We start from the raw sequence: 288358 nt of genomic DNA on the forward strand, positions 1-288358 counted from the left end.
TCAGGGTTGAGGGAGTTGGTTACCTTAGCAGGACCAATTAGTGCCCTGTTTCAAAATTTGATATGGATTGGGAGGGGCATGGAGGGGAGGAAGAGAGAATGAGAAACAAAGACAGAGCAAGGCAGATAGATAGACTCTTACCTTGTGAAATTATCATGGAAGCCCTTGAGTGGACCCATGAGAGGAGACAGAGTTGGGAGTGTGTGTGTTGAGGGGTGAAGATGTAAAACAATTTAACCTTGGTGGAGAACCTGAAAAAAAAAATGTCCTTCAGGCCGCACCAGCTCTCAGAATCACTGTCAGGGGCCTTCTACATGGTTACAGCCAGTTTGGGGACAAGTCCATTACAGAGAAAGCACAGCTGAGAAATGCAGAGAAAAAGACATACTCCTGATGACATCATCCCTACCCCTGCATCCAGCCTTACCTGAACTCTCCAATAACATGTGGCAATAGATTATCTTTTGGCCTAAGCTAGCTGGAGTTTGGTTTCTGTCACTTGCAGCTGAAAGAGTATCTGACCAATAGACTTTTCTAATGCATAAATCTGCTTCCTATTTCCAGGTTATGGGAAGAGTACTTCAAGGGCAATGATGCAAGGCCGTTGACTTAAGTTTGATGCTATACTTGGCTGTTATTTTTGGGAAGATGTTACCTAAGGGTGATTTTAAAGGAGTGAGCAGACTGAGAGAGTTCAGATTCAGACTCTATTAGAGCACTTGTCCTACCTATACATCAGAAGTTAGTTCCTGAAAAAATTTCTTGCCTACATAAATACATTCTGGGTCCTTCAAGAGTGATTGCTTTGGCCTGCTAGGGTTTCCATTAAAAGATGTCACTGCCTATGGCTTCTGCCCAACTGTGCACTTACTGCAACATAAAGTGAGTTTATAGTCTAACTGAATATCCTGGAACTTTTCAAACTCTCATAAAGGTGCCTGGTAAGAAAGGTTTGACGTTAATGAGATTCCTCTTAGTTTGCATTGTTTTTTCTAAAACCTAGAAACAAAACAAAACCCCACACCTTAATAATTTAAAATGACCATACCAGTCAAATAGTCCTCACGTTTTCAACTTTCCTGTAATATATCATGTTTCCATTGAAGTGGACTATTGTAACTGCCTGAAAAAGTATTGTCTGATATCTGTAAGCACAGTCAGCAATCAATAATTTGAAATTTGTACAATTTGTACCTTTAAGTTCTGGCACGTCATTTTTTTATTTCATTCAATCTGCTTTTACTGTTGAAGAAAAAACATTTTGAACCATTGCCACAGAGCACATTTATGTGTGAAACAGGGTTCATTTATATGGTGGGAAGTATATCATTTTGACGTTTATTTGCAATATTAATTGTATATATTGATTCCATTTTTTTCAGAAATTGTAAATTTATTATAAATACTACCACTGGTGTCCTTATTTTGGTGAGAATGTTCTTCTACAGAACTTGAAAACATTTTGGAGTCAAGTCATGGATTTTTAAATTCAGAAAGACAACATATGCTGTAATATTAAATTAAAATTCCATAATCAGTTGTTAGTTCAAGGACAAACTCGAACAGGAAATTCATTTTTTTTTTAATGTTGTCTCTTAACTGTTGGGTTAAGAACGAATGATCTTCTGCGATCATTAGCTCTTCTTTACTCGTTTCTTGTGTTTGATCTTAAGCCCAAATATAAATGTAGTGTGGAAAGTTATCTTTAGCCATTTTTAAGTGTCCCCAGTGTTTTCAGTTAATAATCATAAGAGCAGTCTATCTCAAAATCTTTCTCTGCCCTCTCTGAATATACCACCCCACACAAACACACAGGGATAGGTCTGGATTTGGAAATAACTGAGTCATGACCCTTACAAGGAACACCTGAATTCAGCACATGTGGAAAGAAAAGTCAGAGAGCTGCCACCCAAGAATCCTGGGAGCATTTCAGACTGAGAAGATTTCAGACTCCTCACTAGGTATGAGATGCTCTCAAGCTGTTAAAAGGGTTACGGGATATAGGCTGCAAGGCAGGCAAGCTTGTCCCTGAAGGAGTATTGCCAGCAAGAGAGGAATACTCTTCAGACAGGATGACTCCCCTCTGGGAGAGAGAGGGATAATCTGGATTCTGTCCTTTTCACTCACTCAGAAGTATAGGTCAGTTACTTTATTTTGCAGGCACGTAATTTAAAAATTACATCAAGTGATTTAGTACTTGCATTTTTATCAAGCACCTCCTGTGGGATGATGTGATAGGCACCCCGGAGGGCATGCAGGTGGGGGAGATGAAAGCCATGACCCTTGAAGCTAAGAGGCCTCTAATAGGGTGGGATAAAAAGTAAATGTATAGAACTATAAGATAATGTAGAAGGACATAAGTGTCTGAAGATATGTACAGATATAGTGCTATAAATATTTACAAGGCAGAAAGACTGTCTCTGCCCTGGGGAATTTAAGACTTCATGAAGGAGGGGGCATTTGAGTTGAATCCTGAAGGGAGAGAAGAACATTAAGCAAAGGGAATCCATGCAAAAAGGCAAAAATTACATATATAGTATATTCAGGACATTATCCAGTATACATGGCATATAAAATATAAAGAGTAGCGAAGTGGAAGATAAGCCTGGGAAAGCAGATTGGAGCCAAACTATGGCAGGGCAGGTCTTAAATGGCAAAAACAGAGTTTGGACTTCCCTCTGCAGACACTGGGAGGCCACTGTGTTCTTGGGTAGGAGAGCCAGGATCCTATTAGAGTCTAGGAAGTACCTGGTACTGTTCTTATTGTCATGAAAATTGGGGAGACTGGAGGGAGACATTCAAGAAGAAGGCAGTGAGGGGCTGATTGGGGTGATGGCAGCTGGAATGCAAAGAATGGGAGCAATAGAGGAGACATGGCAGAGGCAAGACCATCAGGTCCCAGCAGCTGCATGAGTGGAGGATGCAAGAGACAAGGGGAGAGCTGAGCCGGGGTAAGGAGAGGATGGTGGCAGGTGATGAATTTGATCCTGGACATGATGACTTAAAATTTCTAGTGTGAGACTTAGGAGAAGAGTCCAGCCAACAACTGGAAATGTGGTTGGGAGAGAGTATGGAGCTAAGATAAGGATTTGGGAGTCAGCCACAGAGAGGTGAGAGTTGACACTGTGAGAATGGATTAGATGACCAAGGAAAAACCATATGGAGGGAGGACTGGGATGAACACAGAGGAAACTGAAAATGGATGGGAAAAAAATCACTGTGGGGCTTCCCTGGTGGCGCAGTGGTTGAGAGTCCACCTGCCGATGCAGGGGACGCGGGTTCGTGCCCCGGTCCGGGAAGATCCCACATGTTGCGGAGCGGCTGGGCCCGTGAGCCATGGCCGCTGAGCCTGCGCTTCTGGAACCTGTGCTCCGCAATGGGAGAGGCCACAGCAGTGAGAGGCCCGCGTACCGCAAAAAAAAAAAAAGTACTTTGGAAGACTGGAGAGTGCCAGAGAAACGCTCTATAGTAATGAGGATTCATAGAATAAAAGGCTATTATTTGGAGATGAAAGAGACCTTAGCACTCAGTCAGTCCAATCTTTTCATTTGACAGGAAGCAGAGGCTCAGAAAGGTTAAATTACAGCTGGCAAACAGCTGTATTCCAGGCTGTACTGAGTCCAGATTGAGAAGCAGGTAAAATGTTTCCTGGTCCTCCCACGTCCCTTTCCCGGACAGTCCTCTCCATCTCTGTCACTTATAATAACATTCAGAGTAGCGACATCTGTTAAGCTCTTTCTCGGAGCCGTGTATAGAGTCATGGTTATGAACTTTGGAGACAAAATTGCCTGGATTCTAAACTCGACTCCTTTGCTTCCTAGTTGTATGACTTTACACAGACTACTTAACCTTTCCAAGCCTGTGTCCTCAGCTGTAAATGGGGGTAATAACAGTATTTGCCTTATAGTTAATATATGTAGAACACTTAGAATAGTACTTGGCATTGTGGAATCACTGTGTAAGCATTAGCCATTATTTTATGAAGTACTGTGAATTAGGAAACCATATAATTTATTGTTCAAACTCGGATGCTTTTGAGCAGTGCCACGTGGAGCCACATGGGAGCCTGAGGCAAAAGGAAAAATCAGTAATACTGATCCTTCTTTCATTTAAATTTTTGGTATTTGTTAGTCATGGATTTTTTGCATTTTTAAGGTTTTTTTAAAAAATTGCTGTAAAATACGATATATCTTGATTGCCGAGTTTTTGGGCATCCCTTAAATTTCGCACCCTTGGCAAATATCTCACTCGCCTCATTCCCCTACTTCTAGGTCGGCTGTTGAGGGTGATTTGGGAGACTTTCAATAATTACACAGGGAGAGCAGGCAGAAATCAATACTTTCCTGGGCACACTGAGACATACAGTCCCCCAGTAGCTTTCAGTGCACAATCTGTAGAGCTCCTCTCTATTTGTGTGTGTGTGTGTGTGTGTGTGTGCGTGTGCGTGTGTGTGCATGTGTGTCTTTTCTCCCGCTAGTGGACACACTACCTTTCCCAGGGCATAGCTGTGACCTCAAGACCAACTGGGAACCATGTATGAAATTCAAGTTCGTTCCACAAAACACCACCTGGAATTAGAACCTGGCCCCAAGCCCCCACCTCACTGAAGTTATTTCCCTATAAGTTTGTGCCCTCAACTTTCAATCCTTATGTCCCTAAAAACATGCCACTAGGGCCAATGATAAGCTAGTCTCAGGAGGTGAAAGTGACTAACAGCTTAGGGTCTTACTATTTCCTGGAGTATTTGCATAATTTGAGGGATAATATTAGAACCTACCTCATAAGATTAAATGAAATAATGTATATAAACTACTTAGCAAAATGTGTGGACCTGATAAATAGTAGGTAATAGGAGCTGTTATTGCTGTTTAATAACAAATTATTATATACTTATTACTATGGTTGAACTGTTTGAGATTATTGGTAATCAATAGTGTTTGATCTACAAAAATAGCAGTCTCATATGATTCAACTGACTACTAATACTACTACTGTGTTAATTAGAATATACTGAACCCTATTAAATGCCACTTGGGGGATCAAAAAATGGTCAAGTGTTGGCAATTTCATATGGTTCAACCGAGTAAAAACAGTCTATTGTTGGCAACGCTGAGTTAATCCAAAGGGCTGAGCAATTAACAATTGTTGTGTTGGGTAATCACTTCACATGGGCAACTGCTTGCTTTATGAATTAGAAAGCTCTTCCTAATTACATGCCATACAATTATCTGCAGAGTATTATCGCATGCATTCCACTGCCTTCCACAAACATTTATGAAGCTTCCCCAGTGTGTCAGGTATTGGGAGATGACTGAAAGGACTAGATGCCTGCCCTAGTGTAGATTTTCTCCAGAGCTCAGTGTTCTGGAGACTAAGGCTGTACCTCAGATTGTGTCCTTTTAGACACTAGATATTACTGTAAGTAATTGCACCACATGGTCATTTTCCTATGTTGATAATTGCCAAGTTTTCCCAAAAAAATTCACTCTTTTTAACAGAGCCAGTGAAGTTATCAGGAATGATATATGAGATGGTGTCAGATGGTGGTGTTCTGACTTTACTACCAGTTCTGTAAGATACAGCCCAGAACAAGCTGAAAGGAAGCCTACACACTTGACTTTGATTTGCTGACATATACTGAGAACCCCTTCTGCCCAGACTCCCTAAGTCATCCCCATGAGAAGACAGGATATAAAAATGCATAAGCATTATACCCTCCGGAAATAATGTGGTTTAAGTTACAGTATGTCAGCCAGCGTGACCTTTGCGTTTTTGCACCTGGAGAGAACTGGAGGGATTTGCAAACTCTTCCCTCTGTCTTTCCAAGTCTTCTCGATTGACTTAGATTCTTCCCGCAGTGGGCTAATTCAGCCTCCCCTAGTTCACATAGAATCTGGCCTCAAATGAACTTTACCTAAAAGTAAGTATTCTGGTTAAATAGGGGTAAAAAACCCCAAACAAACCCAGGAATCATCAGCAGTCCTATGAAATGCTTAGGAATTCAGTTACCAAGAATCCATAGAAATAAACAGATTCAAGATTTTTCTTGAACTCTTCATTAAAACCAGTGAAGCAGTAACTGGGACACGATTAATGCTCTGAAATAGTGGATGGTAGATAAGCAGGCCTATGTGAACTTCAACATAAACAACTTGGATTGCAGTAATTTTTCCCCTGAAAATGTCCAAATATGAAAATATTTTTTAGGAACAATTCTTTCAGAAGAAGATGTTTCAAAGTCACTTAAAACAATCTGGCGAGGCTCCATCTTTGTTTTGCTGACTTATTTATTAGCTATAATTTTTCTTTGTGTAGTAAAAACACTTAAGATCTACTCTTATCACATTTCATGTATACAATATAGTATTATTAACTATATAGTCATCAACTTGCACATTAGATCTCCAGAACTTACGCATCCTGCATAACTGAAACTATTCCATTTGACCGACATCTCCCCATTTCCCCCACCCTCCAGCCCCTGGTAACCACCATTTAACTCTCTGCTTCTGTGAATTCGACATTTTTAGATTCCACATATAAGCGAGATCATGCAGTTTTTGTCTTTCTGCACTTGGCTTACTTCACTTAGCAGCATGTCTTCCGGGTCCATCCACCTGATTGCAAATTGCAGGATTTTCCCCCTTTTTTAAAGGCTGAATAATATTCTATGGTATATGACTGCTTTATTTAGTTACCTTTCTCTCTCCCTGGAATAGGGGGGAAAGAGCCTTTCAAACTTCAAGTTAAAACTTCCTCTTTCCTTTCCCTCTGCACAGCTTGTCCCCCATCCCTTTCTCTCTGCTTACCCTTTCCCTGGCTAAAGAACTGATCATATGTCAGCCTGAGTCCCTGGATTCCTCGATGCACAGACTACAAAATATGTCTGTCTGTGCTGTCATATTCTGTGACTCGCTCTGACCGGTCCCTTTATGCCAGGCAGAATGGGGTCCTGAACTTCTCCAACTCTAGCATTTGGTCTGATTTGTCCTTCCAGACAGGAGTATTCCCACTTCTGAGAAGGGCACTCTTTGAAGGATAAACCACAAGCTTCTAAAAGTCTTGCTTTTCTTTAACAAAACAAGACAAAACAGAAGTTTTATTTGCAACATTTTTGTTTTCATAATTGTTTTGCTGCCTACCTTCTCTAACACATAAATGTGTTAATTTTAAGCAAATAGTAACCCATTTTTGCTTCTTTCAAAATTTTCAGTACTGTGAGTTACTCAGTGCTATTGTTGAGAGGTACTCAGAGATGATCAAGAAATAGTTCCTACCTTCAAGAAACTTGCAACCCGATGAAGTTAAATAAGAAATACACACAGCAACCTATAATACAAGGTATATTATAATAAATATCATCCAAGTTAAATGATTTAAGTATTCAGAAAAGCATTCTCCTGAATTTCTCTGAGTCTCCCTCAGCCTAAAACCTTTATCTCTGACTCAAGCATCTAAAAAATCATGTCCCACTAGACATTTTTTCATAATATCAGATCTTTTCAAAGTAATTTAGCCATGAAAGTCTTCTTCTATTTTTCCTCTCAAAGAACAAAAGCTTTATAGTCAATGTGTCAAGATAATCTCATATAGCTTTGGTGAACTCTGGTAAATGTGAGAAGAATCATTCTCAAATGAGGAAACCAAGAAATCAATGCCAATATTTCATCAGTAACGAAGGAATGGATTAATGATTGAAATAAAAAATGCCCCCAAAACACAGAAATTATCACCAGTGATAATTCCCTTATGCCTAAGGAAAAAAAATTTAATGTCATCAGCTCAGGTTCCTACAGAGAGGCATTTAAGTATTAAATAATCCTTTGACATTCCCTGGGATCAGCATGGAGGGAAATTATTAGTAATGATAAGCGATATAGGTGGATTTTGTGAAACAATTATCAACATTATATGTAGCCACAGTTTTCTGTAACTTTCTAGCACCTAACATGGTGGCTGGCTCATTCTTAGTAAGTGGATAAAAGAGCACGTGATACTTCTTGTACCTAGCAAGATGCCTGGCATACAGAAGGCACTTAACACATATTGGTTAAAGGAATGATTGACTAATACTCTTGTTTTAGGTACTAAACTAAGTTATGACACCAATTTACAGTCCTCATGGCTGATGAATGTTCTTGTGTCAACTCCAGAATCTCAGTATTTCAAGTGAATGTCAGAGCCCCACTTCCAAGTGTGCAGGGTCATTGTTGTTACCTCCCTTTGACCTGATCAACTCTTACTCATGCTCTGAGACTCCGTTTGAATGTCAGTTTCCCAGGGAGGCTTTCCCTAACTCCTAGAGCAGCATTTATCAAAGTCTGGCTCATGACCCACCTGTATCAGATTCATCTGGGTTAGTAATCAAAGTGCAGATTCTTACAAGTATCAAACAGATACTTGTACAGCCATGTTCATAGCAGCTCTATGTGTGACAGCCAAAGGTGGAAGCAACACAAGTGTCCATTAACAGATGAATTGATAAATAAAATATTATATATTGTATATATGCACACACAATAGAATATATATATATAGTGTGTGTGTATATATATATATATACACACAATAGAATATTATTCAGCCTCAGAAAGGAAGGAAATTCTGATACATGCTACCACATGGACAAAACTTGAAGACATCATGCTGCTGGGGAGAGAGGAGAATGGGGAGTTATTATATGGAGTTTCAGATTGGGAAGATGAAAAAAGTTCTGAAGATAGTGCTAATGGTTGCACAACAATGTGAATGTATTAATGCTATTAAACAGTTAAAAGTAACTTTAAAATGTTAAATATTAAAAAGGTAAATATTTCGTTATCTGTACTTTACCACAATTTAAAAGGAAGGGCAGATACCTGGCTTCCACTCTGGTCTATTAAATCAGAAGATTGAGAGGAAGGGACAGGAATGCAGCAGGAACCTGCAAGCCCTCCAGGTGACACTGTTATAAAAATGTGAGAACACTGATACAGACCACATTAAATCCCCCCTGTTTTATACCAACAAAGCAATCTACACTTTCACTCTGAGATCATGCTTGTAATTTGACCATATACTCCACGAGGGTAGAAACTATGGTTTTCTTGTTCGACACTGCATCCCCAGCATTTAGCACAATGCCTGGCTCAGAGTAGCACTCATTATATATTGATTGAATTACTTTATCTGAATATGAATCTCATATTCCTTATTTATAAATAAATATAATAATTGTCCTAAGATGTTTGATATGAAGATTTGAGATAGTACACATAGGGGACCTCCCACCGTGCCTGACTCATAGTAAAAGTTCAATTACCAGAAGCTTGCTTTACTATTAATAGCATTATTTTGTTGTTATTATTATTACTAGGAGGGGGAGAGTATAACTATTCAAGGTTTAGACCAGGAGTTACAGACTTAGTTACCTACAGCCTCCAAGCAGGTAATGAAATTACATTCAGCATGCTGGGTTTACACTATCCAACAGAAAGTGGTGGGAATTGCGGAGCTCTGAACATGTATAGTCCACATAAAGGAGGTTACCATTACCTAGTTTTTGTCTGTTGGTACTATATGGGTACTATCAGAGCTATCAGATCTTGTGATTTTTGAAGAAAAGCTGGTAATACGAATTTCCATCTGAAATTTCACAATTTATAAAAGACACCTGTTTTTTTTTTAAGTTTTTAAAAGTTCTGTGCAAACCAAACAAAACACATTGATTCACGGGCCATGAGTATGTACCCCCTGATCCATCCCAAGTCCAGAGTATCCTCAGGTCCCTAGGATAGACCCTCCTTTTATGAAAATGGAACTGGAAACATCCATCTGGATAGGGCTCACTGTACCTCTGGGTTTTGGAGACTATCTAGTGCAAACCAATCAAGACGATAGGGGAAAGGGTGGGGGCGGTGTCTTTATAATTGACCTGTTAAGAAGTTCAGGGTTATGACAGGCTAGAATGGATGTCCATGGATGCTTACAGCAGTGTGGACATTACTACCAACCCAAACGGTAAGACAATAATGGAGGACATGCCAGATGCTTTTATTGGTTTTCCAGTAGGTTTCTTGGTGAATTATTTGCTGCCTTTGCAGTTAGGTTATTCACCTACACCCAGAAGGACAGAATTATTTCTAACAGCTAGAGGGCTCTAGCAGTCCACCTTTCAGATGCAAATGGATTTGCTGTAACAGTTTCAGATCTAAAAGTGGATGACTCTCAAATGTCATCTCTAAATATCAATAGATTAATATTACCTACACATTATTTAATCCATATGCAAAATTACCAATACTCTACGTCAAAAATCCTTTCCTTTTTTTTAAACTTTTTTCTCCCTTCCATTAATTTTTTTTCTATATGCAATTGAGCTTCTTGATTTTATGTTGAAAGCGTTCCTCCAGAAATCTAAATTAGAAAGTAAATTTCTGTTGACGTGGTAGATTATTAAAATGTCTGGTAATCATATTAAGCATTTAGGTTGGTATATTTTAATTCAATTCTTGTCTAGCACATCCAGGAGAAAACGAAACAGACGGATAGTGATAGAAATCAAGAAAAATAAACTCTCACTCCACAAAAATATAATTTGACCATTTTAGAACCAAAACAACTTTTCAGCTTTTAGGGTTGCTCAACAAAAGAAGATTTAAGTGGAGCATCTGAAGTTTTATCTGCTCGTCACTCCTGCTATTTCTTCTGACATTTCCACTATCAAGACACTTAAATGTTATAATTTAGCCTTAATTCCCAGTTTCCCTTTCTTGCGCCCTCCATTCTGTTCTAGGACATGTTTTAAAAGCACTTAGAGGCACTTAATGGACAGATTTAGCAAAATCTTCATCCTGTTTCCACAGCTCAGTCGCATACAAAAGCCTGGGTAAACTCTCTCCTCCTTCTGCCTTCACCCCCTAAAAATATTGATGTGGTCAAGGGGGGAGGCAGAGGGAGATTTCTCTTGTGTGAAAGCTACACAGAAAAAGAAATGTTTTTTTGAATTGGTTTTTTTCAGATGCTAAATGCCCACTTCCCCTTTCTTATCAGCCACTTTAGTTACTTCTGGAAATAACAGTACTTAAACAAGTGCCCACACATATTTTCAGTTTCTTGAACATCTCAAACATCACTGTTTCCCAAATATACTGACTTCAGGAAAATAGAAAATGCATTTTATTCCAAACCACTCTTTCTGATTTGCAAACCCAAGAGAGTTTAAGGGAAATGCAATCCACATGTTTCTGGCCATTTCTACTCACATGTATTTATACAAAGGGTTCTATTTTTTTCTTAATAAGAATAATTTGAAGTCTATGAAGCTGTTAAAATAAATCATGATACCTTTTATTTTTCTAAGAAAGAGGAAGTTTCTTTGGATAAGATTAAATTAATAGAAACGCTTTAAGATTTGACTTTGGCTTCAAATTTAAAAGTCATTTGGTAAGGGTGGGTTCCAAACTCACTTCAAAACTATCACACCATCTAGTCCCTCAACTGTTTTTACTATTTCCATTATTACATTGTTTCAAATTCTCTGTGTATAGTAAATCATTCATTCACCCATCTTATATTTAGGGTGCCTACTTGAGCCAGGCCCTTGACGGGTGCTGGGGATACAAGAATATGGCAGACATGCTTCTGCCCTCACAGAGCTCAGAGTCTAGAGGAAAAAGACATATTGAACAAGGGATTGCAAGTCTGATGAGAGAATGCCAGGGGATAACAGAGAAGGCTTCCCAGAGGAAGGGTCTTAGAAGCCACGATGTTCAGCCAGACAAAAGAAGGGCCACATCGAGAGCCAGTCTAAGGGACCAGCAAGTTTTAAAGCTCTGAGGTGGAACAGAAGGAAGGTCAATACAGTTGGAGCTTAGGAAAGTGAGGGAGAGGGGTGCAAGGTGAGGCTGGGGCAGATCACACAGGACCCTGTTACCCCATCTGCCTTTCAGAATTCATGGTACAGGCACACTGATAGGGACAAAACAGGATGCTCCCAGCCTGACACATCTCCCAGACCAGCCCTCTGAGAGATGTTCCACTGAGTGCCACCAGCCAGGCAAAGAAAAGGCTCAAAGGGCAAAGACACCTCCTCTGAAATCTTTTTATAAAGATCCTATATATAAAATAATAGATATTCATATGTATGTAATATATGTATATTGTAATATAATATATGTAATATATATGTTCAAATATATTTTTGAATATGAAAATATATGCATGAATATGAATGTGTGAGTATATCTTTTATATTTTACTACCTTTTCAGTGGAGCCCTTCTCCCTCACCACTGCAGCTGCCTTAGTTTAGGTTTCTAGTTCATCACACCCCTCAGGTTGTATTATTCAGTCTCCCTGCCTCCAGCCTCTTCCCTTTCCAATCTCCACTGCCATGTTTAATACTGTCACTTTCCTGGTTAGAAATCTCTGAGAAACTCTAGATGAACCTCTGATACATCTGCTTTACCCAGAGGGCAGAATCCAGAGAAGTTTCTGGCCCTTATCCCCTTCAACAGCCAGACCTCCTGCCATTCTGCCCTTCTTCACATCCTCCCCTTCACCTCTGGGCGCTCTGTGCCATAGCCAGGCAGCCACACAAGCTTTCCACTCTTCATCTCTCAATCTATGCTGGGAAACACTGGTTCCATGGGATGTTAACAGGAATTAGGCACTCAAGTAGTTCAATATGTTGGGGAAATAATGATAAAGTTTGTTATGAGTTGAATTATGTCCTCTCACCCCAAATTTATGTTGAAATCATAACCCCTGGTACCTCAGAATGTGACCTTATTTAGCAATAGGGTCTTTACAGAGATAATCAAATTAAGATGAGGTCATTAGGGTGAGCTCTAATTCAGCATGATTAGTGTCCTTATACAAAGAGAAAATTTTGGATGCAGAGACAAACACACATGGGAAGAATGTGAACATGAAGGCAGAGATTGGAGTGATGTATCTTCAAGTCAAAGAATGTCAAAGAGCGCCTGCATCAGGACCATCAGACGTTGGAGAGAGGCATGGAATAGCTTCTCCTTCGCAGCTCTCAGAAGGAACCAACGCTGCTGACAACTTGATCTTGGCCATCCAGTCTCCAGAACTGTGAAACAATAAATGTCTGTTGTTTAATCCACCTACAATGTGGCACTTTGTTATGTCATCTCTAGGAAGCTAATGCAAAGGTAAACCGCTCATTTCAACGCAAGACTTTTCAGAGTTTTTACTATGCTAATGTATATCCTAAACTCCAAGAGGGGATAGAGCATCCCAAACTTATTTGACAACAAAGCTTTTCTCCCCCAGTGCATTTCATGGGAATCAGTAGTCTGAAGAACACGCTTTGGGAAATGCTGACCCGGGACTTTGAACTTAGCTAAGGGTTAAGGAGGCAAATATGCAGTGAGTGAATGAGTAAACAAGTTCTCCCTGGGTTGTGAATAACTAACAGCCATTTAACGTTCCTGTACGTTCTACTCCACAAAGTGCATCCCTAACTGGTAGACGTTGAGGCCCTGTGGAAAACTGAGTGAAAAACTGCCAGGGGTGAGAGGGTAAGCATTTGGGGGTGATAAGATATTCCATCCTTTTCTCTCTTAACTACCAGGCTGATCAAGGTCCAGTTGTATAATTTGTGGGGGCCAATGCAAAATGAAAATGCAGGATCCCTTGTTCATAAATTATTAAGAATTGCAAAATAGTGACAGCAGAGCCTTAAGCCAAACTCGGGCCCCTTGTAAACATGGGGCCCGTCTCATGCTCATGAAGCCACTCCTTCCTTGATGGACCCAACCTAATCCTTCATAATCTTATACTGCTGTCTATTCATTTCATGAATTACATGTAGAATATTTCTGTATTGGAGGTCCCCCATACCACCCCCAGGTCCAATGATTCTCTAAAAAGATGCATAAGATTCAGTATCTAGTTGTACTCACGGCCATGATTTATTACAGTGACGGGAGACAAAGCAAGATCAGAATGGGAAGAGGCACATGGGGCAAAGTCCAAGGAAACCAGGCAAAAGCTTCAGAGTCCTCTCACGGAGGAGTCACACAGGACCCGTTTAATTACCCCAGCAAAGGGTTGTGGCAACATGTGAAATGCTGTCTACCAGGGAAGCTCACTAGAGACTTGGTGACCAAGGTTTCTACTGGGGGGCTGGTCATATAGTCACACTCTTCCCAGCATGATCCAAAATTCTAGACTCCTAGAAGGAAAGTGAGTCTTTAGGATAAAGCATATTGTTTTCACAAACCGTTTAGGCATGGTGAGTCATTCCTGTCAGGAGATGCTGGGAACTCTCCTAAAACCCAAGTTCCCCAATTCCAGCCAAGGGCCAACCTCGTAAGCAGACCTTTCTCAGGATAGTGGTTCCAGGCCTGTCACGTTACCTCTTTTCTGCACAGTCCAGAGGTGTGTTTTCTACAACTCATTAGGTTTTGCTAATAAGTGTTTACACTAACAGGGAATAGTGATTTCAGGCACTAATCAGCTTCTCTGAACACTCTTTCCAACTCATAGTGAGTTGATATACTAGTCAATGAATTCAGATTTCTTCTGTTCAACAATTTAAGAAGACTCCTCCAAGAAGCCTGTAGAAGGTGACACACAGTGAGTCTCGGCTATTTGGCAAAGAAATCTTTCCATCTCTACTCCTACAACTTACTTGAGCATGAGGTAAAAGTGGGAATTTATCATACCTTTTTAAGAAGCATTACGCTCAAGCATTTGGGTGCTGTTACAAACCAACTCCAAGCTGACCGCCAGTTTCCAGAAATGAGTCTCTTTTGGGAGCTCGATGCTTATATGCTCCAGAACACGGTGACATTTCGTGCTGCAGCCCTTTCTCCTTCCAACCAAGTGGCCGCAAACTCAGTCACGCTAAAATGAAATTGACTGAAAACACTTCTAAGTTAACTCTCCCAAGGATGTTGGTGTTTGACAGAGGACACTAAGTATGTCAAAGCCTTAAAGATGGCTCCTCGGCCAGCAAAGCAGGGAATCATTTTGGTAGGATAGGAAGCTATCCTGAAGCCTCTGATGAACATCCTGCACACTCAGATGCATCAGAATTGGATGCATTTGACAGAAGTCCCAGTTAGTTCACTGCAAGGTTGCACTGACTTGACCATTTCTTCGCCTTCACAGTAGTTACAGTGGCAATGACTCAGGTTAAGCCAACTGTCTTCTAATATTTTTGGAGAAGCATGTAGGAGAAGGGGTCTGGGGTAACAATCCAAATTTCTATTTGTCCAGATTGTGTTTGGTCTTGATCAATTCTCATGAGGTTACGACCTTAGTATTTCACGAAAGGAGCAATTAGACAATTCACTGATCATTTTCAAAGCTATATTAGTATTTAACACAACCATTGAATGTACTGGGGAATGTAGAATATAAAAATATGGGTTTTGACCTTCAGAACATCATGAAGTGTTATCTTTGATAAACACTGGCATATGGGAAGGGACACTGGACTTAGAGCTTGGCTCCTTGACTAGGAAGTTGAGTGACCTTGGGCAGTTCACTCTTTGGCATGTCACTAGACAGCTCTGAGCTTCAGTTTCCTCATCTGCTCAGTGGAGAAAATAACCTCTCCATCACAGAGTAGATATCAGGATCAAATAATGTAGTTGAATTCATGGGGAAGTGGTAGGTAAACTATAACTTATGTGTGTGTGTGTGTGTGTGTGTGTGTGTGTGTGTGTGCACTTAAAGAATAAGGAAAAGTGACTGCGTTTAAGAAAAACAGCACATCTAATAAATGATGGCAATAACCCAGCCCCATTATGGAGAGCAGTTACTGTCACCGTCTGTATCGCTGATGGTACAATTAACTTAATTAACACATACCTCTGTGGCAAATCTGCTGAAATAACACTTTTCCTTTTCATATGTCCCAGCTTTGCCAGTGAGGCATCTCCAAGTCATGCATCTTCCAAGTTGAGAAGCCAGAGTATTAAATGGCTTTGAGTTGGTATGCAGAAAACAGAATTCCAGAATACGCACATGGCTGGCAGCTCAAATTACCTAAAGCAATATTAGGAACCTCATCGAAATCTTGTAGAATAAGGCAGAACGACACCAATGCCTCCTAAAGTGGAGGTACGTCTGGGTGGGATGGTTGGGACGCCCTAGGGAAGCCATTCTCACCAAATCCAGAATAACTTTCCACAAGAATAACATCCCGTCCCTGCATGAGGTACAAACAAGGGAGCCTTCGGTCTGTCATGATGGTAACAAGGGCTTTTGACAAATGGGAGTGAATCTGTGTCTAGATAAGGAGCAAGTCTGTTGATGGGCCACTTGGCCATAGCACGGACTTCTGCTGATAGCCTTGGTTGAACGCCGTAGAGGGGTGGTCTGGGGAGACCTGGGATAAAGGGACATACCACTTCTATTTGGGGGTCTTTAGTTTCATTCCAGTTCTTTGGAGTAGTTGAAAACCTCTTAGGACTATTACCCTCTCTTTTCCCCTTTTCTCAAGTTCATGCATCCACTCATTTTCTACTTTTCTACCTATGTCTTCTGACTCTGTAGAGCTTTATTTTTTATTTCCATTCATCTTGACAATTCGCCCTACACTCCTTTACCGAATTGATTATTTCAGATATACAGCTCATCAATGAGATTACACTTTCCCTCAGTGCCAACATTCTTCTGTATTTCCCACAGCAACCTAGCAGGGGGCTGGTCCATGATAGAGGCTCAGGCAATAACTGTTGAATTTATTTTTTCTTCTTTCACTTCTTTCATTAAAAATTGGATGTACTAGTTCCAGAAGATTGCCTGCTTGTATTGGAGACCCAATATAACAGTGGCTTAAATAAGACAAGTTTATTTGTCTCCCACGTAATAGTATGGAGGTGGAAGGTCCAGGGTAGGCAGACAGCTTTGCTCCAGGAGGTCATCCTGGGACTCAGGTCCCTTCTGTTTGCAGCTCTGCTATCTCTAGTTGCAATTCTCACCTGCCTGGTCAAACATAGCACATCAAGCAGCAGCACAGAAGACAACAGAAGAATGTAGAGTAAGACTGGCCCTCAGAGATTCTTCACATCCTTTCTGTTACATCTAATTCATCGGTTCCAGGCCACAGGACCACAACTGGCTGCAACTGAGGCTCCAAAGTATAGTCCTTATTCTGGCAGGCCAGATGTCCAAATAAACATCAGAGTATGATTAATATAAAGCAGTGATTTCCAAGGTTTTAAACCATGATTCACAATAAGAAACATATTCTACATGACAATACAATACAGGCATCATACACACACAGAAATGAAAACTGTTTTGGAACTATTTTTACCCCTTCTTTGTGTAATGCATTCTTATATTTCACAAATGTTTTTTGTGATGAATGAATGGAGCGTGGCCTGCAATCTGAAAGGCGCTATTTTAGAAGGACGAGAGAAGAATCCTAGGGGGTAATTAGGGCTCTCTACCATTGGGAAGGAAGCATTTGGGTCTGACCTTAGGTGAGATCATTTACCTGCATCCTTTGGAGTGTACATCACAGTACCATCCACAGTACTGGAGAGATACAAGAAAATAAATAAATCAACCACAGTAATCAGACCACAAATCAATTGAGCAATCAATGAAATCTCAGAGAGTAAAGGTGAATCTCTACTGACACTTGAGATGAAATATTGAAGGCTAGAGGGGCTTTTCCACCAAGAGGTCCTCTAGGGATGGGAAAAGAAGAAATTCTTTTTGTCTCTTAATATGGGTTATGTGTAGATAAAACCCTCACACAAATATCCATCCTATTGATCCTTCTGTATTTTAAGCTTAACAGATAATTCAGATCAAAACCAAATTGATCTCATGTTAATTCTTTGTCATGGCCTCAAATTTATGAACTGTGTCAAGGGCAGCCTCATATATTCATTGTGCTAGTGTATCTCCCAGACCATCTTAATTCACTTTTGTGCTAGAGTAATCTATATACCAGATTTGTCATTCCTTCTATCTACTTCAAATCTGGGGAAAACCTCAGATCATGTGATGTTTTTTCCTGGACAGTTTCAACTGACTTTTGTAGATTTTTGACAGGGGGAAATAAAATCAACAACTCAAAGAACATTACACTACGTTTGTTATCAGAGCAACGGTTTTGGATGAGTTTGAAATGACATTTAAATGATGTCACAATAGATGCTTTAAAGCAGGCCCAAATCTCTTGTGCCACGAGCACTGCTGGCTTAATTAGTTCTGGTGGGGGCTTCGTCATTAACTGCGAGCTAATTGTGTTAGTGGGCTCCTACTGCAGCGCTGCCAGAGGTTTGGGTTTTGGTAAACAGTGCATTTCCATGGCATTTATTGAAAGACGCCTGGTAAGTGGCAGGACAAGGATGTGCTTCACTACAGAGCTTTTCTTTGTTGCAGGCAGGGCCTCTGAACCACTCACTCCCAAGTTTTTGGTCACCTTTGCCGCTTCCCTGCTTCATCACTGCTTGGAGAGGCCCCATCCCACCACTTCAGACCTAATAAGTAGCAATAGAAGTCAGAAGTTTTTACTGTCTTAAAGCCTGCTAAAAGACTTCTGAAGAAATGAGTCCGTGTTTTCAGTCCTGTTTTCATTCCACGTCCCAAAGCTCATCCGGATCGGCGTCTGTGTTTGCTGCCTCCGGAGAGAGAGGCTAATTACTGGACAAAGCTGGGGATTAAGCTTCCCTCTTGCCCTTATGAAGGAACAGTCCCACTGGAACAGGGTTTAGGGCTTATTAGGAGAGTAGTGGAGAGAAAAGGTGTTTCCTCAGTGCAGCCATTCCCCATCCTTTTTGGATGAAGAGGAATGAAATGTACAGGGCTTTTCATCCAGCACCTTTGGCAATCACCAAGAGAGCCTTGCAAGGCCCCTGCAGATGGGGTATCTTTTGCCATCTATGCAAGCAATAAGACATGACAAGCACTTTATTTCATCAGGGCTGCACACCTTGAATGCATTTTGTGGCATAAGGCCAAAGTACAGATGACTTAAACTCTCACGAAATGCAATATTCTTTCACAAATGCATTAAAACCCTTGCACTGGCTTATTACTACTAAGAAGTGAAAATTACTTGAAAACTAAGGAGGAAGAGAGGTTTCCTAAGATAGGGTCCTAGGGGTCAGGCACCTTGACAGCCAATAAGAAGCCTCCATTTGCAAATAATGTTCAAAAGACACATCGTAATATATAGTCAGCCTGGAAAAGGGCTCTGAAATCTGAAAGCAGCTGGCTCTTCCTGTATTGCCAAAGGACAAATGTTGAAGTACAGCCCTAGAAGGTTAGATCATGTCAGCATATAGACCGTTACACCAGCTTTCTGGGTTCGGATGAATACTATTTTCTCATTTTCCTAAAAGATTACACAAGGTCTTACGCGTTTATAAAAGAATTTTTAACACTTTTGGGTGAACTTGGCTTTTAAAAATTTGCCTTCGAGGATGAAGGATCCAGGGTAGCTGCACTCTGGCCCTTCTAAGTCCTTCTCTCCCAGAGAGAGACACATTTGTAGATGATTAGAGAACTTCAGGTGGGAACTTTACTCTGCCTCTGGCTTTATGCCTTAAAATATGACCTAAGGCAAGCTATCATTTCCCAGAAATGAAATATGTCATATGTTACTATTAAAGTGAACCAGAAAAAGAGCATTCTATTACAATAATGGGTGTTGTTTTTTTTAAAATAAGTAAATGTCAAATGCCCAAAGGAATAATACATATTTGATACTATTATTGGAACAGCAATGCCAGTAACTGCATGAGGTACTTATATTTAGTACTATTCCTATAGTAAAGGCATTTTATGTAAACCTTTCAGTAGAATTATTGTGTCAGAGGAAAATGAGATACAGCATCACTCATTATTCATGCAATCAGTATACATTTATTGGAGGTGACTGTGTGTCATTCATCAGTCTAGATGCTGGGGATGCAAAAATAAAATGAATAGAACATCTTCCTGCCTTCAAGGAACTCACATTCCATTTGAAGATACAGATATAGCAACCAACTACAATGCAATGTCACAACTGCTGTAATAAAGATTCCGACTGGTCCGTGAGAATACACACTACAGAGAATGATTCTTCAAACAGGAGTCCTCGCTATCCTTAGTGGCCTGTTCAAGCTGAGCTGGATCTTCACATACTCATCTATCAGGATGAAGTGTATACGAAGCAGATGGAACGGCATGGGCAAAGATGTTGCAGAAAAAAAAAAAAAAAGCACGGCACGTTTAGGTAATGATGAGTGGTTTTGTGTAGCTACGGAGGTAAGCCTGTCAAACTGTCTAATGTCAAATACTTTGATAGACTAGTTTGAGTTAAAAAAAAACCTTGAGTGATTTTTGAGCAGTATAATTTGACAAAATGAATGTATTTTGCATTATACTGTATAGGGCCAAGGCAACGAAAGTAGGAGACAAAATACTGCATGGAATAAAACTGTCATACTCACCATGACTCAACTGTTAACTTACAAAAATACACTTACATCAAGAAATGCAAGAAAATTGCTTACTTCATGTGCTTATGGGTGGATTGAACCTAATTTTGTAGCATTAAAACCAATTTCCCACTGAGAAAACATGTCACAGAGGATGGCATGAACCTTTCTAATTATTAACAATATTTGATATTTCAATGTCACCTTTCATCCCGAGATCAGTCCTGTACACATGGGAACAGATAAGCTCCAAGGAAACAGAGATAATACTAACACAGTAATTCACACTGCATTTCTATCGTCTATATTCCAAGAGCTTCCAGCCATGCATTTCTCTTACTTTTACTTTTAGAAGGTGGTGGATATAGTTGTAAAGAAGAGGTTTCTTTTTTGTTTTTTTTTATTAACTCCTACTACAAGAAGTCTTAGCATGGAGTAAGGGCCACATCTTTCCATACACAGCTGTCCTTGGGAGATCATTCCCCTTTCCTTAGCTTCTTTGCTTGCTGATCTCCTTCTGAGACACAGCAGTGTGCTGTGTTTTCATGGATTCTCCAACTTTCTCCAAAGATTAACGTCACCATCATCATCATCATCACAACAACCTTAACTACTATTGCTGCTCCTTATAAAACACTCACTTTATGCCTGCCCTGTTCTAGTATTCTAGGAACTTTAGAAATACACCACATTAATTTCACACCAACATTATAGACGAGTGCTGTTCAACAGAACTTTCTGTGATGATGGAAATGTTCTATATCTGTGCTGTCCAATATGGTATCCACTAGCCACAGGGGATTATGGAGCACTTGAAATGTAGCTAGTGCTACTGAAGAACTGCATTTTTCTTTTATTTAATTTTCATTGAAATAGCCTCATGGCTAGTGACTACTACTACTGTATTGGACAACACAGTATGTACTTTGTGGTTTATTAAAAAAAAAGTCTGTTTTCATCAACAGTAAGAACTTAATGAAGACTAGTGTGAGCGAATAGTTCAGAAATATCTTGAAGCTACAAATATTTTAAAAGAAGTCCCATGTTTTACATTTGGAGAACTTTTATCCCACCCTTTCTGCTTGCTATTAAAATTTTACTTAAAAGATGCCTGTGGAATGGTAGGAAAACATAGGATCATTTCTAAACAAAGAACACTTTAAAAAGATGCAGATGATGTCCTTAAATGAACATTTATTTTTGTTTTGTATTTTATTTATCATTGTCATCCAACCGTCCCACATGGTCAGCAATGATAAGCTATAGGCCATCCACTGAAAATTGGGATTCCAGTTACTGATTTTTCCAAAGGAAGACATTCACCTCTGCTTATAAAAAGGAATGATGAAAGAGGATTTTATGTTTTGGGTGTCCACGGAGAAACAGACTTCAGATAAACTCTTAAGTCACATTTCCACACTTCTCTCACTAAAACCACCTCCCCAGGATTTCTCTAGTTTGTGTGTGAAAATATGGGAATAAACTTCTTTAACGTGAAGAAGCTGATTGGAAGACAATCACATTTCCGTTAGTCCGCTCTGTAACTTAGACTGTTACCACTGCCAGAGAAAGAGAACTTAAGTAGCCCTTGGTTTGAACCATCTGTCGCGAAAATGTGACATATGTTTGCTTCGTTTACTCAACAACCAAGTGTAAACTGATACACTGAACAAGGAATCCGTGTGTGGTGTGACTACGTGTGTGTGTGTGTGTGTGTGTGTGTTCGCGCGCGTGAGGAAGGGGGTGCTTGATGAGGGCTTCAGTCTCCTCATACCTGCCCCCGAGGAACACGTGCACAGGAGCGCAGATCCGTGGGATGTCCCCGGGGTTTGGGGCGCCAGTCGACGTGCAGACACACTCCAAACAAAGCGCCGCACGCAAGAGAGCGGCCGCCGCAGCAGCAAGGGGCGCGCCCGGCTGATGTCTAGTTGAATGGAGAGCTACCCAGCCCTCCCCTTTCCTCCTCCTTTTCTCCCCGCTCTTACACCCCGCTTTCAAACTTCAACCAAAGCCCTTGTCCTTTTCAATTACCCCCAGCCCCACCCCTCGATCTTCTCTCTCCTCGGCAGCCCATTGTCTAGTACAATGGGTTTGCATATTTGGCAGCTGGGCTCACCCACCCTTGATTCAAACTCTGTTTCCCTAAGAGATGAACTTAGACATCAGCAAAGATCCCCAATACAAGTCCTGAGCAGCTGGACGAGCTTGCGACTGCGGGCTGTTTCCCAGACCCCTCTCTGGACACAGCGTAGACTTCGGTGTCCCGGGCGCCCCCCTCCCTACCCGGCGTGTGAGGAGGGGAGCGTGTGTTCAGGGCGCGGTAGCTGGGTAGGCAGCCCGGCTGAGAACGAGTGGTCCCAAGGATTGGGGTGAAGGGCTGTGCGTGTGTTGAACCTTTAAATTTATTATTATTTTAAAATTTACTTTTGAAACAGCCAAGATGGAGGTCAGTTTATAAATTTCCCAGAGTCAGGTCTGACGCGGTTTAAATGCAGTGGGTCAGGGGTTCCGCTTTTGTCTCCTTGTACAAGCTCGAGGAGAGAGGTAAAGGCTGCGTGTGCATCTGTGAGTGTGAGCGCGTTGGTGGATGATTGGGTGGGCGCATCCCGCGATCGCAGCTCCGAGGGCCTGGGTCTGAGTGTGTTTTTAACACGCCAAGTCTTGGAGTCACAGCCGCGAGTGACGTGGGGAAAAACTTTATGTTCGGAAGAAGGGTCTGGTTTGATTGCGCTAGGACGGAGAAAGAAAGAGCCCTTGTGCATTGTGCCCTCGTGTGTGTGAGAGAGACAGACACAGAGAGAGAGAGACAGAGAGACTAAGCGGCGCTAGCGGCCGGCTGCAGAGCGCTGTGTGTCCTGTGCGCGCTGGCGGGATCTGGCCCCGGGTCCCACCGCCCGCGAGTGTGTGTATCTGCGGCGTCCCTGCCGGCGAGTATCAGAGGGGGCTGGCGGTGTGCTGCGGCGTGGCAGGGGCAGGCGGAGGGGCTTCTGGCAAAGAACTCTGGCCTCGGAACCCGCTGCCCGCCGCGCATCTCCCAATAAACACTAACATCCCTAAAGGGCATCCGAGCCGGGGCTCTGCTGGGAAATCATCCTGGCCCAAATCGATCTTCTGAGCTCTCGGAGATTACTGCATCTTTCTTCGTAGCGCAGAGACGTGAGCCTGGAAAGGGAAGGAGAGGGCGACAACACCTCCCACCCAAATAAATAAATAAATAAATAAACTGGCTTCTCGCCGCAGCTGGAAACGGTCGATTGAGCCCAGGTTGGTGGCATTTGGAGAGAGTTTTCTCATTCTGTCGGCTTGGGAACCCGCCGCCACTCCCCCACTCCCCTCTACCCCCCTTGTAGGCGCCCCTCAACTTTGGGGCCCAGGGGCGTGCGCGGCGCGGGGCTGCACCTGCCCTGGCGCTCCGGGGCTGCGGGCCCGTGCGTTCGGCCTGGGTGGCAGCGTTGATGTGCCGGACGCCAGGGCGCTGGGCTAGTGTGTATGCGCGGCGCGGACGCCAAGGAGCAAGCAGAGGACCGAGCGGCGGGTAGGGGCGCAGGAGCCGGGTTTCGGCCCCAAACGGGACGTAGGTTCCCCCTCTCCAGGCTGCCTCGGAACGGAGGCGAGCCCGGGGAGGAGGGGATACAGCGATGGGGGGCAGCGATTGGTGGTTTGGGTGGGGAGGGCTGGCTGAGCGAGCTAGCTGGCGCAACGAGGGGGGTGGCGAACTTCCCGGGAGAAGGGGTTTTCCCGGGAGAAGGGGCTTTTTCCGCGAGAAAGAGCTGCCGCCGCCGAGTGCTTAGACTCCAGGCAGCGGCCGGCTCCGCTCGCCCCGCTCGGAAAGTAACGTTATTTATTTATTTGCTTGCGTTCAGCCTCTTGGGTTGGACCCAATAAACACCCCCTTGGACTTCGGGAGCCCGCCTCCGACCTCTCCAGCCTCCACCCTGCCCGTGCAGGCGGCTCCCCGGAATACACGCACATGCATCCCCGGCACCCCCTCCCCGCGCCCCGACCCGGGCAGGGGGTGGGCCCTCACCCGGGCGCTAAAAAGTCCCCCTAGGCGGGAGCAGGGGAGGGCAGAGGGGCGGGGAGGCTCCAGCACTCTCCGCTCTCGTTTCAAAGCGCGCTCTCCCTTCCAGGTTGGGTCGGACCTGAACCTCTAAAAGCGGAACCGCCTCCCGCCCTCTAGCCAGCAGCCCGCTCGGAGCTGAGTCGCCGGCGGCGGTAGCGGCGGACGGACCGGGGAGTTTCCTCTCGCATTGGATGGAGCTGAACTTCGGGCGGCCAGAGCAGCGCGGCCGTCCGGGAATCGCTGCGTGCTGAGCTCCCTCGGCGAGACCCAGCGGCAGCTCTGGATTTTCGGGGGGGCGGGGACCAGCTGCGCGCCGGCACCATGTTCTTGGCGACCCTGTACTTCGTACTGCCGCTTCTGGGTAAGTCGAGGCCGCCGCTAGCTTTCTTATCCGCTGAGTCTTCTTGGGGAGTACTAGAGGCAGCCCCCCAGTACCCCCTCCCCCCAAAAAAAATTACGGCGCGGGCGCGGTGGGTGTGGGACCGCGAAGTTTCGTTTTGGGGAAGGGGATCCTGAATCCTCAGCACCCCGGGCTGGGGGGTGGGGCAGGGGTGGCGCGGCACTCGCCCGCAGTTTTTCTTCCTTGGTTTTTGTTTCCTACGTTTTTAATGACCTAGCCTGGCGGGAAATTAAAGCGTCCGAGCCCTCCAGCCCCAAGCCCGACGCCCCTTGCAAGTCCCGGGGAGCTTGCGGAGGCGCGGGGGGGCAGGTGGGGTGTGGGCGAGCACCGGGCCAGGAGAGCAAACTTGGAAGGGAAAACTTTTCCTGGAATAGCATCTCGGTGCTCCCCGCCGGGCGGGCCGGGTATCAGGGCTCACCCTCTCCGCGTGCAACGCCCAGCCCGCCGCCGTTCTCCCCTGGCGAAAGCCCCCGGGCTTCAGTCGGGCCGGGCCGAGAGAGTGGCTGGAGCCGGGAACTGCGGGAGGGCGGCCCTGGAGGCCGAGCAGCCGCTGAGGCTGGTCGGTCCCGGGGCGCAGGGCCTGCACGCGCGGTGGGCAGCGTTGGCTCGCGGGCAAACCGCAAAAAGCCCGCAAAGCCTCGGGGCGCCCCGGGGGTTGGGTAGGGGGAGACTAGCGGCAGGAGGTGCCCGGGCGGGAAGATGGACCCCCCAGGCGTAGGGGGGCGGACGCGCTCCGGGAGCCGGGAGCCGCAGAAGGCTGCTCCTGCGCGCGTCCTCCCCCACGGCTGGCGCACCGCGCCCCAGCCCAGCCGCACTCACGCTCCCTCCCCTCCCCCCCACAAGACGTGCTCCTGTCGGCCGAGGTCAGCGGCGGGGATCGCCTGGACTGCGTGAAAGCCAGCGATCAGTGCTTGAAAGAGCAGAGCTGCAGCACCAAGTACCGCACGCTCAGGCAGTGCGTGGCGGGCAAGGAGACCAACTTCAGCTTGACATCGGGCCTGGAGGCCAAGGACGAGTGCCGCAGCGCCATGGAGGCCCTCAGACAGAAGTCGCTTTATAACTGCCGCTGCAAGCGGGGTATGAAGAAGGAGAAGAACTGTCTGCGCATCTACTGGAGCATGTACCAGAGCCTGCAGGGTACGCGACCGTCTTCTTTTCCCCCTCCCCCAGCCCCTGAAGGCAGGCGGGTCCCTAGGCCCGGGGTCCGGCTGACCTCATCCTCCACTCACTTCTCCCCAGCTGCAGAATGAGGACCTTTCATTGGCCCCCAGGGACGTGGGCAGCTGGTGTTTGCTGCCGGTCTGGTTGTTGGAAAACCCGTGAAGGGGTGAAGGGACATCCCAGGGACCCCGCTGACCTCTTTGAAACTTGGTCGGAACATCGGAGTAGGAATCCGTTAAAGGCCTGGCTTCCCAGGGTAATCCAAAGGCTTCCACTGCATCTTGCCTGGATTTCCCCCCTCTCTTCTTTCCTTCTGTCTATACTGACATAAGATAAAGAATTGAGAATGAAAGGTCCAGTGGAATCTATTCTATCTTTACCCCCCTCAAACCTAATGAAAGGCAGATGTGGGAAAAAAAAAAATTGTCATCTTAGATTACCTGAGTCTTAAACCAGCTGGTGTAGTTCAGCCTTGGTTAGTGCAGAAGTGGCTCAGAGAGGGCAAGGTCTACTTGTCATAGCCATCCATTACAGGGGCAGTTTTTCGGTCCTTGTGTGCCAGAGGTGGGTCACGTTTGTAAATCTGACTCAAACATTCAGTGCATTCATTCTCCACTGAGTCTGAGGCTCAAAATTTGTAATATACAGATTTGACCTCTCAGCTGCCACTTCCTCCAGAACCTACTAATGAAAACCTGTTTCAGAGACGTAGTGTTTAATAGCCAGGGTACCTGCTTTCTGACTGCATGGCATTTTTTGGGAGTAAGAAAAAGGGCCAGCTTTGTTCTTCTATTGGCTCCTGGAGGCAAGCTGGGCTTGTGACGTCACTGGTTCCTTCCTCTCTGATTTCATTCCTTTGCAAAGAGTGGGAGAGTTTTCTGGCAAGATCAGGCTGGGTTGCTCTCCAATGTTTTCATGGCACTATGGGGAGAGCCAGGACAACAGAGGCAGAGGGAGTGAAGAGAAATAACCAGAGCCAAATAGAGGCATTTGAAATCTTTGAAAGTTTCAGTATCTTTTTGTTACACAATCATAACATAATTAGAATTCAGATTCAGTAACGAAAACTGACTGAAATATATCTGTTTTCCAGATCTGAGTCCAATCTTTCTGTTGTTTTTAGGAAATGATCTGCTTGAAGATTCCCCGTATGAACCAGTTAACAGCAGATTGTCTGATATATTCCGGGTAGTCCCATTCATACCAGGTAAGCAGATTTATACTTTCACTCTGATGCCTTCGCCTGCTTGAAATCTATTGGCTTACATTCTCTTTGGCTCTCAAGTAGTGTATAAGTAGATAGTTGAATGGCACAGTGTTTCTGGGAAATTAGAAATAGGATGATGATAATGAAGAGGCAGAATGCCTAGAGATGATTGTATGACTTGAAAGTAATTCTAAATGAAGTAATGTTGTGTGGTGGTTTGAGAGAGGTTGGAAGGAGGTGACTTTGTTGAATTTTTTTTTTCCACGTTAAAATATGATTGGCCAACTCTTGCAAAGGGAGTGCCACTTCTGTCTGTAGGTGGCAATCGTATTCCCTTCTTGCTGCATACTGTACACAGTGCCTCCCTGGAAATGGGACATGTTTAAATGATGCCACTTTTCTTTACGAGACACCTGAAGATAATCTTAGATTGTTGAAGAATTTTGGTTGGACTCACTTGTCTGCCTTTGATTTAAAAGATTAAGCTCAACCATTTGTTAGCAGTTTTTTGTTTTGTTTCTAATTTTTCCTGAGCAAGTGTGTACATATACAGGAGAATGTATTACTGACCTTTCAAAAGTGGTCTCAATTCCCATAGTCTGTTTTGTCTCTCTTTGCAAATCTACATGTGGTTTGGAAGTGACCTTAGTTTTCGAATTAAGTTTTTCATAACATCTACATTCAGACAACCCCATAAATAATGAGTAAGGCAGTGATTTCCCTTAATGACATAGAGATTCCAGACTGATGTTGCCTTTTTGTTTACAGTTAAGACTTTTTCTCAAGTATATATAGCCATCACAAATTGTATGTTTCTTGGTTAACCATGGTGGTTCACGTTGAATTTGTTTCTATGAGATATGGTGGTTTGGTACTGGTGAGAGTGTTCTGGTGTTCTAAATGTTTTATGTTTTCCTGCAGAAAGACATAGAACCAAGGAAGTATGTAAATACTGAAATTATGTGTGGGTGTATTATACACACGTTCATTCATTCACAGACATCCATTCTATATACATTCTCGCCTTTGGGATTTTGGCAATGAGCCAGACAGATGTCATATCTGCCCTCGTGAATCTTAGAGGCAGGCAGCAATTGACATTTATTAAGCTCTTATTATGTTCCAGGTACTGTTTAAGATCTCTTCATCATTAACTTATGTAGTCATCATCAAGTGCATCTTAGATATTGTTATTTCCATTTTAGAGATGAGATGATTGAGGCAGGGTGAACTTAGGAAACCAGCCCAAGATCACAGAGCTCCTAATTGGTGGAACGAGAATTTAAACCTATATTTGTTTGCAAGACTTTGTAACATCTGCCCCTTGCTACTCAGAATGTGGTTCTCAGACCAGCAGCTCGGACATCACCTGGGAGTTTGTTAGAAGTGTGGAATCTCAGGTTCCATCCCAGAGCTACTGAATGAGAATTCGCATTTTAAGAAGATCCCTGGGCTGAGTGCTTTGTATGCACATGAAGCTTGAGAAGCACTCCTCTGTATTATGCTTTTGGTTCAGAGGAAGAGAGTGTGTGTGTGTGTGTGTGTGTGTGTGTGTGTGTGTGTGTGTGGTCTGTTTCAAGATAAAATATAAGGGGGCAAGTTTAGTATCAGAGGTGTTCATATATTATCCTGAATAATGCTGATAACTTCCACCGCAAATCCCTATTAATGCTGTCTGTCCCTTTGGCCCAGCCAGGACAGTGGCTGAAGGCAGTGAAGCGGGGATGCACAGACAAGAGTGTATGACCCTCTGAGCGATCATGGGAGCAGGTCAGTAGGAACTAGAATGGGGTGCCAGAAACCAACCTGGCTTTCCTGGCACCGCGAGGGGCAGTGCCTCTTGCTGGCTGCCTGCTCCACGGAAGCATTACTCCTCAGTCTTTGTACTGATGCCTGGAAGGATACGAACCTCCCCAGGGACAGTGAGAGTGAGGAACTAGGTAAGGAGGAAGGTTCATTTGGGTTTTAATTTCAAAACTGTTATGAGCTATAGGGCTGCAATAGACTCATTTCCCCCTCTCTGGGTCTCTCTTTTCTTGGTATAATGAGGTCATTGGAGTAAGAATCTCCAGTCCTAACAGCCCATGATTCTGAGGGAAGATTGAGGACACCTTCAGAATCCCTCCTCTGTGCTCCTACATTTGCTCTTTTCAATCCTTGCATTCATTCTCCACTGAAAGTGACTTGGTCATTCTCGGATACCACTGACTTGTCTGGATTTCTTTGACGAATGTCAGAAATTCTTCCGCACGGACCAAGCCCCCCTCGTTCATTTGTTTGGATCCCTCTCTCAAACCGGTGTCTTTTCATAGCAAATATGATCCTCGGTTTGTGAGACCCAGCCTGCCGAGGTCTCAGAAGCCATAATGAATTACTCAGAGCCAGGAAGGTCTTGTCTAGAGCTACATTTCATATCTCAAGGGCGTTGGATTTAGGTTCCAGCTGTAATGAGCTTTGACCTCTGACAGTGACTGTGTTCCTTAAGTGGGTATAGGAAAGCCAAATGGAGCCTTGAGAGGTTTTAAGTCACTGAGTAATGCATATTACCCCGTTTGGCATTTGTAGGATGGAGAGGGACAGAGGTTCAGGGTGATGAGTGTTGTGGTTGATGAGAATCTCTCTGTCTTGAGAGTCTCTGAGGTAACCAGGACAACAGGGCCTTTGCCTTTTGCAGATAGGGTAGTAATCCGAGTTTCCATATTTGGATTTCTCTGCCCAAGGGGAAGAGGATGTTTATCCACATACACTAAGTGTGAGCTGAATCCTCTCACCGAACAAGACATGTTTGACGTTCTTGAGTTTCCATTTTTTTGGACTCTTCAAACCCACAGCCACCTTTGCCATTGTTTACTTGATCACCAGTTAAAAGGCCATATGGAGGTATTATCCATGGCAGGAACAAGGAAGGGAACAAGAATAAGGTAGAATCTAAAAACTGTCATCTGAGGCCTGAGCTACAGAAGGGAAATAAAGCAGCCTCGTCTGGTGCGAACTGCAGTGGGAGGTCGGAGGGATTACTCTCCTGGAAACGCAATAGCGGAAGCAGAAGCGTCGGCCTCTAAGGCGCTTTGAAGGGCTCTAGGAAGTGCCTTTTCTGTGCGCGGATGCTGGTGCGGTTTTTAGGGGCCTCACCAGGCAGTGGGCTAGAGGACACAACGGAAGAAGTGAGCCAGTGCACGAGGACGTTGGAGGAGAGGAGAGAACAAGGAATGTGTCTTGGGAGCCAAGAGGGCAGAGCTCTGTGGGCGCTCAGAGGCTCAGAGGATGGACCTATCAGGTGGTGTTTCACATCTGTGTCTCTCAGCCACAACTCTGCTCTTTAACCTCCATTCTGCCTCACCTTTTCTTCTTCACAAACGTTCAAGAAGCAGCAAGAAATAGTGATTTGAAAGGAAGATGAGCCTGTCTGCAATGTTTTTGGACTCTCTGGAGGGTGAGAGCAAAGAAGGAGAAATTTGGAAAGTGCGATGGGTGCAGAGAAAAGCCTGAAGATGGAGGATCAGAGGGAGGATGTAAGGCCCTCTGTGGCAGCGAGAGATTAAAAAAAGGGCTCCAGTGTTTAAAAGTATTGATTGGGAGGTTAGATTTTGTAGAGAAGAATCAAGAAATGCCAGACCTTCCTCAAATGTAATCAAAGTTGATGGTATTGTAAACAAGAGTCAAGTGGAGAGATCATGGGGAAAGAGTGATGCTGGGATTTTTTTTTTTTCTTAACATCTTTATTGGTCCTGATGCTGGGATTTGAACATCCTAAATCTGATTTAGTGAACGACAAAGGTCTAGGTCTCTGGCTTTGCCACCATTTCCCTGCCAAGTCCCAGGAGTGGCTTAGACCTTCCCAGGAAGCCTTAGGATCTTGAGATTGGTCCCCAAGTAATTGGAAATGGCTTTGCCCGGAATCAGATGCCCCTAAACCCTCTTTTGAGTCTGTCCCCTTTTTGAATGATGCTATCAATAATGAGCCATGTTTAGCATTTCTGTTTTAATGTACCATCATATATGTGTAACTGTTAAACAGAAACTTTCTTAAAATGTTTGTATGTTGAAGGAGAGCCTTATAAGGTCATCTGCTGTCTTGTCAAATCATGATAAGAGAGAAGGGCTGGTAAATACCAGCTGCTAGGGGTATATGGTGGCCCTCTCCTTTCCACTCAGCTCTCTAATCATGTTGTCACTATATTTGAGAACTCCTGTAAGTTCTTTTTTATCTATCCTGGCATATGGTAAATTCCTTTGTAGACTAGCTTGGCCCTGCCCTTCCTCTCTAAGCCACATCACCTCTCCGGTCAAGCTCACTGAGCAATCCATTCCCAGATATTTCATGTGCGTTCACTTTCCCATGCCTTGACACTTGGCTTTGCCTTTGTTTGGGAGGTTTCTATTAGTTCTTCAAGACCAAGATCAGGTTTCATCTCTGAGGGCCATGCTGGAATTCCCCCAGACAGGCACTTCCACTCAGGACTCTCTCATGCTACAATTCACTCTTGCCTTTATGATAGCTGTTAATCACAGACTATCGAGAGGACTTATTTATGTGTCTGTCTTTCCCACTGGGAAGTCGGGGATTTGCTTGTAATGGCGGGTGTCCGCTCAGCACCGAGCATCTTTCCTGGTTCTGAGCAGGCGTCTCATTAACCATGAGTGGTTGAATATCAGAGAAAGGACGTAGAGATCGTCTAATCCTCTGCTTTCACAGAACTGAAGTGCAAAGAGGGGAAGCAATTTGGCCAGGGCCACACTGCTTGAGGGTCACCTCCAGAACCTTTACTTGGCACTGCCTTTGGGGAGATCAGTGCCGGCCTCTTTCTCTCCTGCATACTCTCTGGACAAACCTCATCCATCTCTGGGACCTCAGCTACCATGTACAACGATGACTCAGAGCCTCCCCTCCTACGCCATCCTCTCCTGAGCTCTAAACCAGCATTTCCAGCTGAATCCTGGATGATTCCATCTGGATGTATCTCAGTTACTTCCAAGTCAGCACATCCAAAAAGGATCTCATCATCCCTCCCCTTTTCTCCTTACATCCTTCTCTTCCTGAGTCTCCTGTCTTATGTAATGGCATCATCTGCCTAACTCATAAGCTTTGGAATCATCTCCAGCATCTCCTCTACCCTCCTCACTCCTTCCACTGGACCCATCGCTAAGTCCTGCTGAAATTGCCTGCTGTCTTTTGGATTGCTCTTCTCTCTCCATTCCCTTAATCTACCCACCTTATCTTTTACTTGAACTTCGCATTGGCCTTCTTCCTGGCCCCACCCTTGTGTCTAGTCTCTCCCAGTCCAACCGGGCCACCCATTGCCAGATATTACCTTAACACCTTGGTGACTTCCAGGAATGATCTGGTTTCAGTCTCCCTCCCTTCATAGATTCTTCTATTAATCGACCTTCTATCTCACCCCAGCGACCCCATGTCTGAACAACCCAGGTTGACCGGCTGCTGTCCCACCAGTGCTCTGGGCAGCTTCACGCCTCTTCATCTTTGTACGCGATGGTGAAGGAACATGTGCTCTGGAATTCCACTCACCTGGGTGCGTCCCCAGCTCTGCCGCTTACTTTGTCGTGGGCAGGTCATTTGATCTCATTGTACCTCAGACTTCTTGGATGTAAGTTGAGATGATGATAATGCCTCGCTTACAGGTTCTTGGGAATTAAAAAGGCTATATGTAAAATGCTTTGCTTAGTGCCTGAACTATAATTGGTTCTCAATAAATCTCAGTATTTTTTTTTTTTTTCGGTACGCGGGCCTCTCACTGTTGTGGCCTCTCCCATTGCGGAGCACAGGCTCCGGACGTGCAGGCTCAGCGGCCATGGCTCACAGGCTCAGCCGCTCCGCGGCATGTGGGATCTTCCCGGACCAGGGCACGAACCTGTGTCCCCTGCATCGGCAGGCGGACTCTCAACCACTGCGCCACCAGGGAAGCCCAAATCTCAGTCATTTTTAATGCTGTACCAAGGCCGTGTTAGCTGTTGGCTCACTCCTGACTCCAAGAGTGGGACTCTTTTTCCACAGACCGTATTCCCGGGTCAGGGAACAAGGATCCTATGTCTTGAAAAGGATAGCAACCCCAAGCTCTCAGGAAGGCTGCTCATAAACTAGCTTGGACAAGAAATAAGAAATCCATCCAATATATAAAGGGCCCTGGAGGAAGCCCTATCTCTTAATAACCCAGTTTGAGTCTTAAATCCCCTTTGGGTAAGGTCTTCCTTTTTCCTGCTCTGAATCCCCCTGTTCCTCTGGGGCCCTATCCTTCCTTAAGCTCTTTGGTCGGAGGTGAGTCCGCTGCAGCTGGCTATCACCCGGGGTGGGAGCCCTTCCTGTGCTTAAGGATTCTTGTGATCAGCCTACCCTTCTCAGCTTGACTGATTCCCATTCTTCTAACCTCTCCCCATAAATCTTCTTTGCAACGCCCCTCATAGCAGGGAGAATTACTGCTCCCTGAGAAGGGCATGCCTTAAAGCTGGGAGAGGCTTCCGTCTCCACAGGCTCTGCTAAGTACACTTACATTTCACTTTCACACACCACTACTTTTGGCTTTTATCCTCTCGCTCTCCAGCCCCTCAGCGACCCATTTTTATTGTACAACAATAAGAAATTACAAACAGATAGAAAAGGAAAGCAAATTTAAACCACTCATAGTCTCTGCTCTCAAAGATAACCACTGTAAACATCTGATACAAGCCTTTTCAGATTTTTTTCCTATATATGTGTGTGTGTGTGTGTGTGTATATATATATTTATCTTTTTTTTCCCTTTTTTACAAAAATGGAGTTGTAGTCTACACATGCTTTCTTATTACCTGCCTTATGACCTGAGGAATCTGTGTCTTCTTGTGTCACTGGCCACTTCCTAAAGGCAAATTTTATTATTTAGATTAACTGTCAACCTCAAGAAGTTTCTTGAGTAAAGCATCAGGTCATTCCACTGTCTAGATACTTCTGGCAAAGGCCGGAATGTTCCAGTGCAGGCTGTGAACTTAGAGACAGTGGAATGTTTTGCATAGAGTTACTGTAGGTCCCGTTACCAGAAGAGGGGAGATAAAACATCAGTGAGTGACAGGTAATTGCATGAACTGAAGATTGTTACAAGGTGCAAAATTATTTATAGCCAATATGTCTGTCTTCATTCCTTTTCTTTAGTCCTCTGAAGTATTTCTTTCTGCCATCTCTTAATTTTTCTGCTGTCAAAGCTCATTCTTTCCAAAGGATGTCCATTTTTGTTCTTTGGGATACAGTGGCGAATTCTCTAGAGAAGTTACTGGGATTGTTTGGTCCAAAGAGCACTGGTCCAGGAGTCAGGAGATTGTGTTCTGCTTCCAGCTTTACCTCTAACTAGCTGGTGACCTTGGGCAAGTGTCTGCCCTTCCTTAGACACATCTCCTCTTGTAAAATGAGGGCAGTGGATGAGGATGACCTGTAACACATTTTCCTTCTTTCTCTAAGGGCCTGCATAGTGAATCTTGTATTATTCTGCGACTTACAGTTTTTCTTTCTAGCCTTTTCTTCATGCTAGAGAAACTCATCATCTTGCCATATATATTTTTCATATTAATAACATTTATAAAGTATGATTTATTCAATATGTACCTTACTTTGAACCAGAATGTATTTAAAGCATCTCATTTGAATACATGGAAGAAGATAAAATAAGAAATAAGAGGAGAAAATAAGGAAAAGGGGAAAATGATAGTAGGAGAGAGGAAAGGAAGCCAGGAGTGAGTTCAGAAGACAAAATGCATGTCATAAGATTATATTTAAACAAATTAAATTATCAGAAGTACTGTGTGAAAACAAAGGGGTAAATAAAATCCCTGGATTGTAGGTGCCGTAGGACTTTTGGAGGTCATTCCAGTCCAATCCCCTTATTTTACTGATAAGAAAACTGAGAGTTCCATAAATTTCTAGGACAGTAATACATAAATTGTCTAGGACAGTGATGACAAGTAAAATTAGGTATGTGTTTGTTTTTAAATGGATATTTGAAACTCTCCATCTCCTGGCATTTCCCTACCTCCTTTAAAATTGTCCTTCACCTGCCCCTCGGCCCCTTTTAGGATACCAGACTTTGTTCACACAGTTAGGGTGAGAAGCACAGCCTTCGACTTTAGTTAAGCAGGTGGCTGTCCATTGTTTCGGAATTGTTTCAGAACAAGGGTTATTTAATAGGTCTCTGTTTGGTAACAGGAGCCAGTGGCCAGAATGTTGATTTTCATATCTTTGGCCCCCTTCAGAATTGTCTGCAAGGAAAACTGAGAAATTATTTGTCGCTTTACACCCTCTCAGCCTTCAGATTAAAAAAAAAAATTAATCTTTTGTCTGGAATTTTTTGTTAAAGAAGCTAACCGCTTCCCGTAATTTAGAGACTCAACTAGCTGGGTCAGTGATGAGATCGAATGGGTAATTTGCATAAGGGGCTAATTTATTATGTCCCCTGGGCATTTCTTTCATCTCTCTTCCCATTCTAATTAATGTTCTAAGAGGGTCTATCACCATATCAGAAATTAGGGGTGAAAGCAGCCACTGTTAACCTTTATTCTTATGATTTTTTATCTTCTTTGATCTTTTAACCATTTTCTTTTCATAGCCAGGGATTTGCACAGATCGGGCTGAGGAAAGCATGGAGAGGAGATTTTAGGGGTATGCTCTTTTCTGATCTTTCTTCAAATAGTAGGCTGTTGTAAAAATAAAAATGACTCAGGATAGCTCTCTACCCACAGAGGGATTTGTAAAACACACAGAAGGGTACGGTCATGGTACAGAATTGTTTCTAAATTTGAGCCCTCTAGAACATCTATATAAACATGTATATACACATGCACAGATATATATGTATATATCTGCCTGTTCCTGTGTGTGTATATTTATAGTGTGTGTGAGTGTGGATGTCTGTGTTATTAAACATTTTGCCTCAAAAAGATCTTCCTTGACACGTGTTTCAGTTGGTTCTGGCTGTGACAAAGGCAGCTACGGGTGAGAGAGTGTGACACAGCTGAGGAAAGGCAAGAGAACAAGCAATTTCTTCGAAAATCAATTGCAATTTACTCCTACTAAATTGGCCCTCGGTCCGCCCTGTCCAAGCATTAGCATATGACAGACTTTTAATCATTTGGTCAAATGGCCTATTTTTGGTCAAACCACAGTTGCCTCTGGGACTCTGCCCGTAGTCCTAGAGCTGTGTTATCTCCAGACCTGCAGTCTCTTTAAAGAGGAGGTAAGTTTGGGGAGAGGAGTTCCCTGGGGAGCCCCTGAGTGCCCTGCACGGGCTGGGCTGCCTGTTCAAGGCCATTATTTCCTTTTGGTCCCCAATCATGCTAAAAGGTAGGTATAATGATCTCTGATTTTTGAGAGGGAAACCGGAGATCAGAGAGGTTGATTAATTTTCTCAGTGCCACACAGCCAGTAAGTGGAAGAGTTAAGTTTCGAATCTTATCTCTGCATCTCCAAAGCCTGTGCTCTTTCTACTGTTATGTGATGAAATTTTAAGTACCAACCTGATCCTTTATTAAGGAGGAACTGTCTAGATCCTACTCTACCTCCTTAATTCCCAGTTTCCCTTCCTCTGTCTTTCACCTTAAAACACTATTTGACAAAAAACCTTTAAAGTTGAAATATAAGCCAGTATCTATTATTTTAATATTTAGCCTTGCATTCCGATCGGTTCTTAATTGACAAGCAAAATCCAGAACATGCACGCTATTAAAACCATTCCTGCGGAACTGCAGAAATATTAACCAGAGAAGAGATTTCTGGATTGTATCTTTTTTCATTTCAGTGTGAGATGGAAGGTTTCTAAAGTAGAGCAGAATGCCTAGGGCCATTTTTTTTTTGTCATGTTGTCATATAAATAGCATTACACAGTGGTAAAGAAAGGAATACACACTTTAGTCCCACTTTAAGGTGACCTAATATGTTATTCATTTGTCTTCCGTCACGCTGGTACTACTTTCCTTTACGTCCCTCCTAGTGGTCTAAGAAACACCGTGCCAACTGTGATTTCTGTTGCCTTTTGTACATGATTGTTTTGTGTACAGTTAATTATGTATGAAAATAGGTATTGATTGCATTCTTTGGAGGAATAGGCCAGCAGGTTTCTTAAAGCCCATGTTTATGAAATGTTCCATTGATCCCTGTTAGTATGCGTTTCAAATACACTCTTTATAAGAGGATACCAGGAGATTGGAGAATTCTGGAGAGTCCTTGATGGAACCATTGTATTCTTGTTTGCTTAGGAATGGCAAGTGGCATTTGAATGGGAGAAGGAGTGAACAGGCCAAACGTACTCCCAATTGAAAATGGTTACCCTCCCCACGAGACCTTAAAAGAAATAAAAATAGTCATTACAACAGCGGTGAGAGGCAATGAGCTAGGTGTTTTACGTGCAATAACTTGTGTCAACCTTGTTTAGTAGAAGGTGTTCTTAGCCCCACTCGGTAGATAGGAAACTGAGATCCAAGTAAGGAGCTGGCCTGAGGGCACACGCCTAAGAATGGGTAGAGCCACATTCTCACCCAGGAAGTCTGGCTCCAGAACCCATGCTGCAGTGTCCATTTGCATACGTACAGCCAGAGAGATAATCCCTGAAAGTCAAGAGCACAAACTGCATGAAGAAGTCTTAGACGCTTTGTGCTGAGTTATATATGTGTGTATGTGTATGATATACACATATGTAATATATATTATATATTATATATAAAATAAGTATAATATAATGAAGAGAAGAATTGGTCAGTTTCTGTGATATCTCTTATCTCTCAGTATTTTGGTGTGATGGAATGGCATTTCTGCCAAATTCATTCATCACGTATTTATTGAGAACTTACTATGAGCCTAGTGAGAGGCCTTAGGTGATTCAGAGGTAAATAGGACCCTGCCATTGCCTTTTAAGAATTCTCTTGTTTGTTTTAGGTATAAAACAAATAAGTTTTGTTGCAAAGTGGTAGGTGAATGAATAAAACCCCATACAAGGCTCAGATGTAGCCCTAAGACGGGAATAACTGACTAGATGGAGTTATGGGTCAGAGAGGGCTTGCTGAAGGAGACTCTGAACTGGGCTTTGAGGAGTAGATAGGAGTTTGATAAGGAGGGGTGGTTGGGGAGGGCATTCTAGGCAGCGGCAACAGCATGGACAAAGGCACTGAGTGTCCAGGGTCCTGTAATAAGCTGCTTTCTATGGCAGGGGCCCTTGGTATGAGCAGTGGTGGGAGAAGAGCTGAGCAGAGAGGCAGGTTTGCCACGCTCAGGGGCTTGGCCTTTGTCTCAGAAGAACCAGGGAAGGATGATGGCTAATGAAACTCAGCATTGTTGGGAGTTCTACGTCGAATCATTTGAAATTGCCGCTTCTGCAGGCCAGCGTGGTAGAATAGCACACGTTTCATATGGTTCAACTGTATCTAGTTTTGTGTCATAAAAGCACACACAGGGGTCTGCTTCCAGACTAGACAGAGACATAGGTCTGCTGTTAGGATTAGTAACTCCTCACCTCAGAAGGTACCTGTTTGCCTCAGCTCCTGATGGCTTCTCTCTCCCACACCTTCTCCTCGGGGGGAAAAGATGCACAAGGCACCCAGTGCACACAGCTCCCCATTTAGGGGCCCAGGGTCGGCAGAGGAGCAGCAGTCAGTGAGGCCGCCTGGGCCTCACAGGGTGGTCCTGGGAAGGGACTGAGGCACATGGAGAGCAGGTGACAACAGAGCAGAGAGGTGCCGCAGGAGTGAGTGCGGGAAGCAGGGTGGCCTGGAGTCAGCTCATGAAAAGTCTTCATGCTCAGAGGCATTTTGGCTTGTAACAGGAGAAAGGGTGGCATTGAAAATTGTTCAGTGGGGCCCCTTAGACACTGAGTGACCTAGCTGGTGAAAGGAGGCAGCCTGGAGGTCAGTGGGAATGTGGACAGTCTCGGACCCCCCAGAGGAATGGCTCCCCATCTGCCTTCTGCAAAGCCCCAGTCCCAACCCCAGGGCTGCCCTCTAGCCTGGAATCAGGATGGGCTTCTGCTTTCTGATCTGGGGACAGTGGTCAGGCATGGGAGTTTGGATCTCCAGGCCAGAGCTGTCCTCTTGGCTGGGAGAGATGGCCCTGACCTACCTGTCTGTGGTCCGCCTGTTGGGAGGACTCGATGTATGGCTTGTTTCTTTTCTATGTACTATTTTATTCTTCTGGCTCCCTAGTCCTGTGTCTCACTTGGCAGTTTTCTGTTTTTCTTTTTTCTTTATTTTTTGCGGTATGCGGGCCTCTCAGTGTTGTGGCCTCTCCCGTTGAGGAGCGCAGGCTCCGGACGCGCAGGCTCAGCGGCCATGGCTCACGGGCCCAGCCGCTCCGCGGCACGTGGGATCCTCCCGGACCTGGTCACGAACCCGCGTCCCCTGCATCGGCAGGTGGACTCTCAACCACTGCGCCACCGGGGAAGCCCTCACTTGGCAGTTTTCTGCACTGCATTCTCGACTTGCTTCAGAACATTTCACAAGAGACCGTCTGAATAAAAACGCAAAGATTCTAAATGCAGGGAGGTGTCTTAATTGAAAGAGATGCCCACTAACCCCAGGGCAAGCCGGGTGAGAGAAGGATGAGGTAGGAGGGCCTTTGGGCCTGCAGCCAGTAATTACCACAGCTCACAGAGCAGTTCCGAAGAAGTAAGCAAACCCTCTCTGTCCTTCTTGGAGCCCAGGGTGTGTTTATGACATTGTTTTAATGATACTGTTGGGGTGGGAAAGGGGAGAGGTGATGCTACTGCCGGTTTCCTGTAAGAACACACCCAGAGCTCGGCAGCTCTATCCTCAAGAGCCACCAGGCAGACTGTCTGTATTCATTCCAGAGATTGGGGTGGGGCTGGAGAGGGACAGAGGGTGAGGTCCCAATGATGCTAGGAAATTATGAAATGCAGAATAGCAGCGGTAAAGAGTAGGGTTTTGGGGTTAAACACACCCAGATTTGAGTTCCACATTCCAGCACTTACTAGCTGTGGGACCCTGGGTTAATAGAGACTCTGCCTGTAAATGGGGATAATAATAGTATCCAATTCATAAGGTTATTGGTGGTAACACTTAGGAAGAGCACTGGAAAGTGCTTGGGAAATGGTAGGCGAATGCCGGTTGCTTCCTTTTATATGCACCCTAACTCCCTTCTCCCTCCTCTCCCAATTAATTAGCATGAAACAGCAATACTAGATTGAGTGGATGTAGGTTTTTTCTGCTCTGAAAGAAAAAAAAGACAGCAATAGCCATACTGGAAATGATGATCACCAATTCAGTTCAGTCCAAAACATCAATTATCTTCTCTAAAAATAACAGTAGTCACATTCTCTGAGAACCTACTCTGCGCCTGGCACTGTGCTAGTTGTTGGGGGGATGGTGAAACCAGAAAGAGGGTGCAGAGCACAGGGAGTGCCAAGGAGGGAGTGGGAAAAGGAGCAAAAAGGGAACTAGGATGCAGGAAAGAAAAGAAAGCTCTGGAAGGAGGTGGCCGAGACTGGGGTGCAGGGCTTTGGGGAGCGGACTCCAGGTGAGCCAAGGCACTCGTTGGCAGGAAACCCAGCACAGAAAATTAACATTAGATATGCTAGCCCTGTGTTGAGCGGCTGCTAGCATGGTGAAAACCTAGTGTGTCTTTTTCCTGATCATTCTCAAGAATGTTTAAAAAAACGTAATGTTTGCAAACAAAGTAGAAACAGTTGAAGCATTGTTTTCTATTAGCAGTATAAGGTTCACTGGCTATGGGTATTTTTTCATTCTTGTCTTCCAAATTGTAATTTTAAAAGATGAGGCATTTCATATTCAAGAGTTTCCTTTGTCTGAAATAAATTATTCATTTCTACCCACTTTCAGAAACAATGAACATAATACTTAATGCATCACAATTAAGTGGGTGTAGCTTCATATAAAATTATGGTCTGTGCATTTTGGTGGCAAACGGAGCAGTGTATCCTATATCTTGTCGACATTTGTTCCTCATAAGCAAAACATAAAGAAGGAGAGACTCAGAAATGTGTTTTCTTTCCTCTAATGGTGGAGGAGGGGTAACTTTAGACCCAAGCAGCCTTGTTTTTGACATTCCACAGCTGTTGGGGGCTATGTCACTGGGCAGAGAAAGTGAACTTACTGCTACTATATTGTGCATGGGGTCAGGTGAGGGTCAGAATTCTTGAGCACTATCCATTCATCTCAGTCCCCTTTGTCTGGGTTTGAGATCCCTCTAGAATCCTCTTTCAGAAGGGCATTGCCTGGAAATGACTTCCTTTTGGATTTAGTGGCAACTGCTTCTTTTTTTTTTTTTTTTTTTTGCGGTACGCGGGCCTCTCACTGTTGTGGCCTCTCCCGTTGCGGAGCACAGGCTTCAGACGTGCAGGCTCAGCGGCCATGGCTCACGGGCCCAGCCGCTCCACGGCATGTGGGATCTTCCCAGACTGGGGCACGAACCCGCGTCCCCTGCATCGGCAGGCGGACTCTCAACCACTGTGCCACCAGGGAAACCTGGCAACTGCTTCTTGAATGCTGGCTGGTTGGTCATGTGTATCTTTTCCGAAGATCCGGCTTTTTGAAATACCTTTTTCGCGTGTGACAAGATTCCTCCTTAGGAAAGTAGGCATTGCCAGCAAGGATTGAGATGTCCATGCGGAGCCTCTTCAGGCTTGAAGGTTTAGCTGTGATGGTCCCCAGGAACTCAAGTTCCCAGCTCTGAGGTCAGAGTCAAAGCTGGCTATGACTGCCAGAGAGCAATTGTGGAAAACATTACTTGCGAAACGCCTGCTGGCTGCCCAGCAGTAGGAGACCAGATGCCTTCACAGATTCTTTCATTTAATCCTGAGTGTTGGCCCAGAGTGGCATTGGGGCATTATTTACATCTTATATAAGAGGAAACCCAAACTCAGAGAAGTTGAGTGACATGCCTAAGGCCACACAGCTAGTTTTTGGAAGATGTCGAGTTCAAGCCAGGTTTGTCCAGCTCCTAAAGCCTAGGCCCTTGCGTGCTCTTCTGCTTGTAGCCTTTTTGATTGCTAGGTCAAGAACAAAAGCCACCAAATGCAAGAGGGGCTCTCAGGTACCTCTGGTCTAAGCATGGTTTTGTGTTTGAATAGAAACCATGGCACCTTTTAGGGAGGCTTAGGAAGAATACCCTGGACTTGGTCAGAAATTTTCCCAGACGCTTCCGTGCCCTTGACTCTGGTTTAGTTTGTTCCGTACCTGCCTGGGCTGGACTGACTGCGCCTAGCGCACAGGTGCTCACAGGGTCTCTGATTCCACCTGTGTGCCGATGCCGCTCCTCTGGGTTTCCTGCCGAGTCCCTTGCTCTGACCAGTATTTCCCTTGGAGTCTCTGGACTCTGAGTTTGAGGAACCCTCTTTGAGCCTATGTCCATCCAGCTGCCTGCTGGGTAGTGCCCCCCAAGTGTTTTGAGTTATCCTGGCCGTAACTCAAACATGCTTCATGTTGAACCCACCTTCTCTCTTAAGCCTGGGGAACCAGAAAGAGGCCTGTTTAGAACCTTAGGGAGGTGTTTTCATAGGCTGGGGCGAGTCGTGCTGAAGTGTTTGGAGGCAGCCCTGCGTTTGCATCCCGACTTCATCGGTTCATGACTTTGGCAAGTTATTTAACTGCTTTAAGCCTCCGTTTCTTGATTTGTCCAGCACGGATGATATCTACAGCGTCACTGTGAGAACTGGATCTGAGTTATGAGACATAGTGTTTAAGTAAAAATGAAGGAAGTTCTTACTAAAGAAACAAGAACTCACTCATCAGCCTCAAGACATTGCACTGCCCTGAGGGTGGGCTCGGCGGGCCCTGTGCTCATCCTTCTAGACCTCTCTCAGCGTTGGTGGCTCCTTTCTGCAGACCTCTTAGTGCATTTGTAGTTGCCACCTTGACATGCCTGGTTCGGCCCCTAAAACCGAGCTGCCACGCCACGTGGTGTGCGCGAGCCGCAGGCTTCTCCTGCTGTCATCTGCGGTCCTGCCTCACAGCTCCTTGATTTCCCCAAACGTGCCGCAGCCTGGTGGAGCTGATGCAGTAGCACCCTAAGCGTAGGGCCAGTCCTGGACTTGTTCCTCCACGCCCTTGCCCTTAATTAAGAGAAAGGGCAGCACACACAGATAGACCTTCCAGGAAGTGCTCTTACGCAGATCCAGCGGCTGCTGGCGTCCTGGGTGCACCTGGGAGACTGGGGGAAGGAGAGTGCTCGTGGGTCACATGCCGGGTGGGTATGCTGGGTGGAATGCAGATTTTTCCTATCAGGAGCAGAACCAAACAGCTTTTTAGATAAGCACTCTGACGTGGGCCAGAAGTGACTGGCAAATATTTACCCTAGATGTAAGACACTCACTAAGTTAAATGTTGTTTAGAAACCCTGAAATAGAAAAATTTACACTCGGGGTTTTATATTTGGTAATTGTAAAAAAAAAAAATAACTAAGACCTACTGTTGTTTTTCCTTTCCTCTGAGCTGCCTTTTGTAACAGGGAATGACAGCAGAGCAGTGCTCCCTGGCCTGCCCATTCTGGAACCTTCCCTCTCTCAGTCCACCTTCACCCCTGTGCCCCTCTCATACACATACCCCTCCCCCAACCCCAGTGACTCTGCTTTTCTGCTTGATGTGGACCTGGCACCAACCCGCCTGTCCCTCCTCATGAATCTCCATGTGCCAAGTGTGGGATGCTGGCTTCAGCAGACTTCCCTCCCTACCAGCTTCCAGCTTCTATGGACTGAGGTGTTCAGACTCCTAGAGGGCCAGCACTGGGGGCTTGAGAAATTCTTTGCCCGTGTCAGACACCTGAGTCTGAGTCTCTGAATGTCCCATTAAAGTTACATTCCTTTGCTAGACCCTTCTGTTCCTCTCCGGCAAAGCAGAGTGAATGGGCCAGGCCGCTGGTTCTAACCGCGCATCATTCATTAAGCATTTTGAGCTGTCACGGCCCTGTGGGGGAGGTGTATGATATCCTGACGGCTCTCCTCACAGCCACCCCAGACGTGCTGTCTTGGCTGAAAGTTGATGGGCTACAACGAGCTGGTTTCCTTGGGAGCTTTACGGTTCTGACCTGCACTGTGGTCTTTGATGCTTTGTCAAGGCTCTTAGGATGACTTCTTCCTTCTGTTTATCAACAAAGTTCTACCAGGTCAACCTTCTGTGGGCTGGACACTGAGCGAGGTCCTGAGGACACGGCATGGGTAAGACAGATGAGGCTCTGAACTCAGGGAGCTTACAGTCCAGTGGAGGAGACATAATGAGTGCAAACAAGTAAGTGGTTTCGATGGCAGTAAGTAATCTGAAGAAGATAAACCAATACGACGGCAAATAGAGGGGAGAGGGAAACCCCACTGCACAGGGACGTCAGGGGGGCATCTCTGAGGAGGTGACTTTGCCCTAAATGACAAAGAACTGCCCATTCTCAGCACTGGCTGAAGGGCGTTGTTAGCAGAGTGCAGAGGCCCCCAGGTGCCCTCTTCACAAACAGGGAGGCTAGTGTGGTGGGAGACTTGTACTTTTTTGCCAGCGATGATCTACTGCTGCTGCTCTGGGCAGGGGGCCAGCAATGGAGGCAAGGCCACCACTGTGCGTCAGGAGGGAACTATGGCGGTGGTGGGGGAGGTCCTCGTGGGGGCACGAGGAGACTTTGGGGCCGTGGTACCTGCTTTTGGTGGGGGGCAGGGGCGCGCCTCCATGCACCTTATGCAGGAAAGCATCCATGGCTGCATTTTACCACTCTAGAATTCTGCGATGCGAGCAAAGCAGTTGTTGGGGTCAGACACAGAGATTTTGTGTTTGAGCCTTACTGACTTTGTCTTGTTGCCCTTCTGACGTATGTTTTGAAAATGTAATTCTTCAATGAGAGTTCTCTTTTGGGGATGGGTTCGTGTTTTCTATTGATTGGTTTCTTTCTTAAAAGACAATGCAAAGAAAAATAATTAGAGAACATTGGAGCTGAAAGAGTCTTTTCTGATCCCCAAGTCCAGGCCCTTGGCTGGGATGGATGGATGGATGGATGGATGGGTGATGGAACTGGAGACTAGAATGGTTGAGGGGCTTGCTCGGGGGCAAACTGGTCCTGGGGCCAAGTCCCACACTCTTTCCTCTCTCGGCTGACATACGCAGTGTGTCCAAGTAAGTCAGGCCTGAAGGATGGGGAGATTGAAGGCATGATGACTCTGTCCCTGCAGGCACCTGACTATCCCTGGAAGAAGAATTCTTAAATAATCGGGTCCCTGTCCTCTTCATCTTGTCCCTCATCTTGTCCCGTTCTCCCCGCAGGAAGGGTGATGGATAGATTCTTAAGCCACTCTGCCTTTTTTTCTGCTCCTCAAACACATCAAGTTTGTTCTGTCTCAGAGCCTTTGCTCTTGCTTCCCCTGTTGTCTGGAATATTCTTCTGCGTCATCTTCGCTTGGCTGACTCCTTGTCATTTTCAACGCGGAGGTCTTCCATAACCACCTAGATAAATCTTTCCCTTCTCCCTCCTTCTTTATCTCATCTCCCTGTTTCATTGTCTGCGTAGGTCTTACCACTGTCCAAAATTATGTTGTTGATTCGCTTGTTTGTCCACTTCTCTCACTAGAATGTTAAGTTGCATAAAAGCAAGGGACCCCATGGCTTGTCCTCTTTTCTCTCCCCCATCCTAGGAAGCCACATAGTAGGCACTTAGCAAATATGTGTTGAATGAATAAATGAGTGAATGAATGTGCAGCCAGCCTAAGCCAGGGAGGTGAAAACAAATTATTAAGTACTTATCTGATGCCCAGCACTTAGGTGGGACAGGACGGAAGTGTACGGAATGGGGCTGGGAGCTTACAATTTTGTTAGAGAGGTCCATCTGTTGGGATTCTTTCTCTTATAAATGTTGGGAAACTCACCTCTAACAGGCTTGGATGATAAAGATAAATGGTTAGCTCTTAGAGTGTGTAAGATACCCAGAGGTGGGGCAGGTTTATGGCAAACACTGTCACCAAGGACATGGCTTCTTGACCTCTGGCTCTTGGATCTGCCCCTTGCATTGAGAGAGCCCCTCCAGGGACCACAGGGCGACATCTTCCAGCAGCTCCGTGCTCCTCCCTCACGATCTCAGAAGGCCGTCAGCATTTCCAGACCTCACAGCCTCGCACATGCCATCCCTGGCTGGGCACGTGGTGGTATAATGGTGAACAGTCAGATTAGCCCTGTCCTCATGGAATTTATAGTCTAGCAGGGGAGAAAGACATAAACATGTACACAGAAAGCTCCAGGTATAAAGAGTGCTCTTAAGGAGAGGCAGGTGGGGCTTTATAGGAGCCTGTAATGAGGGTCAGGCTTCTCGGGGTGGGAAGAGCATTCCAGGCAGGGCAAGGAAGAGGCCGTGTGGTGTGAAGGAGGCCAGTGCGAGCGGAGACTGGAGAAGCCATCTCGGGCTGGTTAGACTGGGCTGGGGTGGAGCAGGCCTGGACGCTCAGCCTGTGCGCCTAAACGTCGGAATGCACCGTGGCAGGAACTGTGGGCCCTGCATGGTTTTCTCAGCCCATTGTCGTCATTGTCACATTTGAGAAGGACCAACTACAGCCATCTGGGAAAAAGAGGCCCCAGAGCACAAGTGCTGGCTTACTAGGGATTTCACTCACTTGCTTTTCAAAGAGAAAAGCCCCCCCTTCTCTTAGATGCCCCTCTACCCTCCCAAGCTCAGTCTGCTCAGCAGTGAACTGGGGTCGTACTCCTACCCCCTGGGTACTTTATAGACTCACTGGCCGGCTGGCATGAGATGACCCGTGGCATGATGCTTTGTGAATTGCACAGGTCAAAACCAAGTTGTTTTTGGGTGTTTTTTGATTTTCCTTCAACTGTGGGGAGAGATATGGATTCAGGACAGTTTGAAACCATGAGTTCTAGAACTTTGGGACCGGAAGGAGCCTGAGGGAGCTTTTGGTTGAACCGTGGAAGGTGAGATGTGAACTGTAGGGGCGGCCTGCCTGTCGGGGATTTGAGGTCATCTCAAGGTCGGCCACCTCCCCTCCCCGGTCGGCACCCCAGCCCCTCCATGCCCTTTAAGGCTCCGCGCAGGGAGCAGCTGCTCCTTTTGCCACCCAACTGGAGCAAACCTGACATGTTGTAGGCAGAGCTCAGGTCTGGAGATGGTAAGGGACTCGCCCCCAGCCTCGCAGCGAGAGAAACGGGAAGCCCAACGGCCCTCCTGCTCTCCAGCTCTGTGGGGGCTGCTCTGGTTCCCACCCCCCCGCCCTCGACCCCCAGCCCGGCCCCATTCTAGAAGGAGTGCAGGACCACATAACTGTCTCATTCAGCCTATGGGACACATAATTGGCGCCTCAGTTTGCCTCCTGTCTTTTTAAAAAGGAACTATTAGAGGTAAAGCTGAAGTCTACAAAAACATCATTGAATAATTGATTAATTTTACAAGTAATTTCTGAGCACCTTCTCTAGGCCAAGGGGCTGTCCTGTATGTTGAGGATAAAGTGAGGAACAAGCCAGGAAAGGGCCTTGCCTCAAGGAGCCCACATTCCATCCAGGGAGGGACAGTCGATAAAGGGATAAAGGATGAAGACAAAGAGAGGAGGGAGGTGGGGGGGCGGTGAGAGCAGTAGAGGGTGGGCACTCTCTTAGACAGAGGAAGCCTTCTCTGGTGAGATGTTTGACCTACAGCCACAGTAGAGTCTTTGAGTTGAGGAACCAGCCAGTGCCCAGGCCCAATGGTGGGGGGACTGGTGGGTCCTGGGAACATGGTGACAAGTGGGAGTGCAGTGGAGTGAAAGAGGGTAGGAGAGCCAGCAAGGGCCGGTGACATGCTTAGAGGACTCACTGGGCTGTGATAAGGACTCTGGGTTTGTTCCAAGTGTGATGAGAAGCTCTTGGAAGGACTGTAAAGGGTTTGGGGCAGGATGAAGTCGTGATCTTATTTATGTTTGAGAAAGAGCTCTCTTTTTTTTAATTCTTTTTTTGTGGTACTCGGGCCTCTCACTGTTGTGGCCTCTCCCGTTGAGGAGCACAGGCTCCGGATGCGCAGGCTCAGTGGCCATGGCTCACGGGCCCAGCCGCTCCGCGGAGGCACGTGGGATCTTCCCAGACCGGGGCACAAACCTGTGTCCCCTGCATCGGCAGGCGGACTCTCAGCCACTGCGCCACCAGGGAAGCCCGAAAGATCTCTCTTGATTGTAGATCTTGTCTCTGGTAGAGAAGTAGAAAACCCGGTTAGAAGGCTGTGTAGCATCAACTCCAGAGCCTATGGGGCCTCACATTGGGTTAGTGATAGGAAGCAGTTGGATTCAGGGATGCACTGGACTTACTGATGGATTGGGTAGAAGGAATGAGAGATAAAGAGAAGGCAGGGATGACTTCTAGGCAGTTTGGGCGCTGTCATTTACCTAGGTGAATGACGGCACCATTTTCTGAGATGGGGAAGACCAGGGGTGAGTGCTAGTTTTGCTTTGGGAGGTGAGGATTTAGAGTTCCATTTTGGACATGTTAAACTGTGAAGTGTCTTTTAGTCTTCTGAGCAGATGTCTTCCTCTCTGGAATTCCGTGTTCACGGAGCTGTTGTTCATCTTGTCCATGTTTTATGCTTTACTGCATATATATTTGCATGAACAATATTCCACTCTGGATGGGTACTTAGGTTATTGCTTTGTTTTTGAGATTACAGATAATGCCACAGTAATGTTCTTACTCTAGCCTTTCTGTGCATATATGGCGGAATTTATACTTGGAAATAGAGCTGCTGGGCTATCAACCATGTACATTTTTGGGTTTTTTTTTGGTAACAGTTTTATTGAGACATAATTCATATACCATACAAGAGCACGTGTATTTTTGCCTGATTTTAAATCCTCCAAAACCAGTTTCATTGTTTTTAAGTAGTCGGTACATCTTTCAATTTACTAACATATTAAACTGATTTATTTGCTAACCCTTTTGAGTGTTCTTTTTGCTGATGCATATCATTTAATAGTTATTTCATCAAGTGTCTATGCATAGTAATTACTATGCATAGTAATGCATAGTAATATAAGCCTCCCAGGCTTATTTCTTTTTTAAAATCCTAGACAATATATTTTAGAACAATTTTAGATCTAGAGAAAAATTGACTAGATTGTACGAGAGTTCCTATATAGCCTCCTCCTCCACAGTTTCTCCCATTATTAACATCTTGCATATGTGGCACATTTGTTACAATTAATGAGCCACTATTGACATGCTATTATTAACAAATGTACCATTCCCTTTTCCTGTTATTTTGGTGTAGGTTTTAATATTTCAACTATAAGTTTATCTGCAGTGACAATGGCTTTCCCCAGGAGTCCTGTGAAAGACTTGAAGGCAGTGTAACTTGGTATAGACAGAGTCAAGTCTGAAGTTTTGGAAGCCGGTTTTGAAAATTTGACTAAAAACAGAGATCATTTCTTTTAAACTCCACAATCTATAAAATGTCACTTAAGCAGAGAATGACAATTTGTCCCCCCAAATGAATCCACATTAAATAAAACATGTCCTTAACTGCCCTTCTTTGTTTCTTTCCATTATTTGAGAAGCGAAGTTATCCATGACAACAGTTTGCTTTTTTTTTTTAAATTGAGGTATCGTTGATTTACAATGTTGTTTTACAAGACAGAGTTTTTCATAACAAAGAACCCCTTCAAAAATTGCCGCCTCCTTGCTTCAGAAACAGAATTCAAGACCGTAGGTGCTCAAGTAATCGAATATTGCTTGTCTGGGCCTCATGGGTTTCATGGGTTTTGGGCCTTGAAGTGAACTCCTTGGCTTGGAACTTACACATCATGTGAAGGGTATCCTTGGGACTCCACACTCTTATAAGATTCAAGCTTCTTTCTGTGTCTTGTCCCCAGGCCAGTGAGCAGAGATACTCTGGGCCTGTTTTCAAGTTCTGCATCTTCCAGGCCTCTGGTTTCATGCAGGGAGGTCTTCCAGAGTTTCCTGGTCTAAGGCCTGTGACCACGGGTGGCTGCTCTCTCAGGTCCCTGTAACACTGTTCTCAAGATGGGTTGCACATTGGAATCACCTGGGAGCTCTAGTATCCCAAAACCTGTACCCCACCCCCAGAAATTTTTTTAAAGCCTCTACGTGCAGCCCAAGTTGAAAATTACTGCCTTAGAAGCATGTGCCCAGTTCCCCAGTTTTTTTCTAGTTTTCATGGGTCTTTGTTGCTGTTACATTACATTTAGTACGGTATCTTTTTGGGGGAGTTGGGGGGAGTTTGTATATCTGCCTTAGTTCAGGTTATCATACTGACCAGAAATGAGAAACACCAAGTTTTCACCAGTGTGTTTAGATAAAAGGACTTAAATAGCAGGTCTCAAGAGGCCTCCCAGGCTTATTGAATTCTTCCTGTGATTTTTAATTTCTCTGCAAAAGATAAGTCTTTTTCTGGCACCCTCCCCTCTTCATTTCTTTCAGCATGTGTGCTTATCAAATATCTTTAATTAAAATGAATTTATAGTTTGGGGCTGCATTTGAGTTAGTGGCATTCTCTGCTTCTCCTTTGTGATACAAATATTTGAATATATTCTGTATTTGGAGATACATTGCAAAATAAGTTAGATTCGGGAGGGTATACGTGGAAATTATGGACATATGAGGGGGGAAAAGCAGATAGTTCAAAAATCAAGGTGAAAAGAAATGATATTTAGAAAGGAGGTCATTTTTCTAGTTGATTTAAGAAATATATTTCTGAAGTGAAAAGGGGGCAATTTTTGAAAGGGTTCTTTGTTACTAAAACATTTGTTTTCATGAATACTTTCCTCAAATAATCGAAGAATCAGAGTAGGACAGTTTTAAGGATTTGTTTTATTATATATGGATTAGTTTGGGGGAATAAATCGTCATCTGCTAAAGTGACTTTTTATAGGAGGTGGAGTTTAAAAGGAATAATCTCTGTTTTTAGTCAAATTTTCAAAACAGGTTTCCAAAACTTTGGACCTGACTGGTCTGGTCTATGTTGAGTTACATCTGCACATAATTGTGACCATAGACACTTGTGGCCCTAAGTATGTACATCTGCAAATAATTGTATTTTCAATTGCCGATGCACAGGATAGGTTTTAGGCTATGTGTAAATAAGAATAGTGGAGAGATGAAGCAATCATGTGGATAATTCAAGCTAAAAAATAAGAATCCCTCATATTATATCTTCACTTTTCTGGATATTTCAGTTGAGAGGATGTTTTGATTGAAATCATCTGGGTAATTGCCTCAGTTTTTCTACTTCACTTTGTATGTGTAAACACAGCTGTTGTATGATTGACTTTTTTTTTTTTTCAATTTCCATTTTGGAAAGCACCATTTTTCAAGATCAAAACTCTTACTTATGGATTGTGTACTTGAGCCTACTTTTCAGATACTTGCACAGTACTCTCTGCCTTCCAGGGAAAATGGCTGGGTAGCAAGTTGATTTTCCTAATTCTAATGCTGAAGAAACTTCTAATCTGAATCTAGTGATATTTCTAGCTAATCTTTAGAGAAAATAGATGTCTAGCCAGTGCTATCAAATCCTGCCCATTAGAAAAGCTTCAGTCTTCACCTGTATCTAACAATCACAAATAGCATGGCAAATACTCCCACGTTTAGAAGAATATCCAATTTGACCATCCTATCAGTTCCAGATGGTACCTACTTCTGATGAGCCTCTGTTTCCTGCCAAAGTGGAACCTTAGCCAATGCATTTTCATTCCATTCCCAAACTCATCTGCATCGTGTGCCAATTCGGATTAATACCCATTGAGCTGCTGCTTGGATCAGCTGAGGATGGTAACACGGTGAAGGGGGACAATGCTGAGACTCTCAGCTGGGAGGCTTCGGAGACCTTCCGAGACTCTGCATTTTTGCATCGGAATGAAAGTAGGATAAGAACTGAGAAATTGTGTGGCTGAGACTTGTTTTGACAGATTTGGTTCTCCAAGGCGTCTCTGTTTTCTCAGTCTCTTCCAGGCAATTTAAAATGCTCACAACAGGAGAGTTGGACCAAAGCGTGGGGACCATGAACCTCTTGGTGACAGGTTCTTGGAAATGTGTGAATTCGTTTTATCCCACTGTTGTTGATTTAAAAAGCTCTTTAAGTTCTCCTGGCAAAAGACACTCTGTCATTACAATGTCTGAGAGTATTGTTTTTCCAAAACACACATGTTTTGGAAATCCAGTGTATTATGAAATTATAAATTATCCATTATATGTAAATAGGTGCATCTTAAGTAAGGAATTGTTTTTGAGGACTGAGAGCCATTTTAGTAATCTCTTAAGTACTTTAGCACAGTGCTTGAGAGCATAAGGTCTGGAGCAGATGGGTTGGTATTAGATCCCAACTCCTTTAAGTCTTAGCTGGATAATCTTAACCTTTCTAAGCCTCAGTTTCATCATCTGCAAAATAGGTTGATCTTAACTGTGCTACCTTATGGGATTGTCTTGAAGATTAAAAGCTTAGTGTCATCCCTGACATAGAGTGAGCACTCTGTCCGTTAGCTGGTTTCATTCATTTATTCCTTTCAGTCTACACATATTCATGTGGGCTGCCAGGGTGCAGAGATGCATAAGATCTAGTCTCCATCCTTTACCAAGTGGCTCAGGGCTAATGGGTTTGAAAGGCAGGTGAAAGTTACCTGTGATACTCTATGGTGAGTGGAGGGTAGATAGACAAACCCTTTCTAGTTGTTTCCTACCTATTTGAGGACCCTCTTTTTGTCCCACCCAAGTATTCCTAAAGGGCAGATGTTCAAAGTGAGTCATTCACTCTTTGGATTCTTTTGATTTTTGAGAGATGGTAGGACTCAACCCCTTGAAGAGAAATCCATCTCTAGAAAACACCTCTTTGTAAATGTGGTTTTGTCACTGTTTATGGGAAAGAAAATAGTCATGGGTGCTAAGATTTCAGTCTTAATTTTTGCTGCCTGGGGAGATGGGTGGGGCATTGTCTGAGCACAGGAAGGGTGATGCAAGGATGAAATGGAGTAAGTGAGCCTGGGGTTGGGAGGTCTCACCATCCAGCAAGAACAGGGCTGTGGAGCAGTTAGGTCACAAGGATGGGAGTGAAAAGCAAGTGTGTTGGGTCAGCCCATGGCAAAACAGTAGGAGCTTTGCCCTGAAGATTTAGGATTACGGCAGCTGCTTCCTAACTCAAGTCACTTGGATTTTCTTGGTGGCTTGATGAAACTGATACAGAATTTTAAAATGCATTGGCTTTCCATTTTTGATAATATACCATAGAGAAATGAGACAAACACCTGCTGTAAATGCCCTTTTTCCCTCGATGAAGTGCTCTGATTTCCTGGATCCAGCAAAGCTCTAAGGGACACATTGTAACCTTTTAGTCTGATGACCCTCAACTAATATAATGAGGAGCCCTGCTAATGGGGCTCCATTGTGCAACATTTTCAAGATTGCTTTTGCCCAGATTTAACTCTACAAAAGTTTTGATACATCCTGGGAGACTTGACTATCGGCTTAAGGTTTTGCCGTTGTTAGATTTAAAAAAAACCCACAAAAACCCAAGTATAAATTATTTTTTAATGAAGACCAGTAACCTTCTTTTGTTGACCATGATACTTGTCTAGTACAAGATAATCATTTTAATTATTACAGTGGCATGAGAAGCTACTTTTTAAAAAGAATGTCATTCTAAATGTATGACAGACTAAATTAGCATTTAGGAAGTACTAAAAGGAATTCATTGTTAAGTTATGTTTTTATCTTACAGCCTATCTGGCCTTCTTTCTTTAATTGAATGTTATTGTTTTGGACCACATAATATTTGCTGTGGGTAAAACAACAATAACTCATTAGATTCACTGCCTCTGCATGAGATCAATAACAAAATTTCCATTATTTCTTTTCCCAAAAGACCTTTAGACACTGCACTTCCAGCATGGTATAAAGGAAAGGGATTCTATAAGGATTTACTTTAAAAAGATTTTCACCTCTGATATATATCTGGCAAAGACGCGCTAGAATTGCACTGTGATAATAATAAGACAAAAATGTCAAGAAATTGTTCTGTCGTGATCTGCATTTTGACTGTATGTGAAACCTGAGAAACACAAGGCATGCAAAGCATACCAGTGTTTAGACACAGGCTTTGTTCGAACAAAATTTATTAACATGATGTGTTAGGAAGAACCATATATATAAACATTTTTAATGGAAACCCGCAGATGAAGATGAACGTGTTTGTTGATTGATTGGCTAGCTGATGTCTCGTGCTCTCTTTCTCTCTGGACATCTTGATGAAATACATTTTTCTATTTGTTTCTAATGTAGCTGGACATGGCTCATGATATTCCTACTTTGATTTCTATTCTGCATGTTTCAGGGTGAGCCCAGTTGAGGAAAATGAAAAGCTAACACATAAGCTTTAAAAGTTGCTCACTTTAGGGGACTCGCAAATGCTAATCCCGTAGCTAGCAAGCTAGCCTTCAAGATGGGCAAAAATGATAGATTTTTTTTTTTTTTTTGGTATTGCAGCCTTTAAAAGGAATGGCCATTTGTATTGCGTGTCAATCGTTTGAAATTAAATGCGGAGGAAGAGATTGAAATATTGTGTCAGAAAAATCTGTAATGGCGCATAGATTTTAGATTAAATGGATTAGATTAGAATCATTGGAGAGGACATTATTTCTTCAGTGAGCAGATTACAACCAATTGAGTTGTAATTGTGAGCCCTTGTTGAATAAATACCTCTTATTATCAAGCACGACAGCAAAGGATCAGAGGAAAGATGGGTGTGTGTTTCTCGAGGCCGTCGCTCACTTTCCAGAAATTTCACATGTATATGGAATAGGTACAGAGAATGTGAACACGGAATGGTATATGTCACATTCTGAGTCATTTTAAGCCTGGCCCATGTGAAGGCAGGCATTCCATATCTTTTGAGGGGCTGGGAGGCTGAGTGCAGATGGTCATGTTTGTCATGTTCTCCTAACACTTACAAGTCAGAGAAATTAAACCATTCTGATACCTTGTGAGGTCACAGGGAGGTTACCTTTCAGGACAGTGTTCCCCGGGGTCTGTAACGTTGAAAGACACAGCTTTCCTGTTGTCAGATGCTGCACCTTCCCAGCAGCTGCTCACAAAAGAGCCTGTGAAGAAATCAGCTGTGTCTGAACACACTTAATGTTGTATATAATTCTGGTGTTAAATTTATTGGACGGCTGAGCCAAGTGTAAAACTCAGTGTAAAAACAAGGCTACATGTGTCAGCTTTCTGGCACATGTGGAAGGAGTTGAAGGTTTTCGGGACGTCTGCACTGAGGAGGAAAACCAGCTGCGAAGCCCAGGAGTGAAGTCTGGAAGTTGACCGTCTAATCTGCAGTGATGCTCAGATGTGTCAGTGTGACCCCTGGGAATCTAGGCACAGGTGTTGTTTGCCCCCAGGAACTCTCTTTTCCCACCTCCTTGTGACCTTCTTGAGCATGCCTTTGGGGCTTTTGGCCAGCAGAGGTGATGTTGCATCCGTTCTAGGATGTCCTTCATCCAGAGCTTGAATAGGAATAAATAATGTGCAGGGATCAGGCAGGACTCAGGTTTTTGCAGGACCTAGGAATGGCTGAAAATCTTTGTTCTACTACTGTGATGCTGTACACAGGAGTGGAGGCAGATATCTAGAGCGTGAAAAAGAACAATGATAGCAGTGAAGATGAAGGAAAGAGAGAGCAGAGTTGCTCCCCTTGCTATTTTTTCTTTTTACTTTTTCTTTCTTGTTTTTTCCTGTTGGTATGTTGGTTCATTAATCTACTCATGAAGTATTTATTGAATATCTGCTACATACCAGGCATTGTGCTAGGCAAAAAATACAGCAAGTTGCTTGAGAGTTCAGGCTTGAATCTAACCAGCTTGAGTCCTTCCTCTGCCACATAGGAGCTGTGTGACTTTGGACAAGTCACTTAACCTCTCTGAGCCTCAGTTTTCTCATCTGTAGAATATAATAATAGAAGCATCCATGTGTCTATCAGTAGAAGTGTGGTTAAATATTTTCTGGTTCAACCAGAGTGGAATAACATACAGCTGTTAAGAAAAGTATGAGATAGTTTTCTACATAAACATCTTGAAGATAAGTAAAAATTTCAAAGTGCGGAGCAACTTGTATAATGTGCTACCTTTATATAAAACATGAGGCTTATATATAAACTCTGGATGGATACATAAGACATGAATAATAATAAGTTATATGTGAATGGGGTGTGGGAACTTGACATATGGGGGACTGAAGTGGGAGGGAGACTGCACTGTATACCTTTTCTGGTACTTTTATATTTTTAGACCATATAAATATATTGCCTCACAAAATAATAATAGCACAACCTTGTAAGTTAGTTGTGAGGATTAAATGAAATAATGCACGTAAAGTTCTTATCCCAAAGCCTGGCTCAAAATAAGCACTCAAGTTATGTTTTTACTAACATTGTTGTGCTGGTAGTGTTGAAACAGTTACATACAAGAAGTAAACCTTTCCTGTGTGGTGGGGAAGACAGATAATCACAGGATATTACCAACGTGGTGCCGGGGGACGGTATAAAAAATGTTCTGGAAGCACAGATGAGGTTATGCGTCAGTTTTTTGGGGAAAGACAGGGAGCCTCCCAGAGGTGGTGACAAGACTATACCTTCAACTCCTTTCTTTCTTTTTTTTTTTTTTTTGCGGTACGCGGGCCTCTCACTGCTGTGGCTTCTCCCGTTGCGGAGCACAGGCTCCGGACGCGCAGGCTCAGCGGCCATGGCTCACGGGCCCAGCCACTCCGCGGCACGTGGGATCTTCCCAGACCGGGATACGACCCGTGTCCCCGGCATCGGCAGGCACTCTCAACCACTGCGCCACCAGGGAAGCCCCAACTCCTTTCTTGATTAAATAAGTGTGGTATTTAATTTTAACAGCTGGTCCTTCCCTCACATGGGATACCCATAGTCGATGTTTAATTTGTATATATATTAGGGATTTATTCAGTAGTTTTTATTAGTTGCCTGCTTTTAATCATTTTTTTTTTCCACCTCTGGGTCTGTTTTTCTTCAGATCACTGCCTCTTGGAAGGCAGGAACCATATGAATTTTGCTTGTTTTCTTCATAGTGATTTGTTCTTACTTGGTAATTTTTTATAAACATGAAAAAATATGTACTTGTCTACTTTTGTATCTGAGAAGTTCCTGGCAACCTTCTTTTTGGGAAGGGAGGGAAAATTTTCCACCCCGGGGCCCCTTTCTGTGCTAAAGGGTAACTTTGTTCCCAGTTCTGTGGTTCCTGGCAAAGGCATTGCCTTCAGGGTCCTTAGGGAGTTATTTGGGTGAAGCAGTTAAGGGAGTGGCAGCCCCATTGTTATGGTGCCCCTCCCCACTGGGGACATTGGGCGGGGGGTGGTTATCCTCAGCAGACACTAGGGGGCACCCATGTTCATGGCCTGCTGGTTGTGTGCTTGTAACAAACGTCAAAGCAAATGTAGATAGATTCTAGTCAGAACAGAGGTGACCTTCATCGCTCCCTTCAGTGGACTCCTCTTCTGTCACTGTTCTGAAGGGCAGTGACAAAGCTCATAGAGGTGGTGTCTTAGCTTGGGCTGCCATAACAAAAACTGGGTGCCTTACCCAACAGAAATGTGTTTCTCTTCTGGAGGCTGGGAAATCTGAGATCAGGGGGCCAACAAGGTGTAGGTTTCACTCTGAGTCCTTTTCTCCTGGCTTCTAGGTGGCTGCCTTCTCTCTGTGTGCTCACATGACCTCTTTGTGTATGCTGGTAGGGAGGGTCGGGGGAGAGAGAGAGAGAGAGAGGGCAGGGTGGGAGGAGAGCTGTCTCTGGTGTCACTTCTTCTAAGAGCTCTAATCCCAGCATGAGGGACCTCACCTCTACCTAACTGCCTCCCAAAGGCCCCAGTACCGTCACACTGGGAGGTAGGGCATCGACATGATGAATTTTGGGGGGGCTCATAAACATTCAGTCTGTGACAGATGGACATCTGTCAGCTTTGGGGAGGGAAAGTTGTTGGAGCTGGTTCTGGTGGACTCCCCCCACCTCACTCAGTGTCGGGCAGCCACTGGCTGGATTCGTTTCCTTGGTTTGGATTGGGGTTCCCTGTGCTGGAAGTGGGTCATGAGTTTCTCGGTGCTCGGAGGTGCAGTGACCCGAAGGGCTTGGAGACTCATTTCTTATGGAAAGAAACGTGTGGATCAGAAAATGGAACTGTAATTAACAGCTGGGGGCTACTCTGGATACGATAAGCTTTCAGACAAGCTACAGTGGCCATTTCGGTTACATGTCTCTTTCCTTTGGCCTTGGCAAACCAGCTCCAAGGGTTTGGTGTGGTTTTGTTGTCTGCTCTCGGAGAGGAGTACAGATGACCCTGACTCAGTGGGTCTGGAGCTTGAAGGTTGTGATTTTCCTACTGCTAGTCTGGGTTAGTGGTGTAGGTCCTTGCATAACCTCGGGGCTCCATGCAGGGGCCCTGATTAATACAGTTTTTGTATGTCTGTAGTGTAATTTATATTACAGAATGTTTGTATATGTAAGAGGGGCATTAAGAGATTAAATGCATAATCTAATGGAGGGCATGACTAGGTTTACAGGCCCATGTCTATGAGAAGTTAGCTAAACTGGACCCAGATGAATGGACCTCCCTTGAGTGAAGTCTCTTTTGCTGTGTATCCTAAGTTTAAGCTATACTCTGAGGATTCAGAAATACCCATCCCAGGTGGAAAAGGCTGGCTAAATTTTAGGATTCTAGCCTCTATTTCCCCACACCAGTTGGAGCTCGTTTCTTCTTTGTGTTTGTCCCTTCATTTCACTAGATCCCTAGATGCTCTCCAGTTAAAAGTAGGTGGTTTGACGCTAGCCAAATGAGAACTAAATGGGTTCCCGTAGCTGGAAGTTCTTCCCAGCACTTTAAAAGTTTTACTGGACAGGGAACAAGGTAAGCCAATGTGGGCATTTTTCTCGAAAGGTAACCAAAATCAGTGACAGTGGGGTAATCAGAGCTCTGTTCTGGATTAGCACAAAAAGTCTGCATTCATCAGGGTTGTGAATATAAGTACACTTCTACCTTCTTCCAAAGAGTAAGGAGATCTAAAATGCTCATTTAACCCAGGGGCTGAGGAGCGAGACAAAAGGAACCATATCCAAAAATGAATCGATCTGCAGCTGCCCATTCCAGGCATCGATTATAGTACATAACAGACTCTTCCCCAAAGCCATGTTCAGTGAGGTCTAAGGAAGATAATTCTTTTTTTTCCCCTTTTATGTAAGATTTATACATAATTTGTGTTAGGGGAAAAATGAAAAATCAAGTGTGTTTTGTTAAAAGAAACCAGGCAAAGTATTTAGATCGTTCAGTTTTCAAAGAGGAAGCCAACTGGGCCAGACAGATGCCCTTGAAGGAGGAAGATGCTAATAGATTGGGAGCGTCTGATGGGTCATGGCTCTGGGTGAGATGGTGAGAGGGCCGGGTGAGCAAGGCGAGCAGGCAGGCAGTGCATCCGTGGAGCTCCTGGTCTAACAGGGCTGAGCAGGGAGAGAGAGGAGAGTCACCAGAGAGGAGAATGAGCCCTGGGTCCTTAAACCAAGGGGACTCAGCATCGAGGCTGGGCCAGGCCAGGTTGCGGTAGTATCTGCCCAGGGTGTCTGTGCGGGGAAATCTGGATTGCTCTGAGATGCTGGGGATTAATCCTGGGAACTCCCTAAGGCAGGGAATCCTTATAATTTAATATGCTCACACACTGCCAGGTATACTCAGAAATCTGACTAACTCAATTCAAAGTAAGTACACCTTTCAAACGATCACAAGAAAGAGCTGAAGAGGGCTTCTTAGAATTCTGGTTTAGGCCTGAGCTTAAAGTAACTTGTCCTTTGACCTGAAACAAGCAAACTGTATTTAATGAAAGGTCAGAGAGCCCCTTGAGCAGCAAAATACATGAGAAGTGGGCTTTCCAGCAGCTCCCTTTGAACCGGCTTATCAAGATCAAGATGGGGCTTCACACTAGTGACACCCCTTAGGTGGAGGTCCTGGCAACATCTGAGCCTTTGGCGCCCCAGAATTGGAGGTGGTCCCATAACCCTCCGGATAACTATTTTTTCAACACCTTTGAGGAGTTTAATGATTAAAATGTGTTCCACTTCCGACAACTTCAGAACAAGCTGTGAAATGTATTTGCAATTCTTCCTTTCTCCATATCTATGCCGAATGTGGTGTTTAATTACTCCATAATAGCTTTTTGTTCTGGTGATTTGTTACAAAAATAGACAAGTCCTTTATCATCATTAAACACCAGGATTCGTTTTTTTTTTTTTTTTAAATCAGGACTCATTTAACTATCTTAAAACGTTTGAAGAAAAATCGCAGAGAACTTTTCTTGAGATATGAAATTTTAAGCACAATGTCTTGATATTTACAATAAATGGATTCATTCAAATGGTGTATATTTCAAGAGAAGTCAAGGAACTAAAATACTCATCTCTTTCAATCACCCAACAGCTATTTAAGACAAGATCCTGGAGGGTGGCCAAATTACACTCTGTAACGTATATTCCCCGGGAGGGTGAAATCACGGTGTTTTTGCTCATGGTATTTCTGAATAGTATGGACTGTGTTTAATTTTTAACCTGTCTATTTTAACAGTTTCCAGAGTCCAATAGCAGATTTTGATAGTTTGACGTAAAGGGGCAGCCCTGTTACTGAAACTCCTGCCAGTTTGAATCATCAGATATTTGTCGGCAAGAAGAGAACGTCAGCCATTGAACAGGAGAGAGGTTTGCGTTCTCTCTTTTCTCCTTGGCCACCCTCGTCCTCTTCATACCGGGGTCCCGATTCGATCCCAGTAATAACATCTGCTCGTCCACTGTAGACACAGCCACATTTTAAGAAAATCCCTCTGAAATGGTCTTTTTTTGCAGAAGGAAGTGCAGTTGATTCATAACTAGGTTGAATTCATTTTAAATAAGCTTGTGTGCCCAGGTCTTGATTTAGGGTGTTGGGGAAGTGTGCAGTAATGCCTGCCACAGAGCATTAGCTTTTATATTGGAGTTAGAATTTAAATTTATGGGTATATTCCAACAGATTATTTTTCTTCACTAAGCAGGTGAGTTGAGAAAAAGTTAGCAGCTCTTTTTAGTTAAGACAAAGGTCTAGGTTTGGAAAGGGAAAAGGGTAATACTACTTTTTAAGTCTGGGAAAGGAAAACATTATTTAAGCAAGGTAGCATTCAGAATAAGAAGGTTTCACCTGGATTTTACTTAACATATATACACTGAAAAAAATACTTTATATAAATTATGTCTTTTTACGCCACAATGAGATCCAAGTGATCTTAGGACTAGTTATCTCCATGCTTTTTATGATGCAAAGGCACATTTGCTGTGGTGTGTACAAATTTATAACTTTGAATCATAACATTTTAGAGGTAGATGTAGTTTTAGCAGTGACATAGTTCAACCTCATCATTTTAGGTATGAGGGGACTGAGTCTCAGGAAGTTTTGATAACTTGACTCATGTCGCAGAGTCAGCTAGTGAACAAGCTGGGACTGGAAATCTATGCTCTCAGACCTCACAGACTCTTGGAGGAGTCCTGAAGACTGTACAGGGACCCATCTGCCATTGCTAATCCCTATACTTCTTTCAGGAATTCCCTGAAAGCACAGCTGTAAACAGATCATTTCCTTGCTCAGAAGTCTTCATGGCTCCCCATGAAATGAATTAAAAATATATATATATATAAAACAATATCTTAATGATAGAAAATAAAATCCAAATTTTCCTTAACACCATATTCAAAGTCTTTCTTTCCCAAGCTGGAATCTAGCCTTGTCCTACCTTTCCCGCTTCCTCTCCGTTCTCTTCTCCCCTAAGAACACTAAGGTGCTCCATTCATCCAGAGATGCTGTGTATTTCCACATCCCCTTGTTTTCCTTCTGCTTCTGCTTGGAGTGTACCTTCTCTTTGATGCTTTACTGAATTAATTTCTGTGGCTGCCGTGTATTTCTCTAACACCTTTCTAGCTGACAGCTTTGATAAAGTTCTTGTTTTCTGTCTTACAATTGTGTGTATGTGCGCACATGTGTGTGCAGGCCTGATTTCTTTAGTAGAGGGTAGGGGCTCTGGCCTGTTTATATGCATGGCCTCTGTCTAGTAGTTGCTCAATAAATATTTCTAGGGTTGAAACCAGTCTTGTTTATATCACCAAGAACCCTTCCCTGAACTAGCTAGAGAAGCTAGATTTCAACTGAGAATCGGCCTTTCTATGTGTATAGTCATTGTAGCACTTTTAAAGAAATTTCTGGAGAACAAATAGTTTCCATCTTGGAAGGCTGCACAACATAGTGGGAAGAACTTGGACGTTGGCATGAGAGAAACTGATTTTGAATTCAGCTCCTTCATGTAATATCAGTGTGACCTTGAACACGTTATCAATCTCAGTTTCCTCATCTCTAAAATGGGATAATAAACTCATCTTTCAGGGATGCTATTGGGATTAAATCAGAAAATACATATTTAGTGCTTGGAATAGAGTAGGCACTCAGGAAATGGTGGTAAGAATCATCACGATGCATCAGGGACCCCTTTGGTTAGGAACCATACTTTAGACAAGTCTGTATGTTCTCAGTTACCCTATTTGCTATTCAGTGATGCTCTTTGGTTTGATGAGATTAAACACTGAGACCTCCAGAATGTTGTCAAATAGGTGATGACTGCTTCCTTGGATGGATGATTTGGTAAAGTACAAAATGGCTCAAAGAAGCTCCAACACAGATATTTCTATCAGTGAGAACTGCTTAAGATAAACTATCATCTCCTCCTTAAGGAAAAAAGGAAGAGGGAGAAGGGTGCCCACCAGTCCCTCTGACCTCATAGCCCTCCATCATGAACTAAGCCCCAACAGTGTCCAGGAACTAACATATTTCCTTGAAACATGTATGTACTGGGGGGAAAGGCAATCCTACAGCTGATTGTCTGTATAGAAGCCTCATGGGTCTATGGTTTAGGCCAGGAGAGGAGCAACTTCCTCATCTTCATTAGTCACTCCAGCTATCTATCCTGCATTGAACACATCATGCAGTACTTAAGGAGGGTCGGGGAGGGTCAAAGTCTTAGGAACAAGACTCTGAGAATACTACCCTTGTTTTCCCTAATCTTCTTGCACATGAGAAGAGGTCTGTGTGATGCTGTTGTTGGTGTGAACAGGTTCCAGATGAATAAGGATTGAGGGTTCTTTGGGACCGACAGGAGCATACAGAATCAACCCAAGGTGCTGGCTCCTTCTCTGTGGTCCAGTGCTCTGATTCAATTTGTACTTTCTGTTTCATCTTTTTTTTTTTTTTTTTGCGGTACGCGGGCCTCTCACTGCTGTGGCCTCTCCCGTTGCGGAGCACAGGCTCCGGACGCGCAGGCTCAGTGGCCATGGCTCACGGGCCCAGCCACTCCGCGGCACGTGGGATCTTCCCGGACCGGGGCACGAACCTGCGTCCCCTGCATCGGCAGGCGGACTCTCAACCGCTGCGCCACCAGGGAAGCCCGAAAGTTGTCATCTTATAGCTCTGTAGATCAGAAGTCTAGTATGGGTCTTACTGGAACAAAGTCAAGGTGTTAACAGGGCTGTGTTCCTTCTGGAGCCGCTAAGGGAGAATACCTTCCCTCGCCTCTTCCAACTTCTAGAGGCCTTGGCTCGTGGCTGCCTTCCTCCATCTTCAAAATCAGCCTCATAGCATCTCTCTGATCCTTTTTCTGTCTGAACATCTCTCTAGGGAAAGGCTCTCTACTTTTAGGGATTCATGTGATTATATTGGGCCCACCAGATAATCCAAGATCATCTTCGCATCTCAAGACCCTTAGTTTCATCACATCTGCGAAGTCCCCTTTGCCATATAAGGCAAGATAGCACAGGTTCCAGGGATTAGAACATGGACATCTTTGCAGGGGCATTATTCTGCCCAGTGTACCCAGAGATAAAGAAGGGGGTGTTGGCCCTGGCCATCCTTTGGAGCCATCTGGCCTCCTAGGAGTCACCAGCTGGAGATGATTGAGGCACCTTTAAATAGAGGACTCCAGACTTATGGTGGCCTGCAGTGACATTTCCATCATAATTCACTTAACTTTCCAAATCACACCACCCAGGGTTTTCTGAGGCAGCCAATTGCTTACTTACTACCAGGCCTGGGAGATAATGGGAGTGGTGGGAGGAGAGTGGTTAATGAGGGCTTTGATTACCCAGGCCCTGAAACAGGCCATCTAGAAATAGCCATGTTACAGCCAGTTCTTTTGAAACTCGAAGTCAGGTACATTTTGTAACAACTGCTATAATCTGAGACATCTCGAGCCACAAAGCAGCTCCAGAAATGAGCTTTGTTCTTGATGACACACTTTGCCCCAAACACAGATCCTTGAAACTAACTCGATAGGCACTTAAACTGAGCAACATCCTAGAGGGCAGAGAGCGCGTTGTATTCATCTTCGTATGTGCCCGCTGCTGCACACGGTGCATGGTGAGCCCTGGGTGCTAGAACAGGCGTGGTACAGTGTGCTCTGCATTTGGCAGCGTGTGGAAGAAACAGGTCTAATGTGACAGGACATGGAATGAAGCACTATGTCCCCCACTTCTACCCACTGCACGCCCGGAGGAGATTAAGGACCCTGAGATATTTTTTCTCTGCTTCCATTATGCACAGAATGGAAGCAATTAAGCCAATGAAACTGTCTTCCATTTCAGTGTACTAGAGATTCTGAACAAAAGTAGCATCTCACTTGAGGAGGCAGGATTCTAGTGCATATATCTTTTCAAAAGAGTCACCCTAACCTTCTACTCCCACAGCACGCAGCAGGGAGTAGTGTTTGTGGAGTGAAAGGGTGACAGTATTGTTCAGTGCTTAAGAAGGATATTAGCTTTGGAGTTAGGCAGTCCCAACTTGGAATCATGGCTGTGCCACTTACCAGGACTGTAACTCTGGACACCTTACTTCACCTCCAGACCTGCTCTTTTAACTCTAGAGAGCCAGGAAATGAAGGGGTCAGTTGGCACAGTTCCTTGGGCGTTGGCTGAGTAAAGAAGGAGCAACGAGACGCATTGGTAGGGTCTCTGCTACTCTGTGATAACACTTTTACCTCCAGAGCCTCCCACATCTGAGGTCCATTTCTGTGTCCTCTCTCGGGGCACAGACATACCTCTGGATTTCTTATAAAGTGTCAGCAGAGCCAGAAGTTTGGAGCTTTTGCCTCTGCCCCACAGGCCCAGTTCTTATTACCCTGGACATGTGGATCAAAGAGGAATTCGAAGAAGGAGAAGCAGAAATCTCTCTTAACAATTCAGGGTTCACAAGTGAGGGGTGAAGGGGGAAACCCTCACAGATGACATGCAAAGCCCCTTTTAGATGAAACTCCTTTCAGAAGAAGTTTTCTTTCTGTGAATAGGGGGTCTGTCATCTCAGTCTGATCTTTAATCGTTTTCAAAAGGCAACTCTTTTGATCATGAGTCTTAAAGAGTTCAGATGAAGTTTTCTGGGCCTGCCTTATTTGGGAAACATTTGTGCTTTGTAAAGACTCAGGCACGCCAGTATGAAAAGGCCAATCCGAGCATCTTCATCTCTAGATCAAGGGACCAATTGGCAGAGGGCAGCAAACAAGAAACCTTTTGTGCCTCCATAATTGTAGAGCAGTGGGCATTTTATAACTGCTGAGTGGACTTCAAAGTTAGTTACCATTTAGAAGTCTGCATAAGATAATCTTCCAAAACACTGGGGGTCAGGAAAGTTTCAGTGATTTATTTATATTTAAAAACCTAAACTGGCATTACCCAAGAGAAATAGAATGTGAGCTACAGAAGTAACTTGAAATTTCCTAGTACCACATTCCAAAAATCAAAAAGCACAGGTGAAATTAATTGTAACATTTACTCTCACCCAGTTTATCCAAAATACCATTTCAGCATGTGATTCAATGTAAACAATTATTGAGCTGTTTTACTTTTTTCACTGACCAAGTTCTTGAAACTCAGTGTCCCTTTTACACTTTTAATTCAGACTCACCACGTTTAAATGCTCAGTAGCCACGCGTGGCTAGGTGTAGGCTGAAGCACCAGGTGGTGATACCTTGAGAAGAGGAGATGCTGTCTTTCATCTGTGCACAGCTTTCTCCGTGCCCAGCGTGGTACCCAGTACCCGAGCATGGTTCTTTAGATGTGGTCATAGGATGAAGAGCTGGATGCAGTTACAAGATTGGCTTGCCCCACTGTGGCCCAGAGAAGTGGAGGTTGACGTCGCCAGTCGTTAGAAATGTAGTCAACAACCCAGGACTCTTTTTTTCCCCCCAAAAATCAGTTTTATTGAGATATAATTCACATACCATACAATTCAGTCACTTAAAGTGTACAGTTCAGTGGCTTTTAGTATATTCACAGAGTTGTGTATCCATCAGACAATCAATTTTAGAATGTTTTCATTATCCCGAAAAAACCCTGCACCCCTTAGCTGTCATTACCCTCATCCCCTCTTTCCCTGTAGCCGTAGGCAACTATTTATTTTCTGTCTCTAGATTTGCCTATCCTGGACATTTCGTATAAATGAAACCATGTAATATGTGGTCCCTTATGACTGGCGTATTTCACGTAGCATACTGTCTTCAAGATTCATCCTTATTGTAGCATGTATTAGTACCTCATTTCTTTGTGTTGCTGAATAATATCCCATTATATGGATATACCACATTTAAAAAAAATGTTTACCAGTTGACGGCCATTTGGATTGTTTCCACTCTTTTGGCTATCATGACTCATGCTGCTATGAACATTCGTGTGCCAGTTTTTTGTGGATGTATGTATTCCTTTTGGGGGGTTGAATACCTGGGAGTGGGATGGCCAGATCATATGGTAAACTCTCTATTTAGCCATTTGAGGACCTGCCAGACTGTTTTCCAAAATGGCTACACCATTTTACACTCCCACCAGCAGTGTTCCAGGTTCCCCAGATCTTTGCCAACAGGTATTATCTTTTTGCATATAGCCATCCTAGTGGTGCGAAGTGGTACCTCACTGTGGTTTTGATTTGCATCTCCCTGGTGCCTAATGATGTTGAGCATCTTTCCATGTGCTTATTGGCCATTTATGTATCTTCTCTGGAGAAATGTCTATTCAGATTCTTTGCCCATTTTTTAATCGGGTTGTCTTTTTATTTTTCAGTTGTAATACTTCTTTATATAGTCTAGGTACAAGTGTCTTATCAGATACATGACTTGCAATTATTTTCTTTAATTCTGTGGTTTTTTTCACTTTCTTGATGGTGCTCTTTGCGGCACAAAAGTTTTTAATTTTGAAGATTATCTGTTTATCTGTGTTTTTTTGTTGTTGCTTGTGCTTTTGATGTCATATTTAAGAAACTATTGCCTAATCCAAAGTCACAAAGATTTATGCCTGTGTTTCCTTTTAAGGGTTTTATAGTTTTACCTCTTTGATCTGTTTTGAGTTGATTTTTGTATATGGTATGAGATAAGGTTCCAATTTAATTATTTGCATGTAGATATCTAGTTGTTCCAGCACTATTAGTTGAAAAGATTATTTTCCTCCCATTGAATTGTCTTGTCAAACTTCAGTTGATCATAAATGTAAGGGTTCATTTTATGGACTCTCAATTCTATTCCATCGATCTATGTGCCTAAACTTTATAACCATACCACAGTTTCTTGATTACTGTAGCTTTGTAGTAAGTTTTGAAGTTGGGAAATATGAGTCTTCCAACTTTGTCCTTCTTTTTCAAGATTATTTTGGCTATTCAAGATCCCTTATGATTTCATATGAATTTTAGGATCAGCTTGCCAATTTCTGCAAAGAAATCTGGAATTTTGGTAGGATTTGTTGAATCTGTATATCAGTTTGGGGAGTATTGCCTATTTTTTTTTTTAACCATAGATTAATTTGCCTGTTCTAGAATTTCATATTAGTGAAACCACACAGTATGTACTTTTATGTAATGCCTCTTCCACTCAGCATAATATTAATGACATTCATTCATGTTGTGTATTGTTACTATTTCTGTTCCTTTATATTGTTGAGTAGTGTTCTATTTGATGAATATATTGTACTTACGGTTGTTTATCCATTCTTCTGTTGTTGGACATCTGGGCTATTTCTGTTACGAAGAAGATTTACATACAAGTTGTTTTTGAGGAATTTGTTTTCATTTCTCTAGAGTGAATACTTAGGAGCAGAATTTCAGGATCATGGTGTAGGTGTATTTTTAGTTTTATAAGAAATTGCTAGACCTATTCCCAAAGTAGTGCAATTCTACTTCAACTCTAGCAGTGAATGAGAGTTTTCACTGCTATTTATCTTCACCAACATTTGGTGTTGTGAGTCTGTTTAAGTTTAGCCATCCTGTTGAATGTATAGTGATATATTATTGTGGTTTTAATTTGCATTTTCTTTATGACGAATGATGTTGGACACTTTTTTAATGTGCTTATTGGTCGCTTGTATATCTTCCTTTGTGAAGTACCTGTTCAGATATTTTCCCCGTTTAAATATTGGGTTGTTTGTCTTTCTGTTAGTGAGTTGAAGGAGTTCTTTACATATTCTGGATTCCAGGCCTTTGTTAGATGTAGATTTTGTGAATATTTTCTCCCCAAAATATCTTATTGATTCATTTTCCTAATGATGTTCTTTATTGAGCAGAGTTTTTAATTTTAAAGTTAACTTATTTTTTTCTTTTATTGTTATCAGTATATGGTCTAAGAAATTTACCTATTCCAAAGTCACTAGAGTATTTTGTTATTTTTTTCTAGAAACGTTATAGTTTTAGCATTTATCTACAGGTCTATGACCTATCATGAATTTTTTGTGTATGGTGTGAAGTAGGGGTCTAAATTTTTTTTTTCTCTGTATGGATGTTCCAGTACCATTTGTTGAAGAGACTTGCCTTTCCCCATTGGATTGCATTGACTCCTTTGTCAAAAATCAAATGATTGTAAAACTGAAGTTCTGTTTCCAGACTTTCTGTTCTGCTCCATTGATCTACTTGTCTGTCCTAATGCCAGCAACACTCTATCTTGATTATTATAGCTTTATTATAAGTTTTAAAGTCAAGCGGTGTCAGTCCTCTGACTTTGCTCTTCCTTTTAAAGATGTTTTTGGCTATTCTAGATTCTTATGTTTCCTATAAATTTTAGAATTGGCTTATCATTTCCCACAAGAAGTCTGGTAGAATTACTCTTGGGATTATGTTGAATCCATAGATCAATTTGGGGAGAATCAGTATCTTAATAATATTGAGTCTTCCAGTTTGTGAATACTGGCATGTTTTCTGACTCATTTATCCTGCTGCTTCTTTTTCTCTCATTTCCACCTTTTGAGTCCTAAGGGGAGTGGTGGCAAGGAAGTACCCTACAGTCAGGTTGCCTGTAGGATCTTTGGAAAATTAACCTGACTGGGAAAATGGGGATGAGAATGATAGTTACTTCATAGAGTTTTGGGGAGCATGATGTGAAATGTTTAAGAAAAGCCTTTAGGAGTGAGGGCGCTGTAGATATTGGCCTTGTTTAGGACTGCCCTTCAGTATCTAGTGTAGATTGTACCTGGTCCTTGAACACTGCTCAGGGTCCCAACCCTGAAACGTCTCTTTTCCTCAGTGTGTTGTTTTCCTCCCTGTGTAGAATTTAGTGCCTTTTCCTTGAGAGTGTCTGACTCTCCTTATCACTGTAAGCTCTTCGACTGTAGAGTCTGAATTTTAGCTTCTTTTGGGTCCATTAATTGCTCATTATAGTGTGTCAGCTCCAGTGGACACTAAAAAAGTATCAAGAATTTTAAGTTTATTTTTTCTTAGTGTGATCCCATCCACTGTCTTACTTTTTCCTTGAAGAAATAGTTAAGGCAGGCTTTATTCTCAATTACAGATGAGGAAACTGAGGCTCCCCATGAGAGGCTAAGCCACTAGCCATAACCAGTTAGGGACAGAGCTAGAACTAGAACCCGGCTCTCTGGACTTGAAGAATAATAGCTATGATGTTTTACTATATTATATATTATTTATGTATTATATTATATTTATGTATATATTCTATTGTATATGTGTACATTTTATTATGTTACACATGCATATTATATATTATGTGCATATTATGTAATATATAGTATGTATATACAGTATACTATATACATTTTTTATATATATATGAAAATTTCTTAAGCTCTGTGAGATGCTGGAATCCCTTTTTTCAGGGCAAGCCAGCTGCACAAATCCTTCATGAAAATGACATTGACATTTCATGACTGTGTTGAGCCAGTGAATAATATCATACAGGTTTAAAAGTATCTTAAACCGCCAAGTGAACTTCCCCTTCTGTCTTTGAAAAGGCGCTCAGTGGGGTATGATCTCTGGTAACCACATTTACTGCCTGCTGACTCTTCTTCACAAGAATGAACATTTACAACTACAGAGGTTGTTTGTAAGGGGTCCTCAGCATTCTCCCTTCCCTGCCCCTCTGAAATGCCTAGCTTCACTGTAGCAGAGCCCAGTCCCGTGTGAGGTCCTACCATGCACAGCCGTGACTGATGTGGAACGATGGAAGGAGAGGAGCTGCGTTAGCTGCTGAGCCTGTGAGTGGGTGACTTTAAAAAATGTACTGTCTTCCAGAAGAAAGGCTTGTGCTCTGACAAATTCATGACGTATCTATAGTTCCCCTTTAATTACTTGCTCCCAGCTACCTCTGGAAAATACTAGCACTTATGTGTTCTAGAGTATGGGGTAATACTTTTAGGGTTTAATGTTTGTTCACGTGATAAACATTGATCTTGCTTCCCAAGAACACATATGACTAGGAGAGAATGGGTGCTCCTGTGCTAGAGATGTTTTCTCATATCTTCCCCGCAGCTGCATTACTCCACGCCGGAGGCTGGTGGGCATGGGAGTAGACTTTGTGATATTTTACTGGAGTCTGATGTTTTTGGTTTTAGAATCCATGCAGATACATTTTATTCATCACAACAAGCATAGTGGCCAGGGTGCCAAAGAATTTCATTGACCTTAATGATATCCTGGAACTTAATTTCTCCCAAGTCTCTGTCCAAATTACCTGCTTCCGTTAAGTACCTTACATGTGTCAGACACTGTGTCAAGTCTTTAGGCGCTTGATATCCTTTAATCCTCACAACAGCCTCTGTCACTCCCACTGTTTCATATGGAGATGCTGAGACTTAGAGAGGGCATCTAACTTTGTCAGTGGCAGAGCCAGGATCAAAATGCAGGCACTCTGACTCCAGAGCCTGCATGTGTATTGCCTGCACTGAGTTACCAATCACCCTGGTTCTTTCCTTCCCACCACCTCTCACACCCTCCTTTCCATGAATTCCAGTAGGATGACAGCTGGATCAGGGGCAGCTGCACAGATCTTTGTAGCTCATCCATGTGTCCTTGTATTGTTCTCCTTTTCCGGACCCTCTTCTTGGAATTCTCATCTTTTTATCCAGCTCTATATCCTTTCCCCATGCTCTACCTTACCTTAGCGGTTGCCATAAACCTACTGAGATAGTTGCATTTTTTAAAAAAAGAGAATTTGTAAGGTTTTTAAAAAGTAAAGGCACATCTAGGTGTTTTCTGCAATTGGACTCCAAATTCACAGGTAATGAAGGTTGGAGTTCTAGATTTATAGGGATTATGATATTAAAAATGTTATGGGCACGGCTCAAGTTAACTCTCTGGGGGGTTTTGGAAAGAATGTGTATGTTTGCTTATTCATCCTTCCACACACCTACCCACTGGGCATTCATTGAAAGACAGTATGTGTAGTGGTTAAGAGTTTGGATTGAGAGGATTAAGGCAGTGTCTGTAATACACTTAAAATAGTGCCTGATGTATGGTAAGAGTTATCATTAATGTTAAAATGTGCCTGCTGTGCTCTGATATTCTGCCCTGGACTTTGGGACTACAATGGACAGAATATCCCTGGAATCATAGTGCTTTCAGCTTAGTTGGAGAGAGAGAGAGAAAATTACAAGTGTGTATCTGTGCACCAAGGAGACATACAGGTGAGGTGCAGGTGTGTAGCAGAGGTTCCTAATGAAAGATCCTGGTTGTGTTCATTAAAGAACTTTAGAGCTGGAAAGAACTGCAGAGGTTTTCTAGTCACACCTTCTTTGGAACCTAGAGAACTTCAATGACTTGTCCCCATTTATACAGGGGATTTATAGAAGAGCCAGGACAGAACCTGTACCTCCTGAAACTGAGGTCAGGCCGATGAGTATCACATGGCCAAACCTCCTCCTTGAAGACTTGGGCCAATTTGCTGAAACATACTTACTCCCACATCATTCTCATCAGCAATGCTTGATGTTGGGGGCAGCTTCTCCGAACTCAGACTTTAATTATCTCTGGCTCCTGGGAGCTTTCCTGACGGTAATTTGTGCCAAACCATCAGAATAATTATGATGGCCATTGTTTTATGTTTACTTTAAAGTTGTCCATACTGGTAATGATCACCTGGAAAACAGAGATTTATTCTGCTGGACATTTGTAAATATCTAGTTTGAAGTTAGGAGACTGGGTAACCAATCCAACTAAAACTAGGATCTCACAGATCTGCCCAACAAATACATATATGATAAAACTAATCAGTTGACTTGGAAATGGAGACGAAAGAGCATCTTTCGGAAAGCATGTGTTGGGCAGGAGTGGGGGGTTGGATAGAAACTGATTCAAGGAACTATAACCTTAAAGCTTTCAGATGGTTTATAATTTATCTGTAATGGGAAAAATACTTTACCATCGAGATAATATCTTGGGATAAATTTGAAATAACCAGCTGTATTATGGATGTTTGTGGATGTATGTGAATTGTAGGGAATGAATTCTTTTTCTGTGAATGTAATTTAACGTGGATGAGGTGACAAATAAGCTATATGCAGTAAAGCCCGTTTGATATATATAATGTGTGTAATTTAAACTTAAAACCATCATCTTTAAGAACTGTAACGGACCTTGGAGATCATCTGGCGCAAACTACTTTGCAGATGGGGGAACCAAATCCCAGAGCTGATGAGTGGCATTGCCTATAGTGTGGACTAGAATCCAGATATTGAGATGATTGAGTTTGGAGACTTTTTAGAACGTAAGACTTGATACCCACAGGCTCACTTTTAGTATTTTTACCCATAGTGGTTTTATAGCATGGCTAATCATAGTTAACTGATTTCTTCTGGAAGATGAATGAATTCTTCAGCCCTTGGTATACGAGGATGCTTAATAAAAGTATTTTCTATGACTTCTAATGAATGCTCAATTAAAGAAGTTCAGGGAAATTAGAACAATACTGTTTGTCAACCTCTTCTTTAGTTTGACCTGTTAATGCGGCTTCTTATGATTTCTCAGTTAGCTGATTTAAAAGAATTCGGAGAAAGTCATGTATGCTGTTCTTTTCAAAGAAAAGCACTGGTTGCTAGAGGAATTGAGCTTAATATAGTTTCATATCATAGAGGTTTTAATAATGCAGTCTGAAGTATTTGTACATGAATTCATTAAGCCCAGATTAGTCTTATTATAATTACTCAAAAAGTAATTCAATTTAAGAGAAAACATTTTAAATGGATATAAAATACCCTGTTAGCTGGGAAGCCATACTGTTTTACTTTATCAGCTCCATAAAGTACTAGCAGATTTGTACATAACTTTCACAGTACACAGAATGCAGTCATAAAAAGTATTATTCCTAAATCTATTTTTTTATGTTCTTTCAGTAGTTAAGAGCATTGTTCTTCTGTGCTAGGAATGAGATATACTCTGGATAGAATGTCATAAAAATGTTAGGGACTTACTAACTCACGGGCTTTGCGCTGCCTTCCCAAGTCCCTGTCGGCTGCTGGGTCACAAGCACAGGCCCTCAGATTGATGTTGGTCGTACATTCCCTAGAAAATGGAGCAGGAAGAGACTTTGGGGCTTTAAAAAATTTTTTCTTACTCACAAATAAGAGACATTTACAGAGCGCCATGGGCCTTCAGAGGAACAACAATGACCCGCAAAGTATCGGTCTTCATTTCTAACACGGTAAAAGGTGAGGGGAGGCCAGGAGCAAGGAAAACTTTCCCTGGCCTGCATCCAAAACAGGACAGAGAAGAAAAAAGAGAGAGAGATACAGACCCACATTAAAGAACGGTGGTATTTGGCACGGAGGGCTGGAGACCGGGAGTGAGGCCTTCCGGTTGGTGCGGGCTGCGTGCAGTTGGAGCTGCCTGGGTGCGCCTGGGGGAGGCAGGAGGGGCGGGGAGATGAGGCACGCGGCTGCCTGAGCTGCCTGAGCTGTCTGGCTTTGGAGACACAGAAAACTAATCACAGTCCCCGTACGGTGCCATTGAAGCCAAGCACGGGCTCTGGAGGAGCCCTTGACTCTGGCCGTGCTCCAAGAGCGCACAGACCTGCGCTCGGACAGGAAGGGGTTCCACTTAAGTGGTTTGTTGGGTTCAGACTTTCACTAATTTACTTAATGGAGCAGCAGAACCCTTTCCTCAGGCAAATTCTTCGTAGCACCCCACAGTGCTGAGCAGAGTGGTTCTCAGTTCCGCTGCCCCGTGCAGTCCCTACCTCTTGTAAACCCTGGGTCTCCACTCATCACACCCCAGGGCAGAGATGGGTGAGCCCCTTATGTGGTGGCCTTGAGAAATAACGACAGGTCCAGAGGAGACAGGCAATGTCAGAGAGGTGAGTGGTGCCCAAAATGAAGGCTGGGCTCTGGGTTTCTTGAACATCTGGGTACTAATCGCAACCCCTTAGATCTTTGGTGTTTGGAGATAGGATGTCATTGGACCTCTGGTTTTAAAGATTAAAAATAATTCATTCATAAAATAATATTTGATAATTGCTTTAGAGTTTCTTAATGGCATGTAGCTACATGATGACAAGAAGGAATCAGGGCTTCCCTGGTGGCGCAGTGGTTGAGAGTCTGCCTGCCGATGCAGGGGACACGGGTTCATGCCCTGGTCCGGGAGGATCCCACATGCCGCGGAGCGGCTGGGCCCGTGAGCCATGGCTGCTGAGCCTGCGCGTCCGGAGCCTGTGCTCCGCAACGGGAGAGGCCACAACAGTGAGAGGCCCGCGTACCGAAAAAAAAAAAAAAAAAAAAAAAAAAAAGAAGGAATCAAAACAATCATTTAATTTTAATGGATTTTCCTCTTATGATATTTTACAGTCCTATACAAGTCACAATTGGCGATATTTTCAAATAATAGGCAATCGATAAATATTTGTTGACTAATAATGCTACAATTATAGAAGTTTTCTGAATACTAGTTATTGTGCAGTCTTATATGCTTTACCTCATTTAATCTCCATAGCACTTTATGAGACAGCACAAAAATTAATTATTCTTATTATCTGTGTGTTGCTGATGAGAAAAGCAAGGCTTGGGGAGGTTAAGTAATTTGCCTAAGATCACACAGCAAGAAATGGGACCAGCTCTGACGTCAGGACCTGAGCTCTTTGCTACCCTATTCTATTGCTTATTATTATAATAACATTAACTTTCACTTGTTGAGCATGTACCATAAACCAGTTACTTGTGCTAACTGCTTTACAGGTATGATCTAGATTCTCCTTATGAATTTTGAAAGAAGTTTTATTATTCTCATTTTATAAATGTAGAAACTGAGACTCAAAGAGGTTAAATAGTTGCCCAAGATGGCTGTCTAGTGGACTAGCAAGAATTTGAACCTGGTATTATGTGACCCCAAAGTCCATGTGCTTCACACTGATTAAATGATCTAACTTGATCCTCATGATATTCCTGTGGCAGGGTAAGAGCTCATCTGTATCATCCCATTTTTATAGATGAGAACATAGGCTGCAAGAAGTTTAACCTCGAGTTTCCACCTGGTGAGGGGCTGGGACCCAATCTTAGGTCCTGGGATCCGGTGGCCACAATCATGTAGTGACCCAGCACTGGACTGTATTTGGGAGAGAAGGAATGAACCCTGCCCTCCCTGGGAAGCCCACCTGCCATTTTTGGACATAGACTTCCTCAATTTGAAGCAGAACTACTCTGGAGTACTGGGGAGGCTTTGGTGGGCCCCACTTTTCAACCTTGAAAAGAAATAATTCACTTGATTTGCAGAGATGTGCAGAAGTATACAGACTGAATTCTAGAAATCCTCATAGCCATGCACAGAGCTTGCCGGTTTTTGAAATTTGGTAAGGGGCAGCTCAACTGATCTTGAATTGACTTTGGTTAATGGTGAACTTGACCCCATTCAAGGAAGCAGCGTTCATTCCCGCTGCTCCCTACATCCTTTCTCTTGTCCCTGGTTAGTTGGGTCCCAGTGACATTTATAGTGCTTTACTGTAACGGCACTTGTACTTGAAAGAGAATTTTCTTTCTGTAGCTCAAACCACAGGAGGACTCGCAAGACAGCTATCTCCCCAGGTGAGACTTCTTAAATGGGAGTTAAGTGCATGCATTTTCAAGAAACTAAACTCCCCTCATATATAATTTAACCTAGAAAAGGAAGCAAAATTGAGAGAGTAGTATGATTACATTGTTTGAGGACTAGTAACTTTACCTCCCCCAGTCTTATGGAAGTCATGCACGCTTTCACTGTTTCGCATATCTTTAATGCTGTGGGGTGTCGGCTAGATGTGATATTGTAATAATAGTCAGGGTTTCTCTAACCGTAGTTACGAGCTGTGGATTGAAATAGTAAATTATTCCTAGCAGACTGAATGGGCAATAAGACTGCCATCCAGTTCTCCTCATAAAACAAAGCAATAGATAAATAAAGAAGAGCCAACCCACTTAACCCACGTGGCTCTGTGCACTGCTAATTATTAACCCAGGCACAAGAGATGGGTTCACCCAGAGTGTGGTTAAATCATTTTTAATAGTGGTAAACACTAGCCATGTGGATGAGTAGCACTCAAGAAAGTTTTTAATCAGCAACATTTAGGAATCACCCAGCCTAATTGCCATAACTTATTAATAATAATAAATAATCTAGTCCCTTTATGGCTCCTGTCTCTGGAGGACTCAGTGCATTAATGATCTCTGGGGTGTGAAGCTCTCGGTAGCTCTGGAGGAGGTGGGCAAATATCCTTGATGCTCGTCCCTAACAGTAGAAATTGGACATTGAGGCTAAGAAAGGCAAATCTGAGTTCTTTCTTTCTTATTTTCTTCTCCCCACATCTGATGGGGATGAAGATGCCCTTTCATCTATATATAGGACCAGAATGGCTCCAGGGGGTGCGTGTGGGGCTGGAGAACAGGCTTTCTTTGTTTATTTGAATGATTGGGGTTGAGGTTTTTTCCCTTGGGAAGTGAGTGTGAGTGGAGCTTTGTCTGAAGGAGTTCATTTCCTCCGCACAAGTGTCTCTGGTGTCCTTTGGACTCAACCTGACTGAAGCTTGGCTGGGCGCTGGCAACTCCCAACTCCTTACTTCTATGATTTCTGATTTCTGGGAGAGCAGAGAAGACGTTGCTGAGTCTTACTCTCAGAGTGATTCTCCTTAGCCCTGGATGGGGGGACGGGGAAATGTTTGTGTGAATCATCTAACTTAACCTTCCCAACACCGTGGTATTAAGTATCTCCAGGTCAGTTCAAGTTCAGAGATTATAAGTGATTGACTCCCAAATAATTCTTAGTGGTTGGTTAGACCGGAAGGAGATGATTGCGCTCAAATTTGACGCCATTTGATTTTTATAAGTGACTAGTCCCTGTGGGTTGGGAGCTGGGGGTCGTGGCTGTGTACACCAGAATAGAAGATGATGACAGTATTTCTATGGCTAATGTCCTCTGAGGTCTACAGTTCGGGGCAGGGTGAGGGGTAAAACAGCACATAATCTGCCTTCTTCTCGCTTATTTTCCATTCTTCTGTCCATGAATCATTTGAGCGTGAGCCTGGATGGCTGTTTCAGTGTGGAAAAGTGAAATTTTAAAGAAGGTACCCAAGCAGTTATAATTCAGAGCAAAGAGCTAAATAATGCTGAGAATGGAATGATTTATGCCATAGACTACAAAAGACATAAATTTAGAGTGTAAATTACAAGATAACTCGTGCCAAATTGTTGTAATATTTATACTAGTGTTTATTAACATTTACATTTGAATAAAAAGGTGCAAAATGTAAGTGAAGCTGAAAAGGGGTTTTTAAAAAATCTAAAAGAGCTTATATGAAAATCAGGAGAGTTTTCTGGAATAGAAGATATGAATAGTACTCTATGCAGATTTGTCTGCTAAACCATGATATATGCAGTGGAATTGGAAGGAGTAAGGTATCTTATTCCTGAATCCCTGCCTGAGTTTCCTCCCTCCTTGACCACTGATACTTTCCAGTGACTCAAATCAGTACTGAGTTTCAAAGGAAGTGCACCCTGTCAAAAGCCATGGAGAGGAGGTTGAGGTTTCTGGATGGATGTCGAGACTAGATCCGTATTTGAAAGACTAATCTCATTTAAATGATGTTTTCAATGTTGGAAATTTTTGTCTGTATTCATTAGAGGAGAATGATAAATCTCTAATTTGTACTTTGCTAATAATAAGGATGAGTTTTGTGCTTCATTAAGGTTAAATGAATCTCATGTAGTCCCGGCTCAGCCTTTAACAGACGCCATGTGTGACCTGGGGAAAAATCTCTTACTTCTCTGGGACTCAGTTTCCTCGTCCATAAAATGAGGGAGTTGGACCAAATGGGTGTTGAGACAGCCCAGCCCCTCTGTCCTTCCCTCCTGTGTGGGAGCACACCATGCCAGGCAGTTAGGTTCCACAAAGGTGATCAAGACACGTAGCTCTTGTTCTCAGGAGCTTGTGGTCTACATAAATAACTAATTATAATATGACGTATACTTGCAACATGCACAAGTTACTCTGGGAGCACAGAGGCGGAAAGAGTGACTTTCCTCTCGTGGGGATAGGCTCTGAGAAACTTCATGGTGGCGCTGTGACACTTGAAGGCGGCGGAGGAGGGCTCCTCCAGGTGTGCGAGCTGGTTAGAGGGTGGGTGGTTCAGACTGTGCGTTGCAGGCAGCAGATGCGCGTGATCACCATGGTATATTTAGGGAGCTGCACGTGGTCCTTTTCACCGTCTCTGGACAGTCAGGGCATGGGAGCTGAGTGGCATTCTACACACTGCTGCGTCAGAACTTATGCCGGTGATGAATTACTGAGGTTAGAGAATAATGTATAGCATATATAAATTAAAGCAGGGTTAAAGTTTTCCCATAATGACACCAGTATTGCCCATTTACATCCCATCTGGCTTTCTTGAGTGTGAGAGAAGGGGTGGTGATTTAGCCAATTCCCTGGGAGTTGTGAGCCTGCATCTGTCTTATCTGTCCCACAGCCATCGGCCTGGGTATGCCCTGGGGAGCATGTGTATTGCATGTGAATGACACCCCCTCACGGGGGTCACGTGTGCACCAGTGGAATGAAAACTGCTCTCACTGGTGTTCTTTCCTTGCAGTCTGTTTAACCCACCAGGTACATGTTTCATCCACACCATTTGTGACCCCTTGGCTCTTTGTGACCTTGTAGGAACTGATGTTTTAGCTGAAGACTGACAGCAAATTTAGATGTTGATGATATAATTCTCATTTAGTTTTTAAGATGCAGATAAGTTTTAATTCAGATTATGAATGTGAGGCATGTTCATACATGCACATACACGGGTTCAGGATACATGTTCCATGTCTGATTTCTTCACTCAAAAATAATAAAAAACTTTAACCATTTTCAGTGGTTGAACCATAATCCATTGTATGGAATGTATTATTTTCGGTTTGATTCTCTGTAGACAAACAAATAGGCAATCTGTGTTGTTTGCCCATTATACACAATGCTGTAATGAACATCTTTGTAGACTTTAGGTACTTGAAGACCTTTAGGTATTTCATTAAATGAAATTCCTAGCAGTGGTATTGTTAGGGTAAGGACATATATTTAACATTGCCATACATACTGTCAAACTATCTTGTAGAAGTTTTATGCCTATTTACAACCCCATGAGCAGGGCAGGAACCGGCTCACATCTGGGTGGTGCTGTCTGTATTCTTGCTAGTGCTATCTTCCATCTTTAAGTTACTGGATGAGAAAGTAGGAGGAGATAAGAATACTTTTGGGGTGATTGAAAGTCGGTAGAAGCAGGGTGAGCATGATGTCAAAAAGTACCTTGCATATGCACATATGTTCACCAAAAGATATGGACAAAGTATCACAATTCCTAATTGCTCAACACTGCAAACAATCCAAATATCCATCCACGTTAGGATGGAGAAATAAATTATGATAAAATCATGTGGTGGAATACTATCCAGCAGTGAGAATGAATGACCTACTGCATGCTACAGCATGGTTGGCTCCCATAATCACTATGGAGCAAAGAAGGCAGACAGAACAAATTCAGTCCATTTATGTAAAGCTCAGAAACAGGCAGGACAAATGTGAAGCGTTGTAAGTCATGCTAGCGGTTCCCCTCGGCAGGTGTTGGCCACTGCTCATTCGTTTATGCTTTTCGCTAATAGGCATGTTTCCTGGTGCCAGACCTAGTGCTTGGCATATGGTAGCTTCTCAAATATTTATTGAAAAAGATGAATTAATGTTTTTTCACCTTTTAACAGATTTTGACCTAGGATTTAATATGAAGACATAGTGTTAATTAGTTGTGAGTTAAAATTTGGAGAATTCATACAAATGTGCTTATTATGATTTAAATATGGAACTTTACTCATAGGCCCTTCCTCTGTTTATCCTGTTGTGTGCCTTTGTTGCTTTTGTTGTTATTTATAAACCAGCCAGGCAGCATAGTAGGGGGTAAGATGATGGTTTTGGGAATCAGACTGACTTGAGTTCAATCCTGAGCTTATTCCCCTGTGACCTTGGACGAGTTACTTAACCTTCCAGAAGCTCAGTTTACCTATCTATAAAGTGAGGATAATATTACAACTTGCTTGATAGCATTGTTGTGAAAATAATAATATTAACATGAATAATAACTGGCAACTTTTGTATGTTTACTATGTCCCGGGCACCGATCTAAACCTTTAAAACATGGGACATCATTTGTTTAATCTTTGCAGTACAAATCTATTCGTGGTTTAGGGAACTGTAAGCCACAGAGTTAATAAGTGTGCAGCCAGAATTTAAACCCAGGCAGCCGCCTTCCAGAGCTCAAGCTCTTAACCACTGTCTCTGAGTAGAGGGAATATCGTACCAGGAGTGTTTAGCATAGTCAGTGTATGTTAGCTATGATGAGTATCACTGTCATTTTCAACATTATTATTAATTTTATTTTTCTCGCTTCTCTCTCCTTCTCTCCGCCTCTGTTTTTCCTTCCTCCTGGCAGATGTTTTCCAGCAAGGTAAGCCCACTGTCTCCTGCCTGCTTTTCCTTTGGTTGTGCTCTTTTGGGAGAGTATCATCTGCGTGCAGAGGGTTATGGGGCTTTACATTCTTCTGTGGACGTATCATGGGAGCTTTAGGAGGTACCGTGAGGATGATGGCCTGAGGTGGCCTGAAGTGTCATCAGCATTCCTGGGCCTCCACTGTCCAGCCTCTGCTTCTTCCTCTGGACCTTGCTTGGGGGAAGAGTCGGGGCTGGACATTTGGGGCAGAGCCCCTGGGGAGGGACTCATGGCCGGGTGCCTCTCCAAGGGCAGGGCTGCTGTGGGCTTGTGAGAGTGGTGGGAGCTCATGTCTCTGGAGGGGATTGGGTGGAGGCCACTGTCCCTCGGGGCTCCTGCATCAAGGCCAGCTGCAGCTTGGTCAGGGCCCCCATAGGCCACCTCCACCTGGGGCTTTCTTTGTCAAGCAAAAGTGTCGCTGACCTGGAGGTGTGGCCCAGACCATGGCTGGCTGGTCGCTTTCTGCTCTTCAACCCAGGGATGCCTCACAACCCCTCCAGTTGGTGCAGTGACTGAGAAGAGCCTGGCGAGGGTGTGCACTGTCTTACGTGTTTTGCCAGCCACGTTCACATGTGTGGGGGAGCTGGAGAGGGAAAGTGTAACCTAGACTGTGTCTTCCAGTGCGTGTTTTAGTCCCCACTCAGGATACACAGCCACTGTGCTCTGGAAGACTCACAGGCATGGTCTTATTGAACCTGCTAGAAACACATTCAGGGGCAACTGCCTCTTTCCCTTTCTTTATGGCAGCCTGAAACCACCAGGAGAAAGTGGCAGGACCTGCCTGTTTATATTCAAGTTGGGAAATACGTTTGCCGCCCACGTCCGCCACATCTTTCTTGAATCCCAGGCTGGCTTAAAATAAAAGAGACCGGTTTAAAAATACATCCAGGCATCCCATAGATAGCTTCCAAAGAAATCTTAACAGGCTGGATATTTTCACAACGATTGTTTCATCCTAAAGATGCAGCGTGTTATGGAGAAAGTCGGTCTGCTCTCTCTGATAGAAGCGCAGTTGCGGGTAACAATGTGGGGACTTGTGTTGTCTTTTAAGAGTCTGGAGTCATAGACCTACTTTTATAAATAATTCATAAATCCCAACAAGCCATAAGTAATAAGTTCCATTTGGCTAGAGACGAAGCCATGAGCAAAATTGAGAAGGTGCCGTGACTGTGGGTGTAACGCACGTGCTGCTGTCAGGGCACTGGCTGCGGTGCGTTTTCTCCCTTGACAGATTGGGAGTTCAGTGGGATGCTCTGGGAGGACAATTTTTTTCAATGAACTAGAGAGCAAGCGCCCCTACCCCCAACACTGAATTGCATTTCTCCTTTTGATACATAAAATGCTCGAGTTAGGAAAGTCTTGCTGGAGCACGTGTGCCGAGGCCCCTGGAGGATGGGGAGAGAAAAGGTTGGTATCAGATCTGGCTTTTCTACCCACAACCGTGAGCGTTCACGGCTGTTGTAGTCGATATGAAAAACGGCTTATCAGACTGCTTATGTCAAGTTTGCCTCCTTTTTAATCAGTCATGCTATTCGATTGATGGGATTTGCCTGTCAGGAAAAATGATATGCAGAGCAAAAGTTATAATCATCTGCAAATCACAGACTATCGAGACTTAATAGCATCTTCCAGGGATGGAAGCTGCTAGCTACCCGTGGCCCTGTGAGATGGCGGGCGGCAGCTCCCTCATAAGATATTACTAGGATTTCAGACGGGGAGAACTGAACTTGCTTTTGTGAATTATTTACATGGCTCTGGCCTTGCAGGACCATTTTATACGGAGAGAGACGTTCTCTAAAATGATGGCAAAGAACCGCCAGCTGGTACCCCCTCCTTACCTTTGCTTCTGACCATTCTGCCTGTGAAATGAATGCTCAGTAAAATGTGGCAGTAAAAATGTGCCAGTGCAGATGTAGAGAATGGACTTGAGGACACGGGGAGGGGGAAGGGTAAGCTGGGATGAAGTGAGAGAGTAACACTGACATATATACACTACCAAATGTAAAATAGATAGCTAGTGGGAAGCAGCCGCATAGCACAGGGAGATCAGCTCGGTGCTTTGCGACCTAGACGGGTGGGATAAGGAGGGTGGGTGGGAGACGCAAGAGGGAGGGGATATGGGGATATACATACGCGTATAGCTGATGAACTTTGTTATACAGCAGAAACTAACACAACACTGTAAAGCAATTATACTCCAGTAAAGATGTTAAAAAAAAATGTGCCAGTGACAGTAATATCAGACCAAAACAAAGGTGTTGCGTCTTACAGACAGAATCTGAAACATGACTGCACAGCATCTTCTGGGGTTAAACTCTTGTTCCAGAATTGTGCCGTTAACTTGAAACAGAGGGGCCATGAATTGTGCTAGAAATAAACAGTAGAAAGCTGTGTGGCTTCAGATGAACAGAAGCCACAGGGTCGGTTCTGCAGCCCATCCACACAGGACAGCTCTGAGGGGCTCTGGACTGGCCACGCTGTGGGCACCCAGGCCCTGCTGCCCAGGGACTCACGGGCAGCCTGGGGATGCTGCTTTGTAATGTGTACTTCTGGCGGTGAGTGGCTGAGGCCTCTTTGCCCGGAGGAGTCCCTGCGTGTTTGGGCTGCCGTGCACCGGGGCGGGCAGAAGAGGGAAGCAGGCTTGCAAGTTGACAACATCAGACGTTCTCAGAGGAAACCGAAGTTCTTTCCTCTGGATCGCATTATCTTTAACTTCCCTACAAATGAATCTTGTTACAGCAGGTGACAGCGCAGCAGCTACTCCCGGGCCTTTCTCTGCTGTATCTGTGGTGTGTGCACGTGGGAGTGGATTTCTACCCTGTGCCATTTTTGAGCTCATCTAGGTTCTTTCATCTGTAAATTGCCCCTTGCTGTGGCTGTTAGACCACAGGGCATGAGGACGGTCAGGGACCCGTGGGCCCACAGCTGGGCTTTCTGTATGTATGAGATCCAGGGCCACGTTTTCAAGGAGCCTTAATTGACCCACATTCTCTGTTGTCCACAGAGCTCATGAGCCATTGGATGGCTCTCAGGAATTCTGAAGAGCCACAGAATTGCTCTTCACCACGTCAAATGCAATTGGCAATGCTGTACGTGCACACGTGTCTAGAATCTCGAGTTTTAGAGCACTTCTATACCGGTTATTTAATAAGTCAAGACCACAAACACAGACACACACACACACAGCTCATTTGAAGTTACTGAAGCACCTTTGAATGCTCACCCACAGGCTTAGCCTTGATTCTGAAGTCGAACAGAACCAAGAGGGTGGCTTGGAATTGAGAACACGACCTCTCAGCTGGGCATTTGAGAGCATCAGTGAGCACCGTGTAAAGGTTTCACCATTGAGCTGATTCTCTGCTCAGTGAACTGAAATAAAGTCCCTTATAGACTCTGTGCCCAAGAGGCATAGCCTTCCCTCCTCCTCGGTGCTCACCCGGGGCTGGGATCTTGCTATTAGAGAAATGTTTCTTCCAGCTCAAGTACTTTTTGATACCTTTCAAACATAGTGTGCTCGTTTATTTTGTAACCAGTAACCGTGTGCCAGGCACTTTCTGGGCCTTGAGGATAAAGGAGTGACCGAGACGGCAAAGACCCCTGTGCTCTTGGAATTCACAGTCTAGCTTCGGGAACATTCAGTGCCAAGCGTGCAAATTAATAAACAAGGCAAATTCCAAGAGGGGTACAAGCAGTGAAGAAAATATAATGGTTGGTGCGATAGAGGCTGGGAGGACCGTTTTAGATGGGGTGACCAGAGAACGACAAGGAAGACGAGCTATTGGAGAATCTGGGGGACCAGCTGCGGAACTTGCAAGGGAGTGGCCTGGTGGGCAGGAACACCCCAGTGTTCCAGGATCAGAAGGAAGCTGGAGTGAGAGAGGAAGTTGTATGAAATGAATGAGGAGAGGAGGGCAGGCGTGTAGTCTCGGGATCAGAGGAAGGAAGTCAGTGGTGGGTTTTAAGCAGAAGAGTCACCTGATCTTATTTACATTTAAAGTCGCCACACCGGCTGCTGTGAAAATGCACCAGAATGTGTGAGAAGGACCAAGGCTGAGTGCTGAGCAGGCTCAGGCCGGGCTGAGATGGGACCCTGCCCACAGACCCTAGCTGCTCCCTTAGTGGGTCTCTGTGCCCCTGGGCAGTGGGAACGGATGGCCCCCTTCCCAGCCAGCTCCCCTCTACTGAGCGCCACACTTTCTGCATGTGTCGAGTCTTGTGCCATGACTTAAGGCTGGAAAATTATGTTCATCAAAGGCATCATTAAAATATTCCTCTGTGTGTCTTCAGATTTTAAAAAGCCACTTTTCTCCAGTACATACCGAAGTGTATATCATCTGTATTACATATACTGATACATCATCGATGTATATATATTGCTATACCTAGGAGATCCCAGTTTTGCTCCCAGAAGTGTTGCTGCCTTTATTGAGGAACTTAGGCCAGCTGCTTTGCCCTGTAGCCTCAGTTTTCCCATCTGTAAAATGAGAGACTTGGGGATATCCCTGACCCAACGTGGCTTTCTGCTGATGCTCTATCTTGATCAGTTTTAAGTGGATTTGAGTTAATAGAGTACAAAATGTCCCATGCTGCAGGTTTTGAGTATTATCCAGAGAACTTGGGTAAAAGCAGAGATTTCTGAGTGGCTGAGAATTAAGGTGAAAAGAAATGTGGTTTCAGAAGTGTAACCTACTCTCATGGCCATTTGGAAACATCAGTTCTTTCCCATGTGGATTAATACTGGAATTCACACTGGATAGCATTGCTTTTACTAATCTGAAGAGAACAATAAATCATAGTTTGCTTTCTGGCAGCCCAGCCCAGCCCATTAATTGTTGAGGTGGGCTTGTGGTGACAGCAACCACTGCCATTTATAATGTGCTTGACTTAAGCTCTTTTGCATATTTCAAATGTATTGGTCAGACTGCTGGGGCTGGATCTTAGGTTTCCCCAAACACTTCAGAAAACCCATCTGGGAACTTCCCTGGTGGCTCGGTGGTTGAGAATCCTCCTGCCAATGCAGGGGACACGGGTTCGAGCCCTGGTCCGGGAAGATCCCACATGCTGTGGAACAACTAAGCCCGTGTACCACAACTACTGAGCCTGTGCTCTAAACCCACAAGCCACAACTACTGAGCCCGTGTGCCGCAACTACTGAAGCCCGCGCACCTAGAGCCTTGCTCTGCAACAAGAGAAGCCACCTCAACGAGGAGCCCGCGCACTGCAACAAGGAGTAGCCCCTGCTCACAGCAACTAGAGAAAGCCCGCGCGTGGCAACAAAGACCCAATGCAGACAAAAGTAACTAACTAACTAACTAAATAAATAAATAAAAAGAAAAAGAAAAAAAGAAAACCCATCTGTTATAAAGCTCTGATCCTTTAGCCATGAATTACGGTCCCCCTGGTAACGTTACACATTATGAAATATTGTTTGCTTTATGAGTATGGGATTTGGGTGAATAAATTAAAACTGTTGTTACCACTTCCAGGGAAAAACTCCAAGTTGTCATATGATGCTAACTAGTAAATAAGAAAAATGCATGAACATTTTTTATGGTGGAAAGTGGTTGGTTCCCTGGTCACACTTCCTATATGCTAATCTTTACCGTGTATATATATCATCCCCCATTCTGTCCAGAATCAGTAGAATATCAAGTCATGTAGGAAATGCATCCATCTTTCCAGAACAAACTGAACAACATTACCATTTCATTTCACGTTGACTCACTTTGTGTGTTTGTGGTAGGAAGATGATAGGCATATTTAAATAATCACATTCTGCATGGGCTGTGCAGGGTGGCCTGTTCCCTGCCAGGTGGCCTCGGGTGGGCTTTTCCTTGTAGCAGATTCAGTGTCCTCACCCCAATCCCGTGATATGAGTTTCAGGTGAAGTTTCAGAGCCTCTCCTCCCACGTACTTGAGTTTCAAAACTTCCAGATCAATAAAGGGGGAGGGCTTCCCTAGTGGCGCAGTGGTTGAGAGTCTGCCTGCCGATGCAGGGGACACGGGTTCGTGCCCCGGTCCGGGAAGATCCCACATGCCGTGGAGTGGCTGGGCCCGTGAGCCATGGCCGCTGAGCCTGCGCGTCCGGAGCCTGTACTCTGCAATGGGAGAGGCCGCGGTGGTGAGAGGCCCGGATACCGCAAAAATAAAATAAAATAAAATAAAGGGGGAAAGTTTTATTGTTGAGATGGTCACTAATAAGAAGAACAGTTTTTCTTTTTTAAATTTTATTTTATAGGGGTGATGAGGATGATAATGATGTTGCCAACATTTGTGCATCTCCTGTATTCCAGGTGCTTTACACACACTGTCTCATTGAATCTGCCCCCATAGTTTATGAAGTAGGTATTATAACCAATAATCCCACCGTACAGATGAGAAAACTGAGGCACAGAGTAGAATCCATCTAGTGATGTTTATATAACTCGTGAGTGGTAGAGCCTGGGTGTTTTTTTAGTTGAAAGAACAGATTTAGATTTTTCGAAAAATTGTGAAGGTAGTAGTACAGAGAGTTCCCATATACCCCACATCCCGTTTCCCCTGTTACTAACATCTTACATTAGTGTGGTTCATTTGTTACAACTAATGACCCAATATTGATCCATTATTATTAGCTAAAGTCCATAGCTTACTCAGATTCCCTTAGTTTTCACCTAATGTCCTTTCCCTCTTCTGGGATCCCATCCAGGACACCACATTACATTTAGTTGCCATGTCTCCTTAGGCTCCTCTTGGCTGTGACAGTTTCTAAGACTTACCTTGTTTTTGATGACCTTGACAGTTCTGAGGAGTCCTGGTATTTTGAGTCTGTACTGTAGATGCCCCTCTCTTGGAATTTGAATGATGTTTTTCCCATGATTAGACTGAGGTTATGGGTTTTGGGGAAGATCACAGAGGTAGAGCTCCATTTGCATGACATCATATCAAAGGCATTTACTGTCAACATGATCTATGACTATTGATGTTGATCTTTAACACTTGGCTGAAGTCGTGTTTGTCAAGTTTCTCCACTGCAAAGTTACTTTCCCCCCTCCTTTCCATACTGTACTCTTTGGAAGGAAGTCTGTGCATAGCTTACTCTTAAGGAGTGCGGAGTTATGTTCCATCTCATTGAGGGGAGGGTATCTACGTAAGTTACTTTTCTGCAAAGGAGATTTGGCCCTTATCCTTCATTTATTAATTTATTCAATCATTTATTTAGATCAGTGTGGACTCATGATATTTATTCTACACCTTGGGCTATAAAGCAATACAAATTTTATTTTCTTGCCTCGTCCATCAGGAGTTCTTTCAGTGGGCTCCTTGCGTCTCTTTGATATATCCTTGTCAATTATTTTTTGAGCCCTTCCTCAATACTTTCTGATACTATTGTGTAAGATGCTCCAAGTTCGTCTTGTATATTTCCCACCTCTGTCCTAGAGTGTCATTTCCTTAAGGAGCACTGGTTCCTTTTATTGGAGAATGATGTTAGAAACCAACATCTGGGTGCTAGGTGTGCTTGTTGTTATTGGGGTGTCATTTCTTTTAGGCCCTCTCAGCTGGCAGAGCAAGGAAAAATATGTGTGTGTATACTAACCCATGTATATATGCATGTCTATTTCTATATGTAAGCAGTTGTATCTATATTAAGTGTGAGTTCTTACTGGTGTCTGTAACTCTTATCCATTAACTCATAGATCAGTTTAGCCTCCTCCTCTTGCTTATCTGTACTTTCCCACTCCCAAGGTGTGACACCTGAGCCAGGAGTTTGAACGCAGGTAGTCTGACTTCAGGGTTTGCAATACAATGTCTTGATTCCCATTGGAGGACTTTCTTCTACTCCCATTGGAGGACTTTCTTCTACTCCTGGTGAAACACGGTCACAGATCCTTGACCCACACCAGGCCCCACAGAACCACCCTGGTGCAGAGGAGTGAGTTTATTAGGTACCTATCTTAGTCAGTTCTGGCTGCTATAACAAAATACCATAAACGGGGGTGGGGCGGGGTGTCAAACAGCAAACATTTATTTCTTATGGTTCTGGACCCTTCAAGTCTAAGATCAAGGTGCTGGGAGTTTCCATGTCTGCTAAGGGCTGGTTTCCTGGTCCATAGAAAGCTGTCTTTTCTCTGTGTCCTCATGAGGCAGAAGGAGGGAAAGGATCGCTCTGGGGTCCCTTTTATAAGGGTACTCATCCCACATGACGGCTCTACCCTCATGATATAATCATTTCCCGGAGGCCCTCGCCTCCTAATAGTGTCATGTTGGGGGATGTGATTTCAACATGTGCATTCTGGGAGGACACAGACATTCGGTCCATCGCAGTGCTCCTCTGCCTACACATCACACCTAGGCTTGCTCTCGCGACTGCTCAGCCAGTTCTAGCTCCAGAAGCTTCTAAGTGGGTTTGCCTTATCTCAAGCAGATTGCATAGTGCCTTGTTTCTGAGCGAAGGCATTTGTACTTCCTCCATAGCCTGGGCAGGCTAGGGAGAAGGCAACTGGTGTATTTAGAATATCCCAGCTGTTGAGTGCTTAAGCTCCCTGCACCTTCCTTAGATTGAGTGCTGCTCACTGGAGTCCAAGACAGACCATCGTTTAAGTCACCGAGTTTGTCCTGGAGACAGATTATGAGGCTGTGAGTGTTTCCAGCTTAGGCAGGTGGGAGCATGAGAGGCTGAGCGTGTTAGTCTCTTTGGACTGTCGCCCACCTGCCAGTTTTCCCCAGCTTTCTCTCTCTGACGCCCCCTTCCAGATGCCCAGGCTGGTACACTCTCCCCTCCAGGCAGAGGGGATGTTCTGACTTGGAGGCCTGCCTGTGACAGCTGCGTTCATCAGGCCCACTGATGGGAGCACCTGTGGAGACAGGTGGTGCCCATTTGCCCATGTCCTCTGCTACCTGTGGTGCACTTGGTCCCCTCTAGCCCAGCAGTCAGGGATGGGGCTCTTGAACCCCATGATGTTAGGGAACTCCATTTCCATCCTCTCTGGAGCTTGGCTTGCTGGAAGCCAGAGAACATTACAAACAATCCTAGCTGATTCATTCAAATTTTTTTATCTTAGCTGAAGCAATCTTTTGGGAAGCATTTTGCCAGTTGATAGAAATGTGTTCTTTATACTTGACAATAGGTTTGGCAACGCGTTCTCACAGTGATGGCTGGATGTGGACGCTCATTGACATGCTGCTTTCTTCTAGGAGACACTAGGCCAGGCCTCCTCAAGCCATGCTCACCTTAATTTCTGGCATCCCTCCCCCATCTCGTCCTGTTCATCCCCAGAAGGCTCTACCCGATTGATCCTGAGTCTTAAAAATGCTCGTCCACACCTCTGTGCCTTTGGATCAACTGATTGCTTTATTTGGAATGCTTTCTCCTCTTTTCAGCAACCCTTGTTCTGTTCTGCACCCTGGCCTCCGGGGGGTCCCCAGGTTCTGCCACCATGGTGGGTGCTGTAGGTCTTCAGCCTGATGCTAATGCTTCCAGTGTGTGTGTGAGAAGCAGACTCGTTTTCACGCGGTCCTCTGCTGTCTTGTTAGGACAGTGTGTACAGCCACTGTGATGACAGTTTACCTGGAAATGGTGGAGATTTCAGCTCCCCTCGCAGCCCCCCTCCTAGAGATGCCCCTTCTGCTCACTCTGTAAAACTCAGCCGGAGTCTCCTGTGCTGGGTGATCCTGACTCACTCCCACCCCAGCCGGTGGGGGATTCGTCCCTCCACTCTGGAGTTACCCATCGCCTCCCCCCGCCTCTGGCAGAGCTTCCCTCACATTGTCGTAATGATCCGTCTAAGCCTCCCCATCCCACTCCGGGACAGAAGGAATTGTGTCTTCTAATTTGAGCTCCTAGCACCAGATGCAGTGCTTAGCACAGAGTAGGTGCTCAATAGATGTTTGACGAATGACAGTGGAACAAAACGACAATGCTCAGAGGAACCGGTATTTTGTGTGTCGCTGGTGTGCGTGCACGTGTACACACATGTACGCATGTGCACGTGTGAGCATGTACACACACTTCTTTTACGTTTGACGGTTTAGGTTCTTTTTTTTTAATTATCTAATTTATTTATTTTTGGCAGTGTTGGGTCTCCGTTGCTGCGCGCAGGCCTTCTCTAGTTGCGGTGAGCGGGGGCTTCTGTTCGCCGTGGCGCTCGGGCTTCTCATTGCGGCGGCTTCTTTTGTTTCAGAGCACGGGCTCTAGGTACCCGGGCTTCAGGAATTGTGGCTCACAGGCTCCGGAGCGCAGGCTCATCAGTTGTGGCGCACGGGCCTAGCTGCTCCGCGGCACGCGGGATCTTCCCGGACCAGGGCTCGAACCCATGCCCCCTGCATTGGCAGGCGGATTCCCAACGACTGCGCCACAGGGAAGCCCTAGGTTCTTTAATAAAGTTGAGAGGGATGTTGGCAGTGTAGCAGCTGGTCATGTTGACAGCCAAGCCAAATCACTTTCCTGTCCGTGAGTCCAAAAGTCTTTTTCCATTCTTTTCCTTCACCACTATTTATTTATTTGTTTTTTGAGGGGGCAGTATTTGGACTTAGAATGAATCAGCAGACATTTACCAGCTTCTGTCTGTGCGGGTATGAGCAGGAACATGGGATATTTAGCAGACACTGTTCCTACCTCCAAACGCTGACGGCTTCACTAGAAACTCACAGCCAGTCAGTCTGTGGGCTGGTCGGCTCTGTCCTTTCCCAGTGCTGGAGAAAGTCGTAGAGGACGGGGGTCCCTAGGAAAGGGCAGAACTGCTGAAAGAGTGGAGCTGGAGATGGTTTTGAAGGAGGTAGAAGGCCTGAGTGGGCAGGACCAGGGTAGGCCTGTGGGTGGGTGGCTTGGAGAGAGGACAGTCCGAATGGAGGTGGAGACAAAGACAAGCATGGTGTTGCGTTTATGGAATTTCGAGAGGGCAGTGAACCCTCCAGGCTCAAGGTTGGGATCGGATGGGACCAGCTATGGAGCCTTCACAGCCTGTCCATAGCCAAAAACTTCTTTGTCTTCTTGTGCCCCCAACACTCCCAGTGTGACTGAAAAGATTTGGTCTGTCACATGCATAGTATTGTTATTGAGTTATCCCATTTTTTATTATTCATTCTATTACTCCTTTTGCTATTTAAGGATGACCAATCAGTGTTGTTGATCTTTACAGTGAATTAATTATGCCCCTGAGTTGATGGAATTCCAATCCATAAAAAAAACCAGCTTGATATTTTAGATAGCTTGAACAATGGTTTTCTTGGTTATTTTAAAATCTAGGCAGCAAAATTTAGACTTATTCTAGGAAGCACAGGGAAGCCATTGTAGCTTTTTGAGCAGAGAAATAGCATGCACTGTGCACACGATAAAAGTGCTGTGTGTTGGGTGGCAGAGGATAAAGATGGGCTCTGCTTACTTAAGTACAGTGTGCCAGGCACATACTTTAACTCCCTTCTTCCCCAAAATAACCCTATGAGTTTCACATACTGATTTGTCTCCATTTTTATCCCCATTTTTCAGATGCTGAAATAGATTCATAAAGCTTACCTAGTTTTTCTTTGCAGAGGGTCTCCCATCTAGTAAAGGGTAGAGTCTGAATGCAGACAATTGGACTTAGTCTGAATTCTTTTTTTTTTTTTTTTTTTTTCCGGTACGCGGGCCTCTCACTATTGTGGCCTCTCCCGTTGCGGAGCACAGGCTCCGAACACGCAGGCTCAGCAGCCATGGCTCACGGGCCCAGCCGCTCCGTGGCATGTGGGATCCTCCCGGACCGGGGCATGAACCCGTGTCCCCTGCATCGGCAGGCAGACTCTCAACCACTGTGCCACCAGGGAAGCCCCTCTCCTGAATATCTTAAAGAATTAAAATGTAAATCTCGGAAATTAAATCCATGGGCATAGTGTAAACAGAGGAGGCTTTTGCAGAACAGACAAAGCTGTTCTTTTTCCTTGTGAAACAGCCATGGTGGGAAACCACGTCTGTGTGCACAGAATTTATTTGAGATGGATTAAGGCTAGTGATGAGCGAATCTCTGAAGGATTGGAGGTGCAGTTCTTATAAGCCTGCGAAAGTTCAGCTCCTTATCTGAGGCTTATCCAAACCTGACGAAACCTTTTAGGCCAGCATGGAGGTTAGGGACCTCCAGCAGCTGAAAGTTAATATCCTGCATCAGGAAACCACCTGCATCGCAAGGGGAGGTGGGGAGAGAGGCCTATAAATTAATGTGCTCTCGGAAGGGAGGCTGGCTGTGGTTTGGGGCTTCCTGAGCTTGGACCACCCACTCTCTTTGGTGAGGGGATTACAAGTTCAGTCCTTTGAGCTCTCTGGGGGAGGGAGGTAATGCATCGTAGTTCTTGAGATCTTTTACAACCTTCAGTTCTCACTCAGCTCAGTCGCCTCCTCAGGCCTCCATTTGGACACTGGGACCCTGGAACGTTCCTCCTGTAGCGGGCTACTCTTAGAGTTAGGCAATCACCTCCTCAGAGGTGCCTTCCCTGGCCATCTTTGCTGAAGATTTACCTCTAGACACTTTGCCCATTGCCTCATTTATTTCCTTACAGCACTTGTGCAAAATGGGGAATGGGTTGAATAGAATGCTTCTGAAATTCATGACCCCTGGAACCTCAGGATGAGACCTCATTCGGAAATAGTGTTAGTGAAGGATCTTGAGATGAAATGTTCCTTGATTTAGAGTGGGCCCTAAATTCAATGACTGGTCATTCTTTTAAGAAGAGGAGAGGACCCAGAGAGATGCAGAGAAGGCCATGTGAAGATGCAGGCAGCGATGGAGGGATGCTGCCACAAGCCAGGAATAGCTGGAGCCACCAGAGCCTGCAAGAGACAGGGAAGGATTCTTTGCTAGAAACTTAGAGGGAACACAAACCTACTGACACCTTAATTTTAACCGTCTGACCTCCAGAACTGTGAGAAAATACATGTCTGTTACTCTAAGCCACTCAATTTGTGGTCATTGGTTGCAGCAGTCCTAAGAAACTAATACAGCACTCAATACTGTCTGAAATTATTTGTTCATTTTTTTGTTTACTTCTTGTTTGCCTGTCTCTCCAGCTGGAATGTAAACTACCCAGGTACCAGGGCCTTGCTGTGTTATTCATCCCTACATCCCAGTGTCTAGAACAGTGCTGGGCACAGTGTAAGTGCTCAATAAGTATTTGTCAAGTTAATGAACCCTGTGAGATAAACATTGCTGTCTTGCTCTCTGGGTGACAAAACTGTCACCCAGAGAGGTTTATTGACTCACTCAAAGTCACACGTTTGGAAGAGTCAGGATTCACACTCGGACCTTCTGGTCCTCAACTTCAGGATTGTTCTCCTGCATCACCACAGCTTTATTGAAATTAAAAAAAAAAAAATTATCCTTAATAAATTTACAACTTATTTTGAAATACATCCTCCCAAAATAGTATAGTTTTATACCTTACAAGTCAGAGCTGGAACTTTCTGAGAGGTTTGGGATCTTAGCCTGCCCTGGAGGGGAAGGAAGTTCTCGTAGGCATAGAGACATGCAGCTTGCATGCACACACCAGCAGAGCCAAGACCGGATTGTCCTGTGGCCTGACCTTCCATGAGGGCACTGGCTGCTGATTACACGTTGGCCGGATGTGTGTGCGTTCACAGACAGACTGGGAAGGGCACAATGCTCAGGTGGATTGTAACTCTGATGGTCGCTCCTCCTCTCCTCTCCCTGCAAAAGGAAAAAAGAAGCCTTGCATTTGACTTTTCTTTTTCCTGTTCACTCAAGCTCATCTATATCACCCATTAGGTTTTATCTGGGGCCTCCTTTTTGTCTTGGGGTTGATCATCTTGTGGAATTGACTCCTTATGGATCCCTTGATGCCTGCCCTGAACTCTCGCCTCTAGTTCTCAACTTCAACAAGCTCACATCACTCATCCTTTTTAGCTCCTGTGGAACTCCTTGTACCTGCTTCTTTACTAGTCCACCCTAGTGCTGTCCACCTGCTTTTTTTCTCTCCCTCTCAGACACACACAAGATTTTAACTTTTTTTTGGTAAAATATGTACATACTTTCACTTTTTTATTAAAGGAAATATGCTTTGATGCGCCAGCAGAACTGCTCTAGTTTCCGCGGACCGTAGGACTATGTGGCTTCATATTTAGTACAAACGTACATTTTTTACACTTTTTTTTTTTTTTTTTTTGTGGTACGCGGGCCTCTCACTGTTGTGGCCTCTCCCGTTGCGGAGCACAGGCTCTGGACACGCAGGCTCAGCGGCCATGGCTCACGGGCCCAGCCGCTCTGCGGCATGTGGGATCTTCCTGGACCGGGACACGAACCCGCGTCCCCTGCATCGGCAGGCGGACTCTCAACCACTGCGCCACCAGGGAAGCCCACATTTTTTACACTTTTGAAGCAAAGGGAGTTACATTGTAGGACTTTGGTGTAAAGCTTGTCTTCCCCCTTACTCCAACTTTTTCTTTTTGGAAATAAATAAAACTTGGTTCTTAAGAAAAAGAATAGTATATAGAGTATAGGTTTTCTAATATCCTTTCCTAGTGCATGTGCTGGTTATATGAGGATGACTCTGGCTTTTGGAAATAAGTTCAAGGTCATTCAAAGTTCATTTTGCTAAATAAAGTGAGCAAATCATCAGGTGTGGTATTGCCAGTCTGGGTCTGAAATAGGATGTAGTGTTAGGGTTAGCAGAATGGTTTTCCTGTCGGCCCCCACTAGACTACAGGCTTCTTGTTGGTGGGACCTATCTTAGTCATCTTTTTATCTCCAGGCCTCACACACAGTCGGTATTTAATGGATGTTTGAATGAGTGGATGGGTGAATGGATGACTAATAGCCTTACGGTGAGCCTTATTCTGAAAAATAATTTTCTATAGCATTTAGAAAAATGTTTACACATGTGGCCACTCTGAAGGTACATGTCAGCATTCTGTTCTGTTCAAGGAGGCCCCTGGCTGTATGGTCATGGCTTATGTATTTGAGTGGATCAATGGTATATTAAATTCTTGTCTTATGTTTTCTTATGGCCACCAAAGTGTGGTTGCTCTAAAATCTAGAAAAAGTATAGATACAAAGTAGAAAATTCACGTCATAGTAGACTGGCATTGAGGGGACTTGGGGACTTTTTGGGGCGCCATACCTAACTACTGTGTGATATCACGAAAGTTAGTTTTGCTGCTTGAATTTTCTCATCTATAAGATGAGGGGATTAGACATCATCTTGAAGACTCATCCCGTATAGTCTATTTTTCTGAGAAATGATGACGTCAACCGCTTCTGCTTTGATATCTGAACTGTTTACCTTGTCTATCTCCCCCCCTGCCCCGCCCCCCAATTTGGATCTTTCCTTCTTAACTAGCTTTTAGGCCTCTCCGCCATCATGGCATCCCCAGGGGCATGGTGAGCTGAGGCTGGCACGTGTATTTCATCTCACTCTGGACTAAGTGTTAATCACCCTGAGACTGCCGTGGGTTTTGGAGCAGCTTAGGACTGTGTCATTTCTGTGAACTTGCTTCTTGTTTGAAATAGTGGTATGAAGCTTTCTGAAAAGTCAATCCGAATTTTCAGGGAGATTTCGAAGCCTTATTCAAAAGGTTTCTAAGCTAAGCGTGCTGGTCCTTGCCCTTCTTTGTGTCTGGTGAGGATTCCCAGTGGGGAACAGCTCAGCTGGCAGCGCAGCTCTCCTTCAGAAACTAATGCGTGTCTCTTTGTCTCTACTTTCCTCATTCTCTTAGACTTTAAAGATAGGATGGTAGACAGAACAGTGGCCCACCAAAGATCTGTGCATCCAAATCCTTGAAACTTGCGAATATGTTATGATGCACATGGTAAAAAGGACTTTGTAGACATTTGCACCCATCTACGCAGGGGTGAGGGTGCTAAAACATCATCAAATACGGCTTCTTAAAAAGAGCATGGGCTGTATATGGAAAAGGTTGTTTGATAAGTAGTTTGTGATAAGAAGTGGAGCCCTAAAGGAACCCCTTCCTTGGTGAGGCTTAGGTTTCACTGCCTAGTGTTGGCAAGTTTGAGTCTAAGCAGAATTGCTTGGAACTAGGTAGGGGAATATGAGTGCCCCACTGATGGTCCTTGTTACCCTTCCCTGAGACAGCACTTAGTTTGCCTTCTGCAAGAATACTGAGCAACTATTTAAAGGCTATCAGTTTGAAAGACACAGAATCAGCACTCTGCCTGGCGTGCCATGTGTCTCAGTTTGACCATATGGAAGTATGACAAAAAAGATAGAACCAAATCAGTAGGTCAATTTAAAGTAGAGAAAAAGTTCTAGAAGGCACTAAGGAAGACTCAATGGGGGATGTTTTTTCTAAACTTGGCTGTGGAAGTATAACCAAAAAAAGATAGAACTAAATCAGTAAATCGATTTAAAATAGAGAAGGAGTTCTCTCAGAAGGCACTAAAGAAGGCTCAGTGGGAGATGAGCTTCCTAAACTTGGCCAAGAAGGAAACAAAAACATTATTTTAGTGCAGGGGTTAACAAACCGTGGCTGCCTATTTCTGTAAATAAAGTTATATTGGAACCCAGCCGAGGCCCTTCATTTAAATGTTGTTTATGGCTGCTTTTGCGCCATAGTGGCAGTTGAATGGTTTCCACAAAGGCTATATGGTCTGCAGACTGGAAACATTTATTATCTGGCCCTTTACAGAAAGAGTTTGCTGACCCCTGCTCTCCTTTGCCTGCACAGCAGGTATTTGGTCAGCAGACATAATGAGTCAGAAGTTTCAGAGACGGTTCTCAATCTGTTGAGGGAATGAAGATGAAGATATCGATAGAGTGATGAAGTGAGCTTACCAGTGTCTCAGAAGGGCTCCTAAGTGTTGGAGTATCTTCTTAATTCATTCATATAGCAAAAAATTATTGATGCTCTGCTGTGTGTCAATCAGTAGGTTAGAGGTTGGTCATAAAAAAAAGAGTTTCTCAGTGGTTTTGTTTCTGTTCTAATTGTTGAGCATTGGTAATCCATGGATATAGGGTAATTCTCTGTTAACCAGAATACTTAATTATTCAGGAAACTGGTCCTTGATCCAGCTAAATATTGTGTACTTAGTTAGATATGGACAAGAGCTATACTAGAAATTTTAATTAACCTTTTAAACTCCCTTTCGATTTCTTCAAGATAAATTAGAAAGCATAGAGTGTCTACTGGGTTCATCCGAAGTGAGGGGTAGTTTAAAGTTGACCCAGAAAGGTGAGCTGGGTCAGGAATGATTCACTGGAGATGGCTTTGTTTTCTTGACCTTCTGGTGGGAAAGAATTCATGTGGTTAGTTTTAGATTTTCTATTCTCATTTATCAGTCAACTTTGGCAACATCGATTTACCTAACAGACCTAACTTGTAAATAGTAAAATAAATTCATGGGAATATTTAGAAACTAATTTCTGCATATGCAGCAGGTTGAGAGACAGAAAATTATTAGTAACTCGTTCGCCATCCTAAGGCTTCTCATTTAAGAGTTTATAATGAGCTTCCTTTTCAGAGATTGTTGACTCTGGTTGGCTTTGGGACAGGGCCGGCACAGGTAAATGGACGTGGGGGAGGGCTACCTGGAAGCAGGTTCAAATGCAAGAGGACCCCCACAAGGCTTGGCTTAGAGACTGTCTGCATCCCTCTGCCTGTCTTCTCAGGTAGCAGAGCACAGAATTTTCCCAACAAAGACAGGATTTGTGTCTCTTAGGAGACCGGTCCTTCTCTGCTGCCTACATCGGAAAATACAAAACAGATGTAATTGATGGTGAGGGATTGGTGACATTTCCATGAACTTGGAACTTAACGAAGCCCTTTATCTTTTATCCCCAAAATATAGTTTTTTTCCACCTCCTCTCCCCAAAGTGTATTTGGTTTTAATTTCCTTTGAATGGTAAAGAATATGTTAATAGATTTTTAGGAATCAACTCAAAAAACCCCAAAGTCTTAAAAATCCTTTCTGTTTCCTGCCCCTCCCCAAATTTTAATAGCCCCTGGAGTGAGTGTGGAGGTAGCAGGAGTCTTTTGTACTTTCTAAACCTGCTGTTTGCACAAGTGGCTGTTATGACTGCAGCAACATAATTGCTCTTAAAATGCCTTGGTAATAAAAAAAAAAATCTTTTTATTTCGTAATCTCGATGCTCCTTGGCTTCCACTTTTCTAGGCCACTTTAGTAACTTCTGAAAATTAGCCTGGTGAATATGGTTTCCCAGGTTGACGGAAGAACGGCTCTTTGTCATGGGGGTTGGCTGTGTGTGTGGAGGGGAGTTGTGCAGCGATGGAGGGGGCGGAGTTGTAAAAAGGATGTAGGATTTGATTCCTAGGCGGCAGCTGTTTCTGCCTTCACTTGACCACTTAAAAGAAAACGTAAAGATAGAAAGCGTACTTTCTAACACTCCCCTGGGACTGCCTCTGTTTCTCCAGGCTTGGCTGGGAATGAAAGGAATCATCTCTTATTCCTTGACTGTTCTTGGTGCCCACAACTGGTTGCTGGGACAGCCACCTTGGATCTTCAGCACTGTGGAGGACCCGGCCACATTCATATGGAGTTTGCTGTGTTTTTATAAGCCATGCTTCTAAGAGGATGCGCGCAGCCTGAGGCTGGGTGGATAAGAGCTTGTCAGCTTCGAGAGAGGGGTCTTCCCCTGGGGTGAAGGTGCACTAGGCAGCTCCTTCGGATTCTCAGATGCTGCATTTTGACTCTTTGTAGATTCAGCCTCCAAACAAAGCCAGCTCTGTATTTGCTTTGGACAATTCACTTACCCTTCACTAGACCATTGTGTTGGTCGGACTTGGGATGCCCTGGAAGTAGGGACTCCCAGGGAGGACCATCCTAGCGGAGTTTTCAGGAGCTGGTGGTGGTGCCGAGGGCAGGTAATAGAATGGTGGTTCCTGGGCAGACCTACCGCTAACATCTGGGGCCCCTGGGCCGGGGGGCACGCAGAGGCCTACCTCAGCTCCTTTTCTAGATGAGAGGCCTCAAGACACCCAACCTGCAAACCCCAACTCCCAGTCTCTGGTAGGAATGAGAATTTATTTGTTTGCATTAAGATAGATATTCCTGGCCCATGGGGAAGAGGAATTGGTCCGGGGCAGGGCATTCAAAACAAGGTTATTTTATATCAGTGCAGGCAAAAAGCCCCAAACCACTAAGGAATGAAATTACTCCTTAACTCATGGTGAGGAACAAAAGAAAGGATTCATTTGAATTCTGCACTGCTATCCAGACCACTCCTAACCTCCTGGTGACTGCAAACTCACTTGGATTTGTTCACATTGTCCTGATCACTGAAATACCAGGCCTTTATTTTTCTTTTAAATGCTTCAGCTCATTTGAACGTGTTTTCAAGTACAGTCCCCCCTCCGTATTCGTAGAGGATCCGTTCCAGGACCTCCCCTTGGATACCAGAACTCGAGGGTGCTCAGGCCCCTTATATAAAATGACAGTATTTGCATATAACCTACGCACATCCTTCCATATACTTTAAATTATCTATAGGTTATTTATAATACCTAATACAATGTAAATAGTTGTAAATGCTATGTTTTACTTTGCGGAACTTTTCTGGAATTTTATTTCATTTTTTCTGAGTACTTTTGACCCGCAGTTGGTTGAATCCACAGTGTGGAACCTGTGGATACAGGGGCCAACTGTTTTTGGAGGAGACAGTCTAGTAAAAACCTTGTCATGTTTCCCTGGCAGTGTGTGAGTTAGCCCTTCTTACAAGGTGGAAACAATTAAAATTAAGTCAGGCTGTAGGATGCTGGATGGTTTAGAATACATGCGGCTGCTGAAAAGTTTATCGCCTTGTGCCGAAAAAAGTCATTCTGATTTCATTTTTGAAAGTTGAATTTAAAACTCAGAATATACTTTCTTTATAATTATGCTTCTTATTTGGCAACACATGGTGAAAATTTGTACAGCCTATGAATATAAAAGAACAGAGCTGAGGCTCTAGGCTTTTATGGTGATTACATCTACCTGTATGGGGGCTTTATGTGCTTACAATTTGAATCATTTATAGATGCACACTCAACAGAGTTCTAGCATAACTAGTACTGTGGGAGTTTTTTGCTGACTAAATGATAGGCAAAGCAATTTTCAACAAATGTCTCCCAGTAGGCAGTCATCATAGAAGCCTTCAAATATTGTTTTTTAACCTTAGCACTGACAGCTATCCAGAAATTATTGCATTGATACCAAACTGCCTTGCACCAGGCAGTTGCCCTTTTCTCCATGGGAGCCCGGTGAACTCTCAGGTAGGTACCTGCTCCCCTTCTCGAGTTCCCTTGTGTTTTATTTCAGGGAAATCTTTTACCTGTTCTTGTTCAGCTGTAGGTAGCCAGGCACAAGGAAGTTTAAAAATACAGCAGAACAGTTCTCTGGACTGTGTTATTATACCTTTAATGCATTCAATTAACATTCAGAGCTTTGTCACCAAATAAATGACGCACATTGGTGGCCCAAAGGGAAGGAAGGGAAAGGCTTTGTGTGTTTTTTTTTCCTTAGGCAGAGTCAGATCCAGCTTCCTTCCTTCTTTCTTCCTTCCGTCCCAGCTCCTTGCCTTTTTTTCTCTTTCAGAACCTCTTGTAAATGGCTTCTGGGAATTGGTAGATCCTGATTCTGTGTTTGGGGGAAGAATTTTTGAGACTTCTGGAGAAGGATTGAATGAAACACAGATTCTGCCATTTTCCCACATAGGAAGTGGAGCACGGGGTGGGATCCAGGCAGCACTCTGCAGGAAGAGAGCCCGCAGTGGGGAGAAATGGCTTCCTCCCACTTCCTGTCTGGGAGTATTGGCCCCGGGTGGACCTGGCCTCCTGGGAGCCCATTGCTCTTCTTGAACTTGCACAAGAGGGGTGTACTGCTCACCTCTTTTGTCTAGGTTGAGAGAAGAGCAGTCTGGTGACGATTAAGTTCTAGAAGTTTGATTTCAGACACCCATCAAGTTTTGGGTACCCCTGCTGTGTGTCGTGGTGGGCACTGGGTACTTCACAGAGAATGAACAATTCTTCTCTTACTGGATGGGAACCTGCTGTTGTGTTCATTTCTCTGTCAGCTCTGGGCCTGACTCCTGACTGCTTCCCCCAGCTGCATCCCAGTTGACACATGGGAGCCCTCCGGAGCTCTGGTTTCTCTTTTTGCCTTGCCTGGGGCTCTCATTATGTTTGAAATGCCTCCCTGGGGGGGGGCATTTGTCTTCTCCTAGAGAGCTATGCCCATCTTCACCTTCATCAGGAAAAAAGTTCTTAAAAAAAACCCTCTGGACTAATGCTTTTGTCTTGACCTTCTAAAATGATGAGTGCTATAAATGGAGAATTGGATAACTTTTATATATCTCTAGTTCATAGAAAATTCTGTCTTTGACTTAGAAAAAAAGCATTGTACTGGATAAAATTGGAACTGTAAGCTGTAATAGAAAATGAAACTCAAAGCGTTGAATAAAATTGGGGAAGTCAGTGGTTTTCAACCTACTTTCCTTATTTCTCTTGCCTAAGAGATGTTTCACTCAAGAAGTATCAATGAATGGCTGTATGAATGAATTTCAGAACCTGCGTCACAGAACCTGTGAGTCAGTGAAGAGGCAGAACCAAGTCTCTGACTGCAGGTGGATTCATTAACTGGTCCAGGAAGTGTGCTTAGGTGCATTGCAAATGCCCAATGGCTCGCCCACCTATCTTTTTCTTGTAACTGTGGTAATATATGCCTAACATAAAATTTACCATTTTAACCATTTTTGTGTGTACAGTTCAGGGGCATTCAATATATTCACATTGTTGTGCAGCCGTCACCACTGTCCACCTCTACCACTTTTTCATCTTCCTAAACTGAAACTCTGTACCCCTCATACAATAACTCCTCATTCCCCCCTACCCCAGCCCCTGAGAGCCAGCATTCTACTTTCTGTCTCCATGAATTTGACAATTCTATGTACCTCGTACACGTGGAATCACACCGTATTTGTCATTTTTGTGCCTGGCTTATTTCACTGTTGCCTACCTTTTTGGATCCTTGTTTATCATAGGCAGGAGCCTTTGTAGCAGGGATGCTGGTATTTGTTCTTCTGGACCTCAGCTCCCGTGGGCGTCTCTTCATATGTCTGGACCCCTCAGTCTGCAGATTTTGGCTTAAATGATGTTGCCTCAAAAGCCTCCCCCACCCCAACCATCCTGTTGTAAGAGGTTCCCTTTCCCCTTCTTGGTCCCCATGTTCTGCTTGTTGCCCTGATTTTTCCAGTCTGCTTGTAATTATATATAGGTTTATGGTTTCCTTCTCATTGGCTGACTGGTCCACCAGCTTATAAGATCTGAGAGGGCTGGGACGTCTACCATCTAGATATCTATCTGGAGCGTAACCCAGTGCTTACTTATCACATGGTAAGTGCTCAGTAAACACTTGTAATGTGGTCAGAGGGTGAAGGAAGGCATCTCTGTCTCTAGCCTTGGCTGTGAACCCTTATGATGTCGTACGTGTGGCTGTGTTTTGAGTGCCTCAGAGATAAACGCTAACTCAATGCTGCCATTCTCCTTAGAGTCTGCACAGCCTTCACGTAGAGTTTATAGGACAAATGCTGAGATTTCAAATTGCCCCCTCTCCTAGCCCGACAAGGTTGTGGACTGCTTTGCTCTAGCCCCTCCACGGGTGTGTGCTCACAGAAGGTAAACATATTTTAGTACCAACCTAAATAAAACACAAAAGCTAAAACTGCTACAGGAAAGTCAATCCCTGTGTTCTTGTGCCCGATAAAACGCCTCTGGAGGAGCTCTTTCATTGGATTCTTCAAGCCACTGACTCCTAGGTTATTATGTTAATTGACTTTATTAATATTGGAAATAAGATAGCAGTTTTCAGGCCTGGGGAATTAGAATATAACTCCTTGAAGAAGGCTGAAGTCTTGGAGGGGCCTCACTGAACACCTAGTCCGGCTCACTCATTGTATGGATGAGAAAATCGCAGGCAGGTGACATCAGGGGACTCCCTGAGTTCTCCAGAAATGCTGGCCAGGCAAACACTGGACCAGGGTTCTGGCCTCATGACCCCAAATGGGCATTTTTGAATGAAAAAAATAATGTGCAAATACAAAATATTCACAGAATATTTATATTCAGGAAGAGTTAAGTCTTTTTCTAGAATACTTAGTGCTTTTTTTAAACTAATATAAGTATTGCCCTCATTGTTTTTTATACCCTTGCTGCCTTGAAACCTCATCTTCCATTGAAATGCAATGCTTTGATCATTTAAATAGCAGTTATCTGAATGCACCTTCTCACGTTAAAGCTCCCAGGAACATTACTGGTTCTTGAGAAAAGAACAGAGATGTGACCCTGTATGAACAGGTCATCTCTAGTTTTTGGGTTAATAGCTTGAAGGGGCATTAGATTGAGCCTGGCTGGTGAGCAGAAGAAGCACTTGAAGTTTGCTTATAGCTCACAGGGGCTTGAGACATGAACTGCTGTTAAAATTGTTCTGTTTCGGGCTTCCCTGGTGGCGCAGTGGTTGGGAGTACGCCTGCCGATGCAGTGGACGCGGGTTCGTGCCCCGGTCCAGGAGGATCCCACATGCCGCGGAGCGGCTGGGCCCGTGAGCCATGGCCGCTGAGCCTGCACGTCCGGAGCCTGTGCTCCGCAGCGGGAGAGGACATAACAGTGAGAGGCTCGTATACCACAAAAAAAAAAAAAAAAAATTGTTCTGTTTCTTTGAGGGGGAAGACATACTCCTTATAAATACCATACTTTCATTTACTGGGAAAATCTGATTTCTTTTATGTTCTGTTCACCCGAAATGCAAATTGGAGTTTACTTGCGATTAATTAAGCAGATGATACATGGCGCTTAAAATGAACATTCAGCATTTTCTCCTGTCTGTATACAGAGTACAGAGTTAATTGGATGGGAAACGATATGGCATTTAAGTGTGGATTTTTTTTTTAAAGAGCCTTTCCCCTTTGACTTATATAGATAAAGAATCTGGCCTTTCAGCGTGATGTAGTGTCACCGACTCATGTGTAAACCAATCAGCTGTGCCACGTGCCCTCATTTTGTAAGTGCCCCGCTCATTTGGCTGTTGGCAAGACCTTGCTTAGTGGTGCATCAGTAATTAGGAACCGCCACCACCTCTGTGTGAAGTAACGTGGCTTTCTTCTCTTGTCACTTAGCTCCTCGGGGGGTTGTGGAGAGTCACATTTCATCACTGGTAAAATGCAAGCCGATTTGGAAAATGACAAGGTGGTCCCGGACTGTTTTAACTGCATTTGAACCCTCAGCAGTGTCTCTCTTTCCTGGGGACTGTCACCGGGACAGGAGTGCCTGCTGCCACTCCAGTTAGCGCCAGCGGTTTTCATGCCTGTGGTGTCATTTTGGGGTCCTGTGTCGAGGGCGTGGTCAAACCCCAGAATAGCTGCTGCTGGCTGACCCAGTGTTCTAAGGCCCTGAGAAATTCCCCCATGGTACTTCCTCCACCACCACCCCCTCCACTGCCAAAAAAAAAAAAAAAAAGAATAAAGTAAAATAAATTTCAAAGGCTCAAAACTGCAGCTTTCCTGGAGGTACACAGAGACCATGCCTGGATATCAGCTAAGGCAATGCAGTCCTGTAAGACACTGTGAAAGGCACAATAATAGTTACAATAATAATGGTGCCCAGCCTTTACTGTCCTGCTAGCGTTCAGCAGACTCTGAGATGAGAATGCGTGTGCAAATGATTCCTTCAGGAAGAGCTCCCTGAGGAAATTAGGAAGGGAGCAGGGGAGGCAGGACAGAGAAGTAGAAGAAGCCAATGAAGATTCAGATGAAGGCCTCTTGGGGGCATGTGGGCTTCCGGTGAAATGGGTGTCCCACCAAGGGTGCTCTCCACATTGGTCCTGGCTCCAGGGCCAAGAAGCTCCCAGTTCAACGGCCAGGGCTCTGGTTAAACAGCCGAGACCCTGGGGTAACTGATGTGGCCAGTTTTCCCTGAGCCTCCTGTTTTGAGAACTCAAGCCAGCCTCACACCAGGGCAGGGAGGATGCACTGATAGGGCCTCATGTCTCTGCTGTGACCTCTGAGGCGACATTTCAATTAGTCCTGGGGCAGCCAGCCAGGGAGCCCAGCTGCAGTGCCACCTCCCCTTGGAGATCAGGGCCTGTGAGAGAGGCAGCCTTCTCTGGTGGCCAAAAGCAACCCCTGGCCTGTTGGGAGATTGATTTGGCGTTGTATCCAGGAGCTGCGGGTCCCTGCCAAGCCCAGTAAGGGAACACATTGCTCCTCTGGGGAATGCTGTCTTTCATTGTCAGCTTGGTGAGTGAGGGCATTTCTGAAAACTGGTGAAGCTGATGGATGCTGGCAAATGGGCCTAGAGAGAAGGCTGCCATCCAGACAGAAGGCTGCCATCCAAGCTGTGTGGACCTCTCTGCTAACAGCCTGCAAGGAGGTCCCACGATTTTCTGGGGCTCCCCAAGCCATCTGGGGGCTTTGGTGGGCAGCTCTTCGTATGCCTGGAAATTCCACAAACTGGGTAATAGAAGGTCAGGAAATCTGCCCCCCCCCCCCCCGCCGGGCCTATCTTTACAGCATAAGGAGAATCAAAGGGTCTGTTAACAGTGTGCATTTCATGAGTAGTTGGGCTTAGGCAAAAGCAAGTGACTTTCTTAGAAGGCTTCCAGGTGTGGTGGGCACCACACCTTGTGGAAATGATCCATGCAACCTCAGGAAACACTTTTAGCAGCCGGTGCCCTGGAATGCTCCCAAGCACTGGCCCAGGCAGTAACCTTTACTCCAATAAATTTCCCAAGGGAGGCAGTGGTATGATGTGAAGAACATTCATCTGGTGATCTGGAGATCTGTCCCAGGTCCTGATAGTGAAACTGGAGCATGTCCCTGGGGGTGCTGAGATGGAGGAAACACTCTCCCAGCCTTCAGGGATCTCGAGCAGAAATTGGACTGATAGGTGGGCAGTGATGCTCAGATCAGTGGCCCTGGTGGGTCACCAAACACAGAGGAGCTTGGCACCAAAATGCCCAGTCAAGCAATATCAGCTGTTGTTGCCCTGTCTGAGTAAGAGACCCCAGTGAACATAGAGAAAGAATAGATGAATGAGCAAAGGAAGAGAGGGGGACAAGGTGAAAGAAGATGGAGGACCAAAAACTAGATATCTCCTCCCAGCCTGCAGGAGCCCTGGGCCTTTCCCAAAGAGGAGAGGGGTGGGAGGAGGAAAAGCCCGGTCATGCTTTTCTCTACCTGCTCCTCATGCCTTTATCAGTTGATGGCATATGAGCACCTTGTCCTACATCCACTGGGCTCAGCCCACTTGGTGTGAAAGTGGGGTGAAGTAGCCTGACTTCAGACCCAACAGTGTTCACATCCAGCCTCTTGATCTTGAGCAACTTAACGTCTCTGAGCCTGAGCTCCTCCATTGAATGGGTATAATAAAGGGCAGCTCATGGGCTATTGAGACACTTCCATAACATAATACATTTAAAGTCCTTAGTGGACATTGACACATGACACGCACTGCAAGCAGTGAGTATGAGCTATTAGAATTAGGTTGGATCAATTGATGTGCTCCTTGAATGGGGGGTAACCTCCCAGTGTGAGCTGCTGTTCTCGCCCACCAGGCTTTATCTCACCTAAGGGGATCAATCAGCATTGAACCCCAGTCCCAGTGAGCAAAGCCTCTTCCTCATCTTTCTGGAATGTACTGATGAGATGATATTGAAATGGTGAAAGAAAAGGAAATTGATCAACAAATGCCATGCTTGTTCTTTCAGAGGAAAAGAATACATTTTTCCCTTCACTACTAAAGACTTGGAAAGAGTCAAGAAGTAAAGAAAAATGAAGAGGGCGAAATGTTTGGGAAAGCCCTTGGGTGACCTGGATTCCAACAGATAAATTGCCCGGTGTTGGGTCATCACAAACTACTGGGCTACTTTAGGCTGGAAGCATGGGGAAGCAGGATCTCAAGATTCCTGTGAAGTGTCTTCCTGGCGGGTTCACCCCTTGGTGAGACTTGAAGGTGGAGGTCATTACTCGAGTGACTGCAGCCTTCAGACCTAGACTTGGCTTGCTTGCTGCGGCCCTCCAAGCCTGGGCCTGGGGAAGCTCTCACAGCTGGCAAAGTGAGAGCAATGAGTCCTTTGCATTTCTTTACTTCTGTGGTGCTTGGGAACAGGATGAGTAGGATTCCTAGTGCTCCCAGAAGTTGGACATGAGGTAATTGGTAGTTTGTTGGCTCCCGAGTCACTGAGCTCCTTCTGGGTCATCTCCAATTCAGGAGGTGGGGAACAGCTTGATCTGTTTTGGAACCGGCCTTAGCATCTAGGGTGTTCGTGAATGTAGTATAGTAACTGCTACTGGCCACAGAATCAAGAGCTTTCCAGATCTGCTTCCTCGGCAACTTTCTGAGGTTCTTGTTTAGTGAAGCTTTGACTTTTGGGGGTTTGAGGCAGGGGAGTGAGTACAGACAGAGCAATGTTCAGTCCAGACTCTGCCACTTAAAACACGTTTACCTTTTAACTAAATATTTAAGACATGTTTTCTTTCTATGGTTCTTAAATAAAATACAGAGCCAGCAAGAGAGTTATTGTGTTATTATTAATATCATCATTCGGTCAGTCATCCTCCATGATTTATGGAAGACACTTGTCATTGCATTGTCAAAGGGGCAGCCCCTCTCTTTGGTTTATCTAGGTTTCTCCCCTTTACTTCCCATCTCTGCCCTGCTGTCTGCTCCTGACCCCCACTCACGTGTGTTTAGTCTGTGTTCTTGAGTATGTGTGTGTTCTTGAGTATGTGTGTGTTCTTGAATATATGTGTATCCTTGAAAAAGATATTTTTATGTGCCCTTTTTTTTTTTAATACAAATGATATTGCACTTCAGAGCTTGCTCAGTTTCTTATATCTCCACACAAAACTTTTAAAGATCAACCCATGTTTTTGGAGGTAGAGCTAGTTCATAACTTCTGCTGCAGAAGTTAGAATAAATAAATTCTTAGGAGTTTATGAAAAAGTGTGCTATTATGGCCATTTTACAGATAACGAAACTAAGACTTCTAGCACAAGGACATATATGAAGGCATACGGCAGAGCTAGGCCTTACTCCTACTCCCGGCCGGTGCCCTTTCCACCACTGGGCCAGTGACCTCAGTTTTTTCAAGCCCCTTGGTGAGTTGAGCCTGTAAAAGCTTTTGGCCTTGGTCATCTCGATGGTTACATCCTTATCAAGCCCTGGCGCAGAGGCTGGGCACCCAGGCCTTTGGCCTCTCTCCCAGCCCTATTCTCTTATTCTCAAAATGGCTGTGCTCACAGACCATTCCTACCCATGTTTTCTGCTCTTAGCTACTCAACAAGAGAGCAGTGCCTCCCCCATACTAGTACAAAGGTAGTATCCCGAGCATGTGATGATTCTTGTGGGCATAAGAATAATAGTGTCTTTGTTCCTAGATTCTCACAAATGGAGTCCAATGGGCTTATTTCAGTTCATTATTATCATCCACCTCAAGAGCTTCATCAAAATCGACTCTCTACCAGGAAACACATTATTTATGGATGACAGTAGTTGCATGTGATGATTTAGAAGCAGGGAAAAGATTGGGCTTCTGAACCCAAGGCCTTTCCCTGTTAAAATTGTGGATCCATAAAAGGCTTATAAACACTGTTCAGAAATGGAATAAAGATCTTGGAAAAGGGATGCTTTCTCAAAAGAGACTGCAGATACAAATTATAGAAGGGTCTAGAAAGAATATTATTTGGAGGGGGTGGTGGTGGGGCTATGGAAGCCCAGAAGGGATGGAGCTTTTCAATTGGAACAAAAAGAGAAGCTTCAACTCCAGAATTCAAAACCAAAACAGAGCACTTAGAACCCTTAAAAGAAGACAGAAGGAGCAGTAAAACAGGTAAAAAGAGGCCAGTGGTTGTCCATTGTTGGGTATAGAAGCTAGAAAGTAAGGATGAGGGACAGGCAGACCTCAGAGATACTGCAGGTTGGGTTCCAGACCCCTGCAATAAAGTGAGTCACACAAATTTTTTGGTTTCCCAGTGCATGTAAAGGTTATGTTTACTCTGTACTGCAGTCTGTTAGGTGTGCAATAGCATTATGTCTAAAAATATGTACATACCTTAATTAAAATACTTTATTGCTAAAAACCATCATCTGACTATCATGTGAACCTTCACTGAGTCTTAGTGGTAACATCAAAGATCACTGATCACAGATCCACCATAACAAATATAGTAATAATGAAAAGGTGTGAAATATGGCGAGAATTACCAAAATGTGACACAGAGACAAAGTGAGCATTGGAAAAATGACACCAATAGACACAGGTTGCCACAAACCTTGAAATTTGTAAAAAATGCAGTATCTGTGAAGCACAATAAAGTGAAGTGCAATCAAACGAGGTCTGCCTGTAATTAGTTCTGTTGGGAGAAAAAGTTAAGAAGGTGACAAAATTTGTAGTGACTGAATATTGAATGAAAGTTGATACATAACTTTAATTATATCTTTCTGTCATTTGTTACTCTATTATTACCACCCTTATTATTTAGTAACTGAATAATGAGAGAGTTGATATTGATGAAGACCTTTACGCCAAAATATTTATCACGGCACCCTACTTTCTTGGAATATGTGTCAGGGAGCATAGATTCACAAAAGAAAATTTCCTATTTGTGAGGACAGTATAAGTGTTTGGCTTTATTTATGTTCTCACATGCTACACAAATAGGTTTTCTGTCCAGTGCTGGAATTTATGCTACAGATTCTTATTACAATATTGTAAATTGAGCTATGTATGAATTTTCCTTTGGAAATACCATTATTTTTCCTGAATGTTCACCTCAGCCAGGCACTTTAAAACCTATGAGTCAGAAAGGTGTTGTCTGATTTAATTATGTATTTGTTTGGGAAGAAATATTTGCTGACTGTCATGGATAGGAATAACGATTATTGGGGAATCTCATTCATTTGGCAAATTGCAGATTACCAGAGTTACAGGAGTCACAGCACAGGAAACAACCTTTGCAAGGTCGGCTTGGTGGGTGACCTAGAGTCTGTGTTTCATTTCTAGGGGACAGTGCACAGGGCCATTCTCTCTGGGCCAGCGACCCCTGGAACTCTAGAATCTGCGCCCTGCTCTTCTGTTGCCACGGAACATGCATCTCTCTAGAGCGTCTGCTCACTTGCAAACCCTAGTGGCTCTCCAGAGCCTTCAGGACTGGGATTAGTTGTCTCCAGCTGCCATGTACAGGCAGCCTTTGCTCCGTGGGGAGCACAGGACACATCCTGCCTTCTTTCCCATGACTCTCTCCATGCTCCCAACTCTCCAGCCTAGTCAGTTTACTCAGGGTCCCTCAGTGCTTTCCCGACTCCTTCCGACCCCTCTACTGCATGGAGTGGCCTGTTCCCAGCCCTCTCTTTCTGTCTAAATCCTGCTTATTATTCCAGACCCACGCCATGCCTCTCCATCTCAGACCATTCTCTCAGACCACTGGCCCCAAAGGGTTGGCTGTGTCTACTGTCTCCAGGGTCCAGCTCTGGTGTCTCCATGAGTAAAGGCAATGTATTGTGATGGTGAAGAGTGTGGGTTCAAATCCCTGCTCTACCATTTACCAGCCATGTGACCACCAGATAGTCACATAGCCTCCATGCCTCAGTTTTCTCATTGGTAAGACGGTGATGACAGTAGTTACCTCATAAGGTTTTGCTGAAGAGTTAATTAGTTACCATTTATAAAGTGCTTATATCAGCGCCTGACATATTACCGTAGGCGTAATGTGTTAAATTAAGTCCCGAGAGTATGGCTGTTTGATACTGAGGGCCTGGCTGATTAGGCTGGGGTTGCATTTGGTCTTCTCATCCTGACTGTAAGCTTCTTGGGGGCCAGCCAACCCCATGCTTCTGAGTAATTCCCTCTGCATCTATCACTGTCCTGTGCACATCGGCATGGTTAAGCGGGGGAGTAGACGGGAGCAGGGCCCTGGCTGGGGAGAGCCCTGACTCCTGCAAACAGGGGTGCTTCACCTACATACAGACTGCTCCGGTGCACACGGAAGCTTCAAAGGATGGACCCAAGATTCCTTTCAGTGACCCCGAGAGGATGACTCCATCAAGGGAAGGGCCCGGCTTCCCTGGTGGCGCAGTGGTTGAGAGTCCGCCTGCCGATGCAGGGGACACGGGTTCGTGCCCCGGTCCGGGAAGATCCCACATGCCACGGAGTGGCTGGGCCCGTGAGCCATGGCCGCTGAGCCTGCGCGTCCGGAGCCTGTGCTCCACAACGGGAGAGGCCACAACAGTGAGAGGCCCGCGTACCGCAAAAAAAAAAAAAAAAAAAAAGGGAAGGGCCCTAGAAGAGCACAGGAGAGAAAGCCCTCAGTCTGCGGAAAGCACAGGGTGATGCTGTTCTATTTGCGCACCTCTCTTCCTTCTGGGACGTTCTTTCTTTGGTCCCACTCAGGGCGCCCTTGGTTTGAGTGTATTTACTGACTTGAGCAAAGACACGTACCATGGGGGACGCCCATCAGATCAGAGGTGGGAATTAATCCCTGCCTTCTTCTGGGCGTCCACTGCCCACCATTTCTACCTCTTCTAGAACTTGGTACAGTTACTCATCGGATATGAATCTGTCTCCTCCACCCAATTTTGAAACCTTGGATTGCTTCCCCAAACAAGTGAATTAGATTCGTGAAGTGTTGAAGTCGTTGAGTACACTCTGGCTTGGTAACCCATAGAATAGTGTAAATCTGCCCGTTCTTAAGAAGCCTGACATATGGGTAAATGACAATTAAATAATAATAAATCAAGAAGTAGTTAATTAACAATATATTCTGTAAGAGTCTTGGGGGAGAGAAAGCCCCCCCCAGCCCACCCCACACACACCTTGTGGGCTGGAGTGTTCCAGGGAAGGGCTCCTGGCACAGCAAACGTCCCTGTGTTTATACTTCAGCTTTATCTGAAAACTTCACGATTTACCAGTTGGGAAGAAGCCAAGGCCAGACAAGATCTGTATGCAGTTCCACCTCAGTTACACTGCAGGCAGAACTGTCCCTGCTTCTGAAAGTGTGCATTTTATAAGTCTAATGTGCCTACTTATAAAGACGTACCAAAGTACAGATTTTGAAAATGCAATCGTGGCAGTAGTTGGACCCTGTTGTTAGCGGATATGGCAGAACGGGCTCAGACTGGGGTCTCTAGGGCCTCCTGCCTCTGGCTGCCATGATCCTGGGCTCCTTGGTGGATGCTGTTTCGTGGTAGCTCAGCAGTTGGGACATTTGGCTTTGTCCTCGATGCTCCCAGATGTACAGGTGTATGTACTTATTTGTCAGGAGGAAGAAATAGCAGGGGCTGGGTAGAGGTGTTTAGTATTTATAGTGACAGCACTCAGATATTCAGCGAGCAATTTTATTGTTTGCTGTCCATGTGATTCATTTTCCAGCCTAAATCCTCCTCTCCTTGATGGTACCTCACGTTCCTATGGAGACCGGGAGTGGATGCTTGGTGCCGTCTGCCACCCTGGTTTCAGTTACCCACCTGGATTCCGACACCTGCCAACACCTGCCAATCCTTATTTCTGATGCTTTTCCCTTGGCCTCCTCGGCCTCATTGTTGCCCCCAAGCCCAGGCCTGCCGTCTTCCTGTTTCCTGTCACAGATGGCAGCACCTCCTCTGCCCTGAGCCTGGACTCAGCCTGTGTACCTCCTCCCCCCGCCCCCCCCCCCCACAACTCCACTCATCTCACGGCTGCTCGTTAGAAGCCGGGATTCCACCTTCTGGGTCAATCTCAAGTCCTTCCCCTCTTTCCCATTCCCGTGTCTCCTCTCCTAGCCCAGGCCCTAGGTGTTTTCCCTGCACCATCGCACAAGCCTCTTGATGGGCCACGGTCTCTCTGTCCTCCACACTGTCACTACGGTCACCGCCATCACACATAGATATGTCCCTGTAATTGTCTAATTCAAGAAACCTGGGTGACTCCTTGTTGCGGGAGGAGGAAACTTACATCTCTTATAAGCCTTTGATGTTCTTCACAGTCAGTCCTCCATTTTCCTTTCCACCTCATTTTCTCTAGCATCCTCTATTTTCTATGACTTTTACCATTTCCCAGACAAGCCAGATTTGGTACAGCCTCCGTTTTTTCGATCATGCTGTCTTTTCGCCTCTGTCTACCTTGTTTCCCTCATGAATGACAGCTCAACCTTCAAGCCCGGGCTCAAAAGTCTCTTCTCTGTGAAGCTCTGCACCCAGACCACACCTCCACATCACCTGCCGCACTGCCTGGCAGTCTCCTGCTTGGCTGTTGGTGCGTTAGTGGCAGGTAACTTCTTGAGGGATGACACTGAATCTTTTTTTTTAACATCTTTATTGGAGTATAATTGCTTTACAATGGTGTGTTAGCTTCTGCTGTATAACAAAATGAATCAGCTATACAAATACATATATCCCCATATCTCCTCCCTGTTACGTCTCCCTCCCACCCTCCCTATCCCACCCCTCTAGGTGGTCACAGAGCACCGAGCTGATCTCCCTGTGCTATGTGGCTGCTTCCCACTAGCTACTTATTTTCCATTTGGTAGTGTATATATGTCCATGCCACTCTCTCACTTCATCCCAGCTTACCCTTCCCCCTCCCCGTGTCCTAAAGTCCATTCTCTATGTCTGCATCTTTATTCCTATCCTGCCGCTAGGTTCTTCAGAACCATTTTCTTTTTTTTTTTTTTTGATTCCATATATATCTGTTAGTGTACGGTATTTGTTTTTCTCTTTCTGACTTACTTCACTCTGTAGGACAGACTCTAGGTCCATCCATCTCACTACAGATAACTCAATTTCATTTCTTTTTACAGTTGAGTAATATTCCATTGCATATATGTGCCACATCTTCTTTACCCATTCATCTGTTGATGGACACTTACATTGCTTCCATGTCCTGGCTATTGTAAATAGTGCTGCAATGAACATTGTGGTACATGATTCTTTTTTAAAAATTTATTTATTTATTTTTGGCTGTGTCGGGTCTTCGTTTCTGTGCGAGGGCTTTCTCCAGTTGCGGCGAGCGGGGGCCACTCTTCATCGCGGTGCGTGGGCCTCTCACTGTCACGGCCTCTCCCGTTGTGGAGCACAGGCTCCAGACGCGCAGGCTCAGTAGTTGTGGCTCACGGGCTTAGTTGCTCTGCGGCATGTGGGATCTTCCCAGACCAGGGCTCGAACCCGTGTCCCCTGCATTGGCAGGCAGATTCTTAACCACTGCACCACCAGGGAAGCCCCATGACTCTTTATGAATTACGGTTTTCTCAGGGTATATGCCCAGTAGTGGGATAGCTGGGTCGTATGGTAGTTCTATTTTTAGTTTTTTAAGGAACCTCCATACTGTTCTCCATAGTGGCTGTATCAATTTACATTCCCACCAACAGTGCAAGAGGGTTCCCTTTTCTCCACACCCTCGCCAGCATTTATTGTTTCTAGATTTTTTGATGATGGCCATTCTGACTGGTATGAGGTGATACCTCATTGTAGTTTTGATTTGCATTTCTCTAATGATTAGTGATGTTGAGCATTCTTTCATGTGTTTGTTGGCAGTCTGTATGTCTTCTTTGGAGAAATGTCTGTTTAGGTCTTCTGCCCATTTTTTAATTGGATTGTTTGTTCTTTTGATATTGAGCTCCATAAGCTGTTTGTATACTTTGGAGATTAATCCTTTGTGTGTTGTTTCATTTGCAAATATTTTCTCCCATTCTGAGGGTTGTCTTTTCGTCTTGTTTATGTTTTCCTTTGCTGTGCAAAAGTTTTGAAGTTTCATTAGGTCCCATTTGTTATTTTTGTTTTTATTTCCATTTCTCTAGGAGGTGGCTGACACTGAATCTTATCTTTGTATCTCCAGTGTCCAGTCCATTGTAGCCTTGATTTTATTGCTGCAGGGATGGTTAGAAAGATGGAAGGAGGGATGGCTGCTAGATGGAAGGAAGGAAGGAAGGAAGGAAGGAGGGAGGGAAGACAGGAAGGAAGGAAGAAAAGAAGGAAAGAGGGGGAAAGATGGAAGAAAGCAATGAATTCCATTTAGAATCCTATTCTCCGTGCAGGCCTTCTGTCCCATCTCCCTGATGCCTAAGGATGTCATGTACTTTTGTTTCCTGCTCCATATAAAACCAGGAGCACTGGCACATAGCAGGCTTTTAGTATGTATTTACCGACTGACATGTCTGTGGAAAATGTGCTTTAAAACTCTTGGGCTGTAAAAAAACAAACAAACAAAAAAAAACAGGCAACTGGTTGGTATTTTTTCTGCTTATAAATTAAATATTTTGTTTGTCATATTTTTTAAAAATAGTACATTTGCCGGGTTATTTGTGGTGGAAACTGTCTGCCTGCATCAGACATTAGTAGCCCCTATATTTTTTAAAGCATCCACTTAGGACAAAGCTAAAGGAAGGGCATTTGGTAACCAGCAGGAAACTCCATCTCCCATGCGGGCCTGCTTTTTTTTTTCTTTCTTGCGGTACACGGGCCTCTCACTGTTGTGGCCTCTCCCGTTGCAGAGCATAGGCTCCGGACGCGCAGGCTCAGCGGCCATGGCTCACGGGCCCAGCCGCTCCGCAGCATGTGGGATCTTCCCAGACCAGGGCACGAACCCGTGTCCCCTGCATCGGCAGGCGGGCTCTCAACCACTGCGCCACCAGGGAAGCCCTGGGCCTGCTTTTTTGACTTGATGCTTAGGCCCTGCAAAGTTGAAACGGCCAGGTCCCTTTGGAAAATAAGGCAATGAACTTAATAAAAAGAGAAAAATCAAGAAAATATCCATTTCCTTCTGAATGTGAACAGCAATGCAACTGAATTCTTTCCTTTTATTACTGTATTGATGTTTACGTTTTGTACCTAGGATAGAATGGAGCAGCCCTATGGTGAGGCATGTGGGGTAAGCGGTTCCCCGTGGTAGGACAATGGCGAAACATAGGGACCCTGAGGATTGGCGAAGTCTGGGCGGTTACCTTTACTGATTTTTCTGAAGTTCCTAATTTAGCTCACAAAGTAAAGCTAAGCAAGGAAATTCTAAGATGAGGTTCCCGGCCAAGAATTGTAATGAGCATAAAATCAACCAGCATTCATCTGGCCCTTTAATGATCTATGCATGGTAATCTAACGCTGCATTTTTTTCCTTCTCCGTCCTTGGCGGAAGGCAGCCTGCTGGGCTCCCGCTTGCTCAGGCTTTTCTGATAAATGTCAAGCCTATCTTTTGGAGCTGGCATGTAGTTAGACAGCTAAGAAGTCACACGTTTCCTCCAAGTCACCCTTTCTCCCAAGGATGAGGCTCCATGTTGAGGATAAAACCCAGTGCACATTCTGCACTCGGCACAGAACAAATGCTATTAACCTGGAGGAAAGCTGACATTTCTGCAGGCTGCCGCAGTGCTGGTATTTTATTTGCTTCCCTTGGGGCCTGGCGGTATCCTGCCTCTTCGCTGTGATGTGCTCAGGTGAAGCTTGAATGCTGTGTGCAGGTTTTCTAACAGGTTGTGGAAGAACGAGATTTCATTTTAGAGTCCTAGGACAGAGGGAGCGAGGTGCACCTGCCACCTGAGATTGATTAGGACGGTACATTTGCAGGCAGGACCCGCAGTTGGGGCTTTCTCATCAGTTATGGGAAGTGGTTGTGCAGATCTTTTGGAAAAGAATACAATAAATCCATACCTCTCTCAGAGCCATTTACATATTATATTTTGCTTTCAACATCGAGAGAGAAAAATCATGTTTTAAAGCTTATTAAAATGTTACCCTTATAGATAGTTTTAAAAGATAATTTATATTAGCACTGGTGCATAGCCTTTTAAATTGATAATTCAGTACTGTGACTAGAGTTTTCAGTAATCTCTAGTAGTATATTATCTGACCGTTCCACTGAGAGATTAGCACTTACGGACTAAGGAATAAAATTGAAAAATCTAATTCATTTGGTAGTCTGTTCTCAGTTAAGAGAGCCTTCTTAAATGAAAGTCTATTAGTGTGAGAATTCTGATTTCTAGAATCAAATCTGTTTTAGGTCATTATGGAGTTTTATAAAGAAAGCCTCCTCTGCTCAAGCCTAACAACATGTTGAAGTCTTAAAAGTAGGCAGACTATTGATTTTTAGCAAGAGTTTTACTGCCCCAGACACTGAAGAATGATTCTCATGACTAAAATTTATAGGTTATTAAGGAGAAGAATGCAGGAAAAGACTAGTTGGAAGATTCACAAAATTAGCTCATTTTGTTTTTTAGAATTCACTTAGCGCTCTTTCCTGAGATATAGATATATCTGAGTCTGGAAAGGGCTTCTTGGTTACGTGGTAAATTTATATGGATCAGAAATACACTGGAATCATATTTTAGCCCACAAGGACACAATCACTCTTTGGAGGTTTGCAAAGAAAAAGCAAAGTGACTTTTTAAAGAAGCTTAATTCGAAAAGATCAGGGTTGGCAGATATGGCCACTGGCGGACTTTTTTCACCTGCAAAAATACCTGTTCGGCCCAAACTAAACAGACGCATTACAGAATGCTTTTTCTAGTTTAGGGTGGTATTTAATGCAATGTTTTGTTTTAAAATTATCAAATCCTATGCCTCAGTTTAGAATGGGGGAATCTTACTGAATCTTCTGGGGGTACTAGTCTATCTTGTGCCCTTCAAAGGGAGTGTGTAGTATTGAAAAGGCAGTTCTGTGAAAGCCATAGGTGTACTCTTCGTCGTACATGGGTTGGAATATAAAATGTGCCTTGTACCAGAGGCAGTGTAGTACAGAAGAAATCGTTGCACAGGGAAGGTTTGAAAGGGGCATCTTGTCTCAGCTCCATCACTGAGCCATGGTGACACTGGACACTCTGAACCTCAGTTTCTTTATCTGTAAGATGGGAGCCATGACACGCATCATGCCTCCATCAGATACATCCTCAGAACTGTAATCCAGCCTCTCCTATAAAGGAATCAAAGACAGCATGGCTCAGCAATCAGCAAAAGCACCAGCCCCTTAGCACCCACCCCAGGAACTGAGGCGTGCTTGGTACCCAGGGCTGTGTGGGTGAGGATGAGACCGAGTCATCTATATGGAAGTGCTTTTCAAAGTGTATTGATGTAAGAAACTGAGCATGTAACAACTTCCAGTTTTAAAAGAGGAATGTATCCAATACCAGACACAGAATATATTCCACAAATAGGTATATATATATATTAGTGTTAGTGAATGAATTTATATATCAAAATTGATATTGGCTCCTTCAAAGTAGACCCCTGAAAGGTGCAGCTCTCAGTCCACTGAGGATGTTTTCATATCAGTATTTTGTCCTTACAGTCCTGGATGTCGGCAGCAGCTAACCAAGGGGCTCTTGGCTTCTGAGTATGCCTTTTCTTAATACTGTCTTCTCACAGCTGCTAGAGATGTCCTCCTCCAGCACTGAGCTGAGCAAGTGGGTCTGTCCTGTGAGCAAGGGAGTGGGGGGTTGAAACCCTCAGGTGGTGGCTGCCCAGCCCTGTTGGAATAGGATCCCCGCACCTTGGCCTGAGACACACAGCCCTGTACTTTCTGACTCCGGCCAAGTCTCCAGCCTCCTCATATGCAGTCTTCCCTCCAGGCCAGCTGGAACTACTTGAATATCCCCAAAGTGCCAGTCCCTCTGTGGCCTCCTGCTTTCACACCTGCTCCCCTTTCTTTCTGGCACGCCCTCTCTGAATCTGTTCCCCTTCAAGAAGGGACTCACGTGCCACTTTCCCTTGAAAACCTTTGCATCCTCTCTTCCAGCTAAGTCTGGGCTTCCTCCTGTTTCCCACTGACTTACCTCACCGTGTTGTACTTTCATTTTTAGGATCCGTGTCTAGCTTCCTTACTAGACTCTGAACTTACTGAGAGGAGGATTCCTGGGCCTTTATTTCTCCTCCATACCACCTCAGCAGGAAACGCATCATAGGTTCTCAGTAAATATTTGTTGGGTGGGTGGGTGGGTGGATGGATGGATGGAGGTATGAAAGCTCCCATGTCTTAGCTGGTAACTTCTAGTGTATCAATTGTTAGGAGGGAACGGCCCCACAGAGAGTTAGGGACTGCATATTCTATTAAGTTTGTGAGTCATCCCAGATTCTTTCTGCTCTCGCTCCAGTAAAACACCAAAGGCTTTGTAAAGATGGCAGCGTCTGGCTCAGAAACAGTTGACCTGGTCTCATCTTCCAAGGGGTTCTCAGGGCTGAGGATAGCCGAGGCTAAAGTCCCGAAGTGTAACCTCAGGACAAGGAAGGCATTCAGAGTGGAGCTGCTGGAGATTCAGGGGAAGGGAAGAGGCGAAACCACCAAACCGGGGCATGGAACATTTGCGTTTGGGCTAATCTGAGTGTTTTTTCCCTGGCGCACCTCTCTCTCCTTCTTTCCACACCAACACGTACAGAGTGGCCCTTCCTGAGGACTCTTCTTTCATTGTGAGCAGGAGGGAGTCAGTAGGCAGGGGCCTTCAGAACCCTAGAGGCCGTGGGAGAGGGCATGTGAAACCGATGCACACTTGGTCTGAGCAGCAGGGAAGTTCAAGGGAAGCTACTGCCAAGATGTGCTTGTGGTTCAGCACCTGCCAACAATCAACATCGTTCCAGCTGTGTGTATGCGGCTTCAGGAAGCCTAATAAATCTGGTGATTTAATTACACTGAATGACTCAATCAGAGAAGTTTTTTAATGCTACCAATTATTACTTTAATAAAGAGAGAATAAAGAATTCAAATTTCTTGAATATCTTTGCCAAATCAGTCTAGGCATCCATTTTCAATTTAATAACTAATAGCAGAGGAGATTGAAATAGATGTTATTACAGATTTTTTACAAGGCAAACTATATTTAAGCAGGATCAGAAGGTTAATTAAAATTATAGTTGGGTCTTGTCATTACCCAGCCACTCTTTTTCTTCTGCACAGTTGCTCCGAGTTTAGCGTCTGTTTGATAAAAATGCTCAAAATGGAATCCTCATTCAAAAGAAAATTATACTCAGTATTATTTCTGAGCCTGATCTTGCGTACCTATGTTGGAAATAAATGCATAATTAACCCTTTTTTGTGATAAATTAACATTCATTTTTCTAGGATTAGTAGGAAATAGCATAATACAGGGCAGGGTTTGCCTGCATCCCAACAGTCTCCTGGGACCTCTAACACTCTTAAAGGATTAGTGAAGCCTGTGATTCATTGTGTGTCTATGTGCATGAAAATAGGAGGCAGTTCCTGACTGTCAAGAGAGAGAGGTTTTCCTAACTGACAGCTTTTACAACTAAGCATAGAAAGATTAGCCTGCAAATATTGTGTGGATGACTTTAGAGCCCTGGCCAGGGTGTGTTAGCAAGAGGAGGTGTCCTGTGAGTATTTAACTTGAAAATGAATTCTTCCAGGACTCTTAGACATCAGGTTAACAGGAGCTATGGAAATCAAGGTCCCTGGAGAACAGATAAGCTTTCGGGAGAAGCTCTTTGTCTGGTGCCTTCTCGTCTAAACTCTTGGGGGTTTTCGTGCTTATCTGAGCCCAGCTTTATTAACTGATAGGTTTAAATTTACATAAAGTGTAGTTTGTTTCATTTGATGTATTACGATCAGGTTGGAAAAAGCAGGGGCCTAGTGGAGAATAGAATCCTGAGCCTCCCTGAGTCTTTACCTCAAACTTCCCAAAGCCTTGAACAACAGGAATAAGTTGTCATCAAATATTTATTGAGCACCCCGGGGGCACTGGGTTGGAGCCTGCATTTTAAATGTTTAAGGACCGGGGTGGGGGAGGAGAGAGTGGGAGAGACTTCTGCTATTGCAGTTGATAACAAAGAGGGTATAGGTTTCCTTTGATTTGGCCCCAAAGCCAGGAGTTTAGCGGGGTGAGTGGAGCAGCATCTGTTGAGTAGTTATGATGTCCAGGTCATATTCCAGGCATTCAGTGTGAATTATGTCAGTTGAGAAGTTGAAAGTAAAGAGTGAGACACGTGTGAGCCATGTAGCCCGGAGAGAGGAGGTTGACCTCCCTCTTCCTTTGCAACGCCACACACCTAGTAGATGCTAAGAAATAGTTAAGGATTCTTCTTGATGTGTCTTCTTTACTTAATAGACTCGACCAGCTTGGTGTCACACTGTGGATAACCTTGGTCGTTTACCTCTTGATCCTAACCTTAAAGTGAGTTCATTGGAGGCCTTTGATTAGTGGGTGGCTGGGATCAGCTTTGGGGGAAGGAGCTTTTTATTTCACTTTTTAAAGTTTAGGGTCCAGGTGAGCCTTTGGAAAGCAAAGAATGAACTATAACAGTCAAGTCGAGGAGAATCTTAATGATCGCAGGGGTGCTGGGTGAGTACGATAGTGGACCTGGAGTTAGTCCTGTGTCCTGAATTTGGAGGCAGGACTCCTTGGTGGCGAGGGAAAACCAGTGCAGGGAATGGGCGCGAGGTGAGTAAAGGAAGGAGGAGAACAGGGAATGGTACCCAGCCCTCGGCCTGTAGCGAGAAACGGCTGCTCATTTCCCAGGGGCAGGACACACTTGACTGTCCCTTCTGGAACCCACCTCTAAATACCACTTAGGGTTTTGTTTTCGAAGGGAAGCTATTGAAGTGCTCAGAAGTACTAAGAGATTGTTTACGTAGCAGAGTCATGGTGGGTTTTATTTTTGAAAGAAATTCTGGTACGCATGTAATCTGCATGCCGGATGTGGATGGCGTCAAGAAACAGTTGGATCAAATAAAAGTAATGATGAATAAAACAGCTCTAGCAGCAGCCGGTACACATGAAAGATTCCGCACCAGCCCCACCGCCTCTGCCTGCCAGACAGTGGAAGGGAGGCTCTGGGGACCTTAGGAAACCCCTTGCCCAGACCCCTCAGGCTTGCCCTGACCACCCTCCGCCCCCCATGGCCGTAGTCACCTGAAGGGGGACTGAGCATTTACTTCCATGGGCCAGCACCCCTGCCCTTCCTTCAAAGGCCTGCTGAGCAGGTGGGACCAGACCAGGACCAAGGGTGACGCAACAGCAGCTAGACATTTGGGGAAGGAAGTAGCTGGTCCACAAGGACGTTGGGCCAGGGCTGCCCAGCGTGGAAACTGGTTACACAGGCTGTGGACACACTTGTGGTTTGACCCTACTGGAAACCTCGGGAGCCAGTTTTCCCCCGCCTTGTTCTCTTTTGAGACCTGGTAACAAACACGGTGGGGTGTCCACCGGCACCCAGGCTCCTCCAGAACTCAGGCCTCGGGAGGACAGGTGTTTTTTGCTTTGTCTGTTTAACTCATTGCCATAGTCCAAGTACCTAGAATAGTTCTTTGGACCTAGTAAGCTCTCAATGAGTAATTGCTGATGGACAATCACACTTGCCTGCCTGACCTGAAAGGCTTTTGACCATGGACTCTTACTAAGAATTAAGAATTTCATGAATCAGAACTGAATTTTGCACTTGATCCAGAGGTTAACTCTCATGGGTATTTTGTAGGAACGGTTATATTGAAATTATGAATATAAAGCCAGCTTCCTCAAAGTGTGGTCTGGTCTCATGGAGTGCTTGACAAAGATGCAGATTCTTGGAATCCCCCCTAGACCCACCACTTCAGCTGCTGTGAGGGTGGAGCGTGGGGAATCTCCGTTTTAAGCCCCAGGTTCTCTGGATTGTCTGCACAGAACTTTGGTCTTCCAGGGATGCCAAATGAGAGTCTAACAAAGAAACTGGAAAGGAAAAAAAACGACTTTGGTCACAACTCATTTTGAAAATGAACTCCTTCAGCACTCAGCAGGGGTTATGTACTAGGCATTGGGCCAAATGCACAGAAATTTCTAGAAGATTGAGGCAGTCTCCACCAGCACCAAGTTTAGGATCTGGCCAGGGAGGGACGATGCGAATAGAGATGACCTTGAGGTAGAGAGTAAGAGGGCTGTGTCAGATAAAGTGTTACAGTTGTTGGGACTTCCCTGCTGGCACAGTGGTTGGGAATCTGCTTGCCAATGTAGGGACATGGGTTCAAACCCTGCTCCGGGAGGATCCCACACGCTGCGGAGCAGTTGGGCCCGTGCACAGCAACGAAGACCCAACACAGCCAAAAATAAATCAATCAATTAAATAAAATATTAAAAAAAACAAGTGTTACAGTTGTTCAAGGGAGAGAAAGACGGAGAGGGGCAAAGGCAAGGCCTCGTGGGGCTGGACCTGTGATAAAAGGTGGGAATCAGACGGGGTGACGGCAGGGAGGACAAAGTTCAAGTTTGAGGAATTTTTTAGCCTAAGTATTGATGTAAGAACGGCTTGCAGAGCAGATGGCAAATTAAGAAGACTTTGAGAGTCTGGTGTCAGGGAAGTCCATAAAGGGAACAGTTGACAGTCTCCTACTTAAAGGTTAAAGAAAATATGTCTGAGAACACGCTGTTGGATTTGAGATTAAAGAGATTGTTGGAATCTTTCAAGGGAGGAAGTTCCATGGCATGTTTTGGCTGAAATCAGAGTTCAAGGAATGGGTGGAACTGGCGGATAAGAAAAGGAGATTAAAGTGTCAACTCCACTCTTCCCTACTCCAGGGTGGGAGCTGGATAGTCAGCAGTAGGATGGCAATTTGAGGAGCTGAGGGGAGGTGTTTTTAGGAGAAGGAGGTCTGAATATGTTTATGCACAGAAAAGGACTTCATGGAGAGAGAGCGATTTATTTAAGATGCAAGCGAGAAGGGAAGTGGTCCCACAAAACAAGGATAGATCTGGGAGCGTTACTGCAGTGGGTTTAAGTAGCATGAGGTCCTGTTCCTGTCTCTGTCTCTCTCATGTGTATATGAGGGTGTGTGTGTGTGTGTGTGTGTGTGTGTGTGTGTGTGTGTGTAAGAGAGAGATAAAGAGATCGATGAGATAGAGACAGATAGACAAACCGAGACCAATGCAGGAACTGGAAACTTCACAGGTGCACAGTGACTTCCAGAATTGTTTCGTGGGCTGGGAGGGTAACAATAATCCCCCAGACTTATCCTGGTTAGAAGTGATTTCAGGGACCAAAGAAAATGCTGTTAGTGGCTGTGGCTGGAGAGTTGATCTGAATTACCACTGAGAGAGCAGAAAGTATAATTTCTTGTGAGTTACAGCCTGGTACTGTGACTAAGAGTTTCTCTCTTGCGATTTCCTCAGTGTTGTAAGGAGAGGAGTGGACCAACCATTTCAGGGATATTTAAAGTAATTTCTTATTCATGATAGGAGACCCATACTCGAGTGATAAAAACAAAATATCGCAGTGCAGAGTCTTTATATGTCTGCTCCTTTGAGCATTCCTAAGATGTTCTTGAGCACTACGAGGTGTTGAAGGCATGCCAAGGTGCTTAAGATAGAACTGCCAGAAAAACTTAGACTAGTTTATTCAAAACTCACCTCAGACTCAGAGATTTGAGGACTAAAAGCTCTGAGAAGCTTGGTGTTTCCAGAGAATAGAGTCTGGAGGACAGTTATAAAATTCAATAACCCATTATTAAGAACTGTCTGTCCCTTGCAAGGTACAATGAGAAAACACAATATTGGAAAACAGTGCTGGTAACATACTTAAAAAGGACAGTAGTTTTTATAAGAAATCTTACAAAAGTTTTGTATAAATGATTTCATGAGTGAGGAGCAAAATGCCTGCAGTCCTTTTAAAAGACCTTTCTGACAGTGGTCATTGGGAAGAAAACGAGGGGTGGTTTTTGGAGGGAGGACAGGTCTGGTCGGGCTTACACTTGCTAAGGGCCACACTGGGTTGCTCCTGTTGGAAAGTGAAGCAAAGATCTTATTTTTTCAAGCGCAAATCGTATTTGACTTTAATCGTATGAATTCTGTCAAGTAGTCCATAGAATAAATTTGCTCACAGTTTAACAGAACACGAGTACATTAAACAGGATTTGGCGTTGAAAGACCCAACACCAAATGGGAATCTGAAAATAAATGCCCACATTCTCCCCAGAAGACCATTCACCCTGAGGCCTTGGGCATTAATTTAACTGAATGAGGAAGCCACTGGGGCAGCTGTCAGGAACTTATTTGATTTGTGAATACACAATGCCTTCATTTTAAATGCTGTTCACTCTGGCCCAAACCCAAGCAGGGCCAAGAGCACAAAAGAGACTAATTGGTGATACAAAACCTACCAAAGAACAAAACAATCTGAGATTTTTTGGGGGGGTCAGCGTTAGATTTTTATTTAAAGGGAAATGCAGAATTGGAGAGGTGCTGTAAATTTTGAAGCCCGGTGAGTGGTACCCAGCCCCAGGTTGTGTCTTGCTGTTCACGGATACGGTGCATTCAGACATCCCGTGATGAGCTGGGGTGTGACAGGCCATCCAGGAGAGTCTGATCTTCGGGCTTTGTCAGTCTGAATTAGCCGGCGTTCTGTTGGTGGCATACAGAACCCGTGTGACAAGAGGGGCCGAGAAGAGCGGCTGTCCTCTGTCGATACCCTCAGGGGATCTAGTGCTGTGCGGACCTCTTCAGGGCTAGGAATGGTGTCAGCTGAAAAAGCACCAGTGGGTTCAGTGGGAGCATCTATGGAACATCCACAGCCAGGACTGTTGACGTTACATAGGGTCCAGGGGCTTTGGACGTCTGCCATCTCCCTGGTGCTGGAGAGACAGATTAAACTTGATGACACAGACCCTTGAAGGTTCACTTGAGTTCCAGTTCCTAAACGAGTAGGGCCACGTGAAGGAGGTCTGCGGCCAGCGTTGGAGGAGGGTGTGTGGTTGTGGCTCACCTAAGTCCCCCTGCCTCCGCGACCCTCACAGTTACCATGTGCCTTCCAGGCTGAAAACAGAAGGTGGGGGACCCAGAACCCCCAAGTGGAGGCCATGTGCTTTGTGTTCTGTGGACCTGCCTCAGGCCATCTGTTACAGGGGGCGGGAGGGAGGGAGGCAACCCAGCCCAGCGGGGAGGGAGGCCTCGTGGGAAAGGCCAAGGCCTGTTCCCAAGGAGCAAATTGTATTTATTCATGAATTCACATGAATTTTAGGATGCTACTGGGTGTTTGCACGTAGCAACTGACAACCCAAAATGAAATGGGCCTTGAAGGTACCATAGTGATGCTGGACGTCTTGGTCTGTGGATAGGTTGTTTTCGAACAACATCTGTCTTCAGTGAGTTGAGAACGAAGAGCTCGTCCGTGGTGTTGGCCTGTGCTTTGGCCTCTGGTGTTTCTGCAGCAAGTGTCTGGCATGGAGGTACTTAGCAAATGCTGGATCCAAACAAGGGCCGTGGGCTGTACAGGGGAGGAAAAATGTTAGCTGAAGTGCCCACGAGTCCTTTTCCTCCCCAAATCACGTGTGTTAATAGAGCGTGGGGTTATGCCCTCTTCATAGACTTTTATGATATTCTCTTTCCTAAAGAGCCAGCAAATAACCAGAGGTGTTTAGTGACCTTCTTTACGAGCGTGTTCCTCTTACGGGTCATTACATTGATTTCCCCATCCAGGCCTGGGTCGATTAAGAGTGGGGCACTTGGCCTTTCCCACCCTGTGACCAGGGGTCGCCTGCCAGCAGCAGCGTGTGACTTTAGAGTGGTCAGCGGCCTTGTGACCATTATGATGAGGACGTGGCTATCTTCCTATCCTGTTCCACATGCAGGTATATCTGGCCTTTTGTAAGACAGGAGATCCGTATCCAGATGTTGTGAATCTAGTCACATTGTCCATCCACCCAAGGCATGCACAGCTCTGGCAAATAACATCTTTTCTAAGTCAGTGTCTTTTTTTAAACAATTGGGATATAATTTACATACCATAGACATCATCGCCCTTCAGAGCGCTTTCTAGTGTGTTCCAGAGCTGTGCAACCATCACAGCACAGGGTCCTTTGAACAGTGGAATAATTGTCTTTTTAAAAATCTTTTCTGTTGGTTGAAAGCCTTTTGTTGTTTTTTTTAGGTTTTATGCTGATTTCTGCCCTCATTTTTTTTTTTAAACATCTTTATTGGAGTATAATTGCTTTACAGTGTTGTCTTAGTTTCTGCTGTAGAACAAAGTGAATCAGCTATATGCATACGTATATCCCCATATCCCCTCCCTCTTGCGTCTCCCACCCACCCTCCTTATCCCACCCCTCTAGGTGGTTGCAGAGCACTGAGCTGATCTCCCTGTGCCATGCAGCTGCTTCCCACTAGCTACCTATTTTACATTTGGTAGTGTATATATGTCACTGTTACTCTCTTACTTCGTCCCAGCTTACCTTTCCCCCTCCCTGTGTCCTCAAGTCCATTCTCTATGTCTGTGTCTTTATTCCTGTCCTGCCCCTATGTTCATCAGAACCATTTTTTTTTTTAGATTCCATATATATGTGTTAGCGCACGGTATTTGTTTTTCTCTTTCTGACTTATTTCACTCTGTATGACAGACTTTAGGTCCATCCACCTCACTACAAATAACTCAATTTTTTTTCTTTTTACAGCTGAGTAATATTCCATTGCATATATGTGCCACGTCTTCTTTATCCATTCATCTGTCGATGGACACTTAGGTTGCTTCCATGTCCTGGCTATTGTAAATAGTGATGCAGTGAACATTGTGGTACATGACTCTTTGTGAATTATGATTTTCTCAGGGTATATGTCCAGTAGTGGGATTTCTGGGTCATATGGTAGTTCTATTTTTAGCTTTTTAAGGAACCTCCATACTGTTCTCCATAGTGGCTGTATCAATTTACCTTCCCACCAACAGCGCAAGAGGGTTCCCTTTTCTCCACACCCTCTCCAACATTTATTGTTTGTAGATTTTTTGATGATGGCCATTCTGACCGGCGTGAGGTGATACCTCATTGTAGTTTTGAGTTGCATTTCTCTAATGATTAGTGATGTTGAGCATCCTTTCATGTGTTTGTTGGCAGTCTGTATATCTTCTTTGGAGAAATGTCTATTTAGGTCTTCTGCCCATTTTTGGATTGTGTTGTTTGTTTTTTTGCTATTGAGCTGCATGAGCTGCTTGTAAATTTTCGAGATGAATGCTTTGTCAGTTACTTCATTTGCAAATATTTTCTCCCATTCTGAGGGTTGTCTTTTTGTCTTCTTTATGTTTTCTTTTGCTGTGCAAAAGCTTTTAAGTTTCATTAGGTCCCATTTGTTTATTTTTGTTTTTATTTCCATTTCTCTAGGAGGTGGGTCAAAAAGGATCTTGATGTGATTTATGTCATAGAGTGTTCTGCCTATGTTTTCCTCTAAGAGTTTTATAGTGTCTGGCCTTACATTTAGGTCTTTAATCCATCTTGACTTAATTTTTGTGTATGGTGTTAGGAAGTGTTGTAATTTCATTCTTTTACATGCAGCTGTCCAGTTTTCCCAGCACCACTTACTGAAGAGGCTATCTTTTTTCCATTGTATACTCTTTCCTACTTTAACAAAGATAAGGTGACCATATGTGCATGGGTTTATCTCTGGGCTATTTATCTTGTTCCATGGATCCATATTTCTGTTTTTGTGCCAGTGCCATACTGTCTTGATTACTGTAGCTTTGTAGTATAGTCTGAAGTCAGGAAGCCTGATTCCTCCAGCTCCATTTTTCTTTCTCAAGATTGTTTTGGCTATTCGGGGTCTTTTGTGTTTCCATACAAATTGTGCAATTTTTTGTTCTAGTTCTGTGAAAAATGCCATTGGTAGTTTGGTAGGAATTGCACTGAATCTGTAGATTGCTTTGGGTAGTAGAGTCATTTTCACAATATTGATTCTTCCAATCCAAGAACATAGTATATCTCTCCATCTGTTTGTGTCATCTTTAATTTCTTTCATCAGTGTCTTATAATTTTCTGCACACAGGTCTTTTTTCTCCTTAGGTAGGTTTATTCCTATGTATTTTTATTCTTTTTGTTGCGGTGGTAAGTGGGAGTGTTTCCTTAATTTCTCTTTCAGGTTTTTCATCATTAGTGTATAGGAATGCAAGAGATTTCTGTGCATTAATTTTGTATCCTGCAACTTTACCAAATTCATTGATTAGCTCTAGTAGTCTTCTGGTGGCATCTTTAGGACTCTCTATATGTAGTATCACGTCATCTGCAAACAGTGACAGCTTTACTTCTTCTTTTCTGATTTGGATTCCTTTTATTTCTTTATCTTCTCTGACTGCTGTGGCTAAAACTTCCAAAACTATGTTGAATAATAGTGGTGAGAGTGGGCAACCTTGTCTTGTTCCTGATCTTAGAGGAAATGGTTTCAGTTTTTCACCATTGAGAACGATGTTGGCTGTGAGTTTGTCATATATGGCCTTTATTATGTTGAGGTAGGTTCCCTCTATGCCCACTTTCTGGAGAGTTTTTATCAGAAATGGGTGTTGAATTATGTCAAAAGCTTTTTCTGCATTTATTGAGGTGATCATATGGTTTTTATCCTTCAACTTGTTAATATGGTGTATCACATTGATTGATTTGTGTATATTGAAGACTCCTTGCATTCCTGGGATAAACCCCACTGGATCATGGTGTATGGTCCTTTTAATGTGCTGTTGGATTCTGTTTGCTAGGTTGTTTTTTTTTTTTTTTTTTTTTTTTTTGCGGTATGTGGGCCTCTCACTGTTGTGGCCTCTCCCATTGTGGAGCACAGACTCCGGACACGCAGGCTTAGCAGCCATGGCTCACGGGACCAGCCGCTCCACGGCATGTGGGATCTTCCCAGACCGGGGCATGAACCCGTGTCCCCTGCATCGGCAGGCGGACTCTCAACCACTGCGCCACCAGGGAAGCCCCAGCTTCCTTCTTGACATAGGAAGTTTCCAGGCTGTATTACAGAAATGCCACTACTTCCACATTTATTCTTGTAAAAGATGGTGGGATTCATCATAAGTGAGAATCTGCATGTTTGGGAGTTAGAAGGTGAGAGTCTTGGATTCAGAACCAACAGGAAATACAGCACATCAGATGCTGTGAGTCGGGGCAGAAGCATCAGGTTAGAAAATTGATCTTCCAGTGACCTCACTGAAGAAAACTTAGAGTTTCAGAAGCCCATGGACAGTGTGTTTTCTAGTAGAAAATTTCCCAGACTGTGCTGAGAGATGCACCCCCCCACCCCCACCCCCCCGCCCAATCTGGATAGTCTTATGGATGAACACGGGGCACTGGGGGTCACCTCTCTTCTCCCAGTTGGCATCACAGCTCTCATGCCTATTCTGAGTTCTCCCTCCCAGGTCCATCCTACAGGCTGAAAACCAGCCTGTCTCTCTGCTTACCTGCTGAGGAGACACTGTCCCGGGTATGTCCTGGTTTCTACTCTTGCATGGATTTCCTATGAGGAAGTGAGCAGTAAATTAAGATTCTGCAACCGTAGAATTAATTGTTCATTGTTGTTACTGACAGGTGTCCTCCTTTCCAAGTAGTTCAGGAACCCACGGTGGCTTGCGTAGCATTGAGTGTGGCATGTGAGTGGAGATTCAGATCTGTTCATGGCTGTATGCCTGGTGGTCCCTGCCACTTGGGGGTTGTCTAAAGGCATGATTTGTTAAAGGCAATACATCCTTTTGTGAAACTTATATTGCCCATTAATTGGTCATTGATCTCCAGCCCATTTAAGACAGTTACTCTTACAGATAATTGCATGCCTTTGTCATGTTGTATAACACTAGGTCTTAGTTTATTGCTTGTGGATTATGGTTTCATCCCAGGCACTTGAATGATGTCTAATGATTTCTTACTGACATTCATCCAGCAAATGTTCCTTGAGCATCTACTGTGAGTGAAATGAAACACCAAGCATGTGCTACACAGAGATGGATAAGTGATGTTTGCTGCCGTCCAGGCATTTTCTGACTGGTTGTGAAAATAAGACATATACCCAAATAACTATCGTGGGAAAGTGCTAAGCACCCTTCTTTAGTGTAGGCAGGAATGTAAAATGGTTACAGCAGTTTGGGGAGAATAATTTGACAGACTTTTAAAATTAAAAATATCCTTTCCTTTGACTCTGCAATCCCGTCTCTAGGAATTTAGGGTACAAACGTGGTACATAAAGACATAAATTCCAGCATACTTACTGCAGTATTATTTGTAGCAACAAATAATAAAAGCCAAAAGAAAAAGAAACGGAAAGTCTTTTATGTTCAGCCCCAGGGGACTGGGGAATAAGTGACAGTTCTTACAGGTGTGTAAAGTGAAGTTGATGGCATAGATGAGGAGGTTCCTTGTGTCGACCAGGAAAGGTGTCCTTGATATACTGGCTGGTGAAAAAAAAACATTCATCCCATTCTGTTTGGTAAAGAAAACGATTCTGCATATTGAAATCTTTAGGGTTCAGTTATCAGTGGGAGGTGGGATTAATTACTAACATATGATTTGGAAATTGCAAAATTATTGGTGCTCTTCACTTTTTGCTTTCTGACTCTATCTAAGAGCAGCTCTGGGGGTGGTGGGGTGGGGGGAGGACGTGCTACCCTCTGGCCCTCTGTATGTGGTCACCTGTGGCCCGCGTGCTGCAGGGGGGCACCTGGTGGTCAGCAGAGCGGGCTTGGAGCCCCAGCCTCCCCGGCAGCCACGCTCTCTCACCTCACTTGTCCATGGAGAAGGTGAACCACACAAAAGCAGTGCAGGCTCAAGTGAGCTTTCCGAGCTCTCGCTTCCCGCCAGCCAGACCGAGGGCCCAGGCAATGTGGAGCTTTAGACCCTGAAAGGAGCACGGTCCTGTGGGGAAGTTTCCTGTCCTTCACCAGGAATCAGCATTGTATATGGTTCTGGGAATACAAAGCTTATTAAGGTAGTTTTGTAGTAAAGAACTCCCAATGTAGCAAAAACAAACAAACAAACAAACAAAAACAATCGTGCTCCACTTCTTTTAAAGCAGGATGGTCTGAGTTTATTGGACTGAGGAAAGCTTCTTCATGTGCCCCTTCCTCCAGTTCTGAGGAGCACATTTGGGAAGTGCTGCGTTGGAAGATCCGTGGGGCTAGAAGGAGCCAGGTGGAGTGGGGTTCCAGGTTACTCTGCCCTCTGCAGAGAGGCTGGGTCAGAAGGTAACCTGGGGCCCTGATTATAGTGACTTTGAGGTCATGATGGAGACAGGTTTATTTTTCCGGCACCATTTTTTTTTTTTTTTACTGTACTCGGGCCTCTCACTGTTGTGGCCTCTCCCGTTGCGGAGCACAGGCTCCGGACGCGCAGGCTCAGCGGCCATGGCTCACGGGCCCAGCCGCTCCGTGGTACCTGGGATCCTCCCGGACCGGGGCACGAACCCGTGTCCCCTGCGTCGGCAGGCGGACTCTCAACCACTGGGCCACCAGGGAAGCCCCTGGCACCATTTTGACCTACACTTACCGATTCGGGTCCACGGCTACATCGTCCATAGTTGAATACAGTCAGGATACATGTTGGCGTCGGTTTTGAACTAGCTGTATCATACTCCGCATCTCAGGGTATGCAGTGCACTGTTTCCTTCAAGTGCAACGTTCTGGTGTGGAGGACGGGCAGCCGCTGTGTTTGGTGGCATCAAGGTGTCCAACAGTGAGAGGCCTGCGTACCGCAAAAAAAAAAAACCCAAAACAAAAATCTTCGGAATGTTCCACCTCCAGATTTCCCTGTCCACTCACAAAGAGTGCTCTCTCACAAAGAGAGCTAACGCCAGGGGAAATGTTTGGATTAATCTTCGCCTTAAATTTGTAATCTTTGAAAGCACCTTTTCATTGAGTTCCCGCCTTATTCATTCTACCTGAGAGAGCAACGCGGGTTGCAATGGAGTCTGTTGTTGTCTGATGGTTTGAAGACAGTCCTGCTGCTAAACTCTGCCAAGGAGTCATTTGGCGGTTGAGAGTTGCTGGTTATAATTAGCCGGCATTGGCAACATTAAATTTATAAATGAGGGCAGCCCAGTGCAACATGTCGGAGGAGGAGATAATGAACCCTCCCCTAGTTTGGTAACACAATTGGTACAACTCAAATTAAAGAACAAAAGGGAAACAGTGTAAAGCCTGCAATGAAATATCATCCCTAATTGGGGTTTCCTTCCACAATAGCACAGATTAAATGCACGGTATCAACGTAACCTTTCCATTTGCCGCCTTTGTCAGCCAAAGACAGATGGGTAACATGATTTATATTTTTGTTCTTACTGTAGTTCTTAGCCGTTTAATTGGGAGCAGATTATCAAACCGTTTTGTAAACAACCTGAAATTGAGGTGTTTGTTTTATCACTGAATAAAATAAATAAAGAATAGGTTGGGATGGAATGCATGATCGATTGAACCAGAAAAACACTGCATGGGAGGTGGGTGGGAGCAAGACAGATGTTTGAGACAATTTTGGTTGTATTTCAGCATTCAGGCCTCCACATGGTTCTTTGCATGTGAAAGGTTTGTGAAGTCATGTAAATATTATTTGTCTTCTGAATGAAACCTGCAAGATAAAATTTTTGGTAAATTCTTCAGAAAACTGAAGGGAATCATTTAAACCCGTAACTTAATTTGAAATTACTCCTAATGACCTGTAATTTCCTCCTTTTGAAATGGTCCCATTACATTAATCCGATTGATGTAGTGGTGATAGATTATTCTCATTAAAAGGAATATTCTTTTGTGGCCCTTTCCCATCTACCATCTAAATCCTCGAACCAGGAACAGTTCAGAAAGCTGTGTTTCCACCCCACACTTTGGTCTGTTGTGGAGCCCTCCACTGCTTCCTTGGGTGACTGAAGAGACCCATTTGTAGATGGAAATAGTCTCATTCAGTACCTGCTTCACGAGAAACCGATTTGCCTGGGCCACCCAGGCCTGTGTGGAATGGTGGCCTTCTTGGTTTTCTAGCATTTTCTTTCCTGTTCAGAGGGCTTCTCCCTTTCTACCCGGCCAGATTCATAACGCAGAGCAGAGTTGGTCTTTACAACCATCTCTTTTTTACGAAGTCCATAAAGCTCTATGGCGCTGGCACTGCCCGCGACTCCAGCATGCATCTAGCGTGACGACTTGGTGGCACAGAAGCAGGGCTGTTTACACCCTGATAGCCAAACCTTAAATTTTTCATTAGGTGCTAGAGGACTAAGTGTGCCTCCCGCATTTTCCCCAGCACATTGCCTTCAGAGCTTGCCTTTGTTAACCGTGTTTCCTTGAATCTGACTGTTGATACAAATTTCCCAGAAATCAGTGAATCTGGGGGTGAAATATAATCATATTTTATCATTTTGTATTCCATTAATGTTTCATCAATTTCTGGGCTCTGGAAGAAAGCCCATCGGGGCCTTCTGTAGATGTTTGCAGGTGACTCGGAGCAAATCACTCTCATCTTGGGGCTGCCTGTCTGCACTCCGTGAGTGACAGGCAGGTGACAGGTGGCCTCTGTTGTTTACCTCTTCCCTCCCTCCACTAGAGGGTGGAGGATTTAGAGGGAGAGTGTGTCACTGTGTTGGGAACAGCATCACCAGTTCTTAAAGGGTGCATTTAATTCGTTTTGCTCTTCCAGTCCCCAGCTTTGTGACCTGGGGCAAGTTACTTAACCTGCTTTAAGTCTATTTCCGTATTTTAAATATGGGAATAGTAAGATATAGCTCATAGGATTACTGTGAGGATTAAATGACATCAAGTTCTTGACATGTAAGAGTTCTGAGAAGTTCTTACAATAGTATAACTTTAAGAGGAGGCTGAAAATAACAAGTATTTTCAGCATTACTATATCTGGTATATAAATTCCCACCCGGAACACAGGTCAGGTCCTGCACTGTTGATTGTGTTACTCAAGGTGATTCCATTTTCTGAAGAACTGGTAGAGTGACTTTCTATAGGGTCTCCCCTGATCAGTGTCTATTTATAATCTATGGATTTAATAGTCTCTACCGATTAGTCAGCAGCAGCCAGGGGGAGGGGGAGGGGCCCAGGGACTTCAAAGCTGGAGGGCCACTTGGGTGGGAACCTGGTCTTATGCATGGGCAGATCCCCTCTCCCCTCTGCCTCAGGCCAGGACCTCGTATATTGTAGGTGCTTAATAAGTGTTTGCGATGCAGGTGTCAGGAGTCGGTATTTTTGAAGTTAACTTTTTATTGAAGTTAGCGGAGGAGTGAACGAACCATAACTCTACAGCCAGATGCAGCTTTACAGAGTGAACACAGCCATGGAAGCACCACCCGATGGAGAAATACGGCGTTGCCAGGATCCAGGAACACCCTCCCTTCCCCTCCTAGTCACGCTCCCCCCCAGAGGTAGCCACCCCATTCTGCATCCCGTCAGCATGGATCAGGTTTGCCCATTTGCACGTTTCATAAATGGAAGTGATATGCACTTTTGGAGGCTGCTTTCTTTTGCACAAGTTTATTATGTTCATGAGATTTATCCATGTTGCTGCATGGAGTGACAGGCTGTATATTTCATTGCTGTATAGTATTCCATCCTGTGACTGTATCAGAGTTTATCTGCTCTATAGTTGTTAGACATTTGGTCATATCCAGTTTGGGGCTGCAGATAATTCTCCAATGAAAATTCTTGTACGTTTCTGTTGGTGAACATGTATGTACATTTCTGCGGAGTAAAATTGTTAGGTCCTAAGAGAATGCTTAGATTCAGCTTAACACTACCAGTTTCTTTTTCCAAAGTGGTTGTACCAATTGACACTCCCACCAGCAGACTATAAGAGTACTAGAGGGCTTCCCTGGTGGCTCAGTGGTTGAGAGTCCGCCTGCCGATGCAGGGGACACGGGTTCGTGCCCCGGTCCGGGAAGATCCCACATGCCGCGGAGCGGCTGGGCCCGTGAGCCATGGCCGCTGAGCCTGCACGTCTGGAGGCTGTGCTCCGCAACGGGAGAGGCCACAACAGTGAGAGGCCCGTGTACCAAAAAAAAAAAGAAAAAAGAAAAGAGTACTAGAAGCTCCATATTCTCCCTCATGTACTTTTCTTAAATTTTGTCCCTTCATTTTAGTCATCTTGGTGGTGTGCAGTGTGATCTCATTACGGTTTTATTTTGCATTTCCCTGATGACTAACGATGTTGAGCACTTGCCATTTTTATTCTCTTTTGTGAATGCATGTTTGAGTGCTTTGCCCGTTTTTCTACTAGGTTGTCATTTTGTGATTCGTTTGTAGAGTACTTATAAAATCCTATACCAGCCCCTTGTCAGATGAATACATTGCGGTGCACACTGTAGACTGCCTCTCATGTTTGAAATGGTATCGATTGATGAATAGAAGTTTGTTTGTTTCGTGTAGTCCAACATAGTTTTCTCTATGGTAAGTGCTCTTTGTGTTTCGTTTAAGAAATCTTTGCCCGTCTCAAGTCATTAATATATTTTCCTATTCTCTAGAAGTTGTTTTACTTTCACAGTTAGTAGAGTGGCTACTTTTTAAAGAACTCTCAAATAATAGGAAGCTATCCAAAGTGATGTCTTAAGGTGATGGCTGTTGAATTTCCAAAGCAGCAGATAACACCCAACTTGGCAGGACCTCTAGCGTTGTTTAGTTGGGATGGATTTGACAAAGCCCTGTTGCTCCACGAAGGGCCTGACCCTGACCAGGTAGTCATAGGACATTGCTCACTTTTCACAAATATCCTAGTCCTCCTATGTAGTAACCTGCTTCTGTTCTAGAAGTTCCAGAAAGATGTATAAAGGGAGGTGGCATGGTGAAATGGTAGCCCTGGGGGCTCTGAGAAAGGCTTCATCCTCTTTTCAGAACTCCCCTTCCTCACCCTGTCTCTGCATCCTTTGAAAATCCTTGTGTCCACCTTCTAACCAGCTCTCCTGGCTCAGGAACCCCATAGATTGCTGGCTTTGTAGTGTTAAACAAATCACTTAACTGTCCTGAGTCTGTTTCTTGATTTGTAAAATTGGGACCACTTAGAGTATTTATTTGTTGGTTGGATGGATGGATGGATGGATGGATGGTTGGTTGATCTATTGTGCTGTCCATTAAATAAGACTAGGTTTATAAAGTACTCAGTCCAGTGTGGACACACAGTTCAGCATTCAATAAAAGGATTTGTCTTCTACTCCCTGCCTAACTTCAGCAATAATTATTTGCTAAATAGTAAAATGTCATCAGCTTAGCTAATCTAGTGCAGCAGACACTAAAACAAGTTTAAATTATGTTAAGAAGTCCGCAGTGCAGCTTTGCCACACGATCATTGTAGCAAACGTGTGTGATTTTGAAATAATATCCGAATAAATAAATACATAAAAGACACTGCCTTAAAGTGTTTAAATAGGAGTGTACCTGACTGCTACTGAGTAGGTGAATATGCTATTAGAGAGGTCCTTTGGGTGATTTTTAAATGGTGGTCATGAAGAAGATGTTGTGATATTACACAGCGTGGGGTACTGCATTATCGCAATAGCCTCCAAACTGGTATTCCTGCTTCCTCTCTGGTCCACCTGACACCACCATGCCCATCCACTGTGAATTGGGTCTTGTCACTTCCCTGCTGAGAGCCCTTCAGTGATTTCTCACTGCACTTAGGACAATATCCACAGGTTTCTCCGTGCTTATGAATCGGTGCATACCTGACCCTTGCCAGCTTTTCTATCTTATTTCCTGCCACTTCTCCCTCTCACATTGTGTTCTAGACACAATAGTCTCCTTCCTGGTGTCTCCAAATCACCAGGCTTGGCTCAACCCTCAACTTCTGGGAAAGCTCTTCCTTGACTTCTCCCCCTAAAAGTAGGTGGTAGAATTGACTCTTCATCTTACCCATGATATTATTCCCTCCATAATACATATCTTGTTTATTTGTTTATTTTTCTTGCTTCTCTCCCTCACTGGAATCGAAGCTGTGGTTCACTTCTGGAACACAGTAGATGCTCAATAATCAAATAAATAAGTGAATGAGCATTTGTTACCAGCCTCTCCACATCCTGGATTTTAAGACCACCACACCAGCCTGCCGGGTCTTCATCATATATTTATTTTCCTGCATGCTCCCCTCACCCACCACCAGGCCTGCTCTTTTCCCCCTTCAGTGTCATTAACAGATTCCAGATGGGCCCTTTTCCTTCCATCTTGCCAGAGGAGCTTGCAACCTCTCACCTGCCTAGCAGATTCATCGGTTCCATTCAGGTATATTCTTAAATCCCATTTTATCCAGTGACAAGTTACTGCTCCAATCCCCTGTTAATGATCATCGGCTACCTCCCCCTGAGGAGTTAGTGGTTTTGACGTAATGGGTGCCCTCCCCCTCCCCCCCGCCCCCCTCCCAACTCCGCGTTTGGCCTTGTGGCAGGTGTGGGAGTTCATAGCATCCCTGCCTGGGGGGGCACTTCCTCATCAGTAGCATAAACTGTCAAGGCTACCCTTTGGAATGTTTCTCAGTCAGTGGTCTCTTGATTGGGGATAACAGAAACCAACTCAACCTGCTGAATTCACAGAGGGAAATAAGAACTCAGATGTGTCTTATGGAAACCTAGGTGCCGAAAGCATATTCGGGGCTTATAAGGGGCCTTACCTTGATATTCTTTCTTGGTTTAAGGGGTCAGCAGAGAGCACCAGCACCAGATTTCTGGGAGACGCTCTTTGATTGATCCAGGTGGTGACCTCCGGTTCAATCAGATATGGTCAGGGTGGGGAACTTCCAGGGGGGTGCTTTTTGAATGTAAGAACAGTTCTTATGGAGATGTGGACTGGCAGACACCCAGGGGGGACCCCTACGCTGGAACCCCTCAGAGACATTTCCCTGTCCCTTGCCTAGGAGATCACATGTCAGGAAAGGCTGATCAGCCCCGATCTGGGAAGCTTCCTGGAGGAAATGCAGTATGGCCAGGGTTTTTCTTTTTCTTTTTCTTTTTTTTTTTTTGCTGTACGTGGGCCTCTCACTGTTGTGGCCTCTCCCGTTGCGGAGCACAGGCTCCGGACACGCAGGCTCAGCGGCCATGGCTCACGGGTCCAGCCGCTCCATGGCATGTGGGATCTTCCCGGACCAGGGCACGAACCCGTGTCTCCTGCATCGGCAGGCGGACTCTCAACCACGGCACCAGGGTTTTTCTTTAATGAAGAGCAGTGGGATAGCTAAGAAGGTTAGAGTAATCTTGCTCACCAGGGTGGAGGGAGGAGGAGGACTTGGAACGTGGTGGCCTGGGCCGGGGAGAGCGAGTCAGGGAGACGGGAGGAATAGCAGGCCTTCAGGAATGCAGTGGACCCAGAGGTCAGGCATCTGCCTGAATTCAAAGCCCAGCCCCACCACTTAGCCTTTCTGGGCTTCCATTTCCTCAGCTCTAAAATGGGGAGAACAGAGTAAGATAATGTGGGTAAGGCACTTAGTTGGCGCCATGCTAGACATATACTAAACCCTCAATAAATATTAACTATTCCAGTAGGGCTTCCCTGGTGGCGCAGTGGTATTCTCAAGCATGTTGAGATCCTTATTAATGTGCTATAACTTCTCCAACATGACAGTGACTGTTTTCCAGGAACATCCTGGAAGCATATGTTAAAGATACACATAACGTTGGAGATAGTTAATCCATATAATTTACTGGTGACCCCCCGAGGCTTGTGGGGAGCTTGCGTGGTGACAGTGCCCAGCCAGTCCCTTGTCCAGATGTGTGTAGCCACCCTTAGACCTGGTGTGCTCTTGTTATTAGAGCAATTTCTTTCCTTTAAAAAAATACTGTGTTTGAGATTAAATTGGAATCAAGCTAAAAATTGACCCCATGAGAATATTCAGATGCATTTTTCTCATGTGTCTCATTTCTAGTTCACCCACCTCCTCGTTCTCTCATCCTCTTTCCTCCATGTCCTGAATAAGCTGCCTCCTCGTGGTTAATATTCTTTTCTTAAGATCAAAGCCAATTATTTTACAGAAGTCACCGTATGGAAGTGCTCATTTTCTGTTTATTAGGCTGTCAGTAGGACCCCCCAGTAAAGCTCTTTCTGGAACAAGTCCTGTGATAGTGGAGTCATGGCGGTATGGAAGAAGTAAGTGAACTGGTTAATCATAAAACTAAAACAACCAACACTGTTGGCCCGTCTATGTGTGAGGCATATATTATCTCATTTAATCGTCATAACAACTCTATGAGATTCTTACTATGATACCATATCCCCATTTAACAGATGAAGAAGAATAGAGGTTAAGTAACGTGTCCAAAGTCCCATGACTGTAGGGGTCTGGTTTGAGGGTCTGTGCCCATAGCCGCTCATGTACTTGCTGTGGGAAGATTGAGTGCTCATAGCTTAGCTGTGTGGCTTTTTCTCACCTTTAAACTAGAATATTGGACTAGACCATCTCTGAGTTCACATTTAGCCCTAAAGTTTTATAATTCTTGGTAATTGTAATAAAGTGTTTGAAGTTTACGCCAGCAGACAAAAGGCAAAATTCTCAAAACATCCTCCGTCCCTCCTCCCACCAAATAATTTTCATTGTTATCACACTCGATGAGAGCACAATGGAAAGAATTCCAGCAGTCACATCCAATAATATCCATCGTTTCATGAAGAATTGGTTACCACTCATATTCCAAAAAAGGCTCTGTGTGGCTTTTTGACACCTCCACGGTGGTCCCCAGGAAACGGGTATCTGGGGGGAGGAACGTTCGTCAGGGGGAGAGTGGAGGGTCTGTTTTTAACTTGAGACCCTTTGTAGAGTTGCTTCCTCCTCTGTTGTCTCCAGTGGTAGGAAATGAGATTTCACTTCGCTCTCATTCACCGACGTGGCATCGTGGTTCATAAAGGAAATTTTCTCTTGGTTGCTGTTGACGTGTTTTACAAAAAGAGGTTCGATGTGCTCTGTGAGAGGATGGCATGTGGCAGCTTCTTGTGTCAATCTTTGACATGTGCCAGCCGATGTGAAATGACATGTGGTGACAGAGTCACGCTGGGGGCCAGCGCTTGCTTTTGTGCTGATAAAACAGGTAGCCTTTCTGTGGAGAGTCAGGAGCGGGGGCATGGGCTGGCCTCTTCTGGAAGAAAGGATGTGTCACCGCATGCGTTTTTAGAGGCAAAGGTGTGGTGTGAACCACCACCTCCAGCCAGTTGTGCACATGAGCTTGACCTTTGGTGATTGACAGCTGTCACAAAATCTGTCGGGCTGTCCCTGCCCCTGCAGCCAAGCAGCTCTCTCACAACCATATCTACAGAACCCTCCACCGCTGTTTCCCGGGAGACTTGAGGATGCGGGCACGCTCAGCGGGTTCTGTGTTCCCTGTTTCTATCTCTTAATGGAACATTTCGAATATACGAACAAATGTAAACAGTAACATAGATGTACATACAAGCACCCACCAACCCAACTTGATCAAATCTTAACATTTTGCCGTATTTGCATCTGATCTCTGTCTCTGTCTCTGTGTGTCTCTCTCTCTCTCACACACACACACACACGCAGATAAATAAATCGTTGCAGATCCCCTCATCATTCCCAGTTCCCCAGGGATGGATTTACTGTGAAGCTAATGAAACTTAAGATGTTGGTCCCTTCCTTCCACAATCCCTAGGAGAGGCCCTAGCAAAGTGTTTCCATGATTATGTGTTTTAGTAAAAATTTGTAAAATTCGCAAAAGTAAGAGATTTTAGCTGCAATTGGTGAAATCACCATCTCTTTCCACTCTGACCTTGCTTCCATCACACGTTCCCACTTGTGTCCAGAGGACTGGACTGTTCTCAGATACTCGAGCATCTGGATAAGGGGAGGCTGACATTGGGCATGCATTTAGGTTGGGTTTAGCAGGATGTATTTACATGGCCCCCAGTTACTTCACTGTATATTTAAGTTACCGCTAGACGTCCCGGTGGAGGCACAGCTTCCAGGAACACCCTCCCTGCCCACTGTTCCCGCTCACCAGCAACATGACACACAGGCACAGGACCGGAGGTCATGGAGTAACATGGATGTGTCCTGTGGTGCCCACACGTGATGTCAGTGGGTGGTAGAGGAGAAACAGTTTGAAAGGTATAGAGCCAGAAACTAGTCTATGGAAAAAATGTCACGTCATTCAACAAGTAAAATTATAAGCAATTTATTCTACTCTTATCAACCCCAACTCAAATTGGAAGTGCTTTCCTATTAGGAATATACTTGATAATGTAGCATGTGCAGTGATAAGCACATCGTATTTTCTGTTCAAAACTCTGTGTTCATGTTTCAAAGAGCGCCTCCTATTGTATCTGCTGTGACCCCACAAACCTGGGGCCTGCTTAGATATTGGATTCTGTTCCCCTCTTGATTTGGTGTTTCTCATTCTCTTGCATGTTGTTTTTACCATATGTGTGTGTGTACACTTGTTTTCTAGCTATTTCTTTATATAACTGTTATTAATTCAGTACATATACTTCTACAACTTGCCTTATTTTCAGAAGTTGTTTTGAGATTTATCCATTTTGATACATATAGCTCTTGTTTATTCATTTTCATTGCCATTTATAGTATTTCATGGTGTGACTATACCATAATTTATTTGTCCTATCCTCTGTCAGTGGACGCTGGGTTATAATAATGACTAAATGGAAGTGAACAGCATGCAGTGAAAATCTTATTCATCCGAGTGAGAGATTCTTTATAGCTGTGGTCTGCAAACTCTTTTTGCTCAGGTATTCCCTAAAAGAATTTTGAAAAACTGTGTACATCTTCATACATTCTTTAATTGGCATCTAAACTATTTCAACCCAAGTTTATGTAGTTAGAAAGGATTTAATTTGCATACATTGTAATATAGATATTTAAAGATAAAACTGAAGATTGAAAAAGAATTCAGTGAAATGAAAATAGTATAGTGATTTGACTCTCACTGGCATCCATTTAAATAATATACTACTAAGATATTCCTTAATAGATAGTTTATATTACTCCCTTTGCCCTTTGAACTTGAAATTATGTTCTTTTCCATTCTCAGAATTTTATCTTAATGCAATATATTTTTAGGCTTGACAGTCTTTTATTGATAATCTCATCAGATTTCTCTCTTACTGATTCAGAGGAGTTCTAAGTGATTTCTGGATATCATGCTCCTGTTGTTTTGTGAGTTTAAGTATCTTTTACTAGTTGTGGCTTGTCTTTGTTCTGTGTTTTTGGATGTTTTTTGTTGTACTAGGTTTTTAATTTTAATGCAATTTATTAATATTTCCTTTATGGCTTGGGGGTTTGTGTGTCTTGTTTAAAATTTTCTTTCTTATCTTAAAGTCATAAAGATAATCTCCTATGTTTTCTTCCAAAGGTTTTAAAGTTTTGTTTTCATATTTAATTCTTTCATTTGTTTAGAATTTATTTTTGTGTATGGATGTCTTAGAGAAATCTAATTTTATTTTTTTTCCACGGGAATACCCAGTTGTCATAGGACTGTTTCTAGGTAGTTCATCCTTTGCCAGCTGATGGTTTCTGCCGGATTCCTGTATCTATCTAGCTCTATTTTATTCCTTGCGTGTACTTGTTCCTTGAGATTTTGAACAAGCAGGGGCTTTTTTTGCTTAGCTTACATTATTATGTATACCTCACTGGTAACCAGCACTACAGTTATACCCACGCAATTTGTTTAGTTAATATTTCACAAACTTGACCTGAATGTGAGTGGATAGGTTTGTCTTGGCAAAATTTATATGGCTTAGCCTCATAGTAAACACTATAAATCTTAATGTTAAAATATGAATGAATGAATGAATTGATGAATGAGTTATGTGATAGAATTATTGAAGGATGCTTGTTATAGCTTAGATTATTACTGGCTTATCTTGTACTGTAGGATGCAGGAAATTGATCTCATTAATGGATTTAGCTTTCTAGGAAGCCATTTTCTTTTAGCAGAGCAGTATTTCTCAAAATGTGGTCTAGCAGAATCACATGGGAAGTGTATTAAAATGCAGATGCCTGGATCTTACCCCAGATCCACTGAATCAGACACTGTGGGAGTGAGATCTGAGCCCTCCAGGAGATTCTTATGCTCATCAAAATTTAAGAGTCACCGGTTTAATGAAATGTCATTCAGAGCCCCTATTCAGGTGTTGTACCCAGCAGAGCAGTGTCATTTAGGCTGCCTCGCCTCTTTTAGCAAAGCCATCACACTTGCAGGTCAAAACACATTAGAGGGGAGAGAACATTGGCCTGGGATTGGATCCTGGAGTCCCATATTCCAGGCTTCTTTGGAGGTCATGTGACCTCCTCGTGCATGTTTTTACTTCCTTGTGTATTAATTTCCCCATCTGTGGCTCTTCCTGCTTGTTGGAGAGGTACAATTAAATTGGCCATGTTCGTTGGTAGGGGAGAGAGAGAGAATTAAACCCAGACCAGAAGCCCTGCCAGCAGCTCTCTTGTTCTCTCCCCATAAATCTAAATAGCATTCAGGTAGCAGTTGCAATGTACAGATATTTTGTCATCAGCTCAGAGCAAAGTGACCCTTTCTGAAATTTGGCTTTGGGGTCCCAGCCTGGAAACTGCCGTCACTGCCGTTTGTAGGTTGTCGGCCACTCAAACAACTGTTTACACAGACTGCCTGAGGGTTAGTGGACCCATCATGCTATGCTAAAGACAACTGAAGAATTTTATTCAAACCAGCCTTTTTAGTAGAGTCATTAGGACTTCTAGGTATTAAAAGAATAAATAAAAGAGAACTGACAGTTCCTGTTTGTTTGAGAAGTGCTTTGACCAGTGTCCTAAAATCCAGCCTCCGGAACTGGTTCCTCACCAGTCTCCAAAATTCTCCAGCTTTTTCTCTTTGCAGTAATTCAGTTTGCATGAACATACACTCGGAGTATATGAACCGTACAACTGGTTTTAAGCAGAGATAAAGCTGGGATCATCCCCACCTCCAGCCTGAATGGTACAATCATTTATTATGTCATTCTGCTCGGCAGTGGTGGCAATTAAAGCTCCCAAAGTATGAAATGTTTTCATCAAGTCAGGCATTAAAAATATCGGCCTGTCAGAGGGGGCAGCGGACCCGTGCTTTACTGCAGCTATTCTTCAGCTGCACCAGGGCATGAAGTGGTGAAAAGCATTCATTTCATGCAGTGGGAAAATAAGGCCAACTTCCGCTTTAATCTTTATTATGAGGAGGCTAGTCCCTGTTGGAATGTAATGAGTGGCTGCACCCCATTTAGCTTAAAGTAACAGATCTATATAGACTTGTTAATTTGTAGATAAATACGGGTTTTCTACCATTGACGTTTCTTGATCCACACAAAGTGGTTATATTAATACTGAAACATTATTAATCAATATTTTGCTGTTTAAAAATACATCAGTAGGACTACCCAATTACCTTTAAGTATCTATCAAAGGGCACAAAGCAATCTGACGTATACTAAAAGTCCATTAGAAGTTGCCAGACATATTAATTAAAATTTCTAGTTCCAATGAACTTCACAGTGTGCATAAAGATTTCTGCTTTGGGTGACAAATGGTTACAGGCTAACCGAGAAGCTGAAGCTGGCAAATCTATTTGGGGACATGGGAGCGTCTTGGGGTTTTTTGAAAATAAAGTCTGGGATGACTTTATCTTACTTGAATCCAACATATAAAGGGCTATTACTCAGGACTGTGAATGGGAAGATGCAGGCTTCTCTACTGTGTGTGTGTGTTGAGGGGAAGGGAGGAATTCTCATAATTTGAAATTAAGCGTTACCAAAGTGGTAGTGGTGCAGGAAAAACTTCACTGGAGGTTAAAGACAAAACAAAACACTAAGACGTGTCTAATACGGCCCTTTCTGATCCTGCTGTGTGGCTGGGCATCATTGAACTTGATCAATCTGGTTGTGGTAGAAGCCCACAATGAATGATCCCCACTGCATGGTCTCTGCCCCTTCAATAGCTATTTGTACTAATGGAAGGCTCTGAATTTGTGCCGAGAGGTAAATAATCTTTTGTTCTGTCATCCAGCAATACCAATAAGCTTTCCTTTCAAACTTCAGTTCTCACTGCCAACATCCCAGCCACATCTCTCGTCTGAGAAGACTCATTTAACCAAACTATTTACCAGACCGACCCCAGAATCACAGACGGTCCAGGAGCTTAAAGAAAAAGAGAAGGCCAAATGTGAATGCTGTCCCCCACCTCCCTCAGTCCCCCACACTTGGGTTCTGTGCATCTGGTTACCTATTTCAAGGAGAGAGACGGAGCATAAGCCCTTATGGTCCAGGAATGGGATTTACAGTAATATGCTCACTAACCAAAACTCAACAGCTAAGACCTGGATGCCCTGAGGAACTTGCTATAATGGTACTGGATGCTACAGCCTCGTACATTTCTAATGACTTTGTCAGAAAGTGGCAGCCTCATCAGATCTAAAGGAGGCGGCATTTAGATATGAGATCCACATTTAAGCATCACGTACCTGCATTGCTTGTTTGGGGATATGCTCTCCCCCCGCCCCTTGGCGCTTGCACCTGGGCCATTATCCAACACAAGTCATCCACCAGACTAGTGTTAGGTGTAACTGATTGTCATTCAATGCAAGTGAAATCTTCAGTTGAACATTAGTCACTGCCTTAGACATGTTAGCTTCAAGTGGAAGCAGTCAATTATAGACCAGAGGTTTTATGGCTACATTATTACCATCATATGATTAGGTTTTCAGCAGTAGCATTCTGTGTGATCGATCTGTGCCAGGACATTGATGGATAGCTTTGTTCTTCAAATGTCAAATATGTGAGACTTCTGTACTTTATGTATTTACTGACACACACGTCTCTTACGGATACCTTTTCCCCTCTGTGATGTTCAGTTTTAGCAGACGATTGTGATCACTTTCCTCAGAAGACTGTGTGGGGTTTGTAGTCACATTTATAATTTCTACTCTCTCTCCAGTGAGAAGCACTCCTGAGTTATTGGTACTTTAAAAAAGTCTTCACCACACTAAGAGGACCTCTCATTGATGTCCAGAAATAGATGTAGACAGCTGCTTTTCTTTTAACTTCCTAGTATGCAGACACCATACTAGAAATTAATTCCCAATTTCAGGGTATAGGTTAGACTTCCAAAACTTTGATTCTCTGTTATTATGCTATTTGACCTATCTTTCTTAAAGCTACGTTTAATTTTTGCTTTTCTTTTTACAAATGTATTTCTAAGTCAAATCTCTGAACTGCATAAGCCACCACTATAACCCTCAAACATCACTAAATATGTTCCCACTTTTAATATTGAACAGAACTTCTTATGTGAAATCCTTGAAGGGCTCATAGAAGACTCTAGGCGATGGGTCTCCTTTCAGTTAAAACTAATAGCTCTTAAATCTAACATCCATCCCATGCAATAAATAAAGTAGGAACTGGGAGAAACTTGTTCCCCAACAGACGGCCAAGTGAGCTTCCATTTTGTTTTGTTTTCTTTCAAGAGCTCCTTGGAGGGTACCCTATGGCCCTGGGGATGCCAGCTTTCTCACTGATTCAAAGCAGTCCCCATTTCTACTCTAGGAACTATAGTTCTACCATATTTTTTGCCTTAGGAACGTTCTCAACTCTCTGGGGCCTTTCATTAGCTAACACCACAGAGAGGAGACCATCCAGTCTTTCCTGGTAAGAGAGGCAGCTCTAGACACATCAAGGGAAATTCTTAGGAGCTGTTCATTATTCATTTTTTAAGCCCAAAGGGTCAAAGGCTAATACCTGTGTTTGACAATATCATGGTACGAAAGCTAAATCACAGAGACATAAGGTCTGGCTTTTTGTGGTTCTTCCTGTGTCTTGAAACAGGATTTTCTGCAACATAGAGCCCCTTGCACGAATGCAGGGGTGTTTGGGGACCTGGGTCTTCTTCCTGTAGGGCAGAAATTCATAGCTGCTTTTTTCCCCTCCATCCGTTCCCCACCCAAGGGCAGCGTGGCTGGCCATTCTGAGGCTAGCTTGCTCACTTCTATTGTCCCTGAATGCCCTAGCAAAAGGGTGACTCTGTACCTCTGGCATGTCCAGGGGTGCTGAGAGTAGCATTAGCAGCTGGCCTGCGTCCTGGCACTTGTGCTGAATGTCATTCTGATCTCGCTAGGCATAAAGCTGATGGAATCGTCTTGACCCCCAACACTCATATCCAGCTTCAGCCAATGGTTTAATGTAACTGGTCAAGTGGCCATTTCTCAAAGAAACTAGCTAACGTGCAAGTCCAGATCTCTAACAGAAAAGGCACTCTTTGAAGTTTGAAGAAGTTTTGGGGTAGAACACATACATTTTGCCTAAACTATACCTGTTTTTATTAAGCAAATAGCTAAGTGGAAATATCAGGCTCTAGGAGCTGGGATTGTTCTCATTTAGCCCAGGGTTCTTAATTTATGTGTACTTCAGGGACACACCACGTACATCAGTGACACAACCACTTTGTAGCTGATATGCTCCTGTGAGAAACTGAGGAAAGAAACATTCCAGAAGCAGTCTTAAGAGTGCTGGGTTACCCACTGCCTCAGCCTGCCTCAGCAGCCTTAGAGCATCCTGTGGACAGGAGCCAGGTGGGAGAACGCCTCCGGGGAGGAGATGTGGCTTGGTGCCCACCGAACACCATGCGGAGATAGCTATATTTACTCTGCAAATCCTGCCGGAGACAGAGCCGCAGATTAAGTTGCACAGACACAATGGAGGTCCTGGCTAAGGAATTTTAATGTAAAAATTCTGGGGTTTTAAACTTAATCCTTGAGCTAACTGGTGTAGTCCTTCAGATGGGGATCTAACTAGAGTTATACTGGGGCTCAGAAGGGTAAATGTGCGAATGCATTTGGAACCAACGTAAAGCTAGAGATGAGATGAGCAGGGACACTTGCCAACACACCATTAAAATAAAACCCAGAGGTTCACTGAGGTGCACGTCGAGGGGCGCACACACGCCTGTCCTGCCGTCTGCTTCCTCTGCAGCTCACAGGAGGCCACGGCAGGTTGATGGGGGAGGGGCCTTGTCTTAGCCCACCTTAGAAGAGCCTGGGCTGGGACTACCTGGCAAATCTAGTCTGGGCTGAATTATGAAGTTGCACTGGGAACACAGGCGAAGAAAGTCTTCTTCTCAGCAAGATCTTCACGGAGTGAGGCCGGAATGAACCACCCACTAGAAGGCACCTCTTAGGGACTGCACTCCAGAAAATGTGACCAGAAAGCCTAGATTTATCAGGAAGATAAGTGGGTGTGCAGGTAGATAGTAAAAAGAATGACTTAACTGACTGAAGACCAGGGAATTCCAAGTCTTATCATTGGTAGTACCTGGGAGCTTTGTAAAAATACAGATTCTCAGAGGGTAGGACAGAAAGAACCCAGGAATCTGTGTTTTTTGGGTTTTTATTTACGTTTTAAAACTTTCTTCTCCAAGGCATTCTGATGCCCCCTGGGTTTGGTCACTGCTCCAAGGAACCAACTTTTCACACTTAAAACCTGTTTGCAAGCCACATAGCACAGGGAGATTAGCTCCGTGCTTTGTGACCACCTAGAGGGGTGGGATAGGGAGGGTGGGAGGGAGATGCAAGAGGGAGGAGATATGGGGATATATGTATATGTATAGCTGATTCACTTTGTTATAAAGCAGAAACTAACACACCATTGTAAAGCAATTATACTCCAATAAAGATGTTAAAAAAAAAAAACCTGTTTGCAAAAAAAGAGAAATAATATGCGAATCTTCATTAAAATAGGTCACCTAAGAACCTTTAACCAAACAAAATTTTATTAACCCAACTTGATATGAAATACCTTCTTGCATGAAGCAGAAACATCATTTAAAAAATATATACATATATATAAAATCCAGATTCACAAATCTGGCTAATTAAGATGCGCATTCCTTCTCCCCCTCATCTTCTGGAACGTGGCTACACTCACTGTAGACATTCTGCCCAGCTGGTGGCTTTCTCGCCCTGAAATCTGCCCCAGCTTCTGGCTACTGTCTTTTGAGAATGCGCACCCTGTAAATACAAAGCCCTGCCATTATTATTTATGCAGCTTTTGTTTATCTTCCCAAAAGAAACAATTGAGCTGTAGCAGATGAGTGATGGTTGCAGGGCTATGGCGAAGGTAAAAGCCACTGCAGGTGGAGTGGCTTAATGGGGTATTAATTGGGAAGCAGGTGAAGGCAAATAGGTAGCACAGCAGGTATGTAAATAGGCTCGTGGGAAGAAAGGCATTGAATTTTATGCTCTTTAACTAAAAATAAAGGCCTGATATTTAGCTTATCTTTGCTGAAATCCTGCACTGTGAGGGCCCTGACAACCGTCAACATCATCAATGATTCTTTATTATCTCAGCATCAGCCAGGCTACTTAATAGGATCTTCAACCTCTTCATTTGTCATTGTTTCAGCTGATTCTTTGGCTTTGAATGCATACTTTTTCTTCTCTGTATATATATATCATGGGTCAGAACAATTTTTGTAGACTGTATAGTGGAGGTGACACTTCAGCCTGTATCCTGCCTTCTGGTAGCATCCTTGTGCTCTGGCTCATTGGAGAAACACAGCACATGTACAGTATGAGTATGGATAATAAGACTACCAAGAGCACATACATCCAAATGCATATTGTCCTTCAAAGTAGTCACCTTGAGAAACTAAACGCTTATTCCAGAGAGATCATTGGCTCAAAACCTTTTTAGGAGAACCACTTCATTGGTTACTTTCAGGGCCAATTTGTAGGTGCCCCATATGAAAAAATCCTTATGTATATTCATCACTTATTTTCTACCCCTAAACACTGCCCAACATCATTGCCTTTTTCATGACCACACTTAGTGCTAAATGACATTTGACTTTGAAAATCCATCCCTGATACAGAGGTTTGCTGCTGTTCAGAGTATTCCAAAGAACATGCCTTGGGCTTCTAGGGAAGAGTTCCATGAAACGTCTAGAGTGTTGGCAGCCTCTTTGGGATAAGTGTCCAGCTTCTCAGAGCAATGACTTTGCATGGCACACACTTAGAAATTTCTAAATTTAGGTATGCTAGTTTAAAAGTTCAGGCACATTATTTTAAAGCTACCTTTTAACCTTTATGGTAACTTAGAAAACTGTTAAAAACAAACCACTCCATCTTTCCCTTCCAGTTGGTGATATGTTGGTGGAAAAGTGACAGGGAACTTAGGTTCTTGGTTACTTGGTTGGCCCACCTTTATTGTTTTCTCTGGGAAGAAGGAGTATCCGTTTTGAAGATGTGTTTAGCACATTACTGTTGAAATGACTAAATATCAGTGAAGCTTGCACAGGCTGAATATTAGTGGATTAGTTTGTACCCCATAAAATGAATGAGGTTTACATTATCATGCAGATATTTTCCTGTAGTTGAAGTACTCATTTATTTTATTGCTAATGAGATGTTAGTAATTAAATACCTTTAATTAATGAAAATCAGACAAAAGCGAGGGCTGCTCTTTGTGTCTTCATAAAGATAGTTTGTAGATCTATCTCATTGTAACTTTTGTCTGTAGGAGCACCACAAATCTGAGCTAGTTAGGATCAAGTGTTCTGGTCCAGAGAAAGTCATTAAAAGATTTCGCTTTTGGAAAATTAAAGGAGTAGGCATTTGGGGATGTTTTAAAGATGATCTGAGACTGGGAAAAAAATACTCATAAATGAGAGTCAGTCCTACATGTAATGGCACATTTCATGCTTGAAGATGCGACAGCATGGGGTACAATTAATAGTTCTGAAGCAGTGGTTGAGTTCTGGGGTAGGCCCCCGAACACATAATTAGATTATTAAAAATGGCCTGTCTTAGGCTGAATATTACTAAATTGAAATCTAATTATGGCTTTATGATTTTGCTGGAAAATATTTAGCTGTTTTGCTTGAGTCTTCGTAGAAGATCATTTCCTCTTTGCATCAGCATTTGCACTTGTCACAATATATTTTCCAAACAAATCTGACCTCAATTATCTTGAATCAATCTTACATGAGATAAAATATATTTTAATGAGTGTTTTTGTGTCTAATATTGTAATTGTGCCTCTCCATACTTGAGGAATTAAAAGATGGCGATAGAAGACTTTGCAAAATATCTTTTTAATGAGAGGCATGCCTATTTTAGAAATAACTAAATTGTGCTGTCTTAATACACGGAAAGGCATTATGCTCAATTATGAGCCCGAGTGTGCTGCAAGACAGACTTGGTTCAGTTCTCAGTAACTGGCATTGGAACTGCAATAAAGCAGTTGTTTGCAAAGAGATGAGCTTGGAAATTTCATTCACTCCTGCAGTGTGGATTTAAATGCTAAGTTAAATATTTATGAACCCGGCATTTTTATAATTGATCATTGTATGATTTATACACAGTAATTATAATTAGGTTGAAAGAGATTTTAAAAAGCCAGGCTCTTGGTAGCCAAGGCCATTAAACAACGCTAAGCTCCCAAGACAAAAATTAGGTGGGAACCCAGCCATCGAGTTCTGAGCGCCTGTCCCTTTATCCTGTGTACAGTGAGGTACCGCACCTCACCAGGCATCTCACCTGGGCACCAGCTCCTGCATCACCTGCTATCATTTTTCATGCCTTTGTTTCAAACCTAGATGAACATAAACAAGTAGGAAACTTCAGAGATCCAATGTATAACAAAAGGAAAAGGTAGAGGAGGTTGGAAAGGTTAATTAAAAATGTAATGATCCCATTTGCTGAGACAGCACTATTAATCATTTTGCAGCAGCAAGCATGTGACTTACCACTTATAGGAGGCATCTCATTTTTTAAGGTATGGATGGTGGGGGGGTGGGGGGGCACAGTGTGTACTTTATGGAAACGGAAGCTCTCATGGGTGAACTTGGGGTGAGTGAGCATGGGGTGAGCCCATGACTTGTGGTGAACACTGGATGCTGTCTTCACCAGACAGAAGAATTTTTTCCAGATTCACAGGTATTCAAAATAATTCAGTCACTGTGAACCCCAGAGAAAACTTGGGTACGGCTTGAGGCTTAATGTAGTTGTGGAAGGTATAAAAAAAAACGGTGAGGAGGAAATTCATCATCGTGTAATACAATGTGTCTGAAATGGTGTATGAATGACAAAATGGGCTCCAAAGAGCCAACATGTGCCTTTTAAATGTAATTTTTAGCACCCCGGCTGGAAAAGGCCAAGCTCTTGAAGGATCGATTACAAGGGTCACAACCTGTATGATCAGATTTGCCATCTGATCCACGTGGATAGCAGAAGACCAGACTGTAAATGTGACCTTCCAGAAAAGCTTGCCCTACCTACCCCCTGTGAAGATCTTGGAGCTTTTTATCCATTTTTTTATTTGCTGGGATAACACGTTAGAGGGAGCCTATTAGGAGAAGAACAGTAGTTATGTTAACATGGCAATTAATCAAGTCAGAAAGAAAGGGAAAATGGGTTGTGAACTCAATTCTGCAGCCCTAAAAAGAAAGACAGAAAGATACCCGGAAATTGGCAAGCATTTGTAAACAATGGTCTCTCACTGTCTCTTGTGAACTTTCTGCTTAATGAAGCACATCTTCATGTGGGCCATGCAAATTTTAATATAGTTACTGTTCTATTCTACCTCCTAATCTGTAGAAATGGATTTCTAGATCCTTGCATCTGTGTTTCATCCTGAATCATTTTGACTGGTTAGCTGGCCCCGGCATTTGCCAATAACAGTGGCGTTTTCTAAGTGTAAATAATGAGGGGCTGCCAGCCACAGCGATAGCCTCTTTGATTTGGGACAGTGTGAGGATTGTACTTGGGATAAAGGCAGTTCCTCGCTGCAGAGGAATTTAGAATGTGAAAGCTTCTCCCAGTGCATAACTCATCCTTGACACCTCCACGTCTCCCTGTCGTTGGAGGGATGTTTTACATTTGCTCTGCCTGTAGGTCAGGGTTGAGATCGTTGGTCCGTGTATACTCTTTGGAGCAGCAAACAGCTGAGAGGTCAGCGCCATCGAGCCCTGGGTTGTTTTTGCTTTTTGTTTTTTACATTCTGTCCCTGATCAAGTTTTATCCTAAATACTTGATTTTATAATCAGAAAAGGCAGTTTACCTTGTAATCATCAAATCAAAAACCTTGACGTGGGCTTCCCTGGTGGCGCCGTGGTCGAGAGTCCGCCTGCCGATGCAGAGGACACGGGTTCGTGCCCCGGTCCGGGAAGATCCCACATGCCGCGGAGCGGCTAGGCCCATGAGCCATGGCCGCTGAGCCTGCGCGTCCGGAGCCTGTGCTTGGCAACGGGAAAGGCCACAGCAGTGAGAGGCCCGCGTACCGCAAAAAAAAACAAAAACATAACAACAGATGGAGGGAGAGATTACAGGTGGAGGAGGTGGGGGGGGGCAGCATTTTAATGCTGAGCTCTAAAATGAGCTGTGGAGAGGATGGCACTCAGAGTTACGGTAAAGCTGTTCAGAAGCCTTCCCACGCAGGCCAGAAGGCTTGCGTGCCCAGACCATAAACCAGGGGCATGCGAGCTCTCCTCCAGGCCGTGTGTGAGTTGATGGGGAGTTGGGTGTGACTCAGTGGCCTAAACTGAATCCTTCTGCCCATTCCTCCCTCTGCCCTCAAGTCACTGACGTAGCAGTTTTGTGCACTGGCGGATGCATTTAATACATACGGGGGATCAATCTTCTTACCAAGTAAAAACTCAACTCTAATTTATCTGTCCTGTGATTTCAGGAGTGTTTATTTTGAACTTCATTAAGCAGGATACCTGAGAGAGGGTTGGAGGTGAATTTGTGAGGACACTAAGAAGGGAGGTGAAATTGGTGCTAAGAGTGGTTTTATATATTCTGTGCATGTGAGACTTTTTTTTTTTTTTTTTGCGTTACGCGGGCCTCTCACTGCTGTGGCCTCTCCCGTTGCGGAGCACAGGCTCCGGACGCGCAGCCTCAGCAGCCATGGCTCACGGGCCCAGCCGCTCCGCGGCACGTGGGATCCTCCCGGACCAGGGCACGAACCCGCGTCCCCTGCATCGACAGGCGGACTCTCAACCACTGCGCCACCAGGGAATCCCCTGATTTTTAAATATTAAACCAACCTTGCATTTTGGGATAAACCTTAAGTGGTCGTCGTACATTATCCTTTTAACATATTGCTAAATTCTGTTTACTAAACTTTTTGAATCTATATTTGTAAGGAATATTAGTCTGTAATTTTCTTCTTTTTTCTTCATCATATTCTGCTATTTGGGTAATGCTGGCCTCGTATATCAAGTTGGGAATGGTTATGACAATGTTGTGTGTGAATGAGAATCGTAAGCAAAAAGGAAGTCACACATTTCCCTGTAATCTGGGAATCAGTTCGTCGTTTCTCGCCTCTCTGAATGTGCCAGGTCGTGCATTCTGGAATTTGTCACAGGCTCTGAAATCATGATAAAGAGATGGTGCTCTGGCAGCGTCATTTATTGATGAAAACAGAATCAGCTCAAAGTGAGGCTGAGGTACACCAGGTGCTAAATGGAGCGAACTCAGAGCAATTGGTTTGGACATTAAATCGTTCACCCTATTCCCACTTCATGCAAAACTTTTCCTTTGATATGTTGCTTTTCTTTTTTGATAAAACCAAGAGGAAAACAATTATTTAGTATTTTATGGAGTTTTAACAACTTTGAAAAGGAAGTAAACATTATTTAACAAAGCAGGCATACACTAGGTCAATTTTTTTTCTTTCAGTTTTCTTGAGATATAATTGACATACAGCACTGTATAAGTTTAAGGCATACAGCATAATGACTTGACTTATATATATTTTGAAATGATTACCACAATAAGTTTACATCCATCACCTTATATAGATACAGAAAAAGAAGAAAAAAATGTCTTTTTCCTTGTGATGAGAACTTTTAGGGTTTACTCTCTCAGCAATTTTCAAATATATCATACAGCAGTGTTAACTATAGTTATATGTTGTACATTACATCCCCAGTACTTAATTATCTTATAACTGGAAGTTTGTACATTTTAACTACCTTCATCCAATTCCCCCACCCTCTCCCCTTGCCTCTGATAACCACAAATATGAGGCTTTTTTTCCTATGAGTTTGTTTTTTATTTTTGTTTTTTGGGGTTTCACATATAAGTAAGATCATACAGTATTTGTGTTCCTCTGTCTGACTTACTTTACTTAGCATAATGCCCTCCGAGTCCATCCATGTTGTTGCAAACGCCAGTATTTCCTTCCTTTTATGGCTGAATAGTGTTCCATTGAAAAATATATACCACATTTTCTTTGTTTATTCCTTGGTGAATACTTGGCTATTGTAAATAATGCTTTAATGAACATGGGAGTGCAGATATTTCTTTGATAAAGTGATTTTGTTTCCTTTGGAAACAAAAACCCAGGAGCGGAATTGCTGGATCATATGGTAGCTCTGTTTTTAATTTTTTGAGGAACCTCCATACTGTTTTCTATAGTGACTGTACCAATTTACAATCCCAGCAGCTGTGCACAAGGATTCCCTTTTCTCCACCATCTCACCAGCATTTATTGTCTCCTTTGATGACAATTGTTCTAACAGGCCTGAAGTGATACCTCATTGTGGTTTGATTTGCATTTCCCTACCAATCAGCATCTTTTCATGTACCTGTTGGCCTTTCATATACCTTCTTTGGTAAAATGTCTCTTCAGGTCCTTTGCCCATTTTTTTACTTAGGTTATTATCATTACTGTTACTTTTACTATTGAGTTGTATGAGTTCTTTGTATATTTTGGAAATTAACCCCTTATCAGAACATGATTTGCAATATTTTCTCCTATTGCATACGTCACCTTTTCCTTCTGTTGATGGTTTGCTTTGCTGTGCAGAAGCTCTCTAGTTTGACGTAATTCTGCTTGTTTATTTTTTGTTGTTATTGCTTGTGTCATATCCAAAAAGTCATTTCCAAGACCCATGTCAAGGAGCTTTGTTCCAGGCCAATTTTTTAAAACTTATGTATTATATGGAGAACTTTCAGAGAGAAATAAATGTTCTGGACCTCATGTGTTAAGTTTATTCTTATTATAATTTTATTTGAAGTTTATAAACATAAAACTATCAGCTCTTCTTTGCTTTTATACAATTATAAAGGCAACACACACCAATTAGATATGAGCAAAACTTTTAAAACAATGAAATACAAATCAATAACAGATTTAATATGAGGAATGGTATTGTTTCGCTGAAACTAAATTGGTGCTTACAGTCAGGATGTAGTTCTCTGTTTCAGCATGAGTTCTTTTGAGTTTGACAGGCCTACATTACTGTGTGCCATGGGATGACTTAATTTTTCTGACATTTTTCTCCATTTGAACTTACGTGAGCTGTTTGTTCATATATCCCTGGCTACATCATTTAAGTATTAAGTCAACCCGTGTGCCTCTATTTTCTTTTTAGCCAGAGATCATAAAATACCATTGAACACCAATGCAAGTTATTGGAAATTGTGTTCGGATGTCCAACCTTAAGGGCCTAATCCAGATGATCCAGAATCTGGTCATATTAATTTATTTTAGATTATCATCCCCAAATGCATAATTTAGAAATCTCCTAGCTAGCTGTAGACCTTCAGGAATAGCAATCACTGTTGCCAGTGGGCCCAACAGCACATCATTAGAAAGTCTCAAAAGAGAAAAAGGCTAGAAGTGTCACCAAAGCCTGGTGGAGGCCCTGGTGATCTGTCAGGACACATGGTGAATATTTCACTCCTTGAGTCCTGAAGTGCCTGAGTGGGAAAACAGAGGAGAGAAGCCACTTTGGGAAAGTCATGTTGGAGAAAATGCACCAGGGGTGCTTGTTAAACCAGCAGGATGTACGTGCAGCTTCTGGCTTCCTGCACTGCTCACCTAAGAAGGGCTGAATGTCTTGTTTATTGCCTTCCCCATGAAATTGTTGAATTCAGATGTCATAGGCAGAAACACACACCTGGAGCATCATAAAATACTGCTTATGGTGCCAGGGTATATCTTTGTGATTCCAGCATGTTGGGTTTTCTTAAAGCAAGGCACACCATCAGTAGACCAGGGAGAGTTTTTCATTTCCTGAAATGTTGAACTTGTTGTGTCTGTTCTTCTTTTCTTGTACAAAATTTTATTTTATTTTAGTAGAACGTTTAATGTGAGATCTACATTCTTAACAGGTTTCTTTTTTAATTTTATTGAAGTATAGCTGATTTACAATGTTGTCAATTTCCTCTGTATGGAAAAGTGACTCAGCCTTACACGTATGTACATTCTTTTCCATATTCTTCTCCACCATGGTTTGTCACAGGATACTGAATATAGTTCCCTGTGCTGTACAGTAGGACCTTGTTGTTTATCCATCCTATATGATAATAGTTTTCATCTGCTGATCCCGAACTCCCATATCTTCTCTCCCCTACCTCCGCTCCCCCTTGGCAACCACAAATCTGTTCTATCTGTGAGTCTGATTTTGTTTTGTAGATATGTTGATTTGTATTATATTTTAGATTCCACATATAAGTGATATCATGTGGTATTTGTCTTTCTCTTTCTGACTTAGTTCACTTAGTATGATAATCTCTAGGTCCCAGTGGGCAGAAGACCTAAATAGGCATTTTTCCAAAGAAGACATACAGATGGCCAAGAGGCACATAAAAAGATGCTCAACGTGGCTAAGTATTAGAGAAATGCAAATCAGAACTATACAATGAGGTACCACCTCATACCAGACAGAATGGCCATCATTAAAAAGTCTATGAATAACAAATGCTGGAGAGGGTGTGGAGAAAAGGGAAGCCTCTTACACCATTGGTGGGAATGTAAATTGGTGCAGCCACTGTGGAAAACAGTATGGAGGTTCTTCAAAAAACTAAAAATAGACCTGCCATATGGTCCAGCGATCCCACTCCTGGGCATATACCCAGACAGAACTATAATTTGAAAAGATGCATGCGCCCCTATGTTCATAGCAACACTGTTTACAATAGCCAAGACGTGGAAACAACCTAAATGTCCATTGACAGATTAATGGATAAAGAAGATGTGGTTTATATATACAATGGAATATTACTCAGCCATCCAAAAGAGTGAAATAATGCCACTTAACAGATTTTTAAGTGCACAATACAGTATTGTTAAGTGTAGGTGTGATGTTGTAAGGCCTATCTCTAGAACTTATTCATCTTGCATCACTGAAACGTTATACCTCTTGAATAACAACTCCCCATTTCCCCCTCACCTCAGCCTCTGGCAACTACCATTCAACTCTCTGCTTCTGTGAGTTTGGGAGTTTTAGATACTTCATATACGTGGAACCGCTCAGTATTTGTCCTCCTGGGACTGGCTTATCTCACTTAGCATAATGTCCTCAAGGCTCATCCATGTTGTTCCCCATGGCAGGTTTCCTTCTTTTATTTAAGGCTGAATATCCCATGTGCCTTTTAGATACCAAATGCACTGCCCTGTCTTTTGGTCCCACCCAACCCAGCTAGACCCTGTCTCCTCTCTTGCTAATTCTCAAATGCTTTCATGGTCCCCACCAACTGGGTGCATAAAGAGAATGAAAGGGGGTTTCAGAACCCATGAAGGGGCTGAGGCCTGAGCAGGAACTTGCTGGGGATTGAATCCCACGATTGTGTGGTGCTTGTCTGCTGCCTTCTTGCTGTCTCTGGAGGGTCCCTGCTACACCTAATCATCAATTTTCCATGGACCATCTCATAACTTGGCTCTAGGAGGTTTTTCCATCACTTCGCCTTGCTTGGCGAAGACCTATATTATGGGAAATGAGCTTAATTTCCCTTGTCCATTCATCTTTTGACTTTTCCCGTTAGCCTTGGCGCTGCCAGCCCACCCCAGTGAGCCCTGCCTCTTCCGTGCTTTCTCTCCAGGCCTCTCAGCGGGCAGCCTGGCAGTGGACAGCACTGGTTTCTCTGACAGCATGAGCACAGAGGGCTTGGACAGAAGGCAACATATGTTTTGTGAGATGCCTAAGGCGTGTGGTTTGTAAGCCCATTGAAATTCTATCCAAAATACTAACTGAATTTTTCTAACCTGCAACCTCAGTACTCATAGATCCCAAATTTTCTATGCAGTAAGTTAAATGGTAATTGAGGTTTGCAAATTTTTATGTAATTTATTCTGGTTCTCTTCCAGTGGCCTGTGAGCTAGAACTACAGCTTCGATGTAGTTGCTTCTTCCTGTTTAGAGAGCTAGCATAATATTCCGTCTTCTGGGCTCAAATAACCGTGCAATTACTCTGTAATCATATAGTAATTAACATGTACTATGCGCATTTATTACATGATTATATTCCTGGAGGATTGCATGGCAATTATACTTACATTCAGCATATCATTTTATATATTATGTAATAAACAAGTATATAATTTGTTGCTTTTTTCTTTTATCCTAATTTCAATTTACCAACCAGGAGCTGGAAACTTGTTCTTCTGTTGCCTTGTTTATATGTAGTCAGGCAGGTGCCTGGGCTCCTTTGGCCTTACTCAACACCTCCTAATCATACATCTGAGACAACGCTAGGAGCTTGTGTGCTGCCGTGGGCTCCCAGCCTCTGTGCCCCTGATACTTCCTCATTGTCATGAACTCATTAAGTTATTAGCTTCAAGACACAGAGTTGATCAGAGCTGCCAGCACTGCCAGGTGAATGGCCAGATCTCAATGAAAGCAGAGCAGCCCCAGCACACAGCCCTGTGATCATGCCCGCCTTTCTCTCCTTTTGCAGTGGAGCACATCCCGAAAGGGAACAACTGCTTGGACGCCGCCAAGGCCTGCAACCTAGACGACACCTGTAAGAAGTACAGGTCCGCGTACATCACGCCGTGCACCACCAGCATGTCCAACGATGTCTGCAACCGGCGCAAATGCCACAAGGCCCTCCGGCAGTTCTTCGACAAGGTCCCGGCCAAGCATAGCTACGGGATGCTCTTCTGCTCCTGCCGGGACATCGCCTGCACCGAGAGGAGACGGCAGACCATCGTGCCGGTGTGCTCCTACGAGGAGAGGGAGAAGCCCAACTGCTTGAATTTGCAGGACTCCTGCAAGACGAATTACATCTGCAGGTAAGCGCGTGCTAGCAGCCTGGTGATTAAGGAGATGGTGGAGAGAACCTTTATGCTGCTTCAGTGGCCAGGCTTCTATTTTCTGAATTTCTGCAGGGGGGTGGGGGAGGGGAGTCATTGGGATGGATGGGCCAAAACCTGACCTCTGCCTCCAGCACGAGGTTCTTCAGCAGCTGATCAGCCTTTTGTGCTGAGGAAGGTTCCCGTCTTTAACCTGAGGGAAGCTTTGAGAGGTGCTGGAATGAGGTCAATAGGACTTCGTAAGCGCAGAGGGTCACCTGAGCCCAGGTGAGCTTGAAGGCATGTGCCCCCTCTGTTAGACCTGAGAGCTGCCAGGGGTCAAAAGCGTTAAGTAAGTGGGGTAGCAGGTGCTGGAAATACGGGGGCTCTTGTCATCAAGGTCAGAAAACTGGAAGAGAGCAGCGAGAGGGAGGGATGGAGCCGTGTCCAGCCCCTAAGAGGAGAACTTCCAGAATGCCTGGGTCTGCTCTGGGCCATTCAGTCGACGATGTGGCTGAGAATAGATGCCTTCCGTGCTTCCGGATCTCAGCCCCCATCGAAACCTGGCAGTGTTGTTGAAAAGAGTCACTTCCTTTTCCTTTTTGGCCATTTATTAATTTATTTTAATGTTTGAAGGACTCCATGAATATATTCTATGTGTGTGTGTTTTTTTTTAAAGCAAAAAAGCAATATAGAATTAGTAGAGGGAAAGGGAAGTTTCCTCTTGCTCCCAGCCATCACTGTCAACAATTTGATGTGAGTCCTTCCAGAACTTTGAGTTGAATTCATTGCTGATCAGAAAGCAAGTAGATTTTGATAAGCAGAGACTTGACTCTTTGCCGCCTGAGGCAATGCTGGTGCTAGATTCAGAGCACAGGATAGAGATGCAGGCGGGGCATCATCGGACAACACCTGTACTTTGCCCCCAGGATAGAGCCAGGAATCTTCAAATGCCGCCACTGACAAGATCCTGTGCACTTGATAAATGTTCACAGGTGGACAAGTAGATGAGGGTGTGACTTTGTGTTTGTTTTCTTGTAAGTTTCCCGTTTCTAGAGCAGAGGGCAGGGAAAAAACTGATAGTTTGAGGATTCTGGTAAGCTGAGTTTTGTCAGTTTAAGTTTTATTCTGATAGAATGGAGTCCCATTCTTTCCTTAGACTAGCTCTAATAGTGACCAAAGAAAAATAAAAGTCCTTGTTATCTGTAGAACTCCCTCATGCTGAAGACTTCCGGGGAGTAATATCCCTCCATTTTTTTCCAAGTTGGAAGCTATCTGAGGAAGAACTCAGATGGCCGAGCTTGTCTTGGGAGGAGTCAGGTGCTCAGGCAATGCAACTTCTCCAAAGACTCTTCCTCACCTTCACGCCCCTCTTCCATTGAGACCCTCTTAACTGAGGGCTAGGATCAGGGATCACTGTGCTCTAAGGATCCTGAGGAAGAGGCAGGACCTCCTCGCAGCTATAACCTGGGGAAGGCAATCAGCCGGGGACTCTAAGAATGCCCTGCTCGAGATGAACGTGGTGAGGACAGGACCAAGGGAGAAGCTGTGGGAGCTCAGCCTGGCATTAGAATGCCAGGGGACAGAGAATCTGAAGACCTGTCCTCTGAAGACCCCAAGTTCCTGTGTCCCTTTAGTCTTTGAGCAGAGGAATCCCTCTGCTAAAAGCAGGACTTTCCAGGGTCTTCCTTGGCTTGAAGCCAGACAGCCCCTCCCTGTCTCTACAGGAGACATTATCCTGTTCACTGATGGGTCCAAGCCAGGAAGCCTGGAGATGGGAGGCTGCTGTCAGGGGAGGGAATGGAGCAGTGCGTGAGCCCTCCGTCCACTGGACCACGGCTGGCAGGCGGAGAGAGCATGGTGATGGAGCCTTTCCTTCTCTTCTCACGCGGTCTGTCTTGCAAGTGAGGTCCAGAGGAGGCTCCTGACACCTCCTGTGCAGGCTCAAAGCCCACCGTGAGGGGTCCATTTGCATTACCTGGCCTGCTCTCTAAAAAGAGAGAATCCTCGGAGAGTTAGTGTGAATTAGTCAGTTAGTTGGTGTGAATCAGATTGCTTCCCTGCTAAGCTGTGGTGAGAAACAGCTGGAAGTTTGGGAACTTGGTGTGTTCCAAGGAGGTGGCAGGAGGAATCTGCAGATAATGGGATGGTTTGGGTCCTGTCTGGGGACCAGCCTGGTTCCAGGAACTGGTTGTGTTGAGGCAGCCCAAGTAGCATAGCGTGGCCTCAGCTGATGGGGCAGAAAGGAACAGGGGACAATAGGACAGCCCTCACCTGATGACTGACTGTGCCTGGTCACACCGAGGTCGGGCTGTGGTGACAACAGCCACCAGGCAGTGGGGTGAAGTCGGGCTGGACTGGAAACTGCAACCAGAAGCAGTCTCGGTGCTGCTGCCAGGTTCCTGGCTCTGGGATGTTTGGGAATCCAAATCCTAGACTCTCGAGGGCCCTCCCAAGTGAAATTTGCCTGCATGTGATTGGTGGGTTTTAAACCGTCTCGAGTCTTCTCTGGGAAGGTGAATCAGTGACTTCCCCTGGTGTTACCTGTCCTTAAGTTATTTATCCCGTAATTTCTTTCCAGAGCCTGAGCTTATTACTCATGATTACCCCCTCCCTGTCAGATGTGGTAAATGTAATTTAAGCTGCTAGGTAAGCTAGCGGTGTTTTCTTTCATCAGGTTTTATTAGTCTTGTCTTTAATTTTATGCCTTTTATTGCATCTCATCTCAATCCATCTCGGCAAAGCCCTTGGAGTTACTACTACGTGGAACAGCAGCTGGGGCTTCGGCAGGGTTTCATGTTAGAGCTGCTCTGACCCAGACCCATTTGGAGGAATGGAGGTACCCCCAATGGGATGACTAAAGGCCTAATTTGAATATCCCCAAAGCGAAGGGATAGCAAGAGGGAAAATCGCTTCCTAAAAAGCATATTCTTTGAAAGCTCACATTTCAAATGCTCCATTGCCATCTCAACATCAGGGACTATCAAAGAGCTGCTGAAGCTCATTGAAACCTCCCTGCGCTTAATGATTTCCAACTCGAAGCACACAGGTTTCCTTCCCCAGGGTCCAGCGGTGCCTCTGTGCAAAACCTCTCTCCTGCGTTTTGCCTTCAAACAGAGGAGATGCAACTTTAGCTTTTCCTTTTGACTTTGTTTTCTTTTCTCCTTTTCCCTTTTAGGGAAGCTGACAGGTTTCTTTCCTCTTAGGGTGGTTGGGGACAGGCGAGAGCTTGACTGTTTAGGCCTCCAAGCTTGCCTGCAGAAAAGCAAACGCGGAGGTGTTATTAGAAGGGTGTGATGAGATTAAGAGCCTCCAGTTCTTCCCCTGAAGCACAGTGTCTCCCATACTCATTGTCCTCCGGTTGCTTTCCTTAGTGCCTGGAAGGATGTCAGGTTGGGGTTTGGTCCTAAAGGACCAAATTCCCGATGCAAGTGGTTATATATACATAATTTAAAGTTGTGCCTCTCCTCCTTTCCCTCAAATTCTGACCTCCAAGCTAAGCTCAGCCCTTGGGCTCTGACTCAGGGTGCTACAAATATGTTCATAGCTCTTTAATTTTTCTCATTAATCACTCAGGCGCCTCTGCTGCTCTTCATTACCCAAAGGGCTAGCATCTTTCTCTTGAGCATGCCCCCTCCTGTTTTCATCTAAGAATTATACAGTTATTTTCCAAAACCTGTTCTGCTTCCAATGCCAGGAAAAGAGGGAGCCTGAGGCTACTGGCCAGCCGGCCTGACCTGTGGGTTTAGCTGCTGCCACACGGTGTCGCTGTTGTGGACAGCCCAGAGGTTGCTTTATGGTTTGGTGACTGTGCCCTTCTTGGTCATTCTGCACCTGCAGCAGAGGTGCTGCATCTTGGGTGCAGAGTAACAACTCTTAGTTCATACTCAGCATGCAGCCACTATTTCCCAAAGCGTGACATATTGCCCTAGGGGCTGGGTCCTACGGGGTTCCCACCAGAGCCAGCCCTCCAACTTGAGCACAGTATCTCAGACTCTCCCTTTCCTGGCAATGTAGCCTAGATGGATTTGAGTGTTGTATTTGCATTTTCTCTCTTTTCTTGTTTTATTGTGGTAAGAACACAACGTGAAGTCTACTCTTTTAACAGGTTTCTAAGTGCACAATATGGTATTATCTATAGGCACAATATTGTACAGTAGATCTCTAGAACTTATTCATCTTGTATAACTGAAGTTTTATTCCCACTCATCAGAAACTACCTTACCAGGGGATAAGGAAGGGGAGAGGAATAAATTGGGAGATTGGGACTGACACATGCATACTACTATATATAAAATAGATAATTAATAAGAACCTGCCGTATAGCACAGGGAACTCTACTCAGTATTCTGTAATGGCCTATATGAGAAAAGAATCTAAAAAAGAGTGGATATATGTACATGTATAACTGATTCATTTGCTGTACACCTGAAACTAACACAATATTATAAATCAACTCTACTCCAATAAAAATGAAAAAAAAAAAAAGAAACTACCTGCTTACCCCTCCCCCTAGTTCCTGGCAGCTACAATTCTGTTCTTTGCTTCCACGAGTTTGATGATTTTAGATACCTCATGTAAAGTGGAATCATGCAGTATTTGTCCTTCTGTGACTGTTTTATTTCACTTAACACAATGTCCTTCAGGTCAATCCATGTTGTTCCACATTGCCTTTTTAAGGCTTCAGCAGTGCTTGGTCAAGGGTACCTCATAGCTTTTGGAAAGATTCTGATAATGCTGAACTTCAGAAGGGAAGGGATCAGGACCTCTGCCCTCTGTCTCCAAGGCTTTTTGCCTAGCCCCCCCCCCCCACCAAGATATACTTGCTCTTCCCGGTGCCCAGGCTCTGTATCCTCATTGTTTCCAAGAGCGGTAGCTTTTACCAAGTGACCAAGTACATATGGTTCTACCTTTCCCTAGGGACTAAGGATCCTATAATTGTATCCTGGAGACCTGTTTTTTTCGTTGTTGGTGGTGGGTTTTTTGGTTTTCTTTTTTGTTTGTTTGGTTTTTGGGGGGTTTTTTTGTTTGTTTTTAGCACAGCCAAGAAGATCTCCCTTGGTATAGCTCCAGAAGAACAGCATATGTAATTTTCAAAATTCTGCCCTAGGCAGCGCCGCATTTTCCACACTGAGGCTGACCCTGTTATACTTAGAGGAAACATGTTGTTAATTTGTTAACTGGGACACAACTGAGGAAACATGTCACAAGACCATGCAGCAGATTTCTTCTCCAGTAACTTACTTGGTCTGACAGTGTTAGTGCACCTTTGAAAGGTGAGGAATGTATTTCCTTTGCTTGGAATCAGTCCTGTTTTGCACAGTAAACTGTGGCTCTTAGAAATCAGGGACATCCTCTGCTGTTTGGGCTACATTCCTGCGTTGAAAACTGGATTCTACACCACTGTATCCGGGCCTGTCTTGACGTGTGGCAAAGTGCAGGAGAAAATGGCTCAGAGGATAATTAATGCCTAAAACTAGAAGGGTAGATTAATTTGGCACTCAATTTTATTTTACGCTGATTCATTCACAAATGGAAATCAGCAGTTAGACAATGCAAACTTCTGAACCATGGAAAGAAAGGTTCGGGAATATGAGAAAATACAAGTAGAACATTTTCTAGTTCATTTGAGCAGTTTTCATTTCAAATGATTACATGGGTGTCTTTAGCGATGCAGAGTGCCGAATCACTCGTTTTTTTTTTTGTTTGTTTTTTTTTTGGTGGTACGCGGGCCTCTCACTGTTGTGGCCTCTCCCGTTGCGGAGCACAGGCTCCAGACGCGCAGGCTCAGTGGCCATGGCTCACGGGCCCAGCCGCTCCATGGCATGTGGGACCTTCCCGGACCGGGGCACGAACCCGTGTCCCCTGCATTAGCAGGCGGACTCCCAACCACTGTGCCACCAGGGAAGCCCAGAATAGCTTGTTTTTTAATGCGCCCCACCTGCGCGAGCTGCCTGCCTCCCTCCGGCACCCCCATCTCTTGGCTGGAGGCCCCCTGGACTCCTGGTGAGGTAGGGGGTTCCTGTGTGTGTACGGTGATTCATTAAGCAAAAAGCATGGACGTCCTCCAGCATCTGCTGGATGCGGGGAGGAACACGCCTCCTGGTGGATCTTCCAGACCTCCACCCCCAGCCTGTGCATCCACGCAGCGCCGGCTAAGCAGGGTCTGAGCTCACTGCATCCCTGGCTAACAGGGGTAACCTGAGCTGTGAATCAGGCGGGAAACCGCTGCAATTTGCTCTATCTTGTTGCCTTCTATCTCTTTCCTTATCTCTCCTTTGGCAGGGACGGGTGTGAAGCCATTTGTCTGTTCCTGCTGGAGCCTGTTGCTAAAAAACGCCCGTCCAGATTTACTCAGCGTTCTCACTCTCCCCAGCCAGCCCCTCCCGGTGCCTGCCCAAGCTCAGGGGCTCCCCTTGCTTCCCCTCACCCCTTCCCTCACCGGCCCACGTCCTCACCAGAGTCACATTGGCCACTCTTGGCCCTGAGACAGAGAGATTCAGACACTCCTTTACATTTGTACATTCTGCCAGTTATTAGAACCACATGGACAGATGGAATTTTGACCGCAGGACTGTCTTTTGCTGCCTTTGAGTATGAAAGTGGAGGGAAAAGGAATGGAACTGTATCCACCCAGAAAGCCCAAAGAGAGCCCCATATTTCTTTGGGGGAGGAGGTGTCATAGTGGAGGGTCTCAGGACCCATATTCAGACTGGGCCTCAGCAGGTGAGAAGTAGGGAACATCAAGCAGAAAGAAGGCACTCGGGTTTGGGAGGACATAGTGAAGGGAGTGGGAGGCGGTCTAGGGTCTGTCCTGGAGGCAGAGGGAGAAAAATTAGTGTGATACAAAGGCAAGAGGTTGAGGGCCTCCGGTGCCATGTTGAAGTGTTGGATTTTATCCTACAAGGGGCAGGGGAAGTGAGATATGATCAGCTGGACCTCAGAGAGTGCCCAGGTGGCAGTGTGGGGCAAGGATTGGGGTGGGGAGAGGCCAGGAGGCCAGATAGGATGTGCTTGCAGTGGACCAGATGAGGGGTGACCAGGAGGATAGAGTCAGCACATAGGAAATCTGTCCATTCATCCATCCACCCACCCACCCACCCATCCATCCATCCAACCAGCTGGTCTGCAGTTACTGTGCCAGGAGTAAAGACCTGGCTCCTCACTGGCCGTGCAGAAAAGAAGGCAGGTGCACATACAGTCATTACAGCCTAGTGTGGAGTCTGTGGTCAGGAAGGTGCAAAGTGCTGCGGGAGGACAGAGATAAGAACAGCCAACTTGGCCTTGGCCTGGAGGGTCAGCAAGGCTTCCTGGAGAAGCTGTCATCTGAGCTGGGCTGGAAGGACGAGAGGCACGGGAGAGACCACCAGGGGTAGAAACGGGACAGAGGCCCAGGGCTGTGGATTTGAGGAAGATGTGGGAACAACAACCCGTTTACTGGGTTTTAATGATGAGAGGCACTGGGTCCCATGATCTCAGCCCACGTGGAGGAGCTAGGAACCAGCCTGATCTTGCCAACTCCAAAATCTGGCTTCTGTCATTCTTTCCAAATGACTGTCTTTCATGACAAGAATACAATGTTCTTATACCGTTCAGCCTTACCACCTTTAGTTTCAGACGGGCAGAATGATAATCCCATCCAGCCTCGGGTCTGGACGCTCTTTATGGCTCAGTAACTAAGACAGCATCAGTTTTAAAGATAGTTTTCACAGAGCGTTAGGACATAATGTCCATCACAGCCTCCTAGCATCACTTAAAACATTACAAAAGAAAAGAAGCTACTCAGGTAATATGTGGTCATTAAGTTCTTACTTTAATTTCCTTTTGAGCATTCATTGCTTATTATAGAGTGCTTTCTCTGTGACGGCTTACTGATTGCAAATCATTTCTACAAACAGGAAAAAAATCTTTCCAGACCACACTGGTTTTCTTCTTATTATTAACTCAGTCATTTATGCAGGCACATTCAATGAGCACAGTCTGTCTGACCCGAGGGTCCTAGGTGTGTAAGCCATGTGACCGTCACCCAGGAGCTCCCAGGAACCTGGTTGCTTGAACTCCGTAACTCCCTGCTGAAGTGTCACTGGAGTTTAGAGTCCTTGACCCTCACTTCCCCCCAGGCAGCAGATATCAGGGACCTGGCTGTGTATCTCATGGGAGATGAATTCTCTGTTGTCACAGAGCTACAACCAGCTCTAAACAACCCATGGTTATGTCACGGGTGGGGGGGGGGGCGTCATCCAGGTGTTTGCCTTCCTGCCTTCTCCTTGCCCTCTGGCCATTTCATTAATCATAGGAGAACTTCCATTCTGTGATTGCATCTTGAATGCAGTGCTGATAAAACGTGCGGGGGGCGGGGGGGGGGGTGGGTGGGGGGTGGGTGCGGAGAAGCCTGGAATTGTTCCCAGATATGCTGAAGTGGGAGTGGGTGGGGACTTGAAGGGAGTTTCTGGAACCCAGATTTCAGGCCACTTTGTCTAAGAACCCAATTGATCCCCTCTGCTGCTTTGTGCAGCCTGTTCCTCTTCAAAGGGGACCCTTCTGCTCTGCCCAGTGAGCATTTCACGTACTAGGACCCGTGAAGTTCCCAGGCAGCGTAAACTAGCTCCCTGCTCAAGTATGGACCGAAACCCAACCATACAGAATTTACAGTCTCTTTTTCTTCTTTCAAGGGGAGGGGATGCCTCCGTTTTATATCGTTCTCTTTTTCAAATGTGCTTTATCCACGGAGCAAAGAGTGGTGGAAAGGGAGACCCCAGTATTCCTAGAGGGCTGCCCCCTTATCCAGACCAACATCCTTTGGGGTCCAAGGGCATCCCATGCTGGCTGGCATGCTGACCCCTGAAGCTGAGGCTGTTGCCTCACTGTCCCGGCCTCCACAGGACACAAGACTTCTTTTGATCATGCGTGGTTTGCAGTTGACATAAGTTCCCATAGCCTGTGACCCAGAGCTGTCTCATTTTTGTGCGAGGAAATCTGCCCCCCGTCACCGGGTGGCTGTCGTGTATGATTAGAGCCCGGGTCTCACAGCCAGGCTTGGGGTCCTGCTCCACCCAAGGAAACCCCAGACCCCCACTCAGGCACTACCCCAAGTTAGATGTCCTGCAGTCATGTTGACACTTACATTTCTACGAGACATTTCCACCTCAGTGAATGGGAAATTGCTCTGTGATTTCCGAAAGCAATTAATTACGCAGAAAATTTTACATCCAAGGAAAATAAGAATTTAAAAGAACCATCAATGTGAAAAGTACCACACCAAGCTGGAGTTGGGACTTTTTTTTTCCTTCCCCAGTGACTGTCAATGTGTTTGTGAGTGAGGCGACCCTGGGCTCGCATCCTGGTTATGATAGTTGTAGAACATGGGCAGCTCGTGGCCTCAGTTTTGCATCTACAAAGGGAGGTAACGACTCCATCTTCACAGGGCAGCCATGAGGATTAAATGCGATATCGCTGCAATGGCATCATCACAGTGCCTGCCACCTAACAAAGCAAAGACTCAATAAGTTTTTCTTTCTCCCTCACACCTTCCGCAAGTTTTGATCACAGAGGACAAAGAAAGCTTATGATTCCAAATACAGCATCCCCCCGCCATCCCTGCTCCAGTAGCAGACAGAGACCTTTAAGGCAGGATTTGTGGATGGAAGGGGTAGATTTTTACTGCTTTACACTTTTATGCACCCACAGCATTAAGCGGCGCATGGAAATTCCAGCTCCATTACGTGAAGCTGTGTTGCTAAGCTTTGTACATCACCATCTTTTCAGTCGGCACCATTAGGGAAAAGTGGGGGGCAGAGGCGGTGGTAGACAAAGTCCAGAGGTGTTTGGACCGTGTGTCATCTCAAGAGCATTTCTGTCTAGAATAAACAGTTATCAGCATACAAAGATACCCACTGAGACGTGGATGGAGCTGGCCACGAGTTTGTTGGGCCTGGAGTCCTAGATTCACTATTGTTTAAACTGAATACGCAGTGGGGGCACCCCTGGCAGCCTCACGGGACACGTGCTGCTTCAGTGACCCAGAGTAACTGTGAATAAAGGGTCCTTAGAGGTGCTTGTGTCTGAGTCAGTGATGTGAGCCATCCAGCAAAGGGCAGTCACTGACTCAGTGCCGCTGAGTCTGAACCTTCCTCTCGTCTGGGTGGTTCTGTGCCATGAATCATCCGATCATCCTGTTAGGAAGCAAGCCACAAGGGGGGGGGGCAGGGTGGCTCGTTGTACAGGACTCAGGGGCCCAGAATCTGCAGAGCCAGGGACATTATTGCAGGAAGCTGTGGGTGACAATGATGGTGATGAACATGATGACGAAGAGGGTAACATTTATGTGACATTCGCTGTGCGCCAGGCACTGTGCTGAGCACTTCACAGCAACCCCGGAAGTGAGGGCTGTCCTCGTCCCCCGTTCGCAGATGAGGAGGTGCAATCTTGAGCAACTTCTGCAGTCACCCACGTGGTGCCGCTGGAATGAGCACCCGGAGAGTCTGCAGGGCTGCAGAGCCCGGCTTCTGTCCGCTGTGCCCCTGCTTCGGATGCAATGTGTGTGTCTCTTGAAAACCACCCACATCACCTCAGAGTGTGTGGAATTGGAGACTGGAGGTGATTTTGTTTTTAACTCTTTATTTATTCATTTTAAAACAAAAATTGTAAGTAAGAGAACTTTGGATCTTGTCAAAGTAAGACTTAAGTGCCCCTCATCAAAAGTATTTCACTTCTCAGGGCTTCCCTGGTGGCGCAGTGGTTGAGAGTCCGCCTCCAATGCAGGAGACACGGGTTCGTTCCCCGGTCCGGGAAGATCCCACATGCCGCGGAGCGGCTGGGCCCGTGAGCCAATGGCCGCTGAGCCTGCGCGTCTGGAGCCTGTGCTCCGCAACGGGAGAGGCCACAACAGTGAGAGGCCCGTGTACCGCAAAAAAAACAAAAAAAAATCGAGGTGAAACATTTTTAGCTACAGATATGGTTTGAGAAAGTTTTCTGCTCAGCGTTCTGGTGGGTGGTTGGTCCATTCACTGGCTCAGCAGGACTGGAGTGCCGGGGGCTTTGCAGGGCCCAGGGCGTCAACATGGAGTGTATGCGCACACCTCCTGGAAGAGGGGGTTCCGGACTTCTCCCAGGTGCCGTTGCTCCAGGGCAGTGGTTCTCCAGTTTTAGCCTGCAGTCAAGATCAGTTTCTGATCTATGAGGTCCGGGTGGGGCTGGATAATTTGCATTTCTAGATCAGTCCCAGTGATGCTGCTGCTGGTCTGGGGTCCACACCTGGAAACCCACCGCCTTAAGGTATGTTGACCAGGTGATGACCTAGGCTGCTGAGCTTCGCCCTGCTCGAGGGGTCTGCAAGCTGAGGATGAGGAGTGAGCAGCCAGGTGGGCCCTGTGGGGCACTGAGACTCAGCAGGGGACCTAGGAGAGGCCTCACAGCTGTGACTGAGGTGACTGTTAGCCCAGGTTGGGGAAGGGGAGAAGAAAACACCTGGGCAGTTTCTCGGCTGCACTAAGGTCGGGCTCTGTTGGGAGGGCTGTGGGATCCACCGTGAAGGACTCTAAGGTCTGCCCAGGTGGTAGCTCCTCAGAAACAGAGGCTGCTGAGCCATGACCAACATGTATCTATTTACCGGCCCCGCTGCAGGGCGGAACCTCGCCCTCAGTGTGCAGAGGAAGTAGACAGCCTGTTGTCCATAGGCTGAGCTTGGCCTGAGATTGGAATTCATTTGTCTGAGTTATGCTGGAAAAAAATGCAAAGCAAAACAGTGTTTTAAAGCAATTATTTGAATAGAAATCCTCCTTCTAAAATGACCTTCGGAGCAATCTTTGACCTGAGCTATTCAAATAAGGAAAGCTGACATGCTTTACTCTGCTTTTCTTGTCACTTTTTCCAAGTGGAAGCATCTTGGGTTCTCAGGAGGGAGTGTGGGACGGGCAGCGCCTATGGTGGGGCTATGGCGCGGGTTACTCAACCACACACGGACGTTCAAGATTCAGAAGTGCTGTGATCCCGTGAGCCAAGATCGCCGTGAGCCTTGACCTGCACAAATACACATGCAGAGGCTGTTTCACTCCTAGCTCATTGCTGGTCACAGGAGAGGGCAGGTGGTGGGTGCAGCTTGTGGAACGTCAGATGCAGTGTCCCGACGGGGCTGTATCTCCATCCTTGTCCTTGTCCCGCTACAGCCACTGCTTCACACACAGCATCTTGTTTGTTGTTTGTTTGTTTTTTTCAGTACACGGGCCTCTCACTGTTGCGGCCTCTCCCGTTGCGGAGCACAGGCTCCGGACGCGCAGGCTCAGCGGCCATGGCTCACGGGCCCAGCCGCTCCACGGCATGCGGGATCTTCCCGGACCGGGGCACGAACCCGTGTCCCCTGCATCGGCAGGCCGACTCCCAACCCCTGCGCCACCAGGGAAGCCCTACACACAGCATCTTGCATTGTAGGTGCTTAGTGACCCTGGCCCTTGGAAGGTTGGTGTCCTTGTTGAACCCCGTGCTCCAGGCACTGAGCTAGGTGCTGGATGACCAAGTTGGAGGTCAGCACCCTTGGTCCCGGGCGACTGGTTGCCGAGGCACCTTTACGAGTCCACTCCACAAGCCTCAGGCCCGGGGCTCTCTCTAGGCTGCTCCCCAACATCCCTCGGCTCAGAGGAAACAGGAAGGGGTGTTTTCTGGGTATACAAGAGGTGCCACGAAATACTGCCTGTCCACGGGACCCTATTCCAGGCTGCGTGGGAGAGCGCCCTCTTGAGGGAGCCAGGCGTAGTGTCCTTGTCCACACTGGGGCAGGGTGTGCTGGCCTCAGGTGCCTCCAGAGCCCAGCTGAAGTTGTGACCCTCCTTGGCACTTGCTTCGCGTACACCTGTCCCTTCGTGTGAAGGAGGAGAGACATGACCTGCCCCATTACCTGCCTCACAAAGCTATGATTGGAGAGATAGGGCCGGCGTTGAGAGCACCCTGAGAGTAGTAATGGCAACACTCATATCGGCCCTTCATTGAGCACTGAACTCTGTGCCAGGCACTGGGTTCTGGGCCTTAATCTGCCCACAGCCCTGCTGTTGGTGCTTGTGTTTCATACTTGGGGAAATGCAGAGCTGAAACAGCAGCAGGGGCTCTTGGGATTGGAACCCCTGGTCTAACTTCAGGGCTCACTCCCTTTCCCACTGTGCCCGGCACCCATCAGCTCCGGGAAGGGGCCCACATGTGTGTCTGCCCTTCCCGGAGCCGATGGGTGCCGGGCACAGTGGGAAGGCACTCAAGGAGATGATCCTGGCCAGGCCAGCTGCTGCCTGGTGCCTCCTGTCCCCAGCCTTAGGAGCGGTCCCTGCAGCCAGGAAAGGGTGCTTGAGGGGCTGCTGGCTTCTCCCTGTGGGTCTGGGGAGCCCCACTTTTTGCCCCCCTCACTTCTTGATGAGGGGTGATGGTGTACACAGCCTGGGGAGGTGGGATGCCCAGCCTGGGCCGAGATGAACACGGCTGTGTCGTAGGATTGCATTTGGGCCTTACTGAACAGTAACAACAGATATTTTTTTTTTTATGCTTTTAAACTGCAAGCACTATTAAACCGAAAGAATGCCCACTGATTCTGTCATTACACTTTACTGGGCCTAGTAAAGATCCCTTATATCCCCCTAAATCAGATTTCGGCTTCTTGTGTGCACGGTTCACAGCAAAATGGCGGCAAATGCCCCAGAACTAAAATAAAAGACGGAGCATCAATTCTTTCATTGCTGTGGGGGTGAGCGTGAGCTGGAGAGTCTGTGGTCTTCTCTTCAAAATCGGGCTCTAACTCTTACCAGCTCCGTGATTTTGGCTGGATGTTGGCCTTTCTGAACCCCAGGGTCCTCCACTGTAAAATAAGACTAACCTGGCTGGTCAGGTTATTGGGTATTAAGTGACCCAGGCTTATGAAGCGTCAGGCACAGTGACCGGCTCTAGACGAACGTAGCTGTTAGTGCAGTGTCTGGAGGAATTAGACGGGGGCTGCTGTTTCTGCTCACCTGTGCCCAACTGTAACGCCAAGATGTCCATGATGAGTATTGGTCTCTAGGTGATTGGAGCCATAGTGTGTGGCACTGGATTCATTCATTCATTTATTCACTCACTCATTCAACACATATTTTCTGAACATCTGCTTTGTGCCAGGCATAATCCCAGGTGCTCACCTTCTTATGGTGCAAGCAGTGTATCATCAAAGTGAAGATGGGAAAAAGAAAGTGATGGAGGGGAGGTGTGGGCCGAAAGGCCAAAGCCACGCCCTCCATGGGGCTCAGAGCCAGGGAGGGGATTGGTGGGAGGGCTCAGAGGAGACCCTTGAGTTCACTGTGAATGGGTCAAAATAAGCCCTGTTTGAGTGGAGTGGTTGAGGGGACAGTTTATTAGAAAATGGCTTATGCGAGCCATGGAAAACAGCTGCTCTGCCCTACAGGGTAAAAAAAAGGAGGAATGTAGTTTTAAATGCAGCTGAGAGCTTTAGGTAAAATGTAGAAACTGGGATGGTGGGGTGCAATGGGGTATGGAGTGGGGTGGAAGGGTACTGTTGACAAGAGGATGTTAAACATGAGAATGGATCACTGCCAAGAGTATGGATTTTCTGAAAAAAGGGGGGAATTATCATCTGATAGCGGTGGAATAAGTGATTTATTCTTTTGACACGTAACACCACAATTCCATCTCCCGAGCGATGCCCCATCTAGGAAGGAAGATATTAGGGACTAGTTATTTGCTGAGCTCAAAGTCTCTGTTGACCTTAAAACAACTTGCCTGGAAGAAAAATGACCTAGTGTGTATTTACTATTGAACATAATTTTCCTTAGGAAGCCTGAAACCCTATTAAGGATTAATAGGAGATCTTCTTTTCATATGTTTCTGCTTGAAGTCTGTTTGTGCAAGCGCAGGCTGTTACCATTCAGACATCCATGTGTCTTCCGCCATCCCCACCCCCCCTCCCAGGGCACAGAAACTAGGCTCCTTCAATGTGTGGAAGATAAATTAATATTCGGCTGAGCAGAGCTTGAAGCTTGGGGCTCAGGTACCACAGGGCTGTCCTTTGAGGGTAGGGGCAAAGGGGGGAGTTTTGCAAATTAGTAAAGTCAAGAGAGCCTGTGTAATTTTAATTTTTCATCTTCTGGGAACCCTTGAAGAAGCAAGGTTTGACTGAAGGAGGCCAGGCAGCATTTGGGATAATTTCTAGAATTTACCTGTGTTTCCCTGAAGTAATTAGAGTTCAATTTCTCGAGCTATAAACATCATGGTTTGACATTTGCTTCTGAGGCTGCAGACAGCACCTCCTTAAATTTACACAGGCCTGATGCCAACCAGGCCAGCAGAGGACATCGTATAGGGATCATATGTAGTGACCTGTAGAATTGCCTTGCACTGTTTTTCCGTGGGTTTGAGTCCATTGTCCTGTAAAACTCATTTTTCTGCTTGAAGATGTAGGGGACTCACAGGAGAAATCTCTCTTCAGTCCTAACGGAAGGTGTAAGCCCGATGTTAATCGTGAGATTATTGAGCACATACAGACCTTGAATAGGTGAATTTGTGACCGCAGGACAAAAGCATTTCATCTGTCAAGTTATTAGCAGATGGATTCTAAGGGAAATACCAGTGTGGTCATCTCTACCCTAGGGCTTCATAGAGGTCTCAAGGTCAGAGCAGAACAGGAAACAACAGCACTGATGAACTCTGTCCTCATCTAGGAATCTGGAACAGTTGTAAACAGGTGCTAGGTGCCAGGTACACGTACATAATCCTTCAGGAACCATTGGAAGGACTTCCTGTCATTCTACCAGAGTAAATTAAGCTTCAGAAAAGTTAAGGTACGTGCCCAAAATGTCATGGTTAGTAAATGGTTGAATTGAAATTTAAGTCCTGGCCCATTTTCAGATTCCATCTGCAAAACCTTTACTGCCGTTTCATAGTGTTTTCATTTTCTGTTGCTGCTGTAACAAATTACCACAAACCTGGTGGCTTTAAGTGACACAGACATATTCTCTTCCAGTTCTGGAAGTCAGGAGTACTGCCCCAATTCCACTGAGCTGAACTCAAGGCATCCGCAGGGCTGAGTTCCTTCCAGAAGCTTTAGGGGCAAATATACTTTGTTGTCTTTTGCCCTCATTCCTTGGCTCATGGCCCTTCCCTCCATCTTCCAAATCAGCAAAAGCTGGTCCAGTCTTTCTCCCATTGTATTGCTCTCACCTCCTTATCTGTCTCCCGCTTCCACTTTTAAGGACCCTTGGGATTACATTGGGCCCACCTGGATAGTGCAGGATAATCTACCCCCCTCAAGGCCCACAACTTTAATCACATCTGCAAAGGTGCTATTACCATGTCAGGTGACATAGCCTTAGGTCTCAGGTTCCAGGGCCTAGAGTGTACACACCTTCATGGGTCATTGTTCGGCCTCCCACAGTAGATTTTCTTCTGAGAATCTATCTTGTTTCTGATTTTCGGTATATCGTGAATTGTGGAACTAGTTACTTCCCTCCTCTTCCCAGTGGTTTCTAGAAAGCACAGAGCCAAGTACTTACCTTTCATCTAGCCAGGTGTATGTGTGCGTTTTGTACTGACTGCACCTCTACCTCTGTCTTACCTTTCTTTGGCCCCAAATACCCTCTCTAATTTTTACATTTATTCTGTTGCATCAAAGCTACATTCGAATTCATCTCAAAATTTTTTCTGAAGCAAGAGTGGGCATAAGTAAATGGAAGCATGGTGGGTGACCTTTCCTGCCCTGGGTACCTGAGCAGTTGACTTAGAGCTTCTTAGATTTCAGGATGAATGTAAGGCAACTTCTGTAATTCACTCCTGAAGGTGGAGGTACCTGCACAATTCTACATGAAGTAAATTCACAAGGTGTTGGTCTGGAGTTTTAAGGTGTGGTTCTACTGGCGAAGGATTGGTTGAACATCTAGATTTCTATTTCTTTTTCTCCTCGTGGCCAAAAGTCACAAAACTGATTACTAAAGATTCCCTGCAGAAATATAGAAAACTTATTGGATACGATTTACTCAAAGAGTTTTAGCATCTTTGTCACAGACAGCTGTTGGATACCTGAAAGCTTAATGATAATTTCATCACCCAGAAAAACCCCCTATTTCTCTTCTCCCTCAGTTTCTTCCTGTAAAAGCAAGTACCACCAAAGCTACATTTTCTGCGCTAGAGACGTGCTGTAGCACAGATAATACAAAACAACTTATTTGACTTGGCCACGAAGCATAGGGTTGTTCGCAATGTGTCTGTGCTCCCATGATGACTTACAGTCTGCTTAGAGTGTGGCCATCAGTGTGTGCATTGGAGAAATTTGCTGAGGGAGGGGAAGGGAGGAGTCCCAGCTGAAGGGCAGCTCTGGGGCATCCCATCAGGCGCTGCAGAGAGCCTCTGCTAGGTTGGGATGGATTCCGTTGCCAACTACCATAACTGGCTTTCCAGATTTGCCACGTAGAGGTTAGTTGTCAAGCTGTGTCAGCTGCTCTGCAGATGTTGATTGATGGCTGTCAGTGTTCATGCAAGGTGACTTCCTGAGGGATGCTGAGATTGATCTGATGCTGACCTGGGCTTCCCTTGGTGGTGGTGGTGGCGGGGGCGGGGCTGCTGCAGTTTGATGTGATCAGAAAGGCTAAGGAGGCATCGCATCTCTGCCCTGCAGCTTGCTTTCATTGAGCCCTCACCCTTAGAGATAGACCCCAAGCAGGACACATGGGCTAAACTGAGGCGTGGCTCCACCTGCATTCCATCTTCCTGTGGGTCAAGCTCAGAGGACAGTGACCGCAGCCTCCTGTGACCCACGTGCTAAGCCGGGAGCTGCCAAGGAGCCAGATGAGCAGGGACTCCCCAGGGGGAGGGGCACAGGTGTGGGGCATTTGGTTAAATGGGCTGCAACCTCCCTAAGAATCTGGATGAGACTGAGCAGGGATCTGGGGGGAACACGCATTGATTTCGCCTTGGTCACAGGGGCCTTCCTGTCCCAGGAAACAAAAGCATTAGGCAAGTCTTGAGGGCTTCTTGGACCTCACGGCTCTATGTCCCAACAACTTGTGGCCACGGTCTGGCTAAGTTACCAAGAAGCACATCGTTGGCTGAGGCTTTCCTCATGCCGCCAGGAGTGGGGACCCACATTAAGGGACTGAGGAACACAGTGGAGCTTTGAGCATCTGTGCCTGGGGCGTGCAAACCTGCCCCAGGGCCGGTGCTCCAGAGAGGTCACATTTGCTCCCAGGCAGCGGGAGGACCTGATCTTTCTGAAGAGCAGCCCGAGCCCCCCAGCTTCACAGCCTGCCCCTGGCAAACACTGGGCCTCTGCTTTGGGAAGCCAGAATGTACGGTCCAAAGTGGGAAACAGCAAAGCAAGAAGACACCCCCTGCAAAATATGTTTAACATAGGCTCCGATTTGCTGAAGGATGCTTTCCAGATGTGCTCTCCAGTAGGCTGCCGGAGAAGCAGGGCTAAGGTAATTTTCTAAAAACAGAAAGAGGAAGAATCTGTTTTGTGTCGCTGTTCCAGAAAATTACCATTCCAGTGCTCTTGCTTTGTCATCCCAGGGCTGATTTGGGCAGCATGTTTTTCTAATTGATTTTATTCTGCATAAAACGTTAGCAGTATTAACAAACTTACTGATATTGAGTCATTTAAAAAAATACGTTTTTTCCCCCTATAAATGCCTGGGAAAACGTAGCTTTTCTTAAAATGCTTTTATTCTATAAGCTCATATGACTGAGAGGTTTTAAGTAACACCTCAGGATTCCTGGCTTCGGACTCATCAAATTTGTTTTGGTCAGACTTACAGCCCTCAGTTACACAGATTAACCTGTTCTAAATACATACTTCATTTTATTGCACTTTGCAGAAACTGTGTTTTGTACAAATTGAAGGTTTGCGACAACCCTGCATTGAGCAAGTCTATCAGCACCATTTTTCCAACAGTATTTGCTCACTTTGCGTCTCTGTGTCACATTTTGGTAATCCTTGTAATATTTAAAACTTTTAAATTATTGCTGTATTTGTTATTGTGATCTGTGATGTTATTATTGCAATTGTTTTGGCATTTTTAGCAATAAGGTATTTTTAATTAAGGTACATACATTTTTTTAGGCATAATGCTATTGCTCACTTAATGGACTGTGGTTTAGTGAAGCATAACTTTTTTACGCTCCGGGAAACCAAAAATTTCATGTGACTTGCTTTAAAGCAATATCCACTTTATTGCAGTGGTCTGGAACCGAACCCGCAATGTCTCTGAGGTCTGCCTGTATGTAATATAAGGGCCAGCAGAAGATAAAGATATATGTTTCTCTGTGTCGAGCTTGCTAGATGTTTTTGTTGCAAGGGCTTCACATTAGAATGGACCAGAAATTGGGGAGAAAAGATGAAGGGATGTGAAGTAAAAATGTATTGGGCAACGTGTGTTCCAGGTTCTGAGCGAGGTGCTTTATATAATTGTCACTTAGGTGTCACAGCAACCATTTAAGGCACCTCTAGATGCCATTGGCCCCATTTTCCAGGTGAAAAAACTGAGGATTGCAGATGTTAAATACCTTACTAAGGTATTTAACCATGGAAGGTAGGGCTGGGATTAGAAACAGATGCGTGTCACTCCCAGGCCTGTCATTTTGGGGCTCCTCTAAACTGACCCATTGAGAAAGCTTTCAGAAACTAAACGGCTTGAGTTGAAAACCAAGACTTTAAAGCCCTAACATTCACGCTGGATTCAGAGAAAAATGCCAGTGATTTCTTACCTGAGCAGATTAATCAATGGATCCTGTTCCAAGTTTGAGTTGCTAGTGGATCGGCAAGTCTTGCAGTCCTGTATGGGCAGTGAGTGGTGTTGTCCCAAAGACTCCCTAAGAAAGGGGAGCCTCATTCATTGAGAAACTCACCACCCTCTTGGGCAGAGTCTGTCTGCACCCTCTGGCCACTCCTGAGCCCCAGCATTGCAGGCAAAGCACTCACTGAGGCTGTGAAATCAGTGGAACCTTAGGAAGAAGGCTCTGAAGAAAAGCTGGTCAGACAGTGGGAGGCACAGAGCAATTAGACACTTGACGACTTTAATTCAATCCCAGGGTAAAGTCCAGCACCCTCCTCACTCTCTCCTTCCAGGGCTGTTACAGGCAGTTGGCGATTCCTCTTCCAGTGAAGGCCCCTCTGCCACCACTTACCATGTGACAGTGAACAGGACCTTAACCTCTTTGGCCCTCAGCTTTCTCGCATGTGAGACGAGGGGATCCACTAAAAAGATCTGGTCTCTGTACTCAAAGGAAACCAAATGCCTTGGCACTAAATCATGTGTAATGGTGGAACGGGACCATGGATGAAAATAAGAATGCTTCAGAAACAAGTGGATTTTTTTCCCGCAAGTAGCTTCAAGTGTCCAATAGACTGTCTTTCTGAAGTGGAAGGGAAATCCAAGAGCTAAGTAGTCAAGCATCGTGTTCAGGAACTCTGGCTTATTAGTGTCAGAGCCTGGATCTCTTTCAGGATCTCACAATTCTTTGTCCAGGTCTCCATTCCAGCAACCACACAGCTTGTGTCCAAGTATGGGATTTGCCCTGGGGGAAAAAAAAAAAACATTTAAAGGATTAGAATAATCCAGGATGAGTGAAACTGGGCATCACTAGTATGTTTCTTACCTGTTTGCCATGACACTATTTTCCTAAAAACGGTAACAGAAAAAGTAGGTAAATGATTTTCCCCCCACTGTCAAAAGACCATCTGCTGTTTAAGACGTGCCTAGATTTTATCATTATAATCATTTTTCTATTTCCAGTTAACAGCATGCTTCCTTTAATATGATATTTTCTGCATAAACCACTGTTTTCTCTTCAGCAGATTTCCTAAGGCCAACTTGGCATTTGCCGGCCTTTTCCTTCCCTTTAAGGGTGGGAAATTTCTCTTTCGCAGGGAGATACATTTCTACTTTAGTGCCTGTTCATTTTCTTAGAGGAAAACAATCAGGTTCATCACTGCTGTCGTCATGGAGATTTCATGTCTCCAGAAGAAATGCAGTTGTGGAATTTCTTTGTTAATCCCACACTGGCCATGTAAGCTTTCTCGTTTGCATCACTGCAGCCCAGGCGGAGGAAGCCACTGAAAAAGGTTACAGCGTGATTCTTAACCCAGGGTGGGCAGGAGGTCGTGTGCAGGGGGCGGTCCTGGGATGCTGGGGCTGGTTGGCTACTGGACAGATGAAGGTCCGGGGCTCGCACAACCTACTAGACGCTTGACTCCCAAGGCGCCATGACCTTAGCACGCCCACAGCCCACCTCACTGTCTTCCTTGCAGACTGTCCTCTCCTGGGTCCCCCTCCACATTCCACGGCACCACTGTCTACTGAGCTGTTCACACCCTGATTCTGCCCCCTCCTTTTTGCAGTCTTGACCTTCATTCTAGCAACACCCACCGTTCAGGGCATCCTCCTTCCCTCCTCCCCTTCTGGCCCTCAATTCTCCGCTGGCTGCAGCCTCCAACACCATTGTCCCTCCTGCCTTTGGCCAGTTTCCTGATCCTGCTCTTCTCATCGCTGTTAGAGCAGGGGGGACACAGAAGAGGTCTCAAGCAAATCTTTGCTTAATAACTGAGACACCCAAGAGTCTTCCTCCTCTGCAGATCCGCTCATGTTACTTCTCTGTTTAAAATCCTTCTGTGACTCCCACTGCTTTCAGGATAAAATCCAAACTCTTAGGTCATTCAAGGCCCTTGGTGATCTTGCCAGCACCATCTCTGTCACTCAGCCATTTGCCTCCCATGGTCCCACCATCTCAAGTGATCGACTGACAATTTTCTGGGTGATGCATGTGTTAGGTGTAGTGGTTGAGAATGTCTTCCAGCTCCGGAGTCCCGCTGAAGGTGGTCACATTCCAGCTCCGGCACAGAGCTCTACAACCTGGAAGGAGTTACTTAACCTCTCTTTCCCTCAGTGTCTCCATCTGTTAAATGGGGCTGATAGTATCACCTACTAAGGTTGTTGTGAAAATTAAATATGTGAATACATGCCAGACACTTAGATCAGTGCCTGGCAGGTAGAAACACTCCGTAATTGTTAAGAATATGGTTACTTTATCACATACTGCTTCCTTCTGCCCCGAGTACCCTCTTCCACCTTTTCCTGAAGGATCCTAGCTATCCTCCAAGTCTCAGTCTCAATATTACAGCCTCTCAGGCTGTGGTTTCCCCCTCTGTAAAATTAGGAAAACGAAGTAATAGCCCTTACCTTATTAGAGTTGTCAGGGAAAAATACAAAGTGTATGAAGGCATACCTAATATATACTAAATACTTCATTCACGTTGTGTTATTTTTATTAGCAGCTTTTCTTACCTTTTATCAAGAGCTAGCCACTGTAGTATTATAATCTTTTTACTTGTTTCTCTTAGCTTCTAGATGGCAGGTTATTTGAGTTCAGGGACAGGGAACTTATTCATCGTTATTATCACAAGCACTTGACCCATCATTCAGTGAATGGAACGGGCAGGAAGTCAGAGCCTTTGTCAATACATGTAATCATTTGCACACGTTGCTTTGAGAGATTTCAGAGGACTGTGCTGCTGGGATGTGAGGATCTTTGGGGAGGATTGTTTTCTCTCTTTGGAAAATACTGGAGACTGGAGGTTAATTTACGACACCATTTCACATGCCATTTGACACAAAGGGAGAGGAAGCCTGTCCTGGAAGAGCTGGGACTCAACTCCCAAGACCCGACACATCCTTCATCTCTGCGATTGACTACATCATGCTGGCTTTTAAAGAGCACCGTGCCAGTAAATATGTAGCAACTGGTTCTCCAAGAACAGCACAAGACCCTGACTTGTAGCACTTGCTGATTACCATTGTGTAAATATTCCCACCAAGGCCACTTTCAAGCTACCACTGTGATGTTAACCAACTCGCAAAATTCGTGAAAAGGTACCAGTCTGCCCGTAATGAGCTGACTCCAGGAACCACTGTATAAACTTCTTCTGACGTCAGTTTTTCTATCTGTAAAATGTGAATCACAGAAAGTGGCCATCCTGTCTCCACGTATAAATGGCAGGGGGAGGTGGGTCAAAGGTGAAGGAAACAGGGAAATGTTAGCGCTTTAGCTGTGCTGCATGTGCTCACGATTATTTTGAAACTCTTGCTGTCCACTGGCTTGGTTTTGTCTTAGGACCGGGATCTGTGCTGATGATCTTCTCTCTAAAACCAACCTGTCTGGGGTGATGCTCAGAGCAGTATATCTAGTTTTATCCTCCCAATCAGGGTTATGTTCTCTGCAGCAGACTGACTCAATTAGCCTTTCATTCCAGAGTCCAATTGTGAGTCCGTTCTGAGGTTGTTAAGTAAAATGAATTTGGTGGCATTAGCCTTGCGCTGGAGGATAGTATTCCGCATCACGGTGCTGTTCAGTTAATAGTCTGCTCAAGAGGCTACGAGAAACAGGAGACTCGGAGAGAGTGAGACCTTTCGACCGTCTCTGCGGGGCAGCTGGGAGCGCGGGGCTGCCAGGTCAGAGAGCTGATCAGGTTGTGTGCAGAACTGGAGTCGCAGCTGCCTGAACCACAGTTGGCCTTTGCAAAGTTAGTAGCCCAATGCCATGAGATCATTAACTTTCATGACCAGGGAAACTCTTCTGAAATTAACACTCGATCCAAGCTGGATGCCATTGGTGCCAGTTGAGTAAGCCTGAGTCACCTTTAGGGATTTCCTCTGAAAGATAAATCCTTTAACCAGGCTACAGAAAATGGACAGGTTTTATGCCTTTCAGTGTGTTCAGTTCGAGTCAGAAAACACCAACTAGGCTTAGACCGTGGGAGAGATCCAGGCACGTACACAGGCATACGCACGAGCCTCATCTGGAGGAGTTTGCCAAGCCACTTAGCTTCAGCACATGGCCCTGCTTGGGAAGCGTTCTAAAGGGGCTGTCTGAGGAGTGTCAGGTGCTGTGCAAAGAAAGTAAAGCAGAGCTTCAACACCTGCCCCGGGGAGTCACCGTGATGGAACCAGGCACACGACATACGGGATGTACAGATTGGCACAGGTAGGGAAGCTCAGACACGCCTTGTTTACAAGGGTTCAAGGAGAGACCAATCCCATACGAACCATCCTTTTCAATGTGCTGTGAACTTAGATAATTTCATCAGGCCTTTTAATCCCCTTCCAGTTAAAGTTGTAGGAAAGGGACACGGAATGTGCATCCTACGGGCCTTTTACAAACCTCTGTGTTCTCCAGACATCCTCCCTTGTTCAGCTCCACCCAGGCAAGCTTGCTTATATCATTAAGGATGCTAAGTAAATACAGTTTCTTGGGTGGATAGAAGTAAAAACAGCTCTGGGTATGTTGGCTGGCAACTCGGGTGAGCTGAAGGGAAGAAAGCTAAGACAAACGTCCATTGTGTCCCATAATTATCAGATAATTTAAATTCTCTTGAAGTCCATTGTGTTATTCACATAGAAACAGAGCTGTGGTCTGCTCGGATGACCTCAGAGGTGCCCCAGCTTTCATTCAGGATTTCTGCAACAATATCCCCTTTAGACTGAAAAAGAGCCAGTTGGCCACAAAGAGCCCTTTTCCTCCCCAGACGGGTGTTGTCTACGGCCCTATCTTCACTTCTGCACCTTCACCACCACCCAGGTCTTCTGGGTGGACTGCGCTGGCCCCTGGAGGCTTAGCAAACTGCAGACAGATGCTTCGCTTTGATCAGTGGACCCCCTACTCCCAGTCAGACAGTGAAATTGCACCCTGAGCCAGCATCACCCTGTCCCTTTTGCCTTTCTCTTCAGTTCTGGAAAGGCGAGCTCTTCCTCAGTATCACTTGGCTGGAATAAACCACTGCCCCCTCCCTGGGGTGGTGGCTGAGAGATGACTTAGATGACAGATACACATATTTTTAAAGCCACTAGTAATTACAGGAGCAGTTGGGCTATAGGATCCTGTTTTGATGCCAGGGACATGTTTCTGTATAAAGTAAATATTTTCCCAGTGTGGACCTCCGGTGAGTGTGTGGAGAAGCACATTTCCTAAAGATGCAAATAAGTCTAGTCAGAAATAAATATTGAATGGAAACTTCAAAGCGTCTAGATTTCTCCAGTTATAGGCCCTGAAGTCTTCTCTGCAAGGCGCCCACACAGGAGGGTGAGGGGACGGTTAGGGGCGCGCATAAGAGAGGATGCTTATATTGTAAGAGTTCACGTTCTCTGTATTTTTTGGTGTGGAAAAAGGCCTATCAAGGAAGGAGTAAAGAAAAGTTATGCCTGTCCAGAAGCTTAGGCTATTTTAAAGCCTATTCCCCACCCCCTGCTTTCTTCCTGTTGCAGATCTCGCCTGGCGGATTTTTTTACCAACTGCCAGCCGGAGTCGAGGTCTGTCAGCAGCTGCCTAAAGGAGAACTACGCTGACTGCCTCCTCGCCTACTCGGGGCTTATTGGTAAGACTGGGGAGACATGGGATGGGAGAAAATGCCGGTTTACAAATACTCAGACTCCTTCCATTGTAGCCTGCCGCTCCCCGTGGATGTAAAAATCTCCTAGGAATGCTCTGTGCTGGTGTTTTGATGTTGGGTCCTTCAGGACTTGCCTCTGAAGAAGGGGGGAAGAAAAAAGAGGAAAATGGACGCAATGGATGCGCAAAGGCAGGAAGCAGGGATTATTAAAGAACCGGAAGGCAGCCAGTGTGAAGACCTGGGAAGCGTCTCAGTTGGAGAACTGACCGCACAGAACAAAAGTAGGGGGGAGGGCTTCCCTGGTGGCGCAGTGGTTGAGAGTCCGCCTGCCGATGCAGGGGACACGGGTTCGTGCCCTGGTCCGGGAAGATCCCACATGTCGCGGAGCGGCTGGGCCCGTGAGCCCTGGCCACTGGGCCTGCACGTCCAGAGCTTGTGCTCCACAACGGGAGAGGCCACAACAGTGACAGGCCCGCGTACTGCAAAAAAAAAAAGTGGGGGGAAAGCGTGGTTATGGAAGAGGAGAGCAAGTCAAACCAAGTTAATTGAATTGGGGAACTTTGGAGAGAGGGAACTTGGAAGTCATTCAGTCTGGGGAAGTCAGAAAGGCTGTTTTCCAGAAATGGCCCCTTGGAAAGAAAATCCCTGAATACTGGGGGTCCTGCTCGCCATTAATATTCTGGGTAATTCAGCTCCTGGTGGGTAGGGGGTGTTTTGCCTAATTTTTTCCCCTGAGAACAGACATAGCATAAATAGTGTTTTCTGTCCTTCAAGACCTAAGGCGTTAGAGGAACCAGGTTCTTGGCATTCAGGGGAACAGTGCAAATAAATGAGGCACCAGTGCGAGTCGGAAGAGGGACAGAAAGAGGCAGATCTGTACCCAAGGATAAACAGGGGCAGCAGGAGGAAAGGAAGGGCTCCGGGTGCCAGGGCTGCAGAAGCCTTGGTGGCAGGGCTCGCTCACGATTGTCGTTTGAGAAGCAGCAGGTCATGAAGGCTGGGGAAGGATGAGGGAAATCACGGTTGTCAGAGCCTGATGGCTCAGCCAGGGTGCGAGCGCCTGCCAGGATCACACATGTCACCAGGCGGAAAGAAAGTCCCACCAAGAGTGACGGCACAGACCAAATTCTTTGTCACCAGAGTGTCTTCAGCAAGAGCCACTGGGAAAATCACTGACTGTACTTAATGCAGGGATATTGCAGGTGCCTGCACACTCATCCCAACTTTTTTTTTGCAAGGATACCCGTGCTCTCTTGGGTAATACCACTCACCAGCTCTTGACCATTCTCATGGATAGGTCCCATGAGCTTATCTCCCTTAAGTCAGCTCTCCAAATTCGCATCCACTCTCCCCTTTTCTTAAATGAAGTAGTCCCTAGTAGGATTATTTATCAACTATGGAATTACAGGTTTAAGAAATAACTGAATTAAGTAAGGAGTGCTCATTGTAAAGAGTTTTTTTTTTTTTAAATACAGAGAACGCAAAGGAGACAATGTTAAAGACGTACAGCCCCACTCCAGGATATAATCACTATTTACACCTCAGTCCGTACCTTCTAGGTGCACATGCTCATGAAATACTCCATACGGCGCCAAGCCTCAGAGCTGCCAGGTGTTTCTGGCCTGAGGATGATGAAATCCTCATTATTTAAGGGAATAACCGGTTGAGACAATGCATTCTGTGCACCAAAATTTATTTCTCTCTTGGGTCCAACTCTTTCCCTCCACTCTGGTCATTGGGTTCTAACTTCTCTCAGGACAAAGCTTGTTCCTACTTCTTCCAAATGGCAGGGATCCATTCTGGTGCCAGGCATACAGCAGATGCTTAGCAGACATACCCTAGCCTCTTCACTCAGCGTTTGGGGTGCCCGTTCCTTTCTCACCCAAAGTTAGAAGCTTCTCTCTGCTGTGGGTTGACGTTTTCATCCCAAGGTATAATGGGACATTATTTAGTTCAAGTCAGTAAGGAATGTAGGGCAAAGAAGATATGCCCTTGACCCAGAAGAGCTTAAAAAGAATTTTTTTTCTGTTTCTGAACCAAATATATCCTGTGGCTCGCTGGACTGCCTATTACTTCTTAATTCCACAAACTGTATAAAAACAGAAGGCTTCTTGGCATGAGTAGGCCTTGCCTGGTGTGAGCCACCCAGGAGAAGACACTTGGGTCGTGCTAAGTATACACACAGTGTTTATTTGTACCAGTACAGAACTCATCAGAAGAACAATGAATACACAGGAAGAGGCAGGCAAGAGTGACCACCCAGCATTTCTTTGAGGACTTTTGAGGACTCCTAACACAATACTCGAGGAGCCATTGGCTTAGAGAATTTCCTTTGTTTATTTCCAATTCCATCACAACGTGGAACACGGAATCAGTTGAGAGTCTAGTGAGCAGAGGCCGCCTTGTATACATCCAGAATGTGGGGTAACCCATAAGGGTAGCTTCTAAGCTTCTCTGGGTTACTCTGAAGGAACCTATTGCTTCCGAGGGAGGTAGAGGCAAAGTCCTGAAAGGGTTTTTTAAGATGTGTCAGACCAGCTCTATCTATTTATGAAGATTAATGACATTTTCAAGAAAATGCAAGGGACTTGGCAGCTCACGCGTTCTAAGTTACTTCTCCGCTACTCCATGGCATCTGTACCATTTGTGCGGCGAAGAACACCCTAAGCGCAGCTCAAGGAGTTCCGTTAGAATTTTTTAAGTAAATGTGTAAATTATTTTATGTGCTCAAGATAAATTGCCAAGAAAATGCACTGTTTAACCTAATTTTCCACTCAGCAAACACAACGTTTGTAATTCTCCACGGGTGCATCCACTGTCAGAGAAACATTTGTTTCTTTTTAGGCTCTAGGAACGTTTATACCATCACACAAGAATAAAACGCCTTGTTTTTTACTCTTCTAGGTACAGTCATGACCCCCAACTACATAGACTCCAGTAGCCTCAGCGTGGCCCCCTGGTGTGACTGCAACAACAGTGGAAACGACCTGGAGGAGTGCTTGAAATTTCTGAATTTCTTCAAGGACAACACATGTCTTAGTGAGTTGCAAAAACAACAGGCAACAAACACACAAACGTGTTTTCCCCTCTAAGTTCAAGCTGGCCCTTTGTGTTTCTTGTGTCTGCCTTCTCTCTCTCTCTCTCTCTCTCTGTCTCTGTGTCCCTTTTTTTCCTGATCGCTGCCAGTGAATTCAGCTCCTTTTGGCCTCACTACGTAATGCAGCGGGGCCGGAGCAAGTGATGAACTAGGTGCTGCTAAGACGGCGAGTCCAGAGGCCCAGGAGAGTGAGAGATGCAAATAACCAAGGGTACATTGTGTGGGAAAGAACATTTCTACCCACAGTTGAGATTTTGATCTTGGCAACCAACCCCAAGTCAGTTCCAGCAGTTCTTAAAACCTGGTCAGAATATACAATGTGAGACGCTCAGACAAGTTAGATGGGGATAGGCTTCCAAGGGCTCTCTGAGAAAAATTAGAATGTTAACATCAATAGCCCCCTGGATGTTCAGGGCTGGCTCCGAGGAGAAGCAACGGTTCTTGAGTGAGATCGGCTGGTGATGCAGCCAGCAGCTTCAGGAGGTCGGTTATCTCTGGAGATGAGCTGAGCCGGGGATGGGGGGCGGGCGGTGGGCTCTGCTTGGGAACAGTACCGGTTATTATTGCAGGGTCCTTTAGGCAACTTGGAAACATGTTTCCCAAAGGGAGAGGGATAGAGAGAAATGTACGGGTGTGAGCGATGGACCTCATCAGATGAACTGTGTGAGCACTGTGCCAGGTCTCCCTTCTGTCCACCGAGATGTGCACGCTCTAGGCGATGATCCAGCTGAGATGCTTGAATGCCTTATTCGCATTTTGCAGTAGCAGCCACCATTAATTTATCGGGTGCCTGCTCTGTGTGCAAATTCAGTCTGTGAGAATTGTACCGTATACATTGTCGCACTGACTGTAACCTGCGCCTAGGAGATGCGGTGTTACCTCCATTTCACAGTTGAATAAACGGCTGGTATTCACCTAAACCAGCCATGCCAGAGGTAGGATCCAAAGCCCGAGTTCCTTCCTCTGCAGCCACTGTGACCTGCGGGCTTCTGTGTCAGGCCTGATACTGAAGGGCCTGATGGACAAGAACTCGTGCCTGCACGTCGGGGACCAGGTATGACTTCCCAGTGGGAAGTGCGGACCAAGGTTCACCTACCCCTCTGAGCACTGTGCCCTCAGGTGACAATTTCTCCATGGTGCCCTGAGTGATTTCTAAAGAATTAGCAAACTATTTACTGTACGCGTGGGAAAGCTTTTAAGTGTTACTTCTAAAACCACCTCAATTGTTTCTTCTGTTGAAAAGACAAATCTTAGTGATTTGCTCAGTAGGTGCTTGGCTATAACCCAATGCTTTGATCATCTTAAAACTACAACAAGCTTTTGGACACTAAAGTGAAATTAAAACCCATAAAACTAGTCGAAAGTATGGAGACATTTGCCAAGACATTGGGCACACCGTGGAACTACACCTTAAGCCTTTTATTTGGTCTTGACTAAAAAAAAAAGAAATATATATAAGCGCGTGCACACACACACACACACACATCCTCTTTTTCACATCCTGCACACTGTTCTGGCAGAATCCAAGTTTTATTGAAGATAAAGCAATGACAACAGAGGTCAGTGTGAGAAAAAAGATTATACTCACTTGGGCTGGAAAACCACTGCCTCATAGAGAAATTAAAGTTGTCCCTGCTTAATAATATTTTGGTGAAGGGGATAATGGTATCTTATTGTTAATGACTTTTCAATAAAAATAAATGCGTTTGGTCTTCACTGGTGACCAAAGCCAGCCAGAATTTTTCATAGTCATTCCATTTATACTTTGATTAGATGGAGCACAGCCTATCAAAGACACAGGGCTGTAAATTCAGTCTCTTGCAACAGGCCCTAGAGTAGAAGGAATTGGAATATGTAGATTCCAACCCAAACGCAATAACCCAATTCTGCTCCCTGCAAATTAACCAAAACCCTCCAATTCCCCTATCGTGAGCATGATTCCAGCCTGTTGTGTACTTCTGGTAATTGGGGAGGAGACAGTTATTTTCAAGCCAAAGTACATGGCCGAGGTGAAGGGAAGAGAGCGGAATGGTCTGGGGGCAGAGATGAGACATCAGTTACTGTCACTCAAGTCCTTTTTCAGGTGCCACCTTTGCCTTCCTGGGCCACGCCATCGAAACTCCAGTTCCCCGTTCCCATCCTGGTGCTCCCTGAACCCCACCTCTGTGTCATCTTCCTCCAAGCATTTCTCACCACCTAATGTATTATATACTTTACTTATTTGCCTCCCCAACCAGAATGTGACCTCCACGAGGACAGGGACTTTTGTCTCTTGTTGCTGTCATTGTTGTCCCCTGCCGATACCCAGCACAGAGCGGTGACTGGCACTCAATAGATGTTCCATTGACACTTGAATGAATGAATGAGCAAGTGGACAAACAGTCTTCCCAAATGGCAAGGCAAACACGCTAGAAATCACAGACAGTTTCAACAAGTGACATGGGTTTCCTGAATCTACATGCCTTAACAAGAAAAAGGAAGGTTTTGCTGTTTTCTTGTTGTTATCCTGGGTCATTTAAGGAAACTGGTCCCCCAAGTACCTCTTTCTTTATCTTCCTCCCACCCGTTAAGCCATGTCACATGGATGGGAGCATTAGAAGCATTGATATTAATTTGAAGCGGTTTCTTACAGCCTAAAAAATGTCGTTTTAGAAAACAAGCTTCCAATTTGCTGAACTTAAAGGACAACAATTTTAGAACAAAATGTCCCTTCTAAGAGGAAGACTAGGCTTAAATTATTCTGTCTTGTATATCGAAAAATGCCAGCTAAGAGTCATATATTAAAAATTTACACATTCAGGTCCCAAATGGAAGAGTTTGATATCTTATACAATGAATATGAAATAAAAAATTCCTAAATCCACGCCAAATCCCCAAGGACCTGATTAAAAACTGTTTTTTATTCATCTTAGGGAGGAGAACAACACACATCCAATTTACTTGTGACATAAAAACAATCTAATCCCATGAAATTGTAATAGGATTTTAAAGTTTTACATTTTAAACTTTTCATTTAACAGGGCTGCTCCTTCCTAATTATGCAGATTTTGTTTGGACAACTGGGAGCAAAAAGGGAAAAAATAATCTTACTTAAATTTTCACTATATATTATTGATGAGGTTTGGGATAGATTTTTCTTTTAAAGAAACTGGTTGCCTTTGTACCTTGAGCAATGCTGGGCTCATAGTAGGTGCTCTGTGGTAGCGAATCACACTCTTTTGCTGTTTGATTTTACTGGCTGCCAAATTTCTGTGAATGCCACTGAGTTACCCCAGTATCATAATTAGGGATGTGGTACTTAAAAAAAACACTAAATAGACTTCCTCTTTCGAGAACACCGGAATCACAACTAACTGCTGAACAATCATCAACACGAAGACACTGGAATTCACCAAAAAAGATACCCCACATCCAAAGACAAAGGAGAAGCCACAATGAGACGGTAGGAGGGGTGCAATCACAATAAAATCAAATCCCATAACTGCTGGGTGGGTGACTCACAAACTGGAGAACACTTATACCACAGAAGTCCACCCACTGGAGTGAAGGTTCTCAGCCCCATGTCAGGCTTCCCAACCTGGGGGTCTGGAAACGGGACGAGGAATTCCTAGAGAATCAGACTTTGAAGGCTAGTGGGCTTTGATTGCAGAACTTTGACAGGACTGGGGGAAACAGAGACTCCACTCTTGGAGGGCACACACAAAGTAGTGTGTGCATTGGGACCCAGGGGAAGGAACAGTGATCCCATAGGAGACTGAAGCAGACCTACCTGCTAGTGTTGGAGGGTCTCCTGCAGAGGTGGGGGGGTGGCTGTGCCTCACCATGAGGACAAGGACACTGGCAGCAAAAGTTCTGGGAAGTACTTCTTCACGTGAGCCCTCCCGGAATCCACCATTAGCCCCACCAAAGAGCCTGGGTAGGCTCCAGTGTTGGGTCGCCTCAGGCCAAACAACCAACAGGGAGGGAACCCAGCCCCACCCCTCAGTAGACAAGTGGATTAAAGTTTTACTGAGCTCTGCCCACCAGAGCAACAGTCAGCTCTACCCACCACCAGTCCCTCCCATCAGGAAACTTCCACAAGCCTCTTAGATAGCCTCATACACCAGAGAGCAAAAAGCAGAAGCAAGAAGAACTACAGTCCTGCAGCCTGTGGAACAAAAACCACATTCACAGAAAGATAGACGAGATGAAAAGGCAGAGGGCTATGTACCACATGAAGGAACAAGATAAAACCCCAGAAAAACAACTAAATGAAGTGGAGATAGGCAATCTTCCAGAAAGAGATTTCAGAACAATGATATTGAAGATGACCCAGAACCTCGGGAAAAAAAATGGAAGCAAAGATCGAGAAGATGCAAGAAATGTTTAACAAAGATCTAGAAGAATTAAAGAACAAACAGAGATGAGCAATACAATAACTGAAATGAAAAATACACTAGAAGGAATCAATAGCAGAATAACTGAGGAAGAAGAACGGATAAGTGACCTGGAAGACAGAATGGTGGAATTCACTGCCACCAAACAGAATAAAGAAAAAAGAATGAAAAGAAATGAAGACAGCCTAAGAGACCTCTGGGACAATCTTAAACGCAACAACATTCGCGTTATAGGGGTCCCAGTAGGAGAAGAGAGAGAGAAAGGACCCAAGAAAATATTTGAAGATATTATAGTCAAAAACTTCCCTAACATGGAAAAGGAAATAGCCACCCAAGTCCAGGAAGCACAGAGAGTCCTATACAGGATAAACCCAAGAAGAAACACGCCAAGACACATAGTAATCAAATTGGCAAAAATTAAAGACAAAGAAAAATTATTGAAAGCAGCAAGGGAAAAACGACAAATAACATACAAGGGAACTCCCATAAGGCTAACGGCTGATTTCTCAGTAGAAACTCTGCAAGCCAGAAGGGAGTGGCATGATATACTTAAAGCGATGAAAGGGAAGAACCTACAACCAAATTACCCAGCAAGGATATCACTCAGATTTGATGGAGAAATCAAAAGCTTTACAGACAAGCAAAACCTAAGAGAATTCAGCACCACCAAACCAGCTCTACAACAAATGCTAAAGGAACTTCTCTAAGTGGGAAACACAAGAGAAGAAAAGGACCTTCAAAAACAAACCCAAAACAATTAAGAAAATGGTAATAGGAACGTACATATCGATAATTACCGTAACCGTGAATGGATTAAATGCCGCAACCACAAGACACAGGCTTGCTGAATGGATACAAAAACAAGACCCACATATATGCTGTCTACAAGAGACCCACTTCAGACCTAGGGACACATACAGACTGAAAGTGAGGGGATGGAAAAAGATATTCCATGCAAATGGAAATCAAAAGAAACCTGGAATAGCAATACTCATATCAGATAAAATAGACTTTAAAATAAAGAGTGTTACAAGGGACAAGGAAGGACACTGCGTAATGATCAAGGGATCAATCCAAGAAGAAGATATAACAATTATAAATATATATGCACCCAACATAGGAGCACCTCAATACATAAGGCAACTGCTAACAGCTCTAAAAGAGGAAATCGACAGTAGCACAATAATAGTGGGTGACTTTAATACCTCACTTACACCAATGGACAGATCATCCAAGATGAAAATAAATAAGGAAACACAAGCTTTAAATAACACAATAGACCAGATAGATTTAATTGATATTTATAGGAGACTCCATCCAGAAACAACAGATTATACTTTCTTCTCCAGTGCGCACAGCACATTCTCCAGGATAGATCACATCTTGGGTCACAAATCAAGCCTCGGTAAATTTAAGAAAATTGAAATCATATCAAGCACCTTTCTGACCACAATGCTATGAGATTAGAAATCAATTACTGGGGAAAAAAATGTAAAAAACACAAACACATGGAGGCTAAACAATACGTTACTAAATAACCAAGAGATCACTGAAGAAATCAAAGAGGAAATCAAAAAATACCTAGAGACAAATGATAATGAAAACACGATGATCCAAAACCTATGGGATGCAGCAAAATCAGTTCAAAGAGGGAAGCTTATAGCTATTCAAGCCTACTTCAAGAAACAAGAAAAATCTCAAATAAAAAATCTAATGTTACACCTAAAGGAACTAGAGAAAGATGAATAAACAAAACCCAAAGTTAGCAGAAGGAAAGAAATCATCAAGATCAGAGCAGAAATAAATGAAATAGAAACAAAGAAAACAATAGCAAAGATCAATAAAACTAAAAGCTGTTTCTTTGAGAAGATAAACAAAAGTGATAAACCATTAGCCAAACTCATCAAGAAAAAGAGGAAGAGGACTCAAATCAATACAATTAGAAATGAAAAAGGAGAAGTTACAACAGACACCGCAGAAGCAACTCTATGCCAATAAAATGGACAACCTGGAAGAAATGGACAAATTCTTAGAAAGGTATAAACTTCCAAGACTGAACCAGGAAGAAATAGAAAATATGAACAGACCAATCACAAGTAATGAAATTGAAACTGTGATTTAAAAGTTTCCAACAAACAAAAGTCCAGGACCAGCTGGCTTCACAGGCGAATTCTATCAAATATTAAGAGAAAAGCTAACACCTATCCTTCTCAAACTCTTCCAAAATATAGCAGAGGGAGGAACACTCCCAAACTCATTCTACGAGGCCACCATCACCTTGATACCAAAACCAGACAAGGATGTCACAAAGAAAGAAAACTACAGGCCAATATCACTGATGAACATAGATGCAAAAATCCTCAACAAAATACTAGTAAACAGAATCTAACAGCACATTAAAAGGATTATACACCATGATCAAGTGGGGTTTATTCCAGGAATGCAAGGATGCTTCAATATATGCAAATCAATCAATGTGATACAACATATTAATAAACTGAAGGAGAAAAGCCATATGATTATCTCAAAAGATGCAGAAAAAGCTTTTGACAAAATTCAACACCCATTTATGATAAAAAGTCTCCAGAAAGTGGGCATAGAGGGAAGCTACCTCAACATAATAAAGGCCATATATGACAAACTCACAGCAAACATCATTCTCAATGGTGAAAAACTGAAAGCATTTCCTCGAAGATCAGGAACAAGACAAGGATGTTCACTTTCACCACTATTATTCAACATAGTTTTGGAAGTCCTAGCCACGGCAATCAGAGAAGAAAAAGAAATAAAAGGAATCCAGATAGGAAAAGAAGAAGTAAAACTGTCACTGCTTCCAGATGACATGATACTATACATAGAGAATCCTAAAGATGCCACCAGAAAACTACTAGAGCTAATCAAAGAATTTGGTGAAGTTGCAGGATACAAAATTAATGCACAGAAATCTCTTGCATTCCTATACACTAATGATGAAAAATCTGAAAGAGAAATTAAGGAAACACTCCCATTTACCATTGCAACAAAAAGAATAAAATACCTAGGAATAAACCTACCTAGGGAGATAAAAGACCTGTATGCAGAAAACTATAAGACACTGATGAAAGAAATTAAAGATGATACCAACAGATGGAGGGATATACTATGTTCTTGGATTGGAAGAATTAATATTGTGAAAATGACTATACTACCCAAAGCAATCTACAGATTCAATGCAATCCCTATCAAATTACCAATGGCATTTTTTACAGAACTAGAACAAAAAATCTTAAAATTTGTATGGAGACAAAAAAGACCCCGAATAGCCAAAGCAGTTTTGAGGGAAAAAACGGAGGTGGAGGAATCAGACTCCCTGACTTCAGACTATACTACAAAGCTACAGTAATCAAGGCAATATGATACTGGCACAAAAACAGAAATATAGTTCAATAGAGCAGGATACAAAGCCCAGAGATAAACCCACGCACCTATGGTCAACTAATGTATGACAAAGGAGGCAAGGATATACAGTGGAGAAAAGACAGTCTCTTCAATAAGTGGTGCTGGGAAAACTGGACAGCTACATGTAAAAGAATGAAATTAGAACACTCCCCAGCACCATATACAAAAATAAACTCAAAATGGATTAGAGACCTAAATGTAAGACCGGGCACTATAAAACTCTTAGAGGAAAACATAGGAAGAACACTCTTTGTCATAAATCACAGCAAGATCTTTTTTGACCCACCTCCTAGAGTAATGGAAATAAAAACAAAAATAAACAAATGGAACCTAATGAAACTTAAAAGCTTTTGCACAGCAAAGGAAAACATAAACAACACGAAAGGAAAACCCTCAGAATGGGAGAAAATATTTGCAAAGGAATCAACGGACAAAGGATTAGTCTCCAAAATATATAAACAGCTCATGTAGCTCAATATTAAAAAAACAAACAACCGAATCCAAAAATGGGCAGAAGTCCTAAATAGACATTTCTCCAAAGAAGACATACAGATGACCAACAGGCAAATGAAAAGATGCTCAACATCACTAATTGTTAGAGAAATGCAAATCAAAACTACAATGAGGTATCACCTCACACAAGTTAGAATGGGTATCATCAGAAAATCTACAAACAAATGCTGGAGAGGGTGTGGAGAAAAGGGAACCCTCTTGCACTGTTGGTGGGAATGTAAATTGTTACAGCAACGATGGAGAACAGTATGGAGGTTCCTTAAAAAACTAAAAATAGAACTACCATATGACCCAGCAATCCCACTACTGGGCATATACCCAGAGAAAACCATAATTCAAAAAGACACATGCAGCCCAATGTTCATTGCAGCGCTATTTACAATAGCCAGGACATGGAAGCAACCTAATGCCCATCGACAGACGAATGGATAAAGAAGATGTGGCACATATATACAAGGGAATATTACTCATCCATAAAAAGGAACGAAATGGGGTCATTTGTTGAGACGTGGGTGGATCTAGAGACTGTCATATAGAGTGAAGTAAGTCAGAAAGAGAAAAACAAATATCGTATATTAACACATATATGTGGAACCTAGAAAAATGGTACAGATGAACCGGTTTGCAGAGCAGAAATTGAGACACAGAAGTAGAGAAAAAACGTATGGACGCCAGGGGGTGAAAGCGGCGGGGGTGGGGGTGGTGGTTTGATGAATTGGGAGATTGGGAGTGACATGTATACACTGATGTGTATAAAATGGATGAATGATAAGAGCCTGCTGTATAAAAGAATAAATTAAATTTTAAAAAGAAAATACAAAAAACAAACAAAAACACTAAATAGTTTGCTTTTAGTATAGAATTTTGACACAAGCATTTTCTTGGAAGATGGAACAGTGACTGTGATCCCAAATAACAGGTCTGAGCCTGGCTTTCAAAAGGCTCGACTGATGGGTGTTTCAGGGCAAGGATCTTGCTCCACACCCGATACGTGAATAGGGACACAATACATATTTGTTGCACTTAGAGCATAGCTAAGTGTCCAGCTCAGGGTTTAATGAATGAATGAATTTTTGAGCACCTGACCCACGGCTGGCTTTCAGCGTGTGGAGGGTGGATGGATAGATGGGGTTGGTTCACAGAAGTCCAGTGCTCTCATCAGAATTTCTAGTGTGCCTCTCTGCCTTCATGTAGACTGTCTGTTACATTTGCTGCTTGATTTTAAAATTGGATTTCCTCCTGTTTTACTGCAGAAAATGCAATTCAAGCCTTTGGCAATGGCTCAGATGTGACCGTGTGGCAGCCAGCCCTCCCAGTTCAGACCACCACTGCCACCACCACCACAGCCTTCCGGGTCAAGAACAAGCCCCTGGGGCCAGCAGGCTCTGAGAATGAAATCCCCACTCATGTTTTACCACCTTGTGCAAATTTACAGGTAAGAGCAGGGGCTTGAACTCCCTGTCGGTGCTTTACTTCTGAGGGCAACACAGATGCATTTTCTGAAATGCATTTAGAGATGGAGGGAGAATGATAGACTGCTGCTCAGGTTTGAGTCTCAAAAGTGCATTTTAACCATGAGAGATGGAGACCGTGATATTCTCTAGAGTGGAGAGAAGGATGGGCTCTGGAACTGACTCTGCCATTGACGAGGGCTGGGGCTTTGGTAGGTTCAGTCTCCTATGGGGTCACTGCTCCTTCCCCTGGGTCCTGATGCGCACACTACTTTGTGTGTGTACTCCAAGAGTGGAGTCTCTGTTTCCCCCAGTCCTGTCAATGTCCTGCAATGAAAGCCCACTAGCCTTCAAAGTCTGATTCTCTAGGAATTCCTCCTCCTGTTGCTGGACCCCCAGATTGGGAAGCCTGACGTGGGGCTCAGAACATTCACTCCAGTGGGTGGACTTCTGTGGTATAATTGTTCTCCAGTTTGTGAGTCACCCACCCAGCAGTTATGGGATTTGATTTTATTGTGATTGCACCCCTCCTACCATCTCATTGTGGCTTCTCCTTTGTCTTTGGATGTGGGGTATCTTTTTTGGTGAATTCCAGTGTCTTTGTGTCGATGATTGTTCAGCAGTTAGTTGTGATTCTGGTGTTCTCTCAAGAGGGAGTGAGAGCATGTCCTTCTACTCTGCCATCTTGAACCAATCTCCCTCTTCTGCCCATTTTTTAATCGGACTGTTGGTTTCTTTGATGTTGAGTTGTATGAGCTGTTTATATATGTTGGATATTAATCCCTTATCAGTCATATCATTTGCAAACATTTTCTCCCATTCAGTGGGTCGTCTTGGGGGCTCTTGGCTTTGTCAACATCATTGCCATTTAGACTGAATGTGGAATATTTAACTCTATCTAAAGATAAGCCAGAGACAGTGTTACTATCAAAGTGTTAAGGCAAATGTAGCGTCCTGCTCGGGTTCATTCTTCAGGAAGCAGAAGGAGATGCTCTTTCGTGGTTTGAGGAGCTGTGAGGCACTGCACTGAAAACCCCTCGTGTGAATAGAGTCTAGTGAGAACGGCCCAAAGACTTCTTTGGAGTTGATTCAGATCTCCAAGGGAAAGAACCACAATGACTTACAAATAGTCATTTCCTAACTTTAGTCAAAGCAGAGTGTTGATTCTTTTTGTTGATTTTTTTCATCATAATGAGTATTCAGCTATTTTGGAACATCTTCATATACTCACCAAGTATTTTCACACACTTCACCTCTTCGGATGTTACCCTCCTGACAGCTGCTAGAGAGATGCCTTGATTGTGTTGTTACTGGAGCCTTGGAGGACGTGGGGCTCAGCAAGGGGACGCTTTGGCTTGAGCCTGCAGAGCTAGCGAGTCACAGAACCAGCCCTGGGATCTAGAGGCTTGTGTTCTTTCCACGGTTCTTCCTTGATTTGAGAGGCAGCAGTGACCACGTGGTGACTTCTGCCTGCTGCCATGCCAGGAGAGGGGACCTGTGCCAGGCACTGTGTGTGTTCACACTTGTCACAGGAATCCATCCTCCCATCTCCCCACCACCCCCAGCCCAGGCCCTGCCGAGGATCAGCCTCGCCGGAACACTCACCGGAAACTTCTCTGCCAAATACCTTCCTGACTCACAACCCAGTCTGTGTCCTAGAACGTATTCGGGCAGTTTTTCCACTTGTGACTTGCTTGCTATCTTCTCACCCCCAACACTCCCCTCTTTTTCTTAGATATCCTACCTGCCGTTCAGCTGAGCTTTAGTCTCTGTCTTTGTCCTCCTGGGTCCCTACCAACACACACCATCATCTACACCCACACACAAGCCTGAGGAGAAGGCGGGTAGGGAAGACACAAGCTAAGGTTAACCAGATGTTCTTCATATTTCTAAAGTGTTTCCTGAGCCCTTCCCATCTCCAGTGCACTGTGCAGGAAATGCCAGAACTAGGAGGAAGCTTGGGGAATATTATGGCATCTAACTGCCCCATCCTGCAGTACAGCCCTGCGGTTCAGGGAGGGGAAGTGACTTGCACTAAGTCCCCCAGCTGGTTAGAGGTGGGTCTAGACGCAGACACAGCACCACGGAGCACAGTTTCTTTTTTATCTCTGGCCAGGCCTCAGCGTCCTGCTTCCTCTCAGGTCAGCCTTCTGTTCTTGTCGGGTCCGCTCAGCTTCCAGCATCTGTAAAGACAGGTGGCCAGAGGAGGGTAGGACCCTGTTAGGATGAGGTGATGACAGTGGCCAGAGGTGGTTCCTGACCACAAGAAGAGGCAAGCTTTGGCTGCAGCAAAACCGGTTTCTTCTCTGCTCGTGTCTAAGTGCACAGAGCATGATGGCAGAGGCAGTGTTCACCCTGTTTATTAAGCTCCTTTTGTGTTCTGGAAACTTCATGGAGATGGGCATTCAAAACAAATGCTGTCCTCAGTGAACGTACAAATAGTGGGCAAGATGCAGCTCGTCAGCATTTTTGGAAGGTCAGACTAAGTTAATAGATGGCAACTCAGAAGAATACTCATCACTGGAAACTCCGTGAAATTAGTTTCCCCCATGAGAGAGGAGTCTGACAGCCATGCGGAGGTGTTCTCCCCGTCTCCCTTCCCCCGGCCCCACCAAATCACCTGGCTTCTGCTTCTCGGGGTACAGTGCTTGGCTTGGCCACATGGTGTTTACCTCCAGCAAGATCTGCCCGACCACCCCTCCCTGTCAGGGGGACTCTGTGCCACTGCAAGGTCACCCTGGCAATGTCAGGGGAGACATGAGCTCTTTTCCCAAGAAACAGCCTTTCCTTCTGCTGTATTAGTGATAGGAACTCTGCCTCATAAACAGAGGGGCAAAGTAAAATTAAAGTAAAAATTAAAGCATGATGTTTCTCTCAGGGCTGCCATTTAACTTCTCAGCAGAGGGGGAAATGGAGACGTGGGAACACCAAGGAAGGAGGGGCGGCCACACCTCTCTCCCCGATGACACACACGCAATCCACACATCTTGGAGCTAAACAGCATTTTACTTCTAGGGAGCTCTTAAGGGTTCCACAAAACCGCACCTTACCTCCTGCGACGACTACCTGTCTGAGCCCATTTTTGCTCCCATGAGGCAGGGGGTGAGGGCTTCGGTTTTACAGCCAAGCCTGTGTGCAGACCCAGACTCTTGCCCTTACCAGCATCATGACCTCTCCAAGCCTCTGCTTCCTCAGCTACAAAATGTTACGACTGCCCAGCTGCTAGATTAAGAGGATTAAATGAGGGTCATGTTTCAGTGCCTGGGGCAGAGTGAATGCTCCAGAATGTCACATGCGATGCTTAATCCCAAGTCAGTTGGCCATTTGGCCCTTTGCAAGAGATGGATGGTGGCGTTGTGCCTTGCTTGGGGTGTTACACTAGGGAACATTGGTGTGAGTTGCACTAACAGGTATATAGTGTGTCTCATTTTGCAAAACATTTCGCATGCATTGTGCCCTCTAGTCCTCACAACAGCCCGCAAGTCAGGTATGATAAACATCCTTCTCTTTTACAGATGAGGCAAATGAGGCAGGGACAGGCTAGGAACATAACTGAGATCACACAGTAATTCTGTAGTGGGGCTAGGATTTCCGACTCTGAGCCCAGTGTACTTTTTGCCTTGTTCCATGACCTTGGACAACCTGGGCTCTTTCTTTGAATTAGGAATTGGCAGAGAGTAAGAAGTAAAAAAATAGTAAAGGAGGGCTTCCTTGGTGGCGCAGTGGTTGAGAGTCCGCCTGCCGATGCGGGGGACACGGGTCCGTGCCCCGGTCCGGGAGGATCCCACATGCCATGGAGCGGCTGGGCCCGTGAGCCAGGGCCGCTGAGCCTGCGCGTCCGGAGCCTGTGCTCCATGACGGGAGAGGCCACAACAGTGAGAGGCCCGCATACCAAAAAAAAAAAAATAGTAAAGGAGGTCATGCAGTATTTGTCTTTCTGTGTCTGGCTTATTTCACTTTGTATAATGTCCTCCAGGTTCGTGATGTTATTTATATGTGGATTCTAAAAAAGTTGAACTTTTTAAAGCAGAGACTAGAATGGTGGTTACCAGGGGCTGGGGGTGGGGAAATGGGGAGATGTTGGTTATAGGGTACAAACTTTCAGACATGCAAGTTGAACAAGATCTGGATACATAGGGCACGGTGACTGTAGTTAGCAGTACCATATTATATACTTGAAATTCGCCAAGAGAGTACATCTTAGTTGTTCTTACCCCACCCCCCAAAATGGTAACTATGTGCGGTGATGAATATGTTAATTAGCTTGATTGCCGTAAACCTGTCACAATGTATACATATATCAAAACATCAAGTTGTATGCCTGAAGTAAATACAATTTTTATTTGTCAATTATACCTCAATAAATCTGGGGGCGGTGAATAATAGTAAAAGAGGAAGGGAGAAGCTGGATTTGAGAGACCCATATGTCCCAGTGCTTCCTGAAGGGGGTGCTTCGAATGATGGGAAAAACAGAAAGCTTGTAGGCTGGGATGCTTCATGCTGAAATCCCAGCAGACAGGGTACAGGGGAAAGACTGAAAGTTTGCCACTAAAACTTGTTGTAGCTCGATTATCTCTTTAGAATGACCTATATTAAGAATGGTTGAAAGAATCACTGGAAGCCAGAGGATTGGGGGTGAGTGGGTGAGTGATGAGAGGGGACTTAGCCTATGAGAACGTGGTCCCTGGCGTTGATTTAGGACTCTTGCTTCCACGTAGGGCTCCCAGGAGACTTATTCTTCCCATCTGTCCTTCCTTTGCCTGGCTATCTTCAGATAAATTACCACTTGCCGGGGGTCCTAGAAATATCTTAGAGTGGCGTTTGTCCCAGCCATATGTGTCATTACTCAGAATAGAACTGAGTTAAACCAGCTTGGGATCCATTGGTAACAGATTTGGAGCAAGTCAACTATCTTTGGCAGCTCTAAAGTTCACTACCCTCGAGAAGCACCCTCTTGTAATATTTTTAAATATACAATAATATGAGAAAACTCTGAGGGACTTGGGTTTCTATCTTAACATTTGAGATAGATTTCCCCTCGGAAGGGAAGAATAAACATTTTCAAAAATCGGCTTCAGAGTGTAATTATCAACAAACCAAACACAATTCTGTTTGGGGAAAATGAGTGGCCTTGTGTGTGGTGTATATAGGACTCATCTGCAGTTCCTACGAAAGGCTCAGCTTTAAAAAAAGGAAAGTTGGTTGATTAGTATAAAATGTCATAGAAAAGTCCAAGAGCTAACCCCCTGAGATGATAAAATACCAGGTTTTGGGTAACCAGCCAAGCTCCCATGTCAGGATTAATTGGCAGGCATATTAGCAACGAGCATGACGCAGGCTGTGCTATTGCTGGCATATCCCTTTGACTTGCACAAAGTGGTCACATGACAAAGAAACATTAAGAATCCTACGAATTATTTCATCTTCTGTGCACTTGAGTGGTCTGGTAGCTGGAAAAGCTCAGAATGTTTAAATCAAATGGACTGTACTTGTCACTTATTTAAAGTAAATTTGGGAAGTGTAGGTGTTGGAAAAATCTCTGTTTTGCATTATTATACATCACTAAACTCTGGTGGCTTGAAGTGAAGACCTCTTAAAGTGGACTTTAGGCCCTTGATTTCCATGGTCAAATAGGGTTGTAGAAACTTGGGGAATACAGCCTTGGGACTAAGGCTGAGGACCCCTGAGAAGTTTTCACTGTCTCTGTGCTTTTCCTCAGGAAGAGACGTGACGTGTGACCGAGAGGAGAAAGTCTGATGGACGGGGGGCGCACACTCAGAGCAGGGCAGGCAGAAGGGTGTAGGAAGCTGTGAACACTTACTCGGGGCTCCAGGGAACAGGGCGAGCCACATCCAAAGTCAGTTTTTTTGGGAACCGAATAAAACATATCTATGAGTGAGACATGGAGGTACAGCAATTGTGGATCTCGAGTCTCCTCCCCTCATCTTAATGGAACTTTTAAGCAGCGTTCTATAGAAAAAGGACTTCGCAAAGCAGCTTTCTCATTCATAAAAGAGATGTGAGCAGGGTCCAAATGAATAGCTTTTGCAAGAATGCTTACTGCTAAAGTGAGCAATGCAAAGGCTCCCTGTCCCTTTACCCGCCTTAGCAATCATGTCACCTACTTTGGCAGTCAGACTATGCTAGCCCTAAGAGGAACAGGGCTGGCCGTCCGTGGGCCATGGGGACAAATGCCTTGAGGTGGGCATCTTTCCTGGAGCAGAGAACCTGGATTCAGTGGATTTCAGTCTAGGTCTGTACCTCCCTGGCCTCCCAGGAAAGCCTCAGTACAACCCCTCTCTTGGCCAAGTACAGTCTGAAGCTATAGAAATGCACTGGGCACTTGTATGTTGCAGCACAACGTTTACAGATTGGTAGTAGGGGCAGGGGGCAGATGCACTTTGCCTCCTTAACACCTGCTTATAACCTGTTTAACTCCTACATGTGAAGAATATTTGAATATTGAATTAGAACACTGGATATTAGAATACTGCAAAAATCTCTCTCTGAAACAAGACCTTCCATCCTGGAGGAACAGTATGTGTTACCCCCTCACTGCCCCGGTACCTCTTCAGACCTAAACGGAGTCCATCTGTACTGGATAGGGCCAGACCAGACTGGAAATGATTTTGAAGCTCTTCCCAGGGCCAAACCCCACAAGTCTCAATGTGGCAAGAAGGTGATTATCCAAACCTGCTGAATACCCAGGACTCCACTGGCTGTGACCAAGTGAAAATTTTAAGTGTTGAGTTTAAAAAGGAAAGCTGCCAATGGGTGTTTTGTAAATCATTTGTGCCAGCAGGCTGACCCCATGTGTCAGCTAATCCTGGAAATACAGGAGGTAAATTTAAATCTTCTAGCATGAAGCACTTAATCAATATTCTAAATGTTTTTCTTGCAATTGATGCTAGCAGAGCAATGGGGAGCTTTGGCGTCCTGTTAATCTTCCGGAGAAGAATACTTGAGAGCAAGGACAGGGTGGTGGGATTTTGCACAGGCTGACTGGTGGGAAGGTGGGAAGCTGGAAGGAGATGGAGAGAGGCGCTTATCATCCCCTGTACTCACGCCACCCTTGCCAGTGGTTAAAGCCCCCCTCCGGTACCTCCATTTCACCCTGTGGCTGACAGCCTAGGAGTTGCTTTGCTGGGGGGGAGCATGAGCTTTGGAGTTGGTTGAACTGGAGCGAGGTTCCCAGCTCACTTCCTATTGCTCTGTCATGACCTGGGTCATGTTTCTTACCGTCTCTGAATGTCTCCTTTAAGCTATCGCCCACCTCTGGGGTTTGTTGTGAGGATTAAAGAACTAGTGCCAGTATGCAGAGGGCCTAGCACGACTGGCCAACCCTCTGCACTTGGAAGTGGACACCACCGTTATCGTGGTTGGTGACACATGTTAGAGCTTTAACTGTGGACCCTGGGGCCGTACAGGAAGGTTGTTCCCAGGGATTGGGGTGGGGGTAGGGGCACATGGATGGAAAAAGATGGAGCTCTTTAGGTTTTGCTTCCTTCATTTGTAAGAAGGCTTTGAACCGAGTGATATCCTGCTGGTTCTAAGATGCGGTCATTGTAGAAAGTCCCAAGGAAGGAGGGGAAGGTGTGGGATAGTCTATGGACACCAGGCGAAGAAGAGAAGGAAACCACAAGACAATAAAGAAAGGATCAGGTCTTGAACTGGGCTTAGAACTGTTTCAGAGTCCATCTCTCCATGCGCAGGAGTCTCTCAAGAGATCCTCCTAACCATCAGATTCTTGGTGCTGTGAACTTGGAGCTGTGACAGTAGTCAGGTCTTGGTCCAGCCTGGGTGTCAGAGTATGACCACCTGCCAGAGGCCATTGCCATATCTCTTTAACTAGTGCTGACAGTGGGAAGAGATGACACAATTGTAAACAGGAAACACTCTTATTTGCAGAAAAGATGGTATTTGAGAGCTAGCCCTGCCTCTTAGCCTCAAAGACCAGGAATTCGCAGGCTTTCCCATACTGCATTCCACCAGTGCTATTGTTTGCTTAATATTCATCTTTAAACTCAGTATCGAAATATACTATTAATAACATTTGTGAAACGTGAATCAATGCAATAGCTCTCTCTATATTAAAAAGTCATTATATAAATATTAAAATGAAAGCAATAAAAATGTTTTTATGCCACCTAAACAAAGTCATATACACCACTGGTTCCCAAACCCCACTTTGGGAAACATTACAAACGATCTAATCGTATGACGGATCCTAGAGCTATTTTCTGCGGTAACTTGCATCACCTCTGCTTTTTGTGGTTTTGTATTAATAAAGCAAATATGCAAATAGTACTTTCCATGGGTCAAGTACTATTCTAAGCACATTATATAAATACATACATATATGTATGTGTGCATATATACGTATATATATAAACTAATTTTGACAGTAACTTCATGAGGTCAGTACTATTATTATTCCCATTTCTCCAACAATAGACCTGAGACACAGAGAGGCTTGATCAGAAGGGAAATAGAACAGCAGCATGTTTCTCCTCTATGCATTTTAACTGGCTACACTGTAATACCTAAAACGGAGCATTTGACCTTTTTGTTTCTGGATAACATTATTCATTCAATAGAGACTAAATCAGTCCCTAAATTCTTGTCGAACATCTGGCAAATTGAGGTGCCAGGCCAGTTCATAAACGAGCATAAAGGAAGCGAATGATGCCTATTCTAACACCAGCTGGCATCCTGCAGTACAAGTCACTTCTGACACCGGCCCCCGGTTAGCACAGATACCGCAGGTTAAGGGCACGGTCCCCAACAAGACTGCCCACTGCAGAGGCCAACCATACTTCAGGAGTTCCCAGGCTCTTCTGACGAACTGGCTACAAACTTAGGTGTTCCCGTGATGCCCTCAGGTTCAATTCACTAGAATGACTCAGAACTCAGGAAAGCACTATACTTACAAGTACAGTTTTATTTGAAAGGGTACAAATCAGGATAAGCCAAATGAAGAGACCCTTAAGCTGGAGCCTGCGAGGAGAGCTTCCATGCCCGCTCCCTGTGAAATGCTTGTGGAATTCAGGCATGCCGCCCTCCCAGCACATCAGTGTGTTCATCATCCAGGGTGCCCCACGGAGCCTCAGTGACCAGTTTTTATTGGGGTTCATTATATCGGCATGGTTGACTGATCCATTGGGCATGAGTTTGAACGCAGTATTTGATTCCTGTTTGCTCCCCGGAGGTCAGGAGATCAGGCTGACCTCATGTGGCTCAAAACCCCAACCCCCTGACCCACGGTTGGTCTAAACAGAGCCATAACCATCACCATAGTCAGAACACTCCTATCATTCATGAACTTCCAAGGATTTAGAACTTATCTCCTAGGAACCGGGAATAAAAGTTAGCAGAATTTTAATTTTAATTCTAGGGACACACTGTGAAACTTCTCACAAGGAAGCTGGAGTTGAAATTTTGAGCATGGGCTCCCTTCACCACTTACCAGCCTTGAAACCTTGGGCAAATCACTTATCCTCTCTGCCTCAGTTTTATCGCCTGTGCAATGAGGACGGCAGTAAGATTGCCTCCTCGGGTATTATGAGGATTAAATGTGATCCTACTTGTCATGCGTTCTCAGGGCAGTGCTCTGCCCTAAGGAAGTTTTTATGAGCTGTAAGCTTCAAAGGGCTTTTAGCACTTGGGTATCACTGGCCCCCTTTGTCCCGTCTTTAGTAACAGAGAAGTGCTCCAAGAGGCCAGGCTAAACTATGCATTGCTTGTGGGTCCTGTTTTCCAGTGGCTTTTTTTGATATTGGTGGCCTGTGGGGCTTTGCACCTGTAGAGTAAATGAGAAAATGTGAGGCCTTGTCACAGTGATGGTTTTGAAATATGGTTTAGTGTCAAATGCCTCTCCAGGGGAAGTCACTTGCTTCCCTGGCATCTTTGCTGAAGATGGGCTACACACCTCACTACCAATCGTGGAAACTTCAGTAAAGGTTGTTTAGTGACTTCTCGGCTATGAACTGAACGGTTCTCCAGGCCAGGCTTACTCAACTGCAGCCCCACTGCCCTTTGGCCTGGTAATTCTTTGTTGTGGGGCTGCCCTGTGCCTTGTAGGATGTTGATCAGCGCCCCGGCCTCTGCCCTCTAGATGCCAGGAGCCCCTTTCCCCGACTGTGATAACCAAAGGTGTCCCGCCACACAGCAAACGTCCCCTGCAGGACAAAATCGCCCCTGGTTGAAGACCACTGCCTGGGAAATGAGGGCTGCCTCAAAAACCCCCTTTTCTTTCTGCCAACATGGAAAATGGAGGCATGTAAGAGTCTTTTCAGGTTTCCTTCTCCTTGTGTGGTGAGGGGCTTCAGGAGATCAAAGAGTAGACGGGTGCATTGGACCAAATCTTTCCTAATTCGTGCCAGCGCGAACAATGAAACGGGGCTCTGGTGACCATGTGATGCCCAACTGGGGACACTTAAATTAATTTCCCCAAGGCAGCACTCCCCTCAGAGTGACCCCCGGGGTAGACTCATACGTGGTGTTAACCGAGGCTCTTGACCAGGTTCCCATCATCCAGGGGCCCGCAGGAGTCCGTGGCCTTTAGGACCTCCCACCCTCACCCTGTCTGAGCGATGCTTTCCCCCATCCAGCATCCCAGATGAGTACCCTGCAGGTGACATGTCAAAGGAGACTTTTGCTGGACCACCACGGTAGATGGAAGTGCTTATACCAAACCACAGCTGGGGTTCTCATGCATGGACTTTGAGGATGGGGGAGTTTTAGGAGGGGCTGACATTGACTGCTGACCAGACAGGTCAGCACTGAGCCTTCAGCACGTGCACTGAATCTAAATGATTGTGGCTTCTAGATGCCATTTCCGGGCCTTTTGTTGAAGAAAACGGTCTCGGTGCAGCATGTTTTTTGTGGCATTTGGTTTATGGTTTCTGTGAGGTTGCCATCATTTCTGTGTAATCCACAGTGTTTTCTAGCACCCACTGTTGTTTTCGTTTCATAAAGAAAATTCCAAATCTTGGCTATACCTAGCATTTCCTTCGCATAATGCTCTCCTGCTTAGAGCGAGTTTAAGTCCTGGGAGAAATGAGCTGTGGGAGGGTCTTACGTTAGCAGAAGTGCGAAGCCACAGGGCACACCACCCAGGCTGCTTCTGGGCTCCCCTGGCAGCCTCCTGACGGAGCTCAGGACCAGCCTGCCAAGTGGCCCTGGGGCCCTGTGTGATGGGCCCGGCTACTCGCAGCAATGGAGAGGCTGACAGTGGCCTCCTGGGATTTAATCTTCCTGGCTTCAGGTGCCAGCGGATGAGCTCAGAGGGAAGCTACAGCCCAGAATCCACCCATGTTAGCCCTGGGAGAAAATAGGCTGTTGTAAAAACACTTTTTGAAATAACTGCTTATAGAGTGTTTTCAAAGCCCTTCATCCAGGAGAGTGCTTGAATTCAGAGCTCAAAATTGGGTATTACTCTGTTAAGGCTGCCGTACAATCCAGGATGCCAAAAGGCATTTTCAGCTGTGTATTCAAACCCTATTGGAAATGGAAACTTGCAGGGTATAACTGGTACCAAAAAACAGGAATTTCATCTCGGAGGCCCGGCTTCCTGGCAGGTACATATGCATATCACCCTATATCACAGAGTGCAGTGTCATACATCATATTCGTTTGCTGGGGCTGCCGTAACAAAGTACCATAGACTGGGTGGCTAAAACAACAGAAATGTATTTCTCACAGTTTTGGAGGCTGGAAATCCAAGGTCAAGGTGTCAACAGGTCTGGTTTCTCCTGAGGCCTCTCTGCTTGGCTTGCAGATGGCTGCCTTCTTGCTGTGTCCTCACATGGCCTTTCTTCTGTGTGTGTGCACCCTGGTGTCTGTGTGTCCAAATTTCCTCTCTGTATAAGGATACCAGTCAGATTGGATGAGGGCCCGCCCTAATGACCTCATTATAACTTAATCACCTCTTTAAAGACCCTGTCTCCATCCATAGTCGGTCACACCCTGCGGTACTAAACGTTAGGACTTCAACATATGAATTTTTGAGGGACACCATACAGCCCGTAACATACATGTAAGTGGCAGGTACTCAGCAACTAAACATCTGACATTTAAAAAATCTCACCTATGGGGTGACTTTAAGGGGAGAAGACTGCTATTACCACAAGCATTTCCTCAATCCCCAGGGCCCTGCTAAGTGTCACCTGTACAGCCTTTGAATATGAGAGGCTCTGACTGTTGACTGGTTCTGTGGTCAAAGGAATGTGGGGAAAGGCACTTCCCTCAGGGGACTAGCTATCTCACCCAGCCTGCAAACATCAGGTGTTGTCTGCTTTGCTGAATCAGATGCTATCAGATTTCGGGCTTCTGCAAACTTAATTCAAGTAATGGTTTCTTTGTGAGTGGCATATTTGCATTGTAGCAAACTTTGGTTCAACATATTGTTAGAATACACAATACTGTAATTTAAGATATTTTACCAGCAGCAAAGGGTTTTATAATTCATTTAAAAAGTTGTAATGGGCTTGAGCATCTTCATTATAGTTTAATAATACAGCATTTTATACCCGGCTGTAAAATTTTAGCAATTGTACAATTCTATTATATAGTTTAATAATTGTTCAAATGAAGGAGAGTGTAAAGTTCCTAAAAACCAATTTAGTGACTTAGAAAAATAGCCTTTATGAAAATCTATTGTACACCTTTAATGAACCCAAATGTCACCTTTTCAACAAAGGCAGATCGCGGCATCTATTTTTCTCAACCACAAAGCCCTGCAAATTAAGCACGTAGAGTGCAGTATCTCTGAGTTATAATTTTTCTTTTTTCCTCTTTTATCCCTAATCTCCTAGAGCTGGAATAAGCCTATTGCCCCCACAGGGTGAACAGCAGCCGGGTCAGAAGAGCTTCAGTAGGAACAGGGAGTGAATTGGTTTTCTCTTAAGAAGGTTCTTTATTTTACAAATGGCCCCTTGATCTCACCACTTCAACCCCAACTCTTAACTCTAATCAGGTCTCTTATCCATGCCTCCAAATAACCCCTACTTCACCATTCTGTGAAGTAAGTGGCAAAATGGGGAGGCCTACATTATCATATAATTGTACACTATCATTACGCTTAATAAAAGTGTTGGCAGATAGCATCAGGGAGAAGGCACTGTGTCATCTTGTCACTGGAATTGTAATTCACGTTATTATATTTCTGGGATTTTCCGGGGTGTATTGTCAGACCACTAAAGTCGATAAATAGGAGGCCCTGAGCCAGGTACACAAACACAGTAACCATGGAACTTGTGGAGCATACCCTGGGGATGCGGTCCCAGGATCCTTGGGTGCAGTGAGACTCTTGAGCGAGCCGGCCCTGGCTCGGAGCCCTGTTTCTGTTACAGAGGAATGGCAACAGTCAGAGGAAGTCCCATGTGGCTGGGCTCCTTCCTCTTTAAGGTGCAGTCCAGGGACTCGGGGCCCACAGTCCATTTCTGCTTTGTGTTACATGCAGCTGTGTCTGTGATGCGGGTGGCGGGGAGGCTGGCTCTGAGCTGCCCGCCTGAGAAGGAAGCACGGGAGAGGTCACCGGCAGGGGCTGCAGCCCCTCTCCTGCATCACCCCGAGATGACACGAGTTTCCCTCCTTTTCTGTCTCCCACTCAGTGTTCTAGTTGCCTCACCCGTCTTAGTCAGCTCCAGAGAATTTCTAGCTGAAGTTTGGTGTTGCTTGAGAACAACATAAGGCTGTGCATCCCAACAGCATTTGGGTATCTTTTGCCAGGTCACGGTCATCTCAGCCATGAGGCCACAGCTGGAGGGTATTCTTGCTGCCCAGGGACAGGCATTTGCTCCAGGCTTCAGCTGTTTCCGGCCCCAGCACACGGCACCCCCTACGTTATATCAGGGTGAGGGTAGCACTTAGTGATTCTGAGTTCCTTTGGAGACTCAAGGCAGCGCCATCATTTGTTTTACTCCAAAACCAAGCTCACTTTCAGGTAATGTAACTCAAGCCTTGCTGTTCCGATTCTTGACAAGGGATCGTGCAGACAGTAGGCAAACAGTGGCATGGTAATTGCTCAAAGTTGCTTTTTTAGGAAAAAGGCTGTTGTGCTTAAGAGTGGAAAATACTGAAGGACCAGGCTTCTCTCTACAATAAAATCAAGCCTTCCTGTGGTCTACAATGGAGAGTAGTCGCATCTCCTTAATCCTTGGGTTTGTTGTCTGTAATGTGGGAATAATGAGCACAGCCACCTGGGAGGGTTGTGATAATTAAACAAATTAAAATTCTTCAGCATAGTAACTGAGCCTCCAGCACAGTAACTTTTTATCATTATTTTATCCTCCTGGTTCGTCTCTGCTGACCGTGAGACAGAAGGAGCCTGAGCACTGAGGGACAATTTGGTGACTTTTATCCCAAAATTCATCTGGAAAATGAACTTGGGTGCTGTATAGGGTGTGGACCCTGTGGTTGAAACAATTTTTATTGTCACCCTTTTTTGATGTCTTCTCCTAAACTTTTTTTTTTTTCTTCTACTTTTCTCAAAAAGTGAGAATAACCACTTAAGGATAGGGACGGGAAGACCAGGCCCCCTCAGTGCATTTCGGGAAAAGCCATTAGGCCACCCGCCCCTGCGGTCCAGAGGGTAGTGAGGCTGGCCCATCAGAAGGATAGTAATTCAGCAGTCGGACAATTGTGTAACCCAATTGCTGCATAATAAACATGCTTAATAAAAAGGAATAGGACGTCTGCACCATCTTGGCTATAAACATGCTCTCGTTCTGGGCAACCTACGAGAATACCTCTGAGCACACTTAGATCACATACTATAAATAAATCCAATTTCTTGTATCCCCTACTGACCTTTTATCCTTAGGACTTCTAACCAACCGTGCTTCCCTGCATAATAGACTCTGCCGTGCGCTTGAGCCGTGGAGCACAATTGTGGGAGGAAAATGGCTCTGGTTCTCTTGGGGGTGAGGTTCAGTGAAGGGCTCCCCTCCCGTGTGCTCCTCAGATTCAAGGCCCAAGAGGAGTCACGTCGTGGACAAGGCTGGAGAGGAAATGCAGGATGGGGGGCACTGAGAAGACGTTGTGGGAATTTCCCCCAGGGTGGCTGTCCCCTGCCACCCTGAGGGCTGCAGGGACCTCAGATATGACATGCGGGGTGCTCCTCTGTGGAGGCTGTCGGGGGAGTGAAAATCACCAGCGCTGGCCTGACCTCTGACTCCTTGGGTTGATTCTAGGCTGCCGTGCTGGCTCTGTGCATGCTGGCTGTGTGACCCCGGGCTTAGCACCCTTATTATGCTAAGGGTTGATCTAAGGATTACGAGAGATAATGGTACCGTGTCTGGCAGAGCCAGTATGCGTGGGCTTTAGAGTCGAAGAGGCTGAAGTCAAAGAGATTCAAATCTCAGCGCAGCCACTCGGGGCTGTGGAAGCTTGGGCAGGTCCCGACCTCTCTGAAACCTCTGCTTCCTGATCTGTACAAAAGGGGAGTAGCCCCCCTCCGAAAGTCATATGAGTCCTTGGGGAGTATGCAGTAAAATGCGGATGGGATCATTACCAATGGAGGCTTTTCTTAAGAGTAATCGTCACAGTCATTATCACTATTAGTCTATTTGGTTTTCCTCTATTTTCTTCAATATTTTTCTCTGTCTACTAAAAGTACATTTTTTTGAAGTTTTTAAGTTTTTTGCTTTCCCCTTGTTTCTTGCAGCACCACCAGTGTTTCGTCTTCCCACCCAGAGAGTGAACAAAAGCCCTGGGTCCGTGCTGTCTCCAGACCTGGCATTTTCTATCAAACCTTAGTTACCACCATAAGTCACAGAGCCATTACAGGGCTGCTCTCAGCTGCACATAAATGCACAAGAGAATGAGAGGCTTAATAAATATTATCTGATGGTGATGAGGGCACGTGTCTGATGAGATCGGCTTCGTGCACTTCTCGTCAGGGACCACGATGAATCTTTTCTGCTGCTCTCAGCACACTTGCGTTTCCAAATGCACGTTTTGAGAAAACAAATGTTTCCTTTTAGGGCCATCCCCCTAGTTACCATTACACCATGATCACTGAATGCTTGCTCTACAAAACCCCTCCCCCACCCCAAACTAAAACATCTTTCACACAGTGTTTGGCATAATCTTATTGTTAATTGGGCATAATTTTCTAAAATGCAGCTCGTAATTGCTTCTTGTCTGAATAGTTTACTAATCAAGCAAGTTAACCATGAACAAAAACACACAGTTCTCTAATGTAGTTGGCAACCTGTGTTCGCCCCAACTTGGGGAAAAGCAAAATAGATGTAAGATGATCCTGTGGAGTAAAGGGAGGGAAGAAAGGCCAGCCCAAGCGCCCTGGTAAGCTCCCTGCTGTAGACAGTGTCTGCGCACAGCGCTGCTTGCCATCCTGCCATTAGTGTTAAATTACAAGCGCAGGGCTGCAGACATCCTTTTATGGTGTGCGGGAGACTGACAGGCAAGCCCGAGGGACTGCTTAGCTAATGGAGGACCGTTGATATATCTTACAGGACTGTATCTCTTTCATTGCATTCATTTTTAAATCCGAGGAAAGAAGATCATGAGCCAGTTCTATTCAGTATCACATTATCACAAGCCAAATTAGCTTAATCTTTTGTATTTTTCACACCCCTGCTTGAATCCAAGAACATCCAGTATAGGGACCGCAGAGAGGCTAAGAGATCATCAACAGCAACTTGGATTTTAAAAGGATTTCCACCCCGAGTATCACGTTTGATTCACACAACAACTCGTGAGGTAGGCCGTAGTAGGGCGGGGGTTATTGTCATTAGTGGTGATGGTTGAAAAGCTAGGACCAGGACCTTCCTAACCTGTGGTCTTTTTAGCATACCTTATCAGTCAATCTGGTACCAAGAGCAAGTTCTAAATCACAGTAGAAGCTCTCTTAACTGACCCTCATTTCACCAACTCACCACAGAAGCCAACCTCTCTGCCATTCTCCTGTAAACATCCAATGCCCAAGGCAGGCTGAATGCCCCAAGCTAGTGGGCATTCTCTCCTTCTGCTTACCTGGGCCCCTTGCTCTCTCCAGTGGAGGCGCAGGTTTAAAAGATTCAGGAGCGTTTGTTCTGAAACCTTTGGGTGCTGCTGTATTTGGTATTTTGCTTACATAATTTAATTAAATATTACATGAATGATTGACATAGGAGCACAAAAGAAAGAAAGTTGTTTCAATGAAAACTAGGTTGAATACATTAGAAAAGTTCAAATTCCTTTAAAAAAAATTCCTTTGATTAGGTGTGGCCCAGACAATTCTAAAAGACTGAGAAAAATTGTAAAAATGTAGAAAGATTCTGCACTGAGATCCCTCGGTGGGTGTCAAACAAATGCCATTCCTGTTTTAATGAAACGAAAACTGGAAATTGTAGATTGTAAATGATGGGCGTAGCTTGTGCAGAACGTAAGCCAGGGAATTCCAGTCAGCAAACTCTTTCTTTAAAAAACCTTTTTAAGAAAGTGGCCTTGATCATGTATCCAAAAATCAGTGAATGACATTCAAATTCTAAATTAAAATGTTTGATACAATACATACAATGGAATATCATTCACCTTGAAAAGGAGAAAATCCTGTAATATGCAACAACATGAATGAATCTGGAGGACATTATGTTTAGTGAAGTAATCCAGTCACAAGGACAAACACTGCATGATTCCATTCATATGAGGTATTTAAAATAGTCAAACTCGTGGAAGCAAAGAACAGAATTTTGGTTTCCAGGGGCTGGGGGAGGAGGACACGAGGAGTTGCTGTTCAACAGGTATGTAGGTTCAGTTATGCAAGATGAGTAAGTGCTGGGTCTGCTGTACAACATTGTGCCTGTAGATAATAGTGCTGTGTCGTACACTTCAAAATTTAAGAGGGTAGACCTCATGTTAAGTATTCTTACCACAATAATTAAAAAAAGAAGCTTCTTGGGGCTTCCCTGGTGGTGCAGTGGTTGAGAGTCCGCCTGCCGATGCAGGGGACGCCGGTTCGTGCCCCGGTCCGGGAGGATCCCACATGCCGCGGAGCGGCTGGGCCCGTGAGCCATGGCCACTGAGCCTGCGCGTCCGGAGCCTGTGCTCCGCAACGGGAGAGGCCACAACAGTGAGAGGCCCGCGTACCGCAAAAAAAAAAAAAAAAAAAGCTTCTAAATTAAAAAATTAGATACAAATGTGTAATTTTTAAGTGATTTAATGATTTTGCTCCTTAACGTCATTTCTCAATTGACCAATGACCTAAGGGCCCAGCCCCCAGCCCCCAGTGCCGTCAGGTAAAAGAGTTTCTACTCTAGGCTTGGCCCTAAGACAGGAAACCATATCACCTTTAAGGCTACGACCACCACACACACACACACACACACACACACACACACACACACACACACACACACACACACACACACACACACACACACACACACACAATCTGGCCTCACTTCATGGGGGCCTTGTCTAAACAGCACATCTGGGATCTGAGCCTGTGCTTCCTTGGGCTAAGGAAGCGTGACTTCAGGCCTCCAGTCCTCTCCCCACCCCTTTTTATGACCAGGCTCAACCTGCCCAGAGCTTGCCAGACTAAGTAAACTTGGTACCCAGTGGGCCTTCCTAAACCTGTACAGGGTGAAACATCTTTGCAAGGTCTTCTTAGAGCTTAACGTAATGAAAGCCTTTGGGCTGAGGTTCAGGTAATATGTAGACACAGTGTCTTGGTGGGAGAAGGTAGATGAGACATGGTAGGAAAGCTGCCCAAGAATTATCACCACCCACATCTCACTCTGTCCCTCCTCATAGCCCCTCAGCCCCTCCCCAGCCTGTGCCAGAGCCCATGGGGCTGGCAGAAATCGGCTCAGAGGAAACAGAGCTGAACACAGGCTCTGAGAGACAAACGCCCACGCCCAGCGGCTCAGAGTAGACCTTATTTATGTGTCCACTTGTTTTAAGCACTGACTTGACTACACATTATTCAGACCAGTGGTTGCTACCAAGTTCATAGGAAAAGCAGAACTCACCGGGAAGGTGAGTTTCAAAATAGACAGTGACAAGGATTTTAGAAAGACTGGCCAATTGCTTGTGACCAGACCAGAAATAAAACCTCCCCTGGCTCTCCCAAATCCAACAGGCGAAATCCAAAAAGCTGAAAAGAGTATAAGACTACAGCGCACTGAGCACATGACCGTTCCTTAGCTTGGATTTTCTAAGCAGGCAACTTCTTTTTTCTGTCTTTTTTGTGTGCGTAGAAATTAATTTGGGCAAATATGTGTCTAGGGCACAACAGGATTGTTATGTAGTAAGTTCTACTCATAAAAGTCTATAATCTGGTGAATCCATTTGATTAAAATGCAAAGTGAAAAATGAGAACGTAATAAGTTACCCTTCAAATTAGGTAGACAGCCTTCTTATGTTTTGCCTTACAAGAAAATGTAAGATGCGTAGATTTAAACGGAGAAATGGCTTTGAGTTCTGGACTATTTTGGAAAGAACTCATGCAATGGTTTTCCCTAGCAAAGGTCCAATTTATGCTGCAGAAGAGGCTGGTATGCTGATAAGCTGATATTGACAAGGGTGATAGATGCAGCTCGGTACTTAGTACTGGAGAGCAACGTTGATGGCGTTTTACAGTCTGTGTATTTCTGTTTATTGCTTGTATTCTGTCATTAAGCAAACAGGTTCTTAATATAGCAAATCTCTCTAATCAGTAAAGCAAGGGAGAAGAGAAGCAGAAGCATCATTAATTATGACCATTTGGCTGCGGCCTGGACAATCTGTTGCTATTGGATTGAGCAACTTCCTCTGGTTTTATTTTCTGGAGGTAGAGCAGAAACTGGCTTTTCTTATACATGGAGGAGAGTAGAGAAATGTTCCATGCCCTGCTGGCTGACAGCTGCCTAAAAACCCAAGATTAAACATTGGCTTCTCTACAGAAATGGAGTCCTGGGGCAGCAAAGGCCAGACTGCAAGTGGGTATGCTATTAAGTCTCCAATTCCATAAGCAGAGCAAGTGTGCAGCTCCAAAGCCTGATCTGACCCGAGGCTCGGGGAGAACCCACCGCGGGCAGAACGTGTTGTGTACACGGTGCCCGATGAGCTGGCTTGACTGAGAGCTATGAACTGTCTGTGTGCCTGGGCATTCTGTACCGGAGAGCAGTGGGCACCAGGCAGGCTTTCCAAATGCTAATCACAGGGGTAAAAAGCAAGGGAGTAACAGAGGTTAACGGCATCCAATGCATTTATTAACCCTTTAGTGCCAGGGCCTGGGGAGGTCTGGCCACAATTACAGTGCCATGGAAATTCTATTATGCGACATTCCTGGACGTGGGATTACTGCCAGCGACAGTTTTATGAGACTGCTGCAGGGACAAGGCTTATGGAGAGCCTAAAGAACAAGTTCCCTGGTTTTCCAGAACGACAGCAAAGCTACTGGTTTGTGGATGGTGTCTCCAGCATCCTCTTCACCTTCTCCAGGTGAAAACCCTGTGGTACTGTGTTTTGGTGGTGTTGTTTCCCCCAACTCCGAGTCAGGCAGCTTCTCCCATAACCGCATAACTATGAGTGAGCTGTTACGAAACCCGCTTTCATAAAAGGGATTAAATAATTCGTTTTTCAACATGCTGTAACAATGGTTAAAATTGACTTTTAGAAAAATTGAAATCCATTCTCTTCTCTTCTTCTTTATCCCTGTCTCCTTTTTAAGAGATACGATATTTTAAAGCCACAAACTGTAAGGTTTGGTGCCTAGATAGGTCTGGGCTGGCCAGGCTCTGTGTTGGGCCCCTGCCTATCCTCTTAATGAGCAGGGCTGTCGAGCTTGCAGACAGGACTTGTTCCATTATTACACCCTGGTTTTACCCGTTTAGGGCTCGGCAATGGTGCTCTTCCAGTTTCTAACTTGCCTTATACCTTGCAAGATCTCAGAAGTTTTGGTTTCCTTTTTGTTTCTTTAATCTTCCTGGGACAGTCCCAATTTTCATCAACGGAGGCAATGTTTAAAATATGTAAATACTCTTTGCAGTAGTTGAAGGTGAGAGATGCCCTATAATTTTATCTTCTTGCGTTTATCAGGCCTGACTAGCAAGACAGCGATAGCTTGATGTTTTAAAAAAGGCTCAGGATAAAAGCCTTTAAAATGTGGAAACAGCAGGTTGTTCAGGCTTCTACAAGGGGCTTTAAGAGCCAGATTTTCCTAAGTGGACTTTGGATCTGCATAGGTAGATTTCTGACCCTCGGTGGTCACCCGAGGGGTTCAGACTGAATACAGGACTTATAAGCATGCCGCCAGCTAGACATACGTAGGTCTGAATCCCCAGGCTCTGCCCCTCCATCTGCAGCTTACGAACCCTTAAGAGTCACTGGACGCCCAGTTGATGCCACTCAGTCCAAGCAGCAGACCCACTGGCCCTCATTTTGTAATATATACCCCAGGTTTGGTGTAGGATTTTAAAAGATCTCATGTCTATGTGCAACCCGTCGATTCTTTTACCCAGGTGCTGCCTGCTATTCCAACAACCACTAACATCTGTTCTTTGCCTTCTAATCACACTCACAGGTGTTAGTGTGGTTCATGCAAAGTTCTGGCGGAACTAGAGGGCTGCTCTTCTTTGCCTCTGCAGTTCTGGGGGGTTTCCCGGCCCCCCAGACCTCTCGATGGGAAGCAGTGTTAATACGCTCTGTAGGCAGAAGCTTCTGAGGCCAGTGTGCGTGGACGGCTAAGCCTCTGGAGCGCTAGGTGCTTCTGCTGGGTTAGGAAATGGTTTGACAGGAGAGAAGGCATTTTCTCAGAGCCTTTGCAGAGGCCTGGTGGCGCACGGTTATTTTCACTCAGCGGTTCGTCCTGTTCTGCCCACCAGAATGGTTCTCAAGGCCAGATGAGCTTGGAGCTGCTGCCTCCACCTTAAGTAAAGCCAGTGGAGATACAGGGAGACAAAGCCAGAGGTTGATTATTTGCTTTAGATACAGGCCAACAAGATGCCTGCTTTGGGGGAAGAAGATCCCAGAGCCTTCACAGACTTGGAGCTGGTCTCAATGTATTTTCTTGTGTGATCAAACAGTCATCCCAGCCATTCTCAGATGGGAGGCAAGAGCATGTCTACCCGGTTGTATGACTCTAATCCTGTACAAAGTCGAGCTCTCAGTGACCACTGAGGACCAGAATCTACCTATGTTGAGGTAGAGTCCACTTAAGAAAATTGGTTAAGATAGAGACCTTTTCTAGTCCATTGGTGGAAGCCCCCTTTACAATCGTGTAATAGATGGGCATTTTACTAGTACATTAACAGGTCCCTGAAGTGACTGAGTGTAGCTAGTGAGTCTCTCAGATGCTATAGATGATGAGTGATACACTGCATGCTGGTGCTAATCAATAGAACAAAGGCGGAGGAGGCCTACCAGCCCTTGGGTCTCTTAGAGGGCACTGCAGTCTAGGACACTGAGGTGGAGCTTAGCTGTGACCACAGCACAGAACAGAAACAACTTGAAGAAATAATGTGGCCCAGACTAGAAGTCAGGCTGCCTTCTCTGCACGTTTTAGTGAACTTCTTAGTTATGCAAAAGCCCTTAATGAGGGTTGTCTTTTGTAGATTACCGCCTAGAAAAGACAGAATGTGATGTTTTAGGGCCATTTTGGTGTCTGGCACAATTCCAACCTTGAACAGAAATAAAACGTGCAAAGTTCTACATATTATTCTCTACAGGTTACAATGCAATGGACCAGATTTGCTATTAATATGGATTAAAAGTAGGCCTTTGAGTAAGGCTCAATTCCTCTTCTGATTTGCCCTCTGATCTTCTTATACATAACATTTAGTGACCTTTGAATAGCCCAGGAATGCTTCACAGTGTCTTTTTCTTGACGCCTGTTTAAAGGTTTCTATTTCATATTCACAGCGGGCATATGCAAATAGAGGTAAAGGTTATGACACCTCCCACGTAGCATTATGGTCAATAAATTACTCCTTGGGTGAACATGCTATCATTTCAGGCTAGCACGTCTTCAACAAGTTGCAAACGTTGTCCCGCAGTAGGCAGCCTGCCAGGGCATTCCCACAGAGCTGGTTGCCCAGATACTCCTAGATTCAGGTGTTTTGCTTAACCAGGGTCATCCTGTCGACAAATGAGTTCTTGGTCTTTCGACGCCAAAGGGCTCCTAGTTTCAGGGGGAGGGGGCTATGGGAGGGATTCTTTGTGTGGCTTTTGGGGGCAGGGGGAGCATGAAGACCCAAGCATGCCAGGGTTGCCTGGGAGAAACTGTAAAGCAGGAAAGAGCACAGTTCCATTCAGGAGTTTCAGAGACTTATCTAAATCTTGACTCTAAAGTAGTTTACTGTGTGCCCTTGGATAAGTCACTTAACTTCTCTGCACTCTAATTTGTTTTCCTTTACAAAACAAGAGAGCTGCACTGGGTTAGCGGTTTTTATTGTAATTGTTTGAGCAATGGAACCTTCCCTCCACCTCAGTTCTCAGGTAGAAACCCAGTGGAAACTTGCTTCATTTGTGAGGAAATAGGGGGCTTAAAGCCCTCACAGCTCAGGAACTTGTAACTGCCCTAAAGCAGTTTTCAATAAAATATGTATTTATTTGTATTGCATAGGTAACGTACATGTATTTTTTTAAAACATCTTTATTGGAGTATAATTGCTTTACAATGGTGTGTTAGTTTCTGCTTTATAACAAAGTGAAACAGTTATACATATACATATGTCCCCATATCTCTTCCCTCTTGCGTCTCCCTCCCTCCCACCCTCCCTATCCCACCCCTTTAGGTGAACAGTATGGAGGTTCCTTAAAAAATTAAAAATAGAACTACCATATGACCCAGCAATCCCACTACTGGGCATATATCCTGAGAAAACCATAATTCAAAAAGAGTCATGTACCAAAATGTTCATTGCAGCTCTATTTACAATAGCCAAGACATGGAAGCAACCTAAGTGTCCATCAACAGATGAATGGATAAAGAAGATGTGGCACATACATACAATGGAGTATTACTCAGCCATAAAAAGAAACGAAATTGAGTTATTTGTAGTGAGGTGGATGGACCTAGAGTCTGTCCTACAGAGTGAAGTAAGTCAGAAAGAGAAAAACAAATACTGTATGCTAACACATATATATTGAATCTAAAAAAAAAAAAAAGTCATGAAGAGCCTAGGGGCAAGACGGGAATAAAGACACAGACCTACTAGAGAACGGACGTGAGGATACGGGGAGGGTGAAGGGTAAGCTGTGACAAAATGAGAGAGTGGCATGGACATATATACACTACCAAACGTAAAATAGGTAGCTAGTGGGAAGCAGCCACATAGCACAGGGAGATCAGCTCGGTGCTTTGTGACCACCTAAAGCAGTTTTAAGATGGATGGATCTGGGGTCCGTAATGCCCTTCACGATTCCTGAAGGGGACCTGTCTGAAAGAGTCCCTGCCCTGTGCCTTAGCCCCCAAGCACTGAGTGGTTTTCCCACTAGAGGGCAGCCACATGAGCCCAGGACCACATCCGTTTTTGTCATATCACCGTATGCCCAGCGCTGGAAAATAGCTTGGTAAGTGTTTGTGGACTGGAACAACTAATAAACAAGTGAACAAACACACAAGCTTCAGGAAGACCTATCTTTATATTACTAATAAATGTGGATTTTTATTGCACCATTTTTACCTAGAAGGCAGTTCCTAAACATTAACTTTCAGAACTATAAATGAGTTCAAAATGTAAATGACTTCAAAATTTTTTCTTTTGTAACCTGTGCAGTGACTTTGAAATGAGGTGGGTACAAACTGAGATGTACTATGTCAAACACACCAAATTTGGAAGATTTAGTATGAAAATAAAAGAATGTAAAGTATCTCATTAATCATCTTTTATATTGATTACATGTTGAAATGGTAATATACTGAGTTAAAGAAAATGTGATTAAAATTTTCTTCACCTGTTATCACTTACGTGGTTAGGAGAAAAATTTAAGTTATATATGGGCTCACAGTGTGGCTCACATATTTCTGTAAATGGCACGGTCCTAGACAGTTAATCATCAGTAATTACTCTTCCATAGTATGTATGAGTGATTTTGTGTGTGTGCGTTTTTGTCTCTTTCCAGGCACAGAAGCTGAAATCCAATATGTCGGGAAGTCCACACCTCTGTCTTTCTGATGTAAGTTGTTTCTTTCTGAGTCTCCCTGCATTTATAGAAACAGAGCCTTTGGGACCCTGGAACAGGATATGATGTGAAGGGCTCAAAGACAACAAGGTTTCAGGTCCAGAAAAAATCTAAGTCACCCTCAATGTCCCTCTGCCGTTTGAGCCAGGTGCAGTCTTCAGATCCTAGTGCCCAAAGTGAGAACCAAGTGTGGACCCCAGGATCCTAATCTCAGAACTGGACCAGCACAAATACCATTGTCCCAGTACCATGATAATCTCTGTGGTCACAGTCATATGTATTCATCTGGCACAGAGAAGATACATAACGACTCTCGCTCCTTACCAGATGTCCTTTGACCTCCACAGCAGCCCAGAAGTAGCCAAGGCGGGCCGCATTACACTCCCCAATCTACAAGTGAGAGGGTGGTTGATTCTGTCACAATCATAGCTCATTGTGGCGGGATGTGGCATTATGGGATTGAGCAGGTGCTAGGGATGGGGATGAAGGAATCAATCCTGGGGAAGGACAGCTGTGCTGACTGGGAATTTGGGAGCCTGGGCTTTGGTTGGGACTCTCTGAAAAGCAGGGCGAGATCCTTCATCTATGAAGTCCATGGTTGAACCAGCCAATGGAGGGAAAGGCTACTGCCTTCTCTGCCAGTCTCCAATGTGATTTGTGACCCATCTCTGCATGAACTCATACTTGCTTGGGCAAGTTTCCCAAGATGATTCTTCCTGCCCTCCTTCATGATGGAGAGAGACAGCAGGCATCCCTCCTCGGTCACTGGTACCCAGAAGGAGAATGGTTCCATGTTGCACAGTTGCTGGGGGACCTTGGGAGTGGGGGTAAAATCTCGGGTCAGCTTGGTGAGCAGTGAGAGAGAAAGAGTGCGGTTAAAATATGCCTTGATAGAACGAACACGTGCAGTGGGTGATAATGAAAACATTCTTTCTTACAGCGTGATTACGAAAAGGATGGTCTTGCTGGGGCTTCCAGCCACATAACCACAAAATCAATGGCTGCCTCTCCAAGCTGCAGTCTGAGCCCACTGCTGGTCCTGGTGGTAACTGCCCTGTCCACCCTATTATCTTTATCTTTGGCTGACACATCGTAGCTGCATTTAAAAAACAATATGGACATGTAAAAAGACAAAAACCAAGTTATCTGTTTCCTGTCCTCTTGTATATCTGAAATTCCAGTTTTAGGAACTCAGTTGAGACACTGCTAAAACAGTTTCATCCAACTGGAACTTTTTTCTTTCTTTTTTCTTTTTTTTTTTCTAAGAAAGCTTCTTGTGATCCTTAGGGCTTATATGGGATCCCCGATACAGTGCTACATTCCAAACTCAGAAGGCTTTGGGGCATGCTGTATTGTAAGGGGACAGTTTGTTGATTTGGCTGTAAAGCAAACTGGGGCCATGTTTTTCAAGAGGACGATGAGGATGGTGATTTTAACAATTTAACTCTGGCCTTCACTAGCTAGAGAAGGAGTTAGTATTTCTAAAGAATCTTCCATATCTCATGTAATAGGTTTTATTTCTGATGACATGACTGCAGCGGTACACGGATGCCAGGTTTTTTTGGTCACAAAGTGAAGATCCTCATCAAGACAATCTTGATGGACTTTGTGCAAACAGGCTTGTACCAATGTTCACTTTTCTATATGTACTAGTATTTTCCGTGCTAAGTTTATGCGCTGTAAACAGTTCTGCACTCTCCTACAAAAACAAAAAATACCTGTCACATCCCAGTGTAGTGTCTGTCTTCTAGTCAGAATACAGAGTGAGAGTGGGCATGAGACTTCACAGAACCTTGACCACTGAGACATTTTCCTAAGCCTTACCTGAGTGAGAAGCCCTTAAACTAACAAGAGTCAAATACAGCTGAAGCATCATTCCAACACTCTTTACACGTATGAGGTCATATGTAGAAAAAAATTTTACTACTAAATGATTTCAACTACTGGCTTTCTGTATTTTGAAAGCAATGACATTGTCTTCATTTTTTTTACTGGTGGTTTAATACAAAATACACGGAGCTTGTTTTCCTCTCATAAGTAGCGTTAACTCCGATGTTCACAAAGACAGCTCTTCAAAAGCGGGCTCTGCATCACGTGATTGTGGACAGGCAGGAGGACACAGAGCAGCCAAGCGTTGTCTTTTATCATTTCCTGAAACGCAAGCGTGCATACCTGTGAGGAAACCAGCAGCCACTCGTAAATGTTCTACATTGTCCAGGGGCACCCTTGCCAGTTGACACAGACCAGTACCTTGGTGTTCATGTTACTTGACTGGGACGGGGGTTGGGACTTGATGCCCTTTCTTCGGAAGCAGATCCATGCCAGGGTACTCAGTTCTTTTCCTAAGGATTGTCTTGACTCCCATCTGTCACGGCTTGGCCGCTGCGTAGAGCAGTTGGGTCTGAAGGTCGTGGGGAGTCTGCTTGCACCGTGTTCTGTGTCCTCCATGACAGACTGTGACTGATTCTGCAAAAAAGAAAAAAGGTTTGTGGATCCAGAGGGTCACGAATAAGGTCTGTGGAGCTGAGTTGATTGGCACAGAGACACAGAACAGAACAGGACTCTGGATATAAGGCATTTGGCTTGTTGTTGCACGTCCTCTTCTATCGTTCTTTTCCTTAAACGAATAGACTCAAAAGTGCACTTTTGAAGTCTGGTTGAAATGGTGAGATTCGAAATCTACAAGGATCGAGTGCTAGTAGCCATGTTTCTTTGAAACTGAATAGAGGCGAGGAGATTCCACCCAATAGAGTATTGGAAGCGTTCGCTTTCTTCCCATATCAATAGAGGGGTGGAGGGGGGAGACCCACAGTGCACATTTCGTCCTGATTCCCTTTGCCCACGGATGTTTGCCTTGTAAGAATTAATCAGATTACTAGGGTGGGAAATCTATTAAACCCAAGATGAAGGCATAGCCTTTTAGCTCTATTGGTGTTTGAAGTACATTTATATCCAAATGTTAATAAACATAAATGTATATACTAAGTACCGAGTTTTTTCACTTCAAAATGTTTTCAAGGGGAACTCATCAAACAAATTCAATTAGTGAAAGGTTTCCTAAAGACTCTTCCTTTGAATAAACACATTAAACATGTCGAAATACTTGGAATTCCAGTCATCTGTGAAAGCATATCTCTTACAGAGCATATTTTGTTTTAATTAAGGTATCTCTATGTATCTACATTGGACTAATTGCATAGAGGTCTGATTCTATGTAATCTACTGTAGAAAGCTATTGATTACTTCTGTAATAAACAGCAGCTCTAATTAGCTTCAGATGACCAAAGAGGAAATAGGAGTTATCAGAGCTAACAAGAGTGGCTTTCAGTGAAGAACCATGGATGTGCAGCACATAAATTAAATTGTGAAAAGCCTCATCTTTTCACCAACACAGATCTCATTTTTCTTCAGAGATAGAAGCATAGGAGAGTGACCAAATCGTCAATTTGAAAATAAATTACTGCTTAAGTAAACAGAGGGAAGGATGTTCCATGACAACTTGTTAGAGAGATTCTTATAAAATCATGCCAAGCAAGTGTTTCTGCCATTCGGGGTGATCTCAGTTTAACACGGTGCCCCAGAAACACCATCATTTGCCCCAGTACTGGAGCAGGCAAAACCTTTTACCTATCCAGCTTCCTCTGGCAGTGCTAAAAGCAAAAAATGGTTCACTACTTCCGGTCCTGCAGGCCCTGCATGGAAAGTGTCACCAAAATACAAGGGCTGTCTGCTGAGGTTTGGGCCTGTTGGAGAAGGCCTCTCATTGTAGTTGATTTTGGCAAACAAAAACAGTAACTTACATCCATGGAGACCGTGGCTCCCAACTCAAGTCTGGCTATGCTCTACTCATTTCAGAGAAAAAAAAGGCAAGATTGCCAAACCGATTAGAAGCACATTTTCAGTCCCCTTGATGTTGAATGTATTTGAGCAAGAGGTGTTTGAGTATCTTTTTAAATAGAGTACACGAAGGAAGAAGGGCACAGTAAAGAGGGGGAATTCAGAATGCCACCTAAATATATTTTTCCATATCTGGTTTTTTTCAAGCCTCTAGTAAAAAAAAGTGTAAGTTGAGAATGACATAGATTATTTTTCATTAAGTATAGCAAACTGTATGCAAAGTGTGAAAGGAGTGTGGTTTTCCATTAAAAAAAATTTTTTTTAAACGATTCTTTATTCTGTAGTAAAAAATGTTTTAGAAGCTACTTCTTCAAGGAAAACAAATATAGGACAGGGCTCCTCCAGAGCCGCTGTGGCCTTTGATCTAGTCTATGTTAAGATTGTTTCTATCTTGCACATGCTCCGAGGATGGGTTGTCTCCAGCTGCATCCCCATTTCCCACCTGCCTCTTTGTACTCTGAATCAGACACTCCCAAACACTCCATCTGCTGAGCTAGGAAAGTGGGAGAGAGGAAGCATTTCTAAATCAGTGTTAAGTGCTTGGGAAAAGACATGTAAGAGCAGTGAGAGTTTATATAATTAGCAAATTCTGTTCTTAGAATCCAGCAAAAATGTATTTCTGTTGTTATTATTTACAAAACAGTGGCCTCGGAGGAGCTGTCTTTTGGAAAATAAGTTTTCATTCATGTCGTCAGGCATGCACGACTTATTTGAGTCAATAAACTGCGGGCCAGAAAATGACCTGCTTAAATGAATGCACATTTTCTCATTCTCTTTCAAGCTGTTCTTGAGCTCTTGGATTCATACCCCCGCGATCTTTCTTGCTTCTGCTCTTTGATAAAACAAATGAGACCATGTCAGACCCATCGTTTCAAGAAAGACCGAAAAGCAATGACAACACACAAGAGTCAGTTACCAATGGCCTGAACATGATGTTGGCCAAAGTGCCTGTCTGCACTGAGTTCGGGGAGTTTGAAGAGATGAAGCAAAATCAAGGTACCGCAAGAGACCACGTGCCCTTGGTGAATGGAGCATGCAGTCTGGTCCAAACAGAAAACCTGTCCCAACAAAACACCCAGAGTTCCTTGAATTAGACACCAGCGCCTTTGTAAGAAGTATGCCAGAGCTAATATCTGGAGGGCAGAGGAAGGAGTTCTTTTCAGAAATTCTAAAACAGCAAAGCAGCTGGGAATTTGGTTAGATATCCTTACAAGCTACGTTTTTCGCTCATCCCTGAGATAAGCATCTCGTGTGTAGATCTGATACCTCTTGACTTTGACACAGCTTTTATTCTCAAGTGACCATTTATTTGAATTCTGTCGTCTAGAATTCTTCAAGACGACTGTACCTCTGAAATATATTCTCACTGCAGAGGCCTTAAATCTGTGGGTTTTGCCACCGCCTCCATCCTGAGATGTATTCAGTGGGACACTTTCATTTCCCAAGGGTCATTATCTTAAGACATTGGCGGATTCCCTTCTCTCGCATATCGATTATTGATAACCCCGGTCCCCACCCTTGTTTCTTGTTGCCCAAGTATTTAACGGAGTCCCTTCCCATCAATTCTTCGTCGTAATCATTCTAAATTTAGTCCTACCCAAATTCATTCTTGTTCTGTCAGATGCCCATCCTGCACGTAACCCTGGCTTTTTGAAGACAGAGAAGTCTCTAAGGAGCCAGGCGATCTGAAGAGGATGCTAATCCCAGAGTAGAAAGTTCATCCATCCAGCCCTCCCCTGAACTCCCCCTTCTTAGCTCTGGGATTGTCTTGTCTCCTGCCTCCTCGCCAAGCATCCCTTTGTAGTTCCCAGAGCTCTCTGACGAGCTTCTCCTCCCTGCCGGAGACAGCCTGGGTCTTTCAGCGGGATGCACCACCTGCACTCCTGATTGTTCTGAGACCCAGCCCAGAGGGGTGGGGAAGGCACGCCAGCCCTGTTTCAATAAACTGCCTGCAGAGAACCGCAGCCTGTAACAGTCATCGAGCTCCCAGCCCCCTGAGGTCCCCAGGCTCATTTGACCAGCACAGCTGCGACTTCGGCGGTCTGCCTCTGGCAGGTGCCCATAGCAGCATCTTGTTCCACTGCCACAGGGAATTTATTTTTGCTCAAGGGCAGCTGCCAAACCCAGCACCAGCATCAATAGAAGGTTTTCTCTGATTTTCTTCTCTTCATCCCAGGTCCGGCTGTCTTACCAATCCCCACTTTTCGTTTTGCAGGACGTGCCAAAAGACTGGCCGGAGACCATCAGTCCCTTTCTTCTTTTGAACCTCTCTTCCCGCTCACCCTAACAGCTTCCCTAGCAGAAAGCATGACCCATAGTAGGAAATTAAACACTTCTGGGTGAATGAAAAACTTTAGGACATTGAAGGGTTTCATTCTGAAATCCAGTAGCAAGGACTGGCCCATTTGCGTCATCTTACGGCACTGAGCTGTTATGCATCGGTGCTGAAGGTGTCCTCCTGAGGTTATTGAGGGTGACTTGGGAGAAAGGGTGAAAAAAAGTGTTAGGATCAAAGCGGCTTTGTCTGATGCATTCCCTGCCGAGAGGTGGAAAACTAGCATTTGTCCCCAGAAGAGCTGAGCTTGACCAGCCAGTCCCAGCAGGCTCACGGCGTCCACCAGGAAGGACAGGACCCCAAATGGGGTAGACTTTGTGGGAAATTAGCCGGTGAGTCTGATGATGTTTTAATCTGCCTCAAGTGCAGGATGCTGGCAAGAAAGATGGACCACCCTGCCAGTCCTGACCAACCCCAGGGATGCAGCCTCCGCCAGCATCCTGAGAAGTGAACTCAGGTGCTTAACAATTCAGCACACTTAGGGAACATCTACTGTACTTGAACAAAGCTCCATTTGGAGCCGAAGCTCCCGCACGAGTAACTTGAGAATCTAGGGCCCTTTGACAGCGGCTTAGGGTAACAACCGTCCTTTCCAGATTGGCAGAATCCTTCACTTTGATATCCTTTGGAGAATCTAAATTCTCTTTATAAATAGTCCGTGACGCTGTTTTTCAGACTCAGTCTCTAAGAGGTAAGTCCCAGTCCACATGCGTACAACCCACCCAGCCTACCCATCGTGAAGCAGGCAGATACACCCACCCTCAGCCTGTGCCCTCAAGGCTGCCATGGAGAGCCCAGTGGGGTCACCCCTCTGATCCTCAGAGGGCCGTGAGCACGGCCAAGCCTGTGGGCCAGTGGAAGTCCCAGCTGTCAGGGACCGGCCGTGGTGCTGGTGGGAATGGGAGACACCAGAGCTGTCCGTCAAACATAACACAGATCTTAGAACCAGAGTAAAGTAGGATGAGGAATTGGAACACCCAGTAGATGCCCGGGTGTAGGAAACGCAGGCTGTTAGGAGTCGGTAAAGGCCTGTCGTCTGTCAGCCAGCCGGCCGGGCGTCTGCAGGTCCAGGGGAAGGTACTCGGCTTTCTTGACACCAGTGTCGCTTAAAGCTCTATCGATAAAGCTCCCTCTCTCTTTCTGTGTCGCAACTGCTGCAGGGCTGTATGATCCAGCTTTACCTTCCTGGCACGCAAAGCATGCTTGATCCGGAATTTGGTTTTTCTATCTTTTAGCTTTAGCTGAAGGCATTTCTGAAATGGGGGCGGGGCGGGGGGAAGGAGAATGGAAGCCATAGAACCAAATCACAGATTGCCCTGCCTTATTTGGTGTGGTCTCCCAGTAATCAGACACTTCTGATGCGCTTTTCTGGATTCAGAAATAGCAGATTGTCCTCAGAGGGTTGAAGAAATGATTTCAGAAACCTGAAATGCAGGGCCTTATAGTTCTCCTAATTATCTGTCTTTTCTTTTTCTCCCTTCTCTCCCCCAAAGGAGGTGGGGAAACGCTTTTTACCAGAGTTTGCTTTAAAGAGTTTTCTCATCCTCTGTGCCTTTTCCCTTGATATTGAAATTATTTTCTCTTGTTTAATCCAGCTCCTGCTGAGAAGCTGTGTGAGCTGTAGGAAGTGGGATTGTTTTGCTGTATCTTTTGGACGGTGTTGCATTCTCACTCTTAACCCGAGGGTACGTCTCAGTTGCGTTCGTTCTGTTTCATGCAAGTTCACAATACAGGTGGAAGAGAAGAAGGATTCTGGTGTTTAGGATCATTTTAGAATTCTGTCCCGGGAGAGGGGTTCAGACCCTCAGCCTCGCCAGAGCTGGGGTGAGGGGTGGAGGGAGCCCCGCTGAAGCCCCCAGTTAGGAGAGGATACGGGTGAGCAGCTTTCTTTCCGGTCGCCATTTTATATTGTGTGTTGCCTGAGTTTTCCACATGTAGAAGATAACGCGTTTATTTCACCATCTCGTGTACCTGCTTCCCGAGGAACCTGGATGTTCTCCTGGGGTCCTTCCCTCGCGGCTTCCTCACACAGCTGTTTTGCAACGTGCTTTATTCCCGTCACCCACGGAAGACCATCTCCACGCAGAAGTACACGTTTTGTTCTTTGGACTTTGGAAGTAGTTTTGCGATGTTTAAATTTTCTGTTAGCATATTGCCTAAGCATTGCAGAATGTATGTACGTAGTCCCTTCAGCCGTCTCCCTCACCCCAGAATATCCTAATAAACATTGTTTTCTTTCTTAAAAAAATGATTATTGTGTCTTCTTCTTTTATCTCAATTCACTGGAAAGTGATATTGAAATCTCCAAATACTAGAAATCCCCAGTGTCGAGACATTGAGGGGTGTCTGGTCCTGTGGGTCCCTGGTCTCTACCCACTAGATGCCAGTGGCAACTTCTCCCCTCTGCCAAAGACAATGTCAAATCCCTAGGAGGGGGAGGCAGCAACAAGGCCCGCCTTGTTGAGGCCACGGTTTTAGACCCAGCCTAAGAGCTTGTATGTGCAATACCAAAAGGAACTAGGTTCTAGTGTAGGGCCACGGCTGATAGCTATCTCATGTCTTCAACATGCAGTTTTATATTGAGAGGATAGAGTGGGTGGGTCCTCTCGTTACTATCATATGTGTATTGAGTTATTTGTATAAACTTAGAAATAGTAAGTGTTTTGATAAAAAGTAAAGACAGAGTGAGCCATTTTCTTACTTCCAGCATCCAGCTCAGTGGCTGGCAAGGAAGAATCACTTTATATCACATGAGGCCAGATTTTCTCTTTTAGAATTAGCATCATGATCATGGTTGCCCAAAATATGACTCCCCCACTTCCCTGGGGAAGTTATCATTTCTGGCACCTTATCACCTCCAGGATTTTTAAGGCGAATTATTAAAACCCAAATCGCAGTAATTAACTTCACCATTGTCGTTTGCTTCAGTCTGAAAATCGCAACCCCAAGAAGACCTTGCTGTTTTGGAGGACAGAAGCCTGTGTTTCACTTGAGATTCTGTAGAACACTTTTGTTCTTTTTCATTCAACTGGGTTTTCCTACTCCCTTGCTTTCTGAGCTGCTTTCAATTGACCAAGTTTAGGATGACTTCCGCCAAACTCCACAGCTTGGATCCAAAGTTTGTGAGCCTTTGGAACTGGGCTTGGTATTTCAAAGGTATAGCAAAACCCTAGATCCCAACATCTTACCCGGCTCTGGGTTGCTGAGCAGAAATCTCTAAGCTTAGTCGCAGGGAAGTGAACGTCTCCTGCCAGCAGCAGTGGGCTGGCCCCAGGAAGGGAAGGACTCTGATGTCCCCTGAACCATCAAACAGAAAGGGGGAGGGAGTAGTACTCTGGGGACCTGGAATTTCCTCCCACAGTCCTCAGTATTCTGATCGCCTCCCTAATACAACCAAATCTCAGCATGCAAGTGATAGAAATTTTAGGAGCTGGAACAAGAAATGACTAATAAAACCCTGAGAGGAATGCCAAGAAAGTGAATAAAAACTGGCAGAAACCAGATACAGGACTGCTTGTGTGTGATGATATAAATAAAGCATAAACGAAAACACAATGATGTGAAAGATACGAGCAGGAGTATCCATAAAAGTCACATAAACTGGCAGCACTGGCTGCACTGATGGGTTTTATCCTCGTGACGAGTTCTCCCATCCAGGCCGGTAGACAAAGAATTCACCATTTTTCAAAGATAAAGTGAGCACTTGGCCTGAGAAAACCCTGGGCGGGTACATTAAAAACGGCAATCTTGGGCTTCCCTGGTGGCGCAGTGGTTGAGAGTCCGCCTGCCGATGCAGGGAACGCGGGTTCGTGCCCTGGTCCAGGAAGATCCCACATGCCGCGGAGCGGCTGGGCCCGTGAGCCATGGCCGCTGAGCCTGCGCGTCCAGAGCCTGTGCTCCGCAAGGGGAGAGGCCACAACAGTGAGAGGCCCGCGTACCGCAAAAAAAAAAGGGCAATCTTTTTTAGAAAACTGTTTGACAATATGTATCATAATTTTAAATCTTCATCCCTTTTGAGCCAACAATTCCACTGTAAGGAATTTACCCTGCATTCTTACACAGTGTGGCAAGATCCATGCAAAAGGATTTTCATGGCGGAATAGTTTGCAATAGCAAAACACTTGAAACGACTTGAATGTCCATCCACAGTGAACTGGTGAAAGAACTCATGGTGCATCTGGATACGGGAATATTATGCAACTTTTTTTTTTAACCAATCATTTTAAAGAATAAAAAATAAAGTAAGCTGAACTGTGCAATGGCTGGAACCCAGCTCAGGGTTTGGCCCCTGCTCTTTGGAAGAAAGAGGCAGATGCGGCCGTGGCTCAGTGCACGCTCAGGACTAAAGGTTCCTACTGAGTCCAGCAAAGCCCCGCAGAGTAACTGTCTGCCCCGCAGAACCTCTTCAGAGATGAATTGCTGCAATTTGGGGAAGAAGCACCTCACGGGCTCTGTGTACACTGTGTGCATAGGAGGATTTTTAAATAATTGCTTACTCTGTGGCTGGTGACACAGGATGAGTCCTCTCTACGCAGGGCCCACACAGCCCAAGGGGAGACTGGGTCAGCCCCTTTGGTGGCAGGTGTGTCAACGGTTAGCCCACCCTGTGGATTGTGCCTCAGAACACTCATGACCGTAAGAGCTGGTAGTACGGGGTGCTCACCACATGCCCCCCACACCAGGATGGATGGGCTCTGCGTACATGATCTCATTCAGCCCTCACAACTCCCAGGTAGAATTAATCTAATTTTGCAATGAAAGCAACTGAGGCAAGAGAAGGCAAGTGCAAAGTCATACAGCTAAGGGCGGCAGAGCGGGACTGGAATTCAGTTTTTTGATGCCAGTGCCCATTCAAACTCTGCCCTGCAGCCTTATGGGGAAAACTCTCCTGGCTTCTGAGTTGGAAAGCTCACAGACCCACCCGCATCCCCACTTCATTTCCCTCTACCCACACTTGGGGCTGTGTTATGAGAGCAGCCCAAGCTGACATATTGCAGCGTGCGTTTGTCTTCAAAAGATAATTACATTACCTCCCTTGCCTTAAGGAAAAGAACAGCAGATTAAAAAAGAAATGTGACAAGCCATCTGAGTGCCAGGACCGCTCCCCTGAGAGTCCCACTTCCATCTCAGTCCCTCACTCTAGACATGAAACCAATTAAAGTCGTTGCAACATACACAGTTAACACCAAGTGACAAAAGCCTGCCTAACTGCTTTAAAGATCTAATTTACCCACAGACTGTGCCCAGAAAAACATGGCTGGCCTGTTACTGTGCAACTTTGGAAGCACTTGACTCAGCTCCAACTCGGAGGGGTGTCCCGTCACCCTCCTCAGAACCTCCCCCCGCCCTGGCAGCTGTCACTTCTGGGCCTCCTCTGTCTTCAGTACAATGATGGTGGCCCCAGAGAACCGGAACTCTTGCCACTAGGGACGTGGTGAGGGCAGGAAGCAGACCCCTGGCAGGGGGGTTGGCTCAGGAAAACCATTTAGGCCTTCGTACCCATCTTGCCCTAAATGCTGACCTCTCCCACTTCTGCCCGACAGCTGGAAGATGTAGGGGAAGAGAGCACATCGCGTTGGCAGCCCTCACCTGGAGAACTTCTGTCAAACTGTTGCTCTCATCTTATCTCAGGACCGGGGCAACTACTTTTGAAGTGGCCAGACCAAGATCGGTGATGGAAAGTGGGTTTTATTCCTTGGTTTGCCAGGATTTCATTCCAAACTCCGGGAAAGGATCTTCAGAAAGAAAATGTTACCAAATTGAGAAGAAAATGGACAACAGGCAGAAAGAAAAGGGTGTTTCCTGCAATGCATGTTCCTCATCTATGTTTGCTTCCCTTCCAGTCCATTGAGGATAAATCCTGACCCTCTCCCTCTGTCTGTGGGTACCAGTATCAGAACAGGAAAGCGACCACACTGTGATGCAAAGCCCCTTTGTTTTCATTCTTCCAAAACATTTCTGTCCCTGGAAGATCCTTAGGGTATTCAGACAATATCTCCTTAACCTGCAAGGGCTTTACAGTTTGCCAAGCTCCTTCACACACGTTCTCCTTCCATTCTCCCACTGGCGGGTGGGGAACTAGTTGATCACCCCCATTTTATGGATGTGGAAATGGAGGCCCAGAAAGGCCCTTATCGGGTGAGTGGCAGAGGAGCCCCTGCAGCTCGGCAGCTCTCACTCATCCCCCCACCGTGTGACCTTCTCCTTAGCTTCCTGTCTCTTTGCCGGCATCTTCCCGCTCACTGGGAAATTGCAAACTATTTTAATGGACTCTCAGCTTTTGCCGAGTGCATCTAGAGTGTATTTTTTTTTTTTAATTCCACTGAGTTTTTCAAGGCAGTTTTTAGAGGGTATTAAGTGTTCTTTGAATAACGCCTTCTGTAATCTAGGGATAGCCAGATCCAGATCCTTCGCGCCTGTCTGCTGGGCGGCCTTGCTCTGTGCTGTTCACTGGTTCAGAAGCCTCAGCTGTGAGGGACCAACAAATGCAGCAGAGGCAGAGGATGGTGGCTTCCCTGCTGGGGATGGTGGCAACCTCAATAAAATGCCTCAAGGTTGCACACCAAGACCAAGGTGTGTCTTTTTTGGGGGGGGGGGTGACGAGGGCAGTGCCTGTGCTGCCCTCTGGTGGACCCAGTTACCTCTAGGTACTGATGAGCTGGCCTTGCCCTGCCCTGCAGGGACCCCCTGCGTTCAGCATGGTCTCACCCTCAGAACTCAGCGCTCACACAAAACCCCCAAAGGCCAGATTGCTCAGGTGCCAACCGGGACCGCCAGGTCTGCCACAGCGCCCCACTACCCAAGCACCACCCCCCATATCGACTCCATTTCTAGTTTGGTCCGTTTGTCCCTTGCCTTTGCACATCTCCAGTAGAAGACCTGTATTTCCCAGCATCCTTCATTCACTGAGTACTTACTCTTCTAGGTAATGATGACCATCCCTTTGGATCTTTGCAGCAGCACTGAGACAGGTGCTGCTGTCCCAGTTTTGCCGATGAGGAAATCAACTTAGGGGTTAGGTAACTTGGCAAAGTGCCCTAGGTCCAGGAGACCCCAGAATTCAAACCCCAGCAGCTCAGCTCGAGGGTCTGCCTTATAACCCAGGTGTTATCCTGCAACCGCCTGGCTCCAGAAGTGGCTTCCCGCAAATCACATCATTTTGCAAAGCCACAGAGGGATCAGGTCTTTAAGGAAACCTGAGGTTTTAAACTGGTGATCCTCTTGTCATGTGAAAAATCAATGTATGTGTTTGGATTTTTTGTCTTAATTTGGGATTTACTGACCACGAAACAGAATGTCTTTTAGGCAATGAATGAAATGGTGACATTTTCATGAGTTCTGACTCCAAATTGCCTGTGTATCTTCACAAGTGGCTCCCCTGCCCGGGAAGGCTCGGTCTCCGTTCCTCTGCTCTTTCTTGCTGCCCTGCCTTCTTTGGAGAGCTCCTTCATTGCCAGGCTTCAGTTGCCACCTGGAGTGATGACCCAGGGCTGTCTTCCCTACATCCCCACTCACTTCCAGTATTTCCCACCTCCCTGGGAAGAGCCAGCCCCCTCCTCAGCCAGCCTGCCCACAAAGGAGTCCTCCTCCCTCCACCTCCTCTGACCCACTGGGTTTCCTAACATAGGTCAGCACTTACTCTGTGCCAAGCATCCTTCTCGGCAGAGGGGATGGGGTGGGGGATGGGAGAGGACATGCCTTTCTTCTCATTGGGCTTACACAGTCGTGGGAGGAGAATTTATGATGGTGAACAAATAAAGTGTGAGCGGGTCAGTGCTCTCGGTCTACTCATCTGTAAAATGAGGATGATAATGGCACGTATGTCACAGGGTGGGTCTGAGGATTATGTGAGCTAATTCAGGCAAGGTGCCTATGGTATGGGCACGCAGTAAAGCACTAAATACATGGGAAGTGGTTATTACTTTGAAATAAATAGGGTATGATGATGAAAGGGACTGGGGCGTGGCTTTAACCTGGGTGACCAGAGGATGGCTCTTTTTTTTTTTTTTTTTTTCGGTACGCGGACCTCTCACTGCTGAGGCCTCTCCTGTTGCGGAGCTCTGGACGTGCAGGCTCAGCGGCCATGGCTCACGGGCCCAGCCTCTCTGCGGCATGTGGGATCCTCCCGGACCGGGGCACGAACCCGTGTCCCCTGCATCGGCAGGTGGACTCTCAACCACTGCGCCACCAGGGAAGCCCCAGAGGATGGCTCTTTGAGGAGGTGTCCTCAGATATAAAGCCTAAATGTTAAGAAGGCACCAGAAGTGTGGAAGGAGTGCTCCAGGCAGGGGAACAGCGGTGTCAAGGTCGGGAGGTGGAGATGAATGTGGTGCATTCATTCAAGAAAGAAAAGTCAGTCCAGGGAGGCTGGAGGCTGGCGTGGAGGGACTGTGGAGAGATGGGGAGGCTGGAGAGGGGTAGAGACCCATGCACCGGGAGAGGGCACAGCGCTGTAGGCAGGAGGGCTCCGCATACCCACGCGGCCAGCAAAGGGACAGAGAGAACAGTCAGGGCTGGTACAGGGCCTGTGCAAGAGAGGGTGGGGCACGTTCAGTGGGTAAGAGGAGTGGAAGGGATTGGGAGGTAGGAGTGATAGGACTCGATACCTGTAGTGAAAGGTGAACAAGCATAGCTCCCAGGTTGGGCTTAAGCAGTGGGGTGAATGGTGGCCCCTTTGCAGAGGACATGTGAGGGAGTCACAGGTTCCCAGAGGGTGGGGAGAAAGGCATCCAAACTTCTCCTGTTATGTGTGGTGACTGGCCTCAAAGCCCAGCACTCTCGGTGATGGCCGTCCATCTCCTTCCCCGCCGGCCTCCATACCTGATTGGTCAGCCTGGCTTTGCCTTCCCTTTGTCCACCCTGCTGTTCTGTTCCTGCTGCCTCCCCCCTCCCCCCGCAGGGGAGGGATCTCACTTGCCTTGAGCCTCCAGAGGTTCCCTGTCCAGCCTGGACAGTTTCTCCGAAACTCCACTGTAACCAGCCACTGGCTCCAGCTACCTCTCAATTTTCTCCCCTGCTGTCCTGATTAAGCAGAGCCCCCCTCACTGCCTTCTATCCCTCCACCTCCCACCTGCACCTACTGCTGCCTCTTACCCATCCCGCCGCTGCCCCGGGAAGCCTTCCAAGTCACTCCAATTTACAAGGAGTTCTCCACCTTTGGGGCGCCCACAGCTCTCACAGCCCACCTCATTCACTCCTGTGCTCACGTGTGACCTTGCATTGTCTCTTAGTTCTGTGTACATGAACCTCCCCTCCCCAGCAAGGCTTTAAACACCCCCCAAAAGTGAGGATAGGCTCCTCTTGTATCACGAATGGGTGCTGGAGAGTATAAACTCTAGAACTAAAGTTCTTGACCTCTCTGAGCCTTGGTTTCCCCAGCTGTCAAGTGGGATAAATAATAGAACCTACCTCAGGGGGTTGCTGTCAAGTTCCCGTGTTGACAATGGCTCCTGCCATAAAGATAATGACAACAAAAATTAGTGATGACACTGACAGTCAGAAATGAAGGTGACACTGGGACCCAGGCTAGGCATATAGGGGGGATCTGAGCCCATGTAGACTTGGTCTTGAAAGGATGTATGAACTGAGTTTCCCCCAGGCTCCTTCCTTCCTACCCTTACCAAATTCTGAAAGCCTGCCATGTGGTGGACACTATCTTTGGGAAACAAAGAAATATAATCCCTCTCCTCCTGGGTGTTTAGGTTCTTTTCTTTCTTCCCTCTGTCCTGGCCTGAAGCATGCAGACTTCACAGAGGCAGGAGAGAGCCTGGTTCACACCAGAGAGGCCATTCCATCAGATCTACATTTGGAACTCACAACAGAGTCTATGACATCCAACAGGACAGCTGGTTCTTATTAATGGGATTTAGAGTCTTCTGGGTTACAATGCCTCATATACCCCCTCCATTTATCTTGCTAAGAGAGGGTGAAGTCTTCAAAGGACATCTGAGTCCTTTCCTACCATACGCTAGATTCTTCTGAGACAGGGTCCTACCCTAGTGATGTGTCTGCACGTTTACCCAGCCAGTTGGATGGCATTGCTCCAGGACTTGACAGAAAAGAGCCACTTTTGCATCTACTCATTTCCTGTCACTTAATCGACATTATATAAGAGTTCATTGATGTTCCCTTAATCTCTGGTGAAGAGTTAAAAGAGTTTCAAATCTAGTCAAACTGAAAACTAGTTTATTTGCCTTTTATGATGATTGAAATGATGCACACTGTAAAAAACCTTACGTTCAACACTCAGCGATATTAATTTCACTTGACTTCATGACTTAAGGTCAAATATGTTAATCAAAGCCGTCATCATTAGCACAGTTTCCTTTTCTATTAAGCAATTATGATGGCTTACTATTAATGAGTCGTGAAGTTTTAATAAATTTTTGCTGCTGTGAAATTGCAAAGCAGTAATTATGACACATATTGTATGGATGGCTTGTTCCACGATGTCAATTTGGCCTAATGTTGGTAAAAATGAAAAAGAACATTAAGTAATTAATTAGTTGCCTCCATGAAACCAAAATAAGTCTTTACCATAGAGGTAAATGAAAGAGAAATGAAGAGCCTTCTGCTGTTATTAGTGAACTGCTAAACAGCGGGACCTAGCCACTCAAAAAGACCCAATCCCCCCAAAATGGTATCTTGACTTAAGCCGGAGGAGAAATAACTTTGCAAGAATTTCTTGTGTTGGGCTTCCCTGGTGGTGCAGTGGTTGAGAATCTGCCTGCCAATGCAGGGGATACGGGTTCGAGCCCTAGTCTGGGAAGTTCCCACATGCCGCGGAGCAACTAGGCCCATGAGCCACAACTACTGAGCCTGCGCGTCTGGAGCCTGTGCTCTGCAACAGGAGAGGCCACGATAGTGAGAGGCCCGCGCACCGCGATGAAGAGTGGCCCCCGCTCGCCGCAACTAGAAAAAGCCCTCGCGCAGAAACGGAGACTCAACACGCCAAAAAAAATAAATAAATAAATAAATAAGTTTATAAAAAAAGAGAATTTCTTGTGTTGAAGTCAATATTTCTGGCATGGGGCTGATTATATGACAGTATGGGACAGGAGGAGGATTCTGAAATAAAATTAAATGTTGATACACATGGACTGATGGAATTGGGATCAAAGAATTAATGTCTCAAAGCTGACAGAGGTCTGGTGAGCCTAAGATAGAACCAGAGGCAAGCCTTCAACACCCACAACAGCAGTTCTCTGAAGGGCGCTTAAGAATCCCTAGATGATTATGTTGAAATGCATATTCCTGGGCTCTGCCCCCCAGTAAGTCTGAAATAAGGTCTAGGTATCTGCATACACTCAGGTTTATTCTGATACAGATGGTCTCTGACCCACACTTTAGGAAATAATGATCTAGAAGCCCAAAGCCACAATTCTATAAAACTATATAGGGAGTCAATATTCTCACTGAGCAAACACTTATGTGTCAGGCCCCATAATACGCACTCGCTTACACATTTTCTGGGTTAAGTTTACAATTGAATAAGAAAGGTACGATGTGTATGTAAATAACAAATATATCATCATCTAAGATTTCCTGAACACTTATTTGTAATGTGCCAACCACAGAGCTGAGTATTTTATATGCATAATTTGATCTGACTTCACCCCATTCCAATTTACAGGTGTGGAAGCTGAGACACAGAGAGACTAAGTAATCCTCATCCTGGTTTCAAAAACAGGAAAACAGGATGCCTTGCCCTGCTAACAAATACTCTGGATTATCCATCCATCCATCCTTCTATCCATCTACCCACCCAAAAGGTATTTATTAAGCACCTACTATGCTAATCGAACTAGGCACCAGGAATACAGTAGTGAATGAGAAAATGTCCCTGTCATCTCGATACTGACATTCCAATGGCAGAGTGGGAAAAGTGGTGGAGATGCAAACAAACAGATACATGAATAAACAAGCAACAAAAAAAAGAGAAATAAGATTATGGTAAGTGCTATGTAGAATCTTAAAACAGGGAGCAGTGCTGGGGAAACTGGAGGACTACTTTGGCTTGGATGACTTCCCTGAGGAGGTGACATTTGAGCCGAGACCTGAGTGACAAGAAGTTCTGGAGGAAGGGCATCCCAGGCAGGGAGGACAACTTGTGCCGAGACCCAAAGCCGGGCCTTGGTGTGCTCATGACACAGAGGGATGGTCACTGTAGCCAGAGCAGAGCGGGCTGGTGGTGGAGGGCTAAATAAAGCCCCAGGGCTGCACACTTAGTTCTTCAGAATCTTCACCACCTTCAGGGACTTAAGGAAAGAACCTGCCTAACCTCCATCTGGATCCTGGGGGCAAGTGAGTGAGGTGGCAGCTGGGCCAGAGCAGAACAAACCACACAGTCTGCAGGGACAAACCGCCAGCAGATGACCAGCCAGAGAGTCCAGAAGTTTCCTTCCCCTGATCTCAGCACACGGGCGTGAAGGATGGGGCCGGCCACGTAGGGTACTTTTCAGGAGGCCTCTGATCCTCCTGTGAGAGAAGGTCCCATTGGGCAGGTTTGTGCCTTTATTGATGAGTCTCTCACCATGGGCAGCTGAAATAATTACCACGTGAGTGCATCAGGGTCAGATTTGAGGATTCCTGGGAAAACTGCCCCTCCTTCCATGGCCCTTCCCTAAGAAATCCCCTACCCTATGCCTAACCGTAGCTCCCATTTGAGAATGTGCTATGTGCCCCAAACTGTCCGAAGCAATTTACAAATACTAACTCACGCAATCGTTAAAACAGCCCTAGGAGCTCGATACTATTCTTGTAACTACCTACACGTGTGGAAGCTGAGGCACAGAGAGGTGAAGTAACGTGCTCGTGGCTAAGCAGTGGTGAACGTGGCATCTGAATCCAGACACGCTGACTCTAGAGCTCATGCTTTTGAGTTCTACACTATGCCTGAAATTTTACTATTCCAGAATGTGTTTTCAGATTCCTACCCCTGGGGTGTTTTTTGTTTGTTTGTTTTTTTCTTTTGAAGACAACTTAGAGATATTCTTAAAGACTAATATTAAACTGGTACCTATTTAGGTTTGCTTTCCACCACTCCAGGACCCTGTCGCTCCCAGATGGCCAGGTCCAGTGTAGCAAGGAGCCCTGGCACAGTTAGTGGCAGCTTGAAGTGGATTGAGCCAGAGAGTGGGTGTAAAATTCTGTCTTTTGGGGGCAGACAAAATTTATAAGGGCTGTATCCGTTTTGAGCTTTGAAGGTTAAGGGTAGGGCCAACACAGGGATGGGGTTTAGTGGCATAGATTCATTTCAGGAATGGCCCCATGGCTCCCTGTACCTATGCCCTTTGTCAACTGCCTTTGCATCTCCTCCTTCAAGGAATGGCATCTATTTTTCCACCCGTGAATTGGGACTGGCTTGTGACCTGCTTTGCCCAGCAGAGCACAGTGGGAGTGATCTGCCAGTGAGGCCAGTCCTGAGCCCGGGTTTCTAGAGGCCTTGAGCCCTTCCCCTGTCCCAGAACCCTGGCACCGCCTTGTGAGTGAGCTCAGCTGGCCAGATGGCAGGTGAGACACCGTGTGAGCAGAGCCCCGTCATCCTAGCTGAGGCCCCCTTAGACCAGCGAGGCCCCAGCCGGCCCGGCATCTCACTGCATGGGTGGGCCCAGCCAAGACCAGAGCCATACGGTCCGGACCAGCCCAAATGATCAACTCCTAGAGCTGTGACCCATATCCCGATGGCCTCCACCTGACCATGGTTTGACTTGGGACTTTTCGACTTTACAATGGCGTGAAAGCTATATGGGCTCAGTAGAAACCAAACTTCAAATTTTAATTTTTTCCTGGGCTAGTAAGATTCCCTGGGATGCTCTCTCGCGATGCCGGGCAGAAGCCCCAGCTCCCAGTCAGCCCTGCAATCACGAGGGTGAACGACCCACACGCTGATGGCCATTCTGTTCCCAGGCAACCGTGCTGCTTTCCATTTTCAGCACAGCACTCCGTAAATTACACTAGACCTTCAACACTTTAGCATAAAATAGGCTTTGTGTTAGATGACTTTGCGCAACTGTGGGCTCATGTAACTGTTCTGAGGATATTTAAGGTAGGTGAGGCTAAACAATGATGTTCAGTAGGTTAAGTGTATTAAAGGCATTTTTTGTTGTTGTTGTTGTTGTTGTTGTTGTGGTACGCGGGCCTCTCACTGTTGTGGCCTCTCCCATTGCGGAGCGCAGGCTCCGGATGTGCAGGCTCAGCGGCCATGGCTCACGGGCCCAGCCGCTCCGCAGCATGTGGGATCTTCCCGGACAGGGGCACGAACGCATGTCCCCTGCATCGGCAGGCGGACTCTCAACCACTGCGCCACCAGGGAAGCCCTTGGCATTTTTGACATGATAATTTCAACTTACGATGGGTTTATCCCCATCATAAGTCGAGGAAGATCAGTAAATTGTGGTTGTTTTCAGCTACAACTGTGGAGCGGATTGTAACACAGCAAGAGCTGTCCGATTGGGTTAGCGGTGAACCAGGCTGGGAAGTGGGTAAGTGCAGCAGTGGCCGGGAAGCCTGGACCAGGCTGAAGGCAAGCAGGTCAGGCACAGACTGAGGCCCTGCGTGAGGCTGGGCACACAGCCCTGCGGCTGACGGTTCTGCGGAGGTGCAGGGAAGAGCAGTGTCGGGGGCACTTTTCTTCCAACCGGAAGGACTTGGGGGAACTGAGGGCCTCTCCGAGATACACAGACCCAGCTCTCATGCCGGTCTGTAATGCTCAGGAAATAAGAGTACTTGGCACAGGAAACAGGGGACGATATGGATGGGGGCCCCAGAGGGGGATGGGCAGGCTTTCCAGATGTGCCAGAGGCAGCCGACTCAGACTTGACCCCCTGGACACAGACTCGGATCAGCTCCAAACCCTGGGCCAAGGGCCTGCAAAGTGTCTTCACTAAGCTCCTGCAGAGAGCCGGGGGCACCGCCAGCCACTCACTTGGGGACACTTTTCCTGCAATTAGTGAAACGGAAATGTGCTACTAACAATCAGCAGGATGGAGAAGGAGGTCTGCCCTTTGCAGGTGTTCTTCTCAAGGGCCCAGCATTCCAACAAAAGGGGTTACAAAAAAGAAGCATCGTAATGGCATTGAACTTGCAATGTATTTATGATTTAGTGCAGGCAGTAGGCCGGGTCAGTCAGGAGTTAGAGGGCGAGGTGGTGAACAGGTACAGCCCTGATGAGCAGGTGGAAAGACCCCCCCCCCCAGGTCCCTCACTTGTCCCCAGCCAGTGGCTGCTGGGGCTGGAGGTACGGAGAGTGGGGTTAGCTAACCTTCCACGGGTACCAGCCTCAGCTTCCCAGCTCCCCGCATCCCCTCGTGGACAGCCAGCCCCGTGGGGATCCCCTCCATCATAACACCGCCCCACTCCCAGACACCAAGAACCCCCAATCAACCACATGTACTGGATACCAGGCCCTCCACTGGAGTCAGACACACTGGCTTTGAATCCTGGCCCTGCCAGATATTAGCCGAGTGACACCAGGCAAGTTACTCTCCTGTTTTCCCCATCTGCCCCATGGATCTGAAGATGGCGCTCCCTCCACCCCCTGGGCTGAGGTGAGGACTGAACAGGACAACTGAGGGCATGCGCTCGGCACAGGGCCCGGCACAGAGGAAACTCACCCTCTGTGAGAGCAGCTGTCATTTTCAGTGCTCGAATACCCACCGGGCATCCGCTGTGGGCCAGAGTTAGGGGGCATATCAGGTGCAGCTCCTGAAGGACTCCTCTGAGTGAATGAGTGAATGAATAAATGAGTTACAGAGCAGCTGATTTAGGAAGAGCTCCTACACCTCCGCGACGCCCAAGGAAGGCCATCCTGTAAATTCAAGCCTGAGCTGTCCTCGCTCCCGAAGCAGGAAGAACAGACGCCGCCCTCGTGTGGGGGTGCCTCCTTCGCTGTCTTTCGCCTTTGTTCCCTCACTGTTCATCCACTCAAAACTTGAAAACTGGCAGAAGGGGCATGACTTTTTATAAATGAAAATTGCCCAAGTACAATATAAATATTTCCTGCAAATGATACTCCAGGGAAGCTGCTGCAGAGACTTCTGTCTTGGAGAACCTTCCCAACAGACCCAGGAAGCTGCAGGATGAGGCTCTCAGAGAGGTCAGAGGCTGTGGGTGGCTCCAGAGGCCTGGGGAGGTCTATTACAGCAGCTGCTTCTCAAACTTGAATGTGCGCAGGAAGCCAATGACACTCGTCAAAATGCAGCCTCTGATCCAGCAGGTCTGGGGGCGTGGCTGAAGCTAAGAAGCTCCAGGTGAGACCCGTGCTGCCTCTCTGTGGACCATTCTTCAAGTGGCATGTGTTTCTCAAATCGAGGCCACAGGAGAATCACCTGGGGAATTTTTTAAACATGTTGAGCCATAATTCACACACTATACAATTCCCCCATTTAAAGCGTACAATTCGGTGGTTTTGTTATATTCACAGTGTTATGCAACCAACACCTAATTGATTTTAGAACATTTTCATCTTACCAAAAAGAGCCCCCATATCCATTAAATAGTCATTTCTCAGTTCTCCCCCATCTCCCCCAAGCCTTAGACGACCACTAATCTACTTTCTGCCTCTCTAGATTTTCCTCTTCTGGCCATTTCACATAAATGGAATCATACAATGTGTGTCCTTTGTATCTGGCTTCTAAGCATAACGTTTCTAAAGGTCAGCCATGTTGTAGCATATAACGATACTTCATTTCTTTTTTTTTATTTTTATTTTTTGCGGTACGCGGGCCTCTCACTGTTGTGGCCTCTCCCGTTGTGGAGCACAGGCTCCAGACGCGCAGGCTCAGCGGCCATGGCTCACGGGCCCAGCCGCTCCGCGGCATGTGGGATCTTCCCGGACCGGGGCACGAACCCGTGTCCCCTGCATCGGCAGGCGGACTCTCAACCACTGCGCCACCAGGGAAGCCCACTTCATTTCTTTTTGTTGCCAAATGATAGTCCATTGCAGGATATACCACATTTTATTTATCCCTTCATCAGCCGATATGCATTTGTGTTGTTTCTACATTTGGCTATTGTGTATAGTGTTGCATGAATACTTGTGCACAAGTTTTTAAGTGAATGTATGCTTTCATTTCTCTTGGGTTTATGCTTAGCCGTGGAATAGCTGGGTCATATGGTAATTCTACATTTAACATTTTTGGAATTTTCAGGCTGTTTTCCAAGGTGGTTGCACACTTTACATTCCCACCAGCAATGGATGAGGGTTTCAATTTTTCCACATCTTCGACAATACTTGTTATCATCTGTCTTTTAGATTATAGCCGTCTTAGTGTATGCAAGCTATCTCATTGATTTTCATTTCTCTGATTGCTACCTGGGGAGCTTTTAAAAAAATACTGATTTCCTATCTATATCCTGACCAATTAAATCAGAATATCTGATGATGGGGCCCAGAAAATCAGTATTTTTTTAAAGTCCTTAAGGCTTCTCATGAGGTTCATGTTTGAAAATCTGTTGGGTCTTGTATTAGTTAAGGTTCTCCAGAGAGACATAACCAACAGGAGATATACAGATAGAGACAGAGATAGAGATAGATAATAGATATAGTCAGATGTCTGTCTATCTATCCAAGAGATTTATTATCTTTTAAATTTAATTTATTTATTGTTTATACTGCAGGTTCTTATTAGTCATCCATTTTATACATATTAATGTATACATGTCAATCCCAATCTCCCAATTCATCACACCACCACCCCGGCCCCCCGCCACTTTCCCCCCTTGACCTTCATCCGTCTGAGAGATTTATTTTAAAGAATTGGCTCCCATGATGGCAGAGGCTTGGCAAATCCACCATCTGCAGGGTAAGCCAGCAGGCTGGAGGCCCAGGGAAGAGTTGCAGTTCTAGTCCAAAGGCAGTCTGCTGGCAGAATTTCTTTTGTTTGGGGAGATCAGCCTTTTTCTATTAAGACCTTCAACTGATTAGATGAGGCCCACCAACATTAGAGCAGATAATCTGCTTTACTCAGAGTCTACCTATATAAACATTAATCTCATCCAAAAAAATACCTTCACAGAAACATCTAAATAATGTTGAATCAAATACCTCAGTACAGTGGCCTGGCATACTTGACACATAAAATTAACTATCACAGGTTTGTCATTCCTTATTTAGCAACACTGACTACCTACCTCTTACAAGCTGCCACAGGCACTGCGGGTACAGAAATGAAGACATGGTCCCTGCCCTCAGAAAGGTCACAGTGTAAAACAGGGACATTCTCACTGCCTACCTCATAGGAAGAGCGTGAAGAATAACTGGGAAAATGGTATGTATGGCAACCAGCGCCATGCCTGGCAGCAGCGGGTGCCCAGAGCGGCATCTACAAATTAAGAACCAAAGAGCAACAGTTCTAAGTAGTATTTTTCTAGATGATAAGAATAGTCTTATTTTCAGAGCAATTGCATATACTAAGCCACTGCCAGAGCCATCCCCTGATACAGCATACAAAGCCCTTACTCGAGAGAGATTGACGGCCATAAAAACATTGCCCTGCTGGCCAGCAAAGCTGCATGCCTGCTGCGCCCTACAGTGGCCCACTGCCTACAGCCATACACACCAATCTAAACAGGATTATTAAAGCATAAATCCCCATCTCTTGTCTCCCTCTCGTTGGGCAAAGAGCATTACCATGTTCATTATCAGGAAATGTGAGGTTATACAATCTAATTTTTATAACTCTCCAAGGATAGTGTGGGTCATACATTAGGCTGAGATTTCAACCTTTAAAGATAAGGGGAATGTCATTTTTATTAAAAAGGACCACAAAGCATAATGAGAATTATTACCCCAAAATAACCTGGAATCCAAAGAAAAGAGTGTTTGTGATTCTCTCTAATACTCCGTCTCTGAAGCAGGAGTGCAAATTAAGCAGCTCAAGGGCATTTCCAGGACTAACCAGATGTACCCGGGCCCGGCACACAGGCGCGGGCGGGTGTAGGGCCTGACTCCTGATGCCTGGATGGCGGGAGTCTTGCCCGGGTTCCGTCTGCATTCCCTGCCTGCGCGTGTGGGGTTCTGAAAGGAAATAGGGCCAGGGAGGAGCAGATGCCAGGGCTGTCCCCACCTCCCGCCCACCACAGAAGACGTGGGCAGGCACCGAGGAACGTGCAGCACGAGAAGCCCCTGTGGCTCATGTGAGGAGACGTGCTACTGTGTCCATTCCAGACCTGCAAGTTCCAGTGCTGGCCACCCCCTCCCGGCCCCAGCAGCCCCTCTCGGGCCTCTGTGAGCTGCTGCGACAGATGAGAGTGCTCCCAGGATGAAAGTGCTCTAGAGTCAGAAGTGACCCCATAGACATGGACTCGGAGGCATCAACAAGTCACCGGCATCTGGTCTGTCCCTTCATATGTTCAAGGGATCCCACAGTAGGTTTAATTAACTGTGTACAGAAGTGCAAACCCATTGGTGGCCAGCATGTTCTTGACTTTCACAGTTGCAAGAGATTCAAGAAAACTTAAGACTCGAAAGCTTCAACCTCGAATGGAATACAAATCACTGGTTTTCCCGGTAATCCCGTGGGTCTGCCAGGCTAGTGGCACCTCCCACCACGCTCAGGATGTGAGCTCTCACACGTGGGCTGTTTCCCTCTGGCTTTTCCTGTCGCCAGTCCCCATCCATGCAGACTTGGATGGGGAGCTCATGAATTCAAGTCTGGCTACTCTCCCACTGATCCACTGCCCTAGCTTCCCCTTGGTTCCCCTGCCTCCCAGCTTTGAAGTTGTCCGACTCTGTGGGTGAAACCGTTTCCTGGATGGTCCCCACTCCCTGCCCTTTCTCCTTTCTCACTTTCCTGCAGCTCTGCCTGTGGGTGAGGTTGCTGAGTGCCCATGGCTTGCCTCATTGGCCAGATGATAAGATGTTGAGGGCAGCCACCCAGCACCCAGAGCAGTGCCCAAGATCATGAAGCTGGTCTCACTCATCCTTCGCAGGTTAGCTCCATCAGAATCCATCACAGTCGCGCACATGGGAAGTGAGGAAACAAGCTAAGTTTCTTAAAATTCACTCTCCCACATTTGCAATTATGCTGGAGACACTTACAACCTGTCTACTCTGCAGCTCAAGGAGAAGTTCGAAGTCCAAAGAGAAGGAGATGGGATGGAAGTCCGAGGACATAAAGGCCCATCTCAGAGTCCACTTCCAGCCTTTTATTCTCATAACCCTGGGTTGCTCAGGCAGGAAGTCCTCCCTCAGCTAACCTACCTCTTCCTTGTTGCAGTTTAAGCCAATTTCCTAAGTAGTACGATGCACTTTTCATCAAGGACACATGGGTGGCAATTATCTTTGAGAGTGGCTATTACGGGCAGGCTCAGCAGATGACAGACTTTGAAGTTTTCAGAAGTGTATGTGTCTTTATTCCATGCCATATGGACTTCCTGCTCTGCTGTTCGGCATATTTAAACCCGTCTCCTAGCTTATCTATTTGAAATACATTTAATCTATTGGAATGGTCAGGACATCAAGTAAAACCATATATGCAGCTTCTGATCAATACCCCACCAAGGGAAATGCTTAAGCAAAGATGACTTACCCGTCAACCCGACCAAGGCTCTCTCAAGAAAGTTGCAGACCTTCACTCTTCTCACTCCCTAAAATTTGAAGCTCCAGAGATTTCTGATAAAACACAGAGACAGATGTTTATAACCAGGTCATCCTAACTTCGAAGGTGTGTTTCCTTAAAACATATGTGCTATTTTGCAAACGTTTATTATCAGGTTATCCTAACTTTGAAAGTATGCTTCCTTAAAGCACCCTGTGCAATTTTGAATAATAAACTTTTATGTACAATTTAAGACGTTATCCAAAGAGAACGTTGTAGCTGGGATTTTGGTAGCCCCTTTCCCACAAAGAGATCTAGGCCCCGAACACAGACTGTGTGGAAATAAATATTAATTGAGATTCTGGTGCTAAGCTAAATCTCATGTTGTCTTTGCAAACTATCCACAGTGACACCAAACACTGCAAAAAAATTACTCTGTGCTTTAACACAGATCTGGATGAAGACTGAAACTTTAATTAGAAGTGTGTCCCTCACCCCTCATTTTGTACAGGAGATGTGTTTTCTGTCTGGGTGGTCTGCTTTGGGATGACATTAATTTTTCATAATATGTGTCTATAAGAACTTACTCTCTTCCCATCACCCTCCACTTCTCATTAGTGCTGGGTGTGAGGAAAATACTCAAGTTTTGAAATAATCCTTTGAGGCAGGAGGGACAGACAGCTCTTTGTTGAACAAATCTGTGCTTACTATTCAAAACAGGGCAAGTGTTGATATTTCAAAACAAGTTTGGGGGGTTCACCAAGGCAGGCTTCTGGTTTCTAGATGCCCAGGACAAGGTGCTCTCCTACACATGCTGGAGCCCTGCCCCCCCCACCCCACCCCCAGGGAAGATGGCACTGTTGTGACCCAGAGTAAGGGAAGGTCTTTGTAGGGTCAGGGAAAAATGACACGGTTGTTTTGGTGACAGGGTGGGGTTGGGGAGTGAGTTTTGGACCTCAGTTCTGGGACTTGCAGCTCACAGAATGTTTCTGGAATGAAAGGCCAAAAACACAATTAACTTCAGCTTCCGTGAGTGACTGACCTGTTTCTCCCAATGGTTTCATGCAACAAAACACCCATGGAACATTGGCAGAAAGAAAACCAATCCTGGGCAGGAAAGCAGGAAACAAGTGATTTTCTCAAAGGGGATGGAAGAAAGAATGGAAAGTTATTTTCCTAATGGAGCAAGAAAGTATTTTTCATCCAGTTATGACTAATAAAACAAAAATCACAATTGCCATTAAAAAAAAATCAAAGGATTCATTGTTCTCTTTGGAGACACCATTGCCATTTCAGATCTGAACAAGTCGGCTTGGTTTTTGTCAGTTCAATAGATGTGTGTGTAATTTTAGTGACAAATGCTTTAAAAATATGTTTATTATCTGGATTTTTCCTTCTAATTTTCAATACTTTTTCTCTCTTCTGGATGAACAGCAAATCAAGAGATATTAGAATAAATAATTTACTGCAAAACCCCTCGAAAAACCAAGTGCATTTTATTTGTGTCAAAATTCTAATAGCTAAGTCTGTCAATACAAATAGAAAAATATGAAAATCAAAATCACTTTATACTAAAAGATCCCATTATTCCCTCTCAGCTTCCACCCCCTTTCCCTTTACTTTATTGTCTTTATTATAACAAGCACAAGAAGAAATAAGACGCAAAAGCAAGAAATCCTGGCTCCAGAGAGGCAATTGCATTTCCAAGCACAAGAATTGATCACCTACTCTTCCTCTTCATGCTGTTCAAACTCATATTAGTCTTTCTAATTTTAACGGCAAAAGTCAGCTTGGAAAGAATGATTTTGTGCATATTTTCCCAATATGTTAACAATTCCAACAGCGAGGAGTCAACCAGTTATAACATACATCATAATCATCGAGACTGTGGTAAGAGGAGATAATTATGAATGGAAAAAATATATATTATTTGTGTCTAATAGCAGCTTCGGATGATGAGACGAGGGCCTTGCTCATGAGAACACATGTTTGGTAACTGAGATCTCATTTTGAAGATTAATTGTTCAGTGACAGCTGTCTGAGACATATTCCCTTGTCACTGACAGAAAACGGCTCCTCTGTGTCTGTCCTTCTGGAGTCCTCGGCTTTGGGCTGACAGTTGAGCAAGCCATTGAGGGCCCAGGGCCACAGTTTTGCAGGGGCCTTTGGTCATGGTTCTGCCTCAAATAAATATTCCCTCCTTAGAAACTCACTCTTCCACCAGACTCTTGGGGCCGTATTCCCCAAAGGATGCTTTGTGTTCCAAAGTTGGTGGATGAAATCATTTTAGGCGAGACAGATGTAGATTTCATTTTAATATCTATGTAGTTACTTTCCTGTGTATTATTGAAAATACAATCAGCACACCCAAATGTAATTTCAGACGTAGGATTACTCAGAATGAGGCAAAGTAACAAAAGTATGTTTAGGTAAATGCAAATAACAATAAGTAAATTATAAGACAGGCATTACTTAGACATGGCAGGAGACATGAAGATGGTTGGAGAATGACTGAGGTTTGGAAACCACTGCTGTGAAACTTTGTTTCTCCCCAAACATAAAAAAAGGAAGTCCTCACTCCTTTCCCTGGGAGACAGAGCTGGGATGGTGGGAGGTGTTTAGATTGCATGTGTCCAACACTCAACTTTTGGACACTCAACACTTTTTTTTTTAATCATTTTACTGTTTATTACCATATTCACATTTGAATTGGCAGAACTGTTCCCATGACAGACAAGACAGACCTGTCATTCAAGGAAGAATAAGTGAAGGTTTTCATAAAGCTTGAGGAGAGAAGTCCCACAGTAACTAACACAAGGATGGCTGCAGCAATCTCAGACAATGGTGTGCAAATAGGTAGGAACAAAGGGCGTTCCAGCAGTAGCTGGCCTACGTGTGTTGGCCTGAGACCACTGCTGTTTCCTAAGGGGAATTTCTTAATATGTTGGTAAGCAGATCACTTGCAACAGACATGTAAGTGGAGCAGGGTGACACTTTGCAGAATAAATCCTATAAGTTTCTGGGCAGGTTCTACAAATCTCATTGGTGATAAAGGGTTGCTGAATTATGATTCTGCAAAGGTAATCCCATAAACAGATATCAGGGAATTTTACAACTGGTGAAATTCTTAGGCCAAAAATTAAATAGCCACACATACCAAGCCTACACACGGTGAATTAAAATGACGCCATGTTAGGCCTTCTGAATTCAGATATGTCAGTGGTCTCTAGTGGGCTTAAAAACAACACCTGTTTGCGTTGCCAGGGTTGTCAACACGTGGTCCTCAAAATTACAATCCGGACTTCGATTTTGGCATCGAAATGGGAAAAGCAGAGGCAAAACAACGTGTGCGTCTTTGAATTCTATGCCTTAAAAGTCTCCCAAGCCCTGCTTCCAGGAAATCTTAACCTCCCGGATGCAGAGACTCAATCTATTATAGAAACACTTAGACCTGCAGCTGCAGCAACAACGTCTGAGCTGTACGGGGGCAGGCCCTGCTCTAGGTCCTTAGCTGGAATTATCTCATCCCAGCCGCCATCACTCCCAGGGCGGGGTCGTTAGTCCCTTTTTAAAGATGCAGAAGCTGAGGCACAGAGAGTTAACCCCTTGTACATGGAAGAACCTGGATGTGAACTCAGGTCCAGAACCTGCCCTGGTAACCATCACAAGTGTTATAAATGCCTCAAATTTTCTATCACTCAGTGCTCTCCCCTCATCAGGTGCTCTGAAATGTGAAACCCACTGTGAGGCCCAAGTCCAGATCTCCTGAGCCAAGACCGCGGAGGTCGCTGACGCACAACCTATCCAACCAATTGTCTGTCCCTCCTGAAGGCTGTGGCCTTGGCCGATCTGCATTTTTCAAGAAAAGAGTAGAGGTGCTGTCAGTAAGAGGGGATGTTTGCAAGAAACGGATAGGTTATTATTTTCTTTCTTTGTGTTTAAATTTATGGTAAGTAAGAAATTTAAAATTGTGGTAGCAGGATGGAAAAATAGTCTGACCACTATGTCTCAGCTGTATTAGAAAAATGAAACACCTTCAGTTTTTTTTTAAACTTGATCTTCTCTTCCAGACTCCATCATTTCAGGATCAGCTATGCCTTTTGAGAAAACATGATTGAAGAGCATCTACACATCACTTCTCAGCTTTCCATGGCTTTTCCCAAAAAGAGTGCCTGTTAGGGTGCATAGAGGTAATTTTTCAACTCTGCTGTCAAATTGCCTATGAAAACGACTCTTCTTCTCAAGGTCAAATTAGCCTTTGAAGAATACTTAGGATCAGTGAAGGAAAATTACTCTTAGGCATCCTAATGACAGGTAATAGAAAGAGAATTCCGGTCCCTTTGTCGAGTTATGAGACACCAAATGCCAAACTTAGGTAGTAAGAAAGATGTGCACTGTGTGAAGATAGACACACACCGTTTGAGATGGGCAGGCAGTGGACTGTGAGTTAGTTCTGCTTTGGCACTGATGATGGTCAATGCCAAGTTGCTGACACACACATGCGGAAGGTGCTAGACCAAAGCCCTGGGGTATCTTCAGGTTACAATAAACCTGTTAGGTTAGGTTGCAAGAAACACACTTGTGCTTACCAGGGGGACAAGACAAAAAGCCATCTAGAAGCTCTTATCTCCTTCTCCTCGTCTGAACAAAGGTATGAAAGGAACACTTAAAAAAAAAAAAAAGAAAGTCAAACTGTCTGTGTATTTAAAACAACTTGGAGAGAACTCCCCAAAGACAATCATCAAGATTCACCTAGGTTTTGACATCAGAATTTTCTCCCATTTTCTTCTTTCTTTCCTTCTATTATCTCTACGTCAGACCAGTACCAACCAATGGCAAAACCAGATCCACCACCCTCACTTAGAGCCTGGATTTTGTGGGGCAACCAGATGGAGGGGCTTCAGTGAAGCACACAGCCAAGTTTATGGCCCGAGCACTTCTCATCAGGGCAGCTGACTAACACCCTCTAGACTTGTCATTGAAAAGCCCATTCCTGAGAACTCCCTGGCCGTCCAGTGGTTAGGACTCTGCACTTTCACTGCCAAGGGCCCAGGTTCAATCCCTGGTTGGGGAACTAAGATCCCGTGAGCCGTGTGGCACAGCCAAAAAAAAAGAAAAGAAAGAAAGCCCATTCCCATTCAGAGCAGCAACAGCCACTGACATCTGCATTCTCAACAATTCATGAATGAAGGACATTCATAGAGCCCACACTAACCTCATTGTCTCCACTGTCTTTCTCGTGGCTAACACTTAAGGGAGCTGACCAGAGCCATCCTATCTGGTTCAGTGATAACTGACATTGCCCAGTCTCTTACTGCGCCAGGCACTGTGCTAGCAACTTTGCTGAGTTAAGGTAGTTTTTCTTTACAACAGTAAAGATTCCCATTTTACAGGTGAGGAAACCAAGGAAGCACATAGGTAGACCAGGCCTGAGACTCTGGCAGGGTAGTAAACCCCAGAGCTCATATTGTCAAATCCACCTGCAGTTGGGCTCCTAGTGTGGTACTGACACCCACCGCTGTGCTGTACAAATCCTTCAGGAGGGACCCACCCCAAGGGCAGAGTTGCCCTGAAAAACATACTTTTCCATTCATTGACTCTATAAAGATATGAGCATCTCCCATGAACTAGACACTGCTCTGGATACTCAAGATATAGCAGTGAAAAAAAAAAAAAGGAAATTCCATTAAGTTAAGAAGCTTATATTCTAGTGAGGAGTGAGAGACAGACCAATGAGCAAAGAATATGGCCAGTGGTTAGTGATAACAAAAAGCAAAGTCGACTGGGGGGGTGGTGGTATTTCATACAAAGTGGTCAGGGAGGTCCTCTCTGAGGAGGAGACACTGAGCAAAGGCCTGGAGGGAGTGAGGGAGAAAGTCAGGCAGATAACGGAGAGCAGCGTGTTCCAGACAGTTGGGAACAGTGAGCGCCAAGCCTCTGAGCAGCAGTGTGCTCGGAGGAACATCAGAGAAGGACGGCAGGACTGCGGTTAGAGAAGGCAGGACAGTGGGACCCTATGACCACTCACTCACTCAAACACACGCTGAGCACCTCCTGTGAGCTGTGCAGCCAAGGGAGAAACATCAAGAAGCAATCCCAGCCTTGCAGGAAGAAACACACCCACTGGCGACTCAGGACACAGAATCACGGAAGAATTCCTGGGGGAAACGAGAGAATAATGCAAAATGAGCTAAAGGAGAATGTAAAGGAGTCAGGAGAGATCCCTGTGGCCTGGGAGCACCTGAGAAGGTATAGGAGGAAGTGGAAACGTTCTTTGACCTTGAAGGACAGCAGGAGTCCTATAGGTCTAGAGAAAAAGGGGCCAGGTTTATTCAGCACAAGTACGGTGCCTGGCACATAGAAGATACTCCATGAACATTGGTTGCACAGACTGAATAAATTAATCACCAAACAGGGAAGCAGTGGGAGATAAAACACGGAGGCTAATTGGGGTCATTCTTTAGAGAGAGCTGAATGCCACCCTACAGCATTTGGTAGAGAATTAGGGCATCTCTGTTCATCTCAACCTTAAGAACAATGATTAATGTACTGTGTAAATTGCAATCTTATTTTTCATAGGCAACCATTTTGAATGCATCGTCTAGGCTACTAGAACTGAAAAATATTCAGCACATGAGTTTAAAGTTTTTCTTTCAGTGGCTTTGGCCCAACTGTCATTAACAAGATTGGTCTATAAAAGCTTGTGATCACGTTGTACGTTCCACAAGAGATGGAAGGCCAGGCAGTGCCTAGATCTTGTGAAGGAGAAACTCAAAAATTCATAGATAATTGCCTCAGTCACCCCAGATTCTTGCTAATGTTAGAGGTGCATGCCAGTGCAGATTTAAAGTGCTCATGGGACTGTTTCTTGGGAAATGGCTGCAGTATTTTACCACGATCCCTTATTGCACCAAAGCAGCTGCAGGAGACTGTAAATGACATCACGCTGGCTGAGGCGGGTGGGGGGAATCTTTGTTTTATTGTGGACAAAGTCTCAGGCTAGATGAACTGTTCTATTTTTCCCTCAAGAATCAGGGCACATGTAAACTTCAGAAATGGACCATCCACATCCAATTGTCAGGAGAATCGGTTTTGATGTGAAATTGCAATTTGGACTGAAGACCAATATCTTGCATGCCATATTAAATAAAACATCACATACGGCTTAGAAGAAGTAGGAGAGAGAAAAAAACGTTTGAAAAAATTTAGCAGAGTCACAGATGCCAGTTAAACCCAGGACAGAAGCTCCCTTCCCCAAGACACCGTATGACGGCCTATTGCTTCTAAAACAACGCATAAACAACACAAGCAATTCAGCCACCATAGAGCTAGGAACGATTATAGGAAAAAGTGATTTGTTTATGTGCCCAGCAGAACTCTCCAACAGCAGCAGCTGCTCTGCAAGAGGTAATTCACAATCGACCATCACTTGGCACTGTTGCTGAATTTATTAAACATTAAAATAAGTCAACTCCTTTTGTCAACTTCTTCTGAGAAAACAAGGCCAAGGTTCAGCATTGCAAGCCTTTGAGATGGGGTGATAATGGCTCCTCAAAGAGGGAAGGGTAGAGAGTAGAGAACACCACGTATCAGCTTTATCCTTTCATCCCCCACTAACCCGTCACCCCTCCTGCTCTTCAGGGCAGTCTAAACATGCACCATAGCAAAGGCTTTGGCGTGGGGTTGGATGGAAGCGAGGGGAGAGGCTTTCTAGCCTCTAGCTTCTACACACACACTTTCAGCTAAGCAGCCACTAAAGGAGAGGGCATTTCTTTTACCCCGTTCTGCTCCCACTTCCACCAATGACAAGAGGGCACTTAGAAGTAAAGGTCTCAAAACTGAAAGAAAGCTCAGCCTGCCTGGGAGAGATGAAGTGGCTCCTATTTCCTTTAAAAATCACACAAAAGGCCAATAAATGAGTGCCTCCCTGTACCTCCTCAGGGCAATGTCTCAACCCCAAACCCAGGAGAGACAAGTTTGATGAATTTTCCGGAGATTAGAGCAGGGACTGCTGTGATCGATTCCCCAGAACCACCCATCTTTGGGATGGAAGACAGGCGTGTTTCCTGTGCTCTGATGAGGACTTTATCTTCTTAGGTCCAGGAAGAGGAAGAAAAGCTTGACTGATCTTTCTGATGACAGCATTATTAAAACTTTCTATCTCCCATCATTCCATTTCTTTCTCATTGTCTAGTGACCTTTTTTATCGGATGGTGAAGGGAGAGCCTTGTTGCCTTAAACTTATGATCCATTGCTTCGATTTAGTATTCTATTTACTCAAAAACATATCTATTGCCCAGAACCTCTGGCAATATGTTGGAAATACAGATGGGAAAAATATGACTCTTATCAGCTCAGGTGCTTGGCTTAAAAAATAGCCCAAAGTATTATCTAGCAGAAAATATCAGACATCGTTTGCAAAGTGTTGTATCCCAAGTGAAAAGGTCAAAAAGGTGGGAAGGTGGCCAGGTATGGGGCTGCTTGTTTTCCAAGGATATTGGTAAGGTCCCAATAATGTGGATACCAAATTGAAGGCACAGATCTGCTCAAAAATATGGGTAAATCCTTATGTTCTAATTCTTCCCTCCTGGATGTAGTTGTGCCATTTATAGGTTTGCTTTGATGAATTACAATAATGGTTCTGAATGGTACAAGAGTGCTTGCAAAGTATATTTATAGAAGGCTAATTTATTCATCAGATAATCTCCAGGGAAGAGGGCTTGACTGACGGTGCATAAACCTGTGCACGGGAGCAGGCAGCTTTTCTCCTTTCTTCTAGTGGAAAATAAACATGCATTTCCATTGCTGACGGAGGGAGTCAGAAGTTCCAGGCAGAGAAATATAACTTGAAAAGTCCAGCTCTTCGTAAGAATGTCTGCTGTGGAATCTAAAACTTGGAAATGTGTGATGTTCAGTTCAGCTGAACTTCTGGTGACCTCAGAGAGAAAGGCCGCGGGTCAGGATCGTCATAACATCTGGGTCTGAGGGGACTGTGATCTTCAGGGGCAGCCAATGAGGAAATAAAACCAGAGAATCAAAACTCCTGGAGGTTGTCAAGCCTCTGTTTAACATCAGCTCTGACAAGCATGTCTCAAGTTCTTAAATGCCTATGGAAGGAGGTGCTGTGAAAACAGAACTTCATGGCTTTCATTCCTGCCCTCTTGGAGATTATAGTGTTAGAAAAACACCTACTGGGGTTTTCACTGGAGTTTATTTTTCCCTGAATTAAGATTTGGCAAAGAGCGAGGGAAAGACTCTTCCAATCCTACAAGACCGATACTTGCCACTTTTTTCTCAATTGGCCTACTCTCCAAATCGTGTTAGGATTTAAGAAGCAAACACTAGTCAAAAAGAAAAGGCCATTTTTGGCAAAAATGAAAACTATTCCAGGTCCAAGGCAAATTCAAGAGGCAAATGAAAGTTCAAAGAAGAAAGAAAGAAATTAGTTCCGAATACTAGGAATTCTAAAAGTAGTGGCACGGAAAAAAAAAAAAAAGTGGTGGTAAGAAAACAAATCACTGTCCCGGGTTTGCAGTAAACCTGCCCTCCACTCAGAATACTAGATAAAATCAGGACTAGGCTGATACGTTGACCAGCAACTCTGTGTCTAGATCTGAAGCTGTCCCTGAGGACATTCCTCCAGCAGGTTAAGGGTCTCAGAGGAGAAAGAACTGAGACCAGGGGACCTCCTGGCCTTCCCACTGGGGCTGCAGCTAAATCTAAGTCAGACAAGTCCTTCAGAGGAAAAGAACATGTGACATTAGGACCTCTTCACGGAGCAGGTGCGTTTAAGGTGCTGCATCAGAAGGTGAAGTTCAATTTCTTTGCCTGCGTCGGGGCTGGTTCTGTGGCTGCTTAGCCAGCAGAAGGCTGTGGAAGTGACACTGAGCAATTTCTGAACCTGGCCTTTCAGAGGACTGGCAGCCTCAGATTTCTTCCTGCTGGAATACATATGTCTCAGGGAGACTGAGCCCCGAAGCACGAAATTTGGCTACCCTGCTGGAGAGAACATAGCAAGAGACTACACAGAAGGAGGTCCTGAGGCTACATGGAAAGAGAGAGAGGCCCAGACATTCTGGCCTCCCAGTCGGCCTCCGGATGACTCCAGCCCCATTTTATGGCAGTCTCCTGCAAGACTCAAGGAAGACCACCCAAAGATTTTCCAGGTTGAACCCACTCAACCCACAGAACTGTGAGACATAATAAAATGGTTGTCATTTTAAGCTGCTAACTTTAGGGGTTATTTGTTACACAACAATGAAAAACTGAAACACAAGGACATCTGAGTGTTGTTTTTTCAGCCAGCCATTGGTTCATTCGTGTATTTGTCTATTTGACACATACTTGCTGAGTACCTGAAATATACCAGGCACACTTTTAGTTGCTGGAGAATCAGCAGGGCCAGGACATACCCGATTTCTGAACCCTTGGAGCCTCCAGCTCAGCAGCAGAGATAGCCGTGACCATCAAACAAGCCGTTATAACCACGATGGGGGCCACAGAGGGTAAAGACTAGGATGCTGTGGAAGGTGCACAAAAGAGCCAGCACCAGACAATGTAAAATTCGCAATGTTTGGCATCTAATCAAAAATTACCAGGCATGTAAAGAACCAGGAAGAAACAACCCATGAAGAGGAGAAAAGTCAGTAATAGAAACGGACCAAGAAACGACACAGATGCTAGAATTAGTAGGCAAGGACATTAAAGCATTTATAACTATATTCCATGCCATGGAAGATAGTAAAAAAGACTCAAACCAAGCTTCTAGAGATGAAAGTTAAAAGAGATGGAAAATACACTGGATAGTATTAACAGCATATAAGACAATACAAAAGAAAATTGAACATGAAGACAGAGCAATAAAAAATACCCAAAATGAAGCACAGAGAGGGGAGAAAAAAGACTAAAAAGGAAACAAAACAAAAAACAGTGGTCCATGAGCCAACATCAAGTCCTCTTGATGGGGAGGAAGGGGCAGATAAAATATTTTAAAAATAACAGCTAAATTTTTCCCAAACTTGATGAAAACTATAAATCCACAGACCAAAGAATCTCAAGGACCCTAAAGCTCAAGAAATACATATATAAACTACACCAAGATACATCATAATCAGGTTGTTTAAGACAAGTAACAAAAAGAAAACCCTTAAAACCAGGCAGAGGAAAAATTGTACAGAGGCATAAAGATAAGAATGACAGAAAATTTCTTCTCAGAAGTAATGCAAGCTAGAACATAGTGGTGCGACATTGTTAAAGGGTTTTTGTTTGTTTGGTTTTTGGTTTTCTGTGGGGGAAGGTTTAGGCTCTCAACCTAGAATTCTACAGCCAGAAAAGGTATCTCCCAAAAATGAAGATGAGAAGCTAAGTCAGCTCATCATCTTACATTTTCTGGCTTCACAACTGTTTTCTACTTTTTTTTTTTAATATAAATTTATTTATTAATTTATTTATTTTTGGTTGTGTTGGGTCTTCATTGCTGCACATGGGCTTTCTCTAGTTGTGGCGAGTGGGGGCTACTCTCCATTGCGGTGCGTGGGCTTCTCATTGTGGCGGCTTCTCTTGTTGCAGAGCACGGGCTCTAGGCACGCGGGCTTCAGTAGTTGTGGCACATGGGCTCAGTAGTTGTGACTCGTGGGCTCTAGAGCACAGGCTCAGTAGTTGTGGCACATTGGCTTAGTTGCTCTGCGGCACGTGGGATCTTCCCAAACCAGGGCTTGAACCCATGTCCCCTAGCATTGGCAGGCGGATTCATAACCACTGTGCCACCAGGGAAGCCCTGTTTTCTACTTTTGAAGTTGAGGAAATAAACTTGGAAAGGCAACTGTCAATTCTCCTCAAGTTGATCTATAGGTTTGACACAACACAATCCCAACGAAAATCCCAGCATGTTTTTCTTTATCCAAAATTGACAAGCTATCTCCAAAAGTCATATGGAAAAGCAAAGAACCTAGAAAGCCCAAACAAACGTGAATAAAAAGAACAAATTTGGAGGGCTTGCACTAAACGATTTCATGATATTACAAAGTTACAGTGATTACGACAGTATTGCATTGGTGTAAGGTAAACATATATATCATTGTAAAAGGATAGAGTCCACACATACGCCTACTTTGGTCTTTTTGATTATGACAAAGGTGCCAAAGCAATTCAATGAAAATTGTACAGTCTTTTAAACAAATGGTGCTGGAATAACTGAATAGCCAATAAATAAATAACTAAATAAAGTCAAAAAGAATAATTGGATTGAAAGAAGAAAAAGTACCTCAACCCTTACCTCATGTGATATGCAAAAATTAACTCAGAATGGATCATAGACTTAAATGTAAATGTTAAAACTATAAGACTTTTAGGGGAAAATATAGGGGAAAAAAATCTAATCCATCCTGGATTTCACAGAGATTTATTAAATAGGACACAAAGTAATAAAGAAACAAAATCAATAAATTGGGCTTTATCGCATCTAAACTCTATTTAAAAGGCACTATTATGAATACAGAAATGCAAACCACAGCATGGTAGAGAATATTTGTAAAACATATACCCTAAAAAAGACTTATCAATAGATTATATAGAATCTCTTACAACACAATAATAAGAATACAAGCAAGCTACTTCATCAGAGAATATATACAGACGGCAAATAAGCTCATGGAAAGATACTCGACATTATTAGTTATTAGGAAATACAAATTAAAACCACATTGATATACAATTATACACTAACTGGAATGATTAAAATTACAAAGCCTGACCAAAGCAAGTATTGGCCAGGATGGGGAGCAACTAGAACTCAGATATGCTGCTCTCTGGAATGTAAAATAGTACAACCACTTTGGAGAATAGTTTGACACTTTCTTTAAAATTAAAGTGTACAGCTACCATACGACCCAGTCATTCCACTGCTAGGTATTTATTCAAGAGAAATGTAAGCATGTGTTTACATACAGACCTGTAAATTAATGTTTATGGCAGCTTTATTTGTAATAGTCCCAAACTGGAAATAAACCAAATGTCCATCAAATTGTGGTATAGCTATCCAATGGGATACTACCATTAATAAAAAGGAATGAACTATTGATGCATACAACATAGATGAATCTCAGAATAGTTATGCTGAGCAAAAGGAGACAGAAAATCAAGAGTGCCTACTGTATGATTCTACTCATTTTAAATTTTTGAGAATGCATGCATACCACCACTACATTCAATCCATACCACCTCTTTGGACAGCAACTTGCAATATGTAAAAGTATTCAAATGCACCTACCCTTTAATCTGACAACTCTACAAATATGAATTTATCTTATAAATGTCTATAAGATATTAGTATACAAACAACCTAATTTAAAAATGGGCAAAGGACTTAAATAGCTATCTGTCCAAAGAAGATATACAGACGGCCAATTAGCACATGAGAAGCAGCTCCACATCGCTCAAGATTAGGAAAATGCAAATCAAAACTATAATAAGATACTATTTCACTCCCACTGGGATGGCTATTATGAAGAAAACCAAACCAAAAAAAAAAAAAAAAAGAAAATAACAGTGTTGGCAAGGATATGGAGAAATTAGAGCCCTTGTTCATTGCTGATGAGAATGTAAAATGGAACAGTCCCTGGAAAATAGTATGGCAGTTCCTCAACAAACTAAACATAGAATTACTGTACGATCCAGCAATTCCATTTCTGGGTATATACCTAAAAGAACGAAAAGCAAGGACTCAAACAGATATTTGTACACTCATGTTCACAGCAGCATTATTCACAATGGCCAAGGTAGACGCAACCCAAATGTCCACTGATGGATGAATGGATAAACAAAATGTGGTATGTATACACACAGTGGAATATTATTCAACCCTAAAAAGGAAGGAAATTCTGACACATGCCACAACATGGATGAGCCTTGAGGACAGTAGGCTAAGTGAAGTAAGCCAGTCACAAAAAGGACAAATACTGTCTGATTCCACTTATATGAGATACTTAGAGTAGTTAAATTCATAGAGACCAAAAGTATCAATAGAATGGTGGTTGTTAGAGGATAGGAGGAGGCAAGGGTGTAGGGCGGTGGGACTGGGACAGAAAAGGGGAAATTATTGTTTAATGGGTGCCGAATTTTAGCTTTATAAGATCAAAAGTTTTGGAGATGAATGATGATGTTTGCACAACAATGTGAATGTACTTAATACCACTGAACTGCACATTTAAAATTTTTATTTTACGTATATTTTATCATAATAAAAATAGAAAAAAATGTTAATATAAGATATTCCCTGCAATGTTGTATATAACAGCAAAATACCAGCAACAACCTAAGTGCCTGTGAATTGGGAGCTGGTACAAAATAAAATCACATTTAAGAAAATGTAGCCATTAAAAGTAATTAGATGGCTCTCTATGTGATAGAAGATGATCTCCAAACCTTCCTTGTAAAAGGGAAAAAAATCAAGAAAACAGCGTGTGCTCCCTCCCAATTATATAAATTAAAAAGAGGGGCTGGGATTTTACACACAAACTTGGACACACACATAGCTGCATGTGGAAACGTTATCTACAAGGATACATAAGGAACTGGTACCAGTTACCTCTGGGAAGGGTGGGAGAGACACTTTTTCATTCTCTGAATTTAAAAAAAAAAAATTTTTTTTTTTTTACCAGATATTCATTTTTAATTATTATTTATTTGGCTGCGTTGGGTCTTCGTTTCTGTGCGAGGGCTTTCTCCAGTTGCGGCGAGCGGGGGCCACTCTTCATCGCGGTGCGCGGGCCCCTCACTGTCGCAGCCCCTCATGCTGCCGAGCACAGGCTCCAGACGCGCAGGCTCAGTAGTTGTGGCTCACGGGCCCAGTCGCTCCGCGGCATGTGGGATCCTCCCAACCACTGCACCACCAGGGAAGCCCTCATTCTCTGAATTTTTGCCAGGAGCATGCATAGCTTTTTCATTTAAGAGGAGTTAATTTAAAAATATTGTCACCTGCACTGTAGATTTCATGCTTTCACAGCTCCTGAGGAGCCTTCTTCCCACACTGAGCACCTCCCTCTAGTAATTTCCTCAGCTTGCTCCTCACCAGCTTCTTGTCATCTGCCCTCAGAAGAGCACCGTTCCCCACAAAAGCCTCTACTCAGACCTGCTCCCTCCTCTAGAGATGGGCTTTCTCGTCTTCCTCTCACTGATAAGCTTCCTGAAGTGGTGGTGATGGCTACTGTCTCCATTTCCTCACCTGCCAGTCACTGCTCAGTCTCCTGCAATCTGGCTTCTGCTCTCTTGATCTCCTGCAGCTGCTGTCTCTCCAAGCCCCTGGTGACAGCTGCCTTCTTGCCAAACCCAAAAGCTTTATTCAGGGCTCCCTTCCCTCACTGACTTCCCGGCAGCATTCGGCAATGACCACGTCCCTGTTTCTGAACTTCTATCTTCTTCTTCCCTCACTGGACCGTATGTCCCATGAGTCTGGGAGATGTTTGGGTTTTGAGCATCATCGTCACCACAACATCCTCGGTGTCAGCAAGATGCTTTGCATACAGCAGGTGCTCAATGAATACTTGCTAAAAGAACCAAGCCCTCCTTCCCCCTCCTACTTAACCACCTGCTCCGTTTCTTCTGCAGAATGTCCCTCACTGTGGATATTCCTCAGTGCTCAGGCTTTGCCCTTCTGCCCTTCTCTATGGCAAGACATCTGCACACCTTTCCCCAACGTAACCAGGGATGTGCTGGCCCCGCATGTTGGTCCCTCTACAGCTCCACCTCCAGTGCTTTGTAGAAGCCATTCCTTGGATGGCTCTTCAATTCAGAGTAAGAGCTGGTCTGAACTTATCTGCTCCTCCAAGCCAGTAACCTCTCCAATTTTCAGGAATTTTGTATTGTTAATTCTCATCTATTTATCCAGTCAGCAATCTGACCAGCTCTGCCTGTAAATGTTGCTTTCTCTTCCTCACCCACTCTCTCCACTCCCGATTCCCTGGTACAAGCCTCAGCTCCTCGAACCCAGTGCGCTGCCCAGACTTCCAACTGGCCTCCCGGTCTCCTATCTCTTGCCCTACTAATACGTCTTTCATACGGCCACCACATTAATATGTAAAAAGCTCTTTCCCAACCACAACTAGAAATTAAGGTACTCACTTTAAAATGGTTCATTTTAGGCTATGTGAATTTCACCTCAATTAAAAAAAAATTCAATTACTGAACTGTTGTAACATCATACTGGTTCCCTCATTAATTAATGAGTTAAATAAAATCTTCAACGCGTGTTCATTTTTAAAAAATTAAGCTAATTTTCCCTCATGTAAGCTGCTTAAATACCATAAACGATTCCCCGATGCCCTCATGAAAAAATCCATATTCTTCAGCTTCGTATTTAGTATCCTAGAATGTCCATTAGAACTTTCTATAGGGATGGAAATGGCTGTTCTATAATTGCACTGTCCAATACAGTAGCCACTAGACACATGTGACTATCGAGCATTTGCAATGTGACTAGTGCAACCAATGAACTTAATTTTTCATGTATTTCACTTTAATTAACTTAGACTTTAAGTAGCCACACATGGCTACTGACAAGCGTAGTGGACAGCACAGTCCTAGACCATCTGTTGAACACTGGTCTTTCCTTCCTACCATTTCTCCTGCTTGTCCCCAACATGAACTTTTATTTTCCCCAGCCAGGCTGGTCTCTCTTTTTTTTTTTTTTTGTGGTACGTGGGCCTCTCACTGTTGTGGCCTCTCTCGTTGCAGAGCACAGGCTCCGGATGCGCAGGCTCAGCGGCCATGGCTCACGGGCCCAGCCGCTCCACGGCATGTGGGATCTTCCCGGACCGGGACATGAACCCGTGTCCCCTGCATCGGCAAGCAGACTCTCAACCACTGCGCCACCAGGGAAGCCCAGGCTGGTCTCTTTTGAATGGGTTATGTCACTGAAGATTTTCATCCTTTGCTCTGACTGCCATTCCTACACTCCTCTACTTATCAAAGCCTACCCATCACTCCAGGTCCAACCTCCATCCCGCTTTCTCCCAGGAGTTTTACTATTGGTCCAGTCAACAGTGCTGTCTCCCTTGCTCAGGTCCCAGAAGACTTCACCTGTAGTGCACGCTCTGGTGCCCAGTGAAGCTCTGCTCTTGAAGAAATGGTGTCCTCTGGGTTCATCTAGACTCCTAGACTTCTAGATTGTGAAATCTTGATTAAAACATTTTGTCCTACTCCTTTTCCCCCACCTCCAGCTCTTCCAATGCCTTACTCATAATCCACAATCAGAGCACAGTTATGGGACAGCTGCGCAGTGAACAGATGACCACAGTGAGACCATATGCTCACACTTCAATTCACACCGACCACGACGATGTGTAAATGAGCATGAAATGCTAAGATGAGAAGACTTCCCTGAGCTTCTATGTCTAGGGGGAAAAATGGTGACTCGTGTCACATACGGTCTTTATATTTTTGTCCAATGGGAGGTTTCCTTTTCAGTTTAAACCCCAAACATTGTTTAATACACCCCACCAATCATGGCATTGTACTGCATGTAAACAAAACTGCAACCCAAGAGGACTCAGATTTGCGCATCTAGCCAAGAGAGTGAGAAGCTGGGCTTGGGGTTCTGAGAAAAGCAGGCAGCAGCATTTTGGTGGGTGTTTAGAAGAAAACACAGTCTCTTGTGCAATGGAATTGATGGGTCTGTGCTTCAGTATGAGCAAGTCCAAAAGCACAGACTGAGTGAAAGGTGCTTAGTGTGATGAAGAAAAATCTGAGTGCCAGGTAGGAAAACAGAAGGGCAGGGTGACGTGCATAGAGAGAACCTGACGATTTGGACAATGCCTGAAAAGCTGTATCGCTCTTGGACCATGAAGTCTCTCCTCTTTTTACCCATTTTTACTGAAAGGTTTACTAGTTGTTTTGTTAAAAAAAAGAACTAGAAATGAATCAGAACCTCACTAAATACTAACTACTGCTACTACTGCTACTACTAATAGTAAGGTGGAGAAAAAGGAGAAATTAAGAATAGTAGTTGAAGTAAATAACCCAGTTGACTATGGTAACATGTGTATAGTTTTCCCTCCACACTGTGTTTTCAGTTGTCAGCTAATTTGTTGGCTGTCTTTATAAAGTCCCCGAGTGAAAGAACAATTAAGATACTTACAGATAATTATCTTAACTGAGCACACCCTGCCTGACTTTGCAGTCAAAATTATAGTGCCCAGAGCAGATAAAAGCATGGAGGCAGTCAATTCCCCCACAGGACTGTGTCTTAACAAAACTTATTTCTCTTGGGGGTAAGTGTAACTCAAAGGCTTAGAAGCGAGTGGCCCTGGAGGATGATGAGTTGGTCTTGTGTCCTAGACGTAGGTAAACGGCTTAACTCTCCCCACCCTGTACAACTATTCTGAGGATTAGAGAAAATGCATGTAACTGCTTGGAGCATAATAAAAGCTTAATAAATGGTGGAGATGACAATGACAGTGAAGCTTCCAGAGACTTGGCAATGGAGTGGTCAGGGCCTTTTTGGCCTATGGCTCTGGAGAAGTAGACCCTGGCTTTGAGGGGTTGTGCCAAGCCTGCCTCATGGACATTGGGCCACAGTCCTGGGAGCAGCGGCCAAGCCACGGAAAGAAGATGCAGAGGAGACGGGACCTGCCCCAATCCTCTTCCCACCCAGGGACTGGGAGTAGGTGATGTTGCAGGTGGAGACATGAGGCCAGATGAAGCTTGCAGTGCAGTCAGAGGCCACACACACAAATGGAAAATTAATTCAAAGAAATACGAAAGAAACATGAGGATTGCGGCAGATATCAGGACCCTAGGGGTGGGCTCTTGTTTTAGAGTCAGAAACACACACACATACACACACGTGCACACATGCACACACATGTACACCGATCATACCAGAATGATCATTCCCAACACCCTTTCCCCTTCCAAAAAGAGGAAATACATTTCCTCGATGTTCGAAGAGGGCAATGTGACAAAGGGACCTCCTGATCAGAACCCAAGTGATCAAAAATGTGGTACAACATGTTGGAGTTTGAAAGGAAGAAAGTCATGTCTCAGCTTAATGTACCAGGTAGAGCGTTGGTACATGCAAACGACCAACAGGAAGCAATGGAGCCACCCGGAACCTGGCCTCCTCCTTCTCTCCTACCATTCGAGTCTTGAAAGCCCATGACCTGTGACCAGACACACATGGTACCTGCTGATGCTGCTTGTAACAGAAACCCACACTTGACCAACTTTTTACAGTTCTGAACAACATAGAAGAGCTACCTTTGGGGATACCAGCCCCTGAGCCAAGGACTCCACTTAACTCTGTCAACTACCCTATGACGTAGGTGCTCCCATTGTTCTCATCTTCCAGATGAGGTAAACGGACTCAGAGAGGATAAACCATTTGCCCCAAGTCCACAGCTGCTAAGTGACAAAGCCAGGATGGCTGGCATGGAAGCCCCTGCTCGATCCACCTTGCTGTGCCACGTACAGGGAGTGTCTCTGAGGGCCGTTGCCATATGGTCCATGTCCTCCGCAACACTGCGAATGGAGAGACTGCCCTCCGACCATGTGTCCCTGGGCTGCCAGGAGGTTGACTCAGGGAAGGGGGTTTGGGAGAGGGAAGGGAAAAGTCCTGCCTCAGCTTCTCTGCCTCTGGAGATGCGGATGCTCTCAGCCCAGCTTACAGGTTCCTCTGTCCTTGGCATCATGGCATCTTCTGTGTCCTGCCTCCTCTAGAGGCTTTCTTGGAGATTCCTGTCCCCGTCCCCCACCCCCATTCATTTCTTCCTAGTAACTCAGTACAGAGGCATGGTGCCCACTTCCCAGGCTGACTTGGCACAGTCTTCCGTAAACCATCACATGGCTGTTCCCAAACAGCTGGCAGGCACTGAGAGGGCGGAGCCTGTTAACTTAGACCTGAGCTGCCCATTAGGGTACCACCAGCCACATGTGGCTTTTGAGCACCTGAGATGCGGCCTGGCTGAACTGAGGCGTGCTGTGCCAGGTACACGGGATTTCCCAGCCTTAGCACCGAAAACGATCCATTAATAATTTGTTTATATTTGTTCCACGTTGAAATAACATTTTGAATATGTCAAGTAAAATAAATTATTAAAATAATTTCATCTATTTCTTTTTTACTTTTTTTCATGTAGCTCTTAAAAAAGTTATCATTTCATAGGTGGCTCATGTTATTTTTCAGCTGGACAGCTCTGACTTAGGCCACCCCCTCCCTTGGGAGCTCAAGGGCACAGACTGCCAGGTGACAGGTCCCTAGAGCCAGGGAGATGCCCAGAAGTGCCCTCTGGGGTCAGCCTCTAGGCACACTTGACTTCGCTGTTTCCCAGTCAGCACACAGGACCAGAGGGGAGCCAGGGGCAGGGCAGCATTGGGTTAAAACCCAGAAAAATCCACATGAGGCTCTTACGAACTTTGCCTCCAAAGGAGTTTTAAATAATGAGCAGGGGAAATAAAAACTCAATTCACAAAAATATAAGAGAGAGAGGGAGAGAGACAGAAATTAAATTAAATTGAAAAAAAAAAACTTCTCGGGCCGTCAAACACCAGAAGAAAATTTGCGAAAACGTATTACTTTAGTTGCAGGGGTTTACCAGATAGATTGATTTGGTGATAAAGGGCTCTGAAAGCTATTTTCTCAGCTTCAGCAGAAGTTAACCACCTCAGAATGCCTCAGTATTTAGCTCTGCAGCTGACAGCAAACATGTCACGGAAAAGCAAGATAAATGAATGAACACACTGGATCAGAGCCCCTAGCAGTCTGTACAGCTTTATCCCCCGTGGCCCTGATTAACACTGAGGCCAATTTAGAAATCTCATATTATTTTGTGGGAGCAGGACAGCAGCCAAAGTTCAGGGACATGGAACCTGCAGTCACAGTCCCACAAATGGACAGGAAAGTTTTACTTGGGATTTTAGCTGGGCAGAAAAAAAGGGGAAAGAAAGCTTTTTTGCCTTTTTTTAAATTTTTTATTTTCTCCTATAAGCTACTTCCAGCCTCTAGGTCCCAACCCCCAAAACACACACGCTCACAATTTTCACTTGCTTTTGCTCTGATTGGAAAGCAAAACAAAATCGTTTATTTATGTTCCTTACCGTGAGACCCAGCAAGTGACGCACATATAAACATTTGTTCTTGCAGGAAAAAGGAGAAACCTAATTTCTTTTGTGACACTTGTACAACCCCACTGCGTTTGGATATTTTTTTAGATGAGAAACAAAAGCTCTGTCATTCAAGACTGCTTTGTTCTTGCCTTCTCTTGAAATAAAAGTGTTCTTGAAAAAAACTCCTAGAAAACGCTCACAAATTCCAGGTGCTGTTCTGATTCTCTCTCCCCTCCCCCTGCCCAGCCTCCCTGGGTAAATTCTAATTTCCCGTCAGATCCCAAACCACAGATATATAATATTGCTCTTCTAGCCGTCAGGGAGAAGGAAATGCCTTTTATTAAATGCTGATAGAGCAGAGTGACAGGTCGGAAGGTCTGGATAGGATTCACAAATCCCAGTGTGTCCCTGGTTTTGTTGTTCTGTCTGCCCAGGACAGTTGTCGCTCCAACCTCTGTCTGACCTCAAGATTATATCAGAGCAAAATTCACTCCGCCTACTCCTTCATCAATCAACAAACCCATGTAGAGTTAGGACTATGCCATGCTCCTAAAAGACAGCACTGAACAAGCCAGCCAAGTTCCGGAGAGCACGCAGGCTGGGGCTCAGTGGTTGAACTTGAACACCATGGGCTGCCAGCTTAGAATGGTCCAAGGAGTGATGAGACTTTCATCAAATGTGATGCTGGTGTGCAAAACACATAAACACTTCTTTCATTAGCCCATGGGTGGGCTTTAATCTCTTACTGAGAATCAAAATACACTTAGTGAGTCATGAATTTGGGAGACAGTAAAATGAAATGGTCACGTGCACAGTGTTTAAAGCCAGACAGACCTGGGTCAAAACCGAGCTCTTTCCATTACTGCCCATGTGACCTTGAGTCATTTATTAACCTTTATGAGCCCTACTGTCCTCACCTGAAAATGAAAATAATAGCCCTTGCGACTGTGGCTCTGAAGCATGCTGTCCAGCAGAAATATACTGAGAGCCACAGATACAAGCCACGGATATGATGCAAAATTTTCTAGTAGCTACTTAAAAATAAGTAAAAAGAAAACAGGTGGAATTAATTTTAACTATTTTTTATTTAATCTAGTAGATCTGAAATAGTAGCTTTGCAACATATAATCAATATAAATAATCAATATAAAATATTAATGGTGTTAATGAGATGTTTTATAATCTTTTTGTCACACTAAGTCTGTTAAATCCAGTGTGCATTTTATACTTACAGCCCATTCAGCTCAGACTGGCCACTTTTCAAGAGCTCAGTAGTCATACATGCAGGACAGTGGGGCTCTGGGAGTTAAATAAGCCAACACAAGCCCAGACATATAGAGAGCGGTCAATAAATGCTGGTCACTATGATGTCATTGACACATCTACTCAGGGAAATGTGGCCAGTGGAGTCAAGACTTTCTTCCTTTGTGATTCTGGCTGCACTGAGACAAGGTGAAGCCCACCCACCCAGAAGTCAGCCTGCAAGGACTTACAAGGCTCCTCTCATGTGCTTCGCCCCCAGCTGGGTCTTACAGGGCAAAGTATATCCATGCCAGGAAAATCTGCCATCCCTTCCTGCAAGAAACTTTCAGACTATTGGATGACAGAGTTAAAGAACTGTGGAAATTTCTATTAAAGACGTAAAAAAAATAGAGCTGGAGAAGGGAAGGGACTTATTTAAGGGAGGAAAGAGAGCCCAAGGCCAACATTCTTTACACTTGAAACAATCAATCTCTAATTAAGCACTTGGTCAAAGCAGAGGGCTGTAGCCAGTAGAGGGTGGGATCAGGTAGGGCTGCAGGACTCCAGGAAATTTCACCTCTGAGGTTTGTGGGGAGAGGCAGGGAAAAGCTACTTGTTTTGGGAGCCCCTTGCCATCCTCTCTCCTTTGACCAAGACTCACCTGTCCCAGCCCCACGCTTGGCAGTGTAGCTTGAAGGACCAATGACTTCGGCAGTGACCCCAGATATAAGAAAATATATTTGCCCTCAGCAGGGTGAGCCCTCTCTACAAAAGTGACAGCCCACTAATTACCCCAAGCTCACCACATTACTGGGAACTTTGGCTCTAGCATAGGTCTGTGGGTGAGATGTTTGGGGCCAGGAAGACACTCCAGTCCCGTCCCACGGTCTGCTACTCTGAGCGGCCCTGCTAGGCCATCAGGTAGGCATTCATCCTGCTCCATATCTAGCAGCTTAAGCATCACTTTCCTTCTTTGGGGGGTCTCTTGAATTTATACAACTTCTGAACGAACAATAGTGCCTCACCAGCAATCAACTACAAAGACCAGGAGAACGTGAAGTAACCAAATGGTCAAATCAAGCAAAGCGACCAAGTTAAACTCAACTCATTAAATGGTGTGCAATGATGCCACGGCGTATCACGTGACCATCCGCCCAGGCAGCAGCCCTGATGAGGAGTCAGGTGACCTCATATCTGAGGGTGGGTGAACTTGTTAAACGGTGACTCTCCGAACCGTCACCAAAGGCTCAGGGGGACCCAGATGCTTGGGGAGAGGTCTTCCAAAGGCCATTAGAGCAACCTACCTCTTCAGACCAGATGTCCAGCCTGCCCTGCTCTGTCTTCCTTGCCCCTTCCCTCTCAATTTATAGATTAAAGGGAACAGACTAAGTCAGGAACAAGGTACTCAGAGTAACATGGTTTCCCTTTGACCAGGTCAGCAGCCAGAGAGAAGCTGGTGTAGAAAGCCTTACTAGCTCTGGTCAGAAGCCCTGTCTGGTCACCCCCTCCCATTCGCTCACTAGTGAGTGTGCAAGAGCTCAGAAAAATGTTCAGACTTGACCCTGGATGATAACCTGTGGCTCCTGAGAGCTCCTGCTTGGAGTCCAGTCACCTTTCTAGGCGATTCTGTGCTCTGAGCAAGGGCACACACCAAGTGACTGGAGGTGTCCCCACCTTGGTCTGGGTTGGGAGACTTGAGCTGCCGGAATGTCTCCCCATGTCCTGGTGGGCTGCAGCTGTTAGGTGACATTAAATAACACCAATAAATAGATTTCCTAAAAATACCTCTTTTGTTTTGCCACCCTGAGCTCAAATTTTCCCTATGGTCTACCACATGAATTCTTTTTAATACCAGAATTCCCTTTTCAAACAGCTTCATGTTGAATCCCAGTATATGATGGAATTGGGCCCTGAGGTATCGGCCTTGTGCTATGTTCTTCAGAAGGTCCCCTCAGGTGCTGACCGTCTTTCTCCTTTTAGCCACAGGGGCTCAACTCCTATAGGGGGTAGGTGAGCAGCAGATGCCATGATATACTCCATCATCTTCTCCAAGAGAAGCCCTAGCCTGCTGTACAGTTTCCTAGGGCCGCCATAACAAGTACCACAAACTGAGTGGTTTAAACAATAGAAACGTATTCTCTCACAGCTCTGGAAGCTAGCGGTCTGAGATCAAGGTGCTGCAGGGCCATGGTCTGTCTGAAGGCTCGTAGAGGATGCTCTGTTCCAGGCCTCTCTTCTAGCTTCTGTAGTTCTCTGGCTTGTGGTGACATGGCATTCTCCCCGTGTGGGAGCCTGTCTCTGTGACCGTAATTTCCCTTTTTGTATAAGGATACCAGTCATATTGGATTAGGGCCCGCCCTAATAAACTCATCTGAACTTGATTACCTCTGCCAAGACCCTGTCTCCAAATTGAGTAATGTGGCCCCTACATTGTGTAACCTACATTCTGAATTACTGTAGGTTAGGAACCCAACACACCCTTTTTTGGGGACACAATTCAACCCATCATCTTTGCTTCTGTCCCTCAACATTAGCTAACTTCCCTCCCCACTCCCACAGCAGTTTTTAGCTTCTTAGAGCCATGCCTTGAATCTCAAATACCTCTATTTAGAAAAGGGTCTTTTCTACGTTTCCATAATTAAACACCCCAGTTGGATGTTTTTCTCAAAACAAAGAAACCATTTACCCCAAAGGAGGTCTGACATCACCACTTATAAGATGATCAGTTTTAGTTCGTTAAAAGGCAGGTTGGGTTTTCCTGGCTGCTTTTTTTTAGCTTCTGCTCAATAAGATTTCAAAAATCTTAAGGTCTACTTCTCTGCTTAGGTACCCTGCAACATTAATATAAATTTATTTCATAAGTCCAAATGATTAAACATTTGTGAATACAATGAAGTCACTCAATGAGTGACAATAATGAAACTGTTTTGAGCAACATAGAAATTTAAAATCTGGGTTTATGGAAGAAAACAGTAATTTTATATCAGCCTCAGCATGTAATTTATTTCTGTATGTGATTTAAGTTGCATAAAATGGAGAAAATCTTGATTCGCATCAGTAAAACCGACACCCTTTACAGCTTAATAGCACATGGCAATCTCAGAATAATCTTCAATTAAATAGCGATGGCCAGAATTTTATTCAGAGAATTGATCAGTAGCACAAGTTAATTGACTGGAGGTCAACAACGTGTTAAAATTTAGGGTAAACCAAATTTGTGTGTGCCGACGCAATTGTATTACTGTTTAAAATATGTAATTTGGAAAATTAAATTTAAATTATTTTCAGAGCTCCAAGAGCACCTCTGCTTGCCTTGGGGCTTCTTGGAAGAGCAGAATTAGAAAACCTCTGACCTACTCAGTCAGGGCCAAGCTCACAGGCGTTTCGCTTTCCCCTTCAACCTCATTCCCTTTGCTCCTACAATGGTGGGCATTTCCATCCTCAGGGCGGCTGACATCTCAGGACCCCTGGTTAAGTCTTCTTCAGGTGTTTTGGGTATGCTGCACCCCTGCCTGGAATCTCAACAATACCTAGATTTCGAACCCCGCCCATTCTTCAGGTTCAAGTCCATCCACTCACCCTCCACCCACTATTGCTTGCTGGGTGTCAGGCATCTGCTGGACACTGCCATGTACAGCCCGGCTATAAAGACAGCAGACCACAGCCGTGTCCTGTGGGGCACCCAAGGGCGGGGGGCAGGGAAGACAGGTGTAAGCAGGTGTTCAAAGGCAGTGAGGTCACAGCACAAGCTGTGCCTCCCTAGGCACAGTCACCTGCAGGATCATAGGGAAGCTGGACCTCATTCGGAAGCCCCCAGCATACCCCCATTTCTGTAGTCTCTGAACTTCAGTTCACTGCCAGCTTTTCACTTCATCATTCATGAATGTGTTCACAGGTTCTACCTCTCTTCCACAGTCCCTCTTCCATCCTAATTTCTTTTGGGGCAGGGCCTCAAACACCTCTGCACGCCCCTCAGTGCCAGGCACAGGGATAGTCACATTAAATGCTCAGGAAATGCATGTTGGTTAGTGTTACTGACCAGCAGGATAAACAAGAAGGCAAGTGTGGGTGGGGTCAGAGCAGAGAACCATTGTAGGCAGAAGGGTGTGGGGAAGGGGTGCCCAGAGGGCTCTACAGTATAGCCCAGAGGTCACATTGGCCCTCCCAGTGTGGCGCCCTGTAGGGCTACATGTGGCTCTCATTCTGGCAGGTGTTCCTTCTTTCACACTCCCTTGAATTCAAAAGTAAGATTTTGTATCTTCAGACTGGATATGACTGGCTGGCCCAGAGTCAGTGGGCTCCCTGCATATTTAATTTTAAGCTACCGATAGGACTTCTGAGCAGGGATTGGGAAGAGATGGGCACCATCGGCCGCGCTGAGCCGGCCAGAGCACAGCACTGCTTGGAGTCAATGTTTCGTGCAAGGGATCGCATTCGAGGAAGGCTTCTATAATCAAACAGGACGTCCTGTCTTTGATTAATTTCAGTTAGAGTCAAAACTAGAATATACAAGAGCTTATTCACGGTACAAGACAGAGACAGTCTAATGCCTCCCTTCCTTCTAACTGTCTGTTCTGATGAGTAAATAATGACGGACGGGCTTATGGATGAGACAGATCAAAACCAAGAAAAAGATGCTCTGCTTGCAGGACTCTGTGAAGGTCCTTGCTCCCAAGGGTCTCGTTACATTTGAATTCCACAAGCAAAGGCTGTCTTTCAAGATCCTACACAATGCACACCACCCTGTGGGGCTTGGAATTTGCGCACATGCAGATTTTCATCCCATCCCAGCCCCACCCTCAGATTCCAGTCCAGTAGGTTGGCGGTAAGGTCCATAAAATCAGCACTAAATTTTAAGACCCACCCCTCTGTGTGATCTCGGGTGGCCTCAGCCTACAGTGGCTTGAAGCAGGATTTTGGTTTCCAGCCAGAGATGGAAGTCAGGCAGCAGCAGTGAGCGTGCTGAATCCCAGCCACTAGACCACTAGGGACCAATGGCCAGTGACAAGGCCCTGGTCCATCAGCTGTGCAGAAATGAATTTCCACATAGAGACAGAAAGTAGTGAAACAAGTCAAGTGTTTATTGGGAGGAAGAAGGCTATGTGTGGATAGACACGTGGGTTTCCTTTGGCCAGTCATCTTGCTTTGCCTGGTTCTGAGTCCCTATTCGGTATATCTCAGGGTTCTCCCCTGTGTGCACGTGCATCTCTTAGCCAAAATGGATTCTAGCGAAGCGTTTTATGAGTAGGTTGACATCACCTACTATGGGGTGGCGCCCCCCCCTTTTGACCTTCAAGGAGGCTTTGTGTGTATGCGCAGTCAGGAAGGCCTCCTTGACCTCAAGAATGAGACATAAGTGCTCTGGGCAGGGCTTAGCTTCTCCTCCCTCCTGTTATCTTGGAGTATCTGTCCACAGGGGACGAACTCCAGCTGCTCAGCCTGGGACCCATCTATCTCCTGCGTCACGTGGAAAGACTTTGGGGAGATAAGCAAGAGCGTTCATGAAACAACCTACTGTGAGCCAGTCTCTGCTCTGGGTGCCAGGGAAAGAGTGACAAACCAACCAGATGCAGAATTTAAGATTTATTGGAAAGAAAGTATTTTAAAGCGTGGCTGGTTTCCCCTTTCCCACTCACCCTGCTTGACTCTATCCCGCACCCCACCTAGTCTTACTATAGGAACTTCCTCCCCAGAGAAGGGCTGGACTTGGCTCAGGTGGCCCATAGGAGCTAAGCCCCTGACCCGAGAGGGGACAGGGGATGTGCTCGGCCCTTTGGCCCCGCCATCATCTTGCTGTGGGAGTCGCAGAGAACAGGAACCTCAGACTCCACAATCCCAGCATTCTTTAGAGATAGATGCCTTGGAAAGGAGTAGAGCTTTGCCAACACACACCTACCTATCGGGGAGGAAACTTCTCTCAGAAAGTCACAGCCCCACCACTGTTCCAATGCCCCACTGCAGATCCTTTATTAGACTCATCATTTTCTCCATTCAAGGTCACCAGTTCTGACTCACTGGGAGTAGCTTAATGGGCTGAAGAGAATTCAAAGCGATTGGGGTCTCTGGGCTACACCTTAGTATCAGATGTATGAAAGCTGCTTGTCAGCAGCAGTTGTTGCTTTGACTGATGAGCCAGCCTCCAAGAGCAATGATTAAAAGTGACTTCCGTGAGATAGTTATTCAAACGTCTCTTTCAATCTCTGAGCCATCATCTGCAGGTCTGCACTGATTGTGAAATGCAGATGGCGGACATTATTGTTCTGTATCCGGATACCCTCCTTAGAAAGCTTCTGCTGCCATGAAGGAGGAAACAATCCTCTGAAGTACATGTACCTAAAGCCCGTCTGTGGGAGTCCTCCTCTGACAGGCACCAGGGGTGCAGGCACTCCTAATTTGTCTCTGTCTTTACCGCTGCACGCTCCCATATTCATGAATGGGAGTCTTCGCTCACCTCCTGTAATTAATCTCTGTCTCACCGGGAGAAAACCCAGCTAGCAACAATGCAGTTCGTGTATCTGCAGGCAGCAGACACCACACCTATCAGGAGTGCATGCACCAAGTTCATTTTCCCATCATGAACTCCCTCAGGTTTCTAAACCGAGACAGCTGGGTGAGCACACAAATGAGCCTGTGTAACTGGGCCACCAGGGTCAGTGAGCAACGGACAGGGTGCATCAGGCCCGAGGACTGGATGCTGAATGCCCGCCCCAGGGAGCACCTTCCTCCTCGGCATGTGTCTATAGTTGAGTGGAGCAGGACAGACCGGAAGCAGCTTTCATTCAGTCGAGAGACCATGGATCCCTTCTGCTGTGTAACACCCACCACTCCTGCACTAGCAATTAATGTGGACGCCACAGTGGTTCTTAAGAGGTACCGTTTGCCTTAAGTGGGCTCCATCTGTGAACTTGCCGAACTCTGGCAGCATGTGTGTGTGCGGCGGGGAGGGGCAATAGCACGGCCTTGGCCATTAACTTTCTGGTTGGAAATCTTTACTCTCTCTTTTTCTTCAGAAGAATGACATCTGTGATGGGAAGCACACCCAGTCCTGCTCCAGAAAACGGTCATCGGTCGCTGGGACATTTGCTGCTCTGGACCATGGGAGCTGCTCTCCATCTTGACAACACACTGAGTGGAATCTCTTGGCTTGTGGAATCTGTTAAAGCAGAACAGATGGGGCCTAGGTGGGAGATGGGGGGCGAGAAGTGGAAGAGGGTTTTTCGAAACATGGATGTTTATTACCTGAGGCCAACACAGGCAAACTACCTTTTGGGTGAAGGTTAAGATAATCTTTAGAGAAAGTGTTTACCTTCTAGAAACTCCTCCGGGCCTGATGTGCCTGAGGCCTTGGGTGCCTGTTCTTCTCCTACCTGTCTGGCTACTCCTGCTCAGTCTTTATGTGGAGACTCTTCTGCTACTGCTCTGTAGGACAGCCTTCCTCAAACTGGATGTAGAAACATGGTTCTGTGTTTACATCAGAGTGGGGAAGTATGCACCTTCTCTTGGAGACCCACCAGCCCCATTAGTGCTTTCACGCTCTGGGCGGATTGGTTGACATCCAGACAATTATTCCAACCCCTCTCCCCCATTCAGAATGATTGGTTCAAGACAGCTGATTCCATTCCCCTTGCTGTTGACTGATGTAGGCATCGGCTTGCAGCCCAATCCAAGCCGACACAATTTGAGGGAAAGAGAAACGCTTGGAAGAAGGACTTTCCTTCCTCTGTTTAGCAGAAGTGTCCAAGTCTCCACCCTGGTGAAAGAAGACATCCTGCTACATTTTCTGTCACCATGTCTCTCCTAGGCACCCCATCCCTGTTTCCAGCTGCTTATAGAAGTCCCAGCTGGGTGCCTCAGGAAAAGCCATGGGCTGGCATTCAGGAGAAGTGTTGTCTCCTAACCTTTCTGACACTGTTCATCTATTGGGTTGATCCACATGACTCATGCTAGGATTCCATTTTTACAACCAAACTCAACTCCCACCTTCTGAGCCCACGGCCCCTGAAACAACTAGCTGCTCCTCTGTCATCTCTGTTGGTTAATGTTGTCACTATTCCTCCTGTCAGTGTTCTGTAATTCCTTCTGTAAAGGTTTCCTTCTTTCCAGGCTGAAAACCTCATGTTCCCCTGCAATTCTTCTTTTCCTTTATTTTACTGCATCCAACCAGTGCCCTTCCCCATAATTCAGTCATGCTCCTGCCCCTCTCTGTGGGCTCTTCTCTTTGCAGATAAGGAGAAAAATCATAATAGCCCTGGATTTAGGATGCTTTGTATAAGCTCTTCCCTCTGAAATTATCTACTATGTGGATACCACACAGTGTCTAAAGGCAGTGATCTGACCTCCCTCTATCTCCTCTTCAGAAGCATTGAAAGCCAACCCATTGCCTTTAGAATAATTCCAAAACTTTCTTCATAAATCTGCATGATTGAGCACTAAATTAAAAGCCCAGCTTTATTACTTGCTATACTCTCATTTCTTTGATGCACCCTTTACAGAGCCTGGACAGGTTAGTGTCCCCCCACCCCAAATTCGCTTCTTTCCAGAACATCAGAATGTGACCTTATTTGAAAATAGAGTCTTTGCAGATGTAATTCAATACGACAAAGTCATACTGGATTAGAGTGGACCCTGATCCAATGACTGGTGTTCTCATAAAAAAGCTATGTGGAGACACAGATACATACAGAGGGACAGCAGCCATGGGAAGGAGGCAGGAACTGGGAATTGTGCTACCACAAGCCAGGGAGCACCAAGGATTGCTGGCAAGCACCAGCAGCTAGAATGGGCATGGAAGGACCCTCCCCTAGAGCCTTCAGAGGGAGTATGACCCTGCTGACACCTCCATTTCGGACTTCTGGCCTCCAGAACTATGAGGAGCTAGTGTTCTAGGCTAACACTCAGTTCATGGCCTCAGGAAAGCAGCAGAGAACCTCTCCTTTTCCTTAAGAGTTCTTTAATTTCTCTTAGCAATGTCTGGATTTTCAGTGTACACATCTTTGCTTAATTGTGCTTGCCACTTCACACAAAATACTCCAGAGTGTTATACCCAAAACAGGGACACTATTCCAGGGAACCAGCACATAACCTCCCAATGGGGAATTATGGTTTCCACATTATAATCCAATCCACAGGCCCACTTAATCTTTCACCAGCTGCCCCAAGAACAGCTATCTTTTTGTTAGATCAACCCCTATGTTTCATATTTTGGGATGCTATTTTAAGTGATATTTTTGTTTCAATTTTCAATTGTTTGTTTCTGGTAATTAAAAATAAAACTGATTTTTTTATATTGATCTTGCCTTCTGCAACCCTGCTATAGTAACTTATTGGTTCTTATAGATTTTCAGTTTTGTCTTTGTTTTGGTAGATTTCTTATGCAGACAATGACATTGTGAATAAAGAGTGTTTCACTTCTTTATTTCCAATCTGGATGTCTTTTATACTTTTTTCTTGCATTATTGCACTGGCTAGCATCTCCCAGTTTTGAGTAGAAGTGCTGAGAGCAGAAATCTTTGCCTTGTTCAGATGTTAGGTGCAAAGCAATCTGTCACCGTTTTATATGATGTTAACTGTTGTGATATTCTGATGTATAATAAGAAATATACGTTTGATCTTCCTCCCCTTTTCTGGCACAGAATTCCAAAACCCTTGGGATTTCCTTGATGAAGAGAGCTATAGAGGTGTCTTTTGTTGTGTTAGTGAAGTGAGTTTTGGAAAGCCATAGGTATAACCAAAGGAAGAGGACTGATTGTCAGAGGAGCCAACCATGTGATTAGAGAATTGAAACATCCAGTCCCACCCCCAGACCTCTAGGCAGGGGAGACGGGCAGGAGATTGAGTTCAATCACCAATGGGCAATGGTTTAATCAATCATGCCTATGTAATGAGGCCTCTATAAAAACCCCAAAGGAGAGGGCTTGAAGAGCTTCCAGGTTGGTGATCACTTGGAGGTGCTGGGAGAGTGATGCACCCGGAGAGGCCATGGGAGCTCCAAGCCCCTTCCTCATGCCTTGCCCTATGTAGTTCTTCCATCTGGCTGTCCCTGAGTCATAGCCTTTTATAATAAAACGGAGATCTAGGAAATACAATGTTTCTCTGAGTCTGTGAGCCACTCTAACAAGTTAATCAGACCTGAGGAGGGGGTCATGGGAACCTCTGATTTATAGCCAGTTAGTCAGAAGCACAGATAACAGCTTGAGCCTGCAATTAGCTTCTGAAGTGGGTGGGGGTCTGAGGCAGCAGTCTGGTAGGACTGAACCCTTGACCTATGGAATCTGATGCTGTCTCCTGGTAGACAGTGTCAGAATTTAGTTGCATTCTAGGATACCCTACTAGTATCTAAGAATTGCTTGTTGTATGTGTGGGGAAATCTACCCCACCCCAGTGCTGAAACTGAGTCTCAGAACACACCAGGAGCTGTGTTTTTCAGATGCCTTTATCTACCTAGTTTGCCAACATCTTCTACTAGGAATAGATACTGATTTTGTCAAATACTTTTTTTTCTTCCTTCCTTCCTTCCTTCCTTTCCTTTCCTTTCTTCCTTTTCTTTCTTTCTCTCTTTTTGCATCTATTGAGAGGACTGTATCATTTTTCTCTTTTATTCTGTTAACGTGAAATAAACTGATTGATTTTTGAATGTTAAACCGGTCTTGTACTCCTAGTATAAACCCCACTTGTTATGGTGTATTTTTCTTTTGATATACTGTTTAATTCTATTTGCTAAAATTTTGTTAAGAATTTTTACATATATGTTCATGAGGGATATTGGTCTGTAGTTTCCTTGCAATATGTGTCTAGTTTTGGTATCAGAGTAATGCTGGTCTCACAGAAAGACTTGGGAAGTATTCCATCCACTTCCATTATCTGGAAGAGTTTGTGTAGAATTGATATCATTTGTTCCTTAAATGTTCAGTTGTAATTCACCAGTGAAGCCATCTTGGTCTGGAGTTTTGTTTGGTTTGGTTTTATGGGTACGTTTTAAAGTTATTTAAAATTTAAATGAATTCAGTTTTTTTTAAAGCTATAAGGTTATGCAGGTTACCTATTTCTTCTTGACTGAGCTTTTGCAGTTTGTGTCTTTCAAGAAATGTGTCCATTCATCCAAGATTTTACATTTATTGGCATAAAGGTGTTCCATTTATTGGCATGAATTTGTTCACATTATACCCTGCTATTCTTGCAATATCTGTAGAATCTGTGGTAAAATTACCTCTCTCATTCCTGATATTAGTAATTTGTATCTTTTCTCTCTCTTTCTCTTTTCCTGATTAATCTGGCTGGAGGCTTATTAATTTTACTGACGTTCTCAAAGAACTAGATTTTGGCTTTAGTCCAGTCTTTCTATTTTGTTTCCTACCTCACTGATTTTCACTTTGGTCTTTATTTCATTTCTTTTGCTTACTTTTGGTTTAATTTGATTTTCTTTTTCTAGTTCCTTAGGGTGGAAAATAAGGTCACTTATTTTAGATTTTTTTCTTCTTCTCATATATAGGCGTTTCATGCTAAAAGTGTCCTTTTAAATACCACTTTAGCTGTATTCCACAAATTTTGGTACACTGTGTTTTCATTTTCATTCAGTTCAAAGTATTTTCTAATTTTCCTTTTGATTTCTTCCTTGGTCATATGATATTTAGATGTGTATTATTTAGTTTCCAAATATTTTGGAATTTTCCAGATATAGGTCTGTAATTGATTTCTAATTTAATTTCACTGTGGTCAGAGAAATACTTTGTGTGACTTGAATCCTTTTGCATTTATTGAGGCCCGTTTTGTAACTCAGAATGTAGTGTATCTTGGTAAATGTTCCTTGCATACTTGAAAAAAATGTGTATTTTCCTGTTTGGGGGTAGAATGTTTTATAAAAGTCAACTAGGTCAAGCAGGGTGATATTGTTGTGCAAGTCTTTTATATCCTTATTGATCTTCTGTTTTTTTTTTTTTTTTTTTTGCGATACGCGGGCGTCTCACTGCTGTGGCCTCTCCCGTTGCGGAGCACAGGCTCCGGACGCGCAGGCTCAGCGGCCATGGCTCACGGGCCCAGCCACTTCGCGGCATGTGGGATCTTCCCGGACCGGTGCACGAACCCGTGTCCCCTGCATCGGCAGGCGGACTGTCAACCACTGCGCCACCAGGGAAGCCCTGATCTTCTGTTTTTTCTTCTTCTTTCAGTAATTGAGAGATGGCTGATGAAATCGCTAACTGTAACTACGGATGTCTATTTCTCTCTGTACTTCTTTGGGGGAGGGGGATGTGGAGGTGAGAAGGTTGAGTACCACTCCCACCAGAAGCTGAGAATAAAACCCCATAGTTGACCATGTCAGGGAAGGGCAGTGGCTTGAGAGTCTACAGGAGAGCAGGGTGCCAGGAGGGGCCCCACCATACTGCCAAAGATGGAGGTAATGTCTCCTCCAGAAGGAAGGATGCTCAGTTGGGCTAAATTCTGGTCTAAACACTTTACAGTTCCTCTAACGTGGTGATTCTCAGACTAGGATGTGCCTCAGGATCACTGAGAACTTGTTAAAATGGGCTTCTGGGGCTTCCCTGGTGGTGCAGTGGTTGAGAGTCCACCTGCTGATGCAGGGGACATGGGTTCGTGCCCTGGTCTGGGAAGATCCCACATGCCGCAGAGTGGCTGGGCCTGTGAGCCATGGCTGCTGAGCCTGCGCATCTGGAGCCTGTGCTCCGCAACGGGAGAGGCCACAACAGTGAGAGGCCCGCGTACTGCAAAAAAAACAAAAACAAAAAACAAAAAAAACAGCTTCTGGGCCCCACCCAGAGAGTTTCTGATTATGTAGGCCTTTGATGGGGCCCAAGACTTAGCATTTCTAACAAGTTCCCAGGTGATGCTCGTGATGCTGGTCCTGGACCGCTGCTCTAGCGCAGCCTCCCTCCACTTTGGGCCTTACACCTGCTCTCCCATTGCCCTGAACCCTATTCTGCCTCCACAGTTCCCACCCAACCTGGTTAACATCTATGCAGCTTCCCTGAGGTTCCATGTCCAGAGAGTCGCCTCACCAGATGCCCCTCGAGCCCCCCTACATCTCCATGTCACATTACACAGTGACTGCCTGTTACCGGTCACCCTGTCCTCCCCCGGACTGTCAGATCTCGGGAACAAAGGCTCCGTCTGGCTTGTTCATGATTGTACTCCTGGAGCAGAGCGCAAGCTCAGATATTCACTGCACAAATGATGTCTAATTCCTCAAAGTGTGAGTGGTCACAAAGGCCTCACCTGACCTTTCCATACATTCTGTGAACTGAATACTAATCGTAATGTCAACATGAAGATACCTGGAAATGGAACCAGAGTCTCCTGAGACCATTCCTTCCTTCTTGGGTGTTAGATGTGGGCAAGAAACACATGAAACAGGACAGGGGTTTGGGAGGGCAATAATTTCAAACACACATCCTCTCTTTGGAATTTCTTCCCGAAATGTACACACTACGAGTCACGGGGAGCTGTGGCTCCCTCCCAGAGGAGCTGTTCCTGTCACTTCTTAGCCCTTCAGGGCAGCATCTGCTTTGTGTCGGTGGCAGCTGCCAGGTGTAAAGATGAATGACCCAGGTTCCACCTTGATGGATAGCTGCCCCCAACAAACTGGCGCATGATCTACAGAGATCTTCTTTAGGAAATGTGACAAACAGTGATAGATGAGGAAGGTGAGTGGCTCTTCTGCTTCCAGAGACACCAGCTCTGAAGACACTTTTCTGTGGCTGATGAAAAATAGTCCACAACACAGATCCAAAGGGAAAAACAAAACAAAAACGCCAGTTCAAGTCGTGGGAATGAACAATGCCATGC

At 44.9% G+C, this 288358-nt stretch overlaps 1 protein-coding gene across 5 annotated transcripts; it reads left to right on the forward strand.

Annotated features, from left to right (window-relative positions):
* Window positions 1–23309: 23309 nt before the first annotated feature.
* GFRA1 (GDNF family receptor alpha 1) lies at window positions 23310–230618 on the forward strand. Of its 5 annotated transcripts, none has more exons than XM_060286210.1 (11): window positions 23310–23674; window positions 24541–24834; window positions 25717–26010; window positions 27158–27241; window positions 81452–81466; window positions 161731–162067; window positions 187336–187445; window positions 190365–190499; window positions 200138–200319; window positions 225392–225445; window positions 226392–230618. In XM_060286210.1, the coding sequence occupies exons 2-11, from the start codon at window positions 24795–24797 to the stop codon at window positions 226545–226547; spliced, it is 1407 nt and encodes a 468-aa protein (XP_060142193.1). In that variant the 5' UTR covers window positions 23310–23674; window positions 24541–24794; the 3' UTR covers window positions 226548–230618. The 5 variants fall into 5 exon arrangements, with proteins under 5 accessions (XP_060142193.1, XP_060142192.1, XP_060142191.1 ...); XM_060286209.1 differs by lacking the exon at window positions 23310–23674 and adding an exon at window positions 23876–23945; XM_060286208.1 differs by lacking the exon at window positions 23310–23674 and adding an exon at window positions 24123–24241.
* The last annotated feature ends 57740 nt before the right edge of the window (window positions 230619–288358 follow it).

This window comes from Globicephala melas, chromosome 16 (assembly GCF_963455315.2).
Source record: "Globicephala melas chromosome 16, mGloMel1.2, whole genome shotgun sequence".
In the NCBI taxonomy this organism is placed as follows: domain Eukaryota; kingdom Metazoa; phylum Chordata; class Mammalia; order Artiodactyla; family Delphinidae; genus Globicephala; species Globicephala melas.

Excerpts from the sequence above, each read along its gene's own strand:
- GFRA1 (XM_060286210.1), top strand. The coding sequence starts at position 24,795 with ATGTTCTTGGCGACCCTGTACTTCGTACTGCCGCTTCTGG. Across the intron at positions 26,011-27,157 it reads CATGTACCAGAGCCTGCAGG|GAAATGATCTGCTTGAAGAT; the intron begins GTACGCGACCGT and ends TGTTGTTTTTAG. Across the intron at positions 187,446-190,364 it reads CGCCTACTCGGGGCTTATTG|GTACAGTCATGACCCCCAAC; the intron begins GTAAGACTGGGG and ends TTACTCTTCTAG.